Genomic DNA, 249,118 nt, shown 5'->3' with positions numbered 1-249,118 from the left:
TTTGAATTTGGCTTTTTCATGGAATATCTTGGTTTCTTCATCTATGGTGATTGAAAGTTTGGCTGGGTATAATAGTCTGGGCTGGCATCTGTGGTCTTTTAGGGTCTGCCAGACATCTGCCAAGACCATTCTAGCTTTTAGAGTCTCAGTTGAGAAATTGAGTGTAATTCTGACAGGCCTGCCTTTATATGTTACTTGGCCTTTTCCCCTTGCAGCTTTTAATATTATTTCTTCTGTATATTTAGTGTTTTAATTATTATGTGACAGGAGGAATTTCTTTTCTGGTCAAACCTGTTTGTTGTTCTTTAAGCTTCTTATACATTTATGGCCATCTCTTTCTTTAGGTTAGGGATAATTTCTTCTATGATTTGTTGAGGATGTTTTCTGGGCCTTTGAGCTGGCAATCTTCTCTTCTATTTCTATTATTCTTAGGTTTGTTCTTTTCATAGTATCCACAATTTCCTGGATGATTTGTGTCATGAACTTTTTAGATTTTGCATTTTCTTTGACCGAGATATTGATATCTACTCCTCCTGACATTCTCTCTTCCATCTCCTGTATTCTGTTGTGTAATGTGTTGCTGTAAAATTATAAAAAGTTACCTCGTTCTGGTTCCTGCGAGTTCCCACTCCCAAGGATCTGTGTGCTCTAGCTGTTTCTCTGTTACTGTTTTCACACACCGTCCCCTTGGCAGTTGTTACCATGCCTGAGACTCATAGAGTCATAGAGCCATGGCCCAACACCATGCTAGCCCCAAACATTCTGTAGATTAGCAAGACTTCCTGTCACAAACTCTGTTTGCTCCCAACACCCAGTGAAATCATTACTCAGCAAACTGGAACCCAACAATCAGATTTATGTGTTAAATGCTCAATGTACAATATATCCACACAATTAACTTACAACCAATTGACAAGATATAATTGCCCACCTAGACACACAAAGCCCTGTACACATCCATCCTTTTAAGAATATTCATAACAGCCTGGAAAGGTGCAGAGAGGTATCTTAACATCAGCCTCCATGTTCTCTCCCCTTCCCCAGCCTCCTCCTCTTCTCTCAAACTTTTCTCCCACCCATCCTTCCTTCTCGTGACCGGCCTTGTTCTATCTTGTACCTGCCTTCACCTGTATGACATCATCCTACAGTAATGCTTAGGTCTGTAGTTCCTATTCTCTTCTCTAGGTTTTGCATCTCCAGGATTATCTCAGTTTGTGCTTTCTTTAGTGCTTCCATTTCCCTTTTCAGGTCTTGGACAGTTTTATTCATTTCCTTCACCTGTTTAGTTATATTTTCCTGTGTCTCTTTATATTTATTCCCTTCCTCTTTTTAAGACTCTACCTGTTTGAATGCATTTCCCTGTATTTCCTTAAGGGATTTATTCATTTCATCTTTAAAGGCCTCTATCATTGTTAGAAGACTGGATTTAAGATCTGTGTCTGCTTCAGTTTCATTAGTAAATCCAGGGCTTACTGTAGCAGGATAACTGGGCTCTGGTGGTGCCATACTGCCCTGGCTCTTGTTGGTTGTGTTCTTAAGCTGTCTTTGAGGCACTGGTTTCCCCTAGTGTTGGCTGGATGATCCTGATGGCATGAGGACTTCTCTGGAAGGTGGAGGGAGCCAGGGTCCAGACAGTGGAGGTCAGGTTATACAATTCTAAGGGACCCCACTGGGTAAGGGATTGGTGGGGCAGTGTTCCAAGCTGGAAGTTCTTGGGGTTTCCATAGGCCTCAACAGGGAAGCAGGATGCCCTTGGGGGTCCCCCCAAGACCCAGGATTGAAGAGAAAGCCCAGAGCTAGACAGTAGAGTTCAGGGGACTGTCCACAACTCACCTCTGCCTGCTGTATCCCAGGTGGACCTGACTGAGATGGGATTGGTGGAACAGGGTTCCAAGCTGGTTAGTTTGGGGGTACCAAAGGCTTCCATGGGAAAGCAGAACAGTCTTGTTTCCCACAAGTTTCTCTCAGGACTGAAGAGCTAACCCAGAGCTAGACAATCAAGTTTCCTTTGATTTTTCACGTGACTTTTTTGTATATAACATACATGTGTTGATGACTATTCCTCTAAAAGCAGCAACTACTAAAAATTGATTGTACTATTTGGTCAAGCAGAACTAGCAACTTTCATTTTTTTAAAAGTACAAATCTTTCCAGCTGCATATATAGCAGAAGATGGCCTTGTTGGGCATCAACGAGGGGAAGCCCTTGGTCCTGTGGAGGCTTGATGGCCCAGTAAAAGGGAATGCCAGGGTGCTGATGCAGAAGTAGGGGGGGAGCACCATCATAGAAGCAGGAGGAAATAGTGGGTTACTGCAGGGAAACTGGGAAAGGGGATACCATTTGAAATGTAAATATAGAAAATGTCCAATATAAGGAAAAAGTAAAAAAAAAAAAGTAGACTTAATAACAGAGAAAATAAATATGTGCCCAACTCGAGTGCTGACTAAGACTTATTATGAATAATTAAAAATACAAATCTTTAAAATATCAATCTATACACATATATAATATAGCATACTAGTTATGTTAAATGCTACAAACCAATGAGTCTAATGGGATGGGGGAAAAGCACACATTTAAGCTTTAAGAAACATTTTCTCTGCATGGTAGCATTTTCTCAAATACATGAAATAAATGAGGTAATTATACAATATGCAGGGAACAACTATCTATCACATGTGTATACATTTGTGCATATATGTGAATATACATACAGGGAACAACTATCTATCACATGTGTATATATTTGTGCATATATATGAATATACATACATAAATCTATAAAACCTTTCTAACAGAACACTGATGTTGGGCCCTCATTGCTAGGGGAAGGTACCCACTATCATGCATAGGCCAGAAGTTGATAAATAAAGAATAAGCAATGCCAAGCCCCCACCACAGGAAACCACTGGTAACATGGCATCTATAGCATTCACAAACATCCTAAGTATGTTCCAGGATATTTGATCACATTATGAACCCCAAGATTGTGAAATGGAAAAAAAAAATCTGTTTCTTGTTGTGGCATGGCTCAACCCCAGCACACACCTTTAACCAGTTGAGAGGGAGTGAAAATAGGAAGTAGAAAGGAAGGACATTGAATTGAAGGTTATTTAAGACAGTGTGAAGAAGAAGGAATTTTTCCATCTGGGACACTGGTGGAATAGAAAGGTCAACTGGGTGCTTTTCTGCCTCTCTGAGATAGCAGGCTTTCACCAAAATGTCTGACTCCTGAGTCTTTATTTGGTAAATAGAACGTTTGGGATTCTATCTTAAAAACAACATAATTGTTTCATAATTCTTTTAAAAATAATTTTAAGAAGCGTATGCCCCCCCCCTACCTGCTTGTTGGTATCATTACTGTAGCCAACACAATCCATGAGCCAATTCTGCTGCCCCAGAAATCACAAGGATTTGAAAATCTTTTGTTGGAGTGAGGAAGAGGTAGAGGTTGGAGAAGGTGGTTCTCTGTGTAAAACAATTGGATTTTCCACAGTGCTATAAATATAGAAATATCGCCTGGTTATATATAGTAATACTTTGGGTTCTTGTGGGGTAGGCCAGTGGGCCCCTGGCAGGCTAGGGTGGGAGGCAGAGAACCAGGGCTACTGCATGACAACGAGGGTGGTTGGAGCATGCCTGCTATCAGGTGCTGGCCCCACAAGTAGTTCATTCACTCAGGGCACAACCCCAGATGAGGATAGGATAGGAAAGGAATGGGACTTGAAAGGGTAGGGAACTCAGACTCCTCCAGACCTTGAAAGCAGGGATCAGGCCAGGAGGGGCCATCAGGTATGTTCATGCCCTCCTTGTCCCTGTCCTTATGGGATTCCTAGGAGACTCACCCAGGCAGGTGAGATACAGGCCCTGACTGGAGAGAAAATGCCCGGAAAAGCAAACAGTCTCATGTGACTTATAAAAACTTTTATTAAAATAGTTCCTGGTTTTTGTTTTTGTTTTTTGGGGTTTTTTTTGGTTTTTTTTTTCCAGAGCTGGGGACCGAACCCAGGGTCTTGCGCTTGCTAGGCAAGCGCTCTACCACTGAGCTAAATCCCCAACCCCGGTTTTTGTTTTTTAAATGTTGTCTGGCTACACACTGAAATCTTCCTCCTACCAAACCTTTGCAACTGGAGTTAGGGATGGTTGTGAATTACTAAGTATGTGCTGGGAATTGAACCAGGGGCCTCTACTATAGTAACCAGTACTCTTAACCACTAAGATATCTTTCCAGCCCCTAAATACTGAGATTCTAAACTGGAGCTTCCCTACAAAGGTAGGAACAAATGTTAATGTATACCCTGGATGAATTATTATGACTCAGAATGAGGTAGTTGACTTTGTCTTGCAAGCCTGAGGCCCTGCCTTTGATCCTCAATGCCATTAGGAAGCAAAACAAACATAAGAGTCTTCAGATTTTCATTAGCTCCCTATCTGCCTCTATATGTGTGGCTGAGATTGAATTGGACAAATAGGCATTTGGAGACCCTGTGAAGGGTGAGATGAGCAAAATTACTCTGGAAGTAGTATAGTGGGTAGACTGAGGCTGCCTGGTCTTTGGGGTAAAATGACTTGTTATACCACAGAAAGATGGCAAGGCAAGAAGAGCTCTTGAGGGAAGCTCTGGCCCATGTGGGAAAGTAGGGATACCTCCTTGTAGGCTTAGGAGGAGTAAGAATACATGATACATACACCATTTATGCTTGTACCTGACATGATTGCAGTAATTCCCATAGACCCCCTTCACTGCAAGACAGAGGTTCTCAGCATAGGCTGAAACTGCAGAAAGAACCCTTGGCAATGTCAAATGAAGTTTTGCTTCCACTTTGGACAAGGCATTGTTCCCAACATGGAGAGGTATCCATCATTGCTCAGAATTCTAGAGTACTTAGAATGGCCTTGCTACTAGAAATATCCCTATGGGTCCTTAATGTCAGCTCCAGAAACTCTCTGTATGAATGATTATTAATACTAATACTATTATTAAATAGTGCATTACTATTATTATTAGTTGTCTATTTTTTTGAATCTCTGTATGCTACATGCCATCTATTTGTCTGTCAATATTTCTCTTGAAAATATTCTGTGCATCAATGTTTTTCCTTGCATGTATATATAATGCCCATAGAGTCTGTAAGGATCCCATGAAATTGAAGTTGCAGATGGTTGTAAGAGGCCATATGGAAGCTGAGAATCAAGCCTTGGTCCCACAGAAGAGCAACAAATCCATCAGTCCAGGACTCATTCTCCCTTTTCTATTTGAGGTAGCGTCTGTAAGCCTAAACTGTCCATGAAGTCACAATCCTTCTGTCTCAGCTTCCCGGGAACTGGAAGTATAGTTGAGTCTGTTGTAACTAAACTAAACAGGCTTTTATGGTGCTTAGTGCAAATCTAAAATAGACACAACCAATAAATAAAATGATGGAGATGAAAAAATGTCCAGAATCCTGAGCAGAAGATGGAAACCCAGATCTAAGTATGGATTAGGTTCACAAGGCCAGGGTAAATTTACCATGCTAGAGGCTTCATTCATCAGGGGCTATGAACACATGTTGTGTAGCAGATCTGATCCTGGATTGGGTCCACAAGTGCTCTGGAATTTTTTTACATCTCCCAGTGAGTTTATCAGAGTCTATAAACCCAAGCTGGGGACTGGATTCAACATTGGGTTAAGCCATCCTGGTCTACAGAACGAATTCCAGGACAGTCAGAGTTACATAGTAAGACCTTGTCTGAAAAAATAAACAAAATGAGTCAGGGGACTGGAGAACTGGCTCTCTATTGCAAACACTTAACACTAGTTCTAAAGCCATAGTCACCTAAACTTTAACATGACAAAGTATAAAACATGCATACACCTAGACCTAGTCCTACCTTACATCTTAGAGATAATTTATATTCACAGGTATGGTAATTAGATGTTACAGGGAAAAATGGACAAAATATAAAACCTATCAGATTTTGGTGTAAAAAAAACAATTTTAATGTTAACACTAACCCTAACTCCCTCACCATAATCCCTTAACCCTAATCCTAACCTTAACATAGCAGAACACAAAACACTCCTTACTTACAAAAAACAAAACTAACATAACCTTATCTTGCATCATAGGCATAATTTATACTAAGGGATATGGTTGTTTGATGTTAGGTCAAAAAATGGGATGGAGTATGAAACCTATTTGATTTTGGTGTAAAACTTTCCCAGGTTAGAAACTTCATTTTTGATAAACATGATTGGACCTTGTTTGAGGCATTAAAAACTTTAAACCTGCAGGGTGATGGTGGCACATGCCTATAATCCCATCATTCTGGAGACAGGCAGATGGAACTCTGAGTTTGAGGACAGCCTGGTCTATAGAGTGAGTCTGAGGCAGCCAGGGCTACACAAAGAAAAACCCTGTCTCAGGAAAAAAAAAACAAACAAAACAAAAAACCCACCACTACCACCAACAACAACAACAAAAATTAAAACAAAAAGTATAAAGCTGCGATTACTAGACCAATGGATAGCTCTGATGCTTTATAGCTCTACTACCTTGAGTCAGAATGACTGGAGAAGCGTGCTGCAGATTCCAGATGGAAAGAAAGCTATTAACCTAGGAATGGCATACCCAGACAAAGGAACCCAGGCAGGGTGGTGGATTGAAGAACTTAGTCATACAGGTCTCTCCACGAAAGGTGACGACAAAGGAGCAGCATTCAACATCTATAGGGTCTTTGGGACCCCTCAAGTAATATACTTTTTTCCTACAAAATGCCTCTGCCTCGGTGAGGATGTGTTCGTCTGGAAGTCAGCTGCTTTCAGCCCCTCTGGTGGCAAAACCATAACAGAACCTGGCATGCCCAGGTCTGCCTGGTATGCAGAAGTCCAAGTAACAAGGTTTGACTGTACAATTCTTAAAGATTCTTTCTGTGTGTCTCTCTATCTCTCTCTGTGTGTCTCTCTCTCTGTGTATCTATATATAATCGTGTGTGTGTATGTGTGTGTGTATGTATGTGTGTGTATGTGTGTGTGTATATGTATGTGTGTATATGTATGTGTGTGTATATATATGTGTGTGTATGTGTGTATGTATGTGTGTATGTGTGTGTATGTGTGTGTACATGTATGTGTGTGTATATGTATGTATGTGTGTGTATGTGTGTGTATGTATGTGTGTGTATGTGTGTGTATGTGTATATGTGTGTGTATGTGTGTGTATATGTATGTGTGTGTGTATGTGTGTGTATGTGTGTGTGTATATGTATGTGTGTGTACATGTATGTGTGTATATGTATGTATGTGTGTATGTGTGTGTATGTATGTGTGTGTATGTGTGTGTATGTGTATATGTGTGTGTATGTGTGTGTATGTGTATATGTGTGTGTATGTGTGTGTATATGTATGTGTGTGTGTGTATGTGTGTGTGTGTGTGTGTATGTGTGTGTGTGTTTGCGCGCTTATACCTTTTACTGACTCTTGGGCATTAGCAAAATCTATTGTAATCTGCTTTAAAACTGGAAAAAGGCAAACTTTTGCAATCAACAGATATTTGGTCTACAAAGGCCTGGGATTTTAAACCAAAATTTGATATCAAAATATCTGTGAGAGAGGCATGACACTAGCAAAGGTATAGGCAAAGCCAGACATCATAATACCATTGTGATCATCTATCCAAAATCAACGCAACCAGATATAAGATTACCTAGAACTAGGATCAAAAGGGAAAATGACACATGGGAATAAATACTACCTACCATTAAGCTGGAGAAGGTCACTTGTGTTTATTGCCAGTACACCAGAAACTAGGACACCATCAAGGAACACAAGAATAAAACACTGGATAGATTAATGTAATATTCAGGCACCTTGGCATGTTATTAAGAATACTATTAGCCAGATGGTTGTGGCACACACCTTTAATCCCAACACTCAGGAGTCCGATGGAAGACACTTTCTGAGTTTTGAGTTCCAGGACAGCCAGGGCTACCCGGAGAAACTCTATCGTAAAAAACAAACAACAAAGCAACCAAACAACCAAATACTAATAAAGGTTGTGAAAATTCTCACAGATACTTTTCCACTAGTTATAATTCAGTTGGTAAGAGTGTAAGACAGAATTTAACCATACAATACAAATACACTTCAGAGGATCATTGAGCAAATATAGAAGTAAATATACATGAACAATGGCAGACACCTTTATAGGATTAGGCATAGTAGTAGCATGAACCCTACACAGCAAGCCTCCGTGAACAATCTTTGGTTCTGGTACATGGCCTTTGATTGTCCTAAGTTTATAATAATAGACTCTGACAAAGGCTTATACTTCACAGGCAAATTGACACAAGAACTGGCAAATAATTAGATAGCTAATGGAGTTTCTGTACACCATATAGTCAGAGAATATGTGAGAGATGCAATGCCATGATCAAAGAACAATGAATGTTGTCTGGTTAACTTAACCTGCAATTGGCTTTTGTTAATAAAGCAGTTTATACCGTGACCCAGCTGGGACTCAGCCTGTCTATAATATTTTGTTTTTTTTCTAACATCTGAACTTCAGCAACGCCTCCAATAACACCTAGAGGTATTAGGCACTGACTACACTATTTGCTTCAGTGGCACATTGGTTGAAAGATGAAATGAAATATAAAATGGCACCTTCAAGTTAATGTTCTCACAACAGCAGGAAACAGTATAAGACTAATTGCACAGGCCCTAATTGGTCTATAGCAGCTCTCACCACTATCTGTGACTTTACTACCTTAATTTTTATCAGTTCCACTCACTTTATATGCAAATGGGGTTTAAATTGGGATTTGGCCTCCCAGATATGAGTTATCTTGTTCCAGACTTACTTCATTTAGGAGAAGAATTACCTAAATATACCCTTGTTTGAAAACATAATAACCTTTCTAATACTTATAAACAAATTTCTACTTATTACACAACCTCATATTGGGAACAGATTTTGCTTTGGTCCTGGGAGACAAAAATTATACTGGATCTTAAGACCTAATGGCAGATAAACACCCAGTCACTCTCCTTACACTTTATATTGCCTTAATTGTAGTCTTACTGACCTCAGTTTTTAATTGGCTCTATATCAAATACTATACCTATCCAAGCACCATACTGTCCCACGCGCGACTTCTCGCCGGCAAGAAACACGCGGGTACATAGAAATCCTTGCTGTGACCAAACTTTATTTTAATCTTAAAGAAAAGCCTCGGCGCGCCAACATGGTGTGCTTATATACACCCTAGCGCGGCGCATCCACACCTGATTGGTTGTTTACCCATGATCTCATAAGGCACGCCCCGGACTGGGCAAAGACCTGGCACGAAGGCACTCTTGCACATGCGCACAGTTAACTTCCTGAAAGGGAGTCGGCTGGCGCAGTGGAAGCCAGCGCCATCTAGTGGTGGCGAATGTTATTGCGGCCCTCTACACCATACACCTACTGGGATATCCCACACTGATCCCTAACACTGAAAATGAAGTGGATCAAATCTATCTTTGTGCTGATGATAGGTGGAAGGCCCTCTTTGAAGCTACTAATACTACTGTCACTGCAGCCATCTGGACCTAGCCCACTATATCATTTCCCCAGAACTCTCCAATATTTTAGAAGGTTGGAAGGACTTAATGCAACCATCAGACTTAATAATAGCAATGCAATATCCACCTATTGCAATGCTACACTGTTGTGTTTTATAAAAAGATAAGAGAGCACAGGAATATGTTTGGTATGGAAGTGCGGTAAGGTGTGGGGGAAGGGGGTACCACTGTGGGCCCATGCTGAGGGATCCCCCCACCGAAGGACCAGCCACACGATGGTATAATATAGAATAGAGTTTATTTAGGACATGGGGAAGAGAGTTGAAGGGGTAAAGACAGAGAAAGGGAGAGAGAGAGAGAGAGAGAGAGAGAGAGAGAGAGAGAGAAAGAGAGAGAAGAGGAGAGGAGAGGAGAGGAGAGGAGAGGATAGAGGAGTGGAGAGGAGAGGAGAGGAGAGGAGAGGAGAGGAGATGAGAGGAGAGAAAAGAGAAGTAGAGTCCAGCCATGAGCACATGGAGAGAGAGGGTGAGGTGAATGGGGAGAGATTGGGTAAGGAGCAGGAGCAAGAGGAGAGAGTAAGAGTGCAAGAGAGTGAGGAAGGGGCAAGTAGTCCCTTTTATAGTGAGTCAGGCATACCTGGTTGTTGCCAGATAACTGTGGGGAAGAGCCAAGACTAAATGCCAACATACAGAATGGGCACATAAATCTGTTGTCTTAGGACCTCCTGTGAAGAGACACCACAGCAACACTCATAAAGGAAAACTTTTCATTGGGGCTGGCTAACAGGTTCAGAGTTTCAGACCATCATCATCACGGTGGAAAACATGACAGCATCCGGGTATAAATGATGCTGGAGAGGAAGCTGAGAGTTCTATATCTTGATCCACAGGCAGCAGAAGGGGACTGAGATGTGACGCTCTGGCCAGACTTGAGCTTTTTAAACTTCAAAGCCCAAGCCAGTGACCACACCTACTCCAACATGGCCACACCTCCTTATTGTCCCACTCCCTAGAACCAAGCATTCAAACACATGAATCTATGTGGACCATTCCTATTCAAACCACCACACCTGATGTATAGCACATGAAATAAATGAATGAATATGAATAAATTTATTCATGAATAATGAATAAATAAATGAAAACAGGCTATGCAGAATAGTAAGCATTATAATTATATCCCATGACTCAAGGGCTTTACCAACCTAGGCAAAGGCAATAATCCTACTAAAGCCTCTAGCAATCCTAATTGTTGAAAATATCTGGAGGATTACAGAAAGATACAAAATAAGCAATTTATGCAGATCACTGGATATACTTAGAACAAACATATAAAATCGATGTTGATCAACACATTTCATCTGCTGGGATGCCTCCCCTACCAAATGAGTTTTTAATTCTTCAAAGCTAATGCTCTGATAGAACTTTTACAAGTAGCACAGCTATGGAAGTCAGCGTAATACGAATTCTGGTACCCATGTGGGGTGGGAAAAGGTGAGGACTATGACTATGTAGAAACTGAGGTATCAACAATAAGGATGACACAGCAACAATAATCAAACCACTCCCTCTCAAGCCATATTTTAATCCACTCAAAGACAGTATATTCTTCCCATTTAGAATATAAGAAGGAACAGATTTTTAAAATATGTAACTTAGGAGTTGTTAATTTTCCATATTTTGGACAACTCTGACCACCCATGAGATGAAGGATTTCTCAGAAGTCTCATCTTGGGATAGCTGATCTCTAATATCTCTTAATCAGACATTCCACATTATGGGATTCAAATGCTTTTGGGATGTATTGGGACATTTACCAATACCCACTTGTGCTTACTGAACCTGAATGTCGGCCCTACTCTTTAGCAAGCTCACAACAAAAAGGCTTTAAAACAAAACCAGGCACTTATGTTCTTAAAGTCCTATCCCAGGATTTCACATTATTAGAAACCAAGCTATTGGACACATGTAAATTTAATTCTATCACAGCCCCAAACTATAACTCTACATTGCCCAACTTTGAAATGATTTGTACATGTTTAGAAGTAAAACAAAACTTCCAGGTTTAGGGAGTCACAATTTGGCAATATTTGTGGCAATCAACTTGTAGGAAACTGGTTAGCTTACACAGAAAACCCCAACTCTAAAATCACTGTCCATACAATACAAATAAAATAAATAAATAAATAAAATCACTGTCCAACACAGATGGAACTTTTATGAAGAAGGGTATCACCTAGTGGTATGATGTGGTACTACAATGAGATGAGCACTAATACTAAGATTTGACTCAATTTAACAATCCTGGCTGACAAACATAATATGTCAATAACCAAAACACTAGTGTGATACATTAGGCATCAAATATGTATAGTGATAAAATGTATAAGGCCATTACCAGCAGTTAATCAGAAACTCACATCCATTTAGATTGATGTTGGCTATTGGCTTACTATATATTGCTTTGATTCTGTTTACGTAAGTGCCATGTATCCCTGATTTCTCTAATACCTTTAACATGAAGGGGTGTTGGATTTTATCAAAGTCTTTTTCAGTGTCTTATGAGATAATCATGTGATTGTTTTTATTTCAGTTTGTTTATGTGGTGTATTGCATTGATAATATTAATATATTGAACCATCTCTGCTTCCCTGGGATGAAGCCTACTTGATCATGTTGAATGATGTTTTTGATGAGTTCTCTGATTTAGTTTGCTAATATTTTATTGAGTATTTTTGCATCAATGTTCATAAGGAAAATTGTTATGAGTCTTTTGTTTGTTTAGTCTTTGTGTGGTTTAAGTATCAGGGTGACCGTGGCCTCACAAAATGAGTTTGGCAGTGTTCCTTCCATTTCTATTTTGTGAAATAGTTTGAGGAGTGTTGGTATGAGGTCTTCCTTGAAAGTCTGGTAGAATTCTGCACTAAACCCATCTGGTCCTGGGCTTTGAGTGGGGAGTTGGGAGACTTTTAATGACTGTTTTTATTTCTGTATGGGTTATAGGACTGTTTAAATAGTTTACCTGATCTTGATTTAACTTTGGTAGATGGTATCTATCCAGAAAATTGTCCATTTCATTGAGATTTTCCCATTTTGAAGTAAGACCAATTGATTCTTTGAATTTCCTCAGTGTCTGTTATTATGTCTCTCTTTTCATTTCTGATTTTGTTTACTTGGACACTGTCTTTCTGTCTTTTGGTTAGTCTGCCTAAGGGTTTGTCTTATCATGTTGAGTTTTCTCAAAGAACCAGCTCTTGGTTTCATTGATTGTATTGTTTTATTTGTTTCTTAACTGGGTGATTTCGTCCCCAATTTTGATAATGTCCTGCCTTCCTCTTACTACTCTTAGGTGTAGTTGCTCCTTTTTTCTAGAGCTTTCAGGTGTATTTTTTAACTTAATTTTATTTTTTACTTATTCGCTTTACATTCCACTCATTGTCCCCTCCCTGTTACCCCCTCACACAATTCATCCCCCATCTCCCTTCCCCTTCTCCCCTGAGCAGGTGCGGACCTCCCTGGGTACCCCCCAACCTTGGCACTTCAAGTCTCTGTGAGACTAGGTGCTTCTTCTCCCACTGAGGTCAGACAAGGCAGCCCAGCTAGAAGAACATCCCATAAACAGGCACCAGCTTTTGGGATAGCCCCTGCTCCAGTTGTTTGGGACCCACATGCAGCTGCACATCTGCTACATATGTGCAGGGAAGGCCTAGGGGCAGACTTGTATGTTCTTTGGTTGGTGATTCAGACTCTGAGAGCTACAAGGGTCCAGGTTAGTAGACTCTGTTGGTCTGCCTGTGGAGTTCCTATCCTCTTATTCTTCCTCCTATTCTTCCACCGGAGTCCCAGAGTTCCAACCACTATTTGGCTCTGGGTGTCTGTCTGTATCTTTCTGAGTCAGGTGCTAGGTGGAACTTCTCAGAGGCTAATATGCTCCTGTCTGCAAGCATAACAGAGTATTAATGGTGTTAGGGATTGGTGCTTGCCCATGGGATGAGCTCAAATTAGGCCTGTTATTGGTTGCCCATTCCCTCAGTCTCTGCTTCCTCCCTCGTGCCTGAATACTTGTCAGGATTGATTTGGGGTTGAAAGTGTTGTGGGTTGGTTGGTGTCTGTATCGCTCCACTGGGGTTCCTGCCTGGCTACAGGAGGTGGCCTCTTTATGTTCCACGTGCCCAAAGTTTTGAGTCACAGCTAAGGTCACCGCACTGATTCTTGGGTACCTCCCTTATCCCAGGTCTCTGTCTAATCCTGGAGATGCTCCCCCCTCACTGCTCATCCCTGTCAGTTGCAGAATTTTTATAGTTTAAAATATTACTTTTACTAAAATTAAAGCATGCTATAGAATGCTACCATAATATATGTAGAATTTTGTTGTTTGCTTGCTTTATCATTTTCAATGTCTTGGCTATGGCTGGTATCAAATGAGGAAATGGAAATTATTTGTATATGCTTTTGGTAAAACTTTTTAATGAAGGGGGGTTACTGGGTATTAAACCAGTGTCTCATGCAGACTATTCCCTCTGCTCACTGCTCATGAAAAAAAAAAAACTTAACATCTTTTATCCCTTGTAAAACTCCTAAATTTTAAATATATCACATACTTATCTTGGCAATAATTTCATCTGATTTGGAATTCTGTCAATAACAAAATGATGTTTTAATTCGTGTTGAAAATCAAAGAGGATCAGGTATGGATATGTGGCTAGTATGAGAGCTCTTGCCCAGAATGTGAACCTAGAGTATCATCTCAAGCCCCACAGCAAAAGAGAAAATTACTTCAAACTAAATTTTAAATGATTAAATACTTTTTATTGGATATTTTATTTATTTACATTTCAAATGTTATCCCCTTTCCCAATCCCCCCTCTCCCATTCCCCTCCTCCTGCTTCTACGAAGATGTTCCCACTCCCACCCACCAACTCCTTCCTCCCCACCCTGGCATTCTGATACACTGGAGCATCGAGCCTTCACAGGACCAAGGGCCTCCCCTCCCATTGATGCCAGATAAGGTCATTGTCTGATACATATGCAGCTGGAGCCATGGGTCTGTCCATGTGTACTCTTTGGATGGTGGTTTAGTCACTGGGAGCTCTGGGGAGTCTGGTTGGTTGATATTGTTGTTCTTCCTATGGGGTTGCAAACCGCTTCAGCTCCTTCAATCCTTTCTCTAACTCCTCCATTGGGATCCCTGTGCTCAGTCCAATGGTTGGCTGCAAGCATCCGCATTTGTATTGGTCAGGCTATGATTAAATACTTAACATCTGAAATGATTGAGAATTTGTGCCTAGGGGAAACGTAGTTCTAAATAAATTATAAAATTATTCATGGAATTTGTTAGAAAAAATTTTCATGCTACATAAGACACAACCCACGAAAACCATATAGCTTCATGGTTAAAATGATTTAAAAACAATTTAAAAATATTTAAAAATTATAAAGTGTTATAAATTGGTTAAGAACACAAATTGCTCTCCCAGAGGATGCCGTTTCTAATTTCAGCTGCCAGGTGATGGTGCACAACTGTCTGCAACTTCAGTTAAAGGGGATCTGCTGCCCTCTTGTGGCCTTCTTGGGCACCAGGCATGCTCACGGAACACATGGTGCAAAACACCCATACACTTAATTTTTTAATAAATAAAAAGAAAACCTAGAGTCATAAATATGAAAGAAAAATAATTGTAGGATGAATTTGGGGACATTTGATTCCATCTCATTCTAAGGTACACCATCATTTTACACCTAAAAAAGGGAACATATACTACTAGATAATAAAAGCTATAAGAGTTTGGAAATAGATCTCACTGTTAAAGCATTTTCTTAGCATACATGTGACTTTGGATTTGATCTTCAGCAGTGAAAGAGACTCTACAAGAAAGAAATATTAAGTTCATTAAGATGAGAGAAAAAAAGCCCATTTCCAACAAATTCATTAATTATATTAGTCTTTTTCATTCAGTACTAAGGATTGAACCCAGGGAAGAATTCTTTCACTCAGATGAGTTTTCTTTAGACTTTGCTGCTCACGATTCAAATATTGGACGGGAAAGATGGTCTAGTGATAGAGTGTTTACCTAGCATGTTTGGTTCCTGAATTTGATCCTTAGTAGCAGCACGAAAGTTAAGTTCCCCTCCCTTCAAAAAAGTCAGGAAGAAAGAATCAGCTAATTTTCTTTCTGTAGAAAACAAATCTTCAAAGCCTTAGCCACGCACATCTATACGATCTACCTGCTCAGAATCAAGGACTTTCACTTGAGCCTGGGAAGACAGCCTGCTCCTGGATGTACTCCCAGATCCCCTGACACCCCTCCCAGCAAAATCATGAGTCCTGGAACCAGCACGAATTGGCTTTTGAGACTTCAGGGCAGTTTATCGAACTTTGGAGGGATGTTTCTACCATCACTAAGACATGTTTTACTCTATGATCCCAGGTTCTTCCCACTATGGAATGTCTGGGTTTAACTTAGCATACTGCATAAGAGAAGCAACTAATTTTGAGAAACATAGGTATCAGTGTGACAGACATTAGAGGCCAATTTGTCTAGCTGAGAAGACTAAGTGGCATCACTTCTGGGGACATAGACAGATGTTCGGCTTCTGTGTGAGTGACAAGAGTGGTGGCAGTTGTGGTGTCCTCCAGGGAGCATGAAGTTTTGCTGAGCACTGACAGGCTAGTAGTGAGTGCTGTCCGTGCTTGCTCAGCTAGGACACTATCTTCAGCGTCTTTTTTCTTTTTTTCGGAGCTGGGGACCGAACCCAGGGCCTTGAGTTTGCTAGGTAAGCGCTCTACCATTGAGCTAAATCCCCAACCCCTATCTTCAGCGTCTTTATCAATTTTTGCAAAGGTTAAGGAAATAGTATGGACTCAGGGGGCAGAGGCAGGTGGATCTCTGAGTTCAAATCCAGTCTGGACTACAGAGAGTTCAAGGACAACCAGTTCAAGGACTATACATAGAAATCCTGTCTTGGGGAGAAAAAAGGAAAGAAATAGAAAAATAATGTGTATATGGCCTTTGCAAAAGTAACAGTGGAAAATGGAAAACTTTAACTTTAAAAGTTCTGAAGGTAGGTGTGGTAATCCTGTACCCCAGCAGCTGGGAGGCTGAGAGAAGACAGCCATATCTTGAGGGTTATATGTTAAGGGACGCCTACAGCTAGGTAGCACTAGCCAGAACTACATAGTGAAACATTGTTTCAAAAAAGAGTTTCTTTACATTTTCTGAAAAATTTTCAAAGGAAGTTTTTACACACACACACACACACACACACACACACACACACACATTCTTCTTTCACTGTTGGACTCATTATTCTAGACTCAGTGGGTTCTTTCAATTTCCTCCAATTTTAGAGAATTCTCTAAAATAAAATTGAAAGTAAGATGTGATAACATCCCTGCATTCATAGCATTCATGGGGCTGAGACAAGAGGAGTGTAAGTTAAAGGCCAGCCTGGCCTACTTAACCAGATCCTGTCTCTAAGAGGTTGAGGTTATTGAAAAATATCCAAACACTAAAACTATTTGCATAGCATTTTGAGTTTGATACTTGCCCCAGTATAGGCAAAAGCATATAAATACAAGAAGAGTAAAAAATCTTGATAAAACTTTCCCACTTAAAATGACTTCGGATAGGAGTTGCCAAAGATGTACAACATATTTAGTTTTCTTTCTCCAGAAAGGGACCAACTAATAAAGTAGCAGTTGTTACAAAAAGAACTTATTCTAAGTCTGCCAAGGTGGTTCCGTAGTTAAGAGCACTGGTTGCTCTTCCAGAGGACCTAAGTTCAATTTCTGGTTCATAACCATCAGTAACTGAAGTTCCACGGATCCATTGCTTTCTGGCCTTTGTATGTACTGGGACATGGATGGTACACAGACACACATGCAGACAAAAATGCATAACATAAAATAAAAATATAATTCTGTTAGGTTTGCTAAATGTCCACATTTCTTCATAATCAACTTATAACATAAGATGCCCACTTATATGGTCCATGTATCTTTCTCTGCCTGTGTCCCATCTAAACTATGATAGAACCTGAGGAATAAGGGAAAAGGAGGAGAAATGGAAGGAATAAATATCCAATACTCCTTTTTCCTTTCTCTTTCTTATTTTCATTTTGTTATTCTGTTTCCCTTTTTCTTCTCACTATCCCTTTAAGGTAAGGTTCCCTTGTATCTCAGGCCAGCCTCAAAGTTGATTTGTAGCCAAGGATGTCCTTGAATTTTTCACCCCCCTGCCTCCAATTTCCAGATGTTAAGAGTATGGGCTTGTGACATCTTACCACAGAAAAGCATAAGCTTGCAGAAAACAAGGGACACTGTTTTATTCACTGCTGTCCCTCTAGAAACTTTCTGTTAGCTTGGCACTTACAAAATAAAAAAGAAGAGGAAAGTAGATAATCTATATACTAAATAACAAGTACTTGATAACTGAGCGGAATTTAAATTTTTTTTTTTAAATGCAGTGTTTGTGTACAGGTTTCAGTACCTCTCCATTTTTCCCCAAGGAAATGGTCCTGGCTGCTGTGTCTCACACATGGGTAATGAAATCTTCTGAGTAAAGATGTACAATGTGAAAGTCTGTTTCCCCTTGTGATGGAAGTTAACATGTTAAACCCCATAGAGACACATGGCTTAAGTAGAGTTGAGGTTAAAATTGTGTTGTATTGGCCAGAAGAAATTCTAACAGGTATGGATGGCATCACTACCTTTATTTTTTACTTTGCATAATAAAATTTAAAGAAAGAAAAAACTCATAATTGTTAGGATTTAGTGGCAGAAGGTCCTTTGTGGGTCGGGGCCAAGATGCGCTGCAAAGAAATCACACTATGCAAATAAATCTCAGGAGAGAGCTCTATTGGAGATGTACAAATGGTCCTCTCAGAATGAGGACATGAGAGAGAATTAGAGACAGAGAGTCAGACCGAAAGAGACAGAGACTGGAAGACAGACAGAGAGAGAGACAGAGAGAGAGAGAGAGAGAGAGAGAGAGAGAGAGAGAGAGAGAGAGAGAGAGAGAGAGGTGATGATGAGGTGGGGTGGCCTGTTAAAGGTTATGCAACTTGTGGAAACAGTGGAAACGTGTTGCATTTGGGGGAGAGAGGTGATGACATGCCTTCTGGCACTGAATTCCTGAAGGCAGGCTTGAGGAGTGTCTGATTTCTAACATTAATGTACATTTATACTGAAAAAAAGAAACCTTTGCTATTACTACATTAATTGAAGTTTGGAACTATACTTATAAATAATATTTATACATTTATGGAGTCATGTTAACTTTTAGCCCAAGAAGATATAACATAAGAATGAAATATAAATATCTTATAAGGAAAATGTATTCTTCACCTTGTAAAATATACACAGTAAACCTTGCTATCTATAACATTTAAAGTAAACAATTTTAACTTACAATTTAATTATGATGCTGATTATGTTCAGAAAGTTATTCTTGGAAAGTTCCAATTTCTTACACATAGATTTTCCAATTACTCTCTTCAGTTTATTCAGAAAGGATGGGAAGCTACGGGTGCTAACATCCTACCTCCTTGTTTAAGGGACTGACCCTTTCTACTGGAGATGTCCATTGCTTTTGACTTATTATGTTCATTCAGCTTTCTATTTTAAGTTTGGTAAGTTTGATTCTATGTTGACTTTCTCCTGACACATAAAACTCTCAATAAGAAAGGGTATTCATTAAAGTTTTAGATTCTTCACTGGATATACAATCAGAATTTAAGAGAAACACAATACATATGTGTATACAATACATACACATCAGAGAGAGCTGCCAGGTTGGTGCGAGAAATTGAACCCAGGTCCTCTGAAAGAACAGCCTGTGCTTTTAAGCACAGAGTACTGTCTCCAGCTCCAACAAGTAGCTTTAAATCTTACTTTGCCATGGGGCCTGGTGGCTCATCCCTTTAATCACAAGTGGATGACTGTGAGCTTGGTCTACAGAGTGAGCTCCAGGACAGCCAGGACTATGTAGAGAAACCATGTGTCAAAACAAAACAAAACAAAACAAAACAAAACAAAACAAAACAAAACAAAACAAAACAAAATCTTATTTTGGAGGGGAAAAATTGGATTTCTGTCCTGAGAAATCCCTAACCTTTCTGATGAATTCTTTATAAAAATGTATTTGCGTAAAGGCTCTTTCATCCCTTTTGCACCCAACTCTTCTGCATAAAAGGCCAACATTAAAATTTAAAGAAAACATACAGCCAAGATTGACAGAAATTAAAATTATAATTACTAAATGGGCACACTGAAATTATTATGACTGAGAAAACAAAAGAAAAAGGCCTAGGGAGATGTAAAAAATGAAGCAGGCATGAAATACTAAAACCATTCTTAACTGTCTTTCTTCTGGAAGGGGAAAATCAACATTGCCCTGAAAGCCGCTGTGATCACGTAAAGCACAAATGGCTGAGCCTTCCTTCAATCACACAAATGTGACAGCAACTAAATTTCTCCCACTAAGTTATTTACAACTGAATGCTTGAGACAGTCCCTCTGAACCAGGGACTCAACTAAACTATTCAGAATGAAATAGGAACAAACACGCTATTCAAATAAAGAAATTGAACAAGAAATAAAACTACAGGGAATTGATTCTTTCCCCCAAAAGCTGTTTTAGATTTCATAGCTAGAGATCCTAGTACCTGTCTCTATCACTAAATACAAAATCCTATGAGGGTGACTTGCTTCACTTCCTCTGTTATAGATTTTGTGTTCTTCCACTCATTACCTGACTATGGATGTCCTGCTATGGTGGGGATGACAAACAAACATGATAGTAAGGTTATGAGATGGAAAGAAGTGAGTAAAGCCTCCATAATGACAGACCACACAATTTCTTTATTTGAATGGCATGTTTATCCTGAGCAATGGAAGTCTCACATACAACCCAACAGAAGGAAAAACAAGCATTCAATAACCCAATTTACTGAAGGAAAGTATGGTGGTTTAAACATGCTTAACCTAGGGAGTGGCACTATTAGGAGGTATGGCCATGTAGGAGTAGTTGTGGCCTTGTTGGAAGGAGTGTGTCACTGTGGGTGTGGACTTTGAGACCCTCCTCCTAGCCATGTGGACATCAGTCTTCTCTTTGCCTTCAGAACAAGATATAGAACTCTCAGCTTTTCCAGCGCCATGCCTGCCTGTACTTAGCCATACTTCCCATTATGCTAATAATGAACTGAACCTCAGAACCTGTAAGCCAGTCCTAATTAAATGTCCTTTATAGAGTTGCCTTGGTTATGGTGTCTATTCATAGCAATGAAAACTCTAAGACAGAAGTGAGAATGAAATTTATAAAGAGAAATATTATGTATTTTATGAAGTATCACATGCTGTAATATTCAGGAGCACATGAAGATTAATTAAAATCCAGTGACTACTTCTGGTGGTTCTACCTGGAATGCTTTTATTTTTAAAAGGATATCAATTCAGTGCAAAATTGTTTCCATTGTTTTTGTCACCTTTCTAGATATGAACCTTGGTTTCAACTTTCTTGTCTTACTAATTTAATTCCATACACTGTCTTATACATATACTGTATTATACAAAGTCTCTATTCCTCTATTCTGTACACTCCATAACTTATTCTTCTCCTATTTCCTTATGAATGAAGGATAAAGTTAAAACAATTTTTAGAACAGAATTTTATTCTCACATGAAAGCAGAGGTTGAGGCTACTGTGGGAGCTGCCTCCCTTCCTCTTCCTCCTCCCCTCTCCTCTCTGGTTGCCAGGGAGACACAGTTGATGGAAACATGCAATTAGGAGCAATGTTCAACTCTAAAGACAAAAGGCTTGCTCCCAAAGAACTCAACATAATTAATCTAATTATGTGAACAGCTGCACTGAGTAGGATTAAGACATTAAGGGGGAAGCATTGCCACAGGGTGCCTCTTGAGTGTACCAGGGAGGGCTGCTTCAGAGATATGAGAACAGAGCACATGTGGGAGGCATCTTTGGCCTGTTTGCTGGAATTGAGCTTAAAGTCACCCAGCTGGTCACCAGCTCCCACACAGTGCCTAGGGATGACTCATCAATGGCATTTACTAAGGCTTCTTCTGCTGCCCTGCAGTTTGCATTTGTTTTCTGTAGCTGTTCATTTGACTTTGCATTCCATTCTTCCAGATCAGTGGTTCACAACCTTCCTAATGTTGCAAGCCCTTAATACAGTTCCTCATGTTGTGGTGATCCCCAGCCCTAAAATTATTTCATTACTACATCATAACTGTGATTTTACTACTGTTATGAATCATAATGTAACTATCTGATGTGCAGGACATCTGATATGTGACCCTTGTGAAAGAGTCATTTGACTCTCAAAGGAGTCACAAGCTACAGGCTAAGAACCACTGTTCTAGCATCTTTATTGGTTTTTCCTTCAACTCTGCTTCTTGCAATTTTAAAAGTAGAGATTACATTACTGAAGCCAAGACATGTGTACTACCAAAGAGACTATAGTAAGTCTCAATCACATTTCAGGTGTGAAGACTATCTTCCAGCAATTTAAAAGATACAAACTTGAGCCACTTGGTCATCTTCTATACCAGATTCACAAGAAGGTAGCACAGCTTCGAGTACATGAAGAGCAAAGGGACTCATTTTTAAGTTACTAACCAAAGGAATACCTAGTAGGCAGTGGACATGCTTTCTTTTTATCAATATGAATGACTTCTAGAGTTAAAATTAATTTCATGTAAAACAAAATTCTCATAGTACTACTGCTGTGTTAAAACAGTATAACCAAAACAACTTGGGGAGGAAAGGATTTTAGCTTATGTTGCCACATCACTGTTAATCAGAAACTGTTTTGAAGAAAGTCAGGAGGGGAACGCAAATAGGACAGGACCTGGAGGAAGGAACTGATGCAGAGGCCATGGAGGGTGCTACTTACTGGCTTACTCCTCAAGGCTTGCCCAGCCTACTTTATTATAGAACCCAGGACCATCAGCCCAGGCATGGCACCACCCACAATGGGCTGAGCCGTCCCCTATCAATCACTAATAAACTATAGGTTTGCCTACATCCTTAATAGAGAGAGGTTCCTTCCTCTGTGATGACTTTGTGTCAAGTTGACATAAAACTAGCCAGCACAGAAGGCTACAAAGCATTTTATTATCACATGCTCATTAGTATATACATAATTCATGTTCATGAGTCAGTTTATGTATTTATTGATGAAACACTGCCACCAAAAGTGTCAGTAGTAGAATATGTATTTTGTATACATTAACCTGCATTCACGTAATGCAATTTAACAACAACAAAAAACCGTAAAGCTCAGAAAGGGTAATAATTTGACTAAAATTTCATACTTTGGTTGAGGTAGAAAATTTTAAAGGTCTATGTGCCTCTAAACACCAAGCATATGGTCTCATTCCCTTGCTCTGGTAGTCCATATCCAATTTCAGAGCTTGGTAGGTACTATTATTATTATTATTATTATTTTATTATTAAAGTTTCATACATGTATATATTCTATGTTTAACATAATACCCTTCAATGGATAGTAAGAAGTTTGTAGTGTTCTAAAGTTATACAAGGTAGAGACAAAATATTGGTGCATAGACATAATAAGATCGCGTGAAACCAAATGATTGTCCTTTACATTATGTTTTAATAGTGTAATATTAACTTCCCTTCATTAAAGAAAGCTGTGAGAAAAACTGCTGGATTATATTGAGAATGTAAATGTCTAAAATAAGCCATAACATAGAATACTGTATTATGATTTTGCATATTTTAAACACATTGGGGACAATGAAAAATTTCTGGAAATGGGTAGAAATGACACAACATTGTAAATATACTTAATATAGTGAACTGTAAACTTAAATGATCAAATGCTAAATTTTGTTACATATATTTTTATCATAATTACGGGAGAACCAATAGCAAAATACTTTTTGTAACCTATGTAAACTAGCCAGGTTTTTTTTTGTTGTTGTTCTTTTTTTTTTCGGAGCTGGGGACCGAACCCAGGGCCTTGCGCTTCCTAGGTAAGTGCTCTACCACTGAGCTAAATCCCCAGCCCCACTAGCCAGGTTTTTATGCTGGAACAAGGAATTAAGTTTATTATACAGAACTGTCATAAACACCACACATATAGAAGTCACAATCAAGCTAGCTGAAATCACATCCTGATAGAGAGAAAGGACAAATTCAGATCGGGTCTACTATTGTATCCCTGTGATGTGCTGTGTGACTAAATCCATGTGCATTGCTATAGTAGTATATGCCTGTGTGCTTCTGTTCTTGTACATCATTGAGCCTTGCTTTGCTGTGGTACATTCATGTTTGTGTCTGTAATGTTAACCTAGGCTATACTTACCTCAAAGCTGGGGACCTATTAGCCTCCATACCTTTGTTCAAACTGACAAACCATAAATTACATGAGGATGCCCCACAAAAACCCTTAAGATCCCCAGTCTTCAAGGAGGACCTTCTTTCTCTGTGTATGACTGCTGTATGTGTATGTTTCTTTACCGTTAATTAAAGACTTTCTTCAACTGCTGATTCTGTCTGTCATGTTCAAGCATTTCCTGGTATCTATCTCTGTGCACACTCTAATCCTAGAACTAGGAGAGTAACCATATGTGGGAAAAGAATTGCAAGTAATTAAAGATCTTGAGCTGTGATTATTATCTTAAATTATGTATTTGGACCCTAAATATAATTACAAGTTTTAACTTTAATTTTTTAAAACCTTATTTTTAATGATAATTCTTAAATGCTTTAACCTCCCTTGTAGCCCACCACCCACCAGAGGTAGTGGAAAGAAAGTATACGGGGAACGTGGACCTGTTTAGAAAGGTTCTTTGGAGCAACTCCTATCTGTATTGTGTGGAAATCAGCAGTTCAGTTCTCAGATTAGCAGGCAGAGGCAACTTGATCCACTCCTAAACACCTCTCTGACACACCAGCATTCCAGTTCCATAGAGTCCGTTTAGCAACAGTGGTGACACTACCTAGCAGAGACAGGCAGGCCTCAGCCTCGACTGGATTCAGCAGGAGACCAACAGGAACACCAGAAGTTATCAGCTGTGCCTCTCTCAGGGAAGCGAAGATCATCGAAGACGCAAGACCCACAAGCGTTGTTCAATGAGCTGTACCAGCAAGTCAAAGTTCTATCTCCATCATTCCGTGGAGTCCCATTTATAGCCTCCAAACATCATGTGTCCTCCACGTGCCTTGCCTCAGCCAGGGTCTTGCTTCAGCAAATGTCTTGCCTCAGCACCTGTATCCAATCAGCTCAAGTCTGGACAAATGGAGCTCAACTATGCAATGTAAAGCAGACCAATTACAAGTGTGTTGTTAACAAAAAATCGTTCATCATGTGCCCTTTCATGTGTTTGCTTCAGCAGAACCTCCTCTCTCTTGTGTCTGTTTTAGTGAAACGTTCCTTTATGAGTTTGCCTCAGTCTTTCACCTGTGTCCACTTTAGGGAAACACCCCTTCACATGTTTGCCCCAGCAAAACACCATCCAACAAAATTGACTCTCCATAAGAACCCTCAAGTTTCCATTTCAACATGTGCCCTTGTAAAAATGACTGAAGTGGGACTTGAGTACAGGACAGGAAGTTGGAGATGTGACAATAGAAGGGAACAATTTTGGCTTATCTATAATATGAGATAAATAACAGTCCTTAAGAAATATGTTGGGGTTGGGGATTTAGCTCAGTGGTAGAGCGCTTGCCTAGGAAGCGCAAGGCCCTGGGTTCGGTCCCCAGCTCCGAAAAAAAGAACCAAAAAAAAAATATGTTTAAGATAAAAGGAGATGGTGACTGTAAGATAGTTAAGGTAGCACAAGAATATTACTGTAGCTATTCCGTAGGTTATATATATGGATGTGATTTCACTGGCTGGTAAGTCAAATAGCATCTGTGGTGACCACAGTCTTATTGAAGGCTTTAGCAGCATTATTCCAGCTTCATTGTGGGTATTGGTAGAATCCAGTGCGCTATAGGTTGCTAAACTTGAGACGTCTGGCAGTTGGCTGGAAGAAACCTTCTAATCCCTGCTTCCTGGCCTTCTTCATTTGGAATGCTCACAGTATGCCAAGTTTCTTCTTCAAAGGGCTATAGGGAAAAGGCCTTTCAGCAAGAACTGTGTTACAAATTTATGTTGCACCATCATGTAACATAATCACATACTAATTCATCATTGCCCCTGTTGTCTAGACAACAAGAGGCAGGTCCCACAGATGTCGAAAGGTGTGGTGTCAGAGGGCAACCAGGAGCATGTGTTCCCAGAGTCCTTCTGTCATATTTTATGTGTTGCTTAACGCCATAAGTAGTCCCAATAAATCCTTATAATATTTTGTAATTAGACTGATATTTTTATATAAGGAAAAATAAACTGATTTTCCCATATACTGTGGTTCCAAATCCCAAAATTCAACCATATTCAAGAACTTATTATCATGGAGAAATAGTTAAAATGCATTGGTTGGTACCATCTTTTCAACATTAGTTTTAATTCATATTTTGATTTGTGCATTTTAATAATGTATTTCACTGTGATAATCATTGCATGTTGCTCTTGTCTGCACCCTAACACCCTTACTTTCCCTACTTGATAACATCCTGAATAAATGTTTCCTAAAATGTGTATGTAGTTCAATAGTCTCTTCCTTTAAATTGTACCTTCACAGAAGAAAAGGAAAGGGCAGTCTATGAGCAACTACCCTCCACCGAGAAAAGTGCAGCAAACCCACACTCTGAAATGTACTACAATGGGGGTAAAGTGGAATATAGGTGTGAAGTGGGTTACTATCTCTGGACATCAAGTGTGATAACTTGTAATCTTGGCCAATGGATGATGCTGTTGAGTGTTAGTATGGTGTTATAGTCGACATTTAAACCTATGACTCAAAAGTTTTCCTTCTGTTTAATCTGCCTATTTATAGTCAGACACCTCTGCTTGTAAAACACAGAGGCACATTGCTGCTCATTCTACTGTGTGGTTTTCTGAGTACATCGAAGGGCCTATCGAATTTTAGCCAATGTAAATAATTCAGAAGTAAAAACATCATTTCCAATACATTAGTGCTAGGCACTGTTACATGAATCCCACTGTAAATGACCACACCTCTGAGAAATGTGTTTCTTTAGAGAAATAAACAGGAGGAATTGTTGGCCATTCTGTGGTAGCAACCTGATCCCTGAGAGCCATGAACATGTCTTCCCTGAGTCCTCAGTTTACCATGAAGCTGATGGCAGCACCATCAGCTTTTCACAGCTTGTGCTGAACACCCCTGCCAAATACAATTGGTCTGTGACATCCTTTGATGGCATTGACCTAAAATGCAAAACAGGTCCTACTGAGCTTGCTTTTCCCATTCCCTCAAGAGAGGTAGGAGGTGGGAAGTGGGAGGTGGGAGGGGATAGTCTATGATTGTTTTCCAGAGTTTAAGTTTTTACTGACATTTAAAAATGTTACCTGCCCCAGGTATAGTTCTGCACACCTTTAATCCCAGCACTTGAGAAGCAGAGACAGGTAGATGTCTGAGTTCAAGAGCACACTGTTTGTCTTCATAGTTTCAGAACTACCAAGAATGCATAAAGACTTTCCCTCTCTCTCTCTCTCTCTCTCTCTCTCTCTCTCTCTCTCTCTTTCTCTCACACACACACACACACACACACACACACACACACACACGCACAAACCAAAACAAACCAACCAATAAAAGCAATGAAATAAAACCTCACCTGGGCCTGGGGATGATGATTCATGATTTTAACCCCAGCACTGGAGAGGCAGAGGCAGGCAGGCAGCATAAATCTGAGTTCAATATCAAACTGTTCTACATTGTAAGTTCCAGGCCTACAGGGGATGTGTAGTCAAACCATACCTTAAAAAACGAACGAACAAAACCAAAAAAATCATCTAGTTGAGGTGAGATGGCTCATAGAGTAAAGGCACTTGCCAGTGAGCCTGATAACCTAATTTGCATCCCTGGGCCTCACATGTTAGAATGAGAGAAAGGACATCTGCATTTGTCCTCTAACTTTCATATGCACATTGTAGAACACCCTCTGAACCACTCACACATAACATCAATTAATTGATGAACTTATCAAGGGGTTCCAGCACAGAAATGTATTGATCACGACCCTGTGCTATTTGTAAAGAAGATTCTACTTCAATAGGTTAAAAAAAAAAAAAACTAAAGGTGGGGCTGGAGAGATGGCTCGGCAGTTAAGAGCAGTCAGTGCTCTTCCAGAGGTCCTGAGTTCAATTCCCAGCAACCACATGGTGGCTCACAACCATCTGTAATGGGATCTGATGCCCTCTTCTGGTGTGTCTGAAGACAGCAACAGTGTACCTGTCGGCGCCAGCACCGACACGGTACCGAGAATCGGGCGAAAGCCTACAGGATGAAAGAAACACACATACACACACACAGGTTATCATGTCAAGCCAGGAGAGGAAGAGAGAGAGAGAGAGAGAGAGAGAGAGAGAGAGAGAGAGAGAGAGAGAGAGAGAGAGAGAGAGGAAGGAAGAGTGAGAGTGAGGAAGAGTGAGAGACTCCTGTAACTTTATTCACCACTTATATACCCAAGTCTCCAGGTAGAAAATATCTGGGAAGCACAGTGGGAAACCCTGGCTCCTGACTACCTGGCTCTGACTTCGGTAACAAAAGACCGACTAGGAGACCTGAATTAATTAGGGAGAAATCCCAGAAGACCAGCCTAAATCTCAAGGATAAAGGCTGAGGAAGTAAAAGGCAGAAGTAAATTGACCACCACCCAGGTGTGGTCCAGGTGTGTTGGTTCCACATGCATCAGCCGGGCTCAGCAGAGGTCATGCAGTGGAGACACTGGGTGTTCACTACTTGGTCTTTTCTTCCTGTGCCGTAAATACATGGGAGAGGCCTCTGTCCAACAATCCCATGACTTCTTAACTGTGGCCATGCAGTTACAAAGCGGCCAGGCCCAAATCCAATATGGCACTACATGTACCCACATATGTGAAAATAGATACATCTAAAAAAATAAAAATAAAAACCCTAAAAGTGGTGTTTGGGTGCCCTATTCCGGCAAATGGCCTTCATGCACTTTCCCTGAGGAAATGAGGAGGTGCATAACGGGCAAGGCAGGCTACCCACCTTCTGTCCTTTTTGTCAAATGCCATTGGTTGCTTTTTTTTTAAAAAGATCAACCTAGGTTTCCACCAACTTGCAAGATATCCTCACTGCTTCCACTCACCTCCTGTCCTTTGGGGTGAGAAGACCATGATAAAACAAATGATGTATTCACAGCCATGGTGTGTCTGGAGGGAGTTAGAAGAATGTTCTCTTTTTAAAATGGATGTTTCAACCCTGGGGATCATTATATTAGGCTTCCTAGTTTTCGTGTGTGTGTGTGTGTGTGTGTGTGTGTGTGTGTGTGTGTGTGTGTGTGTGTGTGTGTTGTATTCTGCATGGGAAACATCAATAGTAAATGACAAAGTGTGAAGGAAGGAGCTGTGATTATAAGAGAGAAGGGAGGGGATGGAGGCCTGAAAGATATCTCAGGAATTAAGAGCACTGGATATTCTTCCAGAGGACCTGGGTTTGGTTCTTAGCACATGTAGGTAGGCTAGCAGCCATATGTCACTTCAGTTCCATGATATGAAATGGCATCTTCTGATGTGGTGCACCCTCCCATCAACCCCTAAAAGCAGGTAAAACACCCATAAACATAAAATAATAAAATTGAGAGAGAGAGAGGCAGAGAGACAGAGAAAGAGATGGAGGGAGAGGGAAAGGGAGAGAGAGACAGAGACAGAGACAGAGAGACAAAGGGACAGAGACAGAGACAGAGAGAGAGAGCTAGTACGCTAGTACACAGGTCATTTAAGAGTGTTACAAAATAATACTCTAGGCAAAAATCTCAGGGTTACCCTTTTTCCATTTAGAGCCACAGAATGTCAGAATTATGCAGTCAATCAGAATTACTTGCAACCTGTTACCACAGAAATGCCTTTATTTACACAGAAAAAATTGCTTGCTGGGAAATGGTACCACAAAGTTGCTTACCCTTACATATAGAGGACTCTCTTCCTTATACGGATAACTATGGACACATATTTTTCAACCCATGTGCTAAAGTCTATTCCAGTGTTAGTGAATAACAGAGGTATATGTGAATATTTCTAAAGCCCCTCCCCCTTTTCTGCAAACAGTACTTGCTTCAAGAAGTACAAAAGAAAAACGGATGGACAAAGAGAAGCAATGTCATAGGATCTTTAGTTAGTAAGAATGGGTGGTATGGATATTTACTATCCAAGGAGTATTTTGTCCTAATATTACAAATCCAGTTAGCCTGGCTGGCAAGTAAAAGAGTTTTTGCAGGATTTACAATTTTGTACTTATTTTTATTTTATGTGCACTGGTGTTTTGTTCCATGTGTGTCTGTGTGTGGGTATCAGAATCCTTGGAGCTGGAGTTACAGGCAGTTGTGAGCTGCATTTGGGTGCTGGGAATTGAACCTGGGTCCTCTAGGAGATTAGCCAGTGCTCTTAACCACTTAGCCATCTCTCCAGCCCAGCTTTACATGTATTTTTAACTGATATTTTATGTACTTCTGTTCTTGTGTGTGCTACACAGGTCGCTACACTGGTATTCAGGTTTCTGAATTTGTTATGAATGTTTCTTGGCTTGATGAAGTTTGCTCTTACACTCACGCAGAAAGGACACAACATCTCCTGGAACAGGAAAAGTTTCTGTTTCTGTTTAGCCTGGAGCTTCTTATGTAAACTAGGCTGCGCTCCCTGTCCTAGAGACCTGCCTGGCCCTGACCCCCAACTCTGGTCCTCAGACTCAGATTCTTCTTGGTGTCCCACAACCACAAATACTTAAGTTCCTATTAGCTCATTATAAAATATGCCATTCATTCATTGGATTCAGGAAGCTGACTGAATTCTACCATGATGTCATCCTTGTACAGTGAGAGCTCTTAGCTAAGTATTTGCAGGTCAATGAATGTCCCATGGGGCTAGGTAGAAAACACTGACTGGCTTGAGTTGTCCAATGACATTTGATTTCATAACCAAATCATGGGTCTGAAAGACTTTGTTCAGGCTGATGGCTATACATGGATCTTACTGGAAAGTATGCCTTTCTTTCCTGATTAGAGTGGGAAATCTGTGTGAGAAAGTATGTGCTTGTCTCCTACTCTGGCTTTGGAGCTGAGGCAACTTTGGCAGAAAACACTGCTAAGGTGCACAACTTCTTACTTCCACAAGATGGCACCCCATGCCTAGTATGCACAGTCTCATTTCCTTAGGCTAAGTACATGAAGATGTTTAGCCAGAAGAGATCCCAGAAATGCCCACCCTGTTGAGTGGGGCCACCACTTCCAGCTACATGAGGACCATCTTTATACACACCACAGAGCTTTGGTCAGCATAGAGGACGGTGATACTCCGGTGCAATGGGTATTACTTACTTGAGGGGATCTTATTGTGAACAAGGAAAGTGGTCATCTCCACATTTCCTAGCTTAGGAAAGAGAACACTATGGATTTATTTTAGTAGGATGTTTGCCTTTATTAATATTATTTTTCTTTCTTTCTTTTTAAAATTTAATCTATTTATTTATTTTTACACTCCAGATTTTATTCCCTTCCCTGTCCACCACCCCCAACAATTCTACATTCCATACTTCTCGCCCCCCCCCAACCCCCATGTCTCCACAAGGATGTCCCTACCCCATCCACCTCACCCACCCCACCAGACCTCTAAACTTCCTGAGGCCTCCAGTCTCTTGAGGGTTAGATGCATCTTCTCTGACTGAACCCAGACCCAGGAGTCCTCTGCTGTATATATGTTGGGGGCCTCATCTCAGCTGGTGTATGCTGCCTGGTTGGTGGCCCAGTGTCTGAGAGATCTCAGAGGTCCATGTTACTTGAAACTACTGGTCCTCCTACAGGGTTACAGTTCTCCTTAAATATTAATATTATTTAAGTAGGAGAGTTGTAATATTCTAGCATCAAGAGCTACTTTAGTTTTTTGCTCACTGATTTTATTGTGGGGAAAATACATGTTCCATGTAATTGTTCTTTAGCCATTGTTAGTGTACAATGATACTATGACTACTTAAGCTTTGGGGACCCTTGCCCTTCTGTGCTATGCTCCTCCTAGCTGCAGATTTTCTCTTACGACTATCCTCATTTTCTCTCCTCATAGAGCCTTCAGACTGCTATTTGGAAAGGCAAACAACCAAGCCAGCCTGTTCCTCAGCACAGCACATTGCTCATGACTTCTAAGCAGCCACTTCTTCACCCAAATAGGAACCTTCATTAAACATTCTAACCTTGGTTGAAACAACTGATGTTGATAACTTAAATCACACATAACACAATAATGTCCTGCTCAAATACAGGCACACAATGCAAAAATGCTATGAGATGGTACATGAAAATATAGTATAAACATGGCTTAATATTTTCCTGTTTGTATAGTATTCAACAAGTTTGATATACTACAACCTCTACAATGAGATGTTTTTCTATGCTTTGTGTGTGTGTATGTGTGTGTATTTAATGGGGATGGGAGACTGCAAGAGAGAAAAGCAGATAAGAGGGGCCAGAGAGATGAATGGGACTGAGTTGCATGATGTGAAACTCATAAAACATTTTTAAAAAGACATCTGAAATTTTAATTTTTCCTTAAATATAAAATTGTCCTTCAGAAATATTATTCTGTATTACAACTCTACCATCAGGGAATGTAAGTTGTAGTTTTCTTGCCTTTATCAACTATACATATTTTAGTTATCACTTTATTATTAATAAGCATAATTATTTAATTTGATTTTAATGTAATTATTTATGTATCTTTCAACTTCCTAGAGTCCACATTATTTTCTTGAATTATCATACATCATTTAGCTTTCATTTTTTACATTCATGAGAGCTGCAGTTACATAACTTATAGTACCCATTTAAGAATCACATATTTGGGGTTGGGGATTTAGCTCGGTGGTAGAGCACTTGCCTAGCAAGCACCAAGCCCTGGGGTTTGGTTCTCAGCTCTGGGGGGGGGGGGGGAGAGAATCATGCTTTTATGGGGCCTTGGCTTTCCAAGTCCTTGCTTTGCTTTGCAGAAGGTGGTGTTGCTATTTGTTCTCTGTGTTGTTATTCCAGAGCTTCTCAGACAACCTAGGCTTTTAGGTCATTGTTATACTTATGATTTATTGTGGGAGTTTTAGTTACATTTATTTACTTATTATTCATTATTATTCATTTATTATACTTCTGACTATTGTGAGAGTCTCAATTACAACATGAGCTCCATGATTTCAGGTGTCTTTGTCTTCTTGATAGCTATATATTGAATGGTAAGTTTTCTATAAAAATTTATAAACTAAATTTCCCATTTCAAGATTATTTTTTATTAAAGGAAAATTATTTTTTAATCTAGCTAGTTAATGACCTGAATATCTTGGATGTTTTAAATTAATTAATGACATAATAAAAAATAAGAAATATATAGATTAATTTGATAGTGAAAAAGAATACATTTTATTATCCATATTTTTAGATCATGTGCCTGTTCTTTAAGACCAGGTATAGCGATTTATGTCCCTTGAGACAAAGAACAGGCCACTGTAGGAAAGCAAGTCCAGTTCCCTCTCCACAAAGGAGATCCATGTCTCCCCCATAGCTTAGTCAGTATCTCATATAGGAGGGACACGAAAAACAATGCTTTTTCTTATTTCTGCCCTTCCCCGTGAGTAGTTCTGCTGCCCAAACTGGTTTTATGTTGTTGCCACACTCCCTATCTACCTAGGTGCCTCCAAGTCAGCATTTCTGATAGTAATATTATATATTACCTTAGAGCACCCATCCTCTAGGCAAAAGTTATTGAATTAAGGAATTCCCTTTGCCCAATGGACTCCTGAACTGACCACCTGTGGGCTAAAGCCTGGGGGCAAGTTCCTCTTTGCCTTACGGGCCAGTGCCTGTCTGTAACAGACCCATGTGCTTTCTCTATCTAGCATAAATGTATGACGAGCACTAATAATGATGAATGGAAAATTTATAATACCCCTTTTAATGCCTGTTGAAATTCTGATTTTTAAAGTATATTACTTTGATGGCTATTCTTGGTTGTCAACTTGATTACATCTGGAGGTAACTAAATATAAGTGTCAGGTTTCACCTGTGAGACATTTTTCCTTTTTCTTCTTTCTTTATTTCTTTTCTTTTCTCTCTTTCTTTCTTTCTTTCTTTCTTTCTTTTTTTTGGTTTAAAGTAGTTTTTATTGCCCAGGATATTTTTCCTTGTGTCTTGCTTTTTTCCTTTTTTGGTTTTGTTTTCATTTTATAACTATAAATTCAAGCGTAGGGAAGCTTGTTTTTGTCCTGGGAAACAAAACAAAGTCTTTTATAAGCTTTTATAGTATTATTTTTAATAGTAATATTTTATAGTATTATTTGCAAACCTGATCTCATTTAGAAAGAGATGTAATTGCATGGCTAGAACACAGCTTCTAGCATGAATAATGCAGGTGTGACTAGTGGTACTAAGAGGAGACAATGCACTGTTGACAAGAATATAATCTGCTGGTGGCATTGCTCAAATAAAAAGCCCCTGCAAATTTCTAAACAACAGTAAACTCTGTTCCAAATCTCTAAAGTGTCTTACAGGCCCAAAAGGGAACAAGGTTAGTAAAATTCCCCAACAGAGTTTGAGTAAAATACTGGATTTGAGAGTTACTGTAGGGCTCGAAGTGAGTCTTAACTACCAGGAGACCCCCCCCCCCAAGTGAGACACGAGAACGGCATTCTATGTAAACACAAGAGATTCATTTTCCAGCTTCAGGGTTGACTTTCAATTAGCCCCTCGTGGTGAGTGAGTGGAAGGCAACCCTGAATGACTATTACAAACAGTTTTTATACTTTTTAGGGGTACGGGTTGCATCAGCAAGGTTACAGTTTAAACTTATTGGCTAAGCATATTGACCTTTGAATCTATTGGCTAGCAAGCATATGACATGCATTCGAACTCTACCTGGGACCAGAGGGTCCGGTGACTATCAGCCAGTACATTCTGCAGTTTCTCAAGAATGCCCCTGCTCCTCCCGAGAACTGTGGGTGGAGAATAGAACTTGGCCTAATCTTGACCTGAGGCAGTGGGTGAAAAGCTGGTGAAAACCCTTAGGGTCCTCATAACCCACCTACTTTCTACCAGGCCAAGCTTCCTAATAGCTTTTATGCTTCAGTAAGAACTAGGGTCCTTCATTACTAGAATGGGGTATGCAGAAATAGGGTCGTAGGTGGAAATTATGCTTATAGTAGGTCTCAAATTTGAACTAAAATATACCACTTCACAGGCCACACAAATTTCCAGGGGCTCTCATCTCCCTCAGTAGGTGCTGGCAGAATGTGTGCTCAGTTGTTTTCCAATATAGATGCCCAGCCCCAAAGCCAACACAAGATGCCCAGCCCCAAAGCCAACACATGAGAAAAGAAGAGAGACAAAATGAAGACCTTTAGGAATTCTGCAGAGAAAATGCCCCTCTTCTTCATGGCTCCACTCTCCCTCATGCTTAAAAACATGGCATGTTTAGGGTGTCTGAAATGGAACTCTTTGCATGGGATGTTTTCGGGTCTACTGGAGCAGTTTGATACCCAGTCTGCAATTTTCTTCAAAGCCTCAACTTCTTTTTCTCCTTCTCCTTCTTCTGACTGATAGCTCTGGTCCCTGCTGGTGTGCATCTCAACAGCAAACATTATCTGCCCCATCTTCTTGTGCTGAAGGGCTGTCACAGTGAGAACTCTCTCTTGAGCTGCTCTGTCCCAACTCGTGCCATGTATCCAGAAGGATCTTCTCCATGTCTTCACTGTGGATGGAAGCCGAGCAAGGAACGTGTGCTCCAGACCCCCATTCTTACTATTTTCATTATCATTGCCATTGCTGCTGTTCATTGGTAGCTCCTCCCAGCAACTGTTGAGACCACTGGGTAGTGGCAGGGGTTGCTCCCCTTCCTCACAGTTGTTGTCGTTGTTGTTGTCATTGTCGTTGTTGTTGTTGTTGTTGTTGTTGTTGTTCAGGGGCAGCAGCTTGACTAAGTGAGACATGGTCAGGAAACTGGAAGCAGCATGACTGCAGGACTGCAGTTTCTGGCTCTTGGGCAGCAACACCCAAGACATTTTTCTTAATTAAACCGTTTGAACTGGAAAGACCCACTGCTCATCTGGATCTTAGAGGTGTGAAGACAAATGTTTAATCCAGACCTTTCGAGGTGAGCAGGTTCCCCTTTAATCTGAGCCACACCTTCTGCTGGCAGCCTATATAAAAGACATGGAATAAGGCAGTTTGCTTTCTCTTTGCCTGCTTGCTCTCATTCTCACTAGCCAAGTCCATTCTTTCACTGGCGTTAGAGACTACTTCTTCAGGATTCTGGCATATATTGAAGACCAGCCAAGACATCTAGACTTGTGAATTGAACAACTACTAGTCTCTTGAAACTTCTGTTCATAGGCCACCATTGATGGATTAACACATCATTCTAGTAAAGTGTGTGTGTGTGTGTGTGTGTGTGTGTGTGTGTGTGTGTGTTCATTACATAAGTTTTGTAGAAACCCCTGACTGATACAACCACTTTCATATTTGTCAGATTATTGATGAATTTAAAAGAGCATTTTGTATACAGGGCTGTGTGCTACTAATATGGATGAACAGAAATAACAGCAATGAAATGAAGATTTAAAGATTTATATGTAAATAGAGATATGACTTGTCTCCATCAACCCTGCTGTCTGAGTGGTCCATGTAGTGTGCAATAGAGGAGATATGAAATGTCCTCTTTGTATTACAAGAGGTAATGGGATATTGCCCTTAAACAATTTTTGCTTGGTTAATATCTCTACCTTCATCTGCTGATCAAAGTGGGAAGTAATCCAACTTCCAGGTACCAGGCAACAAACCAACTTGCATAGGATGAAGGATGATTATGTTGACATATTTTCACTCCAGTAAGTAATTTATGAAGGGAAAATTGAGAGGTTTCATAAATATCCCAGACTGTCAGAGGACTGATTATCCTCATGCAGCAGTGTAGGAGAGCATCACTTTACTCATGATTTGCTTGGAGCCAGATTCTCAAGAAAAGGTTTAGAGCAGTGATCTCTTTGGAGTCAAATGACCCTTTCACAAGGGTTGCATATCAGACATTTACATTGTAATTCAGAAGAGGGATTCTAATCCCATTACAGATATTTGTAAGCTACCATGGGTTGTTGGGAATTGAACTCAGGACCTCTGAAAGAGCACATCAGTGCTCTTAACTGCTAAGCCATCTCTCAAACAACCCTTCACAGGGGTGGCATATCAGATATCCTGCATATCAGATATGTATATTATGATTCATAACAGTAGCAAAATTATAGTTATGAAGCAGCAATGAAATAATTTTATGGTTGGTGGTCACCATCACATGAGTAATTATATTTAAGTTTTATAATATACCTTCCACCTGGTCCTTTCTGCTGAGACAAACTGTTAGCTAGTCTGCTTCCTGGAAGATGCTATATCCTGAGGCATACCAGAGAATTTGCCTCACTCAGAACATTTGACATCATATCCTGAAGCATACCAGAATAACACTCAGAACATTTGATACCACATCCTGAGGCATCCTAGGAGATCTGCACCCAGAACACCACAGCTTGAAAGCATCCCAGGAGTTCCTCTGTACACATGGCAACTAGACAATTGATACCACAGACTGAAGACCTCGAAGAAGCTCTGTGGCATGCAAGGCAACTGACCCAAAAGAATGAAAGCCTCCTGGAGTTCTGTTGCAGACAAGGAATAAGAAACCACAGTTCATTGACCTCTCCACTGCCCCCACACCAACCCGGAGAACAGCTTCACACAGGATAACAGTTTGACTGCTCCTTTGAAGACCCAACAGTCTGAAGGCCTCCCAGGAGATCTGCTGCAGCCAGGGCAACAAATCAGTAGCTTCTCTGACCCTCTAAAGACCCTCCAGTTGGAAGGACCCACAGGAGGTCTGTTACAGCCAGGGGCCACAGGCCTACCAGGAAACCTGTTGCAACCCAGGTACAAAAGAGGCAGACTCTAGACAAAGTCACCCAGACCAAATGATCAAAGAAAACTTAAAATATAGAAAACTCCTATATTTCAGGAAATTCAGGACACAATGAAAAGACCAAATCCAAGAATAATTGGAATAAAGGAGAGCAAAGATTCCCAGATTAAAGGACCTGAAAATGTCTTCAACAAAAGCACAGAAGAAAAATTCCCCAACCTAAAGTAAGAGGTGGCCATAAAGGTACAAGAAACCTACAGAACACCAAACAAATGGACCAGAAAAGAAAATCCTCTCTTCACATAATAATCAAATCACTAAACACACAGAACAAAGAAAGAATATTAAAAGCTGCAAGGGAGGGGTTGGGAATTTAGCTCAGTGGTAGAGTGCTTGCCTAGCAAGCGCAAGGCCCTGGGTTCGGTCCTCAGCTCCGAAAAAAAGAAAAGAAAAAAAAGCTGCAAGGGAAAAGGGCCAAGGAAAATACAAAGGCAGACCTATAAGAATTACATCAGACTTCTCAACCGAGACTATGAAAGCCAGAAGAGCCTGGTCAGAGGTCACAAAGACTCTAAAAGAACACAAATGCCAACCCAGGCTACTATATCCAGCAAAATTCTCAATCAACATAGATGGAGAAGCCAAAATATTCTAGAACAAAACCAAATTCAAACAATATCTATCTACCAATTCAAACCCCATAGAAAACTCCAGTACAAGGAAGATACCTACACCAGAGTAAAGACAAGATATTAAGCATCTCACAATAAAGCCAAAAGGAGAAAACCACAAACACATAAAGCTGCCTTCAAAAAATATAATAGTAACCAAAAGTCATCTGTCTTTAATATCTTTCAATACTAATGAACTCAACTCACCTATAAAAAGACATCAGCTAACAGACTGGATATGCAAACAAGATCCATCATTTTGCTGCATACAAGAAACACACCCCAATAACAAAGACAGACACTATCTCAGAGTAAAAGGATGGAAAAAGGTCTACCAAGCAAATGGTCCCAAGAAAGAAGCTGGAGTTGCCATGATAATATTTAATAAAATAGACTTTCAACCAAAAGTTATCAAGCATGATTAGGAAGGACATTCCATATTCATCAAAGGGAAAATCTACCAAGAGAAAGTCTCATTCTGAACATCTATGCCCCAAATGCAAGGGCACCCACATTCATAAAAGAAACCTTACTAAATCTCAATATTGAACCACGTACAATAATAGTGGGAGACTTCAACACCCCATTCTCACCAATGGACAGGTCATTGAAACAGAAACTAAACAGAGACTCACTGAAGTTAATAGAGATTATGAACCAAATGGATTTAGCAGATATCTGCAGAACATTTCACCCTAAAACAAAAGAATACACCTTCTTTTCAGCACCTCATGGTACCTTCTCCAAAATCAACCATATAATTGGTCACAAATCAACCCTGAACCAATACAAGAAGATTGAAATAATACCATGGCCCAAGGCTAGTCTTCAATAACAGCAAAAGTAACAGAAAACCGACATACACATGGAAACAGAACAACTCTCTACTCAATGATAATTCGGTCAGGGTTGAAATAAAGAAAGAAATTAAAGACTTCCTGGAATTTAATGAAAATGTTGACACATCATACCCAAACTTATGGGACACAATAAAAGCAGTGCTAAGAGGAAAATTCATAGCACTAATTGCACTGGTAAAGAAACTGGAGATATCTTACACTAGCAACTTAACAGCACACCTGAGAGCTCTAGAACAAAAAGAAGCAAACTCACCCAAGAAGAGTAGATGGCAGGAAATAGTCAAACTCAGGACTGAAATCAACCAACCAACCAACCAAACAAACAAACAAAAACAAAACAAAGAGAACAATACAAAGAATCAGCAAAACCAAAAGCTGGTTCTTTGAGAGAATCAACGAGATAGATAAACCCCTATCCAAACTAACTAAAGGCCCAGAGGCAGTATTCAAATTAACAAAAATCAAAAATGAATAGAGAGACATAACAACAAAAACGGAGGAAATTAAAAAAAATCGTCAAATCCTACTACAAAAGCTGACACTCAACAAAATTGGAAAATCTAGATGAAATGGATGGTTTTCTGGACAAATACAACATACCAAAGTTAAATCGAGAGCAGGTAAACTTTCTAAACAGACCCACATCCCATAAGGAAATAGAAAAAGCCATTAAAAACCTCCCATCTTAAAAAAGTTCAGGGGGTTGGGGATTTAGCTCAGTGGTAGAGCACTTGCCTAGCAAGCGCAAGGCCCTGGGTTCGGTTCCCAGCTCCGGAAAAAAAAAAAAAGTTCAGGGCCAGATGGACTTACTTCAGAATTCTACCAGACCTTCAAAGAAGACCTGATACCAATATCCCTCAAACTATTCCATAAAATAGAAACAGAAGGAACACTACTTAATTCATTCTATGAAGCTACAATTACTCTGATACCAAGAACCCAACCAAAAAAAGAGAACTTCAGACCAAAAATACTCAATAAAATTCTTGCAAACTGAATCCAAGAACACATCAAAACTGTCATTCACCATAATTTAGTAGGCTTCATCCCAGGGATACAAGGGTGGTTCAATATATGAAAATCCAGTAACGTAATCCACCATATAAAAAAACTCAAAGAAAAATATCACATAATCATCTCCTTAGATGCAGAAAAAGCAATTGATAAAATACAACATCCCTTCATGTTAAAAGTATTGGAGAGATCAGGAATTCAAGAACCGTATCTAAGCATAATAAAAGCAATTTACTGCAAACCCACAGCCAATATCAAATTAAATGGAGAGACACTTGAAGCAACCCCACTAGAACTGGGGCCAAGGATGCCCACTCTCCCCATATCTATTCAATACAGTACTCCAAATGCTAGCCAGAAGAGTAAGACAACAAAAAGAGATCAAGGGGATACAAATTGGCAAAGAAGAATTAAAGGTATCACTATTTGCAGATGATATGATAGTATACATTAGCAACCCCAAAAATTCTACCAGAGAATTTCTCCAGCTGATAAACAACTATAGCAAAGTGGCCAGATATAAAATTAACTCAAATAAATCAGTAGCCTTCCTTTATAAAAATGATAAACTGGATGAGAAAGAAATTAAGGAAACAACTCCCTTCATGATAGCCACAGATAATATATCTTGGGTAACTCTAACCAAACAAGTGAAAAAATCTGTATGACAAGAACTTCAAGTCTCTCAAGAAAGAAATCAAAGAAGATCTCAGAAAATGGAGAGATCTCCCATACTCATGGATTGGCAGGATTAACATAGTAAAAATGGCCATTCTACCAAAGGCAATCTATAGATTCAATTCACTCTCCATCAAAATCCCAATGCAATTCTTCAAAGACATGGACAGAGAATTCTCAAATGCATCTGGAAATGCAAAAAACCCAGAATAGTGAAAACAATTTTAACAGTAAAAGAATGACTGGGGGGAATCACCATCCCTGACCTCAAGCAGTATTACAGAGCAATTGTGATAAAAACTGCATGGTATTTGTACAGAGACAGACAGCTTGATCAATGAAATAGAATTGAAGACCCAGAAATAAAACTACACACTTACGCACACCTGATTTTGACAAAGAAGCCAAAAGTATACAATGGAAAAAGGAAAGAATGTTGAATAACTGGCTGTCTGTATGTAGAAAAATGAAAATAGACCCATATTTGTCACCATGCACAAAGCTCAAGTTCAAGTGGATCAAGGACCTTAGCATAAAATCAGATACACTGAATCTAATAGAAGAGAAAGTGGGAAAGAGCCTTGAACTCATTGGCACAGGGTAAAATTTCCTAAACAGAACTCCAGTGGCTCAAGGGGAGGCCCTAAGGCCTGACACCATTATTGAGGCTATGAAGCACTCACAAAAAGGGACTTATCATGACTGCCCTCAAAAAGACCCAACAAGCAGCTGAAAGAGTCAGGTGCAGATATGTGCACCCAACCAAGGAACACGAGCTGCTGATCCCTCTGGTTGAATTAGGGAAAAGCTAGAGGAAGCTGAGGATGGTGACCCTGTAGGAGGGCCAGTAGTCTCAATTAACCTGGATCTCCAGGATCTCTCAGATACTGGATGACCAACCAGTCACCATACACCAACTGATCTGAGGCCCCCAATACAAATACAGCAGAGGACTTCTGGGTCTGGGTTCAATCAGAGAAGAAGCACCTAACATTCAGGAGACTGGAAGCCCCAGGGAGTATAGAGGTCTGGTGGGGTGGGTGGGGTGTGTAGGGTGTGTAGGGTGGGGACATTCTCATGGAGTCTGGGTGGGGTGCAGGGAGGAAGTATGGGATGTGGAACAGTTGGAGACTCGACCAGGAGGGGAATAAAATCTGGAGTATAAAAATAAATAAGGAGCTGAACTCCCAGAAGTGCGGACAATCCTGACATCTCAGGGGAGACCACCACTTCTGCCCACTTCTGACCACATCCCTGGCCCAAGAGGAAACTGCATAGTGGCCTCTGGATACAGGAATATAGGACCAGTCAGCGGCAGGAACCTGCTGATTTCTGCACCCGGAAATGAACTGAACCAGTCTGACAGCTCCCTGCACCCAAATCCCGTGGGGGAAAGAGCTGGACCCTCAGAAGTGCAGACACTCCTGAGAACTCAGAGGAGACAACTATTTTCTGCCCACATTCCTGACCCACAAGGAAAAGGCCTAGTGCTATCTGTACCCTCTGGGCACAGGGACAAAGGAGCAATCAGGGGCAGGACACTTCGGGTTTCTGCCTGAGCCAAGAGCTGAAAGCCAGTTGCCAGGAGTGCCTACACACCTGAGAGCAGAGGTAAGATCAACTTTTCTTCTCCAAGCGACCTGCCTGGTGACCTCAGGACACACAAAGGCAGAAGTCCTCTGAGATAGGACACTTCCAGTTTCTGGCCATGCCCGGAACTGAACTGAGCCAATTCCACAGTTCCCCACACCCAAACCCCATGCGGGAGAGAGCTGAACTTCCAGAAGTCCAGACAATCCTGAGACCTCAGGAGAGACTGCCACGTCTGCCCACTTCTGCCCACTTCTAATCACATTCCTGGCCCAAGAGGAAACTGCATAGTGCTTCTGGATACAGGAATATAGGACCAGTCAGCGGCAGGAACCTGCAGGATTCTGCATGCACCTGGAATTGAACCAAACCAGTCCGACAGCCCCCTGCACCAAAATCCTGTTGGGGAGAGAGCTGGACCCTCAGAAGTGCTGACAATCCTGAGAACTCAGAGGAAACCACTACCTTCTACCCACATTCTGGACCCAAGAGGAAATGGCTTAGTGCCATCTGTGCCCTCTGGGCACAGAGACCTAGAAGCAGTGAGGAGCAGAACCCTTCAAATTACTGCCTGCACCAAGAGCTGAAAGCCAGTTGCCAGGAGTGCCTACACACCTGAGAGCAGAGGTAAGACCAACTCTTCTGTGCTAAGCAACCCGACTGGAGGATCAGGTCACACAAACCCAGGATCTGGCTTAAAGAAAGCAGGTCTACAGGAGTGATGACACACAGGAATACAGGAGGGCCAAGCCACTGTCAGAGACAGCAAGACAAGCTAACACTAGAAACAACTTGATGGCAATAGGCAAGCCCAGGAAAATAAGCAACAGAAAACAAGACTACTTGGCATCATCAGAGCCCAGTTCTCATACCAAAGCAAATACTGGATATGCAAACACACCCAAAAAGCAAGAATTGAATTTAAAATCACATTTTCTGATGATGATGGAGGACTTTAAGAAGGACATAAATAACTCACTTAAATAAATACAGTACAACACAAGTAAACAAGTAGAAGAACTTAAAGAGAAAACACAAATATCCCTTAAAGAATCCCTTAAAGAATTACAGGAAAAACCAACCAAACAGGTGGAGGAACTGAACAAAACATTCAGAATTTAAAATGGAAAAAGAAACAATAAAGAAAGCACAAAGGGAGACAACCCTGGAGATAAAAACCTAGGAAAGAGATCAGGAGTCGTAGATGAAAGCATCACCAACAGAATACAAGAGATAGAAGAGAGAATCTCAGGGGCAGAAGATACCATAGAAAACATCGACACAACCATCAAAGATAATGTAAAATTCAAAAGTTCCTCACCCAAAACATCCAGGAAGTCCAGGACACAATGAGAAGATCAAACCTATGGATAATAGGTATAGAAGAGAGTGAAAACTCCCAACTTAAAGGGCCAGTAAATACCTTCAACAAAATTATAGAAGAAAACGTCCCTAACCTAAAGAAAGTGATGTCCATAAACATAAAAGAAGCCTACAGAACTCCAAATAGATTGGACCAGAAAAGAAATTCCTCCCGTCATATAATAGTCAAAACACCAAATGCACAAAACAAAGAATATTAAAAACAGTAAGGGGGAAGGGTCAAGTATCATATAAAGGCAGACCTATCAGAATTACACCAGATTTCTCACCAGAGAATATGATAGCCAGAAGATCCTGGGCAAAAGTCATACAGACCCTAAGAGAATACAAATGCCAACCCAGGATACTATATGCAGCAAAACTCTTAAATAACATAGGTGGAGAAACCAAGACAAAACCAAATTTACACAATATCTTTCTACAAATCCAGCCCTACAAAGGATAATAGACAGAAAACTCCAAAACAAGGAGGGAGACTACACCCTAGAAAAAGCAAGAAAGCAATCTCCTTGCAAAGACAACAAAAGAAGAGAAACACACAAACATAATTCCACCTTTAACAACAAAAATAACAGGAAGCAACAATCACTATTCCTTAATATCTCTTAACATCAATGGACTCAATTCCCCAATAAAAAGACATAGACTAACAGACTGAATACGTAAAGAGGACAGATATCTATAGAACATTTCATCCTAAACCACAAAATATACCTTCTCAGCACCTCATGGTACTTTCTCCAAAGTTGACCATATATTCGGTCACAAAACAGACCTCAACAGATAAAAGAATATTGAAATAATCCTATGCATCCTATCAGATCACCACTGACTAAGGCTGGTCTTCAGTAACAACAAAAACGACAGAAAGACCACATATACATGAAAGTTGAACTCTACTCAATGATAACTTGGTCAAAGAAGAAATAAAGAAAGAAATTAAAGACTTTTAGAATTTAATGAAAATGAAGGCACAACATACCCAGACTGATGGGACACAATGAAATCAGTGCTAAGAGGAAAACTCATAGCTCTGAGTGCCTCCAAAAAGAAACAGGAGAGAGCATATATCAGCAGCTTGACAGCACACCTAAAAGCTCTAGAACAAAAAGAAGCAAATACACCCAAGAGGAGTAGAAGTCAGGAAATAATCAAACTCAGGGCTGAAATCAACCACGTAAAAGCAAAAGGGACTATACAAAGAATCAACAAAACCAGGAGCTGGTTCTTTGAGAAAATCAACAAGATAGATAAACCCTTAGCCAGACTAAGAGGGCACAGAAAGTGTATCCAAATTAACAAAATCAGAAATGAAATGGGAAACATAACAACAGAATCTGAGGAAATTCAGAAAATCATCAGATCCTACTACAAAAGTCTATATTCAACAAAACTGGACAATCTGGAGGAAATGGACAATTTTCTAGACAAACATGAGGTACCAAAGTTAAATCAGGATCAGATAAACCACCTAAACCACCCTATAACTCCTAAAGAAATAGAGCAGTTATTAAAAGTCTCCCAACCAAAAAGAGCTCATCAGAATTCTATCAGACCTTCATAGAAGACCTCATACCAATACTGTCCAAACAATTCCACAAAATAGAAACAGACGGATCACTACCCATTTCTTTCTATGAAGCCACGATTACACTTATACCTCAATCACACAAAGACCCAACAAAGAAAGAGAACTTCAGACCAATTTCCCTTATGAATATCGATGCAAAAATACTCAGTAAGATTCTCCCAAACCGAGTCCAAGAACACATCAAAACGATCATCCCTCATGATAAGTAGTCTTCATCCTAGGGATGCAGGAATGGTTCAATATATGGAAATCCATCAATGTAATCCACTATATAAACAAACTCAAAGGAAAAAAACACATGATCATTTCATTAGATGCTGAGAAAACATTTGACAAAATTCAACACCCCTTTATGATAAAAGTCCTGGAAACATCAGGAATTCAAGGCCCATACATAAACATAGTAAAAGCCATATACAGCAAACCAGTTGCTAACATTAAACTAAATGGAGAGAAACTTGAAGTGATGCCACTGAAATTAGGGACTAGACAAAGCTGCCCAGTCTCTTCCCTACTTATTCAATATAGTTCTTGAAGTTCTAGCCAGAGCAATCAGACAACAAAAGGAGATCAAAGGATTACAGATTGGAAAGAAAGAAGTCAAAATATCACTATTTGCAGATGATATGATAGTATACTTAAGTGATCCCAAAAGTTCCACCAGAGAACTACTAAACCTGATAAACACCTTCAGCAAAGTGGCTGTGTATAAAATTCACTCAAACAAATCAGTAGCCTTCCTCTACTCAAAGGATAAACAGGCTGAGAAAGAAATTAGGGAAATGACACCCTTCACAATAATCCCAAATAAAATAAAAATACCTTGGTGTGACTCTAACCAAGCAAGTTATAGATCCGTATGACAAGAACTTCAAGTCTCTGAAGAGAGAAAATGAAGAACTCAGAAAATGGAAAGACCTCCCATGCTCATGGATTGAAAGGATTAATATAGTAAAATTGGCCATTATGCCAAAATTGATCTACAGATTCAATGCAATCTCCATCAAAATTCCAACTCAATTCTTCATAGAGTTAGAAAGAGCAATTTGCAAATTCATTTGAAATAACACAAAACCCAGGATTTCGAAAACTATCCTCAACAATAAAAGAAATTCTGGCAGAATCACCATTCCTGACCTCAAGCAGTATTACAGATCAATAGTAATAAAAATTGTATGGTGTTGGTACAGAGACAGGCAGGTAAATCAGTGGAATAGGATTGAAGACCCAGAAATGAACCCACACACCTATGGTCACTTGATCTTTGACAAAGGAGCTAAAACCATCCAATGGAAAAAAAAGATAGCACTTTCAACAAATGATGCTGGTTCAACTGGAGGTCAGCATGTAGAAGAATGCAAGTCGATCCATTCTTCTTGCCCTGTACAAAGCTTAAGTCCAAGTGGATCAAGGACTCCACATCAAAGCAGATACACTCAAACTGATAGAAAAAAAAGTCAGGAAGATTCTCAATCACATGGGCACTGGAGAAAAGTCCCTGAACAAAACACCAATGACTTATGCTCTAAGATCAAGACTCAACAAATGGGACCTCATAAAACTGCAAAGCTTCTGTAAGGCAAAATATGTTGTCATTAGGACAAAATGGCAAACAACAGATTGGGAAAAGATCCTTACAAATCCTACATCTGATAGAGGACTAATATCCAAAATATACAAAGAACTCAAGAAGTTAGACTCCAGAGAGGCAAATAACCCTATTAAAAATGGGGTACAGAGCTAAACAAAGAATTCTCAACTGAGGAATATCAAATGGCCGAGAAGTACCTAAAGAAATGTTCAACATCCTTAGTCATCAGGGAAATTCAAATCAAAACGACCCTGAGATTCTACCTCACACCAGTGAGAATGGCTAAGATCAAAAACTCAAGTGACAGCACATGCTGGTGAGGATGTGGAGAAAGAGGAACACTCCACCATTGTTGATGGGATTGCAAACTCTTACAAGCATTCTGGAAACCAGTCTGGAGATTCCTCAGAAAATCGGACATTGCACCATCCTAAGGACCCAGCTATACCACTCCTGGGCACATACCAAAAAGATGCTCCAACATACAACAAAGACACATGTTCCACTATGTTCATAGCAGCCTTATTTATAATAGCCAGAAGCTGGAAAGAACCCAGATGCCCTTCAACAGAGGGATGGATACAGAAAATGTGGTACATCTACACAACTACTCAGCTATCAAAAACAATGACTTCATGAAATTCATAGGCAAACAGATGGAGCTAGAAAATATCATCCTGAGCAAGGTAACCCAATCACAGAAAAACACACATGGTACGCACTCACTGATAAGTGGATATAAGCCTAAAAGCTAGAATTACCCAAGGTACAATCCACAGACCACATGAAGCTTAAGAAGTAGGAAGACTGAGGTACAGATGTTTCACTCCTTAAAAAGGGTAACAAAAATATTCATAGGAGGGGATATGGAGGCAAAGTTTGGAGCAGAGAGTGAAGGAATGGCCATTCAAAGCCTGTTCCACCTGGGTATACAGCCAGTATATATTACAGCCACCAAAACTAGATAAGAATGATGAAGCTAAGAAGTGCATGCTGACAGGAACCGGTTATAGCTGTCTCCTGAGAGGCACAGCCGGAGGATGTCAAATGCAGAGGTGAGTGCCAGCAGCAAACCATTGAACTGAGAATGGGATCCCCATTGGAGGAATTAGAGAATGGACTGAAAGAGCTGAAGAGGCTTGCAACTCCATAAGACTAACAATGGCAACCAACCAGAGCTCCCAGGGCCTAAACCACCATCCAAAGACTATACATGGACTGACCCATGGCTCCAACTGCATATGTAGCAGAGAATAGCCTTGATGGGGCACCAGTGGAAGGAGAAGCCCTTGGTCCTGCCAAGGTTGGACAACCCCCCCCCAGTGTATGGGAATGCTGGGTGGCATAAAGGGGGCAGATGGGGAGGGGAACACTCTTATAGAAGAAGAGGAGGGGGAGGGGATAAGGGGCTTATCTTCAGGATACAGGGAAAGGGAATAACATTTGAAATGTAAATAAAAAATCCAATAAAAAAGAAATTAAAAAATAAAATAAATAAAATAAATATAATTAATTGAAGGTTTTATAATATAAAATTGTGGTTTTGATAAATTATTTGTTCATTTGTGGGGGGTTTTTTTGAGACAGGGTTTCTCTGTGTAACCACAGTGACTGTCTTGGAACTTTGTAGATCATGCTGGCCTCAAACTCATAGAGATCCACCTGCCTCTACCTCCCAAGTGCTGGGATTAAGGACGTGTGCCACCACACCCAGCTGTGATAATAAATAAATAGTATGGCATTATTGCAGAATTATTTTCAATACTAGAATATTTTATAATTTCATTGCTAGTACTTTTAAGTCAATGAAATATTTTATTTCTGTAGCAATTATCAAAGCACTGGATGTCTATTATAGCATTTAATGTATTCTTTAAAATCATTTTTCAGAATCTAAAGGAATGTGTGGCTTTCTTGCACTGATTACAAATGGAGTCATTATTATTTTTAACAGCCAGTACTAATGCAAATGACTCTTCAACAGAACATAAGTGTTTTGTCAAAGAGACTATCTAGGGAGGCTTATGTGTAGACAGAATGTGGACTATACAACAGTTGTTTTAGGAATGTATTTGTAAATATCTGTCTGTTTAATAATATAAAATGATACACATTTAATTTTTTGCCATTTTGAGTTGACATGGCACTAATATAACATTTGATTTGCCACACTGGTTTAATTGATAGTCCCGTTTAATCACTGGCTTTTAGTCTTTCCTCCAAACTATAAATAACTATAGTCTAATTTACTCTAACAAATGCTTATTAAAAACAAACTGTGTATCACATACTAATTTAATATTGGGCTTTAAGATGAATGAGTCATAATAACATGGTAAAATGTTTAAAGGTAACATTCAGTATGATTGATAGTATAGTACAAAATAAGAATAAAGTAGTTCAAGAAAAAATGGCTACACTGATATGGAAAGATGAAGCAAATCAATGTTTCTTATGAAGTCATCCATATAGAAGTCATATTTACCAAGAATCTCAGAGGGTTCAAAGTAGCTATTTATAAATAATAATAATTTTAAAAGCTCCCTCGCCCCATGATGCCTTTTCGGTGGTGTTGTTTTTATTTCAGTCAGGGGCAGAGCAGATGGCAGTCCTTTGTTCATCCTAACTTGATGCCTGGCTTGATGACCAAAACTGTCATATGCCTAGGATTCAAGCAATCAAATCCAATCAAATCAAATCTAGGCAGCACAGTGCAGGAGGAGTAAGACGGACAGAGTTCTGCCGACTGTCATGCCATGCCAATCCACAGACTTGCCCTCTGGTACACAGAACAGGTGTGCCATAGATAACTGTTTGCTGCCACGCCAAGAGGTTGGATGAAGGATGTCATCCAGGGGCCAACCTGTGCATGTCCAGTTTGTAGTGGGAGCCATCACAATGTGTGAGTATATGTTGGACAGATTGGAGTAGCTTGACCATGATGAAGAGAGATGGAACTGAAGACCCAAGGGTGGAGAGAAGTAGCCTATTGTCAGTGGCCAGCCCCCGCCTCCCACCTGGCCATGTTGAAGTCCCAGCCTGAGCTGCCATTGAGGGTCATGTCTGAGACCCTGGCTACACAGCAGCATGGATCCTGTCGATGTCTGTGGCTCATATGACTACTAGAGAACATGGGGATATCACTGGTCAGGGCAGTTGCCCAAGGCAGGATGTGGATGTCCAGGGCTTGGAAGAACTTGACCCGCCCCTCACTGGCTGTTGCCCTCTGGAAGTTGGCCCCACCCGTCACCAGCGTAGTGTTCTGGGAAAGCTTGCCCTACGCCTCACCTGGGCAACACTGTGGAGCTGACCCTGATAGTCAAGGCACATGTGAGCTAGTCCTGAGGGCGCGAGAGCAGAAGAGCTGTCCAAGCCCCATTCAGCACTTGGGAGAGTGGACCCTGCACCTAACTGGGCAGCACAGTGGAGCAGACTCTGGAAGCGTGGGTTAGGGTTAGCCTGCCAAGAGGGCAAGAGAGCAGGAGTGATGACCCTGCTTCCTGTAGATGGCAGCATTGAGTGGCCTAGGAGAAGCAATGCTGTAGAGCTCGCCCTGGTGGCTCGAAAAGGAGAACCAGTGTGCTGACCACTTCAGCTGCTGTCCAGACCCAGATTTGGGCATTGAGTCGGCCCACCCAAAATCTATATCATCTGCAAATGGTTAAGGAAAGGGCCATTTCCGCTGATCAAAGCTGCAGAAGCTCCATGACACAGGGCAAAAACAGGATAAACCAGGAGGAGTTCCGATGAGGATCCAATAATGATGGTGTCACAGAAGCCAGAGACCTCAAACCAGACCAACGGCTCATTGCAATGAACATCTGCAAGTGAAGATGCGTGGACAAGAAGGGTATACTGTGGGACACAAAAGGCATTCTACAGCTTCCACAATGATGTTTTGCAAAGGCAAAAAGTAGATGTGAAAGAATGGGGAGATGATCAGGACTATGGTGCATGATGTGAACCTCACAAAGAATCAATAAAAAGTAAAAGAAAATAAAAGAAAAGCAAAATAGGTCCTTATAAATCTGGCTTTTATTTCTTTTTTCTTTTATATGTTTATGGAAATAGATTTTTCATACAATAAATTCTGGCTAGGGTTTCCTCTCTTTCAACTCCTCCCACATCTACCCCATCCTCCCACCCACCCAAATCCACATCCTTTTTCTTTCTCTGGTTAGAATACAGACATCTGAAAAAATATAAGTTAAATTAAAAAAAAACAAGCAAACCAGAATAGACTACAAGCAGAATAGAATAACAAGCAAACAAACTACCAGGAAAAAAAAAGTCAAAGAAAAACCATAAGAAACATATAGAAACAGGAACACACAGAGAAATTCCATAAAAACACAACACTGGAAAGAAAGAAAAAAAACTAGTTAGCCATCTGCTTCTGGTCATGTGACATACCCTTAAGGGTAATTTGTTTCCATAGTGAGACTCCTTTGGAAAAAAAAAACAAACTAAAATTTCCATTTGCAAGTGGTTATCAATTGGAGATAGCTTTGGCTTAGAGATGTGAGCTTTTGTCCACTTCCTTTCTCAGCTCTAAACCCCTAGCCATGCTTGCTGCTGCAATTTCTGAGTTCAGACACGCATCGGTCCTGCTGCTTTTAGATAGCCTTGCTTCCTTGGTGTTCTCCTTGCTTTCTGGTTCTTACAGTCTTCCTGTCCCCACTTCTGCAGAGTTCCCTGAGCCAGAAGGTGAGGGATTTGATAGAGACATCCCAGGTAGGGCTTCATATTCCAAGATCTTTCACTCTCTAAATATTATCTGTCTCTGAACCTCTCTTTTTGGACTGTATTTATGTATTTAGGTATGTTGAACCAGCCCAGCATTATTAGGATGAGGCCTACTTGATCATGGTACATGATCGTCTTGATGTGTTCTTGGATTCCGTTTGCAAGTATTTTTACTGAGTATTTTTGCATCCACGTTCATGAGGAAAATTGATCTGTAATTCTCTTTCTTAAGTCTTTCTGTGGTTTGGATATCACAGTAACTATGGCCTCATAAAATGAATAGGGTGACGTTCCTTCTTTTTCATTTTCTGGATACATTTGAGGAGGATTGACATTAAGTCTTCTTGGAAATTCTGGTAGAATTCTACCCTAATACTACCTGGCCCTGGGCTTTTTTGGCTAGGAGTCTTTAAAGGACTATTTCTATTTCACTTAGGCTTATGGTGCAGTTTAAATTGCTTATTTGATCTTGATTTAATTTTGGTGTGTTGTCCCCCTCAAGAAAATTATCTATTGCTTTCAGGTTTTCCAATTAGTTGGAGTACAAGTTTTTAAAGTATGTCCTTATGATTCTCTGGAATTTCTCAGTGTTTGTTTTTATGTACCTCTTTTCCTATCTGTTAGAACTCAAAATCCATAAAGTCACACCATGAGGACAGTTTATGTGGAAGGTTTATTCAGGAAGTATGCGTGGTGGAGCAGGGGTGAGGGGGATACAGAAGTTGCCTCTGGGTGGAAATGGAAGGAGAAGGGAGGAGAGGGAGGAGGAATGAGGCCTTTTATCAAGGGATAAAGCCCATGCCCAAAAGGAGGATATGTGACAAGAGGCAACAGTAGGAGTATGTTGCCTCTCAGCAGCTAGTGGTGGTGTGTCCTATTGTTGCTAGGCCCTTCAGGCTGGCGGTGGAGATGCCTGATTGCTAACAATATCAATTTTGTTAATTTGAATATTCTTTCTCTGCCTTTTAGTAAATCAGACCCAACTCTGTTTACTTTTTCCCCCCTTCTTGTTTCTATGTTATTCATTTCGTCCCTGAGTTTAATTATTTCTTGCTGTCTATTCCTTTGACATGTTATTTCCTCTTTTTGCTCTAAAACTTTCAGATGTATCATTGTTAATATGAGATCTCTCCAGTTTTTTCATGTAGGCCCTTAATGGTGTGAACATGCCTCTCAGAACTACCTACATTGTGTCCCACAAGTTTGAACATGTTGTGTTCTCGTTTTTATTCAATTATTAAAAGTTCTTCAATTCCTTCTTAATTTGCCTTGACTCATTTTTCATTAGGTAGTGAGTTGTTCAGTATTCATGAGTTTGTATGCTTTCTGTTGTTTCGGTTATTATCCTGCTTTCATTTGAGGTGCTCAGATAGGATGCAGGGTGTTATTTCATTTTCTTGTATCTATTTGCATGAAAAATGGATGCAGTAAAGAAACCAAACTAGCTGCTCTGTGGATGAACAGGGGAAAAGTTTATTCCAAACTACCAATGCCATCTTCCAAGAAAACAAAAGTCATGAGGTGGAGGAGTAGGGGGAGTGGATCTCCAGGATTATATGAGAATGAGTACTTGGGAGGAAGCTAGGGTAGGGGCTTGTGAGTAGAGACTGAGGATGCTTAGAGGCTAACAACAACCTTAACGTGTTAATTGGCACCACAGCCTTACCTTAATTAAAGAACTGCATGTCCCCTTTGCCAGAGATAAAGAGAATACTTGCTTTTAGTAAGTAGAAACTTCCTTCAAGCTCCCAAGGGAATGCTGGCTTTAGAATTTTGCTTTCTAGCCTTTTGTTGCTGGTAAAAAGGGATGGCATGGTCTCCTCTGTAACTGCTTTCTGCTGAACTTGGGCAAAGTTGTCAGAGTTGTAAGGCTGGGATGCCAATCAAGAGGCTGGAAAAGAGAGTCAGGAAATAACCAGAAACATCTGGTTTCTTGCTCACTGCCCAGGTTCTATGGGGCTATTTGGGCCTAGCAAAGTACAGGCTGCTTTGAAGTAGTTTGGAATGCTGCTTCAAAGCAAGGCTCAGGCTGGTAAGCTAGGATAAGAGGCCTGGGAGAAATTCTGTCAGGAGCATCGGATTTACTGACCATCAGGTAATTTTCCTAGGTTTTTCCTGAAAGAACCCGAAAAGACAGTGAACAATGACTATTACAAGAAATGTGGAAATCAGTGGCACAGGCAAGTGTAGGATTCAGGGGCTCAAGAAAAACCAAAATGTGAGTTCTGTAAGAGTTGGCCCCTTGGGACTGTAGACTCCTTTCCAGCTTGGGCAAATATCTAATCCTTTCTTCTACTTGGCAAGACTGGTTTTCATAGTAGCAGGATTCTTTGATGAAGAGGCAGGTGCCTCCCCTTTCAGCAGTTTGCAAGTTGAGGGCCAGAGAAATGAACTGTTTTGGTGTAATTATAAAATTGATGTAGATCTCTCCTGAGAGACACAGCCAGAATACAGCAAATACATAGCCAAATGCCATCATTAAACCACTAAACTGAGAACGGGACCCTCGTTGAAGGAATCTTAGAAAAGACTGAAAGAGCTTGAAGGGGTTCGAGACCCCATATGAACAACAATGCCAACCGATCAGAGCTTCCAGGGACTAAGCCACTACCCAAAGAGTATACATGGACTGACCCTGAACTCCAACCTCTTTCTTTTTTTTTTTCTTTTTTTTCCGGAGCTGGGGACCGAACCCAGGGCCTTGCACTCGCTAGGCAAGCGCTCTACCGCTGAGCTAAATCCCCAACCCCTGAACTCCAACCTCATAGGTAGCAATGAATAGCCTAGTACGAGCACCAGTGGAAGGGGAAGCCCTTGGTCCTGCCAAGACTGAACCCCCCGTGAATGGGATTGTTGGGGAGAGGGTGGTAATGGGGGGAGGATGGGGAGGGGAGCACCCATAGAGAAGGGGAGGGGAAGGGGTTAGGGGGATGTTGGCCTGGAAACCGGGAAAGGGAATAACAATTGAAATGTAAATAGTAAATACTCAAGTTAATAAAGATGAAAAAAATGACAATAAAAAAAAATCAGGGTAGGTTCCTGGGTGGTATCTGCTAGCTGGGTATATAGCTGCTGAGATAGACCCAAGCCACCTGCAGCCAGACCTGTAGCAGACACTGAGGCTGCCAGACTAATTCCAATTATGACTGGGAGGTTTATGGTCAGTCCCTGTGTGAGACTTGGAGGAGAGTATAGAGTTCTCCTTCCATCTATACATGAGTTGGGGAAGTAACAGAGTGGAAAAACAGGGACCATGTGTAGATTTGTCTGTACACTGGTAAAGCTTGAATTGACACCAAAAGAGGGTTCCTTCCCTGGCTAGTAAGGTTCCTGAAATTGATGTATTGACATGCGCTGAAGTGGAGCGAGACTGAACAGGGTCACCTGATGTGTCCAGAGAGTAAAGAGGTACTGGGGTGATGAGAGAAAAGAATTAGTTTGAGGGTTATAGAACATAGAATTTAGGGTTACATGGATGAGAGGGATAGCTGCCACCAGGAACTGCTGCAATGGAGCACAAAGGAAGCATAAAGTTACATTAAGGGGCCCACTGTTCCTGCCATAGATGTGAAGGAGACTTAGGAATTCATTTAGAACAGTCTTCCAAAAGGCTGGGTTAAGAGAGGCCTCACACAGCCTGGACTGTAGGATGATCTCAAAGCATTGAATAGCCTCTACTGTATCATCTAGAAAGGTGACAGGTGCTTCTTCAAGAGATCTAAAATTTACCACTCCTCCTCTGTGAGAAGGACTAGCCCTGGCCATATAGATGTAGATCTGCCCCATAGCCCTTGAACCGATTTTTTATCCCAGGGTTTCCAGGTGGTAAAGGTAACCATACCTGAAGTGAGCCTACAGCAGATTTGTTGTGCTTGTATGCCCCATCCTGGTTCAGAACAATGGTTCTTACAGCTCCAATGCAGGCATCTACCCAAGGAGGGATCCTCAGTGCAGGGCAGGTTTGTTTGATGTTGGACAAGACAAAAGTGCTTGGGGTTGTCACATAGATTGAAGCTGTGTTGTTCCTGGCTGCAATTGTGGAAACAGGCTGCTTGGGGATCTCAAGTTAGATCTCTGAGCAGTAGCAAGAATCTGGACAGGAGTTGGAACCAAGGAGTCTATCATTTGAGGTGGCATGTTCCAGGACTGTCTGGGTTCTGCTGTGTGGGAGGCTGGGAGAACAAAGAAAGCCCCCAGAAGGAGGATGATAAAGGAAGCCATTCTCAGGAACAGGTTGTAGGCAGGAGGGCTTAAACTTCAGAATGGCAACTGTACTTATCAGATAAAATGGGCAGGAGCCTATTTGAGCTATGACAGGTGGGCCCAGGTTTTAATTCCTTGAAATTTAATTCCTGCTGTTGGTGTGGTAACAATGACCAGATGCTGTCCTGTTTAGTATGTGTTGGATGCCTCTGAGTGAGAGGCTTTCATATAAACCTAATCTCCTGGCAATGTGATTTGGGTGATAGGATCAGTAGAAGACAGAGGGAGAACACCATCAGTATGCTCCCAGAGAAGGTGTCTAAAAAGGGAGAGAGAGGGGGTGTAAATAGTCAGAGTGGGCTAGTTCCAAAGGAAATAAATTTCCTAGAAGAAAGGGAGAACCATACATTAACTTAAAGGGGTGAATGAAAGAGGGGGCTTGGGTATGGCTGGAATGTGAATAGGGCAAGAGGTAGAAGTTGAGTCCAAGGAAGGTAAAGTTCAGAAGACAATTTTGATAAATGAATCTTAATAAGTCCATTAACCCTTTCTACCTTCCCCAAGCACTGAGGTCAGAGAGAATGCAGAGGTGCGACTGTACCCCTGAGGCTCTTGAGACTATCTGAATGACTTTAGGAAGGAATGTGTGGCCATTATCTGACTTCCATAGATTGGAGGGCCTATTGTTGGGACTCAGAGTAGGTAGGAATTAGGCTTGGAGGAGCCAAGAGAATAGAGGAAAGAGGGTAGGAATGTTGGCTTACCTCTTTAGCAGCCTTGTCATCAAAAACATTTCCCAAGGCTTTATCATTACAGGGGAGAGACTCCTGTGTGATAGACCATGATATGGTGCAGTGAGAGACAGAGAGGGTGACCAAGAGTGAGCTTACAAGCAAGCCTCCTGGGCCAGTAGGGAAGCTGCTGCTAAATGTCCATAAGCAAGGCTACCATCCCCTTAGTGTCTTATCTAGCTGTTTGGAAAGGTAAGTAACAGGGGCAAAGGTGGGTCCTCTCACTTGTCCCCAAAACTGCTAGAGTTATTCCCAATTTTCAACAGTATACAGGATAAAGCGTTGGTCAAAGTCAGGGAGAGCCAGAGCAGGAACCTTTAAAAGTACCTCCAGGAGACAAGAGAAAGCAGACATGACAGGCAGTAGGATCTAGATCAGTGGTTCCCAACTTTCCTAATGCTGCAGCCCTTTAATACATTCCTCATGTTGTGGTGACCCCAGCCATAAAATTATTTTGTTGGTACTTCATAACTGTAATTTTTATACTGTTAGGAATCATAATGTAAATATCTGGTATGTCAGATATTTGATATGTGACCCCAAAGGGGTTGTGACCCACAGGTTGAGAACCACTGATCTAGTGGATCAGTTAGGGGATTTTGGCTGCTTCATAGAGGGGGAAAGCAAGACAAACATAGGAATATAGGTTCTAAGAAGCCAAGGAAAAAGAGAATCTCTTCCTTGGTGGTTGGAAATATGAGGGACTTCAGGTACTGTCTGTGATTGAGAGTGAGTTCATGACAGTTAGGGCATAGCAGAAATCCTAGGTAGAAACCTGAGAGACAGAAAGCTTTGGAAGGAGAGATTCTGTAGCCTTTGATTCCTAAAGTTGAGAAGCTGAGCAGTATGTTGCTGTGACAGCAAGAGTTGGGGGGGGGGCTGCCGAGTAGAAGGTTGTCTACATATTGGGATACATGACTGGAGGAGAGGTCTAGAGAGACGAGGTCAGTGGCCTGAGCCTTGCCAAAAAGATGGGGGCTGGGAAAGGACTGTTCAAGTAAACTGGGATGTTGTACCAGTGCCAGGATCCTCCCAGGTAAAAGCAAAAAGATCACAAGAATCTGAGTATAAAGGAATGGTGAAGAAAGTATCCTTAAGGTCTAGGACAGTGGAATGAGAAGAAGGGGAGGGAATCTTGGGGGCGGGTGGTAGAGTATAGAGGTTAGGGACTAGCAGGTATATAGAAATGACAGCTGCATTAATAATCCTGAGTTCCTGAACTAGGCAATATGAATCATCAGGTTTTAGTACAGGCAGGATAGGGGTGTCATATGGTGAGTAAGTATGCTTGAGAATACATTTATTTATAAAGCACTGTATGATATGTTTTATACTCTGTCTATGTTTTAGGGGAATATGGTACTGAGAACCGCAGTGATAGGAGGTAGGGCCCTAGAGTAGGATCCTAATAGGGTGATGATGGGAGGCCACTGAGGGAGAGGAAATGTCACATACTTTTGACTCAACAAATGAATCTGATAGGGGTTAGAATGAAGCATTACTGCTAGAATGGGGCTATTCAGAAGCTAGTCAAAGAGGAAAAATTCCAGATGAAACTAGTTAAAAATAAAAAGTGTAACTTAGCCATACTATCTTTTATGTCCATTAATAGGGTTGGGCAACTAGGTACAATGAAGATGGAGTAAGCTATGAAGTAGCCCTAGAGAAAGCAAAGGAGGGGCCTGTAGCTCTCAGTTGGTGGGGCATACCATCAACATTCACCACAAAAATCTAAATAGGTTAAGTTTCACCAAAGTTAGCAGGAAGTATAGATCAAATAGCTCCTGAATCTGTTAAGAGTGACAGAAACATACCGGCCACCTGGACAATCACCCTAGGTTCCTTCATGGTAATTTTGATTTTGTTGGAGGAGGAGGTCCAAAAGCATCATTTGTCTTTGACTGTCAGGCCCAGAAGATCCAAGAGACTTTCATGTGGAGGAAGAATTTAGGGGACCAGACTACCTTGTATAGGTAAAGTGGGGCAATCAACTCTCAAATGTGCTGCTCGTCTACAGTTTAAACAGGGTTCTGGGGGTGGGTGAAGTGAGGGGAAATGTTTCACCCCATGGCCCGCTTTGGCACATTTAAAGCAAGTTCCAGGAAGCCTTCTACTATCCACCATTGTCTTTGGAGGAGGAGACCATAAGGCCACTGCCAGGAGCTGGGAACCCTATCTACGACATCTGAGCTTCCAGTTCATAGTGAGTGGTACTATTCCCTTTTATAGACTTTAATTCCTGGACTCATGGATCCTGGCTATGAGAGAAACCATACCATATACTAGGTGCTGATTCAAAGCACACATACTTATGGAGAACCCTGCCCTAGTCCTCCAGACTGCTGCCATCTAATTGGCATTGTAACTATGTCTTCAAAAGGCCATTCCATCTTTCTTTTAGGCCAGTCGCTTCAGGATGGTAGAAAATATGAGAGGACCAGCAGATTCCAAGATCATTGGCTCTCTGTTGCACTTCTATGGCTATGAAGTGAGTTTGTTGGTCAGAAGCAATACTGTGTGGGATACCATGACAGTGGATAAGGCATTCTGTAAGTCCATGAATGGTAGTTTTGGCAGAAGGCAGGAAAAACAGAATCTATAACCAGATTAAATATCTACTCCAGTAAGACAATTCATTGTCCTTTCCCAGGAAGAAGTGATCCAATGTAGTAAACCTGCCACCAGGTTGCTAGCTAGTCTCCCCAGGTAATGGTGTTATATGGGGCTCAGTGTTGGTCTCTGCTATTGGCAGATCTGGCACTCTGCAGCAGCTGTAGCCAAGTCAGTCTTGGTGAGTGGAAGTCTGTGTTGTCAAGCCTATGCATAAACCCCATCTTTGCTTCAATGGTCACTTTGTTCGTGGGCCCATTGAGCAATGACAGGAATGGTTAGGAAAAGAGTCTAACTGACTGTTTACAGAATGGGTCATCCTATCTACATGGTTGTTGAACTCTTCCTCAGCCAAAGCTACCTTTTGATGAACATTTATATGAGACACAAATATTTTTACATCCTTAATCCCTTTGGAGATATCTATCTACTTACTTCTTCTCCAGGTGTTTTTCTTAACAATTTTCTGGTCCTGCTCTTTCCAAGACTCTGATCATCCAGCCAATCAATGGGTTACAGTCGAGGAATTAGTGAATATCATATATCTGGCCATTTCTTCTTCCAGACGAAATATATAGTGCCCAAAGTCCTGTCCACTGTGAAGATTTCCTCTCACTGGTATCTTTCAGGTTGTCCCAGAAAATGGTTATATTGCTACAGCTATCCATTTCTGGGTGGTGTCTGCATAACATACAGAGCCAACAATAAACTAGGCTTTAGTCTTCTCTTCCTCAACCAACTGGTCTAAGGAACACATCTGAAGCTGTAAGCACCTGCTTGGCAGCAGATAGCATTGTAACAGGATTAGAAACAATAGGCATTTGGGTAACTTCTTCATGTAACTTGCTTGTGCCCTCAGGACCTCTTCAACCTGGTCATGTATATGTTACTTCTTTTTCATAATGAATTGCTTCTATGCATGTTTTGCTTTATAACTCGGTGGGTTCAATAACACCCAGCTCATGGTGGACAGCTCAAAGTGCATAGTAATTTGATGTACAATTGTCAAATGTTTAGTTTCTACTAAGGCCCAACAGCAGGCCAAGAGTTGTCTTTCAAAGGGAGAATAGTTGTCTGCAGATGATGGCAGAGCCTTGCTCTAAAATTTCAAAGGTCTCTTCTGTGATTCACCTATAGGGGCCTTCCAAAGCCTCCAAACAGCATTCCTGTCTGCCACTGACACCTTAAGAATGATCCAGTCTGTTGGATCATATTTTAGAGCATCCTGCACAGTAGCATGGACCTGCTGAAGAGCCTTCTCCTACTCCACGGCCCACACAAAGCTAACAGCTTTCTGAGTCACTTGATAAATGGGCCTGAGTAACACACCCAAGTGAGGAATGTGCTCTCTCCAGAATCACATTATGATTCATACACATTATGATTCTTTCTTGGTGGTGGGAGGGGTCAGGTGGAATAATTTATCTTTCCCCTTAGAAAGAATATCTCTGCATGCTCTGCACCACTGGACTCCTAAAAATTTCACTGAGGTAGAAGGCCTTGAATTATGGTTGTGTTTATTCCCATCCTCTGATGGTTACTAATGAGTCCAGAAGGTTGTTACCTCCTGCTCACTTGGTCCAATCAGCATAATCTCATCAATATAGAGCATCAGTGTAATATTTTGTGGAAGAGACAGACTTATCAAGATCCCTTCTAACTAAATTATGACACGGGGCTGGAGAGTTAATATATCCTTGAGGTAGGTCAAACTGCAATAGTATACTGTTGACCTTGCCAAATGAAAGCAAATTGCTTCTGATAGTCCTTATGGTCAGGTACTGAGAAAAAGGGATTTGCTAGATCAATAGCTATATACCATGTTCCAAAAGATGTGTTAATTTGCTCAAATAAGGACTCCACATTTGGTACTGCGCTTGCAATCAGAGTCACTAGGTCACTGAGTTTTCAATAGTTGATTAACTATCATTTTCCACAATCTGTCTGTCTTCTGCACTAGCCAGATAGGAGAGTTAAGGGGAGATATGATGGCACTAATTTCTGCAATCCCTCCAGGGATGTGACAGTGTTTTTGATTATCTATTCTTTTTGGCAGAAGCAACTCTAAAGGCTTCCATTTAGCCTTTCCAAACATAATAGTCCTTACTCCATAGGTCAGGGAACAAATATGAGAATTCTGCCAATTTCTAAGTATATCTATCCCAATTATACATTCTGAAACTGGGGAAATAAACAAAGAATAAGTTTGGGGACCTACTGGACCTACTATGAGTCAGACACCAGCCCAAACTCCATTAATCACCTGACCTCCATAAGTCCCTACTTTGACTGTAGGGCCATAGATTTTTGGGGGAGGGGATCTCCTGGAATCAGCACCAACTCATAACCTGGATCCAATAAACCCCAGAAAATAAGCCATCTTTGACAAATGCTTCAGCTAACCATTCAAACGAACTTTTGACACCATTTTTTGACTGTGTGAGCTTCCATACTATACCTGAAATCCCTAGAGGACCCATATCAATAAACTCAGCCTGATCTAGTTTTATATTCCTTCCAACATTATTAAACACCTTTAAAATCCATTCCTACATATATTTCCCAGACTTCTGCTTGAATTAATTAGCAAACTAATTAATCTCTTTAGTATTGTAATGTAACTCCTTATGGTCTACACTTTCTACCTACCCTCCAGGAGTCTGCTTTGTCTTAAGTTTGGCTATAGGTCTAGAGACAACTATTGGTGGGCCTTGAGGAACATCAGTGTTGTCTTGACTGGCACTTCCTTCAGAAAAACTCCCAGACAATAGAGGATTAATTTCCTCAGTGAAAGGTGAAAAGGGCAACATTTTAAGGGGTGGGGCTGAGGCTACTACTTCCTCAAGTGGGTTAAATCCCTGAGAGTCTGAGGATTCAAAGCTCTCAGTTCAGTATGATCCTCCCCACAGCCCCACACCAAGTTAAAGGATCCCATTCTTTACCAAATTAATACCCTTCCTTTAACCTGACACCCTTCTGAGGCTGGGGCTTCAATTTTAGTTGTAATTCAGACAACCTTTAATGAGGGCTTCTGTTTGATTTTCTGCTGTGTGACTGTGAGAGAGAACATTCTCTTCCGGGGCACACTTAGCAACCTTTAAACTGTTTATGTACATCTAGAGCTGGTCTATTTTACCACTAAGTTCTTTGTTGCTTCTCAGGGTACTCTGAGATGATAGGAGTTGGTTAAAGTTTTAAATACTGCATTTATTTGTATTGTGTACATTGGTGTTCTGCCTGCATGTATGTATGTCTGTGTGAGGGTGTCAGATCCCCTGGAAGTGGAATTACACACAGTTGTGAGCTGCCATGTGAGTGCTACACACATACAGACACACACACACACACATACACACACACACACACACACACACACACACATATATATATATATATATATAGAGAGAGAGAGAGAGAGAGGATTTATTGAAATGACTTATAGGCTTCAGTATTGATAGATGTTGTTCATAAGTGCTGCAGTAGAGAGAGAAGCTCATCAAGGTGCTAAGTCTTCATTTCCAAAAGGAGCAGAGGGGTTCAAAGTTTTTGGAAAAGACTGACACCTGGCTAGCTCACTACAGTTAACTTTATTCAAACATTGGGGCTGGAAAAGGTTCTAACTACCAAAATTATCTTGCTCTTGATGTTCGTGACAGCAGACAACCCACAGAAATCTCAGTCCCTTTTGATCATGGTTATTCATAATCAAAAGTTAACAACTTCAGTTTTTCCAAGAGTGTCTTAGGGCCAAGGTTGGTATAGCTATAAGTTCTCATGTAGCACCAAGTGAAGACTCTATAGAGAGACAACATTTCTTCAAGGTTCAAACAGTCTCAAATCAATTTCTCAGCCTTTCCTGATTAACTCAAATATAGCAAAGGCTTTGCTGAAACATTTTACTCAAAGCCAGACACAAAGGATTTACTACACATCTCACTTAAGCCAGACATAAAGGCTTTACTATATAACATACCACTACACTGCAGTCCAGCTAATCCAACAATGACTGGCTGTGACTCCAAGAATAAAATAGTCTCTCAGTCCATGAGGCTGGATGTCTCAGTTTGTCTTCAGTATATGATAGAATTCCAAAAAGGTAGGCTTCAATGCCAGTGAAGAAGTGGATATGCTAGCAAGGCCAGGGCAAGCAGGCAAAGGGCAAAAGCTTTTCCCCCCATGTCTTTACATAGGCTTCCAGCAAAAGGTATGGCCCAGATTGAAGGTGTGTCTTCTTGCTGCAGTATACAGACTACAAATATATTCACCACTTAAAATCAAGTAAAAGTAATCTCTCACAGCTGTTTGTAGATTGTAGTTCTAGGTGTAGTCAAGTTGACAGCCAAGAACAGCCGTCAATTGTTTGAGAAGTAGCAGGAGGTGTGGTCTTGTTGTAGGAGGTATGTCACTGGGGGTGTGCTTTGAGGCATTTGCAGTTAGCTCTTTCTCTGCCTCCTACTTATGAATATGGATATAAGTTCACTGGCTGAAACTGTAAGCCCCCAATAAACTCTGTTTTCCATATGTTGCTTTGGTTCTGGCCTCTCATCACAGCAGTAGAAAAGGGGTAAACACCTATAATTCTAGTGTTCAAACTGCGTAAAAAGGATCACAAAAATTCCCCACTCAAAAAGAAAAATAAAGCACAATAACACACAAAACATTTAGTACTTTTGACCTGGAGATATAGCTTAGAAATAAAGTGTATGCCTAGGATGTGAGAGGCCTGTCTTGGTCAGTGTTCTATTACTGTGAAGAGACACATTGTGGCATTCAGGAAGACATGATAACTAAAAGTTCTACATTGGGATCTGAAGGCTGCAGAAAGAGAGAACAACTGGGCCTGGCTTGGGCCCTTGAAACTCCAAAGCCTGTACTCAGTGACACTTCCTCAACAAGGCCACACATCTAATCCTTTCAAATAATATCACCCCCTGATGACTAAACATTTAAATACCCCCCCATAGGGGCCATTCCTATGTAAACCATCACAAGGCTTGAGATTTTTTTGATTGAACAGTTACAGAAACATGTACATAGCATAACATTTACCATCTCAACTTTCACTTTTTCTTTTGCAGTGCTAGGGATGGAACTTCAGGCTCCACAAAGATTGAACCACTGAACTATTTCTTCCTTCCACATTTTATGTGTGTAGTGGTGTAGAATTACACACATTCCACCCCTGTGGCATCATCACCAGTATCATCTCTAGAATGCTTTTATTTTCTCGGATGGACTAGTAAACACTAACTCTATGCCTCACCCATGGCTTAAGCCATTTAAAAGATTGATTTTTTTATTTTATCTATTACTTTTTAAATAAATTTAGTTCTTTGGGCCTGAGGATGTAACTCAGTAATAAAGTCTGTGCCTAGCATGTGAGAGGTCTTAGATTTTTGCTATGTACAGTTTTTTCTATACGGAAAGAATTCATTTATTTGTGTTTTCAATCCAGATGAAGGCAGTAGTAACCCACTGAAAGAACGTCTTTGAAATTCACTGACTTACTTTCTCACACAGTGATCTTAAAGAACCAAAATCCATACTTCCTGGGCCAAAGGAGCCAAGGTTGGACACAGAGGCTCTAGTGGAGAAAATAGAGCTCTCAAAAACTGAGACCAGATGGGCAAGACTTCAGTAGTGTGGACCACAGATGACCTCATTAGCAGCGTTCACTGTTTGTTTGGTAAGAGTCTTTTGCAAATATGTGTATTCCTACTAAATGAAGCTATACGTACCTTGAAAAGTCCAGGTTCTACCACTGCAACCTCCTTCTATCCCAACTGGCTAGCCTTTGTTGTCAACATGAGTCATGTTGGAAAAGATAAAGATGGATTTACACTAAGTTATTTACTTGTAACTCTTTGCTCCCAAATCTAGCGGTGTGATAGTTTTAATGCTATGTGTGTAAAATGTGAATAAAGCAAGGTTTTTGTCTGTACCTGGACTTTTCAGACTGACTGTTTTAGGGCTTTCACTTATGCAAGAAGTAGTGCTCTAGCATTCTCTTAGCGAAACACACACATTAGAATCTGCCTGCCCATTCCAAGCTTTTCTGGTCTATATCTCCTTAGTAGGACAAAAGAATCTGAACACATAAAGTCTCACCGGTATGACTGCCTTAAAATGAGCACAACAAGGTCTACAATAATGGACATGACCAAGTGGATGGAGAAAACCCACCAAGTTCAACCCTACACAGAGTACTACAGACAATTAAAGTATATTGAGAGCTGAAAAATAGACTTTCTCAAGGAAGAGCATGCCAGTTGATTATCCATTATCAAAAGGTCAGTCCTGAAAACATACATATAAGTAACCTTACATAGACTGAATATGTATGTATATACATATACACATGCAATAACAATGAAAAAGAGGCCTTGAATTAGAGAGAAAACAGGGAAGGGTATATGGTACAGCTTGGAGGGATTAAAAGGAAAGGAGGAATATTGTAATTATATTATAACCTTAAAAAGTAAAGACACACACACAAACACACACACACACACACACACAGAGAGAGAGAGAGAGAGAGAGAGAGAGAGAGAGAGAGAGAGAGAGAGGAGACAGAGACAGACCAACAGACAGACAGACAGACAATCTAGTGGTAATGGTCAGTCCTAGGCATTCACAGGTGGCACAGCTGTGGAACTCTCTATATGCAGCAGACTTGTTTATGATTTTCCCTGCATTTCATCCTAGCAAATGTGAGCAGACTTCATACTTGATGGTTGCTACTTATCAACAGCTCCTTCTACTTGAGATTTACAAAATAACTGCATAAAAGAGAATGAACAGATATTTTTACTTCGTATAGTATAGCTTTATAAAAGTAATCAAAATGGTAGTGCTGGATGGGTAGTTCAGGGTAAGAGGATATAAGCATGATGTGCTGGATTCAAATACTAGCAACAGTCTCCAGCAAAAAAGAGAATATCATTTATTTATTTATTTATTTATTTATTTATTTATTCATTCATTCATTCATTCATTCATTCATTCACTTTACATTCCAATCACTGTCCCCCTTCCCAGTTCCCCCTCATAAGCCCCTCCCCCATCCCCTTCTCCTTCGAGAGAGGAGAGTCCCCCCCCCCAAGCCCCAACTCTTTTACATCAAGTCTGTGCAGGTATAGGCACATTCCATCCCACTGAAGCCAGACAAGGCAGCCAAGTTAGAGGAACAGATTCCACACTTCAGAGATAGCCCCCACTTCAGTTGTTGAGGATCCCACATGAAGACTAAACTGCACATCTGCTACATGTGAGGGGGTCCTATTTCAGCATGTGTAAGCTCTTATGTTGGTGGTTCTGTCTCTGAGAGCCTCCAAGGGTCTAGATTAGTTGACTTTGTTCTTATTCCTGTAAAGTTCCTATCCCCTTCAGGGCCCCTGATCCTTCCCCCCAACTCTTCCATAAGAATCGCTGAGCCCTGCCCAATCTTTGGCTGTGGATCTGTCTCTACATCTGTCTCAGTCAATTGCTGTTTGGAACCTCTTGTAGGACCGTTATGCTATCTGCCTACAATGCTACACTCCTGTCTGCAAGCACAACAGAGCTTTATTACTAGTCAGGGATTGGTGCTTGCCCATGGCATGGCTCTCAATTTGGGCCAGTTATTGGTTGCCCATGCCTTTAGTCTTTGCTCCATATTTGTCCCTGCATTTCTTGTAGACAGGATAAATTTTGGGTCAAAAATTTTGTGAGTGGGTTGGTCTCCCTTTAGCTTGACCTGGGTCCCTATTTGGTTATAGGGGTGACCTCCTCAGGTTTCATATTCCTTCTGCTATAAGTCTCAGCTAAGGTCACCACCATTGTTCCTGGGAGCCTTCCCTATCCCAGGCTCTAGCATGTCCTCCAGATGTCCTCCACCCCTCACCAGCTGCTGATTACCTTTCATTTTTCCTGGCCCTCTGGCCCTCTCTTCCTTTCTCTCCCCATACCTGATCCTGAGCACCCCCATTTTCCCTCCCCATCCCCTCTACCACCCAGTTCCCTCTCTCCATCTGCCTCCTATGACTATTTTATTCCCCCTTCTAAGTAAGATTCAAGCATCTTGGGCCTTCCTTCTTGCTTAGCTTCTTTGGGTCTGTGGAGTGTAGCATGGGTATCCTGTACTTGATGGCTAATATCCACTTGTAAGTAAGCAAGTACATACCATGTATGTCCTAAAAAGAGGATATCTTTTTTTTAAAGATTTATTTAATGTATTTGAGTACACTGTAGCTGTCTTCAGACACACTAGAAGAGGGCATCAGATCCCATTACAGATGGTTGTGAGCCACCATGTGGTTTCTGGGAATTAAACTGAGGACCTCTGGAAGTGCAGTCAGTGCTCTTAACTGCTGAGCCATTTCTCTAGCCTAAAAAGGGAATATCTTAAAGTAGGCATTGTACCTCACACTTGCCTTGAGGTGCTGAAAGAAGGATATTGTTGAGAATTCAGTGTCTGCCTGTGCAGGGCATGGTGCAAAAAGACAAAACAAAGCAGAGGAGTGGAGACAGGGGAGGAAGAGGAGGGGGAGAAGGATAAAAAGAAGAAAATTAGGTGAGACAAAGAGCTATCTAACCATGTGACTGATTCTTAAAGAATCTGAATAAACATTACTACTGATCATATGTTTCTAACTTATAGTCAGTTAACTGCAAGAACCACAGGTTGTATTGATTAACTAACTGTCACTGAAACAGGGCTGTGTAACAGCAATAAAAATCTTAAGAGAGCACAGTCCAAATTATTGGTTTAACTTAGGAGTTTTAGACCCGGCCACTAGTATAAGCTACACTCAGTGTATCATGTGCCTCTTTCTCATCCCTGTGACTAGACATGTCCCTAGCAGGTAAAATAGATCATAAGCTCAGTCATAAAGATGACTATTAGAGCTTTGCACATGCCTCCCTAGGATCTACAGTGGTTTACTAAAGAAATTTTCTCAATGTGCTTTAGAAGGTTTTCCCTTTCATGACAGTTATAATCTCACTGGCTGTTCCATGCATCTGTATCTTTGTGCACATCTCTGATGAAGTTTTGTTTTTATTTTGTTAATATATGGTTTCTCTATGTAACAGTCCTGACTGTCCTGGAACTTGCTTTGAAGACCAGGCTGGCCTTGAACTCACAGAAATCTACCAGCTTCTGTCTCCTAAGTGCTGAGAATAAAGCCACATGCCACTATACCTGGCCATCTCTGATGAATTAACTAGGACCTTTCTTAATGTGTTGATGCCACCCCTTCTACCATCTGTATCTATACAAGGCACTTATTCTTCTAAAATGTCACTGCCTTCAATGGCAGAATTTGAAGCTAAAGAGAAAGAACAAAGTGAACAACAGCAAAGTGGATTGAATTAACAAATTGGGCCTTGACCTTAAGCAGGAAGGCACACTGGTAAATAGATTCTAGCCCACAAAGGCTTCATTAAAAAAGTATAGGACAAAAGAAACTGAAAGCTGTGGTTAGGCTCCAAAGGTATCACTACACTCATTCATTAATGGCTGAAACTTGAAAGATGGGGTCACTAAGAATTGAAATTTGATGACACAATAAAGGTCTCAGAACTCTGAAGCACTCCAGTAATATGCCAAGTGCTCACAGGTGACTGTGAAGCCAGACCCAAGGCTTGAAGGACACGTGAGGGGAGCTGTGTTCTCATCTGACCCTCTGCTACATTGTTCTACCACATTGCCGATCACTGATTCACTTGAAGAAAACATATCAGGTTAGAAGAGGTTCTATCCATTTTATTTGTATACACTGGGTAACAATGGGGTTAAATATTCATATTAAAACTCATTACTCACTTTCTTAATTGTGAGGTTCTGTGGTTCACAGTGTAGAAAGGACACCACTGTCCATCTTCCCCAACTGGAATATCTTCTTTGAATATTATCTCTCCTTTCTCACTGCCCTGGACCCTAGCAACCATTACTCTGCCATATATCTGGAATTGACTCCCCCAGGGACCTCCTTAGTAGAATAACAGGACATTTAACAATGATAGTATTATAATTTGGAGATGATCTGTCCTGGGAAAAAGTTCATGTGTTAAATCCTTGATCTCTAGCCAGTAGTGCTTTTGTGGAAGATTGTGGACTGGGTCATAGCTGAAGCAAGGAGATACCAGTGAAGGTGCCTTTGAAGGGATTAGGGTTTTACCTAATCCCTGGTCCCATTTTCTCTATTTTCTGTCCATCTTGAGATGAGTAACCTCTGCCTCCTGGTCTCACCAGTGATTTCCTGAGTAACCATACACATGACTTGACCCAGGGACTATACATTGAAATCACCGAAACTGAGGCAAACCAAGTAATTCACCCCTTTAATTTCTCTCAGGTATTTGGTCACACAGAAGCTTTGAGCTGTGATGTTTCAACTTTGTATTTAATTTTCAACATTACCATGGTGTGAAAGATACAAGTTTCCTTCTTTGTGATCAGATCAACCCTATGGTTGGTTTCTCTGAATCACAAAACTGAATTTTATTATGTTTGTGATATCCTCTATGATACCAGGTTCTAAGCAGCCCTCCTGGTTCTTCTGGTCTCAAGTGTGATACCATGTCCCCTCCACTACTCCATGTGGTCTTCCTTAATTCTTTCACTATTTTTTCCATCTGAATGGACCCAAGATACCTAGAACATTTGATTGCTTGGAAGTTCAGAGCAAAATGGCCGGGCCTAAGATGCATACCTAGTTTGTTGAGTCTATGCTGATGTCAGTTGAGCACAATGCTACCTTTATGATAGGTAGAAGGTAAACCTGTTCAAGCCTACTCTGAGCTCCCTAGTCAATTTGAAATAAGCATGGTTATCTTAATTAGAGTTTCTATTGCTGCAATGAAGTACCATGATCAAAAAGCAAGTTGTGGAGGAGAGGGGTTTTTTTCAGGTTATATTTCCACATTGCTGTTCATCATCAAAGGACATTAGGACAGGAACTCAGGGCAGGAACCTGGAAACAGGAGCTGATGCAGATGTCATATTATTGCTTATGGCTTGCATCTCATGACTTGCTCAGACTGCTTTCTTATAGAACCCAGGACCACCAGCCCAGGGATGGCATGGCTCATCATGGACTAGGTCCTCTCTCATTATCATTAATTAACAAAATGTCTTACAGCCAGACCTTATGGAAGCATTTTCTCAATTGATGCTCTTTTCTGTCTCATGACTCTAGCTTGTGTCACATTTACATAAAACCAGTCAGTACAATGGTCTACATATTTAGGTCATATTTCAAATCAGACAAACAGCAAAGACAATGTCTTTCTGAAACGCTTAGGAATGTCTACATCCAGCCTAGATAGCTTTCAAGATCCCATCTCAAAATAAAAATTTCTAAAAGTTTGGGAATATGATTCATTGGTAGATGGCTTGCCTAATTTGCATGATTCCCTAGCTTCAATCTCCACTACCAATTGATTTAGAGCTTCCAGTTAAAGAGAATGATGCTTATTAATATGATTGCTGTGAGAACTGCTCTAGCCATTAGAAGAAATTTCCAATAACAGCATTCCCTCCCTCATACCCCTTCCATGGTATTTTTAATAAAATCCAGACCCCTCAAAGTTTTCACAGATTGAACTGGTATTCTCCTGATCAATCTTAATTCTTCTGACCCCTCAGATGATATTCACCAGCCTCCAAGGTTAAGCTGTGTTCTTTAACCTGCCATTCAGACACATCTCAGATACATGGCGGCATCCGCCCCCCTCCCCATTTCTAAAATTTGGACTCTTCGTTTTGGCTGAGTTAAGAGTTAGCTCCTTAAAGAATTTCTCTCACAGCCTCCCAAAAACAATGAAGGCTTTGTCTCTCCATGTTATGCTCCTCTGAGGCATGCATTAACACATTTTCCTGCACTGGCTCTTGGAAACACTGTTTTAGTGGCTAACACACAGGATTCATATAGTAAGTTCAATCTATGGACAAAGGGTTATTAAAAGTAAAACAATGTAGCATGTTGTGCCCAGATGCAGCTTCTTTTAGCAATGAAAATTGAGATGCATTCAGACATTTCCAAGAATTATATTTTACCCATTTTATAGATGGTCAACTTGAGGGAAACGCATTCCCTTGGGTCTCATCCTGAACTCCATTCCTACCACTTTCTCCCTAGAGCACACATAGAAAACATCTGAAAATAAACTCCAAAAATACATTTTAGTGTATGTATAAAGGGTACAGATCAATGGTAAAGCATCTGCCTCACAGGAACAAATCATTAAGTTCTATTAGCATTTCAGTTAGGAATTTGAAAAGAATGAGGTCAAATGGGAAGGTTCTGAAGAGGGAAGGAGAGGGGTACAAGTTATGCAACTATAGTACTCACATACAAAAGTCTCAATTTTTTTTTAAATTTTAAGTGAAAAAAAAGAGGTCTGGAAAGATGGCTCAGCAGTTAAGAGCAGTCCCATCACCCACATGGCAGCTCGCAACTGTAACTCCAGTTCCAGGAGATCCGACACCCTCAGACAGGCATATATGTAGGCAAAATGCCAATGCACATAGAGTAAATAAACCTTTTTAAAAGAGAAATTAACAACAAACAAAACCAGTAATAATAATAATAATAATAATAATAATAATAATAATAATAAAACCCTCATACAGGCTAAACACAGTAATGCATGCCTACAATCTCAATACAAAGGAGTATGAGGCATGCAAATTGTCTTGAGTGTAAAACTACCCTCAGCCATATGGCAAGTTTGAGAGAAGTCTAACATACTAATCACACCCTGTCCCCCAAAACAAAAGCACTAAGTGAGCAACAACAAAAACGTGATAGAGTTTTAACCTAAAATAAGAGGGAAGAAGAATCACTAGTAATATTGACATTTAGATACATTTATCTCAGTTTGTATCTTCCCAACTGGTTTCACAATAGACAAAATAATCACAATCATACTATAGCAGGTGTTCACTATTCTCTCTTCAATTTAGGTTATCATCCTGGTTCCTAATTGTCCTCTGTTTGACATGTGATAAGTGAAGAAGCTTGCTTTAGGTAATGTATGGGAGAACTGTTTATATTTCCCAGAACCACAAAATTTTCTATTTAATTATTATTAACTTGTTTATACATTATCGATAGATAATGTTGGGTTTTTGTTTTTGTTTTTGCTTTTTTTTTTCAGAAACAGGAGCTTGCTATGTAGCCTTGCTGCCCTGCATCACCACTATTACAAGTAGTGCTGTGATGAGCACCAATATGGGTGAATGTGATCAAGTGTTACTGTGTAGCTGGAGCAATAATCAGAAGTGGAACTGTTAAAGGGGGTGTAGACCACTGTCAAACTATCAGTAAATGTGGCCCTTCTCTGAGTTTGCTAAGATCACATTCATAACAGCATGTCCACATTTTCTCAAACATAACTGAGTATTCCCTCATGGTAGTAGAACATGTCTTAAGCCAAAGATAGCCACTCTTTTTTTTAAAAAACAATTTTATTAGATATATTTCTTTACTTACATTTCAGTTTATTCCCCTTCCCGGTTTCCTGTCCATAAGCCCCGATTCCCTCCCTTCCCCCACCCCCATACAGGTATTCCCCCTATACATCCCCCTTTTTGCCCTCCCCCATATTCCCCTGCACTGGGGGTCTGACCTTGGCAGGACCAAGTGCTTTCCCTTCCACTGGTGCCCCAACAAGGCTATTCTCTGCTACATATGCAGTTGGAGCCCAGGGTCAATCCATGTATAGTGTGTCGGCAGTGGTTTAGTCCCTGGAAGCTCTGCTTGGTTGGCATTGTTGTTTTTATGGGGTCTCAAGCTCCTTCAACTCTTTCAATCCTTCCTCTAATTCCCCCCAAGGGGGTCCTATTCTCAGTTCAGTGGTTTCCTGCTAGCTTTGACCTCTGTGTTTGGCATGCTCTGGATGTGTCTCTCAGGAGAGATCTATATCCTGTCCTTTTCAGCACGCATGTTTTAGCTTCATCAATCTTATCTAGCTGGTATATATATATATATATATATATATATATATATATATATATATATATATATATATATATATATATATATATATATATATATATATGGGCCACATGTGTGTCAGGCTCTGAATGGCCATTCCTTGAGTGGCTGCTCTAAACTTTGCTTCCATATCCCCTCCTATGAATATTTTCCCCCTTTTAAAAATGAGTGGGAGCATCTGCATTTCAGTCATCCTTCTTCTTGAGCTTCCTGTGGTCTGTAGATTGCATCTTGGGTAATTTGAGCTTTTTGGCTACTATCCACTTATCGATGAGTGGACACAAAGTGTGTTTTTCTGTGATTGAGTAACCTCACTCAGGATATTTTCTAGTTCATTCCATTTGCCTATGAATTTCATGAAGTCATTGTTTTTGATAGCTGAGTAGTACTCCATTGTGTAGATGTACCACATTTTTTAAATCCATTCCTCTGTTGAAAGGCATCTGGGTTCTTTCCGGCTTCTGGCTGTTATAAATAAGGCTGCTATGAACATAGTGGAGCATGTGTTTTTGTTGTATGTTGAGGCATCTTTTGGGTATATGCCCAAGAGAGGTATAGCTGGGTCCTTAGGTAGTGTAATGTCCAATTTTCTGAGGAACCTCCAGACTGATTTCCAGAATGCTTCTAACAGTTTGCAATCCCACCAACAATGGAGGAGTGTTCCTCTTTCTCCACATCCTCGCCAGCATTTGCTGTCACCTGAGTTTTTGATCTTAGCCATCCTGATGGATGTGAGGTGGAATCTCAGGGTTGTTTTGATTTGCATTTCCCTGATGGCTAAGGATGTTGAACATTTCTTTAGGTGCTTTTTGGCCATTTGATAATCCTCAACTGTGAATGTTTTATTTAGCTCTGTACCCCATTTTTTTTAATTTGGTGATTTAGCTCTCTGGAGTCTAACTTCTTGAGTTCTTTATATATTTTGGATATTAGTCCTCTATCAGATGTAGGATTTGTAAAGTTTTTTTTCCCCAATCTGTTGGTTGCCGTTTTGCCATAATGAATGTCTTTTGCTTTTCAAAAGCTTTGCAGTTTTATGAGGTCCCATTTGTTGATTCTTGATCTTAGAGCATAAGCCATTGGTGTTGTATTTGAGACTCTTCCCCACTTTTTCTTCTATTAGTTTGAGTGTATCTGGTTTGATGTGGAGGTCCTTGGTCCACTTGGACTTAAGCATTGTACATGGTGGTAAGAATGGATCAACTTGCATTCTTCTATGTACTGAACTCCAGTTGAACCAGCACCATTTGTTGAAAATGCTATCTTTCTTCCACTGGTTATTTAGCTCCTTTGTTAAAGATCAAGTCACCATAGGCGTGTGGGTTCATTTCTAGGTCTTCAATTCTGCTCCACTGATCTACCTGCCTGTCTCTGTACCAATACCATACAGTTTTTATGATTATTGCTCTGTAATACTGCTTGAAGTCAGGGATGGTGAGTCCCCCAGAAGTGCTTTTATTGTTGAGTATAGTTTTTGCTATCCTGGGTTTTTTGTTATTCCAAATGAATTTGCAAATTGCTCTTTTGAAGATAGCCACTCTTATGCTATATTGTATTTATTTACAGTTGTCTCGTGTTTGCTGTCACCATGTTGTTACTCAGCAAAAGTGCCAACTGCCAAGTCGGAGGTTTTGCTTTGGCATCCATAGCATGGGTTCTCTGCAGCATCTCCACAGGTCTTCCACAGTGGCGAGTCTGGTATTTAAATGAAACAATGTTCACCAAGCCTACCACAGCCTTTGTAGGAATATGGAGAGTCTGCATTTACCACGAAAACAGCAAACCTGGCAGTGTCAGAGTGTGCCATGAATACACCTACCATGACAGCTTTATCCCTTTGGATGTTCGTATCATTCAACACTTATTACTGATCTCCAACATGCTCGGGTTGATTGGAACAGTCACCACCATTTTTGCTCTTCGAAATGTGTATACAGAGAAAGTACAGAAGAATGACACTTACAATCCATTCATCATTTCAGCAATTCTCAACATCATTGCCAGTATCTCTATCCTCCTTGCTGTCTTATTCAATTACTTCTCTGTCATTCACAAAGCAGGAATTGCCTTCCCACCATCTTTCCATATGCCGTTATACCCATCTGATCAGAGAATTGGAATTGCTAATGTAGTGGCAAGTCTATGTGCTCTCATGTTTTTAGGCAGTGGCATTATTTTAATTTCTTACACTTCTCCCACGGAAAAGCAAGTGTTTCCTGAGATTTGAAAATACATTTACAGCTAACATCACTGTGAAACCCCCAGGAGTTATAGCATGTATTTTGAAGACGTTTACATAAATTTTCCAAGGACTCAAAACCACATTCCAAGAACCTATGACCAAAGATGGCCAAGATGGCCTTCTCTTTTCTGTCTACTTTGTTTCATTATCTTATTTGTTGGCTTCTAAACTTTTACTAAATAAAATCTTATTCATGCACTGATTCGGTGAGATTTGAATTTTGACTGCTGTTGGTTAGACATGGATGTTGGAGTTCATTTATCTCTCACATCACTCTCTGAATCCAAGAACAAAAGCATGCCAGTTTCCCCTGGCACGATAATACTATTTTTGTGATGTTCTCCAAGTGTCACCTCTATAAGACTCTGCAATTCTGAAGGTTTACATATTTCTTCTTTTCTCCAGCCCATTTAAGCCATGTTTCCCAATGTTTTAAATTCTGTGAATCACATGCTTTCATTCCCATATAGTACAATATTATTCTGTAAAAATGAGCATTTTATGCCTGATCATATCATGCCTTTAAATATTTAACAATTATTCTTTGTTATCAAGCCCCTTACTGTAATCTTGGATTGTTTGATGACATATTCCTGACATATATATTTTGTTCATACACTCAAGGCACTTTTGTTCTCTAATGCTTTTATTATGCACAGAGGCAGAGCAGGGCTTGGTCAGTGGTGGCTTCTTTTTCTATGATAGCTATGATGCCACTCAGTTCCTTATATTGGTGGAGATACTGCCCCTCCCTTTCCTCAAGTTTCTGTTTGTCCTTGGAATCCTATATTAGCTCCACAGTGCACCATTCACACAGTAATATACATAGCTCTGTTAGCATGCTTCCTACATAATGTTGCTGGTGAAACACCTCTGCTTGCAATTATACCTTATCTTACATTCTTGGTAACCTGTGGGCCTTGTTACAATAAGGGTGGATAAAGGGCAGCTTGAAGTCCTTTCTGCAGTAGTAGAAGATGTAATATGCATTTTAAAAGAATATAGGTCCTCTACAACTACACTGTTTCTATCGTTCTGTTCCTTTCCTTTATTCCCTCCTTACCTCCTCTTTCTCCACCCTCTCTTCCACCACCCCACCCCTTCCTCCTTTCCTTGTTTTTTCAACAGGGTTTCCAAGTGTAGCACTGACTATCCTGGAATTCTCTGTCTGACCTCAAATTCACAGAGATTTGTCTGCCTCTGCTTCTCGAGTGCTGGGATTAAGGGTATGTGATACCATTAAGGGTATGTATTACCACTGCCTGGCCTCTCATCTTCTTTTTGATTTTGTTTGTTTGGAGACAGGATATTACTATGCCATACAAACTGGCCTTAAATTTGTGAATTATAGGATGGATCAAATATGAAGAAATTTGTTTGTTAAAGCAGAAAGAAAGGTGCCCCATGAGAGATATAGATGCACCCAAAAGGATTATGTGGTGTTCTCAAAGAACTGTCGATTCCTTTTTTCTTTTCTTTTCTTTTCTTTTCTTTTCTTTTCTTTTCTTTTCTCCTCCTCCTCCTCCTCCTCCTCCTCCTCCTCCCCCTTCTTCTTCTTCTTCTTCTTCTTCTTCTTCTTCTTCTTCTTCTTCTTCTTCTTCTTCTTCTTCTTCTTCTTCTTCTTCTTCTTCTTCAACAATGAGCATATAGCACTGGTTCTCTTAGTTATTAATAGCAATGAAAATAATGTTATGTGTGGGGTCAGCACAGTATGAGGAACTGTATTAAAGGATCACAGCATTAAAAAGGTTGAGAAGCACTGGTAGATGGGGATTTGGATGGCTTTCAATGTACATTCTTAAAGTTGCTAAGAAAATGCCCCCATTTTCTAACCTTGCCTAAAAAGTGTAATTCACAAGGTCAAAAGATAAAGGGTTTTTATTTTTATTTATATACTTACTTATTTATTTTTACTAAACAAAGTTGTAAGGTGGATTTGCAAAGGGCATCATTTAAGGCTAGAACAGGGGAGTGTTAGAAACAAAAGGTTATATATCATTTTAGTTCTAAGTAAACCCAGCCTAATTACTGTCACTGAGTATGCATTATCTAATCCATTGTGAGCACAATGTCATTACAATTTCTTACCATTCTATCTTGATTCTATTGAGATGGGACCTTTTACATATAATGATTTTAAGATACTATGTCTTTCTTCTGTATGTATGCATTATTGACACAAAATACAGCTTTCATATCGAAAGGAGTAAGAGATAATTTATTCTGGAATCAAAAGTGAGTGACCATAGCCTAGAAACATGGATTTAAATACTACAATCCTAAAGTTTTTCTCATTACACAACAGAAGCAAGTAATAGATTATGACACTTTTATACTTTTCAAGGCATTTTTTAAAAATCATGCATGAAATCAAGTAGCCGACTTAAAGTAAAATAAAAAAAATCTCTACTATAGGCTATGTATATTATCTTTGCCTTTGGGTTAGTAGAAGCTAATGGTATCTTTGTACATTCCAAAGAAGACTATTAGGTAAAAGAGATGAACAATGAATGGATAGTATGAGAGCTGAACATGGCCCAAGATGATCTGTCTCCAGACATCCAACATTCCAATATTCTACAGTAGTGAAAATAAGGTCAATCATCTTATAGAGTCTTCAAGTTTTTTTTCTTTCTATAGCCTTCACTTTACCATATTACTGATATAACACTGTAGTTTTAAAAATATTTTGTGCCTAGATTAGTTGGAATTCTCTAGAGAAAAGAGTATGGTGGTTTGAATGAGAAATGTCTCCCATAGGCTTGTATATTTGAACAAATAATCTACAGATGGAGTCCAGTTTGGGGGGTGGTTATGAAACATCTAAGAAGTATAGCCTTTTCTGAAGAAGTGAATCATTAGGGACAAGCTATGGAGGTTTATAGCTTTGTCCTATTTCTGTTCCCTCCCTCTGTTTCCTGTATGTATATGAAAATGTGATCAGCCAGCTTCTTGTCCTTTTGCCATCCCTTCCCCACCACTATGGACTTGCCTTATGGAAGCATGAGCCAAAGTAAACTCTAAGTTGTTTGTGGTCACAACATTGTATCATAGTTAGAAAGAAATAACAAATAAAGATATGAGTACCAAAGGTTGGTTGTTTCTGTGAAGAACCTGATCATGTTGTTTTGGGAGAAATGTGAAGGACTTTAGAACTTTGGATTAGAAAAACAGTTAAGTGTTGTAAGCAGAGCTTAACAAGCCATTCTAGATGGATCCTGAAAGACAGTAATGATGAGATTAATGGGATAATGGAGGCCCAACTTGTGACATTTCAGACGGGAAGCAAGAACTCTACTAGTAACTGGGATAGAAGTTATTTAAGTGATATTTTGAAAAACAATATGGCTAAACTTTTCCAGTATCTCAAGAACTTGACTGGTGTTAAATTAAAAGGTAATGAACTAATTTGGCAGAGGAAATTTCAAGACCACATAACATGTAGTCCATGCCATGGTCTCCTGATTATTCTTAGGAAGATCTACAATGAAAAAGCAATAAATGGGCAAAAATTGTACAGTTTAGAGAATAACAGAACACTAGGAAGCTTAATGTTACTGCAAAGCTATGTGTTAAAGAAGTTGTGATTATTCAGAATAGATTAAAGGGGCTTTATAATATCTGCCCAAGTAGGCACCGTGACCTCTCTGATAACCCAAGGAGCTCTGGGGCTGGTCACTATAGACAGGATATCTTGTGTCTGCATGGATATGGTACCTATCAGTAATAAATCTAATGGCCTATAGCTTAAGAAGAAAATAGAAGGTGGGATATCAAGGAGGCAGAAAGGATTCTGGCATAGAGCAAGGCATGGGAGATTTTCCTGGAAAGATGGGATGAGGTGGACACATCATGGTAACCTGAGCAGAGGTAACCAGCCACTTGGCAGAAAATAGATTAGAATAAATGGGTTAAACTATGATCTAGCCAGACAAGAGCCTAGCTATATGGCCAAGGTATTTGTAAATGTATTTTGAGTCTGAGTCTTAGTTCTGGGAGCACGGAGCTAGGAGGAAGAACTGGGACAAAGTTCTGCAAATGTTGCCTAACATTGGGCAATTAAATTCCAAGCTTACAGCTTGAAAATGCCTGGGCAAAAACTGGGGGAAAGTCAGCTAGCTGGAAAAGAGGCCTGGTCTCTAAAAAACAAACAAATGAACAAAGCAACAACAACTACCTAACAACAAAACAATGAAAAAAAAAAACACTAAAGACAAAGCTTCCCAGAAGAGCATAGGATGAATAGCTTTGAAGTTTTCCTAGCTAAGGAGCAGGAGTCTTAAGAAAGACAGTAGAGAAGGTGGCTTTTTAAAGAAGCCCCTATTGAATTTAAAAACAACACAGGAGTTGGGGCTTCTCCCAAGAACAGAGCACAACAGGAGCCAAGAGAGAGCGCTTCCTGGTTACAAATGGGGTGAATACAGCCAATTAAATGGTGGAGAGCAAAACTGGTGGAGACTTTCTAGAGACCAAAGCTACAGGATAAGCAACTTCAGGTCTTCCCAAACTTCTCAATCCTGTCCAATAGAAATTGATGATTTATGCCCATGACTTTCAGAAATCAGCCCATTTGGCTGCTGAGGCCAGACTGGGGGCAGAAGACTGAAATGCCTCTCCCTATAAACAAAGGGACAGGGGCATGGCCAGGTACAACTCAGCTTCTACTCTTTTTTTTTTCCGGAGCTGGGGACTGAACCCAGGGCCTTGCGAGTGCTAGGCAAGCGTTCTACCGCTGAGCTAAATCCCCAACCCTACAACTCAGCTTCTGAGCTAAAACACAACAGACACAGGAAACAGGAATCTCTGTGAATTCTAAATCAGCCTGATCTATACAATAAAGTCAGGAAAGACCCTCTGCTATAGATACAGTTGCTTGCAAATGACAATCTAAAACTGAAAACGACACATTTTCCCCCTTAAAGGTACTATGTAGATTCTGCTTAATAATACTTACAAATGTCTTAGTAATTTAAAAAATGCATATCTGTGGTGGTTTGAATATGTTTGGTCCAGGAAGTGACATTATTAGGAAGTGAGGCCTTGTTGGAGTAGGAATGGCCTTGTAGAATAGGTGTGGCCTTGTGGGAGAAAGTGTTATTGTGGGTTTGGGCTTAAAGACCCTCATCCTAGCTGCCTGGAAGTGAGTATTCTGCTAGCAACCTTCAGGTGAAGATGTAGAACTCAACTCCTCCTGCATCATGCCTGCCTGGATGCTGCTATGCTCCCGCCTTGATGGTACTGGACTGAACTTCTGAACCTGTAAGCCAGCCCCATTTAAATGTTGTCCTTATAAAAGTTGCCTTGGTCATGGTGTCTGTTCACAACAGTAAGACCCTAACTAATATAACCCCACTCAAGAGTTAGTTAACTGTTTTGTTTCTACCAAAAGAAATATGCTTCCTCTGCCCAAGATGGCTTCAGAACTTCCCACATTAGACTAAGATGGATTCAAATCTACTTTCAAAGGGGAGCTCCTATCTTTCCTTCTTACCAAGTGCTGAAGACCCTACCATTACTTCCCAAGGAGGCTACATACTTTTCTCATCTCCACCAGGGGCTCTGAAACCTTCCAAATCTGCCTATGGAGGTCTGAAACATTCCAGATCTCCTCAAGGGTCTTTAAACCCTCTACCTCTGCTTAAGGGGGATTCAGAACTTCTCCATCAGACCATAAAGGCTTCAACCCAACTTTGCTTCTGTCAAAGATGGGGCTCATCTCTTCTCTTTATGTTGAAATAGATCTATCACTATTCAAGGGAGTCTTACACATACCACATTTGTCTGAGGGTGCCTCAGTCAGGGAAGCCTTCAGACATTATCTTTCTGTCCAAGATGCTTCAACCATCTGCAAAAGAGGGGCCTACGGCTTCCCATTCTGACCAAGAAAGTGCCCAACAATTGCCTAATAGAGGCCTCTGAGTATTTTACCAACTACCAACATCCTTTGCCCATGGAGACCTTAGATTTATCAAGGGAGACAAAGACATTCATTTTTCATCTAACAGAAATGCATAAATGTTCCTCACCAAGGTAAAATAGCATCTTCCCCTTCTACCCATGGAGGGTTCAAATGGAGGGGGCTGAAATCTGTCCTCATTTAGGGAGCATCAATCCCATCTATAACAAACAAAGGGACCTCAGGCTTGTTCCTTCGGACCCAGGAGGCCACAAATATTCCTACATTTTCCAATGAAGCCCCACTGGAAAATAGGACATGGAAATTTGTCTTCTGTCTCCAAGTGCCAAGGAATAGTCTTGGCTTAGAGAAGGGTTCCTGAGAGAAGGGGTGTATGGGAGCAGAGAAACTACTCAAAACCAAATCCTGGGTTACAAGATGATGGCCTATGTTCTGTTTAAGACAGATTTCCAGATTCTCTACTCCCCCACCCACCCTGTGTATGTGTGTGTTCTGCCCAAGACAATTTTTTTCTTTTTTGCTGTTCTAATAACTCTTTGAAAAACTCATCTCCTGCAGATCAAAGCCCAGTCTTTTATTTACATATCAATTCAGTCTTTATCTCAGACAAAAGGTAGCTGCACTGACCACACCCTGAAATAACCATTCCTACAAAGCCTAGGCCTGAAACTAAACTCCCTCTATACCAGGCTGATCTTGAACTCAGGAATCTGCCTGCCTTTGTAAGCATGAACAAAAACCTTAGCTGGGTGTGATTACCATTCTCTAAATCTCTTTATCTCCTCCTTAGTATCTTTCTGACAAGCTGGCTCATAATGCAGCTGCCTCTGTTCTTTTAGACCCGTGACTCTCCTTATACAATTCATATTGCATCCTTATATTTGGCATAGTTGAGAAATCATTGCTTTTTGAACTTAGGTTTTCAGAATTTTTTCCCACAGTCTTAAGAGCTGTCCTGAAGGTCTCAGAATTTATCATTTTGTTGAGACATAGACACATTTTTGCTTCCTGTACTAATGCTGTCTTTTTTATCATGGAGTCATTAATCTTGGTAGAGAGGACATTCCCAGATAACCTTGGCAGGAGGAACTTGAAGTAAAATATACATTTTTATCCAAACAAACCTTACACCCACAACAACAATCAACACTCAGGGAGGCATATGCCCTGCTGGCTCTGTTCCAGGGGTGGGAACCATGTCATGCTGTCCTTGCCATAGCCAAGCCAGATTTGACATCCAAGTAGCCTTCAGGCCTCCTAGTCAATAAGACTTTGGGTTTTCCTACTCTTACAAAGTAGGTATCAGATCCAATCCTTTTAATAAAAGGGGTCTAATATTTTCTTATTCTGAACAAGGGGTATCAGACCTGCTCCTTGTAATAAACTAGGCCTCAGACATGCTCCTTGTGACTATATGGAGGGAATGACATTCAAAACTTCCCCTCTGATCAATGGTGGGAATATATTTAACTTGTGCCCAAGGGTGTCTCAGATTCCCTCTTCTGCCTACAGAGGCCTCAAATCTTCTCATTCTAACAAGGCCTTGTATGTGCTTTATCCAAGAGGTGAAGTCTATGACCTATTATCTTTTACTAAGGGAACATAGAATCTTTTCCTTTTACCCCAAAGTTCTCAGACATTTTCCATTGTTATTGAGGGGGACTCAGACATGCTCCATCCGACTGAGAAGGGCTTTAGATCTTCCACTTCTGGCCAAGGGTGACTCATATCAATTTCCACCCAAGGGGTCTCAGCCCTTCCTCAATAGACCAAAGAGGCCTCAGACCTATACTATCAGAAATGGGGGGTGGGGAGGGAGTACAGATCTTTGACTTTTGCCAAGAAGGCATTAGGCATGCCAGAAAGGATCATCAGGCCAAGAGATCTAACTAGTTTGAGTAAGGGAGCCTGAGATCTATTCCTTCTCAATAGACATCTATACATGACTCAGTTGACCAAAGAGACCACATTCATTCCATCTGTATGCAAGAGGGCCATAGAACTTCCCCCTCAGCTCAAGATGGCCTCAAATATGCCCCATATAACCAAGTGGGCCTCAGAATACTCTACTTTCCTCAAGCAAGCTTCAAGCAGTATCTCTTAGAATGAGAAGACCTCAAACCTATATTTTCTTTCCAAGAGGACTGTAATCTCACCATGGGGGGGCCTTAGGACTCTGACTACTGAACAAGAGAATCTGAGACCTAGGTCCTCTTACCAAGGGACTCTGAAAGAATGTTGGAGGTACCCCAGCAGGTCTTCCAACCTCCTCTACTAAGGAGGTTAAACCTACTTCTAACCAAGAGCACCTAAATTCTTCATGTTTTGCCTAAGGGAAAACCAAGGAGACTTCAGACATCCCCTTTCTATAAAGGGGGTTCCTGAGAAATGCACCTCTATTGATATTGGGTACTGACCTGTCCCTATGACCAAATGGTCTTCAACTTTCACTCTCTGCTCAAGGTGTCTCAGACATCCCCCATATAAACAAGAATGCTAAAGAACATTCTGTCCAATGGGTGCCTCATATCTACCCCTTCAACTATGAGAGCCTTAAATTTTCTACTTCTGAACTGGTTGGCCAGGCAAATACAAATGTGGCTAAAGACACTTCAGAGAACTCTGGAGTGAGGCCCCATGTCAGAAGAGCAAAAAGCTTAGCATAGAGCCCAGGCCATGTACATTCAATTTGGAGAGGACCCATTCTCCATACAAACACCCATGTAGCTGATTCTAAGTTTAAGGAGAACACAGAACAAAGGACTTCTGAAATTGCTGCTAGTCCTGCAACAGAGTTCCCAGAGATATGGAACTTCTAGATTTCAATGAAGATTTGGAAATTGGTGAGGCAGTGTCTGCCCTATTCTATATCAGATATTGGGCAATGTAGCCTGGGACATTCACCCTCTGTCCAAGGTCTTTGACTATCCTGCTCTGCCCTAATCTGTCTAACACTTTCCTTCTTTGAATGATGTAACCTAAGAACTTCCCCTTATTGACCAAGAGGTTCTTCCATGGAATAGTTCTGACAATGAGACTGTGGTGGTTTCACTATGCTTGGTTCTTGGGAAGTGGCACTATTAAGAGGTGTGGAATTGCTGGAATAGGTGTGACCTTGTTGGAGGAAATGTGTGTCACTGTGTAGGCAGGCTTTGAAGTCTCCTAGTGCACAGACTCCACCCAGCGCATTAGACTTTCCCGGCTGCCTTTGATTCAGATGTAATAAAACATGCAGCTTCTCCAGCATCCTGCAGTCTGCTTGCAGGGTGCCATATTTCCTGTCACAATGATAATGGACTAAACCTCTTAAACTGAGAACCAGCCACAATTAAATGTTTTCTTTTATAAGAATTGCCTTGGTCATTCTGTCTCCTCACAGCAATAAAGGCTTAAGACAAGGGCCACGAGAGATTTTCTCTATATAAACCTGGGATTAACAATCAAGAGTCTGTAACCCAAGCTCCCTGCGTTCAAGCAGTCACAAGAGAAACCTGCCCATATATGGACAGATGAACACAAACTAGAGGAGTCAATTTAGCCAGGGACAGCCATACAACCTGCATGAAGAATGCTGAAGACTGGCTTATGGTCTCCTCTTGATGGGAGTTCTAAATGGTGAAGACTTGGAACTTGCTGAATCAGTTCTAGGAACTTCCTCTACTGTACCAGGTACAGGTTACATTCCATTTCCCTTCCAGCCAAGGCTATGAGATTTCCCCATATAAGGGGGGTTCAGACCTTCACTTTTACCCAATTGAGCTTCAGAAATTTCCACTCTCACAAGAGGAACACTGAGCTTCCTCTATTCTTAAGGGGTCTTACTCCTCCCCCACTTAATTGGAGGGAATGTCAAACCTCTCCTAGACTATACGTCTTTGCCCAAAGGGGTCTTAAACATTCTCTGTGATGCGGCGCTCACACCTTAGTAAGCTGGTTTCCAGGACAGGAACGGGGTCGGGAACTAGTTTGAATTCCTGACATTCTCAATTATGAGATTTATCAGAGTTCTAAACTTGCTACAACCTTACTAGATTTTCTGTCTGGTGACATAATCCACTGACCCATACTACCTGATAGCTGTATGAGGTAATTTTTTTAAGAGACAGTATACTGAAAAGGCAATAAAGACTTGTTGAAGTTTGCTCTTGAGCTGTTTATTCTACCCATGAAAGATGTATACATGTGTATGTGTGAAGTTGTTAGAGTTTGCTCATCTGGGCTTTGCTCCACCCGCCAAATGTGTGTGTGTGTGTATGTATGTACGTATGCATGCATGTGTGTATAGTGATTGGAGTCTTTTTCTGTTTCATCTAGAGTGAATGAGTGTTTTTTTTCCTACATGCATGGTTTTCTTCCTCTTCCTTTTCTTGCTCACATAGTTAATGAATTCTAAACCTCTTACCTGATCAGTGAGAGGCCTGTGAGTAAAAGAACAAAGAGCCTAAGTAACCAACCTCTTAATCCCCCACTGCTAATAGAAGTCAGTGGCTTTTGGTCACAGAATGGCGAGTTACAAAGGTAATAAGTATTACCAAAATTAAGCAATTTTTGCCCTTGGAAAACCAAGTTTTGCCTCTGCAATCACCGAGGCATCCCAACACCAACACTTGCCTGCCTCAGTCTACCTGGTTGCTGGGCTGGTTCATGGCAATGGTATCTAGTCAAGAGATATTATGTAATGTGCCTCCACTGAACAAGGTATCCTGGACTAATTTACCTTTATCCCAACAGGATCTGGGATCTTTCTGCTCTATTCTATTCTGCTTGAGATTTTTCCCACTGGAACAACACCCCTTTCCCTTCTGCTCAAAGGGACTTTGCACCTATCCATCTGATCCAAGACTGTCTCAGATCTTCAGTCTTGTTCAAGTGAGCTTTAGAACTACTACTCCTCCAATCATAAGAGCTTCCCCCCTTCTATCATGGCTTCACACTGGGAGGGTGTGTGGCTTAGGTGACTGATTAGATTTGGGGCTTGTGGGCTTAAGTTTGTGCCACTTAACTGATCTATGGATACACAAATATGTCACCTCATACTCTTGCTACCACAGATGGGGTCAAGAGCACCATAACATCTCCATCACGATGAACTGCGTGCGCCTTCTTAAACCAAGAGCCAAAATAAATCTAAGTTTTGCCAGATATCTTCACAGAAATAAGTGATCTACATTGTTTTCTCCTTCAGTTGTTAGCAGATGTTACAGATTCCAAGCAAGATGAAACAAAAAGAAAAACACAGTCACTATGTTCTCTAATATCAAAATAGAGCAATTTATTCAAGACACTGAATATGATCTGTTGATTCTCTCTTGAAACAAATGAGCTACAACACACAAGGTGATTCTTTTTTTTTTCTTCTCGAAGAGCGTGTGGGGTGAATGGGAGTGGGGGTGGGGGAGAGGACAGAGGGGGAGGGGAGTTTTGATGGTGCTTAACAGAATGTGGAAAATGTTGAAAGAGGACCATGTCTGGCTGTACGTCTGACACAGACAATAAAAACTGCACAAGCCAGAATTCAAAACTTCAGTGAGTTGCAGAACAGACATTTATGCATTTGACAAGAAACAGAATGGAAAGATATAACAAAGGTTTATAAAGGGAAAAGCAACAAGGAACAAAGCAGATCCTTACATGTGACAAAGTGCACTTCACTTGGCTCCATGGTCTATTTCTTAGTCAGACAGAACAAAAAGTCAAGTCCTATGGTGTTGAGTGGGGTCAGAGAGTTGAACTTTGTAATGTCCATCTGGCCCTTCGGTCCTCTACAGGCAGCATCCTGGATGTGCTAGGAATGGTATATGGTTACTTCAAACTCAAGGAAAATTACCTGGAAAGGCTGCTATGTGACTACACTGCTTTCAAGGTTGAATTTGGTCACAAGACTAACCATTCCTCACAATGTTTTTAGGAGTTATAAACAATGTTAGGTAACAGCATAACACATGGGCCACCCCTTGATCACAAAGATGATGCACCTGCCCTGTAACAGCAGGCAAATGATGGCGTCCAAATGCTGGCCGCTCCAGAAACAGCTGCAGACTGAGCTGTCTTATGGGGATGAACTTCAGGGGTGTGGGCTGCATTCTTCTGCTTGGTCCTTGTGTGGCCAGCACTAAGTTCCTGTCCATGTTTAGCTGTAAGGCCAGGGAAATGAATGGTCTTCAGGTTTATGTAGATTGAACCTTTTTGTCCTAGTCTTACAGCCATTGACTCCAAAATAATAATTCTTATGTGGCTTAGATTCATCTAGGGGGGGTGTAGCCTGGACACCCAGAGATTGTCTGATGAACCCCATATGTGCCACCTACCCATTACCACCATATAGCAATGTAGAACTTGTCAAATGAAAGTCATACCTTTACAATAGGCTGACATCTAACAGCTGATCTTCTGTAGAGATGAACAGAAATGTATTTGTGGAACAATGATAGGATTTATCTGGACTTCCAAAATTACATCCTAAAGCTAAAAGCAGTCTCAGGGCAGGGAACTTCATATCCACTGACACAGAGACATCTGCTATGATCAAATTTCCACACAACTTGGGCTTACTTTGCTAAGCATTTAGGTGGCAGAACCCAAATTCACCACTCAACTCAATACACAACACTTTAGATTTTGAGGGCTCACATAATTTACATGGCAAAGTGGAGGCCAATACATGTTTTGGTGCTAACATTTGTTGTGTAGGGAGCACCTGACCTTCCTTGCTGGTTGATTTTTGGCTTCATATATGTATACTTTTCTCTAAGTAACACTTGCCTCAGCTGCAGACTGGACCCTTCATACTGCCTCTTGCAGCCCCCTTCTGGTCTGTCCCCTATTACTAATTAAAGAAACAAGTCAGTGTCAAGTTATGACAAGAAATGAACAAAGGCCACCTGATTCAATGATGGCAAACTTTACCAGGCACACTATGCCTTATTTTGTTTTTAAAAAATAGCCGAAATTTCTTTCCTATTTTTTTCTCATTTTTTAAAAGAAAGCTTTGTCCTAATCTTCTGTCAGAGAAATTGGAAAGTGGGCAGAAATGATCAGTGACATTCTACCTGGGTCATAATTCATTTTTACAATTGAAAGTCTCCCTTGAGACTCACTGTCTTCACAAGACTGAGTGACACTGAGGCCTTTGGGTCAGTTTTGCAAGATTCACCAAGCATGCTCTTGATAAAAGTGCCCATCTGTAGCTACACTGTTGTGAGAAAGATGTAGCTGGCAGGTGCCATGAGCCACACCTGGTCAGGGTGGCTTCTTCACTATGTTCCTATTGGCTGCTGAAGGAAATGTGTACCAAACAGTTCAGCATTCTGCTTGATGCCTAACCAGTGGGCTCTTTCTTCCCCACCAGCTGCCAAAACAATCCCCTTGTTCTTCCATAGGACGCTTCCCAATCCACGGCTTGCCTAACTGCCTTTCGTGAAGCTGAAGGGAAAGGGGTAATTAGACACCTCAGACTCTGCCAGTGTCTTCTTAGTCTTTTAAATATGAATTTCACAAAACTCTCTATGTCTGATGGCCATTTTAGGATTTTAAAGTCATTTTAACATAAAAATATTTTTTTCAAAAAATACTCCAGGTTCTTTCTCTTATAAGTAAGTCTTTTTTTTTCTGTAAAAAGTCCCCATCCCTGCCTTCTTACATAAAGCACTTACTATGCTCTGAAAGTGCCTTTGGGACCTAATGTGAAGCAACTATGAGAAAGGGACAGAGTAAGCAATAGGTAGGAGTGGGAGAGAGGGAAGGAGAGTGCTGTCCAACAAAGATCCACTGTGTGCATGTGGCCATATCTATGCAGGATTTCATTAGAAGTGAGACCACACCAGAGCAAGGACATCAGAGGAAGGGGTGGGAAACAACAAGGGAGGACAGAAGGAATAAGCCAAAAACAGTTTTCATCTGAGGTGGGAAGCCCCCAGACCACAGAATTTTAGCAGATAGAAAAACCACCAAAGAAGGTTCTAGAAAATACAGCGTTGGGATTACAAAGTCACACATTTCATTGGTACAAACTGGTCTTTTGGAGCAACTGTAGTATCCAAATTGATAGGAGGGAAACACCATAAGGGACAGGTTTTTCCTCCCTTTTGGTTTATCACAGCATTTTTTCTCTTTCATTTTTTAACCTTTTCATTATTTTTTGGCACAGCTTTGTGTTCTTCCTTCCCTGTTCAGTCATTAGAGCCTGTTCTGGATGGAAACCAACCATGTACCATGTAGCTGATGGCTTGCTTCATCCTTCCCCAGCTGAGCATTCTAGGTAGAAACCATATTCCTGTGATACAACCATGCGTATGACTTTGTATTTGTTTGTGTTTTAAACTTCTGGATGGAGATTAGGGGAGGGGGGGAAATAATCCTGTGGCCAGGGACAGGTGATTTCCAAGTAGACTCGAACAAGTCAAGTTCACACAGTTTGGAGCCCATCATAGGAAAGGGTGCTGCAATCCCACACATTCACTGCTGCTCCATTAGAATGGTTTTGTTTTCTACATTTTGTGTTTACTTTCGGAGATCTAAAACACAGACCTGGAAAGAAAGATAAAGTGTCTATTAGTCTGAGAGATAACATCAAGTGTCTTCAAACACGGGCTGACTGGATTCAGCCTAGCCACCAACTTTATGCTTGTAAAATTTTAATAGAACAGAGTCAAGAAGAGAGAAAAACTCTAGAAACAGGATAGTTTCTAAACATCAGAATGACCAAACTAGCAAAAATGAGGCAAGGGAAAAGCCAGACAAAGGATGATTCCCAGACACTCAGAGGTCATCAGTAGAAGTCACAGACTGGATGCCTATATTGTGGAGCAGAAAACAAAAGATCTCTCAGTCCATTTGCCAGAACACAACCTCAAGTTTAGAGGTAAACTAAACTTTACATATGTTAGTTGACCACAATGTGATCCACAGAAACCAAGAGGCTTGTCTGAAAACTATGTTTTCTCATGATACTGTTTGGCCAGAACATGCACATGGTGACAGAATAGGAACAAGTTTCTTAGTCTAAATACTAATGCTATTTGTGGTTAGATATTTATTGGCAATAGTGAGAAGTCTAGAGCATTATAAGAGGCTTAACAGCATCCCTGGACTCCACCAGTGGAATGTCAATGGCACCCTGCACCATAGTAATGGCAACCTAATAGGGCTCCATATATTCCCTATGTTTTTGGGTATGCACATTGTACATAGTCACAGCAGGTAAGAACAATCAAGTTCATTGACATTCAGGGGCAAAGACAAGACTATTTTCAACCCAAACAGAAGTCTCCTTTATAACATATGCAAGCATGTGCATATGTAATGAGCAGCTGATATGTGGTAAGGCTCAGCAGGACCAAAAAGCCTCACAAGGCCTTTAGAAGCACCTAATGTTGGATCAGGGACAAAATGCCTGGCACCCCTTAACTCCTAGTAGACTAGAAGTGGCACTTACAGAGCCATCAGATGCACTGGCACCCACTTTGTCTCCTCGAGCATTCCAGCACACCTCAAATATGCCGCCTGTTCCTCGGTAGCTGTGGACGAGACTTCCACTCTGAAAAGCAAAACATTTGTCATGGTAACTCAGAGGCACTCCCAAAAATGAAAGCAATAAAAGAGGGTACACTCTTCCTCCATAAACCTCTATTTGATCAAGATGTTTTCAAGGATACTGAAGTTAAAGGAATTACCATAAATACCAATCTACTGCCACACACAGAACTGCCACAACATTTCAGTTAAAGCCAAGGCTTTACCCCATCCCCAATGTCTAATGGCACTAGAGAGAAGAAGACAGCAGGTTTCCATGAGATGATGAATTCTTGATAGATATGGACCTTAGGCCATGACCTCTTTGACCTTTTTCTTTCTTCTCACCCTTCAGTGCTGGATTTGAAATCTGGGGCATCAGGGTGTTAGGCACAAGCTCTGCCACAAAGCCATATTCCTTGCTTTCCCCAGTGGCTCTGCCAAGATGTTCTTAAGCCTATATGGTGCTTAGGTATGAGTGTCCCTTACTAAGCCATCCTTTCTAGTCTCCTTCCTAGGGCTTGGATCAGCCTCCTGGTCCAAGCCTACCTGCTTCTGCTACTACCTAGTTCCTGCTCTGATTATCATCAAATTTCATCTTATGTTTCCTCCTCAGAGCACTTGAGTGAGCACAAAGGACTCCTCCCATTAGTAATTAGACAATTTCATGCATTAGCATGGCATGAAGTTAAAATTCAATTTTGGATATGGTTTGTAAGAATGAACATACACATCTGTACTGTGGTATTTTTTAGTGGTTGGTTTGACATGCATCACAAGATAGAGGAAGTCTTAGTTTCTCTAGACTTGAATAAACCTTCAATTCACTGAAACATGGCATGAGAGGTCACTGTGATAGCTAATCTTGGTTGTCAACTTGATTATATCTGGGGTCAACTAAAACCCAAGCATTTGGGATACACATGTGAAGCATTTTCTTGATTTGATCATTTGAACTGGGAAGACCCACCATAAATCCCACCATACTTTCTGGTGGGAACCCATATAAAAAGACACAGAAGGAAGCCTTTGCTGTTGGCCTGCTTCCTTTCAGTCTTACCAGCAAGTTTGCCTATCCTGCTGCTAAGATAGAAGTAGAGCCTTCACTTTCAGGATTCTAATGTAGACTAAAGACCAGCTGAACCACCCAGCCTTGTAGACTTTAAAACTACTGTATTCTTGGCCCTTCCTTTGTGATCAAACAGCCATTGTTGGACTAGGCGGACCATAGACTGTAAGCTATTGTGATGACTTTCTTTTGATATAGATTCATTCTATCAGTTGTAGTCCTCTAAAGAACCTTGACTAATACAGTCACTAACCTTAGTGTCCACCAACTACTCATTTGTTCTTACTCATAGCAAGTGTCCTTGCCATGCATATAAAATATATATTTACTATTATCCAACTATAGTATTAGCAAAGCATAATGAAAAATGCATTTAGATAAATATTAGTTTTTGTTTACCTAGAAAAAATGAAGTATACAGTGTGACTATGAAAAACATCAAGCCAACAGGATTAAAACAGGCTCTTAAGATGTCTCATATAAACCTAGTAACTTTGGACCTTTCCAAAAACTAACTATCTTTCTCTCTGTCTCTCTGTCTGTCTCTGTCTCTCTCTCTGTCTCTGTCTCTCTCTCTGTCTCTGTCTCTCTCTCTGTCTCTCTGTCTCTCTGTCTCTCTCTCTCTCTCTCTCTCTCTCTCTCTCTCTCTCTCATCCAAGTTTCAGTGACACAGGCTTGCAATCCCAGCTACTACAAAAGCTGGGAAAGATTCCAAGTTTGAAGCAAACCTGGGCTGTACAGAGTGAATTCTAGGGTCGTGGATTCAATCCCCAATATTAAAAAAGAAAGAGAAGGTGAGGGGGAGGAAAAAAGAAAACCAAAAGTCTAACCATTATTCCTATAATACTCACATTGTATTGTACTGGGTGTTGTGAGTCACCTAGTAAGAATATGCTATGCCATATTCTTAGAAGTGAATTGGGCTCCATAGAGGCACATCCTGTTGGCACCTTCAAAGTGAGCTATCACTAGCAAAATCTATTCTGTCTACATGAGCAAGTCTTCCTACATGTGTTTCTACCTTTTGTTCTGTTTTGCTTTTTGATAACACACAGGTCAGGCTGGCTTCAACTCCTGATCCTCCTGCCTTAGTCTTTCCAGTGCTAGGATAACAGGCTTCTATCAGCACACCCAAGAGGTATGCTGCCAACTTTTAGGGTATACCCCTAAAAAACCTGTGATTTCAGTAGACTCCTGGAGCATGACTTACTTACTGCCTCCCCTGACACAAGGAAGCATGGACTTAAGAATTCAAATCCTTCTAAATGTTGACCAACCAAAAAGAAATGAGAAAGGTGAATTACATGAATGTGAAGCACTAATCCTTCCTAAGGTCAAATTGACTCCGTACTTGTTTTCAGTAACATAGCCAAACTATTTTTTCAACTGGAATGATAACCAAGGGGTGAAAATGTAGCTTTGGGTAGAATGTTTGCCTGCTACCTCCAAGGCACTAGGTTCTATCCCCAGCACCAAAAAGAAAACAAAGAATTGCCCATGGACTGACCCTGGGCTCCAACTGCATAGGTAGCAATGAATAGCCTAGTAAGGGCACCAGTGGAAGGGGAGCCCTTTGTCTTGCCAAGACTGAACCCCAAGTGAACGTGATTGTTGGGGGAAGGGCGGTAATAAGGGGAGGATGGGGAGGGGAACACCTATATAGAAGGGAAGGGGGAGGGCTTAGGGGGATGTTTGCCTGGAAACTGGGAAAGGGAATAACAATTGAAATGTAAATAAGAAATACCCAATTTAATAAAGATGGAGAAAAAAAAAAGAATTGCTCAGTATAACACACTTCCCACACTCCCAATCAACTATACTAGTTCTTATCCACTTCTGGAAATTTGCTTATTCATATAAGGCCAGATGTTCCCACAGTGGATATATTGACTCCACCCCATCCCATTTTCAATTCCTGTTGAAATAAATGGCAATCCAGCATTCATATATCCTATATTAAACAAATGAGTTTTTCAAATGTGAAAATTCCAAGCCTTATATTCTTTTGGGCTCCAAAAGGATGGGGTGAAGGTCAAGTAGGTTGTCCCACAGTGTCAACCTTGGAAAGGTTTTATAAAATGTCACCCACAGGACCCTCACACAAAAGGCAGCATTTCTAAGGAAGTCCCTGCCAGGATAAGACAACTGAAGATAGTGGTTTCTCCAAGGAAGAATGCTCTGAGGATGACAAGCTGAAAGTTCTGGCTTAAGGTAAGATGGAAAGAGTCGCGGGTTGGGGATTTAGCTCAGTGGTAGAGCGCTTGCCTAGGAAGCGCAAGGCCCTGGGTTCGGTCCCCAGCTCCGAAAAAAAGAACCAAAAAAAAAAAAAAAAAAAAAAAAAAAAAAAAAAAAAAAGATGGAAAGAGTCCATAGGATACATCCCAGGCTTATAGGTGGGGAAGACCCCATATCATTAGGATCCACAGAGCAGACCACACAGAACCTGCAATCTCCATAGGGAGGCTCTATTTACTCTCCGAGGTAACTCAGTCCCCAGCACTCCTGACAATCCAGGAACTGAGAACATGGCTTTCAGGAAGGATTTAGCCAGAAGTCAAGGCCTTACCTGAGTATTCCAGATATGGACACACTTGTCAAAGGATCCACTGGCCAAATACTTTCCGTCAGGGCTGAACGCTACACTATAGACAGGCTCCTGATGCTTGGTCAGTGTGTGGATGCAAACGCCTCGCTCCACATCCCACAGTCGAACCGTAGAGTCAAATGAAGCACTAGGAAGATGACAGGAATAACCAAGGGGTGAAAATGTAGCTCAGAGTAGAGTGTTTGTCTGCTACCTCCAAGGCACTAGGTTCTATCCCCAGCACCAAAAAGAAAACAAAGAATTTTTCAGTATAACACTCTTCCCAAGAACAAACTCTGAGCTCCAAGCTAAACTGTTTTCCTTTCTTTGTCTTAAAAACTTTCATTAGATTAAACCAGCTCCCCACACCTGTAGGTTCATGGTTTTATCAAACTGCAGGTAATAAACCATTGAGAAGGAAGGGAAAAATGCATCTTAGGTAGGCCTATAATCCTAGCACTTTGGTGGAAGAGTAAGGGTCTCTAAACTTCCAGGTCAGTTAGGGCTACATAATCATACTCTGTTTCAAACCAAACAAAGTAAAACAAAACACCCCCCACACACACACAGAGTACCAGACATGTACAGATCCTTTGCTTGACATTGTTACCTAAACTATCCACATAGCATTCTCACTGTTTGAATATCATAGGCCATGCCATTTAGACATGATTTAAAGTACAAGGGAAGATATTCAGAGGTTGTAGGCAAACAAAATTAAGCAACTATAGACTCTGGTACCCAAAGGGGTCCCTGGAATCATCTCCATGGATATTCTTCTATCCCCTTGCCTCCCTTCACAGGGAACCACTACTTTTTCAGTTTGGAAGAGCTTCAACACTGCTGTCTCTAGATTTGAGTAAGTCTTCCCAGCTGAATTACTCACGGGGCAGAGAGCAAAGCTGTGCTCAGGAAGGATTCAGAGCTAGGAGGTTGCCCTGCTTTACCTTGCTAACATGATGTTGGAGTTCGGGTTGCTGGTGGCTGGTCCTGTGGGACTCCACTTGATGGTATATATCTCTTTGCTGTGAGCTTGGAGGTCATGGACACATGCATCCTGCTTCATACTCCAGATCTGGAAGAGGCATTGGTAACAGCATGAGCTAATACTGTGCCCCTAACTGAGAATGGTCATCACCCTTTATTCTGTTGCACATAAAGGAACACTTCTTAGGTGATATATATGGGAGAGGCTCACAAGCCAGCAAGGAGTCCACCAGGCACATTAGCAGGTGACTGTGAGAAAGGATGCTGGTGGACAGGCCACAAGGTTTCTTAGTAGGAACTGTGGCCTCAATATGTCAAAATTTCATGCAAGAACAAACGTTTAGACACCAGGAAAAGTCATGGAAGAAAGACAGTTCAAAGTAATGTTCCAGATGATGAGGGTGGTGTTGTATGCCTGTACAGGGGCTTGTCTAAGATAAGCATGTCATCACTTTAGACACCAACATTACCTTTAATGTCATGTCATCAGAGCAGGAGGCTAGCAACATTCCAGAAGGATCCCATTTGATAGCATTGACCTCATTCTGCAAAAAAGCACAGAACGTCAGAAAGAAATTATAGCTTTTATTTAAGAAAGGCTGCATCCAGAGGCTGTCCCACCTGGGGGATCCATCCCATATACAGACACCAAACCCAGACAATATTGTGGATGCGAAGAAGTGCTTGCTGACAGGAGCCTGATATAGCTGTCTCCTGAGAGGCTTTGCCAGAGCCTGACAAATACAGAGGCAGAAGCTTGAAGCCAACCACTGGACTGAGACGGTGTCCCAGATGGAAGAGTTAGAGAAGGGACTGAAGGAGATGAATGGGTGTGGAAACCTATAAGAAGAACAACAATACCAACCAACCAGACCCTCCAGAGCCCCCAGGGACTAAACTGCCATCCCAAGAGTACACATGGAGGGACCCATGGCTCCAGCTGTACATGTAGCAGAGGATGGCCTTGTCAGGCATCAGTGGGAGCTGTGTCCCTTGGTCCTGTCAAGGCTCAATACCCCAGTGTAGGGGAATGCCAGGGCAGGGAGGTGGGAGGGAGTGGGTGGGTAGGTGGGTGAGCACCCTCAGAGAAGCAGGGGGGAAAGATAGTGGGTTACTAGAGGGGAAACTGGGAAAAGGGATAATATTTGGAAGGTTAAAAAATCCAATAAAAGAAAAGAGAGAGAGAGAAAAAAAGAAAGGCTGGCATGTAGCAAGGGGCAGTAGCATGCTGCCAGTGCTACAGTGCAGAGGGCCTTTTGAGAGTTCACAGGATTATCAAAGACTACATCACAAGAACCCACACGATTATGCTCTCCTCACTTTGTTTTTCATTCATGAAAAACACTGCCATATATGACAAAGGACCAGTCACACACTCATCCACATTTCTTTACGGAAAATAATTTCCTTATTAAGGAAGCCAAGTGAAGAATTTGCATACAATAAGCAGAGCTAGTCAAATCAGTTACTATGTATTGCTGCTTGAGACAGGGTTTCACTATCTGGCACAGGCAAGCCAGGAGCTCTTTATGTATCTTAGGATGGCCTGGAACTATTCTGTTACATTCCTGAGTATTATAACTACAAGTATGTGCCATCAAGCAGAGATGAAACTAATTATTTTTAAAAGTAGACTTTGACCATCTCTTTCCTATGTGCTTTTAATGTAAGTTCCTCTTCATTCTGTTGAAATACCCATAACTTGTTGGATGAGGTAAAGATAGAGAAAGGTTTAGATAGAACAATGGCAGAGACAGATAGAAGGTAAAGCCATCCAGAGGCACAAAGACATGCACAAGTAATTCATATGTGCAGGGAAACTATATCAGGAACTATAGTTTGGAAAAGGCATTGAAAAATAAAATCCACCCTCCTGTGGATTTGTGCTGTGTAGCAGTTTCTTCTGAGATTAAGAGCATCCATTTAAGGGAAATTTCTTAAGACAGGATGCTTTCAGGGAGTTGTAAGTGAGGTGAAATACTATGGAGAAGCTCATTAAACCAGGAAGTGAGCAACTCAAACAAACGAACAAACTTCAGAAAATCCCTAAAACTGACCAGATTCACTAATCCCAACTCCTACCACAAGTGTGTGTATAAGCAGGAAAGACTACTGAGTCACTCTCAGACTAGAACAGTTGCCTGGAAGAAGCAGACACCAGCTGAATTTTTCTAGAAGAAACAAAGATAAGACAAACTACCTGACCAACTGAACCACACTAAAGAGGGCCCATGGCTGTGCAGTGTACTCAAGGTTTCCAGGTTTTATGAGTTGTCAACCATGCTGGGATACACTTTTGTGATTTAGCTGTCTTTGAGTCATTTTTACTTCTATAAGTAACCACTCACACAAATTCTTATAAGTAAGCCCAAACTCATTGGTTCATCAAGCTAGATTTGGGGGTAGGGGGTCATATAACAAGGAAACCTCCAGGTTTTCCTTTTCTGCTTTCTGAGTACCGGAGACTCCAAGAATGGAGGAGAAAGGCTTCTGGTGGGGAAGAGAGAAGGGGATGTGTTGACATAAAGAACTACCTGCAGCTCCACCATATTGACAGGGACAGCATGCAAAGCAAGGGCAGAGGGAAGGGTACAGGGTCTTCTTCAGAGGGGTCTTAGAAATACTACTGCTATTAACTGCTTCCTCTATCAAGTCAGCTGTCTTGGCCTAACAAACAACTTCAGACATCAGATTATGTTCTAAATAATTTCACATTTCTCAATGTTGTGGGCTGATCCCATTTGTAAGGACACCAAGTCTTGAAAAGTGTGAAATTGGAAGAAGCTGGGTATCTAAGGAGCATGGTTCTCTGTGACTAGATCAAAGAGGAGACATGAGCACAGAGCATAGAGGGTATGTATATGTGTCAGTGCATGTCTATCTATGAGCTCACATGTAAATGAGGTAGTGTAAATGTCTGCACCTGTAGATGTAGAAACCTCAAAGGCAGACCTCTCCATGTTCTCCAAGACCTGACTCTCCCCAGCTGACTCATCTGCAATTTCCATGGAGACACAAATTCCTTCCTGTGAGCAGAGTTTTCTTGATTGCCATCTTTCTACAGCTCAATCAAAGTTCCAGAGAAGCAACTAGAACCTACACACAGGTCTCAAGAAGCAGCAGATTCAGAGTCATGTAGGTAGACCTCTGCTCAGAGCAACCAACATTGGTGAGAATCATTTAGGGAACCAGGAGGCAGGGTGTAAGAGAGGTAAAGTCAAAGAGGGCTAGCTTATATTCCCAGGACCATTGACCATATCTGGATTAATTCCATCACTAGGGCAGTCACAGAGGCTCCCAGCAGCAAAGTGCTGATGAACAAACATGTAATCTCTCCTGCACGGTTAATTGTTAATGCACCATATTCTCACAACCTCCAACCCTGAGCATCAAAACTGCCACTTACAGTATGTCCTTGGAAGGTTTTGACTGGGCGATCACAGCCAAGCCTGCACACATGAATGCACATGTCTGTGCTGCACGAGGCAAAGGTAGTGTTGTTCTGCCAGTCCACATCAAGGGCAGGTGCTGCAAATCAGAAGGAAAGCGAGGACATTTACCTGATTAACCGAATGTAGAGCTCAGTGATGCAGACAAAAGTATCCCCAGGAGTCTAGTGACCATGAATACCACTCCCAGTAAGAATCAGCTATACTGATACCATGAAAACCATCCTTCAAAGACCTTAAAGATTCTGTCCTTCCGATTTGTAAGATGCTCCTGGAGAGAGACTGCCACCTTTCTATGAAATGAAAAAGCCTTCAAGGACAGGTCCAGTTATAGGTAAAGGGGAGAGACCAGTTTTTTTTTGCTAGGCCACCTATTTTCTTACTTCTAATACTTTGTTTCACAGTTGTCTGAAGTCCCAATGTCTTGATACTTCTCTGCTCTTAGACAATTATCACACAAGCTTAAACCAGTAGAATAATTCCTGGGGCTACCTCTGCATAACCCCAACAGTAAACCTACCTGAATGAAAAGGAAACTGTTGTTTGGCTTCTCCTGTGTGGGCGTCCCAAATTATTGTTGTCTGTGTTCCATAAACAGAGAGAAAGTTATTCTTCTCAAAAAACAATTATCTAGAAGAATGTCTTGTACCAAAAATGACAACCAGCCCCCTTTCCTTCTAAAAATTAATTTAACAACATATTTTATGCCTATATATAGCCAAACCTGTATCACTTATATATGCAATAGTGTAAAATAATCATACATGTCACTTGCATATTTCTGATCTAAGTCCATGTACACTGTGCATTTACACTAATATGAATGCTACATTAATGAGAGCAACTGGTACACAGTAGCCTTCACCAATATATGTGGGAAATCTACCAAAATTGATGTGAATTTCCCATTAGCTCTCAAACCCAGAAAACCATTAACAGGTAAGAAGGCACATCTGCTTGTCCCTTGCAAAGGAAGTGCTACAGAAATGAGCATTTCCAACAATCCCCTGTCACTCCATGAACTGGGACAAGAGGTGGAACAGCCCAAAAATCCAAAGTATGGATTGAAAAAAATCAAACTCTTAAGTCAGCTCCATGAGTTTCTGTGAAGTTTGCCCTGTATCAGGTCTCAGAGAATTCTGCCATCTACAGTGGGAAGCAGTGGTTTATCAGGTGAGGATAGGTGGCGCTATGGGAGGAAAAAAGAGTCTGTGACTAAAAATTGCTCAATGGATAAAGTCAACACAGAAACATCCACAACCGAATATTTTTATGAACTCCATTTGGAGATTTCTCCTCTTTCCATTACGGGACTGAAAGCACATTCTGCACGAAGGTCTACAGAGGTAAATGTATGAGGTGATTTCTTCTTCAAAGTCGTAAGTAAGAGCAAACCAGAGAAATGAACAGCCTAAATGAGTTATTTTGCCAAAGAAGCCAACAGACAAAAAATAAACCCACATCCACAGATAAAAGGGATGTATTTAAAGTTGACATTCACTCACCTTGTCTACACCAGCACTCAAAATATAATTCCCCTTTTTGTTCCACTTCAAGGCAAAGATGGGGCCTTTGTGTTGACCCAAGGTGCTGGCTAGGTTACCTGAGACGGGAAAACACAGACATGGTGACTTCACAGTTACCCACTGTTCACTCTAGGATCACACACCAACCAAGTCCTTCTTACTTAACACACATGAGGGATGCAAAACTTACCATCTTCTGTCCATATTCTTGCAAAACCATCATAGGAACCTGTTGCCAACAGTGTCCCATCGCTCTGGGAATAGAAAAAGACAAAACACATTAGTATCTGGGTACTTTCCTAGGCCTCCTTCCCACATGAGGCTGTGTGACAAAGCAAGCCCTCTGACAGAGGCAACACAAGTTCATGACAATGGGGACAACTTCCCACCCTCAGGCTGCTGTCCTTCCACTAGGACCTGATCATGAGCCCCTGGTACCAGTACCCCAGTGTGGGAGCTAAGAAAAATAGAACTGTCTGCCTCTTTGAGTTGCACAGGCTTCATCTGAACACATTGATACTTACATTCCAGTCCAATGAGGTGACATCCTTATTACTGGGAACATCATGTCCACCTTCACGGATGCAGTGCCTCAGCACAAGCTGTGTGGAGCCCCCGTTGCTGTTCTCATTAAGGTTCCATATCCTCGCAGTAGAGTCTCCAGATCTGTAGAACCAACATGGAGCATTTAACTCTGGTTCAATGGGGAAATGTGGCTGACATGGGGTTATGTCTCACATAATTAGCATGTGCTCCTGTCTTTTCCACCTCTCTTGTTTAGTTTCTTTTCTCACCCATCTCTTCTACTTACTGACTTGAGATGTGTCTGTCTTACTCTCCACCAATCAGAGGAATGGCTGGAACCACTGTCTTTCCCACAGTACAAGATGCTTAAAAGCAGCCTGTTCCTCAGTCTTCATTCATTAGGAGAGTCCAACAAACCAGGACACTTTCCTCAAGGCAGCACTTCAGAGAAGAATGCAGACCCAGGTGCTTTCCTGTCCTAAATTCTTACCCAGAAGCAAGTAGGTCACTAACAGGATTCCAGGCACAAATGAACACTTCAGACTCATGGCCTCGAAGGACTGTGGCTTTACTCGGTGGAATTTCAACGTCTCCATCTATTTCCATTGGTTTTGAGTGATTATCTGCCAAGTAAACATGAAAACGTACATGGTTCACCACACCATTGAAAGATGCATCCTTAGGTACTCACGTTTTAAAAATACTTTGTTTTTATGTATCAAAGTCACGCTACATCTGATGACTGTAAAAAGTGGGCATTTCTGCAGGTTGGTGCACATTTTGTATTTTTGTTTGACAGTACTATGCTGTATATTTGTTCCCAAAGTGTGCTGGAAGCTTGGTGTCAGCATGTGATGACAGCATGTGATGGGACCTTTAAGAATTGGTTCCCTTGGGGCTGGGGATTTAGCTCAGTGGTAGAGCGCTTACCTAGGAAGCGCAAGGCCCTGGGTTCGGTCCCCAGCTCCGAAAAAAAGAACCAAAAAAGAAAAAAAAAGAATTGGTTCCCAGTGGAAAGTCACTGTTAGTCATTTACAGTCTGCTCTGACTGCTTTTTCTCCCATGATGCCCCCTCCACCTTGCATTTCCACTTCAACGTCCATCATGGTCATGCCCCTGTGTATGTATCGCCTGTGAGCTGAAGTAGTTGTTTCAGGTATGTCATTACAGGAGCACAGAGCTAATTCACACTGCCACCCTCAAGAGAATCACACAAGAAGCCCAATGTGATGGCTCATCCAGTCCTGGAAGACTGATCACCTGAGTTTAATGCCCCAAACCCTGGGTTGAGAAAACCCTGAATGTGATCCTCTGACCACAGCATGCTTAGCCATTGCAGCAGAAATAAGGAGAAGTTACTTTGCAGTAGCATACTGTGAAGTCCAAGGCTGGTACCTCAACTGCACCAGGCCCAAGAACAGTGCGGAAATCATAAAGCTCAGTCGGTAGCATCAGGGATAAAGCCATTAGGACACACTATGAATAACTGCAAGAGCTGTGGGTGCACTCAGAACAAACCCTCTCTGCATGTGAGCTGCCAATATACATTAGGCATGTGTTCACCTCTGCTCTGTTCAAGTGCAGGGTGTTCTGGGGGTTTGTAATGATAAAGTAATATATAGCCCCATGTCTGGGGCTGCTGCTCTTGAAATTACCTTGGCTTGCAGGTTATAGCAAAATTGAGCTTAAGAACCTGAGGATGGGACACTAGTGAAATACTGGGATTGAAGGGCACCCACAAATGATACACTTATGGAAGCTCCCCTTGCGATATAGACATTCACAAAGGTGCAAAATTTCCTGAAACGAAGGGTGAAGTCAAAGATGGAGATCTTGCGGACAGACAGGAAGCAAAGTCCAGAGAGCAATTTAACAGACCAACAGTGGGCCACACTTTAAGCATTCCTTCAACTATGCATAGATTTTAGAGAAAAAACAAAGAAACAAAACCATGACCACTTCAAGACCAGGGCACTCTCCACTTACTTATTGCATGGGCTCCATTTTCTTCCCCATTCACGGTGGCTTCTCCATTCTTTGGTGGGTTTTGCTGAGCAGCAGCTGCTGGTGTTGTGGCCGCTGTGCTTGTGGCTGTGGCTGCGGCTGCTGCTGCTGCAGCTGCTGCATTGGCTTGCTGTTGGGCGAGCTTCTCCCGAAAAGCTTGCTGTCTTGTCTGTACCACATCGGGCATCACAGCATCAATTAACGATAGGGACTCAATGGGACGCCCATCAAATACCGTGCCATCCTAGGAAAGCAAGGCCAGGGTTACCCATCAGCTACCACAGACGAGAGACGCTGAAATGGACTAGGAATAAGATGTAAGGGATTTTTTTCGTGGAACAGGGTTAGATGGCAAGGACGGATGGGGAATTGGATGAGGAGGACCATTCATGGAGAGCTAGCAGTAGAAGACCATCCTTAGTAAGGGCATTATAGGTATCTGAACAGTGTTACTTTTATTCTATGACAAAACTTGTTGCCATCAATGTAGTGGTTATTCAATCAGTAGGGTAGAATTAGCTCCTTGCAGGATAAGTCTCAATGTAGCAGAGGCATTTTCAGTTGTCAACACTGGGAATATAGATTTACATTGTCATCTAGTGAGCAGAGGCAGGTCATACTGCTTACCATCCTCAGGTGCACTGGAAATCCTTCCTCTGAGCAACACACAGTCACAAAGGTGTAGTGCTGACACTGATGGCAAGCCTGACTGGATGCTATCACCAGATCAGGCATCTTTGCAATGACTATCATTAACAATGAAGGAAGAATGAGCACACTATAAAGACAACTGCACCATTCAGAATAGGACTCCGACACTTGGGTCCACCTGCATGTGTTCTATGATTCCCTGGGCTCAGTGTAGAGATGAAATGTCAACATGATGCAACCAGGCAATAGGGTCTCTTCATTCTAAAACGCATTAAAAATTGTACTTTGTCTGGTTTCCACCTACCAAAAATACATTTCCATAATATCTTTAAGAAACACAGGAAGTTCTTTCCTCAGGAAACACTCCAAATATTTGAATCATGAATCTCCACATGCCTCCAGGCTGTCCGCTGGATGAAAAACCATGTTCCCATATGCTCTAAACTTCAATTATCTCAGAAAGGAGAGGCACAAGTTTTGGCTGAATACTATCTAAACAACACTTTGCCCCAGGTGGATTTTTTGTTTGTTTTTCTTTTTAAATTATAATACAATGTAAAAAAAAGAACAAGAAAAGTAATGCAACATAGTACATTCCATTTCACTCATCAGCCACTTGGCTCTGGATTCTGGCCATGAGTGGCCAAGGTTGATGGTAAGTCTTGATCCTTTGATTTCATTTTTTTCTTTCATAGAGAGATAGAGCAAACAGTGTCATGAAACATGGTCATGTGACTGGGGAGATGTCTCAGCAGTTAAGAGTACTAGCTGCTCTTCTAGATGACCTGGGTGCAGTTCTCAGCATCCATACAGTGGCACACAAGTACCAGTAACTCCAATTTTGGGCAACCTCATGCCCTGTTCTGGCTGTTGTATGCACCAGAAACCCAGTGACACACAGATATGCATAAAGGCAAAGCAAACATACACATAAAATAAAACTTAACAAATCAACTAGAAAAAGAGGTAGGTTATTGTCAACATAATAAAAATAATGCCACATCTGAGTTCTTTCTTTAAGTCTTGGAAACACATAACAAAGATTATTTACTTCTAGACAAAGAAAAGCCTCTTGGATTGTGAGAGAAATAGAAATCAGACACTATTCTTGGGTTCAGAAGGGTAATTTTTATAAAGTTAAAAGAGAATACAGTACTAATGGCGGATCAAGTTCAGGGAAGGAGAAGTATGTACTAGAGTGGGTCAATTGAAATACGCATAGAAAAAAGCAGTAAGGAAACTTGTTATTTTGTACATTAAAAAAACAAAACAAGACAAAGTACGAACAGAGAGATCTTGCATGCACAGCTAAAGCTATAGACTATAAAAAAATAGTGCTGCTGAGAAAGAGGCACGGGGAACTCCACATGCTTTGTATCACCAATCTGTCACATAAGGTGTGGCCACTGATGTAATAGTGGCCTGGATGTTGAGGGTAATTCAAAGCTGCTTTCTGATTGGATTTGAGACCTGCTCCTCAAGTGGGAATTCAGATCTGGTTCTGTAAACTTGGCCAAAAGGTGGCTGGGGAAGATACTGCTATGGTTTTGCTAAATAAACATGGTATGCCTATCAAATTCTAAATATCCATGTTTAAGCCCATAGAGTAGTGCTGCTATTAGCTTTGCTCAGAGAAGCTTTTTCATTTTTGCAGTGTGTGGTACTCACGACAGACATTTATAAGTAGTAAAAGTGCTGAAAATGAACGACCATTGAATGTGCAGCTCTAAATTGGACAACTATATCATTTGCTCCAAGGCTCAGTCAGGAAACATGGATAGAGAATGTAGGAGCCAGAGAAATGGTTTGAGTGTGAAATGCTCTTCAAATTTCCCTCTGTTTTGACAGAAAATAAAGAGTCTCTATCAGCATTCAGTAAGGTCCAGCTTTGGACAATCTGCCCTGGGAAATCAGAAAGAGGGCTTGTCTGCTTATGCAAAGCCCTGGTATAAAGTAGATGAAGCTCTGTTTGTAAGAATAAATTGGTTGTTTTCATCAGTCAACACCTTGCGATTTTTCAAACCTGCACAAGGGGGCACCCAAAGCTTACTGATGGTGCAATGCCCTGTTTATACCTTCCACTTTTCCCCAGATACCTTACAATGCACACCAGACCTGTGGACAGGGATCATTATACACATTCTTCTGAGATCTGCTAGCGGAAGTCTGAAACTCTGCCATATTCTCAGGAATGAACATACCTCGTTGATGCTGATCTCCGCCTCCACATATTGCAGTCCTTTCTGAAGAATGGAGATTAGGGCAGCCGGTGGCACTAGTGTACCATTGATGTTGGACTGGCTAATGTGGCTTTCGATCCCAAACGTGAAGGCGGAATGGGAAAAACCTGCAGGAAGAGGGAAGCAGATGCATGTGAGAGCCAAGTAGGAAGGGAAATATGAGTTGGAAATGTAAACATGGAGCTGAGCGGTGGGTACCAAGAGACTTGGGGAAGGCTGTAGAATGGAAGCTCGGATTCTTGTATATGATTGGAAACACTTTGATGACAAAGCCTGGCTTTTATGTGGGAAGTGGGGAACTGAACGTAGATCCACATCCTTGCAGAGCAAGCACTTTACCTATCAAACCATCTCCATAGCGCTTAGATGCATTTTGACTGGCATTTTCAACATAAGATGGGTTTAATAGGAGTTGACTCAAACATTACACTGAGGAATGTACTAGCTTAGCTGTGATGTGTCCCCTAAAGGCCTATATGCTAAAGACTTGAGTGACAAGCCAGTGGTACAACTGAGTGGTGACAGAGCACTAATAGGAAGAAGTCAGGTCATCAAGGATGTGGCCTTTAATTAAGGGGATATTGGGACCTCCCCAACCCTTTCCATCTTTCTCTCTTTGCTTCCTGGCTGCTATGAAGCAAGCTACTCTGCCATACCACATACTACCATCACGATGTTCTCCCACACCACAGCAACCATGAACTTCTGAAAGTCAAAAACTCATTTCCTCCTTTAACTTCATTTGCTCGAGGTATTTGGTTACAGTGAAAGAAAGTTAACTAAAAGAACTACGCATGCAACTCCAGAAGGTGGGTACACATTATATCTCAAAAATGACCATTTGAAAATAGGTTTACTGTGGACAGAATTTGTAAAAATAAGTGTGCTGAGACTCTAGACCAATATGACCTTTTCTTTGTAAAAGAAAATGTGGACACATTTACACATCAGGACCAAGGTGATGCAGCTTTAAGCCAAGAAATTCCAAACGTTGCCATTAGGTCACCAAAGCTAGGGAGAGGCACAGAACTGACTCCCTACAGCCCTCAGAAGGAAATACTTGCCAATAGCTTCACCAAAGACGTTGAATCTCTACCGGGGAAATAAACATAGGGGGTTCCCAATTGGACTGAAGTGGCTTGATGCATGGTAGGCAAAATGGTAGGTTTTCATTAATATCATTTTGTAGATTCTAAATATCTTCAGATTGTGAGAATTAAAGTGTTTTACTTGAGAACTAAAATCACTCATTGGAGAAATCACATTAGATCATGACAAAATAGCATTTTGTCCCACCCAAGGCTCTCTGAACCCAACAGCTAGCTACCCACAAGGACTACTTTGCCACTGGGAGAAATATGTGTCTAGCCTTTTAACTATATACTTTGAAGTAACATTTTGACAAGGTCCCACTCACTATGTGGACTATGATGGCCTTGAACTCAAAAGATCCACCTTTCTCTGTCTCCCAAGTGCTAGGATTAAAGGTGAATGTTATTACACCTGGCTCAACTGTTCTTGACTGATTTCCTGTCCTGAGATCACGCTCTCTCTCCCAGCATTCTAACCAAGGAATGAAGTGCCTTCCAAAACACTTCTCTGTCCCTTTAACACTCTTACAAAGAGTATCCTTAGGTCTTTTGATGATCCAACAGTCTGGCTTTCACTGGTGATCAACTGTTCTGCCCAAAACATATTTAAAATGAACTTCTAACACAGAAGAAAGATGGTTACCTGATTCCTGGAGGTAGCGATATACCAGAAAGTTCACCTCGTCGCTGGTAATGCTCATCTTAGCCTCACCTTGCGGCGATGAGGTCTTCGTCTCGATCAAGTGTGAGCCACCCTCTGTTAGAAAAATATCAGAAACACTGTTTTGAATATATTGAATGTATTTGTCTTCTGAATGTGTGTGCACTGTGTGTGTGGGCATGTGTGCTAGGGACAGATTCAGAGCCTTATGTTAGGCAAGTACTCCATCCCTTTGAGATGATTTAAATACAACATATCATGAGTTGACCAATTACCATCATATTATATTATATTATATTATATTATATTATATTATATTATATTATATTATATTATATTATATAAGACAGATGGATGTATGTGTATATATGAACATATGAATACATGTGTGTGGACACAATTGAGAGTAGCCTGAGAAAAGAGACTCAGTGAAGGACCACCTAAATCAGGCTTGCCTATGGCTGTGTCTGTGAAGGAGTATCTTTTTTCCAAGCTATTTTTATTGATTATTTGGGGATTGCAAACAATACACCACTATCACATTCACTTTCTAGGCTTTCTCTGTCCAAACCCCATCCTTGTTATAACCCCAGCAAAAAAAAGTGAAATTTGTATCATCTTTATATTCACTGGCATGGTCAAACCCTTAGTGGCCTGTTCCTTAAATACAGACAAGTGAGTCCTTACCCTCCTGCATCCCTGCCAGAAGTTATCTACTGTGGAGGGCAACACCTCAGCATCCTATCATAGCTTTTAAGAGTTCTCCCCATGTTACTATTTGGGGGAGGTGTCTTCTATATCCATCTTTCTCAACTGTGTGTCTGCAGTCATCATTATTTTTGTGAAAGTGGCTTGTCTTTAAAGACCAGGAAGACATAGATTATGAGCTTTGTTTGACATGGTTTGTGATATCAACACAGACCACAAACAGGGTTCCTGTGTTGTAGTAGAGCCATGGACTGGGATAAAGCCCTCTGATGTAGCTGGGATCACAGACATCAACTCAGCATCCTGCCACAGCATAAACCACAGACCTCAATATCTTGATAGTGCTAATTGATAGACTGTATCATGAAATTGTAAGCCAAACAAACCCTTTCTCTCTTAACCTGGTTTTGTCAGGGTATATTATCACAGAAACAGAAATACAACTAGGAATGTGTATGCATGTTATGGAGATATAGAGATATGGGGGAAACATGTAAAGTGTTTCCCCAAAAAGAGAAAAGCTGGCATATATTTTAGGGTCAGGATAGAGTATGATACGAACCATATCAGGGAAGCCAGATTCAGGGTCAACAGAGAACACAATCACCTGACTTTGTATTTAGTCATTGAAACCACAGTGCATTATAATTCAGAATGTGCATGGTAATGGAACTCTACACATATGTAACCCTGAACAGACATGGGAAGATGTGGCTGGATCAGTATTTTAGACTGACACATGAGCAGACTGGTAGTGATGTCAAGTCTTCCTTGGAAGAATGACTGTGTAGTCCTGGGGAAATAATGCACCACAGTGTCTTCTCCTGGGGAAGTTTCAAGGGGTCTTCAACATATACCTAAAGGTCACTCTATTTCCAGGGTATACGAAGCCCCAAGGATGGTGAACAGCTGAGGGATTGAGTAACTACACATGTCACCTTGACATTATTTCTGTTTCAGGGCTCCAAGTTAAGAGATGCAGGGAACATGGGGGACAGAGAGAATCTCATGGAAACAGACTGTACTAAACCAGTCAGTTAAGACTGGTGAATTAGTAATAAAATACATTGCATACATGTATGAATCTGTCAGAAAACTAATACCTATATTAAAAAAAAACGGTTATTTTGCAGATACTAATGTATTTGTGCAAACACTGCCTCAAAAACACTGCAATTTCTACTTGGTGCCTTAGGGGGAAGAAACAGAGACTCAGTAAATAGCTATAAATTCACATTGAAAGCTAACAAAAATATAACTTAAAGAAATTAGAAAATGCAATAATATGTGTAGAAAAACACCAGGGCCTGAGCACATCAGCAGACTTGGTAAGTCTGAGTATTGTCATAATGATGACAGTCTTAGCTGCAGTGACAGGCTTATAGTCTCATGCTGGCCATCTCCAGCAGCCACAGACAAGTGGAAACCCAGCTCTCACTTAACACATGACCAATTAGTAGGACAGCACCCACTTCAGCCTGGAGCTCTGAGAGGTTCCAAGAAATGTTTTGCAACACTCCTGGTTACAAATAAAAGGGACTATTTGCTATGCTCATAGATATGCCTGGCCCCAAACAGAATAGGGAAGATGTTTCATTGGAGTTTATTTTCTTGCCTGAACTAGTTTTCAATAGAGACACCTTCAAGTAGTTGATGTGAGGTCTTTGGAGTTGGGACTGTACAGGAATGGAAATAATAAAAATAACAATTCCATCTGGAGTTGAAGCCACAACTAAATCAATCCCCTTTCCCTCCTTCCCTGTTCTGCAAAACAAAACAAAAGTTGATGACATCTCTGAACCTCCTGCACTAGAGAGAAGTGTCAACAGAAATAATAATTGGATTAGAGACCTCAAGAAATTAAGAGAACATTATGTTTACTGTTTTTGATTGTCTTTTCAAGACTTCACGGTTGCAAACATTCCCTTTCCTTCACAAATCAAGTCAAGATTCAGTATCTACAGATGGTTAAGTGACTTATTTATTACCAGTTTTCAGGTGTGCTTACAGTATTTAATAGCTATTATTCTTGGGGAAGCACGAGGGCTGCTCAAAATCAACAAGATCTAAATTGCCGTGCAGTACCTTTAAAAATGGAAGCCCAAGACTTCCTTAGCTCAGAGAGATGGTGCTGCTGTAAGGACACAGAGAACAAATTCATTACTTGCCACAAGAGGGCAATTCTGTTCTGCAGTGAAGAAGATGGCGCACGGTACTCACATTTTAGTGTGGGTAATACATCTGACACGTCATTATATGGCAAAAATTCTCCTTTCACAGTTCGTCCCTTGATTCAGAGAACTTTTATGGCCATGACAAGCTGCCTGTGTTTCTCAGGGAGGTAAGAAAGTATCTCGTTCCTGCTATTAGCATGCTGTTTTCTATGCTGGAAGGGTCTGAGGTAAAAGGAATTATCTACTGAGACTCAGGACTCAGGGTCCTGTTTGCATGAGGACCCAAGACAGCCAACTACAGAGGATGAAAAATGGTCTCAATGTACCCCTTCCATCAAGAGCAGGGAAGCCAAACACATTACATGCATATATGAATACTAAATAATTTTTCATAAGATGCCTGTTTCTCTGCTGTATTAGTCTCAGCAGCTCTTAATTCCCTGATTTTTTTCTCTATAGCATCATTAGTTTCTAAGTTCATAAATCATTAGTTACTTTAAGACAAAATTCTTTTCATTAATAAGTAGTCAGCTTTGGGAATTTCCTCATGACAACTGACTAATACAATGATCTTTGAGGTCCTCTCCCTGTAAATGTCCTTCCTGCTGTACTACAGATACTCCTTTGTTTGTACATTGGATTAACAGTGGGACAAGGGAAGGAAATATACAAAACCAAAAAGGTGGCCACTATGCATTTTATAGTTTGATCCCAATTGTGGAAAATGTGCAAATGAGGAAAGGTTGTGAAGAAACAACACACAATGGAATAGTATGTAGTCATTAAAACAATATTTAGGAGAAAATGCCTATGATAGTGTTGTGTAGAAAAAGCAGGTGAGTGCTGGGGAGATGGCTCAGTAGGGAAAGTGCCTACTACTACGCAAACATGAGGACCTTAGGTCAGATTCCCAGAGTCCATGTAAAGGACTGGCATGCTGGAGTATATTCTTGTTACTTCAGTACTATGGCACAGAGATAGGCAGAGCCAGGACTTGATGATCAGCAGGCCATGGCAAAGGATCAAACCAGGTTCAGTGAGAGACTCAAAGAATAAATTTGGAGTAGCAATAGAGCATATGACACGGACCTCTGGTCTTGCCTGATTACATGAGCAACCGCACTTTTAAACATACATGCACCTCTCATCACCCATGCACAAATCAGTCAACAGAAAAAGGTGATGCATGCATGGTACTACATCTTGCTTTGTGTGTTTACACCCTCCTCTTCATTCATAACTAGCTCTATAGGGACATTTTTGTTGCATTTACATATCTGTGTGCTTTTTGAATTTTCCATTTTATATTGTAAACATTAACTGGCCTATATTTTTTTAAATATAATTAAAATCTGGCAAAAACTTAAATACAGGGCTGGTAAAAGAGTCTTCTGTTAGAAAAAGAACTCTGGTTTTCAAATGAGATTATTTTCACCAAAAAGCATGCCAAAGTGGGTTGTATTGTGCCTGGCTGCCTTATTGGGTTGATTAAAATTTGCCGTCCTGAGGTTTTCTGCTAGCTAGACCCCATGACATCCATGACAGATGGTAATGTTACACAAAGGGAATGCAGAAGGCGGACCCAGAAGTAAACATTTTTGGACATGTTTACCTGGTTAAGAGCAGACATCTGCTATGGAAGCCCACTTCACACTAGTGAAGGATATGCACAAGCCAAGCAGTAAGATTTCTTTTCTCCCCCGAGACTGGTAAATCAGGTGGCTTGGATGGTACCAACAGACAAGCCTAAGCATGTCTAGGAACCATGTTCAGCTATAACCACCGAAGCTTGGTGCTTCCTTTACCTCAGCCTCATTTCCTAAAGTGCCACAACATCTCAAAACAGTATCATATCTGGGGACCAAGTATTCAAGTACAAGAACCTGTTGGGAGCACTCACATCATAAAATCTGAGAAGCCTCTTTTCTATACCTGCATACACAGGCACTAAGTTCTGTGATTATGGGTTTAGCAGTTTAAACTCCACAATCAAAAGACTGATAACATTTTTGTGGTTTTGTTTTATTGCTTGTTTGTTTTTTGAGACAGGGTCTTGTTTATATACATCAGGCTGGCCCTAAACCAACAATTTTCCTAACTCAGCTTCCTGCATCCTGGGGTTAAAGAAGTACATCACTATAGTTAGTTCAAGACTGATAATACTTTGTGTGGTGTTTATGTAGACTATGTGTGTAGGCACATATGTGTGTGCATATTTGGAAGCCAAAGGCAGGAAATAGATGTCGGTCTCTTTTGTTCTCTGCCTTAATTTTTGGCACAGGGTATCTCAGTGAACCTGGAAATTTCCATTTGGGGTAGACTGGGTAGTCAGTGAGCTTCTAGGATCTACCAGTTCTCCCCCTGCCTTAGGACAAGGTTTACAAGTGAGCACATAAGAATATCACAAGACCAAGAGACAGAGGAGGGAAGAGAAGTCATTTAGTGAGCTCAGTAGGCCATGACTCTTAAATGTCCACTGCCCCAGCGCCCGTAGCATCTGAATCCTTGGGGGCACACTGACATTGTTATATTCAATATTCACTGCACCCAATTTTTACTTGGGTAATAGGAATCCACTCAGGTCCTTTATGTTCATATGATGGGTAGGCACTTTGCCACCTGAGCCATCTTCCCGGCCCTGAGACTGATAATACCTGAAATGTAAAATAAAATAAAAAGGCAATAGCAGTAGTGAGCAGGGTCCCTCAATCTCAGCCCTGATACCAGAAAGCAGAGCATTCTTCTTTGTAAGGTATTCATATCAAGAGCCTTGTGGAACCTGTCTCTGAGAGTGGAGATTTTATCTCCAATTCAAAACAGCTACAACAGATGAGAAACCATTGTGCTTCACCAGCTTGACATTAGCAACCCAGTGCCTATCACCAGAGTTTATATATACAAGCTGACTGGCATCCAGCAAGTTCAAATGGCTTCCACATAGGTTTCCTGACCCACAAAATATAAACCATTAGAAGATGCTTGCTAATCACTGTCAACTGAATACAACAGTTTGAATGTGTTCCCCAAGAATTTAGATGTTGAGAGCTGTGTGGTAGTGGGCCTTTAAAAGGCAAGGCTTCCTGAGGTCACAGACTGAACCCCTTCCCTTTCTCTGTGTCCTGGTCTTGTGATGTAATTTCTCTTACACAAATTGCTACCAGTGTGATGTGATGACCACAAAGACAGTGCAGCTACAGGGCCCTCATATGAGTCAGACCTACCTATGTATGATGTAGCAGACTATGAGCTAAACAAACTTCTATATTTGAGTAAGTAGCCAGCCTCACACATTTCCTTTTAGTAACAATAAAACAGCCTAATAAAATGACAACCCAACCCCTAATCTCTCTTGGTCTTTCCTAATCTAAGGCAGGTTTTTCCATTTCTACAACAGGAAACAGTTGATTTTTACTAGAACAAGAACCATAACGCCTGCTCTGGAAAATGATGTCCCGAATACTGTCATGCAAGAGTTTGTATGGACATGTTTTGTTTCTTTGGTGTATTTATTCTGGGGTAGAGTTTCTTGCTATATAATAGTTCCAGATCTGGACTAGTAAAGAACTATTAATCTTTTTGAAAGCAGCTACTATATCTATCAAAAATTTGGGAGCTTTGAATTTTATTATTTTATGTGTGTAGGTGTTTTGTCTACATGTGTGTCTGTGGGCTACATGTATGCCTGATGCCCACCAGAAGAGAACATCAGATTCCCTGGAACTGGAGTTACAGGTGTTTGTGAGCTGCTAAGCTCAAGGTTGGGAATAAAACCTGAGTCCTTCGGAAGAGTTTTATGTTCTGAAAATGACATAATAAATTTTGTGAGATTTTTTAAAAAGTGGGATAAGCGTTACTAAAAGCCATTAAAAGTGTAGCTGAACATATAAAAATATGCAAATAAAACAAAACTCTCAAAGCAAAAGCAACACTTATTTACTTGTCTGCTTATTTATTTTCTGTTACAGTGCTCAGGATGAAACCTGGGGCTACGTCCATGATAAGTAGATGCTGTGCAGCTGAGCTGTACCCCTAACCACTTCCTAGCATCAGTTATATGGTGGATGTGTATTTCAAGTGATCAGTTGGCACACACACCACTGTCTGCTGTCTGGTAAATCCTGGCCTGTGACTAGATTTATGCAGGGGAATCTGCATGAACTTCCTACAAAATTTCAAAGTCAGCCAGAAGTCTGCAGACAGACACAAATCATATTCACAAACTAATGAAGCAGTGAATTCACATGTGGGATCCAAATAAAGGTAAACTCCTGTGTCCCATTCCAATAAAAGTGACAGTTTACTTGTAGCTCATGATATTGACAAGAAAGGTTGATTTTTGAAGGTGTTGTCTCCTCACTGTAACACTTGGAGAAGTTTACTTTAGCTCAGCCAAAATCTGAAAGTCTTAGAGGGTCATCTAAGGTAAAAAGTAAGCATGAAAGCCCCAATAGGCTACTGATACTCCAGCTTCTCTCTCTCCTTCAATTTTAGCTGAAGTACCTGCAATTTCTTTATTAAATGCAATTTGGAAACAAGTGCAGAGCTTTGCAGAACGCAGGCCTACTTCTCAAATGGATTTGCAGGCACAAGGTCGAGTGACCCCATGGAAGGAGGCTTCTTACCGTCACAGTGAGTGCATGTGTAGACCTCTGGAGCAGTGGGCTACCCAGCATCCAATCACAGAACTTGAGAGGTGTGCACAAAGTCCAGGACCACCCTACATAGAAACAGAAAGAAAAAAAAAATCCATGACGGCATATAAACATCTCTTCCCTCCTGTTCCTTTAGAGAGCCTTCTCATCCTAAGTCAAATTTTACATTTGTTCATCATTTTTGTCTTCTCCTTTTAAAGGAAGATACAGGCTCTAGATGCAAAGAATTAAAAATGTAATAGGCATTAAAATAGCTGGCCAGGCATTATCACACATGTACCAATGACAAAAATCACTATTAGCAAAGATCTTGCTGCTGCTATTACTCAATAATAATGTCCTAGGAGGCACCTTGGTTTTTAGGACAGTGCTGTATGCAGCTGACAATGTGTATACACCCTCAGGTAAAGACAGCACAATGAAGTAAAGAGACATCTCAGATACCCATGCAGAACATTTACGGTACATCTACCTTGCTTGTTAACCTCATGCTTGCAAATTATATCTTATCTTTGAGTCCTTTAAAAGCAAAGACGTCATCAACTAATATGTCTTTATTCTTTTGTTTCTCTTGGTGCTAGAGGAAAAACCTACAGCAGTGCAGAAGCCAGGCAAGAGCTCTACCCCTGAATTCTACCCCAGGCCCATGATAAGCTTATGAGCAGTGCTTGCGCGAACTGCCATTGCAAAGAGTTCTTCCTGGAGTTTTTAAACCTACTTGCTTACTTATTTAGTGTGTGTCTGTGTGTGTACTTGCAGCACGCACAGACAACTTTCCAAAATCAGTTCTCTCCTTCCACTGTGCATCCCTGGGGTCAAACTGAGCTCAGCCAACAAGCTTGCTGGTGGGGACCTTTAGCCTCTGAACTATCTTACAGAGCCTGAAGTGATTTTGCAGAAAAAAATAACATAAAATATATTTTTTTCAGTAACTAGGAACACAAATCATCGAACCAGCAGTTTCCTAATGTGATGTGCCTTGCAAAATTTCCTTAGTTGTGAATGAATCCAGTTCCCTAGAGTTTAATCTATCTAAAACCATCAGAAAATAGAACAACCAAGGAAATTGAACTCCTGCTTCTCAAGTTCTTAATCATCTTGAGTAATAGCTAAAAGGTACAGGTTTACTGTAACTTAAAGCCCCCAGTGAAACTGTGAGGAAAGTTGCTGCTTATTACCATCATAAACTGTTTTCAGGAAATTCAAGCAAATCATTCCTATAGAGTTAAGTTTAAGGTTCTGCTGTTTAACAGAAGGAAATGAAAGAGATTTGACAAGCAAGTTCACAGGCCTCCAAGTTTCATTCCCATACTAAAAAAGAAAGAACGTATAAGGATTTTAGAAATAAAATAAGATTCATACAAAATTCACCTACAAAATCTCTGAATGGAAATTAAAAGGCACCAAACCAGAAAGAATCAGGTACAAAGGGTTATGCTTATAAAATAAAACCAAATTTTGTTAGGAAAAAAAATCCACTGGGAAATAGAGGCTGGGAAGATGGCTCAGCAGGTAAGAGTACTATGCTGCACTTGCAGAGGACTTCAGTCAGTTCCCAGTACCCAATGGCAGCTCCAATTATCTGTAACTCTCTTTCCTGAGAATACTGGTTTCCTCAGGCACTGCATTCATGTGATACCTATATATACATGCAGACAAACACACACATAAATAAAATCAAAAATAAATAAGTCCTTTTTAAAGGAAAAATAGTGGAAAAAGGACAAAACTCTTTAAAGGAAGCTGAAGAGGAAGCAAATGACAGCTTAGGGTAAGCTGTAAATTATGGGGTGGGAGAAGGATAAGCCTTACGATGAAATAGCTAAATGCTACAAAGTATCAAAATATAAGCAGCTGTCACCACAATAAGCTCCAAATTGCCTGTAAATTAAAAGATTAAACCCCATCATAATTCAATAAGTAATTAATATACTAACAGTTCCTATTACAAGCTGTTCAGAAAAAAAAAACTTTAGAAATGAATTTCTATTTCCCTTGGTCCAAAACAGATGGTAACTCACAAATCAGAGTTTCAAAACTGAAGACTATCTTTTATATATGTTGTGAAACTGTGTAAGCCTAATTGATTTTATCATCTGTGTGTGATCAACACACACACACACACACACACACACACACACACACACACGTACACACGGAAATTATGATTTTGGTTAATTTCTCTGGTTATACAACCTGTCAAAAATAAATCAGTGGACTACTGAAAACAATAAATCAAAACAAGAAACTAAACATTCCAATAGCTATTTTAGATGGATCTCCCCATGATTAGTAAGTACCTAAACAGAACCATCATCAATAGTTGGTATTCTTAGGCCTGAGGAGATGGTTCAGTTTGAAAGTGATAGCTTTGCAAGCACTAGGACCTCAGCTCAGGTCCCCAGAACCCATATCAAACCAGGGCATGGCAGTGAACTTCTGTAACTCCAGTGCTGTTGGGTAAGGAAAAGCAGATCATTCAAGCTCACTGGCCAAACAGTCTAGCTCCATCAGTGAGTTCCAGACTAAGGATGTTTGCCTTGGTCAGGACATTTTCTGAATAATAGAAAAATAACTAAAAGACTTGTATTTTCACTGTTTAGCTGATACCCTAATTTGGACACAAAACTCCAGGGGCATAATGTACCTCCCAGCCCGCCCCCCACTCCCACTGTATCCTGTATTTCCCTCTGTCATGTTATCCAAAGCATGCACTTTTATGTTTCCAGCTAAGAGGAAGAATGTCATCCCATGTTAATTTCTAGGCTGGACTCAATATGTTTGGACATAGAATATGTACAGTAAATGTAATCTGAAGGAGGGGAAGTGCTTGGAGTTTAGATCATGTATGTTCACAGAGCTCTGCAGTAGCTGATGACACACATTAACACAGCAATTACACAATCTCTCTACCACATTTGTTTTCTTCCTGACTGACTTTATTGCAAAATACCAGAAGGAGTAAAATATTTTCACAAGGATACTAGAGTTCAGAAAGATTCGTTTGGAATCCTTCCTGTGTGGGTTGGAATCCAGAGACTCAAACATTCTAGGCATCCCCGCCCAGTTCGATTTTTCTTTTGGGACAGTATAATGATGCAGACTAGCCCTGAACATGATTATCCTTCTACTTCAGCCTTCTCTATCCTGGGGCTACAGGATTTTCAGTAAGTATTCCTTCTATACCCTTGATGTGACATCTCAATACACTAATGTCCTATTTGAGTGATCATGAGCCAGCACTCACCTACTTTTCTAACTTCTAACTCTTTAATTACTATTGAGAAGTCACAAATGTGGCCATATGTCCAATCTCAAGAACACCCTCTGTTAGGGTCCATTCTAAAGTCAAATAGGTAAGTTTCTCCATTCCCACTTTGCTCTAAACCTTGTTTGTTACTTTACAGTGCTTCAGAACAAGACTGCATATTTAAAAAATACTATAAAGAATTTTTATTTTATCTAGTTAGTTGTTTTGAATTGGAGATATCAGATAGATAGATAGATAGATAGATAGATAGATAGATAGATAGATAGATAGATAGATAGTCAGTCAGTCAGTTCAGGCTGGCCTTTAATTCACAATCTTACTCTTTCAATCTCCAGGGTACTGGCTACAGGCAAATACTAGAACTATGGGGGACTTTAGAGAAGCATCAAGACCAGAGGGCATAGATTGTGGACAAGTGCTGGGATCACAAATGTGTGCTATAAAGAGTCCTTGGGATAACAAATGAGCTCTGGGAATGACAGCCATCATAGGCTACCAGTGGGATTTCAGGTGAAGGTACTGTCTGCACAGTGAGCACTGGAATTAAAGGCATGCACCACAACACCTAGCCCACCAGAAGCCCAGGCATAAACTTTTCGGTACTTGTGCATGTGTGCATGCATGCATGTGAATGTGTTGACATTCACCATAAGCCAGAAGTTGACATTAGATCACTTCCTTGGTTGCTCTGCACATTACTGAGACAGTCTCTCATTGAGATAGTCTAACTAGACAACTTACTCCAGGGATCCCCCAACCTCTTGCATACCAGGCTTATAGTTAGTTTTTATGTAGGTTCTGGGGCTCAAAGCCTGGTTCTTATCCTTGTATAAGTAAATGGTTCATCCACTGGGCCATGTATGATCATGCAGAACTTTCAAATTGCATATAAGAAATAACAGATAAGCAGTAAATGATAAGTAAAAGTGTGTTCCTCTCAAAGGATCACATTCTCAGCCTATGAGAAGGGCATTAGCAATTAAAAGAGTTCTCTTTAAACATGATACCAAAGTTCAAAGTATTTTTCTCACAAGAGGAAATCCTGCCTTCAAGACTGATTACCACGAATAAATTTACCATTTACTGAGTATTCATGTACTCAATACAATAAGAACATCCCAATTCAAGCTCCCTATCACTAATTATAACCCAGCATCTTCAAGATTGTTCTTTGGTTTTAGTTGAAGTAAAATAAAATCACTCAACATAGAATTAATCACTTTGAAAATGTACAGTTTAGTGGTATTTAGTACCTTAAGTATCTCAAGGAACCACCACCCACAAAACACTTTTATCATACTAAAGGAAAACTTTCCACCTATTCCCAATCATTCCACCACTCCTCTTGGAAATATCAGAGCTGCTAGTTGGATACTCAAGCCTGTGGATTTGCCTACTCAACGCATTTCATAAATACACATACACAGTGACCATCTGTGTCTGGCTTCTCACTGACCATATTTCAAAGCTCTTCCTTCAGCAGCAAGGATCTAACCTCATTCCTTTTTATGGCCATGCACCATGTTGTAAGTGTTGAGTGATTTCCCTTCGAGGGAAATCAAGCAACGTTAGGAGAGACCAGGTGGAGATGAACTCCAGAACAGTGAGAGAGACTCTTATTTTTTTTTTTGAAGTAGGAACAATGCACACACGCACACACACAGTCCATGTTTTCTCCAAATGAAATATAAAACCAATGTGTATTTCCCAATAGGCTCTGCAAGCTCAACATTTTATGACAATGTGACCAAAACCAAAGTATGCCAAGATGCTAATGACTTAAAAAAATAAGTGTAATAATAGTGCCAAGAAGTAGGGCAGTTCTCTGTGAACCTTTATTCACTGGGAATTAAAATCAGGCCACCACTCTCGATTTTCTTTTACTCATGGTCATAGGAAGGTAAAAATTGACAATATCTGAATTGTCGCCTCAGATCACCTTACTATTATATTTTGTTTTTTATATTATGTTGGAATACCCTTCCTTCAGACCATAACTTCTTAAGCTGTAAGTATGATCCCTTATGGTATCATGTAGCCAAATCAGGGCTTACCAAAAATAATTGGCAATAGTTCAAGGTTTCTGAACGCACAACCACGAATCAATTCAAAGTCAAACTTGTAAAGAATACAAGGGGCTCCCAGTAAGGTTTGGCCATGCTGCCTGTGTGTAACCTCACTGTGATCTTGCTTTTAAAATTATAAGACACAAACTGCCCATGTCATCACTACACACTCAAGTTTTAGACTGATATATGTTATGAACTGCGGTGCTTTTTCCAGCTTTTATAGACACAGCACGGCTTAATTATGAAAAGCAAAGACTTCGTATTTTCCTACATCATTCCTTAGCATGCCAGTATCAAGTTAGTATATTTTCAGATGTCTAATATTAAAAAATGATGTTTGAGTTTCTTCTCTCTCCCCCACTTTCATATGTTTTGTACACGTGTGTATATGCATGTTTGACTGTGTGTGTGGAGCCCTGAGGTAGACACCAGGAATCATCCTTCATTTCTCTGTCACCTTATTGACTGAAGCAATCTCAATGAGATCACTAATTATCTTGCTAACCAGCTTGCTCTGGGAAATCCCAGGTCCCTATCTTCCCAGTATGGAATTATTACAGGAAGGGATCCAAACTCAAGTCCTCACACTTGCCAAGCAAGTGCTCTGAACACCGAGCCATCTCCCAAGATGACATATTTTCGTTAAAATGATGATGATGATGGTGGTGGTGGTGGTGGTGGTGGTGGTGGGACTTTGGTTAGGACAGAATTTCCAAAAATTTCTGAAATGCCGTTGTTAAATATTTTGTGCTTATGTATTTATTCAAAGTGACATTCTTGGCACTGAAGATTTTAAATTCAAAATATTGATCAACTTTGAAAATCACTGAAGATGCTCTACAACCTACCACATTATGATTTAATTCTTTATGTAACAGCAAGCATATCCATCTCATTAGTATGCAAATCTGTTTTCATGTTAATGACAAAGTTGTACCAAAGAACTGCTTTGGAATAATTGCTATGTCTTATCATCAATAAGTCATAACAACAGATCACCAGATATAGAGGATGACCAAGTTGACGGCTATAAATATTAGAAGGACACAGCAAAAAGTGAGAAAATAAAATACGGCTAACCAAAGGGGAAAATTGTAAAAATACCTAATTCATTAAAGTATAGAGGAAAGGAAGTGGGGAAGGGGGGAAGAAATGGAGAAAATGTCATAGAAATACAAAATGAATGACCAGTACTAAATGCTGTACTGAAATAATACAACTGATAACTAGCCAGGTCCCATTTATGTTATGAAAATACATAACATACTATGTATGCATGTGTTTTCTACTAGTGCACATATATGGTATTGATATATGTCATGCTTACTATGATATCACTGAGAATCTTCATATATTAATCACACTTATCCACATGTTATTATATTAATAAATTCCTGTACGTTCATATTAACATATGTGGTAGATAGTGTTAATTCTCAGCTTGACAGGTTCTGGGGTCACCTGGGAGACAAGTCTCCAGGCCTACCTATGATGGATTAGTTGGCTTCTGGGCATGCCTGTAAGAAATGATATCAATAGACTAAGGTTAACTGATGTAGGGAAGACTCACTATGAAAATGGGTAGCATCATTTCTTGGGCTGTGTCTTGGACTGTATAAAAAAAAAAGACAATGCCAACTGATCTCTTAGCTTCCTAGCTATAAATACAAACTAATCAACGAACCCAAGTTTCTGTGGCTTTTATTTCCCTACCAAGATGGACTGTAGCTTTGACCTATGAGCCAGAAAATACACTTAACCGTCAAGTTGCTTTCAAAATATTAATTATATATATGTGTGAATGTTTTCCCTTTACATATATGTCTGTACAATGTATGCATGCGTGGTGTCCTGAGAGATCAGAAGAGGGCATCATATTAGAGTTATAGACGTAATGAATCATCCATCATGTGGACACACCTGAACCTGTGTCCCTTGTAAGAGAAACAGGGCTCTTAACTGCAAAGTCATCTCTATGGAACCTCCCTCAAGTTGATTTTTGTCACAGAATTTTACCACAGCATCAAAAATTGTAATCTCAGCACTCTTGTATCGAGACAGGAGGACCCCTGCAACCTTATAGGACAGCTGGCTTAGAGAATGAAGCAATAAATTAGAGACCCCCATCTCAAACATGATGGAGATGAAAACCCACACCTGTGGATTCCTCTGACCACCATACATGCATCCAGGCATGCATATACATGCATATTCTCTCTCTCTCTCTCTCTCTCTCTCTCTCTCTCTCTCTCTCTCTCATACCTATAATAAAAACAAAGAACATAAAAGAGGAAATGTAAACTCAGTATGGTGTTGCATACCTATAATCCAAAACCTATGAGGATGAGGCAGGAGGATCAAGAGCTTGGAACCAGTCTCTGCTACATGGAAAAAAAAAAGGTTAAAAAAAAGTGCCTGTCTTGGTGGTTCACATCTATAATCCAAGCATTTGGGAGGCACAAGTAGATGGACCTCTATGAGTTCAAAGCCATCCTGATCAACATAGTAGGATATGGGACCACAGCAACAACCTATATATCCAGGATAGCAAGGACTACATAGAAAGACTGTCACGAACTACAACCCCAGCCTCAACAAATGAAGAAACAAAACATGGATTGATTTATGGATGCTACACAGCTCTGCCTACATCTAGCATGATTGGTAAGCAAATGTCACATCATATAAAAACAGCACTCTATTGCAAGGAGACTGAACAATAACTTGGCAGTCACATTGGACATTTGAGAGGTTCATTTTCCTCATTTTCAAGGAGGGTAATGCAGGCATTCACAGCTTGACTAATGAGGATAATGGCAGGAGATGGAGAGTGCTGGATAATAGAAAACACATACAATTGCCATGTTCTCTACCATGTACCGCTATTGTGAATGGGGTCTCATTTTTCTTAATCAAAGTAAATAATGATGCTCAGTATCTTTCAAATTATGCTCCTCTGTTACGCTTTTTAATAGTTTTGGATCACATTATGGATATCCAGCAACAAAGAAGCACACAAAAAGCCCACAACATAGTCATTGTAAATAAAAACACATCTTATTAGGCTACTGCCCTCATCAAATTTTTGTCACAGCTAGTCTGGGCTCAGAATTGCTGCTGCCTTCTGATCTGTTGTGAGGCAGCTTTCAATGGAAGAAGGTGTTCACCTTATAAAATAAAGGGACAGAAAGGGATGGAGGTCCCAATATTCACTCCAAGTACACACCCCCAGTGACTCAAATTCTTCTCATTAGGCCATGATGCCTTCAATAGCATTATGGGATGGGAAATCAACATGTAATACAAAATGTAGGGGACACATTTCAACCTCAAACTATGGCAGCTCCTATATTTACGATCCTCCGCCATGGTTTGTCATCAGTGTCAAGACATAATATGGACACAATAAGGACACAATAAGGATAACTACACATATATCACCAGAATATTGGGTGATTTTTCTTTTATGCTAATATGTATGGTATATATTTGTATGCATATTCACCATGAATGTAGGCACCCATGCATGTGGCAGCCAGAGGATGACATCAAGAATCTTTCTAGATTTCTCCCCAGAGTCTACTGAACCCAGAATTCCCCTGCCTGACCCATTCAGCTATTTTAGCTAGCTACCTTGCTCCTGGGTACCTCTGATCCCGCTTACCAAGCACTAGACCTACAGGGATGCTGAAACTACAGGAGGATGCAACACCACACGAGCGCACACACGCACGCACACGCACACACCTTTTAAAATATACTTAAACTGGTCACATAAGGGGATGGATTTGTCCTCTGTGTAACATAATTATACTGATTTTTTAGAAGAAGCAAGTGGGTTTTAGCAAGGCAAAATGAACCAAATTGGAAAAAAAAAGGCTAGCAGATTTTCCCTTCTGGAAGAGAACATTAAAATCTTTACTCTCAAATTAAATTTGTACGCATCTTGCCAATCTGACTACATGAATGGCACTCTGAACAGTTCCTCCAGGCTGTTTTCCCAGATGATTTTATCTGCCCACCTTTCTCTTTTTTACTCCTTTCCTCTTTCCCAAACAGACTCTTTTATACAAATATCAAATGTGGTTCCAGAAAAGAGAAAGTACACATACCCCATTCCCTATAAAAATTAACTTCCAAATGTGTTGGCTAATTTTGCAACTCTATTTCCCTTTGAGCCTGTCAAAATTTGTCTCAAGTTCTAAGATGATGATTCCAATAAAACAATATGGTAAATGTAAGCTACACAGATACAGGTGTGATGGTTAGGTTTGATGCTCCTGACAACAAATACAACACAAAGTGTGGCCCTAAAGTATGGAAAGCAATGGTCATAAAGATCTGAACTTGGCTCCACAGCACCCACATAAAGCCAACTGCAGCATTATGTCTATAATCCCAGCAGGCTACCAGACATTTGGGAAGAAGAGACAGAAGATCACAGGCCAACTAGCCTGGAATATGTAGCAGTCAACAATCAGACTCTCTCAAAAAATGTGGAAGGCAATGACCAAGCCAAGCTGAAGTTCCCTGACCTCAGATGCATACCATGGGAGGTGCATACCTGCACACAAATAAACACACATTATAGACACTACAAACAAATAAAAATTATAAAAGTATTAAAAATAAAATGCCATTTTGAGGACATCATTCACAGATGGAATATATGAAATATTCCAGGGTAAAAACCACCACAGAATACCCAGAATGACATTTATATCATATTATAGGGTTGATTGAAAACAAAACAAAACAAAAATGACAGTGCCTCTTAGTTGGATACAAATCTTGTTCCCAAATTGATCATGAACAAAGGATCAGAATTTTGAAGACTTTTCTCACGTTGGGTACCTTCACTTTTGGGTACTTTTCTCACGTTGGGTACCTCCCACTTCAATTCAGTGGGAATATATTGCCTGCTTAACAGAAATAAGAGGAAGCTAAGTTGTTGAATCCCAAGCACAAAGGGGGATACATCTGAAATGAGCAAAACTAAGACTTTTTTACTTAAAACAAAGAAGCAAACAAAAAATAAAACATCTATCCTTCTGAGGTCTTCAGCAACTACAATTGATTCTTGCACACAGGTGTAGCAGTCAACAGCCTTGTATGTGGGTGTCTCACTTGGCTCAGCCAGTTAACCCTCTCTGCCCCACACATCTTTTATTTCTATTCTACGACAAGGTCTTGCTATGCAGTTCTGGCTGGCCTCAAAACTGGTTATGCAGTCTGAAATAGCCTGGAACTATGGGTTTGCCTGCCTTAGCCTCTTGAGTGCTGGGATTACAGGACCTGCTGCAACCACATCTGCCTCAAATTTATTCTTGGAGGATAGAGCAAAAGCAGCCTGAAGCTATGCTGCCTGTTATCACCCCTCTATTCTGCTATTGCATCAAATAGTCATATTCAATATTAAAATCAATTGCAGAGCCTAGGTTCAGTAAGACTATGAACAAAAAACTCTGAGTTTCAGAGAAATTATACCCTGGATGGAACTGGAGATCACAACCTGTTCCTATCCTAGACCACCAGGACCTGTTTTACACGGACAGCAGTCTTTTGTGTGGGGTGAGAGGGTAGGTTTGATGAAGCTAATCATTCAGGATTTGCTCTAGTGTTAGGGTTTTTTTCTTTCTTTTTCGATTGCCTCCCCTGCCCTGCCCTGACTTGACTTTTTGTCAGAGCATGAACTACTATGGAGTATTCCTAGATCTACAGCTCCAAGCTAGGCAAAATCTACAGGATCTGTATTCACAGAGAGACAACACCAGGAATCTAAATTGGACTTCTGCTGTAGTGCCGCAACTTTTAGTGGTTTAATGGACACATCTTAGAGTCTTCCACTTTGTGTGGAATTAGACCTTTCCTTCAAATACTGTAAAGAACACACACACACACACACACACACACACACACACACACACACACGCACACACACACACACACACACCCCTACCTCACTTAAACCTAAAAAAAAAAAAGAATGAACATACTGGGTTAGAATAATTAAAATTGGGGTTGGGGATTTAGCTCAGTGGTAGAGCGCTCGCCTAGCAAGCGCAAGGCCCTGAGTTCAGTCCCCAGCTCAAAAAAAAAAAAAAAAAAGAATAATTAAAATTATTTACAAAGTTCTGTTAAAGGAAAATTAATGCTGAGTTAGCAAAAATTAAAGCATTAAGTTCCTTTTAATATTTTTAATTGTAATAGAAAAATCATTCCCTCATTCTTCCCTCTAGCTATTCCCAGTTACCATCCCTCAAACCTCTCCCTTGACTACCACCACGAAATGAGTCTCTTTTTCTTTATCACATGCATACATATGTACACACACACACAAATTATTTTTTTATCCAGTGCCGAATGGTCAGCACTGAAAACATACATGTGAATAATATGCAGAGCGAGCAGATTATATTTAGGATGAGATAACATGTGGACAGAAGCATGGCATATCCTAATCATTATAGCAACTACAGGAAAAAGCAATCTTTCTTTTTTGTCCTTTTAACTGACAGAGAGACCCTGAAGAATGTTCTTTTCTTCAACCAAGCAAAGATAAATGACACTCTACAAATTTCTTAAATTACACAGGTCAAAATTGTAGCACTCCAAGCATACCAAAATAATACCACAAATTATGGTTCAGCAAGGGCTGGAAGTAGAGCTCAGTAGTAGAGTGATCACATCCTGTGCTTGAGACCCTAGTTCTGTCCTTGTTCCATCAATATGTTAACATTTAGGCTGTATGCTTCTTTGGTGAACATTGTCACAATAAAACACAAATATCCCATTGATTTTTTTAAAACAGGTTTCTGTTCTGAGAATCAACACATGCCAAGTGCCATGTATGGTATATGCTTTACCTAGTAGGATTCAAGTGGTTTGCCTGGTTTGCTCATTGCTACCTTCCCTGCATTTTATTCAGTATCTGCACAATAAATAGTCATTGGGTTGTCCAATCTGTTAAGGCTGAGAGATGAAATGAAGACATCATCAAAGAAGATAATGTCCATCAGAAAGTCAAGCAAAGAGACAGTCACAGAGGTATAAGACACTATGGTTAATAGTGATTGTCAATTTGACAAGATCTAGAATCTCCTAGGAGACAACTCTGTAACCCTCTGGACCTGTGGGGTGTGTGTGTGTGTGTGTGTGTGTGTGTGTGTGTGTGTGTGTGTGTTTTGACTAGATTAGGCTAGCTTCTGGGCAGGTCTATGAAGGACTATCCAGATTAGGCAAACGGAGGTGGAAGACCCACCCTTGAATCTCAGTGGCACCATTACATAAGTTGGGGTAGTAAACCAAATAAGGGGGAAATGAGCTGAGCCCTCGCTGTCATTTCTGTTTTCTGAGTCTGGTTGCAATATAGCCAGCTGCGTCATGCCCCTGTTCCTACATCCATGCCTTCCCCACCATAATGTATTTTATTAAATCTATAGGCCAAAATAAACCCTTTCTCCCCTGTATCTCCTATAAAGATTTACTTTTTGAAGCTAGGCATGCTGATGCACAGATGTAATCCCAGCATCCAGAAGGCTGAGAGGCAGGTAGTCCTTGAGAGATGTCTGGGCTACATAGTGAGACCTCATCTCAACATCAGAAACAGCCAAAATAGTATTAACGCCTTTTTTCATTTCTTTTTCCTATTACTCAAGCTCCAAGACTAATAAATGTGTCTTCATTTTTTATGTTCACCAAATCTCAACTTGGATGTAAAATTTTTACTGAAAATACGTGAGTGGAAGCTCATAAAATGCACACATGAAAAAGGGAACTTTTCGGTCATGAAATTCTTCTCTAATTGGTTCACACACAAATTTTTAAATTATATGTCTACAGCATTTTTCTTCCTGAACCACTTCCAAATCCATTAATAACCACAAACTTGTCCTAGTTTAACACTAACCCTTGTCTAAAAATAGAATAACTTTCCATTTGAAAAGTATTTTCCATTTTATGAGTTGGTTTGCCTAGTTTCAAAAAGGAACCTGAGAGCTTCAAGCCAGACCAGATCATCACTGTAACTGTAGACACACAACAAAAATAAATATGCAAAATCCGCACACTGTTCACATGACTAATATATATGACAAGGCGCGTCTATAGAAATTAGATTGCTTGGAATACACCATGTAAACTTCATTTTTATGTTTAAGTGTATTTTTTACCTGCATGTCTGTGTACCATGTGTGTGCAGTGCCTGTAGAAGCCAGAAGAGGGTGTCAGATTGCCTAGAGCTGGAGTTAAGAGTGTGTGGGCTGCCACATAAGTTCTAGGAATGGAATCCAGGTCCTCTGTAGGAGCAGTCAGTGATCTTAAAGAATTTACTCTAGTCCCACTAAGTAATTCTATTTAAGATTTACTTTTATTTTATATATATGGTGCTGCATCTGCCTGTATATGCCCATGTGATGTGCCCAGTGGGTTCTGAGAAAAAAAGAGGGCATCGGATCTCCTGAACTGGAGTTACAGTGTGTGAGTCACCATGGTAGGTGTAGAAATTAAATTCAGGTCCTCTGCAAAAACAGGACATAATCTTGACTGCAGAGCCATTTCTCCAGTCTCTAGATAAAGTTCAAATTCATGGTACTATATAGTAAAAAGAAAGTTTTGGTACTGATTTAACCTAGAATCAGATATTAGAATATAAATTTACTAGTTTCTTTCTACTTTCTCATTTGTGGCTGATTTCCAATTCCTACTGGGTGAAGAAAACAATGCATAAATGGAGACTTCAGACTCTGAAACAAGTTAATGGTAGCTGGCAATAATGAAAGGCACTTGAAATCTGTGTAATCTATGTCTAAGTGTGTATGCATGCCCCCAAATGTACATGGAAGCCGGAGGAGGATACTGAATGTCCTACTCTATCATTTTCACCCTATTCCCTGAGACAAGAGTCTCTCCCTGAAGCTGGAGCTAGACTGACAGCCAGCCATACCCTGGAATCCTCTTATATCTGCCCCCACAGTTCCGCTTTTACAGGTATTCTTACCCATTGAGCCACCTCTCAGCCTCCAAAGGTGAATGTTTACAAGGCTATATAATCCCTGTTTTAATTCTATCTTCTCAGCTTCTTTCTCCTTCCTTGACCAGTTTGAAACATATTAATAATCTCACAGAGTTCTGGCAGAAGAAAAGTCATCCCCAAGGAAAAATAAAAAGGCAGTTTTCTCTGAAGTTATTTTTAATATTCTAAATTATTATAAGTTTCCTTAGACACTAGATCAAGCTGCAGGTAGAAGCTGTGGGTGTCAGAATAAAAGGTTATGAGCAAGTAGTTCCTACACTGAGCTGCCACCACCTTTGAGCTCTTTGACCCTTACAAATTTTAGCTGTGAGGCCTACAGAGATGGCTTAGAGGATAAAGGCTTGTAGTGCAAACCTGAAGACAGGAGTTCAGGTTTCCAGTGCTCATATAAATGCTGGGTAGGTGGGTTGGCCTGTCACTAATTCTGGAGTTTCAAGACAAGTTTCTGGAGCTAAGACAGGGGAATGATCCCCAAGGCAAGGCAGCTAGCCAGAATTGCCATACTGGAAAGGTATTGGTTCAACTGAAAGAGTGCCTCAATTAATAGGATAGAGAGCGGGCTGGAGAGATGGCTCAGCGGTTAAGAGCACTGACTGCTCTTCCAGAGGTCCTGAGTTCAATTCCCAGCAACCACATGGTGGCTCACAATCATCTGTAATGAGATCTGAAGCCCTCTTCTGGTGTATCTGAAAACAGCTACAGTGTACTCATATAAATAAATAATTCTTAAAAGTCTTTTGATTAGACATTATTGTTTTTTATTTTGTTTTTATGGGATTCCTATGTGTTCTATGTCTGTGAGTATGTATCTGCATTTATATGTGTTTGTTGTGCTTTTTCTTTAACTCTTTTTTTGTTTGTCTTATCTTTTTTGTTTTTAATTTATAATTTATCATTACAACTATTATTATTAGCCAGTTTTCTAATGAGAGAGAGAAAGAAAGTGTAGATTTGGGTGGGTGGAGAAGTAAAGAGAATGGGGAGGAGTAGGGGAGGACAACCATAATCAGAATATATTTATGGAAAGTAGTCTATTTTCAACTAAAACGAAAAGAACAAAGGAACAAATGTCTTCAAATGGTGGGGCATTTAGTGTTGAACAGCTGTATTTAATTCATAGTGACAAGTTAAACTACTTGGAGGACCCTGTGCCAACAAAGAAAAATTTTAAAAGCTCAACTAACTCATCATGTATCTGTATGGCAAGTATGTAGTTCATCTCATGAGATGGAAATTACAAAGCACAACAAGAAATTTGCTTGCTGGGTGGTGGTGGCAGCACACACCTTTGATCTCAGAACTTGGGGGGCAGAGGCAGGTTGATATTTGTGAGTTCTGGCCAGCCTGGTTTACAGAGTTGTTCCAGGATGGCCAGGGCTACACACACACACACACACACACACACACACACACACACACACACACACACAAAACCCTGTTATGAAACAAATAAACAACAAAACAAATAACAAAATAAAAGCAAGAAGAGATTTGCTTTTAGATTAATCTGATCATGAGTTGTCTGTTCCTTGATGAAAGTAGCAGAGGTCACACAGATGCTATGTAGCCAAGTTCAAAGTCACTAGCACCCACTAGGTGCCACATTCTCAAAGAAGGGTGTGAGTAAGTACAGTATGCCTCTCTAATGTCTATACTCACTGTATGAGGAGAAACCACCCAAATTCCTATTGATAAAAAAATCGAATCACAAGCTAATCTCCATGGATTAGCTCAAACTATATTGAACCTGGCAGGAAATGATTCACTCAAAGCCTGGCTTACCCAGTCAGCATACTTTTGAGCAAAAATATGCAAGCACCATCAACAAGTTAAATCTGTTAAACTGTAAAACACAGACGATCTACTCTAAAATTATCAGAGCAATCCAACAGTAACTTCTCAATCATTTGCCTTGCCTTACACTTCTGTTTCATTTCAAGGTCTGAGATGCTTTCTTACAAAGAAAGAAAGAAACCAAGCTTAAAGAAAGCTCAAGCTCTGAACAGGCTGGAATAATTCTGGGTCTGCTTTTGGAGAGTGTGATGTCGCAAAGCCATAAAAGGAGATCTGTTAGATGAAGCCTAAATAACGGTGCAGGCGAGATGGCTTGGTGGCGAAGTGATGACATGCAAGCATGAGGACCTAAATTTAGACCCTCAGAACTCAGGTTAAAGCTGGGCATAGTAACACAAGCATCTGTAATCTCAGCCCCTACCAGAAGACAGGAGGTAGATATAGGAGAACCAGGGATACTGCCTGCCTGGAATATAAAATTGCAAATAAGAGACATTCTTACAAACAAGGTACAGAAAACCAACACCCAAGGTTGCCCTCCAGTCTCCTAATAGCTACCATGTGAATAATTTTACCCAAGCACACACACAGGTTTGAATAATTACTTCAGAGAAAGAGAGAAGTACTCCCCATGTCATACATGCAAGCTTCAACAGTGCTTCTAAGACAGTGTGCAGCTTGCCACATCAAATATTCAGTTAACTTGTATGCAATCCCAGACACATCAACACATACACTTTCTTGGGAAACACTGGACTCTGGTTAATGTCAAGCAGAAACAAGCTTGTCAAAGTAACCTAACTTTTAAAACAATATTTTATTGCCTAATAATTCAATCTATAAATGTCAATCAATAATGAACAGTATCTTTATATCATTTATATCAATAAATGAACAGTATCTTTATTTTGTGTGTATGTATAGTTTAAGGATTGTTTGTGGGTATGTGCACATCTGTGTAGGTGTGCATGGAGGCCAGCAATCAATATTAGGTGTGCTCCTCCATAGATCTCTACCTTATTTTTCACTAAACTAGAAGCTCATTAATTGGCAAGACCATCTGTTCAGCAAGCTCCAGAGACCCACCTTTCTCCCTATCCCACTACTGTAGTGCCTGAGGGATATGAGCCTCAGGGATATGAACTCATGTCCTTGTATGGAAGGCACTTTACCAACCTCTAGCCTTAAAATACATTTTTTTCATCTACCAATTCAGGACTAGACACTAGAGCTCCTAGTATCTAGGAGATGGAGGCTCCAGGTATATCAGTTGCAAACAACTATAACTGTCATATGTAGTACTGACTTTTAAGGAAAGAAGTGTCATAATTAACTACACAGGCACTGTGTCCAGTCTTAGCACACTGAGTTGTTAACATGTTCTTTTTAGCCTTTGTTTAATAGGCAGTTCTTATACTTCAACTCAGCTAAAGTCCAGAGAGACTAATGTACCAACAAATGTCAGGTAGGGTGCCTTCAGCTGACAGAAAACCCATATAGTGTTCAGATCAAGAAAATCTCAGAGTTTTCAAGTACAGCAAAAGAAATGCAAATGAAGACCAAAATTCCACCCCTTTAAGAATCAAAGGAATTCAAGGAAATGCAAACACGGGATTCCAGGCATGCTTGGCCTGGTTAACTGTGAACATGGAAGCTGTTTCATCCGACTGTAACCCTTTTCCACTCCATTCCTCCAACATCTCTGCCTCCCCATGGTACCAGTTCCTTGACCTTTGAAGAGAGCAATCTGATAATCTGTCTCAAGAGCCCTACAGTTCTATTTCCAGCCATCTCCCCTAAAGCAAAACTGGAAGCAGTCTAAATGCAAGCGTACGTGCTAAATAAATCATAGAATGTGTGCTTGACAGGAGAGATGTGGACACATATTTTCAGTCCAAATACATTTTCTCCAAATTTAACGAGATGATACTGTGTTAGTCTAAATGACAATGCACTCCCCCACCTCCCGTAGGCTTATACATTTGAATTCTTGGTGGATGATTAGGAGGTGTGGCCTAATTGGAGGAGATATATCACTGGGAGTTGACTTTTGAGGCTCCAAAAGCCCAAGACATTCCCAATTAAATCTTCTCAGACTCCAAAACCTGTGGATCAGATGTGAGCTCAAAGGTACTGCTCCAGTGTTATGCCTGCTTGCTGCTGTGCTCCCTGCTGTGATGGAGTATATCCCTCTGGAACCATGAGCTCCCAAATTAAATGCTTTTCTTTATAAATTGCTATGGTATCTCTTTACAGAAATAGAAAAGTAATTAATATAGACACATATACTTCAAAGCTAGAAAGACAGCCAGTTGTATGCCCATAAACACAGACAAAGGTTGGCTATGGATGGGTGTATCTGTATCTTTGCATGTTTAATTTTTATTTTCGAAATTGCTGACAATTCACTCATTTATTCATACTTACATACATAAATACATACATACATTTTTTGCAACTAGTAAAGCATCATTACTGATGCTTTCTCTGTGTTTCTTAAAATGAGCTATTTGTCTCCACTCCTAGGGATGTTGGAAACAATTTCTTTATATGAAGGAAGGTTCTAGAATATTTGTTCTCCAATCTCTGTGCAACTCCCTCACAGTTACCGTTTTGTACGTTTGTGATGCTAAAGTCTATAAACACAACATTAAATATTTATGGTTGATATTTTCTGCTTCTAAAAATATTTAGAAGAGAAAGATGGGACTTAATGAGGCCTCTTCTTAAACTTCTTGCTGAATTAACAGACGTGTTTTTTTACAGAGGGTCTGCCAACTGCCCACAGCATGCAGGCTGGGCTCTTCCTTCACAACAGTTACAGAACCCCTAGATATAAAACTGAATTGGTTCAACAGGACTGAATACAAACACACAACTGCTGACTATGTCCAAAGTTGCTCCTGCCAAGTAGAATTACTTTACTGGTGCATCTATGAAAAGCAGACGAAATATTATATAAATTCAGCGAGCTACCACAACACACAAGTTTTTTTGTTGTTGTTTTGTTTGTTTTTGCAATGAAACCCAAAGCGTACATATATAAGATAACGTTCAGAGACAGGGAGATCTCTGGGCCTCCTTGGCCAGCCAGTCTAGCCTATTTGTAGAGTTCCATGTCAGTGAGAGAGACCTTGTCACACAATACAAGGTGAGTAGTGCCTGAGGAACAACATCTACAGTTGATATTTAGCCTCTAGCACATGTTCACGTATTCATGTGCAACTGTAAATGCATTATGTGTATACACTCCACTAAGACAACATTTACAAAGAAAGCCCATTGCTTCCCATGAAGAGACTGGTGACCAGAATATATTTTTTATGTAAAACATGAACAAAAAACCCCCAGGAAATGAAATTTATCACATCTAGCCCAATGTGGACTTGGAATGAATGATGTATAGAAACAGCAAAGCAGTAACTCCATATCACAGACATTTAGCTCCTGTGACTTCAGCAAAAAGGCAAAGGTGAATGTATCAAGAGTATATTATGCTGATTATATACCTTAGGGGAGGACTGCTGGGTTCTGCACCACCAGGATACCCCCAGAACACACTATGCCATTTTAATCACCCAAATAACATCAGGCCAATCCTAATTGAAGAGAACCTAAGACAAGGCCTATGTAAAACTATCAAGGTCAACATATACAAGGTTAAGTCTAAAAAACTACCATAAATGTACAGAGCAAGAGACAGGAGGACTCAGGCAACACATTTTCCCAGATAAGATACTCAAACTGAAAAAAGAATATATGTGGAAAAAATGGACAAGCTCTGAAAACATCGAAATGTGGTTGATATCTTAAAAGATGGCTAAAGGGAATATTTATGTCCTGCATTTATTTGTTACAACTACTAGTTTTGCGCATGCTTTGGATGAAATGAGTACCTCTGTGTCTCAGTCCTCCAGGTAAACTCTTAAGAAGTAAGTCACTGTAGAAGCACTGCCACCTGTGATCCACAGATGGCTCACCTACCCTGTACAAGTACATCATATAGAACCAGTCAGCCCAATGTGTTAAAAGCTGCCAGGGGGGCACAATGAGTACCTAATGTTTTGTTTCATAGCTTGAGGCTTTTAACACATGTTAATCACTCTTTGCAATCCTGGAGCAAAAAAAACAATTCTCCCATACTATAAGCTTGTCTTTATAAACATCCCCATCTTGATCATTCCCGATGCATCTCTTCGATTTTCCATTTTGGATTTTTGTTCCCAGATGACTCCTTATATCAGGAAATTTTTGCTACCATATCAGATTTTTAAAAGTGGGGAATTTAAAAACTCTTCATGGAAAAGTTAGAAGGAGGAGGATGGCGTCAAAGCCATGAATCTCAAGGACAGGTTGGCCTTCGGATAAAAACACTGATATCATGAAGTTTCAGAACAAAGCAACTCACAATACTGAATACAAGGTCAGGGCAGCTAGGTGCAGCAACAGAACCTGGAAGTGAGCCAACTGGTCACTTCTCACACAGGGACCTGGAGTGATGCATGCTTTCTATAGGAAATGCAAGGAACTGACCCAGGATGTATTACACTCTATCATCCCAGCCCCAATTCTTCTTCCCTTTGTGGACCATGATGGCATGTACATGAAATACAGAAGGCTACATGAACACTCAAAGCTTCTTTCCAATTTTAAGATCGTACAATCCTACCAAATATTCAGCCTTGTATAAATAGTATATACACTTGTAACCCAGCTACAGAGTAGAATGAAGTATATAAATCCTGTGCATTCAAGGTGAAGCCCTATTCTGTCTTAAAATCAAAACAAAAGACAACAGACCCTGAGGTCTGCTGATTACCTCTGTCAACTTGAAAGGAACCTAAAAAGAGTTTAGTGAGGGATTATCCACATTGGGTTAGTCTGTGAATCGTGGGACAGTGTTCTGTGCTAGGAAACTAGGTATATTGAGTGGGGCTCAGAGTCTCCAGCACCCAGGCACCCACCTGAGACCGTAGGCAGCTCCCTGCCAGCTCCCTGGCCTCAAACATGTGCCATACTTCCCTCATAACATGACCTGTGGCCCATGTAGCCCCAGGACAGTGTTCTCTGTGCAAATGAGGTATCTAGAAGCCCTAGGATTTAGCCAATAAGCTCTCCCCCCCCCCCGACCCCACCACATTCCTCTCTGTAAAAGGCATTTAATCTTTGGTCCACCCTGAGGAATCAGTATGTATTCACTTTCCACAATGAAAAAAATCAATAAATGGTATGGATATACATAGACTGTTTCTTCCATTGAAACCGCCCTGGGGAGCATAGAGAAGGACTTCGCCTACAGAGCCACAGCCTAAGTCTCCCATAGAAGGCATCTTTGTGCTTCCAGATAACTGCTGCTAAGATAAGAACAATCACAAACAAAGCCAGAGTTCCCCATTTCCCTGGCCCCAGGTTTGTAGTCATTCTCAGCCCGCAGTCCCCCAATGGCCTCATCATGGGCCCTGATCCTTCATTCACGACTCTTATGTATAGCACGCCAGCAGCAAGTGGATACCCGGAAGTCAGGGCACTCCAGCTTTAGCCTCCCATATCTTAGACTGTATTGTTCTCCCACCACCCTGAGAGGTGTCTCTGTCTCCATACTTCCTTCCCTAAAGCCTAGCACCCGACAGCCAGGATCGCCAGGATCGCAGCAGTTAAAAGCACTCCCTGAGTTTTGCCTCCGTAGCAGATGACTGTCTTAATTGAGTTAATTGATAGAAAAGGCCCAGTCTACTCTGGGTGGTATCAGCCCCTAGGCAGGAACTCTGCAAATTCCTTTATCTCCAAGTAGCTTTTTGTTAGAGTATTTTTCATTATAGCAACAGAAGTGAAACTAGAACAGGACATCCTGAACTACACATAGGGCATCTGAAGGAAGGGAATCTGAAGAAAGCTAGCTGAGCACAAGCAAGAGAGCACATGTACATTAATCTTTCTCTGTTCTTGACTGTGGTGTAAGTTCCTGTTATTATGGCTTTTCTATCTATGATGGACTGACTGTACCCCATAATTGTGCACCAAAATAAACCCTTTCTCCCCAAGTGGCTTTTTGTTAGAGTATTTTTATCACAGCAACAGAAGTGAAACTAGAACAGCCCCCATCCCAAAATGTTTATTAAGTCACTACGGTTTTTTAGAATTTACAAAATGGAATTAGCACAAATATAGATCATCTGTGGTGTGCTGAAAATGGGTGTTAAAACACTGTCTGTCTGTCCTTACCACATTTATCTGTCCATATAGTCCCATTTCTAGTACTCCACCAGATGACCCAGAAAGGTCTACTGAATGAATGAAGAAATTAACAAAATAATTTTAGTGCGAAAGACCCAAATGTAATAAAATATTGTCACCTCTTATTTTCCTGATGTATGATGTATATGTGAATATGGTTTTATTCTGCAGAGTTCTCTAAAGGAACTCAACTGATAGAACATATATACATATTCATAGGAGTTATTACATTAGCTTACAGAATGAGTGAGGTCTGGGTAATTCCACAATGTCTCACTCTGGAAGGCTGGGAATCTACTAGTAGTTCTGTCCATGGGGCTGGATGTCTCAGGAGTTCCAATCTGGTGCTGAAGACCTAGAAGATTCCTAAAGAATTGCTTGTCTCTAACCTATGCCGGAAAGCCAAAGAAGTTCTAAATTACTAAAGGAACACTTTAGCAACAAGCTAGACGGTCTTGCTAGAAAGAATAAGGGCAAGCAGGCAAAATAACAAAACAAAACAAACAAACAAACAAAAAATCCAAAACATTTCTTTCTTCTTCGTTCTTTTATCTGGGTTGCCACCAGAAAATGTCACCCAGATAGGGTGTGTCTTCTTCCTGCTTCAAATGATCTGATCTAGCAGACAGTGTTTTACTTGACTCAGATGCAGTCAAGTTGAAAATCAAGATTAGCCACCACAGAGTTCCTGTGTTTTGAGTGTGAATTCAGAAGCAAAGAGGTCAGAGGACAACCTTTGGTAGCAGCCCTTACCTTCCATCTTGTTTGAAACAGAGGTTCTTATTGTTCAAAGCAGCTGCATATACCAGGCTAGCTGCCTGTGAACCTCTGGGCGTTCTTGTCTCTGCATCTTGTCTTGTTAGAAATGCTGAGATTTCTCTCTATAGCATTTAGCTTTTTAAATATGGGTTCTAATAATCCAAACTCAGGCCCCTACACTTTTGTTCAAATGCTTTAATCCAGCAAGCCAGCTTCCACAGACCCACTGTCACTTTATACATCATAGCCAAGAAGGCTGGGATGTGGCCTATTGACTGTCTAGTATATGTGAGGCACAAAATAACAACAACAACAACAACACAAGGGCCAGTGAAGGCTCAGGTGTTTACAGTACTTGCTACTATTTCAGGCCTCCTGGGGTTCAGTTCCCAGCACCCACATGGAAACTCATAACAGCAATTCCAGAAAATCAGGCTCCCTCTTCTGGCCTCCATGGGCTGGGCTTTGCATTTATGTGGTATACTTGCACACAGGCAAAACACCGACACACATAAAATAAAAAAAAATAATAAAATCTTTACAAAATAAACATCAAACAAAAAGCCCAGTAAACTATGACCAAGAGTTGTAAATGGAATGGACATCTGATAAAAATTCCATTGTCTTGGACATCTGGGGGGGGGGGAGACCTCCAAGTTTATGAATCATCTTGCCATTCTATACCCATACTAAAAATGCTACCCCCATCAGTTACTTAGTCATCCCAATAACCACATGAGCAATCACAGTATAATAAGTTGTATTTAATAATAGCCCCAAAGTACAAGAATAGTGATGTCAACAACTCAGGCCAAAAAGCACCATAAATTGCTTCCTCTATATGCCAAGATGAAAGTTCTTCACAAATATGCATGTAGAGGGAAAACAGCATATGTGGAAGATTAAAAATGATCCATCATTTTACAAACTCAGTAGAGATCTTAGAAGGTGTGCAAGGTGGAAAACGGAGAGTGACTGAACTTTCCCAGCATTTTTCAGTTGTTCTCTAACCACAATGCTAATTTATGGGCATTAAAAAAAAAAGAGGGCTATGCTATATATGTAGGGTCTTGGAGCCCTAAAAGTCCCCACTTCCTGGTCCTCATGCTTCTATATATGTTCTTTTCCCCTAGTTTACTCTATTTTACATGTATAGGTGTTTTATTTTTGTGTGTATGTCTGTACACTTCACGTGTACAGTGCCCATTGGAGATCTTCTGAAAAAGCATCAAATGTTTTAACCACTGACCTACCTCTCTAGTCCTTGAATAATTTTTCATTCATCATGGCTGGCCTGGAATATGGCAAAATAAGTGGTTTATTACTCTTACAACAAAGATATAAATCCAGAAGAATGAAGAAATGGATCAGAGGCCTAAGAGCAGCTGCTACATAAGCAAATAGGCCTGATTTTGAAACCCTGTCACCCATATAAAAGGCAGTGCAAGCCTGTGTACCTGTAATCAGAGCACTGTGGGAGGAAATGGGAGGATGACTGGTGCTTGCTAATGGTCAGCCTAGTTCTAGGTTCAGTAAGAAATCCTATGGAATCCAAGGGAATAAGTCAGAGAATGATAATGATAAAGCAGGGTATCCAGTGTTCTACTCTGGCCTCTGCACAAGCACATGTACAGGACCACACACATATCACCACATACACTAAACACAAAGTAAGTATATAGTATATATAGTATAGCCAGTTCCACCTTGCAAGTCTGAGCTGCACCAGGATTCCTAGGTCTTGGGATACATGGGAGAGCACCAGTTACCCACAGAGGTTCAAAGTGTTACACAGCCATCAAAAGATAACTCAAGGGGTTGGGGATTTAGCTCAGTGGTAGAGCGCTTGCCTAGCAAGCGCAAGGCCCTGGGTTCGGTCCCCAGCTCCGAAAAAAAGAAAAGAAAAGAAAAAAAAAGATAACTCAGTGGTTGAAACTGGCGCACATTTGCAGACAAGAAAACCAGACATAAAAACCAATTTGTGACATCCTGTCTCGGCCAATCACTATTACATCACTCTGTGTGTTTGCTTTCAAATAAACATGCAAACAAGAACAAAAACATCAAGCTAGTGCTATACATTACTTTGCTTTTGGCGTCATGAGCATACTGGGCTATTTACTTCCCAGATACAGAGCCTTAGAAACTGGGAACCCGAATTATGCATGTATTATTCTCAAATCCCTAGGAAGTAACTTGTTTCTCACTAGGAAGCATTTTAACTTGCTAATGTTGTAAAGGACATGCCTTATTAAGATTTTAACAAAGGCCCTGCTCAAATTCTTAACTTATTTTTAAGTCAACCTTAAAGTCATCTTGTTTATTTACTAAATTATTTTATTGTTCATTTGAGACAGGCCGTCTATGTGGCCTTAAACTCAGAATCTTCCTGTGTCAGCCTCTTCACATTACTGCAATTTTATAGCAAAGTCATGACGTGAAGATTTAAGGAAGCCATTCACCTGGTCTACATCACAGAAGAATGACTTCCCAGAAAGGAAACCTGCTTTTGTGTGTTTAAAGACTCAGATTCATGCTCTATCATAAAGCATAACTGATATTTCCCTCCAAAGCACACTTCTGAGCTATTTGGTCACAGTCTTCAGCATCATGGAACCAATGACTATGCACATGACGATTACCCTGTACCCCCTCCTATGAAGCAGGTTTCTAAACTTTGAGGTTTCTAATCATAATCCAAGATGCAAACTGCACCATCCCCCACCCATAACACTGCTACTGAAAGCTGATTCTCTAGGGCTTGCCAATCTGTTGCCAAGTGTTGAGCTTGGTGGCTGGTGATACACCACCAAGGTAACGCCTTGTTTACATTTGAAACCAACACCACTGAGAGGAAACTCCAAGGTCAAGGCCTCCCCTGCTGTGCTCTGAGACTTCTAAACACAGAGTACTTCTCAGCAGGCCATCTGTTTGTATAACACACTTCCCTGAAAATAGCTATGAGTGTTGAAAGATGTAGAGCTTAGCACCCAAGACTCAAAGGATCAGTTCTCTTGGAGAAAACTGCACAGTAGTCTGTGGAAGGGCCTTTGGAGTCTGGGCACCAAAAGATCAAAAGGCAAAAGTGCTTCTCTTCCTCTGTATCCATCATTAGAAGAGGATCACAGCTTTGTGCAAAGTCCCCCCACCTCAAAGAGCATCCCCACAAGCTGCTTTAGTATTGCAGGTGAGTGGGCACTCAGCCCATACCTGTATCAAATCTCACTGCATTCCTTAGGTTAAGTCACCTGGACTGAAATCTACCTACTGCATGCAACCATGGAAGATTTCTGAGAAAAGCCCCCAGAGGAGGAAGATTTAACAACACAGATCAACTCATGCCTCAGCAACCCAAAACCTGCTCTTCAATATTACCTAAAATACTAGTGAGTTAGAAGGGAGTAAGAGGGCCACAAACCTCAATTCTGGCTTCTGTGTTTGGCTTTGAACCTTGTTACTTGGATATAGAAATGGTCTGGTCTTTTAGGAAACATCGTAATTGGCAGAAAAACTTAAAATATGTACATGTTCACCTTACAAAGACAAAAAATGTGGCCTGCCTGGATTCCTTTGGCTGCTCTGTAAGTGTTTCATGGGCAGCATGGAAATGTACAAAAATGGTGGGGTGGAAAGGCATGGTGTATGTTTACTACTATGGTCAGAACTCAAATCCCTAAAATGACATGAAGAATCTGCAGACACCAGAACATCATCTGATCTCATCTTTTAAAAAGAACCATTGTTGGGATGGTTCATAGTGACAAGCATTTGTTCTTCCAAACCCAGATCTAGTTCATGGCACTCACCATGACAGCTTACAGCCATCCATAACTCCAGTTCTACCTTCTCTGGCCTATACCAGGTATGAGGCACACAAATGTTATACATACAGGGAAAACAAGCATACACATAAAACACTGTACGTGTAAATGAATTCTACTGGGCACGCTGGTGTATGCTTGTAAAAATTCCAACATTGAGTAAGTAGATATGAGGATCAGGAGGCCAAAAATGCCACCCTCACGGCCTACATAGTGATCTGGAAGATGAGGTTCGACAGCAGAGGGGGAAGCCATCACTCTAGTGTGAATTCTATTAAGATGGTCACAGGTAGAAAGTTATCTTCCCCTATGGACCCAATGACATCTTGATGTTAACTGAACATACACAAAGAAACAAGTTCTATCTCAGCACCAACAAAATATAGAACAAAAGAAACGCACATGTGTGCTCACGTAAGAAAAAGAAAAAGAGAAACTGAAGCCATTCTAAGGCAGATGGGCCTTTCCCTGAGTACCAGTTAATACTATGGCTCTGAGTCCACATATCTCAACTCTTAACCTCCATGACACAGCTTTGTACAGTAGGATAGTCTCAGGATTATCCTAAGTTTTTCCAAAGAAAAGCTTCCAATGAATATAACAAATGGCTAGAAATTACTCAGGCTCATCAAGCAACCAGAAAACTGGTGACTAACTATGCTGAAATTCAGGTTCCTAGGTGCAAAAACAAGGAAAAGAAAAACAATGTTTAAAAAAAATGAGAAAAAAAAAGAAAAAGAAAAACAAGGTACACAAAGATACAGCCAGGATTTGAATTAAATGACTGTCTCAACCTTGAGGTCAACTAACTGCATTACCAAGAATCAAGGGGACATTCAAGATCTCACTATACTGGAACATAGGTAGCACAGATGGTCATTTATTTCTCACCAAAGAACACCATTTGCATTCAATAGTAAGGAATGTAAGAACAAGTAAATAATCCTGTAATTATGCTTATGACACACACCAAAAATTAGTTGATATTTGCGTAAAACACATAACTGGGGAGGGAGCTTTAATCTGTAGTCTCACTCATTACGCTGACTTCTCCCACACCAGGATCTTGCACATTCTCACCTAGATGAAACAAAAAGGAACAAATCTTTGGAGATAATGGACTCTAGAATAAAGAGTAGGTTTGGGAAGTTTACTAGGGAATAGGGAAGGTCATCACTCTACCTTATGTCCCTGAATGTTAATTTCTCTCTAAATCATACTCAAGAACAGTGGGTAAGAATAAACTCAACAACTTTCTTCCAAGGATACTGAAAAAGCAGAGCAGTCAGATCAGTGGTTGCATAATACCCCAAAGCAGCCACAGCCATAGTCACTGTGGCCATGCAATGACTATACACTGTATACACACTATATCTGTATAAAAGACATCTTAGAGTTAATGTGATGCAGCTACAATTTCATGCAGTGTCTTCATATTGCTTTTGATTTCTCTTAATTGAAAACTGACACCACAGATAAGACTTTGGGGGGTATACAGTTTTGGTACATTTTAATATTGTTAGAAATAAACTCTAAATCACACAAGGAAACAAAAAAAGCACAAGTGTCTCGACAAGAACACTTAATCAAGAGGATGCACTACTCGAAAAGTGGAAAAGCAAGCATCCCAGGGCAGGAAGTAAACTTGGTTTTAGTCTAATGCAGGTGGTTACTGTCTTTTCCCCACTGGCTGGGGTTTGACCCCAGTCTTTCACAAACTGGTTAGTTTTAAAAGAATCAGAACAAAGAAATGAACAAAAAAACTGGAAGGGCTCAGTCACTTAAGTCAGTTCCATGAATTGTGTTAAAGAACGTTTTGCTGAGTTTGGGTGGGATACAAATATATATATATATATATATATATATATATATATATATGTGTGTGTGTGTGTGTGTGTGTGTGTGTGTGTGTGTGTGTGTGCACATAAAGGCTTTACAACATGGGGAAGATAAAAAAAGATTAGAATTGGTTGTCTTAAAAGTTGTACAGGGTTTGCTCTGAGACTAATGTTTAATGCTTCTCACAGTATTTTAGTACTGTCCCAGTTGTTTCCTAATGCAGTTATAAAGAGGTTATTTGGCTCGTATGTCCTGACTGAAGTCCTTCAGTGGGAAAACCCAGTGAAGAATTCTAGGCAGGAACCTGGAGGTAGAACAGAGGCAAAGACTACAGATACTGGCTTGCTCTTTGTTATACAACACAGGACCACTAACCTAGAAGTGGCTCTGTCCAGACTGTGCCCTCTCACATTAATTAGTCAGTCAGTCAATCAATCAATCAATCAATCAACCAATCAACCAACCAACCAACCAAACAAACAAACAACCAAGAAAATGCCTCACAGACTTGCCTGCAAACCAATCTGACAGGAAGCAATTCCTCATTTGAGGTTCACTCCCCAGTTATGTCTAAGCTTGTGTCAACTTGGCAAAATGAACAAATTCAAGTATTATTTTTATATTTAGTACTATCACACACACACTAAACAAACACTCAACTACTGGGCTATATCTCATTCTAACTTTATAATTTATACATAATAGATTTCTGTATTATTTTATGACCATAAATAAGAAAATAGATATAATCTACATACATTTCATACATTTATGACATACTTAAAGTTAATTTTTCTGATACTTCCGGGCTGTAGAGCTTGTGAGTTTTCTCAAAAAATAAAAATCCATGTATATGCAGACCCCACACCATTCCAAACCATGTCATTTAAGGTTCAGCAGTAAACAAATGTGGAAGTAGCCTAGAGCTGAATAAAAACCCAAGCCCAGGACTGGAGAGCGGTAAATAGGTCAATGTGTAAAGTATTGATAGAGCAAGCACAAGAACCAGAGTTCCAATCCCAGAAACCAAGTTAGAAAGATGGGAAGTTTTCACAGAAATATAATCCCAGAGCTGGGTAAGCCAAGACAGGTTGATCCCTTGAGTTCACTGACAGGCCAGCACAGCTAATCAGCTGTGAGTTGAGTTGCTGGCCAGTGTGGAAGGCCTTTATTTTAAAAAGTGGGTACAATCTGAGGAATGATACCCAAGGTTGACCTTTAGCCTTTACAAACATGTGTATACCTACGTACTCACACATATGAGCAAACACGTGTGTGCATACACACAGGGTCAACCAGAGCCCAAGGGATATAGCTTCTTCAGAAGATCTAGGTTTCAGCCTACTGTACCTTCTGGAGCCCTTTATGGGGTACTCACATGAACCCCTCCCTGGAGATCCACATGCTTATTCTATAAGAATAGGATTAGCTGTGAAGGACAATGGTGGTGGAAGACTGAGGTGCCACTTCCCTCCCCTTCTTTGTCACCTCCAGCATTCTGCTCTGTGTAGGTTTATTTGCTCATCTAGAGGTTTAAATTTCATGTATCATTCTCCATACAGCAGTGTTCCCTGTCGCACATGCTGCAGTGGCCTGTCTTGTTCTATCTAAGCTTTTCCCCTGGGTAAGATTCCAAGTTTTCTTAAAGGCTTCACTACAAAGCTGCTGTCTTCCTTCAGACCCTCCCTCAATCTGGCTCCTGAAACACCCAGTTGGTACACTGATTAATTCAGTAGGGTGCTGAGAGCTGTGCTGGTGCTTTGGCTGATTCCTCCCACTCAAACCATAAAGAAAACAATTTTCATTCATCATTTTCCCTCCTGGATCCAGGAAAGCACCTATAGCATGTGACCTGGATTGGCTGCATTGGCACAAACTCAGAAATTACCGTGAGTTTGCAAGGGGCTAGGCACACATCACTCAGTAGTGACTGTTACGTTTTACCAGTTTGTAAAGAAGTATTACCAATGAGATCAGGTAACAAGGGTATGGCTTAAGATGAGTGCTATGCATTGCTTCTGTTGCCAAAGAAAAACACTATGGGACTCATTCCAATCTACGAAGCCATGTGCCATAATCATCCTCTCTCCAAACCCCCAAACCTGGCCAAAGTCCTGTTAATTCTTACCTGAAAGGTGGTGCACTATTAAGAGGTTTGGGCTTTGGAAAGTGATGAGGTCACAATTGTGGAACCTTATGGGTATGGCTGATTTGCTTTAAAAGAGACTCCAGAAAACTCCCTGAAACCTCACTTGTGAACATAAAATAAGAAGAAGCCATCCATGAACCAGGAAGTAGCCATCACCAGGTACCATTCTGCTATGCTGTGATATTGGACTTCCAACCTACAAAGAGATAATCTCCTATTTAAGCTATCCAGTCTGGTATTTAATGATAACAATTCAAACACACTAAGACATCCTGCTTTAATGTTTGGAAGGGTAGGTGAACTAAATGTACTTGTGCCTTTATAATATTTCAATTTACAAACTCAGATTTATTGAATCTGAGCCCCACTGTAAGTTGTTGCACCTGAATAATTAAACAGGGCTTGTACTTAGCAAGCTATCAGAAACTCTACCCCTTAGGACTAAATGTTCCAAAAGCTAAGCTACAAAGGCACTCCTGCAATCCACCCTTGGTTTGAAGACGGCAGCATGTCAACACTTTCCATACATTGCAGAGATTCCATGCGTACCTTTCCTTAAGAAGCCATTCTGTCCACGTCTGTATCTCTCAGTATTTAAAATACATTTTGCCTTGTGGGGAGTTGAATATGTGTGTGTGAGGTGGTAGGGGAGAAAGTGTTGAAGAATTTCAAAAGGTCATTCAAGACTGCTCTAAGTTAATATCTTTGGGAGGAAAAATGCCTGCAGAATTCGCAGGGAAGGCAACAAAAGATTTATAGAGCCACAATTCCAGGCTTTGAAACACATCACGAACTTTACACTCTGAAATAAAAGAGTAGAGGTAGTACCCAGCAGATGAATTCTTGCCTAACACGTAGATGGGTACCTGGGCTTTACCCACAGCATTGCAAGAAAGAAATTAAGACAAATACACAGGCAAACACATCTAATTCTTAAGTAATAAGTGCTTCAAAGTCCAGGACTGCTCGTAAAATCTTTTCTGCATAGCTCATCTTCCCTCTAGTGTGTGTGCACACACACACAATGCAGAGACTAGAGAACAACTTTGCCCTTCCTTGGGCATCCTGCTTTTTGTTGGTCGGATTTTTTTGGTTTTGTTTTTATTTTTTGAGACAGTCTTTAAATGGCCTGATGCTCTCCATGTAGGCTAAGGTGGGTTGGTGGCCAATGATTCTTGAGGATCTGCCTGTATCTGCTTCCCCAGGGCTGGAATTACACCAGACTTTTGTACCTAGAGGACAGAACTAACTCAGGTCCTTGTCTCTGTAACTCCCCAACTCTGTTTCCTATATTTTTAAAAAAACTGTATGTGAATATGCTTAAAGCATGTGTGTATCTATTTGTTTGTTTAGGATAGCCCATGTTAGATTTCTCTGTCCTTTTGCCTCTACCTCCTGTGTTGGATTGAGGTGTGCACCATCAATCATACTTTGCTTATGCCTGTTTTGTGAACCCATCTTCTTTACTACCACTGTTAACTCTTATTTCTAATATGTGCAACCTCAAGTTTTATGTCTACTTAGGTCTCAGTTCTCTTCCTTCCTCATCAATTTCATTTATAATTTTTCTTTTATCAATTTTTGAGACCTGTCTCCACAGGTCTTCAAGACTGGCCTTAGCCACAGAACCAGTATGAAGCCAGTCTTATCTCAAACACAACAAAACTAAACAAACATCAAAAAAAAAAAAAACCTTGTTTTTGTTTCGCAAATATTTGACTCCCCTGCCCTGCCACCATCTCTTCCCCTAGTCCATCCCCACCTAACATTTACCCAAGACCTTTTATATACAGCACAGTTACTCTACTACTGAGGACCATTCTCTAATATGTATTTTGTTTTGTGTGATCACAAGACAATTTGGGCCATCCTGAACATTACCTAGCTTGTCTTTGTGGTATGGGGTGACACTAGACCTGAGGAGACATGACCAATGTCTATGCAATCCAAATAGGGAACCAACAATAGGCCAAAGTAAGAATACTTCCAAATTCCATGAACCAATAAATTTTATTGGGGTTACTTATAAGAATATGGGTGAAGGCATACTTACAAGAGCACAAATGACTTTTAAATAAAGCTGCATACTAAACGTGGGCCCCTACCCTCAGTGTACACACCAGCTTGTGAAAGCTGAGACCCTGGAGCATGTATCACACACAACCTGCAGGAAGCTCAGCTGATCTGTGTCTCTTGGAGGCAGCTTGCCTGTCACTGGTTCATGTGCTTCAGCTGATCTGAACTCTTCTAGGCAGCTCAGCTAGCCTGAGAGTGACTCTCAGCAGTCCTTATGGCTTACATAGGCTTAGAGAAAAAGAGGCCTATGAATCTGAATAGTTTCAGGGAGTTCCTGAAGACTTTGAGTTGTTTTACTTTATGGAGTTAAGGTGCTTGCCCACAGAATGAACTGTTTCACAACCCCCCACATCCCTGAGAATATCCTTTATCTTGAGCTTCCCTCCAAGATGGTAGGTATTATTTTTGAGGAAGTTGATACACAGTTCATGGTTAAGGCCTGAAGATCATGCAACCTATCTTCTTTCTCAACCCCTTATCCTTGCACACACATTACATAGCCATTAATTGCTATTAAGAGCTTTAAATTCAGACCCAAAATATTGGAACTTGAGTCAGAAAGTCTTCCCTGGGTCCTAACTGGAACATCTCCAGAGATGAACAAACTGCACCAAGAATTTACTGACTGACTCTAGATGGCTGTCACCATTGCTAGGAGATGGTAGAAACTTTAGGAGGTATGGTTTAGCTAGAGGAAGGTCACTGGGAGAGTGCCTCTGAAAGACACAGCTTGTCCCTGAGCACATATGATTCCACTCCCTCCTGGCCACCATGCGGTGAGCAGCTCTGCTCCTCCACACTTCTATGAGCAATGTTTTTCCTGCCTAATCCCAAAACAATTGACCAGACAACCACAGACTAAAACCACTGAAACCAAGAGCTCAAATAAGTCTCCATGTTCCTCTCCATTTCTGGCACATGTATGTTTCCATATGTGTGCATAAGTGCATAAGGAGGCCATAGCTTCACAATCAGTGTCTTTCTTACTCTCTACCTTATTTGAGACAGGATTGGTCACTAAATCTGGAGATTGCTAATTTGAGTTGTCTGGTCAGCATGACCCAGCCTACACTCGTACAGCATTCAGATAGCAGGTGGGCACCATCATGGCTGGCTTTTACGTATATATGTGCTGGGATCAAATTTGGGTTCTCATCCTTAAGCAGCAAGCACTTTAATGAATGGGTCATTTTTCTCCACAACTGAATCTTCTCCTTCTGAAAGAATTTGTGTCAGGTATTTTGCCACATTGGTGGACAACAGCATGTAAAGTGAATAAGCAGAGAGCTTTGGAATTTGATTACTGTCCCTACAAAAAGCCAGGGAAACTGGCAATGTAGCTTTAACTTACCTGAACTCAGAAGAAGGGAACTAACAGCTGATTTTACAGCCTGAGTTCAGAGAGGTGCTTCCAAACTCAAGGTAATTATCCTCCCTCTCCCTGAGGGAGCATTATGTAACGTCTGGAAAGATTTCTGTCATGCGAAAGACAGCAGTGTTCTTATGAAATGTTCCTGGGGTGGGGATATCATTTTGTACAAGGAACTGTCCAGTGTGTTGTAGGACATTTTACAACACTCCTGGTCTTTTCCCATTAAGTACCCTCCCATGAATCACGATCCCAACATGTTTCTAACATACTAGCAAAAATCCCCTAGAGAGCAACATTTCCCCCAGAGACTAGACCAGCTTACAGGTTTTGTAGAATGGTAAATACAGTTGACCCCTCATTTTGTAGGAAATTAGGAGGGCTGAACTAGGTGTTAATTATAACTCCTTAGTTTGCCTAGTAGACTTGAGTTAACTGGAAGGAAGGAGCTATAGATGAACTACCTTTAACTCAGTATTTTCTGAAACTCAGCAGCTTGCAGCATAGTGAATAGTAAAAGAGATCCTCTCTCAAACAAGGTGGAAGGTAAGTACCTGCAACCAGAATGCCTTCTTCAGCCTTAATTCATGCTGGGTATCATTTTAAATAAACCATAGTGTGAAATTCAGTTTTATTTCATCCATTCATATTTGTTCAATATTGTTGCCAAAATGTCAGCAGTGGGTATTGGAAAGGCCAATCTGCTGTGTTCTCAGTGGTTTAGCTCCTGACAAACCAAGTCAGGGTATTGGTCTACTTAAAGAGAAACATGAATTAGATTTAAAGCTATGCTATTTTGCATGGGGTGTGAATCATTAACAGTCACTATACACTAAGCCAGGATTCCTTTTCATTTGTCTTTCTAGAGCACTGCTTCGAATGCCAAGGCTAAACAAGATGAGCATTTGGGCCAAGATGCATTCACATGTGGAGCTTGATCATTTGTCTCCTCAAGTCCACTAGGCTGACATAACCACATTACAGAGGAAAATAAAATGTCTTTCCTATGTGAGTTTCTAGATGCTTCCATATGTCCTATGGTGTCCTTGGGAGAGCTAATACATACACAGGCTTGGACCTTCTTCATCAGTCACACAGAATTAAGAATTACCAAAGTCCAGCTATCAGAGGCCACCTTACAGCCTCTGAGATGGCTCTTCCAGCTGCAGTCCTGTCCTCTTTGGAAAGATTAGGCCTGCTCCCATGTTGCTAGCAGTACTTGCTCTGCTAGACAAGTTCTAAACCACCTTTTCTACAAAATGATAGGGCAATGTGGGAGTCCAAAAGAGAAGGGAGATCATCTTAGGGACAGGGTTGGCTGAGGGAAGAAATCTGCCTGCTTTCTTTTATGTGGCTCAAAAAGCTTGAAACTTGGAACTCTGATATGCCTATCTGTCTCTGTGTGTCTCTGTCTGCCCCCCCTTTACTATAACCTTTTGAAATTTTCAGACTCTCTGCCCCTTTGCTGGTAGATGGCAAAATTCAAGGATAAAATGGAAGTTGGAACTCCTGAAATCTGTCTTAAAGGGCTTTCTTACCTCTCTATCTGAAGGTTCTGGAATGCTGAAAAAGTTAACTAGAGATAGAAAACATGACAGGCAAAAACACCTCTGCTAGACATGTGTACTCTCAAATATTCCCATAAACAGCACAGTTAACAACTATGCACAACACTTTTCAGTACAGTCAGTATTAGGAATAGTAAGGCATCTAGAGAGGAATTAAGCCATATAGGCAGATGTACATGATGTGCATATGAAGATACATTATCATTTCACATACCTGTTGTTGTGGTATTAACAGGGGTGCATCTTAAAGCCAGCAGGAACTACACGAGAAGATAAATGTCAACTGTGGAATTTGGAAGGCTGAGTTTGTAGAGGGATAAACCAGCTAACAAATAACTCTAAACAGAAAAATGAAATAGGGTCTACAAGTAAGGTTAGCAAGTAAGAAGTACTGGGTTCCATCCACAGCAACAAGAAAAGGGACAGAAGGAAACTTGTTCTGGACAGGAAATAAACCTAGGGGTGGGGTTGGGGATGAGGGTAATGGGAAGGGTAAGGGTAACCAGAAGGGAAAGAGAAAGGAGTGGGTAAAAGGAGAAGGGAGAAGAGAAAGCACACTAGGGCACTACTACACATTGATTTAAAGACAAATATATTTTACATCTAGATGCAGGAAGATTAAAAAATGATTTCAAACAATCATTCGCCTTGTCAGCATTCCCCTATCTTCTGGCTCTGGGGATGGAAGAACTCAGAGGAGATCTTACTTTAAGTCTCTTGTGAGCAAAGCAGATTCCTAGGGTCAAAATTACTATCAGTTCTGGTTACGGAATCTGTCCTGGACCCACCCCAGCAGGTGGATGCTAGGACATGATCCTATCATTTTTGCCTCCCCATAATTCCCCTACCAACACACATATAAATAGCCATTAGTTGAAAAGCAGATGGAAATGTCAGGCAAACAGGAACACACAAAAAAAAGTGGTCTATACATGAAAAAGAGCAATGTGTGAAAAAGAGGAATAATGCTTAGACACTGAGTGCAACATGGATCTCAAAACACACCAATAAAAGAAACCTATTATAAAGGAACAGAACTGCGAAACACAGGGGCAGAAGAATAAGGGCTGGCAGGGATAGGGCAATGGATAGGGGAATGAGTGCCACTAATTAGGCTGGGGAGCTCCTTTTCAGAGAGCGAACCTTCACTATAACCTAACATATGCATGACTGCACTTTTTAAAAAACATGCTGGGTGTTAAGTGGATAAACTGTACAGCACAAGTGTATTATATTCCTCAATTAACCTAATTTCTCTTGATGACTATGTGGTTTACACCCCTTCTCCTGTCAAGCAGGTACCCCACTAACTTCTTTGCCTAGGCTTCACAATGTCTACTGTTCCCTCCATGCTTACCAGGCCAGGCCAGGGCCAGGGCCACTGCCTTCCTCAGGATGATATTCCAACAGATAAACCTTTCAGAAACATGGAGCCAGTACAGACGACTGCGGGACATTATTGCTCTTGGCATTTGGTAGAGCACCTACTCTTCTTGAAGTCTGTGTCTTATGTACAGGAAGGCGTTTAGAAGCACCCAGAGACTCTACCCAACAGACGTCTATAGCATCTATAAGATGTGACAGCTACTAGTATTTGTAGGTCTTGCCAAGAATCTGTTGAAAGACATAATGCCCTTCATGACTGTCACACTCCTAAGAAGTCTCATAGTATACAGGCCAACCATTTTGACCTATCTGAACCAAGTGCAAACTCACTTCTCATTTATTTTTATTTATCTATCCATTTATTTGTTTATTTATTTATTTATTTACTCACTCACTCATATTTGAATACTTTTTACTTGAAAGAAAGCCCATAATTGTGTTATTTAAAGAACATGCAGTTTTAAACTTAGTAGTTCTTATCACATGTGTCTGAAAAGCTTTTTTATTGAAAATAGATTCTTTTCTCATATATTTCATATATCCTGATTATACTTTTCCCTTCCTCTACTCCTCCCAGTCCTTGCCCCTCCCCCTCCCCCTCCCCCTCGATTGCCTTTCTTTCCTTCATTGGAAAAGGACAGGCTTCTCCTAAGAGATAACAACCAAGCATGACAAAATATAGTAAGATGAAGCAAAAACTATCATATCAAATTTGAACATGGCAACTCAACAGGAGGGAAAAAGGAGTCCCAAGAGTAGGCACAAGTCAGAGATCTACTTGTTCTCACTGTCAGGAGTCCTATAAAAATACTAAGCTAGTAGCTATAACATATATGCAGAGAATCTGGCACAGACCTGTGTAGGCTCTGGGCTTGCTGCTTTAGTCTAGTTGATTCAGAGGGCCTTGTTCTCCTGGTGTCCTCCATCCCCTCTGGCTCTTTACAATCTCCACAGGATTCCCTGAGCTCTGTCACTCACTCATTTTTAAGATAGTGTCTCTGGTAACCCTGACTGGCCTGAGTCACTTATATATTTGAGGCTGGCTTTGAGTTTCCAATTCTCTGCCTCCACCTCCTCAAGAACTGGAACTAAGATATGTGGCACCAAGTCCAGGCTTCTGTTCCTTTTTTATTCCAGAAACACAATAAATCATCCACACACAGACCATAAGAAGAGAATGTACAAATAGACAAGGAAATTGGATTCACTCAGATGAACTTTGGAGAAGGTAAAAGGAAATTACTTATGAACAAATACAGCATATGAAAGGGTTTAAAAAAAGATTTAGCTAAGTTATGGGCAATTTTTAGACACCTGGATATTGCAACTGTTTTTCATGGTTCTTAATTTCTCAAGAGTGGTAACAGCTATAACAACACGAATACTCACAGGGCCTTAGAGTAGACAGATTGAGTAAGATAGCTCAGTGGTTAACAGCACACTACTGCAAATGGCAGTTCCTGGAACCCACATCAGGCAGATAGCCCTCAATCACCTTTAATTCTAGCTTCACGGGATCTGATGCACTCTTCTGGCCTCCACAATCAGCAGCATACACATGCATATACCTACCCACTGGCAACACACATATAGAACATTTGTTTTTAAGAAAGACGAGTGGAGCAGAAGGACTTGAGCATGGTGTATGCACACATGTACAGCTATATATTCATAAAGACCAGAGAAAGATGCCAAGTGTCCTGTTCTATCATTTTCTACCTCATTTCCTTGAGATAAGATCTCTCAGTGAACCTAGAGCTGGGATAGCAGGCAGCAAGACCCATAATCCTCCTGTCACAGATATGCTGTGAGTGCACACATGTGCACTTGCATCCACAAGTTGACTCAAGTTCCCTTATGGAGCCTCAGACAAAAATCCAGGCAATTTTGAGCCCAGGAATCTGTCTCCAGGGTCATCTTCAGACTTGTAGCTGCTCACATGCAGAGACCACTGAACTAGGAACCCTGAGACAGGTGGATGATGTGTGTGTGATACATCAGGCAAGTTGGGACCAGAGAAAGACTACATTTTCAGGGCCCCCCTATTGTTGCCTCAATGGCCAGAGCCATTGAGGGTGTACTCAACCCCCAGACCAATGCAGAAAGACCCTCCAACTGGTCTATCCTTCACTCATTCACTCACCTGCCTCCACAGATGCTGTATTTTGCATTCTGTACCATATAGTCCTAAAGGGTAGTAATTCTCCATTTATAGGTGAGGAAACTGAGGCTGTGATAAACGATCATACATCTGGGGAAGTGGTAGGTACCAGGACCTGAACTAGTTCTTAGAGCCATGGCAATGTGAAGTACCTACTAAATGCAAACCATCTGCAGGGACAAGAGACTTCCATCAGCATCCTACTTCAGGAAGTCAGCTCTGAATGGGGTTTGGTAATTACTAAGAGAGTTGAATTTGGAGAATAACATTTGATCATTTTGTAGTGGCTTGCTATTCCCCTTAACTCTTTCATTATTAAAAAAAAAAGCCAAATTCTTGATTTTGAAAAAGGAAAAGAATAAACTGCTTACATCTGTAAGCAACACATAATGGGACTAGCTTTTGCTTCAAGGAACCGTGCAGTCGGTAATGTCCACATTTCCTGGGACCTTGTGGTTTTCAGAAAGCTTATTTTTGGAATGATTAAAATGTAAATTCTCATCTAACCATCTTACTACCTGGCTGACATTTGTCAGATATTATTTTGCATTTTCAGCCAAACAGTACACAATGGGGCTTCATTTCTAAGCGCGGTGGTTTCTTCTACTATGATAATTATTATTAGTGTTGGCTGTTTGGCAAGCTGTTCTGCTTTCGTAAGAGGGAGTAACACTACAATAATGTGCAGTATCTCAAAGAAATGCAGGACTTATTCTAGCAATGTGTTCTCCCTACCACAGAAGTCCTAATTGCACTCATGCACAAGAGTTGCTTGTTTTATTACAGTGCCTAGTTCTACCCAGCATTAACAGAGCACTGCTTTAGAACGCTGTGGGTCTGTGCTCCTTTCTGTCTGTTCCAGCCCAGCACATTTTGGAATGTCAATCCCAACACACAGGCTGGGATTGACATGCATTACTGATGACCACACCTACAATTTATGTCTCTCCAGAGGCCAAAACCTCCTCCAGGGTGTGTGTGTGACTAGCAGGGGATGAGGATTACCAATAGGAATTTCAAAAATTCCACCTTAGCATAACAAGTCAAAGTCTCTTTGTGATTTCCCAATTAATTGCCTAGTCAGATGCTGCCCAGACTGGTATGCTAAATTAATTTTCCAGTTGCTCTCTAAGTGAAGTTAAATAAAATGGTAAGGACACAGGTGCAGCTTAGCTCTCCCTCCTTACTTGACTCTCATGATGCTGTAACGTCAGGTCTGGGATCTCTAAATTCAAAAACAAATTGCAGGGGCAGACAGGGCCTCAGGGCTTGTTCTAACATTGCCTCTAATGCTTACTGATATTTTTTTTAAAACTGATTATGTTCTAATGTGCATACATGTATGTATGGTCACCTGTGGGGGTATGTGCACATGGATGCTGATAAATGTGGAGGCCAGAGATTGATATTAGGAGTTTTCTTCAATGGCTCTCCTCATTTATGGAGAGAGTGTCTCTCAATTGAACCCAGAGCTCTAAAATACACGCTACTTTTAGTTCACTGATTTGCTTTGAGGACACTGTTTCTTCTTTCTGAGAGCTATGAGAGGTCTTGTAGTCAAGGTTAACCTCCTGCCTCCATCTCCAAAGTGATGGGATAGAATTCTAAGTGTGTAGTACCGTACTCATTTTTATGAGGTACTAAGGACTGAACTTAGGGGTTTAGGAATGCTATACAAGCATTCTATCAATCCTGTCCCCTACTCCTTAACAACAGACAATATACATCAAGTCTGTAGTTTATGAGAAATAGTATGAGAAGCCACAGAGCAATCAAACGCCTGGCTTAATGTCTGAGTCCTAGAATTTCCAGCCTACTTTGTACACGTTGGCAGAATTCTGACCTCATTCAGAGTCCCTTGACTCATTGTTTTCAAAACAGGGCTGGTTGCTTGTCTGTATCTTGTCATAGGATTCCTTCCCACCTGTCCAGTATTAAGCAGTTTCTCCAAGTAGCAATGCAAGATGGCATATCCCCACCTTCTGTATGCACTGTATGCCAATAGCACCAGGAACATTTTCTAAAGGTTCATGTGTTCATAAAATCTTGCTCCCCAGGGTAGAACTACAAAGAGTTAGTAGAACCTTTAAAACATGGATGTATACAAGAGAAACTTAGGTGACTGAGGGGTGTGCCTGTGAAGGAGATAAAAATATGTTGGCCTCTCCTCTTCCACTCTGCTTCCCAGCCACCACAGCCTTCATGCTACTCAAGCCTGATGACGTGAATTTGATCAATAGAGCTCGCAGTGGAGAGAGAAAACCAACTCCAAAAGTTGTCCTGTAACTTCCACACATAGGTTGTAGCATATATGTACCAACAACCACACACATACACAATTATAGATAATTTTTTAAAATGTTATGAACTAATTTTCTACAAACTGACCACTTAGTATTGGAAGACCCTATGATTTTAAGAACCATAATTTAAAAAATAAGTAGGAAGTCAAAAGAGGTTTATGCCACTCTAATAATTACATATATAATTTATATGCAGTTAATTAAAAGTATGAGCCTGGTAACTACTGAACTGTGTCTAAAATGATGGCTTTAGGGGAGTGGAAGAGAGCTGGCACCTCCACTCACTCCTTCAGGCATGCTGCCTGGGCCTGCAAAAATGAATCCCTTCATCTGTGCAACTCATTCTTCTCTGATGAATGCCATCCCAGCTTGCTCTCCTAGACTGTCCCACATTTGAAAAAGCCCTAGGCCAAAACACCAGGTACACAGAGAGACAGAGATTCATCAGTGACAGAGACCATATTCTTATACAGTTAACTGTCACCCAGGCCTCTTTGTTGCATTCTAACTGGGTAAGTATCTTCTAAACCCAAGCCATTACCTTTCAGAGATGAAAACAGTTCCCATATGCTACTCTTCAAAAAGAATTAGGGGACATCAGAGGTGTGCAACAGGTTTAAAACTGTAGTTATCTGAAAATTCTTGCATACTTCATCTATAATATTCTGCACAAAACCTCTATCACTCTCTAGCTTGTCTTTGACAGAGTGTCTTACTAAACCTGGAACCCACCAATTCAGCTATACTAGCTAGCTGCCCAATATGATTTAGTACAATGGTGCCTGGAACACTTTACTGTAGAGAAAGTTAATAATGTTAGTAGAGGAGGCTGGAGTTCAGTTGCTTTTCCAGCACCTGGAGTAATGGAAAGATAAATCATTTCCAAGGCTGTCTCTACATGATCCACCCTTCTTCCTGTTTCTTCTTGGGAACACAAGACTGACACACATGGCATGCTTTGCTTTTCCAACATCAAACATTTCCAAGCAAAGTTTCTTTGTCCATGAATTCATTAATTACATGAAACCTTCCTAGGTGGACTCTCCAGAAAACATAATGATGATTTTCAGACCCCTCCTAAACCCAAGAATTGAGCTGTTGAACTGGAAATAATGCCACAAAGCAATGCACCTTACTACCTGTTGTCTGCTTTCCAGGAAGTTGAAGGCCCATATATCATTTTTTAAGATGCCCCAGTGGAGAGCACAATCTCTTTTTTTTCCCCCTTGGGTCCTTACCTCGAAGCTATCGGACAGGAGGATTGGAAACAAGGCTTCTTCAACATCCAGAGAGAAATCAAAATTGGTTTTGGCATGAGGGTTCCAGGGTCATTCTTGGGATACAGAATACCTGAGACTGTTCACACACAGACCTCTGATTCTCACACAGGATGAAAGCATCGCACCACTCGCCAGTTCTTTATTCAAAGAGAAACCAATTCAACTCCATGGAACCAACAAGAAGACACAACAGACAAGAAATGTACTACATGTGGTAATGCAGTCTCTAGACAATTAGGTCAGTCCAGGACTCATCAGAGACAGTCAACAATTACATAAAGGAAAGGTATGTGTCAAAGGGTAACTGAGGGTTTCATTCCTCAGGATGGCTATCCACCTTGTTTATTAAGAGAGATCTCTCAGAAGAGAGATCACACAAGTAGGTCAAGCTAGCTGCCTAGCAAGCCACAGGTCCACCTATTTCTACCTCTCTACTGCTAGGACAAGCATGCACTATCATATCTGCTTTTTTTATTGTGGGTTCTGTACATAGAACTCAAGTCCTCGTGTTCACACACAAGTAGCTTACCCATTGACTGAGTCATCTCTTGAGCCCGCCCAGAATTTCTTTATTCATAATTCATCAACTAGCCTCAACTACAGAGCCATAAATCCATCTGTTCTTTGCTTATCTGAATTTCATACAAGATTAATAACACCCCACCCACTTACTGACAAAGACAAATATCCACAGAGTGCAAAGTATCACATATCCATGTAAATAAGCCTGCAGAAAGACCTAGTCAAAATGTGATAAGTGAAGCTAAAACCTGCTATTTTGGAGACATATATGTGTGTGTATATGTATATATATATATACATATATATATATATATATATATATATATTGTACATTAAGCATTGGCCATACAGAGGAGGAGAAAATGTTTATTTAAAGTAGATGTAAAGAAGCTTAAACATCAGTAAGTAACAGCCCTCCATTGCTGTCAAATATGTTGCCTTTAATTCAGTTCTTAAACAAAACCATAAAAGCAGCCCATGATCCAATTAATGTTTTCAAAAGGTATAAATTAAATTCTTAGCCAATTTTAAAGCTAATTAGAGACATAAAGCAAAATAAATATATATGCATCCCATTCAATAAACCAGAAAATCCTGCTTTGAGAATATATGTCTTACAAATGAAAACTTCTCTTTAGGTTTGCAAAGAAGAAAGGGGGTAGGAGAGCTGTATTTTAATTAGCTCACAATAACAGGAGGCATGTGTGTGTGTTTTAAAACGCCAGCAGAGCACGCGGAGATAACATAAAGTACCGATTGTACAGCTCCCTTTAAGTATATGTGTGGAATGCATTATGCTTACATGCATGTGGTTAATGTGTGTGCCAATGTGTGTGCACATATGTGTGTGTGTGTGCGCACGCGCACACACACACACAATTGGTGGGTGTCAGGTGTCTTCCGTTTAATTTATTGAGACAAAGTCAATGAAACTGAAGCTTGCCAATTTGTGTATTCTAGCAAGCTAGGCTACCTTGGGAATCCCATCTCTGTCTCCCAAAAAGTGGGGTAAGGGGTGGACTACAATACACTAGATATTTTATGTGGGAGTGCGGAACATCCAAGCTCTAGTCCACCTGTTTGCACAGCAAGTGCTTTATCCCCTGAGCCATCTCCCCAGCTCCTACCACTCACTTTCATTATTTCAACAAAGCTACACATTTGCTTCCTATACAGTCAGATAAAGACTGGGTTACTAAAAACTAGCATGCCAAGATCCCTGCCTCGTATCTACAAGCCAGGTATTGTGTACATGTATATGTGAACATGCCTGTGGAGGTCAAAAGTAGACAATGTTTGGTATCTTCACCCACAACGCTCCATTTTTTTCCCCTTTTTTCAACACAGGGTCTGTCACTGAACCTGGTTCTCACCACTGGCCAGACTGGCTGGCTCATGAGCCCTACCTAGGCATCTGTTTCCACCTCTCCAGCACTGGGATTACAGAATCCCCTCTACTACACACAGCTTTTTAAACATAGGTCCTGGGGATCGAGGTTTCAGAGCAAACAATTGATTGGCTGTACCATCCTATGATGAGCAAAGAAACAGTGAATGAAGATCAGGAGATGCTTTACACAGCTCCACACCAAAATAGCAAAGAAGTCTGTCCAATTATCCAATGTGAATTAAGTAACCTTGACCAGTATACACCATCCCTAAGGAACGACAGATATTGGTAAAAGGCTGAAACCCGTCAGATGCAAACAGAGCTGGGATTCCAGTCAGTTGCACTCTGCTAGGAAGTAGGTACCACATTTCAGACTAATCAAGAAGAACCCTTTCACATGAAGATGAAATGTCGTGTCCCTGATTACAGGAGCCATTCAAAACTTTATCCAAACAGAGCGAAAGTTTACAGTTCTGTATGGGATTAGGTTTACATAGGGTGGGAAGAAGAAAGTCTGCTTGGGGTCAGAGTGAAGGAAGACAGGCAGAGGGCTGCTACTCAGTCCTGAACACAAGAGAGTCCTGGCAAGCAGCTTGGAATGGGAGGGCAGCAGATGGAGCATGCTTGCAGTATATTGACAAAAAAGAACCAGTATAAATCCTTCTGCTGCTTTTATTCTTCTGTTGTTCTTTCCTTTGGAACCTGGAAAGCATAGAAAGGTAGACCTTGTCCCAAAACAGTAGCAGAGAATTTGGAAAGTCAATTATGGAAGAAGCCTTTGAGAAAAGCAATACAGAATTTTCCATGAAGTATATGCACTGCCTCAAGTTTCTGAAACCATGTGCAGCTATAAGAGATCCACCTTTGAAGTAATTATTTGCACAAATAACATGATTTAAAATGAGCAATATATGTTAGTAGACATTCTCAAAAGAATATAGAAAAATGGTCATACACAAGAAAAGACTTTATGAACAAGATAATGTCAGCATGGGCACTAAGATCAACAATAAATGGTATCTCATGAAACTGAGACGCTTCTGTAAGGCAAACAACACTGTCATTCAGAGAAAACAACAGCCTACAGAATAGGAAAAGGTTTTTTTTTTGCCAACTCTGCATCTGATAGAGGAATAATATATAAAATATACAAAGAACTCAAAAAATGTACATCATGAAAATCAATAACCCAATTAAAAATGTGTACAGGTCTACACAGAATTCTCAATAGAGAAACTCAAATGACTGAGAAGAACTTAAAGGAATGTTTGACATACTTAGCCATCAGGGAAATGCAAAATCAAAACTACTTTGAGATTCCCTCTTATACCTGTCAGAATGGGTAAGATCAATAACACAAGTGTCAGCTCATGCTGGGGAGGATGTAGAGCAAGGGAAACAATCATCCATTGCTGGTGTGAGTGTGAACTTGTACAGCCATTATGGAAATCAATATGGTGGTTCCTCAAAAAGTCAGGAATTGATCTACCTCAAGATCTACCTAAACCACTCTTGGGCATATACCCAAAGAATCTTTCATCGTCCTACAGAGACACAGGTCCACCTGTTTCTACTTCTTTACTGCTAGGACAGGCATGCATTATCACACCTGATTTTTTTAATGTGAGTTCAATCAATATGTTCATTGATGCTCTATTCATAATAGCCAGAAACTGGAAACAACTGAGACCTTCCTCAAAAGAAAAATAAAAGAAAATGTGGTCCATTTACATGATTTACTCAGCCATTAAAAAAAAGCAGTAAGTTTGCAGGTAAATGGATGTAAGTAGGAAAAAACATCCTGAGTGAGGTAACCCAGACCCAAAAAGACAAATATGGCCTGTATTCACTTATATGTGGATGTTAGATCTTAAGTCTTCGATAAGCAGACTACAATCTGTAGACCCACAGAGCTTAGGTATAGAGAGTAAGGGACTAGAGAGGAGGGATAGATCTTCCTAGGAAGGGGAAATAGAATAAATAGCTATGAAAGGATGGGGACAGGGTATAGAATAGGAATGTCAAATGAGAAGGAAGAAGGGATGAGAAGAGACAAGTAAAACTAATGGCCATTTGACAGATCATATGGAAATCTAATCTATATCTATATCTATGTGAATGAATATGAATGAAAGAAATCTAAATGGACTCAACAAATAATGGGGGGAGACAAAAGCCTCAATTAGCTATATTAACGCCAAATGAAACCTTCAGTGCCAGGAATGGGTAACATCTAATCAGGTTGTTAGCGGGGATGGGGGGGTCTATGGACACCCTTAAACAATCTGGGTGATTACCAAGGCTATTGGTTGTCACAGACTGATCCAAAGGCCCTGTTGCTGACAATACTTACATAAGTCATTGAGCACAGAGAACTCAAGCTGGTGTTTACCTAGACCTCTACTGGTACTGGAAGATACTCACTCTGCTACTAAAGGAGGAAGACAAATAATGATCCAGCTATAAACCCTTCAATCTACAAAATACACTGGTACAACAATGACCCAAAGCTATGGGAGTAACCAATCCATAACTGACTGGATTTAAGGGCTAGTCCAAGAGATGGAACCCACATCCAATGCTGCTTGGGTAGTCAAGAATCTGAAACTAGATAGCCTATGGATTTATGGTACTACTGTTCTGCTAAAGGAATGTAGCAATAAAATGACTCCAAATGGCATTCTGCTATACTCATAGATCAGTATCAGTGCTCAGCCATCATCAAATAAGCTTCTTCCTATAGCAGATGGGAATAACACATAAAAAAAAAACAGCTAGACAATGTGCAGAGAATAAAAGACCTGGAACACTCAGTCCTAAAAGGGATTTCTCCATGAAATTCCTCCCCTCAGGGCTCAGTGTGCTATACAGAAGAGGCAGAAAGATTGTCAGATCCAGAGGGGATGGAAAATACCAAGGAAACTGTTTTCCAGACACACAATAGGACTGACACACATATGAACTCATAGAGATTGTGGCAGAATGCACAGGACCTCATAGGTCTTTACCAGACGGGGACCTAGAGCTGAGAGAAGTGAACACAAACCCCCATCCTTAACCTAGAAGTATTGGTAACTACTTGCAAAAGTAAAGTTAGTTTTGTCCAACTGAGTCTCACTGGGTATATAAACCATACCTAAGTGAAGGGCCCATATACAGTATTAGATGGCAAACAAAAAACAAACTCAATGGTATTTTTGGAGGTTCCTTGTATCATAATGTTTTGAGTGGGTATTATCCCCCCCACAGGTCTTTTGAGTATATATATTTTTGTTTTCTGGCGTTGTGTTTTTATGGCACTTTGAGCCAATGTGTATGTCTCTGTGTCTCTGGGTATTGCTTGTGCTTTTGCTTTAGCTCTTTTTCTTCCCCTATTTTATTTGCTTCATATTATTCCAGTTCATTATTATTTTAGCTTATTATTAATTTTTAAATATCCATATGTATTCTACTGAGAGAGAAAAGCTATGGACTTGGGTGGGTAGGGAGGAACTGGGGAGGGGAAACAGTAATGAGAATATATTGTATAAAAATATTTTCAACCAAAATGAAGGTAATACAAGGAAGGAAGGGAGGGAGGGGGAGGGGGAGGAGGAGGGGAGGGGGAGGGGAGGGGAGGGGAGGGGGAGGGGGAGGGGGAGGGGAAGGAAGGGAAGGGAAGGGAAGGGAAGGGAAGGGAAGGGAAGGGAAGGGAAGGGAAGGGAAGGGAAGGGAAGGGAAGGGAAGGGAAGGGAAGGGAAGGGAAGGGAAGGGAAGGGAAGGGAAGGGAAGGGAAGGGAAGGGAAGGGAAGGGAAGGGAAGGGAAGGGAAGGGAAGGGAAGGGAAGGGAAGGGAAGGGAAGGGAAGGGAAGGGGGGAGAAAGTCCACTCTAATCACCAGAGGAACACAAATGAAAACCATAGTGAGGTATTACCTTATCCCAGTAATCAACAAGACTTAAATAACTGCTGGTGAGGATGTAATCAGAGGCAACTCTTCGATATGTTGGGGGAGAGTGCAGACCATTACCACTGTTATGAAAAAACAATATGAGGCTTTCTTAAAAAAATAAAAATTATGGCTTAGGAGATGGCTTGGTGGGTAAAGTGCTTGCTATGCGAGCATGAAGACCTGAGTTTAGATCCTCAGCACCCACTTAAATCTGGCAGAATAACACACCTCTGTAACCCCAGGGATGGGGAGCTAGGAGAGCAAGGGATCTCTGGACTTGCTGCCTACCGATCTAGCCAATCAAGCTGAATCAATAAACCCAAGTTTCAGTGAGAGACTCTCACTCCAAAAGTAAGGTACAGAGCAAGTGAGGAAAATACCTGATGTTGACCTCTGTACTCCTTATGCACATGCACAATTATGTACTCTTAGGCAAATATACACAACCAAGTTAGAAACAGAACTATCATAAAATACAACTGTCCTAGATATACACTGGAAAAGCTGAAACCAGGGCACCAAAGAAATAGCTAATATCCATGCTTATTGCAGCAAAATAAATAAATAAATAAATAAATAAACAAACAAACAAATAAATAAATAAAATAAACAAAAACCAAAAAAAAACACCCTCAGTGGACACTTCATGGAACAATTTCTAACCCTGTCCCCAGTCCATTCACAGATGTACAACTTGGTGGGCATGCAGGACAGCAATTCTGTTCAAATGTGTTCATAACCTTGGGGCCCTGATCTATTAGGGCAAAACTATTCCTGCTCTCTCTCCTCTCTTCCTTTGCTCTCCACACACACACACGTACACGTACAGGCACGCGTGCACGCACACACACCCACACAAATGCACAATGAAATGTGCATATGATGTGATATAAGAGAACAGAAAGAGAGCCACCTGAAAGAGAAAAGAAATGGCTAGCCAGAAACTGGATTTTCCTGGTACCTTGCTTTCAGCCTACAGAAATCTGAGAAAATGGATTTATAGTGTTTTGTTATGGCCTGACTCAATATGGTGATTCTTTTCCCAATGTACAATTGCACCGAAAACATGCACATTAGATAGAGGCTTTAAGGGCATGTCATTTCTTACTACAGTACTGTACATCTAATACTGCAGCCATTCAAGTCTTGTTCTGTACATGAAATGTTCTTGGCCAGACTTCTAACAAGTTGGCCTTTATATATGTGTGCATGTGCATTTATGTCTCCCTCCCTCCCTCTCTCATCACACCCCCACACCCACACACACCCCCACACACACAAATGTATGTGTACTGACAGATTGTCCTATAGGATAATGCGACTACTAGAAATCGTTAATGACAGGAAATCACAGTAATATGTCTATAATTTCCTATGAGTCTATCATGGTTTCAAAGTAGATAGTTTTGAGCAACTATGGTGGTGCATACCTGCACTCCTGAGAGTAAAGGAGAAATGTAAGTTGGGGGTCAGGCTGAGCAACAGAGAGAGGCCTTGTGTCTTGTTTATAAAAAAAAAAATAAGGCTTGGGGACTACACAGTTCTTTGGTAGAGTGCTGACAAAGCATGTGCAGGGCCCAGAGTGTGGTACCCATCACCACATGAAAAGAAGAGGTTTCAAAACTGACCATGTGGTGAATGAATGAGTAGATGACGGATTAACATTTGCATCTACTAAGAAATAAAACACTGATACTAAACCACACTGTAGTCCTTGAAAACAGTCCTCAGAGTGGACATCGGCACACACAAAAGGCCACAGCCAGGCAAATGCATGAGCAGAAAAAGTAGGTCTATGGTATACAGGAGCTAGGAAAGGTGGGGATGAAAAATGACTACTAACAGGTATAAGTATTTTTAGGGAATGATAAAATTTTAAACTTGATGGTGGGGATATAATGCTTTGAATGTAGTAAAAAAAAAACCACTAAATTGTGTGCATTAAACATGTGAACTGTCTATCTCAGTAAAGCTGGTACAAAATACTTAGCAAAGGGATACATCCAAACATGTCACAGCCTGTACCACACACGTCTGTGACTCCTCAGTCCAAATGAACTCAACCATACCTCACATATATGTATTCTCTACAACAGGACAGAAGTACCAGATCACGAAAACAACCATTCCAGCAATGGAGACTGTTCCTTCTTGTGCCTAAAATTGATGCTCTCAATCACACCCCACTATAAAATGAGTGACAATGGACAGACAGCATGTCAGCCTCCAAAAGTCCTATTCTACCAGAGCCTGCCTCCTTCTGTTCTGATAAACCACCCAGATCATTATAGATGAAAAATGTCTCAGAGTGAGGCTAAAAGATGGTTATGGAAAAATCTGGCTGACAAATAGTCTTCTAAGTCTACACTAATTTCAGGAGGGGCATACATGACAGAGAAAACCCAGGATATAGAAACGTGCCAAACGATTCAATTTGTTTTTAGAAGCTAGGGTGGGCTAGTGAATTAAGAACCTCATATGTCATGGGGTTGGGGATTTAGCTCAGTGGTAGAGCGCTTGCCTAGGAAGCGCAAGGCCCTGGGTTCGGTCCCCAGCTCTGGAAAAAAAAAAAAAAAAAGAACCTCATATGTATGAGATAGAAGAGATCAACAGCTATACTCCACTGAAAATCACACACAGTGCAGTCAACTCTCCATGTTTGTTTTCTAAACCTGATACGGGACATGAGGGTGTAGCTTTAGAGCCTGGCAAGCACAGGACTGTTAATCCCCAGTACTGAAAAATAAAAAAAAATAGTATCCAACTTCCTAAAGATAAATTTTAAAAGGAATGTATGACTTTAAGGGTGCAAGTTGACGGTGGCTTCCTTGCCTGGCATGCACAAGGTCTAGAGTTCTAGGACCAACACATCTAAGGAAAAAATGTAAAACTTTTGTCATAAACTACTGCTACTATTTCTCATAACTCTTTCCTTTTCTTTCTAAGCCTTTTGCTAGTAAAATCAGCCAACTGCAAAAAATGTTGGTAAATCACAATTTCCAGTGCAGAAAACCAACACTGTCCCATCCATCCATCCATCCATCTCGGGAAATATGGGGAGGCTGGGTGTGCTAATTCTCTACATAGTGAAAAATCCATTTTAACTATTTCACTTGCTCAGAAGCAAATACAGGCAAATCCCCCCCCCCCCCGCCCGCTTTTTTTAAAGACTGGTCTTCTATCTCAATTACCTGTTAATATACACTACCTAAAGTAAGGTAAAAATGTCAACCAACACATGCTAAAGTATATATTTTCAACATATTATAACTGGGCAGATAGGTGATTTAGTTATTTCTAGTCAATCAGTCCTGCATGTAGATGTGTCTGCCAACAATGGACCACATATATAAGATAGTGTGCCCATATCTTTCATCACCTGCAGTATCACAACTAGGTTAACACTCTATGGGTGCCCACCAGCAAATTTAAGGATGCATTCCTTAGAATATACCCCTCTGAAGTGGTCTGTAACTACATCATAACAACATTCTGTAGCTTTACTACTAAGAACCATGTAAGTGGCAGGTAGCCACTGATCAACTTGACAGTTATACCTCTGTAAAAAGCACACAGAGAGAGACAGTTCACACAAACCTGCTCAGAGTTTACCAGGATCTCAGACTGTTCATGAGCAGCCCATAAATGACACTTCTCAGTTACAGAAATCCCCTCAGGCAATCTTCTCAATGCTAACATAATCTCCTCTGTCATCCAAAAGCATACTAAGTGGAAATGTAGATCTTTCTCTTAAGTCAAGGTAAGACTTATATGGGCAAACTGCAGTGATGCACAACTATAATCCCAAGATTCAGGGAGAAGGAACAGAAGGATCTTAATTCAAGACTAGCCTGGGCTACATAGTAGCTTACACATTCATCCTGACTGTGACAATGGAAGCTGTTCCCCTGATACAGAGAGCACCCCTAAAGGACATAAAGAGCCCTGTTTAGAATTTCTAGGATAGGAATATATGGTCGGAAAAAAACATAAGGGGGAAGAGATGGCCCACACTGGGTGCAGGCAGGAGAGGAGAAAGATCCTAACATGTGATGTCCCTAGTTTCTGAAGACAAATAGCTGTGAACAAATTCACGTACTCACATACTCACACTCACACTCTCTCTCTCTCTCTCTCTCTCTCTCTCTCACACACACACACACACACACAGAGGGGGAGGGAGGGAGGGAGGGAGGGAGGGAGGGAGGGAGGGAGGGAGGGAGGGAGAGAGGGGGATAGTGTGTGTCAACTGAATACCAACATAGGAAGCATCAAGTCATGCTCCAATGCAAGCTGATATTGTAATTCCTACATTAGCTTCCGATGCAGGTAGGGGCATAGGACTAAGAAGCCATGCCTAGCTCAAGTAAGTGTGCCCATCATTCAGGATTCCTGTTGCTGTGCCAAGTCTACTAAACCGTGAGTCCCCCAAGTGTCTCAGAGACCAGTAGCAACCCTCACTCATCCTCTGTGACTTTTACATGTAGGATAATCCTGTCTTTGTGGCTAAGGTGATAAGGACAAAGAGAAAGGGAAATTGGGGATTCTAGCTCTTTGGCGTATTGCGTCCCTCTAACTCTAGGCAGGGACAGAAACATTTAGATATAAAGATGAGCAAAAATGCAGCTACATGCCCAGTCACTGTAGGCTGACATAGTTCATGGCCAGCGGTTTTGAAATATCTGCAGCCAGTAAGCAGGCCAGCTTCAAGATACCTGCTCATGTATTAAAGTATTTGGTCCCGAGCTGGTGGAGCTGTTTGGAAAAGCTATTAAGACTTTCAAGAAGTGAATCTTGGCTGGAAAAAGTAAGCCACACCATAGTGAACTGTACTCTTATTTTTATTTTATGTGTATCTTTCTGTATCTAAACCCACCACACGCAAACCATGTGGTGCATGCATCATATGAGTACAGTGTCCACAGAGGCCAGAGGACGACATCAGATCCCCTCAAACTAGTTAGACACAGTTGTAAGTTGCTGGGACTGCAACCCAATTCCTCTGAAAGAGCAGCCAATGCTCTTAAAATAAGGAGCCATCTCTCCAACTCTTATCCCCAAGTTTTAAAGGGGCTGTTCCTAACTGGAAATGACCATGCCCACCCACTGAGAGACAAGACAAGGTGTGTATAGGTCTTAGGCTACTACAATTGAGAATGACAATGTTCTTGGCTTGAAATGGTAGAGTCATCTAGAATGCTGCTAAAAATCCCACAGTCACAATACACTAGTCCTCCCTTACTTGAGGTGTTGGTTTCTGCCGTTTGACTTCTGCTGGTTTCAGCTGTATGTGATCTAAAACTATTAAGTGCAAAATCCCACAACTAAACAACTCCTTTGTTTTAAGTATGAATTATTGTGTTGTCCCCCTCTACCTGATCCAGAGGGAGATTCATTCCTTGGTTCAGCATATCTACACTGTATACACTACTTCTCCATTGGTCACTTAGAAGACATCTCTGTTATCATATGGCTTGTCATAGCACTACAATGCTTATACAGCATTCAAATTTTTTTTATTTTACTTAATATTAACCTTGATGCTAAACTTACCCTCTTCAATTCACTTCCTCACGGAGGCATCACAAGAATAGTGGGTACCACATAATAATATTCACATTCACATAGTTCTCATCATAGTATAGTGTTACGACTGTTATTTTAATCTCTTGCTGTGATAGCATATATTCAGTTTATTGCACATATGTAGGCACAGGAAAAGAAAAATTTCAAACAAACTTTGGTTAACAGGAATCTACTGGAGCCCTTAAGCCACATGTTGCATGGGGGAGGGGCAACTATTTTTAGTTCCACTGGAGTAGTACACTCCATTGTGGATAGTATGAGGGGCTGAGAGGACACAAATATGTAGTATTATCTGAGTGAGTTAAGGTGATAATGAGCACAGAGACAAATTAACACAGGCAATGATTTCCCATGATCATCAAACTGGTAAACTGGCTTCATCCAAAGCTTTGCAATATATGCTAACCATTTTGAGAATGACAGACCATCTAGGCCCAACCTTCATTCTTTGTCTGAGGTATTAAACAGGTTTCCTAACTCGTTTCCCATTGTCTAGTCTAATGACCTTGAAGAAAACCTATTTACTCTCCTCACACCTGCACCAAAATCAACACCTCTATCTATCCTTCACATCCATGCCTAAACCCTGTAAGTTCTTACGTAAACCCAGGCCTGTCTTATCAGTTATTCATTGAAGAGTATGCCCTTTTGGATCCTTGATAAAAATTCCTAAGTAAGAACTCTCAAGGAGCCTGATCTCTGAGTGGTCATCTCTGGGTGTTAAACAGTCTCTATGACTATTCTCTCTAGAAATCAAGAGCATAGATAGATCTCAGGCCAGAGAAGCTGAGGCAGAACCAGCTGGCTTGGCATCCCAGAGTCCAGCACACTCAGAACTTTCTGTTCCTTGTCTACATAAAGTAAATGACTTCCTGAAAGATGGGAATAATGTTAGAGGACAGCCTCTACCACATGCACGAAAGAGTACACAGAATCCTTCCTGGCATGCAGAGAATGTCATATATCTAAAACTGGTTGAACTCCATAATGTGTGCAAAAAAGTAGTCTTTGTCATTCAGCACTGGGCTATCCAGACAAACCTGGTAGAGGTTTTTCATCATCTACCTTCCCCTTAAAACAGAATGAGGGATAATGTTACCTATATGCTGGGAGTGATAAAGATATATGGAAAATGTGTGGTCCTTCTGCTCCTGGCTCATCAAAATTATCAGTTGGCCAAGTCATGGCATCCTGTCATCTCATCCTTTAAAAGGTGGAGGCAGAAGGATCACTAGTTTGAGGACAGCTTGGAATGCAGAATAAGACTGTGTGACAAAACAAACCAACTAATAAATAAGCAAGCAATTGAAAGACATCATTCCTAGCTATAACTGAAAAAACCACAGATATTTTGAGCTGGGTGGTAGTGGCACACGCCTTTAATCCCAGCACTCAGGAGGCAGAAGCAGGTGGAGTTCACAGCCCATCTGGTCTACAGATGAAATTCCAGAACAGCCAGGGCCACACAGAGAAAGCCTGCCTCAAAAATAAATAAAAATAAAGATACTGAAGAATTGATGAAAAGTATTACTTCAAACCTTCCCTTTTTACATCAAGAAAAAAATGTTCTTTCTGCACTAATTACTTGAAGCTTTTTCTTTGCTTTTAGGGTGTAGGTAGGTGTGTATGTATGTGAGTGTGCATGTGTCTGTGTGCCTCTGACCCCCGGTTATGAAGTTAAAAATGGGCACAACCACACCTAGCTTTAAATGGGTGCTGGGGATCTGAATGCTGGTCTTCATGCTTGTATGGCAAGCACTTGACCCACCAGACCATTCAGTTCCTATGAACATTTTTACCTCTAATACCTCATTTTTATCTTCTGCTTTTTCTGTAAACCTCCGGAAGCCTATTTAAAGCCCAGATTTCAACGGTGTTTAGAGAAAGATCACCCTGTAACAGGTTAAGAGATAGATGCACAAGACCTGATGCACAAGAATTTATTTCTAAGTTATTTTTATTTTTGTATATATGTATGTGCATGTATATACCACAGAGGGCAGAAAAGATTCCCTGGAGTGGAGTTACAGGCAGTTGTGAACCATCTGATATGGTGCTGGGAACAGAGTACAGGTCCTCTGGAAGAGCAATAAGTGTTCTTAACCACCGAGCCATTTCTCTAGCCACCAAGACTTTTTACTTGTATTAAAATTCAATGATTCAGGTACTTTGTTAATCACTAGAAATCTTTCTTGTGTAAACCACTTTTGAAGAACATTCTCTTTCATGTTCAGACCTGAACGACCTCCAAAGCTTTGCCTAGGGTCTGGCAGAAACAGTGTGATCCAGTATTCACCACACTAAATTTAGAAATACACTGTGTCCCCGAGGCACTTCCACAGGAAGCCAGATTAAAATAGGATGCATGCCGCTATCACATCAGAATTCAAAAGCTACTGCCAGCTACCAACCTCCAAGAAACCACAACAGACTCAGTCAGTGAAACCCTTATCTTTCTCCAACCAGGAAGGGGAAGGGATGCTGATGGCTCTCACAATCACATACAAAATAACAAAAATAAATTATGATGGGCCAGGGAAAGTAGATGGTAAGAACACAAAAAATAGAGCTGAGGCCAACATGAAGGCACTACTACCCAAGATACGCCAATGCACACAACTTTCTATCAGCAGGATGGGTAGCACAGATCTAATTCTTGATTTCTCAGGAAATCTATGAAGAGAAGACAATGAGGTGCTTGTTCGACAGTAAAAACAATCAGAAACCCGGCTTCTAGACTTCTTAAGCATGTATAAAATTTCTTCTTCAGGTCCAGAAAGAAAACATTCTGAAGGAGGAACAGGCTAGGCTAGGTAAACAAAAGGGACACCTCTTTTAATAATTCTTAATCCTGGCTAAATGGCAAAAAAAAAACCAAAAACAAAAACAAAACAAACAAACAAACAAAAAACAGCTGAGCTAATAAAATCTGGGTGGCTATGGTACAGATCCCTGCAGCCTGGCTTACTCCAAGGTTACATGCAGAAGCACTCACAGGCCTAAATGAGCTGCATGCCAGTCACTGGGGATTGCAGAAACACCTTGCTGTATCTTGCAATCACATTTTGGTGCCAGTAAGTATATACAGAGTGCAATGGATCAGCCTCACACTGGGAAAAACCTTCATGAGCATAGTATCTCCCCTGCCAGGAAGTAAATATCCATAATATTGTTTTTAACAGTTGCATAATAACCCATCATGTGGCTATCGGGGCTTTCACACCTGCCCTCAAGCCTTCAACTTAACTATTATAAATAATAATACATGAAAGCTAGAATTATCTTTAAAATTTTTATTTATCTATATTTTAAATTTGTTTATTGCAATACTAGAAATTAATCCCAGGGCCCTGCATGTGCTAGGCAAGTGCTCTACCACTGCCCTACATCCCCAACCGAAGAACCTTTCTTTGTCTTTCTTTTGAAGCAGATTCTCACTATGTATCTGTAAGTGGGCTGGGGCTCTTTTTCCCTGCCTTCAACTGAGTTCCAGCACTGAAGGGCATGCACTTCCTTATCTTTATGCAGTGCTAGGGAACGAACCCAGCATTTCCAGCATGCTAGGGAAGTATTCCGTCAACTGAGCTAAACACTCTTTGCTGATTTGTTTCATTTCATTTCCATTCATTTGAGATGGACTGTCCTTATGTAGCCCTAATTGAGCCAGAACCTGAAATGTAGATCAGTATTCTCCTAGCAGTCCCAGCATTATTTCCATCTCTACTTCTAAATGCTGAAGTTACAGGTATGAGCCACCATGCCTGGCCTCCAAGAATAATTTTTTTTAGTATCAAAACATTGTGTGGATCACCTATACAGTAAAACCCAAAGCTTGGCTTTCACAATCCAATAATGCTTCAAATAAGCATACATAAATAGCAAGACTACACTACACAATGACACTATATTGTATGGTGATGTTTAAATAATATATATTTCCATTACACAAAGATCTGACTATTATTTATAAAATAGTCACATTCAAGAGACAATAAATGTAAGACTGTTGACAATATCTGGTGCGTGCATTAAAATTTTTCCAGATTCCTTAAGAAATAATTTTGAAAACATTGACATGAATTTGGGCTGGGAATTTCAGAAGGAAAAACCCTAGCATTTCAGTCTAGCAACATGAACGTTACAATATGAGAATTAGAGGCATCAAACTTGAATAGCAGTATGTTCTGGTTATACAAGAGCCAACTGCCTGAATAGGCTCTTTCCTGTGTCTGTTCCTCCTCTCATCTGTGTGAACAGAGTGACTAACTGAATCCCGTCCTCTGAGAAAAGAACTCAGTGACTTAATGTTCCTTTGACCAAAGAAATACAGCAAAGGCAATGTTATCTTGATAGCAAATGTCCTCTCTACTGCTTTCCTCGCTAAAATAAATCAAGCTTCCATCTCTGTCTTTCTGTCTTTGTGGTTTGTTTGTTTTTTGGTTTTATTTAGCATGTATGAGTATTTTGCCTGTATGCATGTGTATGTACATCACATTCATGCCTAGTACACATGGAGGTCAGAACAGGGTGTCAAATGCCTTGGAACTGAGGTTATGGATGTTGTGCACCTGAGTCCTCTGGAAGAAAAAGAAATGTTCTGAGCTATCTCAAACCTAGTAGGGTCTGTTTGGTCTCCCCCTATTACGTCAAGTCCTGCACATAAAGAATAGCCATTTGGTGTATATGGAGTCTTCTTAAATTTTAGTAAGTTTAGTTTAAAAACACATCCACTCAGTATTCTGCAAGTTGGAAGGGTAGTGACTGAGAACTAAACACCACTTTTTAACACTAGTCAGAGTTTTAGCCTCTGAGGCATACATAATAAGTCAGTTTACTAGAGAAACAATGTATCTTACTAGAGACTGATCAAAATATTATAGTTGTAAGGAACTAGAAAAAATATCACAAAAGCCTTGCCATTTCAGAAATTGACATTAATGACAAAAGAATCATTATTAATAGTGATTCTATTTCAAAACTGTCTATATTTGAATGATGGATCACATTGTCGGCATATGTTTACTTGGTCAATAACCAAGATGGTGAAGGTTCTAGCTGGACCAAATAGGAAAAGTCAAGTCCTGGGCATATGTCTCTACACAGACACTAGGACTTCTTAAATATGACAACATAAATGAAAAAAAGAGGTCCCAGATTAGAACCATGTGAATCACCATAGGAGCTTTCTACATCTGTTGTGTTAAAACAATAACCTCAATAAACTCTATAGACGCAACAGTGAGCCTCGACCTGCCTACTTCCCAAAACCATCTGGCATTGCTGTTTCAGAACCGCCTCCATCCGTGCCTTATGTAATAGCCACTACATTCAAAGACAGAACCCTTGGAGCCTTACACGTGGACTCCCCCATTTCAAGCAGCCCAGGACTACACTGGGATTTGGCCCAGTCAGCATGTATGAAACAAGTCAGTATGGAAACAATGCAATTCATATTGCTTTAAGATTACTTCTTCATCTTACATATTTCTAAATATAGGTGAGGCACTTGGCCCTCTTTTCACTACCATCATCCCCTTTTCTTAATCCTGTTATGATGGTAACACTAAATCTCTTTGTGAAGCTATTTCCTCCATGGGCTTTGTGGTGGTTTGAATAAAAATGACCCCTATAGGTTCATATATTTGAATGCATAGTCATCAGGGAGTAGAACCACTTGAGAAGGATTAGGGCATCGTACAGCCTTATTGGAGTATGTGTGATCTGTGCTGGAGAAAAGTGTGTTAGCTTGGAAGTTTCAAAAACCCATGCTCCCTCTTCCTGCTGCCTCTCTGGATATAGAAATCTCAGCTACTTGTCCAGCATCATGACTGCCTGCATGCCACCAACTATCCTACCATGATGATAGTGATAATGGACTAACCCTCTTAAACTATAAGCCAGCCTCAATTAAATGCTTTCTTTTTATAAGAGTTGCCATGGTCATGGTGTCTCTTCATGGTAACAGAACAGTGACTAAAGCAACCTTCATTTGCAGCCCTACTTGGGTCCCTGTTTGGTATCCAGAAGTCATTATTTCAGGGATAGACATACTCCAACCTTAAGTCCTCTTCAGTCTTCTGACTTACCAACCGGTGCCCTCTTCCTCCAGGTCCAAATACTGCCACTGCCATCTTGAACTTTCTTTCTCTGTTCCACCACCCAGAATTCCCCCCCCCACACACCCAGGTATTAAAGTCCTATGACTGTAACCTCATAGCATGCTTAACATTTCATGTCTCCACACAGACTGTCACTTCCATGGTTCTCTAGTCTCTGCACAGTGGCAAGGAATTGGGGTCAACCTGATTATTTCTCCTGCAAGAATATACTACTCTTCCTAAAGCAGAGATCTGATCATGGATCATCATTTAAAAACATGCCATGAGTTAAATCACTGTCTAAGAAAACAAACAAAATATGTTCCTTACATCAGCTGTCTGGACATAGACTTTCTATGCCACCAGAAGAGTTGGAGATGGGGACCAGTAACATTCTCAAGAATTATATATGGGGACCAGTAACATTCTCAAGAATTATATACAATACTCCAAACTCCATATTTAGCATGGAAAATAAAATGTCCTCCCCACCAGAGTTTCCCTCACTTCAATCCCCTCAAGCTGGAACTATGGCTGGTTCCTGACAAAGAGGAAGAAAAGTTGCAGATAAAAGTTAGGTTGCTAAAGAGCTGACAGCATTTAGGGAAGAAAAAACACTCTGGGTTATATGAGAGAATATTTACTAAACAGAACACAAAGGAGCCTCTCTCCCACTACTCATCTCCTAAAAGCAGGTCATATCACACAAACCAATTCTATCCACAGCAGTGTTCTCAAAAGAGTTCTCTAAGCAAGGAAGAGGGCAGAAACCAATGCCTGTGGTCCTTCTTGAGAAAAAAATACAATCTCCCCTGGCTTTCAGAGTGGAAGTGGCTATGTACTAAGGGATGTAGTAGCCTCTGGAAACATGGATGGGTTTCACTTGAAACTCCAAAAAAATGGCATGATATTGCTTTTAACAAAATGAACTGGTGTCAGATTTGTGTCCTCCAAACTGTATGACAGTGTTACTTTACGTATCTAACTTTATAGAAGGTACACTGTTACAGCAGCCAGTAGAAACTAATACACCTCTTCCCTCTTGCTGCTGAGTGCTGACTGCAGGGCATTCATACCATTTTATAATAGCTAGAATTTTGTATTATAAGGCTCTGGACTTCAGAATGGTTATGAAGTTCCAGTTCTATACATCAAGCAACTCATAATATCTGCAGTCCTTTGTTGTACCTCAAACAAGTGGCCCTAACACTCATCCCTGTGGTTTGAGTGACTGAGTGAGCCTGTCCCTCGGGGCTAGATGAGGGTGAGCACCTCCTGCAGTCCTACACTCTGCTGTCCCTACTCATTTTGTTCTTACTTTCCTGAAAATTTTTTTCATATACTCTCAGGAGCGCACATGGTATCTTATTTTGAGTTTCACTCCTTGCCACCTTGTTCCCTGCATTAAAGTTTCCATCCAAAAAAACTCTGTGTCATTCAGTTGGCCTCATGCTTGTCCTGAACCTTTGAAATCAAAGAAAGTCTTACACTCTGGGCTTTAGAAACATACAATAAAGAGTTGGGGCTGGGAAGATGGCTCAGTTGATAAAAATGATTATCACACAAGCATGAGGCCTGAGTTCAGATCTTGACATCAATGTAAAAAGCCAGGTAGAGTGGAGATAGTTAAATGCTGCAGCTTAGTAACCCACCCCCAAAAAAACCCAGCAAGCTCCAGAGTTTAAAGAGTCTCCAGGCCTGAAAAAGAAGGTATAAGGCAATAGAAACACACACACATACACACACACACACACACACACACACACACACACACACAGAGAGAGAGAGAGAGAGACAGAGAGACAGAGAGACAGAGAGACATTAAAAATATCTTCAGAAAAGTTCAACGTGGGGCTGGAGAGATGGCTCAGTTGTTGAGAGTTGTTAAGTTGTTAAGGCTGCTCTTCTAGAGGACCCAGGTTCCATTCCTAGCATTGGCATGGTGGCTCACAATCTTTATAACTCCAGTTTCAGCAAATCTGTTGCCCTCTTCTGGCCTCCATCAACACCAGGCACATACATAAACATATGTGTAGACAAAAATCACATAAAATGATTTAATTTTTAAAGGTGAAGATTTACATCTGTTTCCTTGTTGCTAAGATCAAACACCTCATTACAGAGAAAAGATTACTTTGGCCCAAAGTTTTAGAAGATACAGTCCATCATTACAGGGAAGGTGCAGACAGCAACATCTGGTCACACTGCCTACCTAACAGGAAACCAATGCAGATAGGAAGTAAGGCACCAAGATTTAACCCCAGATCATTCTGTGAGGCTACACCTTGAAAAGGTTGCACAACCTTCCCAAACAGGACTGGGAGCAAGGGACCAAGTATCAAGCTCATTGGCCTATGAGAGGCAATTAACATTTAAACCATAACATAATCTGACCCAACAGTTCTGCTCCTAAGAACATAATAAAGACCAACTTAACAATGGATAAACAAAATGGAGTATGTTTTAACAATAAATAAAGAAAACACATTATGTTTTTAACCATAAATAAACAAAATACAGTATAAAAATGAGGTGTCGTTAAATAGTACAATGAGCTATCTACTATCCATCCATGCCACAATGTGAATGAACCTTGATGCACTACAACAGCTGGGCCTGGTGTCGCAGGCCTGTCATTTCAGATACTCAGGAAAGGCAGATGTGTCTGGACTACAGAATGAGTTTCTAGCCAGCTTAGAAAGACCTTGTTTCAAACTAAGACATAAAGAAGGCTGGGGATATAAGTCAATGGTACAATGCTTACCTAGCACGAGCAGGGAGTTCAATCCTCAGTACTAAAGAAACAGAGGAAGGGAGGAAAGAAAGAGAGAGCAACAAGAATGTTTGTGGTGGGGGAGAAAAACATTCCACAAAATGAAGGAGGCCAAACACAAAAGAACGTATGAAATCTACAACCCACTGATTAAAAAACAAAGCAAAACAAAACAAAACATGAGAATAGCTCTTTCTCTGCCTTGAGCAAGTGACTGGATGTAATCTCTCAGCTACTGCTTTAGCGACATGCTATGCCTGCTCACAACCTTATCTGTAGATAAGATCCTACTCTAGACCTTGTAGAATGTGTTCATATAATGGTGATCTTGGTGATGGTATTTTTTTTAGCTCATTCACTAAACTCTTCATACAGTAATAGTTTTCTAACATAAAAATCTGTATTTTTCTCTGAAATATAATTTAGGGATGATGGGAACAGAAATAAGGACAAATGAGCAAAAATCAAATTAAAGTAGATCTTGTAGATAAGAATTTTTCAGAATTAAAAGTAGAAATAGCAGGACCCCCCAGACACACCACATGAACTAGAGATAAAAATACCAGAAGCATATCCATTTAGTTCTCCTAGGGTCTGGTGTATCATAAAATATGGCATCCTAATATTAGTTCTGACACTGGGGGCTATTTTTCTGTATATCCTAAAAGATCAATGTACAGAATCCTGAAATGTTCAAGCAGATGGCCCAACATTAGGCATAGGCACATGCAAATGCTGAAGCACCAGTTTCTACTCCAAAATACACTCTCAAAACAATAAAAAATTTAAAAAAGAAAACACATGTGCTATATAATTTGATAGAAATACAGTAACAGTGGCCTTGTCTTCAAAACCATGGAATGCAGAAACAGCAACTGAAGTGTTCTGAGTAATTAAGGCAGAGTAGCTGTTGCTAGCCAGCCTCGTCATTTCTTTCTTTTTTTGGTTCTCTTTTTTTTTGGAGCTGGGGACCGAACCCAAGGCCTTGCGCTTCCTAGGCAAGCGCTCTACCACTGAGCTAAATCCCCAACCCCAGACTCGTCATTTCTTGAGGAACACCAACACATTTAATTTTTAGGATTCTGCATACATTTCTTTTAAACTGTCATTATTGCCTAATGATGTTAGGCAATGTTGGACACCACTGGAGAATTGGGAGAGATCCCTGCTCTGTAAATAAAGCTAATTAAACAGCTATGTAAAAAAATTAATGACAATATAGGCATCAGTAGACACAAATAGATTAGTGGCTGCCAGGGAGGAATGGGACACAATGTGTTGCTAATGGTTTCAAAAATATTAATATCTACCCAATTATACCTATAAAGAAAGTCACTGGATCATGCAACTATACAAAGTGATCTTGCAGTGTGTTGAGCTTAATGAAGCTCATTTTTAGACAAGCATGGAGCACAAGCACACTAGTAAGGCAGGAGTATTGCCATGACTTTCAAGCCAGGTTGGAATACATAGTAAAACACAAACACAAACAAACAAAAACAAAACAAGGGAATAATGAGATGGTTCAATGGTTAAAGCACTTAACATGAGTTCAATAACTAGAGCCCATAAGGTAGAAAGGGAGACCTCCACAAGTTGTTCTGTGACAGCTACATTCACACAAAGGCAATCAATCATACACATATATACAACTATAATAATAGTTAAAATTTTAAACTGATAACAAAGCATAGTTTTCTTTTGTTAAACTTCTTCAAGCTCTTTGAAGCCAGGATTACTCAAGCACAAATGTCAAATACCACATGCACAGTATATTGTTACTGGACAGTCAAAAAACGTCAAGACTACCAATTTCTCAAAACATGAAAACCCTTTATTCTGGGATGTAAGGTGATTTAACACACATTCATTCCCACTCCTGTTAAATGCATAAAGGCATAATTTAGTAAGAAATACAGAGAATGGTTTTCTAATTCAAATTACATCTGAACAATAAATGTTATTGAATGTAGTCATATATTTGTAAATAGCACAGGTTTTCAGCCAAGCTGTGATGAAAACTTAAATTCATGCAGTATGCCCTGTTAATCACAACAGAAAGAACCTAGATGGTGAAACCATACAATTCCTACTTAATAGAAGCTAAGAATTATAAGACACAAATCTCTCATTTCTGAAGTAAGATTTCAACTCCATATAAATATGTTAAGAAAACCAATTTTCAGGGCTTGGAGTCTAAACATCCTGAACTCCCCATCCCATCCTCCTTAGAGCATGTTTGCCATTACTCTGTATGCAAATGGACCATCTATCTATATGTCTTAAGATCCTTATATTCTACCTTTAATATTAACCACATTAAAGCACAAACTCACTGGTTATGGGAATGGGAAAGGGACACAGCCCTCTTTAGGCCATAATTCTACCTCCCGTGTCATTCCAGTTGAGATTCCAGCGGCAGAAATAGCAGTAATGGCAAGACCATTGCTCTGTGTATGCACGCACGCAGAGATGCCCATGTCTCCCTTCATATTTTCTAAACAGTTGTCTTTGCTTTCAGCAAATCCATACAGTCCCACTTGATTTTTGGATTTGTATTGACAGTCCATGTTCTTAACCTCACAATTCATGAAAAATGGTATGAAAATTAAGTTACAGTTGGAGCAACAAAAGAACAACAAAAAACACAGAGAAGGATGCAAGTACAAGCAATTCTGATCTGACCCTGAACTCAGAATAAAAAAGCTCTCTATATTCTCATCCTGTCTCCCTCATTCCTTGCACACATTATAACCTAAGTCACATACAATAAGTAGAACAGCATTCCTCAACTGCACAGGCACATGGCATCAGACACAAACCTGGATGCCGCACAGTTTCTATGTGAATGGCACAAAATACCTGCTTGACCTCAGTTGGATCCCAATCTCCTCTCTTTCAGAACACCCAAGCACTGCCTAGCATGGTCCTGACCCATTTTTGGACAGTACCCGCCTCACGTGTTCCCTTCTTTATACCTGCTCCACAGAGACCAGGCTTGAGTTCAGCTCGGTGTCCCTGGAACACCTGTTCTCTATACTGGAGAGGGTGTCCCCAAAAACCCTAGTCCACCTCTCTAGCCTGTTTGTAGGTTCTTCAGAGGAGGGGGGGGTACATCTCTGAACCTCAGAGTTGGCTAAGCACCTGCTATTATAGTTACACAGAAGAGGTTTGCACCATGAATCTATTCCCCACCTCTAAAACTTTATTTATGAAGAAAACCATAGGAAAAACATAGTAAACACTTGGGAGTAAAAATATGTCTAACAATGGTTCTGAGCCAACAAAACTCTACCTTTGTGCTTAAAGGGGACACTGTACCTGCAGGGCAGCCCCTCTATCTTTATCCATCTCTGCTTCCATAAGCTGAGGAAACCTTGCCTGTAGGCTAAAGGATGAGAGCAGAGGAACATCTTGTTGGAGTTGCAAACCTTCACTCTGGTGGTAAAATTGCTCAAGGTAAATCATTCTGGGGATAGGAAGAGAAGACTAGTATAGGGCACTATAGATCTGTAACAGCATCCTGGGCTTACACCTAGCAGAGACCAGAAGTACCCCTCACACACCAGACATCAACTCTATTAGGCAGGCAGGCAGGCAGGCAGGCAGGCAGGCAGGCAGGCAGGCAGACAGACAGACAGACAGACAGACAGACAGACACGCGCGCGCACAAACTCTCACACACACCAGCATCCTAACACTTTGCAATAAAAAAACGATCCAAGCTTGTTTAGTATTTTAAGACAGACTCTTATTATGTAGTCCTGACTGACCTAGAACTTGCTATGCAGCTTAGTCTGGCATCAAACTCGAAATAATCTTTCTGCATTAGGTCCTGAATGCTGGGATTACAGAAGTGAGCCACCACATGCAGCCAGCCTGCAGTTACCTATGCTTGAAGAATACTCCATCCTCAACACTATTTCAATCTATCTTTCTGGATTCTTTTAAATCATGTCATACTTCCCTTCCTTGGGGGACCTAAAAACATACATTGCATTAGCTGGTAAAATGCCATAGTGGATAAAGAGCCCACTACGTAAGCACAAGGGTAAGGATCTTAGTTCAGATCCTCCAAATCCACATAAAACACCAGATTCGGTAGCACAAGATTTTAACCCAAGCAACATATGAAAGCAGAGAAATTCATACCTGAAGCTCAACAACTAGCTAGCCCAGCTCAATCAAAGAGCTTCTGCTTCAGTGAGAAATATCCTCAAAATACGGTATGTGGGCTGGATAGATGGCTTGGCAGTTAACAGCCGGTACTGCTCTCCTGGAAGACCCAAGCTGGGTTCCAGGCACCAACTTACAACCATCTCTCACTTTAACTCTAGGGGATTAAGTACCTTCTTTTGGCTCCATAGACATATAAACACACACAGTACACACTCACAGGCATGTGATAAATCTTTTTTAAAACCCAATTTTAAAAAATAAAATAAAGGTAGAGATTACTAGATGGAAGACACTCAAAATCAATAGAGGAAAGACACCCAACATCTGGCCTGTGTACCCACGTGCAAACATTCACTCACATACACCAACAAGTACACATACCTTCCACACACAACATACATACACACCAAAAAAGTAAAAGCAACATACTCCCCCACCACATTTGTTTGAGTGACCTACATTCTATGAAAATGACCCAAATATAAAATCTGCACAACTTACTTTTCCCATTTTAAAAAAGTTTCCATGTTATGAAGAGGATTCAGAAAACTCCGACAAAAAAGAGATTGCACCCCTCCTTCCCTCCCCCCTCTCTCATTAGTTTTGCTCAGAAGCCCGAGGCCAGGGGGAACTCAAGAGACCATCCTCCTCCACGTCAAGGCGCATCATCTTTCCCATGGCTGGCCGAGATTTCTGCAGGTTACATAAATATTACTTTTGAATGGTTGTTTATTTTCTTTCCACTTGTGGACCAAGAATTAAATGGATGGCTGGAAACAGTCTACATCAAAGCTCTTTTATCCTTTTAACCATGCCTTCAATGAGCACTTTCATCCAACTCCAATCACCATTCCCTACCCCCACATACAAAGCAGAGTCTAACTGCAGAATCACAGGCTATTTCTGGGATCTCAGGCTTGTAACTCCTTTTAACACAATCAAGCTCACAAGTGAAGGGGCTCTTAGAAATCAAACTGATTCCCTTGGGTGGGCTCAGAGTGAGTAAGCTGTCATACAAGTGTGCCTTTGGCCCTGCATCCTCAGAACAGTTTGATCTGTGGCCACCATCCCCTCACACCCTCCCCAGTCTTTCCTCTGGGGCTAAAGACCAACTTTCATGAAAACAGCCCCTCATGTCTTAAAATAAGGTTCCTGTTTTGTTTGCATGCAAGCATATGTGAGGCCCTACAGCGAACATCAGATGCCCTTCCTCAGTTGCTCTCCACCTTAGGTTGTGCAAGAGTCTCAAACGGAACCTAATACTCTAAACTGGCCAGCTGCCCCCACCCACCAGCTCTGGTGTTATAGCACGTGCTGCAGTACCTAGGTTTTCGCATAAGTACTGAGGATTTGAACTCATTTCTTCATATTTGTAAGAACAAGCATTTTATAAACTGAGCAATCTATCAACCCAATTCAAATCCTTTTAATTCCATCCCCCACCATCAACTACTTAAAAGTTCACAGCTTGAAAGCATCTAAAAATAAACAGTATGCAAAGCTGGGCCCAGCAGGTGTAGACTAAAGATCTCCCAGTCCTAAAGACCCGCACAGACCCTACTGTAAATCAGCAGGACAATAGCCCTAATTCTGGAACCTAAATACACAGGATGGGGTCTGGGCAACAATGGATAAAGAAACTACTACATAAGAGAGGCTAAAAGAAAGGCGAACCCTTCCCGAGCTGCATTAGTCAATGAACATCAGCAGGAAGCCAAACAGGTAAACAATACCCACCTCCAGGGCCTCCTTACTGAAAGAGCCAAGAGACAAACACCAACAACAAAGAGCAAACTAGCAGGTCTCAGCTTCTAATTGCCATGGTAATTAGACTTATTCAAGGCCAGGGCCTGGGAATTTGCCCTGGGAATCGGAGTAGCTTTGCATTCCCTTAAAAGGTTATAGAGGAACTTGACCAAAAGACCCAAGCCTCACCTTGCAAAGACTCCCTACTGGTCAAATTTAGAGCAGCTTGTGCATCTAACACAAGTATCACAATGATGGATTGTAACACACTTTTAATGAATGACTACAATGGTAACTTCTATTGTTACAAGATACAAGATACCTAACAAATGCAATTTAAAGATGGAAGGGTTTATTTTGCTCACAGTTTGAACAATCTATCAGACCAGAGAAAGCACAACATTTTAGGAAGCTGAACAAACCAGACAGTCAGGAGCAGAGAGGTAAATCCTGCCTGGTGCTCAGCTCACACTCTCCTTTTCATTCAGTCCAGGACCCCAGCCCCATGCATGGGTTGGTGTCACGTATAGTTAAGGTAGGTCTTCCCACCTTAGTGAACATAATCTAGACATAGCTCAGGTCTGAAGAACCTTGATCCTATCAAGTTAACCATCAAAATCACATGACTCTTTTATTAAAAAAAAAAGCACAGCTCTAGGCTCTTTTTTAAGACTAGGAGGCTAGACTCATGGCTCTGTAGTTGTTATTTGTTTCTCTTGCAGAGAAATCAGGATTCAATTCCCAGCATCAACATGGTGGCTCACAATTGTCTTTACTACACACTTCCAGGGAATCCAACGTCCTCTTCCGGCCTCCATGGGCATGCATGTAGTACACATACATTCAGGCAAACATTCATATACATAAAATACAAATAGATCTAAAAGAAATAATAGACTGTATTCTAATACAAGCAAAATCAATAGGAGAATTAGAAACACATCATTTTTTTCTCCATCCTTATAAAATTGGGTACTTCTTATTTACATTTCAATTGTTATTCCCTTTCCCGGTTTCCAGGACAACATCCCCCTAACCCCTCCCCCTCCCGATCTATATGGGTTTTCCCCTCCCCCCATTACCACCCTCCCCCCAACAATCACATTCACTGGGGGTTCAGTCTTGGCAGGACCAAGGGCTTCCCCTTCCACTGGTGCTCTTACTAGGATATTCATTGCTACCTATGCAGTTGGAGCCCAGGGTCAGTCCATGTATAGTCTTTAGGCAGTGGCTTAGTCCCTGGAAGCTCTGGTTGCTTGGCATTGTTGTACTTTTGGGGTCTCGAGCCCCTTCAAGCTCTTCCAGTTCTTTCTCTGATTCCTTCAACGGGGGGTACTATTCTCACTTCAGTGGTTTGCTGCTGGCATTCGCCTATGTATTTGCTGTATTCTGGCTGTGTCTCTCAGGAGAGCTCTACATCCGGTTCCTGTCGGCCTGCACTTCTTTGCTTCATCCATCTTATCTAATTGGGTGGCTGTATATGTATGGGCCACATGTGGGGCAGGCTCTGAATGGGCGTTCCTTCAGCCTCTGTTCTAAACTTTGCCTCCCTATCCCCTCCTAAGGGTATTCTTGTTCCCCTTTTAAAGAAGGAGTGAAGCATTTTGATCATCCTTCTTGAGTTTCATGGAAACACATCATTTTGTTGTTGTTTTTAACTAACAGCATATGGGTTGAGGACTTGCCAAAACAAAAGGTTTTTCACATTCTAGGCTCTCCCAATAATTCTACTTTGCTTGTGTTTATTATGGAACCCAGCTACTGTCAACATGCAAGTGAATAGGACTGGTAGAATCGTGATAACAAAGAGCTACAGTTCCCCAAATATGCCCTTCTCAACATGTTTAATAATACATTCATGGTCTTCTGTAAGAGCAGCACAGGCTTTTTAACTACTGAATGAGAACTATGCGAAAAAGAAGCAGCAATGACACCTCGGACTGGTCAAATACTTTCCAAAGCTACATGGTAGATGCACCTTCATTCAAATGGGAATAGTCAGCTATGCAGTTTGTTTCCCCCCCCCTCTCTCCCTCCCTCCCTCCCTCCCTCCCTCCCTCCTTCCCTCCCTCCCTCCCTCCTTATTTCCTTCTCTCTCTCGTTTCTGGACACAGGGTTTCTTGTCCAGGAACTCACTCTGTAGACTGGGTTGGCCTCAAACTCAGATCTACCTGCCTCTGCCTTCCTAGTGCAGGGATTAAAATTATGTACCACCACTGCCCAGCTAGTTGTGCAGCTCTAAATCTCACTCTAATCATAAGAAATCAAACAGATCATCAAACTCCCATGCCTTGGCAGAACATAGAGGAGAATCTAATACAATGAGGATGCCTTCGAGATGAAAACAAGGATCAATTGACTGAAGAAATGTAAACCTGTAGATTAAGCAAAACCAAATGAAGGTCAGTGTGAGAGCTAACTAGTTGCCTATGCTTGCTTAAAGGAATTCTATGGCAGCAATTTCTTCAGGATAGGGCTACAAAGATGGCTGAGCAGGTAAAGACCACTGAGCCTCACGACCCAAGTTAGATCCCCCGGACCTACATGTTGAAAGCAAAGAACTGATTCCTGAAAACTGTTCTCTACAGGCATGTACTCCCTCTCCCTCTTCCTCTCCCCCACACATACACACACAAAGTAACAGTAGCAGTAGTAATAGTAGTTAGTTGTAGTAGTAGTTCTCTTTTAAAATGTCAAAGAGGTGCTGAAAAGATAGTTCCATAGTTAAGAGTCTTAGTGATCTTTCAGAGGATCAATTCCCAGTGCTCAAGTCAAGTTACTCATTGTCATCTGTAACTCTAGCTTAAGGAATCTGATAGCCTCTTTTGGCTTCTGAAGACACTTGCATAAAGTCACACACAAGACATATATACACATACACATAAAGACAAGTCAAGGGATTGGGGGAATGATCAATGAAAAGAATATTTGTTGTTCAAATATACAGCTCCCATGCAAAAAATCTGGCATAGCTCTATGCACTATAATCCCAGAGCTGTGAAGAGAGGAGTCAGGAAGATTAGAAGAGCTTGCTGACAGCCAATCTAGATCCCAGTTCAGTGAAAAACTATGCCTAAAGGACAGCAGGCTAATCCACGTCCTCCTTTGGCCTGTATGTACGCACTTACATACAACATGTGTACGTACATACACTGCCACTCACCCAATCAAAAGTAGTTGAGAAAATAAGCATTCACCTTACATTTGTATGTGTATAAACACAGACACACACAGTTACTTACGTTGAACATAAGCAACATACTATAACTTTGCAAGAACTATGCTTCCTTCTTCTATTAACTGTGTGCCCTAGGATGTCTATTTAAAAAAAAAAACAGGAAAATGAGTATGAGGATGAAAACTTAGTCACATCTCTTAAAACCAACAATCTCTTAAAAGTCAGTGATACCCAGCATCCCTTCTGCTTTGGAAAGTGAGATCCTCAGAAATCTGAGACATGGCTCTCTTGGATGGGCCTGGTGCCGAGACTCCTGACCAGTTATTTCCTTAGCCTCATGAGTAGATAGACATGTAAACACATACAAAGAAAACTAACAAAATCAAGGTAAGCAGGACACATTGTCAGCAAGAATTCCATGGCACCAGCTTCTGTCCCACACATTCAGCTAGTCCACAACTATGGAGCAAGTAACAGTATGTCTCTGAGATGGACACACCATGACAACCACATCTGCTCTCTTTGTCCCAGCAACACTTTAGGAAATTTTGAAAATGGAAAAGCACCTACAGAAGTTAGGTATGGTGACAAGGAACAGGGAAGTAAGATAAAGGGGATGTGACTGAGCAGAGAATCTTGCGGACATGAGCCAGAACTCCCACTGCTTTTGTCTAACTCAGGACTACCAAGAGCAGTACCCAGAGCAAAGGTCTGGGGGATATGGGCAGACTCCTACTGCCTTCTTCCAGTACACAGTAACTGAGTGCCCAGGTGCACAGCAACTGAGCTTCCATTGTTCTGGGTCAGTAGCTGTCTCTTAATATACCACAGCTACTGAGAGTGCCCACTAATCAAGTCTTTGAAATCTGTAGCCATTCCTAAACTGTACACACACACACACACACACACACACACACACACACACACACAGTGGTGGAGAAACCCATCTAATCCTGGCAGTCAGATAGAATTAACACAGTGGACATTGGTTCCTTCAGTTTTTATTGCTCCACGCCCATCTTCTAAGAACACCCTGTTTTCTTTCTGTGGTTATTTCCCCCTTTCTCTCTTAAAAATAATGCTGAGCAATTGGTCTGGGGATATGCTCAGTTGGTAGAATACTTGCCTTCAAGCACAGTGCCCTGGATGTCATCCTACCACCACATAAACATGGAATGACAGATGCAGCAGACCTCTAACCCCAGCACTCAGGAGGTAGATAGAGGCAAGAAGATTAGGAGTTCAAGATCATCTTTAGTTACATGGCAAGTTTGCAGCCAGCCTGGCATGCATGAGATCCTTCCTACACCTGACAAATAATGCTAAAGACAGAATTTATAGAATTGTAGTTTCCCTCAGTCTGTTCTCCTAGATTTCAAGATGGTTCAAAGCAGGGTCTTCCCAAATTATGATGGCAATGTACCAAATTACCCCTAGAGACAGAGTCACCCCAGTCGTCAGTTAAGACTCCTTGTCTCCCAATGTGATAGAAAATGTACCATGATGATTTACTGGAATACCTCTATCTGGTCCCCAAGTCTCTTCCACTATGACAGAAAAATGTACCATGTGGGCTTAGTAGGATGTGTCTTGCTGGTACCTACATTACCAATAAGCAACCAAGTGCAGCAGTGGCTTCCAACAAGGCTTAGAGGATACAAATCAGCCAGTGTCAGGCCAAGAGTGGGTAGTGCCAGACAGTGAATCTTGCTGGGAACAGCCTGAGGGTAGGAGGAAGCATTTGAAACCCAAGCACTTGGTCTATGGAAAAACTTCCAGGGAATTCTGATGACTTTAAACAATGTATTTACCACCTTACATGCCTAGCAAATAAAATTGCAAACAATTTTCCAAAGCAGTTAAAAGTCAGACATTCACAGACATTTACCCATGACAAGTCGTGAACTACAACCACAGCAACACCGATGACAAAAATCAACCTCTAGAGACTGGAATTATTTCCTCTACTCAAACTGTTTTGCGAACCTAGGTGCAAGAAGAGACAGCCTATCAAGATTTGGGTTTTCTTTCTGCTTCTGAAGTGGCGGTCTTGCTATGTTGCTCAGGCTTCTGGTCTTATGTGATCCTCTTCTATCAGCTTCCTGAATAAGTAGGACTGCAGGTGTAAATAAATCATTATATGGAACTCATATATATTCGTTTTAAAGGGAAAGGGCTGGAGATTTAGCTAGGCAAGAACAAAACCGTGGATTTGTTCCTTAGAGGAAAAAAGATAAAAGATAAATCAAAGGGGTATCGAATAGGGTGGACAGAAACAATTTTCCTAAACCATAATGTATGTATCAGCTGTCAACTTTTCAAAGCTGTGTAGCTCTGCTTAATGGCCCATCAAAACTTAGTAAAGTGTCAAGTGAAGACTGAGAGCCAAGTCCTCAGTGTGGACTGTGAATGAACACCGTCACCTAGCTTCTATATACGCACACACTGGTTTTTGAAATACAAGGCCAAGAAAAGGAACAGTCTCTATTATCATTGTTGTGGTATCTAGGCCACACTGTTCATTTCTGGTGTCTTGTTTCTTAGTCCAGCAAAACTGCCCTGACTCCTGCTGCCCAACCACTCCCACCTCAAGCTCAAATGTCTCTGCCTTCAATTAATTGCCATGGTACCCTCAAAAGAACCTTATTAGCTTAGCTACAAACTTCTTCTGTTATCCCAGCTGCAAGAACCCTAAGAGCTGTTGTCCATAATTAGCCTAGGGATGTTGAGTGCATTGGTATGCTAATATGTCCAAGAAACAAACAAACAATCTCTCTCTCTCTCTCTCTCTCTCTCTCTCTCTCTCTCTCTCTCTCTCTCTCTCACACACACACACACACACACACACACACACACACACACAACATCCTGGAAAATATCCAAGAAACTATTATAACTTACCATGAAAAGTGAGTTAAAGAAGCTTTTAGTTTTTAAATTGTTACTGTCTTGTCTTTTTTAAATGTTAATCCAAATAAACAGCATGTTCCTATAAGAAATTTAAATGTATACAAAATCTGAAAAGGAGGGAGCCAGAGCAAGCACTTACCATGAAACACTATCTCCTTTTCAAGCATCAGTTCCTCTGGTAAACTCTTCTTACAATACCCACCCCCTGTTCATCCATCCAGTGAGTTCATACGGAAGAGGCAAAGAAACCCCTTTCCTGTCCTTGGAGAAACAGAACCCAATGGATCCAATGTGGCTCTCTCAGCATAAGTCCCACATACTGGAGCATCCCACCTCAGATACTGAACATGCAATGAATTAAAAATAAAAACACCCAAACAAATAGCATTGCCCCATAATCCGCTAAGGACCACTTGTTCCCACAATCTTGAAGTAGTAGAGTTAATCAGAGCTAAATTCCACTAAACAGGCATTTTGCTTTATTTTCTTCAGTTATATTTTTATTCTTGATTCTCAAGCTCCCCCTTTACCCTAGTAAACAGAAATGCTCCCTCTAATTGTTAATTACTTGACACACTTTTCACAAACAAACATTTTACATTTATGCCCAGGCAAAGTTAGACAGCAGAGAGAGACTGCATTCTGGCCTATCTAAGCTGACAGAAGAATACATTTTCACACCCTTTAAAAGACAATACCAGAGGGAGTCACAAACAATAGAAGATGCTAAACAATTCACAATAATATCCCCTGGGGCTTGTCACTAATTTGGAGGCTTTTCCAAAGAAATATCCAAGTCATTAGTGAATCCGTAAGTATCTTATTTTTAAAAATTGGGAAGACAGAATCAGGACAAAACCTCAGCATTTAGACTTGTAAGTGATGAAAGGTCTAAGTCTTTCATGAACTGTGAAGACAAACCATTCGTCCAGTCCTAAACCACCACAATTTTGAAGGGAACAGTGATGATCTTTGGTGACATTTCCCTTTGCTGCTTCAGCCTTGTTTATCACTTTCCCTGTTTTTAATTTATTTTCCTGTATATGATGGTCAGCTTTATGAGGACAGAAAGACAGCAGGAGGATTTTGTCTAAAAGGGCTGGTCATGGCCATGTGCTGGCCTTTCTTGGTTCATGGCGTATCTCTGGCTCACTGAAAGCTGACTTGGCTCCTCCTAGACAGACCCATCTATCTGGCTGTGATCCTGTTCTCAGTTTTCAATGCCTAGGCTCCTCCAGCACCCTTCCTCCTTGAGTGAGTTGCTACCTAGTTTCTGTGATTCTGTCTTAGTGACCTTTCCAGTACACTACATCCTCTCCAATCCTGGTTGTCACACAGTTATCCTGGATAGATTCTGCATATCCGTGGATTCTTTAAGTGCTAATACGGATCACTTCTAAGACCTTATCCAGAGCAATACATGATGTGGTGGTTTGAATGAGAAATGCTTTCCATGGTCTCCTGATACCAATGATATCACTAGAAGCAAGTTTGAAGATTAAATGCCATGCACATCCAAGAACCAGGCTCTGGAAGCCATACCTAAAGAACACAGATGAAAATGTCACTGTCTTGAACACATCTCAGAGGATAGTTTAGTAGGAAGACAGAACTGTACAAAGACTATCAGAAGATATTTGACTCTTGCTCCTCTCTTGCTCTTCCCTTTCTGTCCCTGCTCTCTCCCCATTCCCTTTCCCCACTTCTCTTTTCCACGTGCTCATGGCCAGCCTCTACTCCTCCCCCCACCAGCCTCTCTGCCTTTCTCTGCCTCTACTACCCTCATGACTCCCCTCCCCATGCCCTGAATAAATTCTATTTTATACTGAAAAAAGATATTTGAATATATTCTTGAATAGGAAATGTTCCTGAAGGTTCTTGTACCTAAAGGAGTAGATGCCAGTTAATAGGAATGTACAAGTGACTGGATCATGAAGTCTCAGCCTGTTCCTATCTGTCTCTGTCTGTCTCTTTCTCATATCCATGATGTGAGCCTCATTACTCAGCTACACACTCCCAATCAATTATTTCTTGCCTCAGCACCCAGGAACCTAAGGAGCAACAGAGTGACCAAAACCTCTGAAATCATGAGCTAAAAACAAGTCTGTCTTCCTTTGATGTCTATCAGGTATTTTGTCACAGCAATAAAAAGTTAAAACACACATATCAACCAAGAAGTGCTACAGCCCTTGATATATTACATTAACACTGTATGTAAAAGCAGAAAGCCACTGGAAGATGGGGATTTTTTTAGAACAGGGGGATATATGAGCAGGTTAAAAATAAGAGCACAGTCAGAGAAAAAGGGGTAGGGACCATCACACAACACCCCCAAGTCCATCACACAACACCCCGAGGGAAATAACCCTTAACAACTGTCCATGCACCAAGTTGTTCACCTATGCAACTTTACTGAAATCTCCTAACAACTTACTTCATTAAGCATTCTTCTGACTCACACACTGGTAAATAGAAGCTAATTCACCCAGGAGTACCCTGATCCTTGTCATTCCCCACATCAGATTTCATGTGGCCTTATGACCTTCAAGGGAACCACAAGAATGCAGTGAAGATCACAAGGTCTCTACAAATTTAAACACATACACAGTGCTCTAAGATATTCCTTGCTACACCCCCCACACACACACACACAAACACAATCTACTCTCATCCTCATTCCGAATGCCACATGGTGCACAAAGATAGAAACCAAGATTGGCATTTTCTGTATCCTTCATCTTCTCTCTCCTGCCAATTCTCTCTCCCTCCTGCTCACTGAGTAGCATGTTCTAGGCAGCTAAGTCATCCATCTGCTCTACTGCCCATTCTTATCGAGTACTGGGGAAGGGCCTCAGGCCAGCTTCTTCACAGCAAGTGCACATTCACTTTGGCACTGGGCCATACAACCTTTCCCCAGCCACCAGCACCTGCCAAAGGCCTGGCATGCAGACTTTAGGCTTGCCAGCAAGTAAGGAAGATAGTCTGGGGCTCTGAACACATGGCATCTTCCAAACAAAATAAACAGCAAACATCTCCCTGGAAACACATACAAAAAAACATCCCACACATCCTTCTTTACAAAAGGGAAGGTGGGGTGATAGGTGTGGTTCAGTGACAAAGTACTTGCCTAGAATGCACAAGGCACTAAAGCACACCACCAACAACAACAACAACATCAACAACCACCACCACCACCACCACCACCACCACCACCACCACCACCACCACCACCACCACCACCACCACCACCACCATTCATCCATCAGTACAATCATGCCAGAGCAACGGCTCAGTGATTGAATAGCTTAGCAGGTATGCATAAGGACTTGAGCTCAACTCCTAGCATCTATGTAAAATCCAGGTACAGCACCAGGAGGAAAAGACAGAATGGTTACAGAACAAGATGAAGAGTGACAGGGGTACACAGCCAACATCAACCTTTGGTCTCCAAGAACATTTGTACAAGTCCCTATATCCACAGGAAATGTGACGGGCATTCTCTGGGTATTTGGAACACAAACTAGGCAGGAATTATGAAAATGAGATGCTATGCACTTACTAACAAAACTCAGACATCTGGAGAGAAGGAAAAACAAAAAATGTAAGTCAAATGGATTTAAACCTTCAGTTCTCAAACCTCTCCCTTAAATTAGTAAGTACCTTAGCTAACATTTCACACATTCCTTCAATCGCCATTCATTTCTATCGGTGCTCTCCATGCCATGACCTTGACCACAGACAGGACTGAACAACCCACAAAGGCACATCTTTAGTATGATCAGTCACCAAAGACAGATTTCCAAAGCAATCACCTCTTAGATATCGCTTGGAACCCCAACTTCCCAAGCCATCCATATCTCCAATGCACCCACAGAGACCATATCTGGCTTCCACAGATTCCCCAGGCCACAACAGATACAGATCTAGGCCACTTAGTGTTGACTGGATGTTGTCTTAGTGAGGATTTCTATTAGTGTGATGAAACACCATGACAAAAAGTAACTTGGGAAAGAATGTGTTTATTTTACTTATACTTCCATAACCCAGTTCATCACTGCCATCACTGAAGGAAGTCAGGGCAGGAACTCTAACAGGGGTAGAACCTGGAGACAGGAGCTGATGCAGAGGCCAAGGAGGGTTACTATTTACTGAATTGTTCTTCATGGCATTCTCAGCCTGCTTTCTTACAGAACCCAGGATAACCAGCCCAAGGGTAGAACCACTCACAATAGCTGGGCCCTCCCACAGCAATTACTAAGAAAATGCCCTACAAGTTTGCCTACAGTCTCATCTTATGGAGGCAACTGAACTTCCCTCCTCTAAGATACATTATGTCAAATTGAGCCAGTACAGATGTCAACAGAAGCACAAATTCAAATCAATAGACACCAAGGCCCACAGCAGCTTCATTAACAACTGCCAACAGGCAGAACAAAACCAAGTGCCCACAAATGAATAACCAGAAAAACAAAACCTGATCTATTTCCTCAATGGCAAATGTCCAGTTACACATTACAAAGTGTATAACCCCTGATACAGTAGCTACTTGTCATGCTGCTGTGACAAAATACCTGGCAAGAAACACACATGAGGAAGAAAGGGTTTTTACCTTGGCCCTGAGTTCAATCATCAGCACTTGAGGGAGCAATTAGGAGGGAAGGAAAATGTAGAGAGGAAAAGTGGAGAGAAGGGGAAAGGAAAGTAGGAAGAAATGGGAGGTATGAGGAGGAAAGGAAAAGAAGAAAAGGAAAGGGAGGAGGAGGGAGTTAAAGAGAAAGAGAGGAGGGAAGGGTAGAGGGACAAAAGAAGGATGTAGAAGAGAAAGAACAGATGGGAGATGGAGGTATTGAAAGAGAAGATGTGTAGATCAAGACAATGGTAGGGATTAAGATGATAAATGTTATATGGAAATTTGTGTCACTTTTTAAATTATATTCACTCTATTTATTTACTCACTTTTTTGTGTATGCATACATGAAAGCCTGAACTCACGTGCCTGTAGATGTCTGATGACCTTGCAGGAGTCTGTTCTCTCCTCCTATCACGAGGACCCTGGGACTGAATTCAGGTAGACTTGGGAGTGGGCAACTTTACCCACTGAGATAGCTATCTCAGCCATCCTGCTGTGTATTTTGTCACAATCTTTTAAAGCTAACTAAAATAGCAAATCCTTCTACATGAAGAACCCAAGAATAATGTTATCACTAACATACATGACTCAAGTCCATAATGTGCTGAAGGACAAAGATCCTTTTCGACTTCCCACCATGCCCCACAGTACCCCACTTTGCTTACAATGAACCCCATAAACATGAGCTACCCAGAGGAAAGTTCCAAATGGTTCAATAAAAGGTGTCTCATAACTTTGCAAAAAATCCATGGAGTGAGCCTGTAAATTGCTTTAAGACTGTGTTGGAAAAAAAAATGATCAGTGACATATTATCTCAAAACCTTTCTAGGACTACTCAAAATTTGGGTAATAGACTTTGAGAACTAGATATCAACCCTTTAAAATGTCTTATCTTGCCATTAGAGAAAAGGAAAGCCATAGCTGCTATAAAAATTCAGAGAGCAGCCCAACCTGCAGTCATTTTTCCCCGTCTGGCATGTTTCTCATGGTGAGAAAGGAAAATGTATGAATAGTATGTCGGACCCTACTCCAATCTCAATTAGCTCTGCTCTGACCTCAACAGATGAGCTCAGAGCCTGATGTGCAACACACGGCAGCCATTACCTGTGTAATCAAAATGCACAGAACGTATTTAACTACATAGGGCACTGCCAAAAAACACTAACACCACACAATCCAAGCACTCTGTGTCAATGCTTAGGCAAACAAGAATTACCCAATACTCAGCATACTTCCACTGGCTGTATGTAATAACCTGTAATGACTAATACTGTGGCTTGTAAAGTGTTTTAAAAAGCATGAAGGCTATAGCTTCAGGTAAGGACTGCCTGTGATAGCTCCACTACAGGCAGTCATAGTACATTAATGATAATGCAATTGTGTGTGTTTAGAAATATAATCTATGTGTTCAAGTCAAAGTTGCTTAATTCCAACTGTTGGATTTGAAATCACTCTACTGTAAAAAAAATTATTCTGTATACATTGTATGACCTGGAATATGAATTCTCATTCTATTTCCTCAGTGCTTTCCACCCATACGCTATCACTCATGTCTTAAACATAAATGGAACTAGGGAAATAGCTCAGTCAAAATACTTGTCATGCAAATATAAGGACCAGAGCTTATTCTCCAGAACCCATGGGTGGTGGTAGTTTTTGTTTAAAAAGCAAAATATTGTGGCTCCAGTTTGTAATTCCAGGGCCAGACAATCAGAGACAGAGAGACCCCTGAAATAAGCTGGCCAGCTTAGCCTAATGGATGAGCTGCTACACACACACACACACACACACACACACACACACACACACACACACACACACACAAACGCACGCACGCACACCACTTTAAATTTAATTTATAAACTTCATTATAAAAAACACTGCAAATAAATAAAAAACGCCATATACCAAAACTGAGCAGATGCAAAGTCTATACAACTCAACAGTTAGAACAACCACTCAGAACAGAAACTGTGAAGCTTCACATTAAATCTTACACTTTCAGTATCAAACATATTTATGCACATATCTACCACCAAAACCAAAAACATACATGATGGAATTAGAACTAGAAAAAACAATTAACTTCAAAATGCTTTAAGTGTTTTTTAAAAATGTTTTTAAACACCTGTTTGTCTCCATTCGCTTTACAGTTATCATAAGAGAAGGAATCCTACAATGTCTAACTTTAAAGAATAAAATGAACTTTCAAGATTGCCAAGGAAGGCAAAGGAAAAGGATGCCATCTTTTACTATTCATTTCAACAAGAAATCAAAGCCAAGTTCTATCATCTAAAAAGAGAGGACACAGTTATTCTCACAAAACCAAAAATACTCCTTAGAATTTCTTATCACCTCCTTGGGCTCACTCCCATTACCATCAGTGTGTCCATACATCCACATATCCAGAGAATGTCCCCCAGAGAACACTCCAAGTCTCTGGAGATTCTGTCACCTTATAACTACACAGATCTGTGAGCGTCCTCTTCTTAAATAAATGAAATCTTTACTATTTCTGTTCTTATAGGGCAAGCTAACAGCTGCTGAGCTCTCAGAAATGAGAAAAGGTAAACAAATAATAACATTTAAATTTGAGCAAGATTTAGGAAAATATCCTGAACATCTGAGCTCTGTTCCATGTTAAAGATTTCTAGGACTGGAGCTGGAGAGATCACTCAGTAGGTAAAGTATTCGTCATACAAGCATGCAGACCTGAGTACCATTCCCTGGAACCACATAAACCCAACCACACCACTACAAGCCTTTAACACCATCACTGAACAATGCAGCTCCTCGGTATGACTAAAATGGAGAGCTACAGGTTCAATAAAAGACCTTCCCTGTGGGAAAAGGTAAGTCGGGAAACAATAGAAGATGACACCTACACAGACCTCTCACCTCTGCATGAACAACATACATACTACACAGATACAACTGATGGAAAATCAAGTGTGCTTCTAAACTGAAAGGCTAAAGGGACTTTTTAAACCTAATTTTAAAAAAAGTCAGTATTTTTGAGGAAAAGGATTGAGGAAACAATAATTTTTTCTTAAAATGACACAATTTTTCAAAAGCCACTGATCATTTAAGACCACAATGGAGCCTGCTAATTAAAAGATAAGTGTTGACATACACTGAATTTTAAACCATCTTTTAACCCAGACAATAACTTCATTTTTAATAACCAAGTTTGTTTTAATTGCTTTTTAACCGTGCTGTCAAAATTTGAGGATATTCTTCACTTTTGGTGATCTGTGGCATACAGGTGAGTAGAATGCCAAAAAACAAGAATGACATTGTTAAACTGAAGCAGATTCCTGGACTCTGCCTCTTCACCTCTCAAGGTCAAGGAAACCCAGAAGGTACCATACTAATTAAGCCAAGTATCAAGGGGACTGGTGATTCTGAAGCTCAGTAGATAGAACACTTACCAAATATGCAGAGGCCTGGGTTTAATCCCCAACATGGCATAAACCAAGCATATTGGCCCCATGTCTGCCTTTGGGAGGTGGGGGTAGGAGGATGAGAAGTTCACATTCCTCAGATACAGAACAAGTTTGAGGTCAGTCTGGGCTATATAAAAATCAATTAATAGTACAGCATGAAATTAAGGTTGATATTGTAGTGTGGGGCTGACAACAGTCTGGCAGATGCTATGCAATGGAGCTACTACTAGGCATTACTGTAGATGCTGTGGCTTGCAGCTTAGATTGATAGTGGCTACTATATTATGGGAGTCAGGTTTGTGAAATCAGTATTATGGAGTTGAGTTGGCCTCTTAATGAGTCAGAATATGCTAGTCGGTAAACCCGGCCTCAGATGAAGACGGAGGTACAGGATGGATCTTCCTAGGTGTCCTATAACCTCATCATAGCCTAGATCTCCCATTTCCAAATACTATTTTCCTCAACATTTTTCTGTGTCCCCTTTTCTTATCCTAGACTCACCAAGCGCTTTCTACACAGTGGTCAACATCCCCAAGTCAGTCTGTACAACCTGAAGCTTTGTGGTCACCTTTGCTGAAACTCAAGATGTGGAACCATGAAAATGGGGAGACACTGACTCTTGTTTCCATCTTCATCTGATGTCCATCATAGCCACCTACCGTTATTTAAAAAGAAAAAGACAAAAACAGAGCAACAACAACAACAAAACACTGATGCTATATAGTTTATCTTTTACTTTCACAAAAGTTCCTGGAATATGAAAAGAAAGGATATAATTCCTGAGATTTTCTTCCTCAAGGACAATTCCAGGGAAGCCAAAGAGAGCTAAGAAAAAAAAAACTCTACATAAAATCTAAGAGAATATTGTTGTCAAAATCCTTATATAGTGGGTCCTAAGGAGAAAGAAACAGTGTGAGTTTGCTTACTGTTCTGTTTTTGAGACAAATCTTGTTAGATAGGCCAGGCTGGCTTCAAATTTTCAATCCTGTCAAATCTCCCAAGTACTGGGATTACAGATTCTCACTACCATAGTGTGTTCTATGATAATTTTTGTGTCCCATAAACTTGTCAATTTCACAGACAGGGGCTAGGGAAATGGTTCAATCAATAAAGTATTGCCTTGGGAAGCTAAGGCAAGAAGATGGCAAGTTCAAGACCCTGCCTGGGCTACAGAGTCCAAGCCAGAGAAGGCAATTTAGTAAGATTCTGTTAGTATTGTTCCTGTTTCAACCTCCAGCCTCTAAGTGTGTTAACATGAGGTTAAAGCTATACTCTCAATCTCTGCTACCCTATACCCTCCAGCAGAACACGCAATGAAAAGCAGACTCTACCATCCTCTATCCATCTCTCCCTCATACATACATATACATACACTCTCTCATGCTCTCTAATGTTGATCTCATAATATTCGGATTACATTCTTATAAATACATGCATTCTCTTTCTCATGTTTACATAGAGGCATACATTCTACCATTCTCTGCAGAGACATACACTCTATCATTCTCATCTCCAAGTCTCATATGTGTGTATGTATATATGTATGTATATATACACACACACATTCACTTTCCTCCTCCATCATTCCACTCCACCTTCCTCTCCTCCTCTACTCCCTTCTTCTCCCCTCTTGATCATTCATTTTGAGCCACAGACACCTGCATTTATTAGTCTTATTTGAAAGGAATCACTACTTGAAACAAAATTAAGGCAAGAGTGAACCAGAACACTAACACATAACAACATATTTCAGCACCCTCCTCTGAAGCAAAAAGCAGAAAACTAAAACCTAACATACCTCACAGTTTCCACAGTATCAGGGATTATAGCACAAAAGTCTCCTTGGGAAAAATAATTTTCTCTGTACAAATACATAAGGAAACACACAGGGCACAATGTGTTCATCATACTGTACACTTAGAAAACAATTTAAATGCTGGCTAGACTGGTATTGTTTTATGTGCCATGTCTACTTAAATAGCACAACACATTTGTATGACAGCTACATTTGTATGACAGCTAAAGGAGGCGGTTTCCCTCTGTTCACACACCGATATTGCACAGCATAGTACCAGAGCACTTCCTGAGAGACCACAGTTTCTTCCATTTAAATCTACATAATTCCTTTCTAAAAAGCACACCTCTACAATTCCATCTCAGAAACCTATCTCCAGACCATGTGAGTATTCAAGAGAGGTCTAATAAGGTCCTCTAACAACAGCAGGCAACACCAAGTGCTCCCCTATGGCATTTGCCACAAGGGAGATTTTACTTTTCCAGCCTCTTCAGTCTGTCCCAAATATCCAGATATGTCAGATTCTATATTCCAGACATGAAGTAAAATGCTTGCAATATTCAAATCAAAAAGGCAAGCTCATCTCTAACCTAAAGTGCAGGAGGCAAGAGTCGTAACAGGGGTTTCGACTTGAGCATGCATCTTACGCTGAGCAAGAGCAACATATTCTCCCACTCTAGCTCAAGTAAGCTTCCTTCTAGAATATTACAACTGTTTCCAACAGCTAATTTCCTTTCCCTTCATTGTTTTTATTTCTCTTGTACTGCAGCACAGTGTATCAGATAATACTAATCAAATGAGGTCAGCAGACAGTGTTAATCAAGCCACTGAATGAATGAGCAATGGGGATGGGAACAAGCCAGGTTTCCTGATAGAACTTCAAGCTATAGAAAACAGAAGAAAGAAAAAGGTCCAGGGGTGTTCTGGAAATATCATCAGTCTTAGAACTTAGAATGTGATGGGGTGGGAGGTGGAAGCTGCTTTACTTTCATTAACTAAGCTTTCACAGATTTCATAATACAGGTGATAAATCTTACTGGGATTAGCAACTCTCAAGATTCATCAACAGATGGCACAGGCATTCCACAACACTCAACACTACTTTGAAATGGTAGTAGCTAATGCGGCCTGCCAGATCATGTTGTCTGAACTATTTCAGAAGCTGACGAGATAGTAGGCACAGTGTTTAGTGTTTGCCATACAAGCAAGAAGACTGTGATGATTTGAATATGCTTGGCCAGGGAGTGGCACACCCAGGGAGGTGTGGCCTTTTTGGAGTAGGTGTAGTCTTATAGGAGGAAGTGTTTCACTGTGGGCATAGGCTTTAAGACCCTCATCATCTAGTTTCCTGGAAGCCAGTCTTATTTGCCTTCACAATAAGATGTAGAACCCTCAGCTCTTCCTACACTATGCCTGCCTGGAAGCTGCCATGCTCCTACCTTGATGATAGTGGACTGAGTCTCTAAACCTGCAAGCCAGCCCCAATTAAATGTTGTTCTTATAAGAGTTGCCTTGGTTATGGTGTCTGCTCACTGTAGTAAAACCCTAACGAAAACAAAGACCCATGTTCAAATCCCTAGAACCCACCTAAAAAGCCAGGCACAGTAGTGCATATCTGTGATGCCAGCACTCCTATGGGGGTCGGAGGGATGGAAGAAAACAAGAGAATCTTCAGAAGCTCAAGGGTCAGCTAAGAGAATGGTTGACACCCAAGGTTGTTCTCTGACTGCCATATGCCATGACATGTACGTGTACACACACACACACACACACACACACACACACACACACACACACACTACAGTACACACAAGGGTGTGAGAAGACAGAAGGGGAACAAAAAAATAAATGAATAAAACACACATGATGAAAAAAGGAAAATCTCAGAGGTAACCTGTATAGTTATCTTCACTGCAGCATGTTCACAGAAGCCAAAGGCTGGAAACAAACCAAATCAACAGATGGATGGCTAAACACTGTGTAGTATATACATACAGTAGAAAACAGTCACTCTCAAACACATGACACAATGTAGATGACGCTTGACATTAAGCCTAAAGGAAATACAATTAGCCCCCATAATACTGCATAACTGTGCAACTCCACTTATTTATGAGGTCAACAGAGAACCCAAATCCAGAAACAAAAAACTAAGATACTGGGCATGTGGCAGAGGTGGGGTGAGACATTATAGTTAGCAGGGATAGTGTTTCAGATCTACAAGATTAAAGGCATTCTGCAGAACCTCTAGATGATATAAATGAATGCTCTTCCCAGAAAGAAGTAATACACTTCAAAAGTGACTGACAAGATAAATTTCATATGATATACCTGTGAAACAAGGAAGAAGGAAAGAGTAACTACCCAGTAAGTCATTTTTTAATAATATTGCTATGATCATAGTGTCTCATTTCTTCCTTGTGGTGACTATTTTAAATGTATTTAGAAATGATTGAGACCAAAGGAGCTTTGTTGTCTGGTAAAGAGAACTCAAAACAAAAGGTTCAAGGGAGCTTGGTATCAGAGGAAAGTCAACCTAAGAAGCAGCAGCACACAAACTCTTGCCTACAAAGCAGGCGGCTGGCACATATGGTCATTGTATAGGGACTTGCTTGTACTCCTGTTCCCAAGGCTGAAAAGCCAGCCATGCCTGTTTTGGAAACATCCTTTTGGCAACAGCATGATGAGGGCTACTTGTTATGAGGAGAGAGCCCAAGGGAGAAGAGAGGCAACCCCCAGTCTCATCCCTGCCACAGGTGAACAAGGGATAGATATAGGGAGGTAGAGAAATTGAGAAGGCCATGACTATTAAGTTCAAGGGAGACCAAGGGGGATGGATGCCAGAGTTCTCAGTTATTCCCTAAACATCTCAACTCAACCACATCATTACCCATATTAAAACATCCTCCAGAACCTGGGGAGGTAGCTCAGGAGAGGACCTGAGTTTGGTCCCTCAAATTGATATTAAAAAAAAAGTAACACCAGGACATGATGTTATGCTTTTATAACCTCAGGGTAAGGGAGATGGAGATAAGAGAAGCTCCCAGGCCAGCCAATCAGACTGCCAGAAGGCTAGCCTACTTAATAAGCTCTAAAACAGGACTTAGGAGAAAAGTCAGTGAGTTCAAGTGCTTGCTTTGCAAGTATGAAGGCCTATGCTTTATCCCCAAAATGTGTTTCTGGCTTTTTGTTTTAAAGGTGTGCATGGTAGGTCTGGCAAGTAATCACGGACCTAGGAAGGCAAAAAATGTAGAATCCCTGGGATTTGATAGCCAGCCAATTGAGCCTGATTAGCAAGCCCCAAGACAATGAGAAACAATGCCTCAAAAAGGGGGAAGGGAACAAATGAGGACCACCTAACGTATACTTTTTTAAACATGTGCACACACAAATGGTGGTGGTGGTGGTGGTGATGGTGATGGTGGTGGTGGTGGTGGTGGTGGTGGTGGTGGTGGCGGCGGCGGCGGGGGCGGTGGTGGTAAATCCTCCTTGGCAAGAATTCTTTTTCTCCCTACTTTTGAAGTCAGACCTGTCTCCAAGGAGGCATGTATCCACCACCTCCACATTCATTCACTATTCCATGTCTCCCACCTTCAGCCTGCTACAGACACATCACATTCTTATCCCTGAAATATTATGGTTTTTCGAAAGCTGCCCATGTCTTCTGTCTGCCAATCCCCACTTCTACAGCTGTACCACTGGACTCTATCAACTCCTCTCTGGTCACTGTTCAGGGCCTCTGAAGTCCACCTGCCTTTTAGTGCTTGCTCTCAGCTTCACCTATCACCCAAACCATCTTGTGGGTTCTAGTGTGAGAAAATGGTTTCAAATTCCTGTTTGCAGATCTTCCCAGCACACCTTATAGTTCCTAAGAATCTCATGAAATCATAACTGCTTGGTTCAGCAAAAACTAGTCTTGAACAGGTGAAAATTAGTTCTATGGATTCAGAAGCTGGGGTCCCTCAGGAAACAAAGTTTTATACACATGTACACCAGTTTCTGGCTTCCTACATAAAAGGAAGGTACAGGGCCAGGACTATTTAGGGAAGTCATAATGGAAACCAGAGGCAGACCAAATACTTCTGCAGTGAAGCCAGACTGGACTGCAGGCATGGGTCCCACCCCTGCAGCCACAGTCTCCAGGAGATGCAGTGAAGAATGCCAAGTTTCTGTAAGCTCTCATCCAACCAAGAACTAACCCAAGGCCCTCAAGATTGCTCAGTGGTTCATGCTTGCCAGCATGACTCAGAACCCTACTCCCATCCCTGGAAGAAAGAATACATGGTACAAGGAGAGAATCAACTGCTGCTGGTTGACTTCTGACCTTCACACATGTGCATTCCTGCACTCATATACACACAAAATAGTTTTGTTTTGGTTTTCATTTTAAAGAAAAAGAACTATCCTAGGCCAAAGAGACCAGAGTGTCTTGAGCCCACCTCCCAAACAAGCTATTTTTAGATCAGGTCACAGTAGAACAGGAAAATCGAAGAGATTTCTCACTCTCCATTTGTCCAGGTGCATTTCAAGAGGGTTGCATGAAAAATTACCTAGAATTCGGGGTTGGGGATTTAGCTCAGTGATAGAGTGCTTGCCTAGCAAGCACAAGGCCCTGGGTTCGGTCCTCAGCTCCAAAAAAAAGAAAAAAAAATTACCTAGAATTCAATAACCTTCTTTCTTCGAACCCCTTTTCTACTGCTCATCGGAACAAGGGGGGAGGGGTTGCTTGTCTGTATGTATTTGCGTCCGTGTGTCCCTCCATCTTGAATACTTTGAAAAACAACACAGTGCTTGGGAAGTAAAAGCAAAAGGATCATGAACTGAAGGTTATCCTTGGCTACATAAAAATCAATCCCTCTCAAAAAGAACAATAACAACACAAACACCCCCAAAAAGTAAGCCATCTACCAAATTTACAGCTAATAGATGAAAACACTAACTTCCTATTACACATGCCAGAAGATGAATTGAGAAAAGAAACTGAAACAAAGAGCCATCACCAAAGAGCCTAACACTTTACATGCTTTCCTCAGAAAAGATTTTTCTCTCCAAAAGAAAAGAATGATAAAGTTCCATTATTATAAAAATAGGATCTGAGTTTGATCCCCAGAACCCATATGGTTGAATGAGAGGAACAACCCCAGATATAGCCGCCTGCCACATACCTGAAAACATATGGAGACTAAATGCTTTGCACATTTGGGTGTGGACTGATTGAAGGGGTTGGGGGGAGAAAGTGAGACAGTGTATTATGTGTGTACACAGGTACATATGCATATGTGTACCCATGCATGCAAAGCCAAAGAACAGGCTTGGGTGTCATTTTTCCTTGGGTGCCATCCTCCTTGTTTTTGTAAGATAGGATGTGTCTGTAGAATCTGGGCTCACTAGGCAGGGTAGGCAGGCCCCAGAGATCCTCTGGCTTTTTACAAAGGTTCTGGGGCTGGATCTCAAGTCCTCATTCTTGCACAGAAAACACTACATGAATTAAACTATCTCCCCCAGTCCCAACAGTAAATGCCATAGGTTTCCCTAGGCAGTCAAGGCAGTTCATCACAACCCTCACAACACCCTTTGTAACATGACAGCCACACACAGTACATGAATACACAACACAGCCATGTTCCTGTGAAACTCAATGCACAAATGCTAGCTTTAGAAATCTCTATCACTTTGACCAGTCATATTGTCTCCAGTTCACCTCCACATATACACACTGTACTTATCAGTTAAAAGTATAAAAGCCTTTCTGATTCATTAACTGAACAAAACCAGGTGACAGGTTGGCCTCTGCTTTAAAAGACTGCCTCCAACTACAACATATTTTGTGTATATGTACACTGACATGTATCTGCAGCTAGAGAATACAAGGTATCTTCTCCTCCACAAACCCCCTTGAGACAGGGTCTGTTCACAGAAACAGGTAATTGTCATCATTGTCCCCTAACCCCCTTCCACAACCCTTACCCCCACTAGGATAGGCACTCATCTTCCTGTGTCAGCCATCCCCAGGAATGGGAGTATATGTGGTCACATCTGGCTTTTTTTTTTTTTTCGTAGATGCTTTGGGCTCTGAACTCAGGTCCTCACACTTGCTTAACCCATACATTATCATTTCTGCAGGTTGCTCTTACACACATGACAGGGTTTCTACACTGATGGTCGTTGGGCTCTCAAGAGTACTCCTGAATTCATATACTCCTTCATATCATCAGTTATGGCATGAAATCCTAGCATTTGAAAGAGCACCACACTGTCCCCAAACCAGAGACTTAGAAATCATGCTGGCTCACCTCTGACCATCCCACTCTTGGTGTCCCTACAGCTCAACTATATAACAAGAAGCATCTCTCCTGTGGTGCACTCTTGTCCTCTCAGCTCCAGTGTCACACCTAAGGCACTTCCATGCTGACAACAAAGGCCAAGGAAATGTTCCAGCTACAATTCTAATTATTTTTCTTCTTTTTCTGTCCTCTTGAAGTGCAGTTTCACTTTCCTGCCAGGAGGCCACACTGCTGCCCTCCCCTGGCAGGCCAGGTTCTCATGATGAAAAGGAGGGGATGGTTCCACCAGAGCTTCTCTTCTTCGGTCTACTTTCCTGGGCCTCTTGGCTCCTATCTTACCTCACCACCCTGCCTCATTCATCTTTATCTACTCAAGGATAAACCTAACAAACTGTACTTGGTTAAATTTTATATCTAGACTGTAATAGTCCTTTAGCAAGCTTCTTCTGTCCCCTGTAATGGGTTACTCCTTATAATCCATAACAAGGCCACCTTCCGATCAGTGCAGCTTGTGGGAATTAAACAGCAAAGGATAGCTAGCTGCCTTCGTACCATTTTCCAGGAAACTGCTGCTACTAAACTCTCACCTCATAGTTGCCTCAAAAGAGATCTTAAGGTAATCCTTAGCAGCACTGTCAGCTTGAGGCAAGCCTGTCTTCCCCTTCCTCATTCCACCTCACAAGACCATGTTAACCATATCCCCAGGCTTCTCCCAGACCTAGGTCACTAATAATTCATTTTCTGTCTCCACACATAAAATAAACTTTGCTTATTTCAACCCAAAACCTCCACAGATGCCCATATGACATTTCCCCAACTTCCTATTCTATGTCTCACTTGCACAAGCCAGTAAATGAAGGAGCTTTGGCAGCTAATTTCTATGGCTGAACTCTCAGCCAGCACACATCTAACATTCTTGATGAGAAATGCCAATGCTATGAGTGTCATCAATTGCGGAAATGGTTGCTGAAATTAAGTACTGCCACCAGTCCTACCTAACACAGTCACTGTTAGTCATTAACCACCACCAATCTTGATATCAAAGCATGTGTCTTGAAATAAAAGCATGAAAGTAACCTCCTTGCTACGTTGCACGTGGACGGAACATGCACATCTATTAGGAAAGGGCTTCACAACCCAGCAAAGCACATCTTGGATCCCAACACTTGGGAGGCTGAAACAGGAGAGTCTCCAGCCTGAACTATGTAATAGTGAGATACTGTCTCAAAAGGAAAACAAACCAACTATGATGATTAGGATGAGGAGGAAGAGGAAGATAGTAAACAACTATATTGCTTTAGCTCTTGGACCTCATGAGATAAAGATCAAATGGAAGATATGGTTCATGACCCAAGTCATCATTTCCATTCACATTACATCACATATTTAGCTGATTTGTTCTGCATTTTATACTTTCTAGTGGCATCTCAGTTAAGACAGGCCCTGAGTCATGAGTTCTGGAATCAGTGAGGACCATGACTATCAATCATACTGGATCTTCCAAGAAAGATTACAATTACCAAAATTATTCAAAAATTCCTGCCAGAGGTTACAGCCTACAGCTGAATGAGTTAAGGCAAGGAACCCTGCACAAAAATAAGCCTTTCCAATCAGGCAAGAAGTATGCTAGGGGTTTCTCATCTATAAACACTGGCCTCATGCTGAGTCATTTGATATAAAGGATTTCCCTCCACCCTCATAGAAATCTAAAGACAGCACTAAAAATGCAGCAATTCCAGATATCTGTCCCCAGCAAACCATGAGGACAGTGAAACTATCATCCTCCCATCTTAACATCTAAAACACAGGCACTAACAGCTCCCTGACCTGCAACAACACAGAAATCAGCCACAGGTTCCTCAAAGGTCAGCCTCATCTAGAAAGACCGATGAATGTGCTAACGGGTTCCTCACCTAGGTTCACTGCAGGAATAAGCCTCTGCTCTGGTGCCAATAATAGCATCTCCTGCGTAGTCAATCCCCTGTAGCTGGTATGCCAGTGCAGATTTCTGCAAGCACCATGCTGTAAAACTCTTCACAATCCATTCAGGACATGCACAACGATGTCCACTGTACACTTCAAGAGTTCACAAACTGTTTTTGGATACTGGGAAGGTACAGGTTCCAACCCCATGTTAGCTTGAATGCAGAGTCTTTGTACATTACCTATATGCTGGGCAGAGATTACAGACACCCCAGAGCATTGTGCAAGCTAGGGAAACATTCTACAACAGAGACACATCCCCAGTCCTCTTAAGTCCTCTTGACCATGAACACCTTTATTCTCAAAATTAGCACGTTACATATTCATAATCACTATATACAAAATTAACTGTAGGTGTTTGCATTATTGAAATTAGACACATGAAAAAGTCCTATTCTTGTGTGAATAAAAAACAAAGTCATTTTAAGCAAGTTTCAAAACTACATCACAGGGTTGATGCAGGGGTATAGTTCAGTTGTCTAGAAAGAAACCAGGCTTTATAGACCTCATTCTTACTTGCTGAGAACACAACTCACTTTCCTTGGGATATCAGTTCTGATGAACCCCATTACCTGTGAAGCTTCTCTGTTTTTCTCCATTAACAAAATACAGGAAGCATTTTGTTTAGTCTGTTTTGTGACAGAAGGTCTCATGTAGGCCAGTGTGGCCTCTGACTCATGATGTGGCCAATGAGGATTGTCATCATTATGAACCTCTCTCATCAACTCTCAAGTCTGGGATTACAGACATGTGTGCCTTATGTCCAGTTTTATGAATTGCTAGGAATGCAACCCAGGGCTTCATGCATAGTAGGCAAACACTCTGCAAACAGAGCTATAGCCTCAGCCCTAAAGGTAGTATTCCCAAAGGGAAGGCAAAGATTCAAGGCAGGAAGGACATGAAGGTTTCTAAAGCAGTGAAACTACTATGTGGTAAAGCACAGGTAGACACAACTCCCTTATATATTCATCCAAATCCAGACACATAGATGACCCTGTGAACTGTGGACTTTAGTAACCACACTATGTAACTTCAGTTACCAGCACACACTTTGGGTGTATGAGCTTGTGGCTCACAACCATGTAACTTGAGCTCCCCAGGATCCAATGCTTCCTTGGGCAGTTACATACATGTGTGTTCACACAGAGACACAGATAGGAAAATAAAACGTTTTAAAGGAGGGGAAGGTAGAATTGATGGCTTAAGCCAGCACGAGAAAAGAGAGCAAAGGCAGAAGTACGGAGAGGAGAATTGAACCTGGACTATAACTCTGTCTCAAAACACCAAAGTAGAGCTAAAGAGATAGTTCAGTTAGTAAACTGCTTGTCAGACAAACATGAAGACTGAATTTAGGTCACAGAGTCCACACACAAAGCTGTGCACAGAGGACTACACCTGTAATTCCAGGACTGTGGAGGCGAGACAGGAGAACCTTGAGCCATGCTGTCTATGCAATAGCCAGCTGGCTAGATCTGTGCAACACAACTGTCCACCTCTGGCTTCTCCAAGTACATGTATATTGCATCCTCATACTGACATGTGCACAAACAGGAAGACATGTACATATATACGCACATCAAAAAACCACCCTCACAAGTCAATATTTAAGAATGGACCCCTCACTTTTTATAGCCACCCACAAGTAGATTGCCAGATATTATTTTAACTTGAGCTGAACTCCAACATCTATGCAGCTGAGGGTGACTCTGATCTCCTAGATCTTCCTGCCTCTTTCAAGTACTAGCATTGGACATATATGAGCTTCTATGCCTGCTATGTACAATGCTGTTGGACAGACACATACGTGGATGCCAGGCAAGCATTCTACCAGCTGATCTACGCAGTCCCAGCCCTAGATGCACTGTTTTACTGTTGTGGCTTCTATTCATTGGACATGAACATGACTTCAAGATCAAGTTTGGAAAGCTAGTTTGTAACAGAAACCCTATTTAACACGCCCATTGCTTAGAAATGTACTGTCCTACTTGCTGTCTGTCATACCTGAACATTTTTTCAGTAACGCACTTTTAAAACAGGACTGAGTTTTCAGCACTGAAGAAATCAGAAGGAAAAGTCAGGCAGTAGTGGCACACATTTTTAGTACCAGTGTTCAGAAGGCAGAGGCAGGCAGATCTCTGAGTTCAAGACCAGCATGGGCTACAGAGTGGGTCCAGAACAGCTAGAACTACACAGATAAACCCTGTCTCAAAACAAATTCTCATGGACTGAAACTTAAATTATAAACAGCAGCAACTAGCCATCATGGGAGCTCTGTATTTAAATTCCTGACTGCTGTCCTTTCCTTCAAAAGGCTGCTGGTTGAAGGCAATTTAGATGCAAACAGCAAGTTTTGTAGGAAAAAAAAATGGTAGTCATTGTATCTAGGGTAAACATCAGAATAAAGTAGTACTTAGACCTTGAAGAAATCATTGTAAAAAAAAAAACAGTGATTATTTTCTGTGATTTATATGGTTGTTTTCATAAGGGAGCTTTACAGTCTTTGCATGACTTTAGTCACAACATGGTCCTGGCAAACCTGAAACATCTTGCATTATTGAATATCACAAACTGCACAATAATGACTGAAATTGCAAGGGTAAGGTGCTCCTTCAAGAAACATGTATATTAGCTCTAGGTTTTGGTATAAGGAACTTGTTTTACTTTAAAAATAACTTTTGTGTAACAAACAATAAATATGTTTCTCAAAGCATTCAGCTCCCTGCTGCCTGCAAGGCCATATTTCATCCTTGAGTGACCCTCTTTCTCTGTTGGTCCTGCATACCTCAACTACCAACACTTGAACATGGGGCTTGAAGAAAAAAGGGGTCTGGACATTCAAGGACTGGCAGTAAAGTACAATCTCTGGTAAGCTAGACTCCAGGATTTGGCAGGGACATGGAGAATTCCCCATCACAGAAGCAGGAATATATAGTTACTAAAATGCTTGTTAAATGAGAAGCACTAACTATTTGCAACATTTACAAATACAAATAATCTCCAGAAACAAAGAATAACAGAGGGAAATGAAGGATAGAAAAGGGGGAAGGAATGGTTTTCCTGGTAGAAGGTAACTGTTTAATCAAGGAAAAAAGGCTGTCCACAGTGGAAAAAGGAGAAATGTTTAGTCAATGATCTTCATCTCCTCATGTTGGTATTGAGGACTGGTTGCCTAAGGTCATAAAGATAGTGCCTCAGGTGGTTCCAGTTGCTATACAGCAAATGCCTGTGAATCATCATTATCCTTAAGGTTATGTTCAGATTAGTTGGAAACCTACAAAAATGACATCTGAAATGATTTAAAGATGCAATGGTGGCATATGGAATGCATTCATTCTATGTAAGTTCAATTTTAAGTAACTTGGCTACATGGAATAAAATTATTGCAAAAATTGGAAGGAATTAATGGCAACTGGAACTGAGAACTCTGCAAGCTGTGATTGCTTTTCTGCTAAGGACTAGTAACACTTGAATTCCAAGGAATGATGGGCATGGCTCCACTGTTGCAGTGTGAGGTAGCACAGCTGGCCCAGAACTTAGAATTTTCTTGTTGTTTGTTGGCTTGACTTTTGTTTAAATGTTTCTTGTTTTTCCCTAATAGTGGGAATAACTGAGTTTCAATGGTGTCTTCATAAAAAAAATAATTAAAACAAGCCCAACTTCTAGTACAAAAATAATCACAAAAAGGACATAAAGTACTAAGCCAATGCTATTTAAATTTCCAGAGGTATTATTCATTCATTATATGGAAGATGATCCCTTCATTATCTAATTAATGCTTAAATGAATGCTTAATTTTCATAGTAAATATTGAAAGAACAAAATTTCTAATTTTGAACTATATCATTGGGTAGACTTTTACCTGTTTATCACTACTGAGGATATGGCTCTTTAAGTTGCTTTTTCAAAGCTCTCAGTTAAATTCTATGAAAATGTAACACCTGAAACAGGTTATTAGCTTATTAAATAATGTGGTTGCTAAGGCTTTAGCTCATAAGTACACAAAAATTATTTTCCACTAAATAAAATACAGGTAAATTATCTATTCCATGCTATTAATAATCAGCAGGTCACATAAATATGTTATTTGGAATCTAAAAAATTATTTTTTCTTAAGATTTTATAAAAATACTCCATGGATATTGATATTGCCTAAGGTTATATTTTAAAATCCTATAGATTGCTTTCTATACTGTTATAACTGGCTCTTGAAAAGAACAAAGAACATGTTTACACACAAAAATTCCACATATTCCACAAAAAAAATATTGTACCCACTCTGGGTTATACAAATCAAAAGTCTAAACTCCCTGTAATCGAGCAGGCTTTATTAGATGTTTCCTTTATTAGATGTTTGGATATTTGAACTGACTTGTTTATTTAAATTTGGATGATAGTTTAATTGATGGAGTACAAAGAATCAAAAGGCTTATGGTCATAATGGATAGTTTTGAAACCCCAGTTTGCACATCTTCATCCAAAATGGGTATCCTTAAGGAATGAATACTGAAGCTCAAAATTAACTTACCTCATAAAAATTAGCACATGAAGGATAGAGGTACACTGTGAATGGAAATCGACTTGAGAGAGTAAAAAAGATGTCATAGAAGGATTGTGAATATAAAAGGGATATAATAAAAGGAAACATTTGGAATGAGGTACTTGAAAATTAAGTTAGAATGGATGAGACATGAATAGTTTAGAGATAGAAATAAAAAGTAGACAAAAAAAGCTTAATATACTCATTCAGTTCAGTGTCCTTGCTTTAAAAATAATAATAAACGAATAAATCCAATTTTATTAAAACATACAGATCTTTCACTTGCTTGGTTAGAGTTACACCAAGGTATTTTATATTATTTGTGGCTACTGTGAAGGCTGTTCTTTCCCTAATTTCTTTCTCTGCCTATCAGTTGTATAAAGGAAGGCTACTGATTTCTTTGAGTTAATTTTATATCCAGCCAGTTTGCTGAAGTTGTTTATCAGGCTTAGTAGTTCTCTGGTGGAACTTTTGGGGTCACTTAACTACACTATCATATCATCTGCAAATAGTGATTATTTTGACTTCTTCCTTTCCAATCTGTATCCCTTTGATCTCCTTTTGTTGTCTGATTGCTCTGGCTAGAACTTCAAGAACTATATTGGATAGGTATGGAGAGAGTGTGCAGCCTTGTCTAGTCCCTGATTTTAGTGGGATTGCTTCAAGTTTCTCTCCATTTAGTTTAACGTTAGCTACTGGTTTGCTGTATATGGCTTTTACTGTGTTTAGGTATGGGCCTTGAATTCTTGATGTTTCCAGGACTTTTAACATGGAGGGGTGTTGAATTTTGTCAAAGGATTTTTCTGAAGTGACAATCAGGGAGTCTGCATGTGTTAAGGTTGTATTGTTTGGTCTTCTTGTGGGACTTCTAACACTGGGAGTAAGAACTCAATTGCCTGTTTTTGAGAACAGCCTTGCTAAGAGGAGAGGTTCTTAGACTGGTTGTAACTTGATATGCCTTGTTTGGTTGATATCCCTGGGAAGGCTGTTCTTTTCTGAAGGGAAATGAGGAGGAGTGGATCTGGGGGAGACTGGGAAGTAAGGCAGGAGGTATACTGGGAGAAGAGGAGGGAGGGATGTACTGTATGAGAGAAGAATTTTAAAAAAGAAAAAAAGACTTTGGCAAACAAACAACAAAATATACTGAACTGGAAGCCCAGACTGAGGGAAGTGCGACCCCCAGCACCAAAGAAGGCGCTCTCCACCACAGTCTCCTGGTGGATAAAAGCACAAAGAGCCCCATGGCTTTCTCAAGCAGAAAAAGCTGCACCTCTGTCTGGAGAGGTGTTGTGACCTCCTGATTCATTTGAATTGCCTACTCTTTGTTCATCGATTGGCAGAATAGTCCGGCACAAATGCTTGTGAAAGGAAATCTACAGTTATCAAAAAGGATTATGTACTGCCTGCAGCAAAGGTAATTCTGAAGAAGAGCAGAGGTTAGTGGTCAACATGCTTAAGAATTCTAAGATGCGTTAATTTAAGTGGTAACATCATAAAACACTAGGAATAAATTTATATTGTGCCTGTATGAAAAAAATATTTGACTATATGAAAAAAAATAGTGAACTGCTGGCACCTCCATCTCTAGAAAACACTAGCAGAAAAAAAAATCAGCCTAGGAGAAAAGCCTGAACAACTGTGGCTATTACTGGTAAAAAGCAGCACCCATAAAATTTCTTAGTCCTAAAGAGTTCTTTATTACTATTTTGGATTAGAATGTATTTTTGTATAATGATAAATTCCTAAGGTTATAAAGGTATACTCAGGTTAACAAAAAATTAACTAAGAGATAAGTCTAAAGCTGTAAAATCCTACTCTTATAGAAACTACTATAACATATTGTAAACTGTTAAAGATAATTAAGACATACAAATTGTCAATCACCTTATAAACAATCAAATTTTTAATGTGCTCAAAACTCTGTAGTTATGCTAAGTACAAATTTAATACATTTACAATGACAAGCTTTGGCCTTCTATATGTTTTCAAGGTTAAGCTTAAAACAAGTAACTAAAAACAAAGTTTGTTTAAAATCAGGTACTACATGCTTGCCGAGTCAGATATTTAAATTTATAGTTTTGTACAACTACAGAAAAATTAGATATAATAATATAAAACAAGCTTGGGATAGATTTAAACGTAAATTAAAATTAAAAGGGTTTAAAATATTTCTTCTGGATAAATACGTTGGCCAAAAACATACAAATATAATTACAATTTTCTCACATTTCCTTGGAGACAAAAAGAAATTAAACCAAGAATACAATCAGTTAGAATTAGACTATTTTGACATTTTGACCTAAAATTATTTGTTACATCCTGAAAAATGTGTTACATCAACCAATCTTTAAAATGTAGTAAAAAGCAAAGCCTAGAACAAGTTCTTCCTCCATGAGCTATTTTATGCTTTGACGTTGTTCACAATTCTAGTTCATTTACACTACCAGCTGAGTAGGTACTTTCATGCTTTCATGAAAAAATCCAATCGGTTTCCACTTCAGGATTTTTTAAACTCGTAATTAAGATTGTCTTAAATTTTAAAGATACCAAATCTTACATTAAAAGCCTTACATTTAAATCTTTAAAACTTAATGACAATTATTAATTAAATGAATTTTGTTTGCTTTTTAGTTTTAAGCTTTCCCTTGATCCGATAAAAGATCAGACTCTGGCAAGAAAAGTAGTTATAACTGAAGAGGCTCCCAAGAGCCTATCCTCTATTAGAGCCATTGTTTCATATAGCATAAAGACAAGGTTTATACAATATTCCAAATTTCTAATGCATGATTAGTAATAAATGAACATCAGCTTGACATCTAAAAATACAGCTGTCTATGTCTTGGACAATCTCTGCTGTCAGGTATGTAAAGATCTGAGCTCAAGGCATTCACAATGCCTCTCCCTAACTAATCAGCAAAGCATAGCCCCAAGCCCCATGAGTCCCCGGGGACTCATTATGTCATATCTGAAACTTTGTCAAATAACCCTTTTATATACATGTCTTTTATAGGACTCATTGCAAGTAAAACCATAATGGTTCTGCTTATGTCAACAAATGAGTTAAAAATTTTAATAGTAATCATGTTACTAGAATCCCTTACTATCCAAAGGGTCAAGCCATCAAATAAATACTAAATTGACAAATTTTTAAAAATTAAAATGGGGGGGTTGGGGATTTAGCTCAGTGGTAGAGCACTTGCCTAGCAAGCACAAGGCCCTGGGTTCGGTCCCCAGCTCTGAAAAAAAGAAAAAAGAGGAGGAGGAGGAGGAGGAGGAGGAGGAGGAGGAGGAGGAGGAGGAAGAGGAGGAGGAGGAGGAGGAGAAGGAGGAAGAGGAGGAGGAAGAGGAGGAGAAGGAGAAGAAGAAGAAGAAGAAGAAAGAAGAAAGAAAAAAATTAAAATGAGGAGTAAGTGGCTAAGCCCATTTACAGTTCCCACATACTACACTACCTTTATGTTATTTTTTTTTTAATTTTCACTTTAAAAGACAATGGTTTTTCTGTTGCCCCAAAACATTTGTCCTGAAGAAGACAACCTAAATAAATGCTAAATTTGAGGGGGGGGCGGGGAAGAGAGAAGCATTCCAACATTGAGGTGATGTTAATTATGCTTCTGTCTTTTCAGAAAAAAATAAATAAATAAAAAACAAAGTCCCAGATGGCTCGTCATCTGATGCACTGACCAGCACATCCAGAAACCACCAGACAAATGAAACATGTAAAGGCACATGACAAATCCATCAAAAGGAGATGACCCAAGAGGGAGAGTAAGCTGACAACTTGGGCAGACATCAGGACTTTTAGAACTCAGCAAGCTGAAACTTTGAAGAAACAAGGACTAACCTGAATGTTTAATGACTGTGTGGCATGCTAATCTTTGCCAATGCAAAATCCAAATATCTTTTGTTGGAGGAGATAAAGGACACACCTGTGATAGAAGACAGTATGATATTGTTTTGCCATGCTAAGGATTGTTTATAAAGGTTTGTATGGAATAGACCATATTACACTCATTTTGCTCACAGTAAAAATATTAACAAGAATTCAATAGATTTCTTATCCTAGCAATTGTTATATTGTTTATGCTGTAATAACTTTACTGCCTTTAAAGTGTGTTCTGGCTTATCTACAGAACATGATAGAAAAAAAAAGACAGTACTCATTATGTGACTATATAATCTTCAATGTATTTAAATTGCTTAAACAAAAGGAGAAATATAGAAGAAAAATAGTAGTCATTTTATCTAGGGTAAACATCAAAATGAAGTAATTATTTTTTAGAAGTACTTAGACCTTAAAGAAATTGTTGGGTTTTTTAAAGTGATTGTTTTCTGTGATTTATAGTTGTTTTGTTTTGTTTTTTCCCCTGAGGGAGCTATATAGCCTTTGCATAACTTTAGTCACAAGATGGTCCTGGGAAACCTGAAATGTCTTATATTATTGAGTACTGCAAACTGTGCACAATAAGGAATGAAATTGCAAAGGTAAGGTGCTCCTTCAAAAAAAAATATAGATTAGATCTGGGTTTTGGTATGAAAAACTTGTTTTACTCTAAAAATTAACTTTTGTATAACAATCAATCTACAAAGTGGTTCAGTGTTTAGTGTTTCAGAGGCTGGACCTCCCTGCAGCCTGCTAGGCCATATTTCATCCTGGAGTGATCCTCTTCCTTTGGTCATTCAATGATAACTCAATTACCAACAAGGTTTAACCATTCTACAAGGGAGAAATGTTCCAGGACAGCCAAAGGAAGAGGGTCACTCCAGGTCTTCCTGGTTCCAGCCCTAGGTAACACTTCAAAGGATTTAAACAGGAATGGGAGACTATCACTTAGGCAGATAAGAGAGTTACAAACAAAGTTTTTTTTTTTTGCCAGAATTATTTGAAGCATACCAATGTTATTTTTTTTTCTAAATAGTTGTTGTCTGTGGTCATCTTGCCCACCTAGGAGTAAAATGTCTTTCCTGATAAGAGTTCAGGGGACTTAATAACAGACCTGAATTTAATGATTGTAACCTACTACACACCCAACCTTAAAGTGTCCATTAAGGCTGGTATGTGACTGGTGTGGGGGAATCAGAGCCTAATGGCTGGTCAATCCATGTGAGGAAATATTTCATATCCCAGCATCCAAAATTTCCCTTATCTCTAACAGGCCTGGTTAGCACACTACTTACCGTTGGGGTATTGTTAAGGCACCACTCCTTAGCTAAATTCCACTTAGGTGACTTAACAGTTTCCTAAGCAAAAGTCCTTTATAGCATCAATTCTATAACTTTTAGCTTCTCCTACATCAATGATACAATGCACTAAAAAGGGTGGGGAAGAGTAAACATCCTCCACAACAGGACTGAACTATGTGCAGTCATAGTTTTGGGCTTTTAATTTTTGATGGTTAGAATTACTTCCAAGCCAGGTGTGGTGGCACATGCCTGCAGAGGCAGGAGGAGCTCTGTGAGTGAGTTTGAGGCTAGCCTGGCCTACATATCAAGTTCCAGGACTACACTGAGAGACCCTACCTCAAAATGCAAACAAAAAATTAAAATAAAAAGTAAATAATTAGTTCCAACTCAGCACTCCTGTGTTCGAAGGCTAGAGAGAGGATACAAGGATTGATACTAGCCTTGGCTAGGTAAGTTCCAGGCAAGCCGGGCCTATCATGCAATAAACAAACATAAGCAGAGTACTGAAATTGTGGTTAACTAAGATTGGCTTCCTATCAGAGTTTGAACAGAATCAACTGTGGAAAGTGCAAAAGCAAGAATTTAGACAGATTCACTTGAAGGTTTAGACATCACAGCTGCCTCCTCACATCCACCAAGAAAAAGAAACCTAAAATCATCTAACTGTGCTTCCCTATTCCTGTAGACATCTTAAACTACACTTTCACTCTCCACTCCCAAACTCTGTATGCCTTAGTCCTCAGCACAGGCATCTTATGTGAGTGAAATCTGGTGACACAGCCATTAGTAGCAGCTACAAATGGAAAAAGCTAGAGCCAAAGAGGAAAAAAAACCTAGGAAATGAAGGCCAGAGGTCAGTCTTTCCTCTGGGCTGAGTGCTGGCTCTGGAACTGTCTGTCAGGCCAGGTCTCCTCAGGGACTTCTATGACTCAGAGGAACTTTGCTATTTGACCCATCTGTTTAAGGGGGTAGATTGACACAGAGGGAAAAGGGGAAAAAATAAAATTTAGGCCAAGAAGCAAATCTAGGTTATGAAACAGTTAACTGCTTCTTCCTCTCTTACACAAGTCCAAGACCAGATGTGGAGATAGTTCCAAGAAAGCAAAGGACCCACAGGGACTCAAAGTGAACCTCTCTTCTGTACACGGGCAATCACAACAGCCTAACATGGCTGAACATTCCAGGAGGACCATGCTTACCCTCATTTTCAAAGGATGGAGACTCTGAAACAGAAAGGAACCTTTTAAAAAGGTATCAATGTGTTCTTTAATAAATACACACAAGATAGTGCGATGACATGGTTCAGTGGCTAAAGGCACTTGTCACCCCGCCTGCTGATCTAAAAGTTCCATATTCAGAGCCCTCAAGGTAGATGAAGAGAATCAATTTCTGCATCTTGTCATCTAACCTCCAGATGTGTATAATAGTGTATAATAGCTGTATTTAAAAATGCAAAAGAGATTATCAATTTCCCATTACTGAAAATAGATTTTTCCATAACATAGTGATTATGGTTTTCTTTCCCCCCAACTCCTCTCAGAACCTCCATCCCTCCCCCTCTAACCACACCCTTGTTAGAAAACAAACCAGCATCTAAAGATTAATAATACAAATAAATCAGAATGTGACAAAACAAACAAACGAAAAAAATTGAAAGAAAAGCACAAGAAACATAGGCCAGGCTACATATTTTAACAATAAAATTTAAAAAAATTAAAAAAAAAGAAAGAAAAAGAAAAAAAGAATTTGGCTGATTCTTCAAGAACTTTTCAAGAAGGAAAAAATTATCTCACATATATCAACACGGTGCAAGATCATCTACTAAAGATAACTAGGATCATAGATAAAGGTAACCATATTCCTTTACTTCTAGTTACACTAGTATCCAAACTTGATTTTTCTCTATTAGCATCCAAGCCAGCTTTTAATTAATACCATACCCATGCACTTTAGGTTCAATTCCAAGCTACGTAAAAAAGAAAAAAAAATACACAAGGGGCTTGAGGATGTGGCTCAGTTGTTAATGTTTGCCTACCACACTAAAGGCCTACATTTTACACCCAGAACCACATAAACCAACCCAGACATAAAATCCCTTTTAAAAAATAAGTTTAGTTTTTAGAGACAAAACAGAAAAGGATTAAGGATGTAGCTCAGTGATACAATGCTTGCCTAGGATTCAAGCCCTAGCGCTACAAAAATGGAGGGAAGGGAGAAGGGGGAGCAGCCATCTGCACTCACAAGCAAGAAAATCCTTTCTCTACCAAGTATTAGGAATTTCAGGATAGCCAGGCATGATGACACATGCCTGTCATCTCAATTCTCAGGAAGCTGAAGCAGAGAAATCATGAGATTCTAGGTTACAAAGCAAGTAAAATCACTTGCAAACGAAGTTTGCAGTGAGCAGATTCCACAAAGTAGAAGGAGAGAGAACTGCAGACTGATCCTCTGACTTCCATATATGAGCCACTGCACACAAGTACAAATAAGTAAAAGTAAAATAAAAATTTTAATATAATACCTGCCAATCTTAAGCATTTTCTTAAAAAAGAAAATCAAAATTAAAAAAAAGACATTGTTTTGTAACAACTAACATTTTAGTCTAAAAAGACCACCTTATTTTCACACTGATTTTCTTTTTAGGGTTTTTAATTGTGAGAGAATATGTGTTCAAGAATGCAGCTTACCTCAGAGGCCAAAAGAGGATGCCAGATCCTCTAGAACTGAAGTTACAGGTAGTTCTGAGCTACTCAATATGGGTGCTAGAAACCCAACTGAGGTTTCTCTACAAGGGCAGCAAGTGCTCTTAACCACTGAACCATAGCTCCAGCCCCTCCTGTCAATTGTCTTTGACAGAAAACACAGTTGGAAATAAGCTAGACTGGTGACACATTTAATGACATTTGAAACTGATAGACCTATGCTTGGAAAATACTACCCAGCTTTCTCATTTTCTTAATGAAGCCAAGCACGGCAGCCCACACCCCTCTCCCACATCCTAATTTACTTGATGTTTCTATTTCTGTCTCATCATCCTGTCTGCTTGTCCTAATAGCCTAGCAGATGGGTAGTTAACATGGTACAAGGAACAGAGGGGCTGAAGCAATGGCTCAGTTGCTAGAGTGCTTGCCTTTCACATGTCCCCGACACTCCATAAAATTGGATATGAAGATACACACCTATAATCCTAGCACTTGGAAGGTAGAGACAGGATGAATGGAAGTTAAAGATTATCCTTGACTACACAGCAGTATTGAGGCCAGCCTTAAAAACAGGAAATGCTGGAACGGAGGGAGGGAAGGACAGCCCACCCTCCACCAACCCTATCCTTCAGCAGAGACTCAGCTAAACAGTGTCCTTCCACATAAAAGGGAAAGAAGAAAAGGAAAAGGGAGAAAGGAGACTAACAGTGGCATATAAGAGGCTACTCCCTAGATGCTTGAGAAACAGTACCTAACCAGATTGCAACTTTCACTTATGTTGCAACTGATAACATTAGCAAACAAACCAGTAAGTAATTACCATATACCAACTACTCCACAGTGCATGAAAAGTGTTGAAGGTACAAGGGCTGCTATCGAGAATCTAAATCAGTACTCTATGCTCTTGACTATGGATGTTCTGTGAATAGTTGCTTCCAATTTCTTGCTACTATGCTTTTCTTGAAATGATGTACTGTAATTTGAACGTGAACCAAATAAACCTTTATCACCTTTTTTAAAAGGCTACAATCAGGGCTGGTGAGATGTCTAGCACCACTGCCCTTGCCCCCAAATCCTACTTAACATAAAAAACAGCAAGGGGCCCCTTGAAAAGGAAAAAGCAAAAAAGCCAAAAAAAAAAAAAAACTAAAGTTCATAAGAGAATATCTTATTAAAATCATTTTCCACAGCAAATAAAAGGTTCATTTATTAATCTGAATAATAGGAAGAAATTACTAAAGGTGAAAAAACACAGCTACAAAGAAAAAAATTCACATGTAACAGAAACCTCACCAGCACCCTAGCCTTTCAACTGGTCTTTGCAGAACTATATCTGTGGAATATAACTATTCTGGACAATTAGTTTTTCCCCTAGTGCTGGGGACTGAAGCCAGGGCTTCACACATGTGTTTTACACTAGAGCTATATACTTCCTAACCTGGCCCTTCAGAAAGCCTCACCAACTCCCCTTCCATGTGGCCAATCTTGTAAGACTTGACTCTTCCCTACAAAGTGAATGAAACGGCACCAATGACCTGCTTCTCCTGATGTTTGGTCAAAACACTTTGTTGTTTTAGGAACAACCCTGGCTTCCACCAGTTTGGTGCTAGGCAAGCTCTCCACCTTCAGCCCTAATTGTGACTATGCAAAGCTGCAAATCACAGTCTTAAACCAAGAAGTTCCTTATGTAACCAGCTCTCAGGGCTCTTAGCATCCACCAAGAGCTTATTTCCTGACTTAAGAGTAACCAGACTCTCCTACTTAGGTCATCTTCCCTGCCTCCCACAAACAGCAAAAGCCATCCTGGCTTGCCTGCCCATAATAAACATCTATGCTTGCTCTATCTGCCACATGACTCTCAACTAATATAACCCTCCACCTCCCTAAGGAAACTGTGATTTAGTCAAAGGGATGTTATTGAGAGTGACAAGCAGATATTTTAAATGTGCCTGCATGCTCCCCTAATTTATTTGATGAAAGAAGAACAAAGACTTGCCTTAGGATCTCTTGGCCCCAGTACATGAAAATCATTCAGAGCACAACCTGACCAGACTTTCCTGACACTAGTCAAATCAAAAGCAGCTATGGCTATGTCACTGACTATCAGGCAATTAAGAGACACTAAAAGATGTAATGTTCTGAATAGGGTAGTGCTATTTGTTATGTAACATTATCACAGCAGAAAGCTGACTAATACACTTTAAAATCTTTCTAAAGCATAAAACTCTGATCAGTGAGCCAACTTTAGTTAAGTTTTCTAGTCCTAATCTAATTGGTTTCTTCTACCATTCTGTGGCCCAGGAAATATGGATTTAGGCCCCTACAGAGTCACACACACAGCATCCTCAAACCCTAGGGAATAGGTCTTACCTGCTACTTCTGCAAGTATTGTAGAAGTCTCTTCAAACTCAGTTCAAGACTCAGTGTTAAAGACAGAGTCCACAGAAGTGGCTGTGGTTGAAACTCAGAGAAAGTGCCAACAGCTCAAAGCAGCAAATAGAGATCTTGAGGTTCTTGGGAAAGAAGCAGGGCCCTGCTGTACAAGTAAAAGCCCCACATATAGCCAAAAATCTAAGAGGAAAGGAAATCCTGGCTAAGTATAACTATAAGAAAGGGACAGCCTCTAGAAAACTCAAGGTAAGAAAATAGGGTTGACCTGATGAGCCTCCAAAAAAGAAAGTAGCTTACTGCTATGTACAGACTCCTGACCTTCAAAAGGGTAAAACAGAAGTCTGGAGGGATGGCTCAGCAGTTAAGATACTTATTGTTCCTTCGGATGAAACCTCAGTTCCCAGGAGCTACATGGCAATTCACAACCACCTATATAGCTCTAGTTCCATGCTATCTAGTGTGCTATCTAGTGCTCTCTTCTTGGTTCCCTAGACACTGCATTCACGTGGTACACACACTTACATGCAAACACTTATACATAGAAATACAAAGAAAACAAATAATCTTTAAAAACTACAATGATAAGGTATTACTATGTTGCTTGGGAAGTTTGTAAGTTGATGGCCCTGGAACAAATTTTAAATTTGATTAACCAGAAAAGTACCTTCAGCCTTAGCAACCATAACGAGTATTGATATCCCCATGGACAACTGGATAAAATCAGCTTTGAGGTCAGGAGAAGGAACTCAGTGATGAAGTGATTAGCTAATAAGCACCAGCTTCCAGGTTGCATTGCCAGCAACATAAAATAAAATAAAAATAATCTCTATATCCTCAAACCCAACCCTGGAACATAAATTTGTCTATACATACACAATTGGTGCAGAAAAGTAAACATTTCATAATTTTTCTAATTTTGTGGCTCTGGAATGTTCTACCTGCTTGGCACTCAAATATACCAAATGAATGCCACACATACCTTTGGGAAAGTTCCAGAATCTTCACCACAGAACAGACCTTTCTAACATTCCTAACACTCCACCCAAAATGCACTACCACATAAGACAGAGGTCAGCAGAAGCAGCTGATTCCCTCCCCAAAGAGAACTTGCTGTGTGTGTATTCTTGTGCACATATGCACGTTGGTGTGTGTGTGTGTGTGTGTGTGTGTGTGTGTGTGTGTGTGTACGCGTGCACACGTGTACATGTAGAGGTCAACCTGTGTGTCTTCCTCCGACACTTTCCACCTTACTCTTTTTGACCTAGGATTTCTCAATAAACCAGTAGCCCAAGCTGGCTGGCTGGCCAGTAAGCCCCAAGGATCCTTCTTTCCTTCTTTCCCCATCTCCCCAGCACTGATGGAACCATTGTGTGCACCCATGCCCAGACTTTTACATGGATACTAAGGGCCTCAATCAGAGCCTCATATTTGCACAGCAAGCACTTTACCACACTGAGCTGTTTTCTGAGCAGAGGAAACTAAAAGAAAGATAGAAAGAGAAAGGAGAAAACGGTAGTTCAGGCTCAACTGGCAGCTTAACCACACATGATTTTATACACAATATTGTACCTGTGGATCAATCTCCACACCTAAAATAATCACAAGAGATTCTGACTAGGACTATTCCCTATCATCTTTCACCTCACACCCAAGCTCTCTCTACCCCAACCATTCTTCAATGTGGGTAAGCAAGAAAAAGATTAACTGAAATGCTGGAAAGAGGGCTCACTGTGTAAACTACTTGTCAAGAAAACTTGAGGACCTGAATTCAGATGCCAGCACCCAAGTAAAAACTGCTAAGCATCGTGGTACACACCTCTAATCATAGCTCTGTGTATATAGGGACAGAAAGATGATATTTAGAACTTGCTGGCCAGCAGGCCTGATTCAGTCATCAGCTCCAGGATCACTGAGAGATTCTAACTCAAAAAAACAAGGTTAATGGCAATTAAGGAAGACACTTGAAGAAACCTCTGGCCTCCACATACAAGTATACACACACCCAAACATGTACACATACACAAAAAACTTAACTAATGGGATTTTTGTTTTGTGGTTTTGTTTTGTTTTGTTTTGTTTTTGTTGAGTCAGGATCTTACTATGTAGTTCTGGCTGTCCTGGAACTTGCTACGTAGATCAAGATGGCCTTGAGATCAGCCTGCCTCTGCCCCCCATCCCTGGCTGCAATTTTTTTAATTAAGAGCAAGAAGCAAGGTATTAAGAAGGGACACATATAATATCTATAACTCCACCTTGATGAACTATAAATTCTAAGCAAATCCATAGTGACAGAAAGGAGATCTGTGGTTGACAGAGGCTGGAGGGAAGGAAAGATGGGGGTGATGTCATGATGGTGATGTCAGGATTTCTTTGGAAGATGATGAAAATGTTCTAGAATTAGAAATACTGAGTAGACTATTTCTTTCCTAGTACACACTAGGAACTTCTCAACTACACACTTTAAAGGGTCAAGTTATATGTACTCTCAGGAAATCTGTCATTGTAAAAGCATAGGAGACCAAAGGTGTAGTTTACCAATACAATGCACACTTACACAAGCTCAAGGTCTGAGGCTCAGTCTGTAGCATCCTCCCCATTTCTATCCAGCCCACCTACCCTCACACTCCTATCCCCCAGTCTCCCTAGTACAACACCCAACCCCCAGGGAAGAAAATCTTAAGCAGTTACCTTATGCTGAGTACACTTATGCTATGACAACCAGGTACTTCAGGTAGTTTTTAATTCCAGCATCCATAGATAGAGTCCTCTTACTATCAAACATTCCATACAAGGAGGATATAGGCTCAGAATAATTAGTAAGTGAAATTTACAGGCTCAGGAAAGGTTAGAAAGTTGTAAGATTGTGTTGGTGAGATATCTTAGCAAGTAAAGGTGCTCCCTGGAATTCACATGGTAGAAGGGAGACCATATTCCCCAAATTGTTCTCTGACCTCCACTCTGGCACTGTGGCAAAGGAGCACATGGTGAGCATGTGCTCATGCACACACTAAATAAATTTTAAGTTGTGAAGTCCACACGTCCCCTCCCTGAGGTCATACAAGTGGTAAGCAATTACTACAGAGGAAAATCTCGATGGTAAAGCTGGGCAAGCAACAAGATCCAGGGGCGCAGCTTTTGTGAGTTGTCACTCACACTATAGTGGGATTTTTAGTGATATAACTGCCTCTGAGTCACCTTTTCTCTTGTAGGTAACCCTAATAAACGCATCAGTTCACCAAGCTAGATTTGGATGAAATCACTGGATTGGTCAGTCATACATAATACACTACCAGAAGTGATTACATGCTTATTCGTGAAATCATCCAAATAAACCCTCTTTCCTACAGCATCATCTGAGCTGGTTATGCTAAGAAGAATGAACTCTGCTCAGCAGCAAGAGAAAAGATGTGGGGCTGAGGTATTGGACTCAGGCAGAGATCCACCTAGAATTCACAGGATGGGTTCCAAGCACCACCTACAAACAAGAAAGGCAGAACCAGGAAGTTGGTAATCATGCAGACTTACTCTTACACAAGTCTATCTTTTCCCCAAATAAACTAAATCAGTGTTATCAAATCTACTGGCCATGAGCTAAACATTTATATGATCTCTAGCTTCTCCAATATGGTCCTGTATCAACTCCTCACAAGAGACTAACCAAGGAATTCAAATGGGGCTGATGCTTGAGTCTGGCTCTATGAGGGGTGAGGGTGCATAATGGATGGAATTGGTTTGGCTATGAAAGAAAAAATAAGCAATGCATTCCATTTACCCATAAGTCCCAGCAGGCACAGTAGTATGTTGCAATCTTAGGCGTAATAGGTAGGATTACCAGCCTGTCACACATAAGTAGGTGCCTACCCATTCCACACTCCATCCAAGGACCATACCAACTACTGGCAGGGATCAATATGGGTAAGCCTCCATTTGATGAGGAAAGGAGTATTTCAAGGCTGGAGGGTACAGACAATTAGCACCCCAGGGGATTCCCAATAGATTCTTCTTGCCACCAAGAAATCAAACCCAGGAGCCATATTCAACCGCACATACAAAAATGGGGAACCTAGTGTCTCAGCTACCAGCAGCCTTATAAGACAAGGAACAGTATAGGAGAGAAAAGTGTCACAAGAAAGAATGAAGTCACAGTCACCATTTATAAGGACTCCCTTGAGGATGAGAGCCCTTCAAAGTGTGTGTGGGCATTCCACCAGCAGCTGCTACAGGGAAGCTGTTAGGAAGGCAGGCCCAGGCACCACCTCCACAAAGAAACTTAAGAGTGGGGCCCGGCTGGCCCTTTGGTATGCTAGCAAGCTCACCAGGGGCCAATTCAACAACCTTCAGTATTGTCAAACATTTACCTCAGGGTCTGAGGCTGTAGCTCAGTGGTAAAGGAATTGTCTAGCAGACACAAAAGGTCAGGTTGGGGGTGGGGAAGAAGAAGGATCAAAGATTATCTGAGGGCAGATGGGGAGAGGGTGTCCAAAGGAACAAGTAAGATTACCAAAAGGTAGTAGGAAACTGGAGAGTAGTAACAATACTTAGTATTTGTTTGTCCTCCAAGTTTTACAGATATTTTACGTGTGCACATGTATGTGTGCCAAAAATTGATTAAATGTATGCTTCCTTCCTACTTTATTTCCAACATAACGAAATAAAAACAAAAATAAAGTAGGTGACGCTAAACAGGCATAGCATGATTCCATAAACATTAAAGTATGAGGCTACATATTTGCACAGGATTGCAGAACTTGGTAGGAAAAAAAATCTAAAAAATTACTCTACCCTATAGAACACTGGGTATTCTAGAGTAGCAGAGAAAGAGATTTGCACAGTCTGGGCTCTTTTTAAAGCAGCATTTTTATATTTCCTGTCTTAGAAAAAAATGAATGGATTCTGAGCTGGGATCACTGCCAAACTGGCAACATACTGAGTTCCAGGCCAGCCTAGGCTACATAACAAGCCTGCATCAAAAATACAGAAAAAGAGAGCTATCTCTGAAAGAAAGCCAGGAGCCACAGAGAAATTGCAAGGGAGCAGACAGATCAGTGAGGGCCAGAGTCCTGGAGCAGGAGCAGACAAGAGTTGGAGAGGAGGCTGCAGGCCACACAAATTGCAGCTAGCAAGCGCATGTAAGTGTCAGTCAGGCAGGAACCTTCAGAACAGAACCCACACAATGAAATGCAATTCCTAGAGGGAAACCCCAGGTTCCCAGTTCCTCTATCTGCACTGGTCATTCATTATTTGCTTATTCATGAATAAACACTTCCAAGGGGAGTAGAAAATCACCCCCTCTTCTAAAATGAGCTCCTAAGTCTTACAAACCCTTTGTTTCATAAAAATAGTGCCTACTTGCTGATCAGTAACAGAGGCTTGTGGTTTCTTCTATGAGAACAATCAGAAAGAATCTCTAGGACAGGGGCTTCAGTCTTCACAAAGTGTCTAAGTAGCTCCTTTGTATTGCAGTCAAAAATTGCAAGAGGGTTCAACCAGTCAAGATGCCAGTTACAAAGCCTGAGGAACCTGAGTGTGATCCCCAGGCACAGAAGGAGAGAACAGACTCCACAAGATTTTCAAACACCTAGGGGGTTTGCTGTAGCTCAGTTGGAGTGCAGACCTCGTTTGCATGAAGCCCTGGGTTCCATTCCCAGCATCTGCATATAAAAAGTATAGGGGGCCAGGCCTAGATCTGTCAGCACTCTGGAGGTTGAGGCTTTAAAACTACAAGTTTGAGGCCAGCCTGAGCTACACAGAGATACTCCACCTCAAAAAAAAAAAAAAAAAAAAAAAGGAAAACTGAGGTACTGAGGTGGGAAGACAATTAAACTAGCCCATCAATCACTCCCCTTGGTAAGTCGAGGCCGGGAGACCAGTGCAATATAACAACTCCGAAAGCTTAATTAAAACTAAAAAGAGTTCTAAAATTTGAGTAAACAATACTTATCCAGAGCTTGCTGGGTAGGGTTAGGGAGTCAACTGACTACTGGATAGGATAAGAACTACAATGAGAATGTTAAACAACCTTCTACTAGTGAGATTTGCATATGTCATTTAAGAGGGTGACTTTCATGGCATGTCATTTAAACCAACAATGCTGGTGAAAAACAGTCACATGGATTAAAAAGCAGACTAGAGTTCTACATCAAGGGTGGAGGGGATGGAAGAGTATCACTCAGTGAGAGAGAACATGCATAAGGCTCTGGCTTCCATCTCCAGTGCTGCAAAAGAAAAATAAATAAATGAAAATGAGGTCTATGACAAAGGACACATCCCTGAAGCCGGTATCTCCAACAACCAAAACTATAGCAAACACTGAGGGCAAGGCAGAGCAAAACAAAGGGAGCTGCTGCACACTCCACATCCAGGACCATCTTATTTCAAGTCTAGGAGATACACAAAGCCAAACACTAGCTGCTACCCAGGCCCCCTGGTGTGCTTGGGGAAATTCCACTCCCATGAACATCTGGGACACCAGAAACCCACCCACAGAAATACATTTGTTGTCCAAATATAGAACATTGAATGGAAAAGTAAATAGAACAGGAAATCAGAGCGCGAACCAGGAACTGAAAAAAGCAAAGGCATCACAGAAAAACAAGATTAAGGTAATGACCTCCTGCCGCTCATTTACTATGACATGAAGAAAGTAAGACCCCAAAATGACAGATTCAACAGGGCCGGCCATGGAGAGACACAGTTCCACCTTCTTAGGACAATGACACAGAGGATCAGAAGCTTGAGGAGATATGGGGTGGCTCACACCTCTAATACTTATTGGGAGACTGATGCAGGAGGACTGCCTTGAGTTTGGAGGCTAGCCTGGGCTTTGCACTAAATTCCAAGTCACGCTGGGTTGTAGAGTGAGACTGTCTCAAAAAGACAAAAAATGGGGCCTGGAGAGAAGCAGCAGTTAAGAACACTTGTTCCAGAGGACCCAGTTTCGGTTGCCAGTACTTACATAGTGGTTTACAATCTTCTGTAACACCAATTCGGGAGATCCAATGACCTCCTCTTATCTCCTCAGGCAAAAGGCATACACATGGTGCACAGACATGCATGAAAAACATCCACACATGAAAAATTTTAAAAAGCTTTTTTGTAAAAGTTTGAGGCTACCCTAGGTAATCTTATAAGATTTTATTTAAATGAAAAAAATGTTGGGTTTTTCTTTTTGTTTTGTTTTGAGACAGGCTTTCTCTGTGTAGCTCAGGCTGTCCTGGAACTGACTCTGTAAACCAGTTCTAACTGATTTTTAACTCAAAATATCCACCTGAGTGCTGGGATGAAAGGTGTACACGAGCAACTATGCCTAGATGCTGAAAGAAAAATTTAAGGGGGGGGGCGTGAGGATTGGACGTACCTGACTATACTTTAGTTATAGGAGTGTTTGCCTCATATGAACAAAGCCTTAAATTTGCTCTCCAGCACCATATAAGCTTGGCATGATGGTGAACCCCTATAAATCCACTATTTGGGAGGCAGAAGGAACAGATATTTAAAGTCATCTTCTCCAATAGTGTCTAAATTGGAGGTAGGGAATAGTTCAGTGGTAGAATACTTGCCTCAACTGAACAGGGACCTAGGTTCCATCATCTCAGTACCATAAAAGTAGCTGGCAAATTATCCCATGCCTTTGCCTTTGATACTCCACCCCCTCTCCCAATACACACAAAGAAAAAAATTCAAAGTCTCTTGTTTCCACAAAACATGTATCCTGAAGGCAGCTAACTGGGATATTCTGAATACAGTTCAGTGTTACACTGTTTGCCTAGCATGTACAAGACCCTGGGTTCACTAGCAAAAGAAAAAAAGGGAAGAAGACAGAGGGAGGAGGAAAAAACCAGAAATGGAGGAAGAAAAGAACAGGAAAGGGAAGGAGAATGGAGAATGGAAGAAGGCAGCTAAGGCTAGGAGGCCCTGTACTGATAGAAATGTTAATCTTACTCTATATTTGGGTTGAGCACACTAATGGAATTAACTTGGGCTACATAATTTTGCTAACTTCAGATCTTTATAATTATCAAGCCTCACAATTATTTGAACAAAAAAATGATTTTATTTCCTTGGAAAATCCATGACAGCTCATTTTAATAGCTTCATCTTCTAAGGAGAAGCCACTTCATTCCTCGAGTGAATTCTGTCAACAGTCCTTGCACTTGGTTCTATACTCTCTCTGCGGGTTCCTGGACCCAACAGCATTCATGATCCAGGCTTTTCCCTTGCCTTGACCAGTCCCCTTGAACTCTCAGGAATAGTGCAGAAACACCTGCACATAGTAAGCATATTGTTTCAACACACAGGAAATACAAAGCACTCAGGTTCAAAAGATACAGTCCATTTAGGGCAATCCTTGGAGACAGATTTCTGAAATATTACAATCATACAATTGGATGTCAAATCATCAAATGGATGAGTGCTGTCACTCAACAAAGACATGAGGATGCTGGCTCAGAGCTAAAGCAGGGTCACAGGATCCTGTTGACCTGCTTCCAGCATTAAACCAAGACCTGCTTGCGTACCAGGCAAGGCCTCAAGCAAAGTTGGAAGTGGCTGGTAGTCAAGGTATTAGGCCAATGAGACTCTCTACCTGCTTTAACTTTCACTGTAGAGGGGAGGGAGGGAGGGAGAGAGAGAGAAGGAGAGAGGGAAGAAGGGAAACTATAATTCACACCCCATCCTATTGATGTTAACTATACAGTGCCTATTTTAATCATGAAAAAACAACAGAATGCATCTGAGATAGAAATAATTGTCTATTCCTCCCAACCCCAGCATTCAGTCAACATAAAATATTGATCCTTAACAAACTGGAGGGGAAAAGTACCAAAAAAAAATAATGTATGGCTTTCTAATTAAAATCTTGACACCTAGGCCTGAAGAAATGGTGTGGTTTATAATGCCCAGATTGCATGGAAATGGAGTCAAGTTCCTTCTCCAGACCCCACATAAAAGCCAGCTAAAGTAGTTTGTAATCCCAGTGCTGGGTACATGGAGACAGGGAGAGCAGAGCTCACTGTCCAGTCAGCAAATGAACAAGCTCCAGGTTCACTAAGGGAACTGTCTAAAAATATAAAGTGAGGAAGATACCCAATGTTGACCTCTCGCCTCCACACGATATATAAACATGTAACTTACAAGTCTGTGCACATATATACATACACATGTATACACTCCTTGACACACAGGTTCAAGTGATCGCACACACTTGACAGGTCACTTGTGGTAGTTTGAATGAGACCAGCCCCCACATGCTCATATATTTGAATACTTGGTCCCCAGCAGGTGAACTGTTTGGGAAGGATGAGGAGGTGTGGCCGTTTTGAAGGGTGTGTGTGTGTGTGTGTGTGTGTGTGTGTGTGTGTGTGTGTGTAAATCACTAGGTCTTGCTTTGAGGTTTCTGTTTGGGAAGGATGAGGAGGTGTGGCCGTTTTGAAGGGAGGGTGTGTGTGTGTGTGTGTGTGTGTGTGTGTGTGTGTGTGTGTGTGTGTGTGTAAATCACTAGGTCTTGCTTTGAGGTTTCAAAAGCCCACAGCTTGCTCTGCCTCATGGTTGTTGTCTCCACCCATAAGCTTTCAGCTACTGCTCCAGCACCAGGCTTGTCTGACTGCTACCACGCTCCTCAATAAGGTGGTCATGGACTCTAATCCTCTGAAACTGTTAAACCCCAAAATCAGATGCTGTCCTTTTAAAGTTGCCTTGGGCATGGCATTTTGTCACGAGAACAGAAAACTAAGATCTAAGTTGCCAAACTGCCAAGACAAGGAGTCTTCCAGAAAACACAGCAGCTGCCATGAAAACACAGAAAGAAATTATTGCCCAAACTAAAATGGAGGTGAGCAGTGCAAGTACGAATTTGTTTTTGTTAAGCATGACATGGCAGTGCACACCCACCACCCCAGCACCAGGGAGGCTAAGGCAGGAGGATCAGGAGGAATTCAAAATCAACGTCAGTTACACAGCAAATAAATGCAAGAACAACCTGGGCAATAAGAGACAACCTGGGCAATAAGAGATACTGTTTCAACAACCCCCAACCCCCCCCCCAAAAAACACAAAAAACAAGCAAAAATTTTTCACTTTTTTCTAAAAAAACAAACACAAAATGAGTTCTCTATTTTATCCTGGCTTACTTTTACATGATTGATCTATGACAAAGACTTTAGGAGCTTTGCATTCTCAACTGCCCTGTGTCTAAAGATAATAGGCAAGCAGCCTCACCCCCACCTTCTAAGCCACTGTAGATACTGAATGATATTTAATTACCTGTCAGCAGTTCTGTACAGAAAAATTGCTGCTTTCTTTTTTAAGATTTATTTATTGTACTATTTTATATGTATGAACATTTTGGCTTTATGTATGTATGTATGTATGTACCCGCCTGATACACAAGAGGTCAGAAGACAATGACAGATCCCCTGGGACTGGAATTATAGATGACAGGATATGGGAGGACTTTAAGGGAGAAAATACAAAGGAGAAATTCTGAATTATAATCTCAAAAAATGTTTAAACAACAATAATAACCTGGAGCAGAGGCCACAAAGGGGTGCTACTTCCTAGCTTGCTCTTCATGGCTTACACAGCTTGTTACCTTATACTGAAACTCTGGACCACCTGCCCAAGGATGGCACTTTCCACATATGCTAGGCCCTCCCACATCCACCAACTTACTTACCCACAGGCCAATCTGATGAAGATATTTTCTCAGTTGAGGTTCTCTCTTCTTAGATGACCTTGGCTTGTGTCAAGTTAAAAAAAATGACCAGCACAGTCCCCAAACCTCTGGTTCATTTCACTATGCCACCAGCTATTCAGATACAGACAGAAGCAGCATCTAGAGTCCACAACCAGACAAAAAGTTTCAAACACTCTTTGCCTATCTAGACACTTTCAGGTTTCCTAGCCTACCTGTGTGGCACTGAAATTTTAGGCTGACCAGTGTTTCCACTGGTTCCTTCCCGAGTCTGCATAAACATGAGACAGGGCTATCTGGGAGTTCTCCTAAACACCACCACAAATAAGAAGGTGACCTGAAGCCAAATCTAGTGATCTGTAACATCTTTAAAAACCACAGCAAGAAACAGAAAGTTTCGGGTATTCTTGGGCTCTGAGTGCTTAGGAGGCAGAGTTTCTCTGCCCCTCTTCCCCCTCTCCCCATATCCACAGGCCTGAATTTCAATTGTTCTTCAAGTACCATCTCTCCCCTTTTCCCTTTTTCCTATGAGCATCTGAGATTCTTATTGTCCCTGTCAGCAGCTATGGTCATTTATTTCTTAACATACCCTGCCCCCAAAACACTGATGTGCCAGCTGTGTACAACAAATGTTTGTAAATCCCAGCACTCCAGAGGCTGAGGGAAGAGACTAAGGAGTTGGGAGGCAGGGTTAGAGAAAAGGCTCAGCGCTTAACATCATCTATTGATCTTGCAGAGAATCTGAAATCGGTTCTCTTCCAAAGGGATGGTAAATGTGAGGCCCTATGCCTAGCTCCATCAGAACACTTGGACAGCCCTGAGGTGACTGACTCTCTTCTATAGGTGAAAAATAGTCCCTCAGAGGGACATCAAGTTCAAAATAAGCCACTGAGTGAGACTTGACTCAAAAATGCTTTTATAATGAACCTATACGTAGTTCAAGTCTTCATTTGCTGTGGGCATAAATGAAGGGTTTCCCCCCTTTGAACCCCAGCTTCCTGACCAAGTGACCTACAGTGATCACTCAACACTGAACATCACAGTTTCTCAGCTGAGTGAGCCAAGACACTTGGTTCCTACCTCGGGCTTCCTGACACCTCAGATTTACCCTTTAAAAAAGTCACAGGTATACTACATTCAATAAACTGTTAATCTTTCACTGCTAAATACGTTTTAAAACCACCTCCAATGAGGAAGCAAGATTAAAATCATTTTGTAAGCATTTATCCTTTCTTAATGTTTGAAAGATAAACTTTTTTCTTTTTCCATGACTATTTTTAGTATGAAGGAAGGAACTGGCCTTTGGAGACAAGAGACTCGGCAAGATTTTCCCCTCAGATCTCGCTCTCTGACACCCTTCCTTCCCTCTTTCCCAGTGCAATGTATATCTGGAATCCCAGCAATGGTGAGAGGTTCAAGTTCAGTGAGAGCTCCTGTCTCCAAAAATGGAAGGATGAACTATGATAGAAGACAGCTAACATCAACCTCTAGCACACATGCGTGTGTGCAACACAAACATATACATCTGCATGCCCAAATGCACACACATGAACACACCACACACAAAATATTAATTAACTAATTAATTAGTTAAACCAACTATGGAACTTTTCATCCCAGCATTTAAGAGACAAAGGGAGGCAAGCCTGGTCTACAGAGCAAGTCAGAGACTATGTAGTAAGACCCTGGCTCAAAGAACAGAAAGAAAGAGGGAGGGGGAGAGAGAGGAAGGGAGGCAGAGAGAGTCAATGAATGAATCCAAACAATAATAAGATTAAAATCAAAAGATAAAAATAGTACATTAGGACAGATGCAAAGAGATGTCTACGGTAAACACAAGTTGGGTTTCTTCCCTCCCTTGTCCTCTCTTACAAATGACATCTCTAACACATCCACATAACTATGCAAAGAATATATCAAATAATTAATAAAAATACCCTGAGTCAAGGGCCAATGTTCAGGAAACACTAATAGCTATGCTTTGCTTTTTTTAAAGGAACTGACTGCTGTGACCAGCAGTGCCCTGTGTAAGCGCTTCTGTGGATCTTTTAATTTGGAAGATTTTGACCTCCTAAATTCAAATGCAGCATTTAGGATTTAAACTTGAAGAAGGGAATGGAAAGAACCCAAGGTACCCAGTGTTTACAAGAGCTTTCAGATACAGACCAGGTGAGGAAACATAGGCTCATCATTTCAGTTATTCAAGAGGATGACTTTTCAAGGCTAGCTTAGGCAACATGGTGAAGTCTTGTCTCAGAATAAAATGGAGTTTGCAGGTGTAGCTCCATGGTTATGTACTTTATCTCCATCTCACATGTCTAAGACTCAACACTCACCATCTCACACAAATACAGAAAAATCTGGGGACTGGAAAGGTAGTTGGGCCAGCAAAGTCCTTGCAACACAAGCACAAGGACCTGAGTTTAATTCTCAGAACCCACAAAAAAATAGCTGTACAAGCTGGCCAGGAGGTGATAGTACACACCTTTAATCCCAGCAGGGCCAGCATGCGGATCCCTGAGTTCCAGACCAGCCTGGTCTACAAAGCAAGTTCCAGAACAGCCAGGGCTACATAAAGAAACTGTCTTGGGGTTTAAAAAATGCTGTGCAGAGGTGAACATCAGGTCACCAACCTGGCCATTTTGGGGGTCACCTGGCCAAGAAAGACCTATGTCAAAATACATGGTGGGGGCTAGGCATGCTGGTATGTGACCTGATTTTAATCCCAGCACTTGAGACAGAATCAGCAGCTTGAGTTCAAAGTCAGCCTGGTCTACAAAACAAGTCCTAGACCCATCAGAATGATATAGTGAAACCCTGTTTCAAAAATAAAGGGGTGGAGGGAGCTGGGAAGATGGCTGAGTGGTCAAAGTGCTTGCCACACAGGCACGAGGATCCATCCTCAATATCCATGTATAAAGATAGGGACAGTGGTTGGTATATGCCTATAATCCTAGAGTTGTGAATTAGAGACAAGGAAGATCACTGACAGTCACTGGTCAGGTGTTAATATATATTAACTGCAGTGTGTACAAATTGGTGGGCTCCAGGTTCAGTAAGAAACCCTGTTCAAAATATAAATGAAATTGAATGTCAGCTTGTGACCTCCATGTGCCCACACATCTGCACACAGGCACACAGGCACACACACACACACACACACACACAGATACACACATACACGCATACACAAGTACATACACACAAACACTGAAATCAAGATGGACACCTGAAGAATGACATGAGGGGATTGTTCAACATGAAAACACACACACAAATTGTTTAAATAAGCCTGCCTGTGAATTATTTCAAAATCAAAATGCACCCTACAAAAACTACACTCAAATTCCTGCTTTGTTTATGAAAACTTCAAGTGTCAGAAAAGCCCTGGCCACCAGATCTGCCTTTGCACATTTAACTCTGTTCAGTGAGACATGTTACTGGTTGAATCTCATGTGCTGTTGAATCCATAAAATGTACTCCAATAGATCAAAACTGTTTTCAGCTAACTGTAAGGACATACACATGTGTGACTCAGTGGCAATGCTATGTAGGAGAAAACAACCCCTACACCATGTTCTGCCTTCCAAGATGACGAGACATAAACAACTAATACTGATTGACAGATCCCTATCAACATTTAATGGAAATCTGAGGGGAAGAAAAAGGGAATGGAATTCATAGATCTCTCCTCTCAAGTAGGAAAATCCACACTGGATAGACAAGAATGCGGAGGAAGACTAAGTTTAAGAGCTGTGTGCCTCGGGACCCACATGCCTGTTCCTCCCCTACGTATGAGTGCATTACTTACCCTCTATTAAGAGTCAGTTTCTATGGCTGGAAAATAGACATGGTGATTATAATCCACGGCAGAAAAGCCTATAAAGTCCTCATCACAGGGTAAGTAACGTGGTGTATCCAGTAAGGGGTTTGGTGCCTAATTTGACACCCGGAACCCACAAGATAAGAGAACTGACTCCTGCACCTTGTCCTGACTTCTACATGTGCAGGCACATACACACAAATAAATAAATGAAATGTAATAAAAAAATGAAAATCTTCATTGCAGGACATTCTGGTAAAGTGAAGCCTGTTTATTGGCATAATAAAATGTGAAGTTTTTGTTTTGTTTCTTGCTTTCTAGAAGAAATAGGGGTCAAGCCAAAGGCCTCATGCACGCTAGCTAAGACCTCTTTGCAACCAAGCTGTGCCTGCTACTAACCCTCTTTATCTCTACCTCCTCAATGCTGAGATGACATCCACAGCCAGGGACTGAACACAGGGCCTCTTTTGCTAGGCCCTGATTGCTAGGCAAGCACCCTAGCAACTAAGCTACATCCCTAGCCCCTCCTTTTGATTTTTGCAAATGTATAAAACGATGCTCAGGAAAATTAAAGGATTCCATGGTCCAGCACCTGGTTGACTAGGTGGGCTTTTTCACAGTTCAGGCTAAGTGGGGCTAGAGCATCCTCTTCTCTCCAATCACTACTTGGAACGGACACAGCCACTTGGCTGCTCTGAGCAAATACTTTCTCATTTATGGTTCCCAATAAACACCCTCCCCAGAACCTAGCAAGGTAGATTCACCATGTGACCATAACAATAAAAACGTAGAGTCTCTGATACGTAAAACTGGTGTTCAAGGAAATGGTTCAATCAGTACAGTGAAGATCTGAATTTAATCCCTGGGAACCCATGTAACAGTCTGTGTCTACAATTCCAACACTGAGGAGGATCCTTGGGGCTTGTCAGTCTAGCCAAATTAGTGAACTTCAAGTTGCATGAGAAAGGAACCCTGTGTGAAAAAATAGCACGAATAGATAATTACCAACTAAGGATGATATCCCACATCATTCTCTGACATCCACCTCCTTCATACAAATACACATGCATCCAGAAACACGAGTCCACAAACTCATCTACATATACACGAGAACACTAAAAAAATAGGCTTCAGTCCTATTTACAATTCCAATCCTATACTACACTACTGGCACCTATATTGTCTACTAAAGCAAACTTAAGATGTAGAAATTAATATATAAAACTTGAAGGTGTTTATAATTCTCTGGACTAATCCAATTGTCTTGTTTATTTTTCTATTGCTTTGAAGAGACACTATGACCATGGCAACTTACAGACGGAAGAACTCACTGGTACTTATAGTTTCCGAGGGTTAGTTAAGAGTCCATGACCATCCATCACGACAGGGAGCATGGCAGCAGGCAGGCATGGCACTGAACCACAAACACTGGCTGTGAGTGAGCTAACTGGGAATGCTGAAGGCCTTTGAAACCTCAAAGTGATACACATACCCTAAAAGGTCACACTTCCTAAACCTTCTCACAAACACATTTCCACCAACTGAGGACCTAACATTCAAAAGATATGAGCCTATGGAGGCCATTCTCAATCAAACCACAATAATCCTGCATCAAAGAAAATTATCGTCACCCCAAGGATCCTGGTAGTCCACCATACTAGACAGCAATCAGCCTCAATTCCCGATGTCCCCCAAAGACTTTGCTTTGGTGTGACTCCCTGGACCTAGCAAAAGAGCAAAACCCAACAGCAAAACTGAGGTAAACTAAAGACCCAGTATCTGTCCAATACCACAAAGGGGGATAAAATATCTTCCTTTTATCTTTTAGTAGTTCTGCCTAAGTGAACTACTCTGACCTAAGCAAGGAGGTATCCTGGGGTAGATGTGAGCCTTACACCCCAAATAACTCATGCCTGTCCTACAGGGGTGTGTGTGTGTGTGATTAAAGACTTGAAAAGCTTTAGGGGGCCATTTTAATAAGTGGATCAAGTGAACTTCAACTTTCATCGTTGTACTAATTACTCAGGTGGGTGGTTCCATGAAAATCTGCAGCACACTTGGACATGAAATCCCTTTAAAAATAAAAGTGCCATCTACATTCAACACTATTTCATTCCTTTCAATGTGTCTTCTAGAAATGACTAATGGTAAATTTCATAGACCCCCATCAAGGCCTATTTGCTACCCTAAACGAAGACAGGGGGGGGGACAAAGCACTCATTCCTCCTCCTGTATTCCTGTGTCCTCTTTTAAGTTAAACCAGGGACTAGCTCAGAGCAAAACACAAGTCAGGTCAAGGCGCACACCCCAAAGCAGAACAGAAACAAACACTTGCACTAGCACTGAGGCTTAGGTTTTTGGTTAGGGGGAGGGGAGCTGTTTTAGGTTTTGCTCCACAACACTTGGTCAGAAAGAAACAAGCTGACCCTAACTGCGGAATTTACAGTGCGGAGGCCTCTGAGAATGCCAGACGCTGGAAAAGAAAAAAGAAAAAAAAAGGAAAAAGAAAAAAAAAAGCCCCAAGCTCCTGATTGCGCACTGGTCACGCACGTGAAGCCCAGGCCCCATCCAGCACCAGCGGGCCTCTAGCCTCCTCCTAAAGTTGTCACAAAACCCGAAGATCACCAATGTTCAAAGGCGCACCCCTCCCACATAAACTCCCGCTCCCTGCACCCGTTTCTACGTAAGGGAAATTCCTAAGACTGGGATGTGGGTGAGTGCAGATCTGGAGAACCCCTCCCCAGCCCCAAAGCAACAGGTTTACACCCTCGCCAGGCCGTGCTGGGCGGTCCCTCTCCCTCACCTAGCCAGAGGAGCCGCCCTCCATCGTTGTCACCCCCCCTCCCCCAAGCCTGGTCTCCGAGACCAGGCCTGGGAGTAGGTATGGGGAGGGGGCTCTCGGACTTCCCTGACAGTTTGCGCCTCAGAAACTGAGCACAGACGGGCCAGCCACTCTCCCCCGCGCGCCGCCGCGCGTCCACCGGGTTCCGGGAGCGCCGGCCCGCGCCTCGAGGATGAATGAGGCTCCCCTCCCCCACAAGGGGATCCCGCGCGGCCCCCAAGTCCCAGGGCGACCCGGGTCAGCCCAGCCAACCCCCTTGGAGCCTCAGACAAAGAAATGCTGGGACGGAACAGCAGCGCTTCCCTAAACTTGCCTTTCCCTCTCCCCAAAACAAAGGCGCACCCAGGCCTTTCCCGCCCCCCGCGCGCGCGGCCACTTCGGGGAGCGGCCGCCCCGGAGGTATTGTTCAGCGTGCAGGGAGCGCGCCCAACCTGAGGGGGGGGCGCACGGGAACTTGCCCCTCCTGAAGCTTCAGGGCCCGCGGACGGGGTCACCGCCGCGCCCCTCGGCCCGAGAAGTTTGCGCCCCTGCCCGGCGTGTACTCACCTCGCTGCTAGCCGTGCAACTTGTGGCCGCGCAAAGTGGCCGCGCACTCAGCGTACTGGCGGGTCCACCGTCACCAACCCCGGGCCGCGCGGAGGCCGACGAGGGCCAAGCGCCCCGGAGCAGCCGCGCGCTGCCCCAGGCCCGCCACCTAGTCCACGAGAAGAGCGGGCGCTGGAAAGTTTCGGTGGCGAATGGCGGCCGGAGGGCGCTGCAGCGGCGGCGGGGCGGGGGCGCTGGCGGCTTGTCGCTCCGGAGCGTCGAGACTGGGGGGGCTGGGCTGGGAGCGGCGGCGGCGGGAGAGGGCGGGACGGCGGGAGGGACCTACACGGCCAGTGACCTCCGCTGGGAGCGGACGCAAGCGCGCCTACCCTGGCTGGGAGACGTGCCAAGGGGGTCGACAGCGCGCAGCCCTCCCCAGACACCTGGAAGAGGCTCTCTACAGCCCTGCCCTCCCCCACCGCGTGCCCGCCAGCCCCTCCCCCAACTCCTGGGGGGGGCCGCGTCCCCACGCGGCAGCCCCTCCCCCACTAAGGGCTAGGACGCCAGGCCCGCCCTTCCCCGGACCAAGTCCAGACCCAGCCCCCCGGGGGCAGGGAAAAGACTTACATCTCTGCCCAGTTCTTCACCCTAAAGCCTCCCCACCCCCCACCTCACCCCGCCCCAAGCCCAAGGTGGAGGAGGGAAACCTAAGCGTTGCCCTCTGGGCCCCAACCCGGGCCCTAGCTCCTTTTCTACAGGCTCCGGAGAGGAATGAGGGTAACAGGGCCCCTACACGGATACCCAATCCCAAACCACGCACTCCAAGGTGGCTCGGGGGGGGGGGGATGGGAACAAGGGCCACCCTGAAGATTGGGGGAGGGAATGGTAACCCAAGCCACTGAAAGTGTTACCATCCCCCACCTCAAAAGATGAAGCCGCCCAGCTGGCTAGAAGGTTCTCGTGCAACCCATCTCCAAGCGGGTCTTCTTCAAAATTAACGACATAAAGCACCCCCCCCCCCCGTTGCCTTTACGCCCACCGCAAAAATTGAGGACTCGGGCGCAGCCATGACCTTTGCAAAACACCTCCCAGCCAAGAGTCAGAAATGCATAGGGGAGAAGCTTCAATACAAGATTAAAGCACAAATAAGCTGGGGAGGGCTATGTTAGGGTACTGGGGCCTTCAAATTAGCAAATCCCCACCCCCAGGCCTGAAACCGCAGGCGCTGGCAAAGTGTTTTCTGTTGCCATGGCTGGTAAGGCCCAGCCCTGGCGCTTCTTCCTCCCTTCCACGTTGGTGACGATTTCCCCCAACTCCCGCCTTTAATTCAATTAAATAAATATCCGGCCCTCCTCCTCAGCACCTTTGGTGTCTGCCTTGCTGAGTATTTTTAAAATCAATTTGCCCCTCCCTTAGGCTTCTAATGAGCTCGGTGCTAAGAGCCCAGTAACACTCGGCAATTTAAACCCTAACCTCACTTGCTCCTTCCTTGAACACTAGGCGTTTGTTGCTCTGGTAGTTGGGGGTTGGGGGGAGAACCCGGGGCTAGTTTTTAAGGGGCCGGTTCTCCATCAAAAGGGCGGACCTCAAAATTACCTTGCAAAATATTGCTACGAAACGTCAAATATGTCAAACTACTCTTGGTACACCGTTATTAGAGCGCATCAATAAAAAATACACACTTACACAGTCTCCATAATTGTGAATCAGCAGAACACTGGCTTATTAGCTATCAGCTGCCATTCAAGCCCCCACCCCACCCCCAGAGGACTTGGTAGGGCTCCCTTGAGCCTGCCCTTCTTAGCTCTTGGGCTCCTGAGCTTGTGCAGACTGATGCTGAGGTATTACGAAGGGTACGATCGAAAACCCGAGCCCGCTCGTGATGCAACCCTGGCCCAGTTTACACGTGCTTCCCTTCCCCCACTGCATGCTGGTGGTAGCGCTGCGTTTTTTCCGCCTGTAGGGTCACATTGTGGTTGATTGATTCTCCTTTCGCCTTGCTCAGTCATTCAGATTTGGAAAGTAAATAACAAGTTGACATCATTACAGCTTCAGGCTTTACCCGGTCGCCAGCTCTCAGCTACCGCAGACCCTCGAGTAGCTGCGCAGCAAGCCCTACTCACCTACCTTGCTCAGCTCGGCTTGCCCAAATTAGTGCTTGGAAATTCCAAACTGAAGTTGGTTAAAAGCTTCCCTGCATGTTTCTGTTACTTGGTAAGTGGTAATCATCTTTAAAGTATGGGAAAGTAGTGAGGAAAAAACTTATCTGCCGTTAAGGGAGCACAATGACCAGGTTTTATTATAGGCTTCCTCTGACTAATAAAGTGGGTGTTAAGATTTTCTACCTTGCCAGCATGATATATTATAGCAATAATCCCAATTCTTGCTCTTGAACAGTCAAGGACTAGGGAGTTGGAAAGATAGCTCGTTGATTAAGAGTGCTTACTGCTCTTATAGAGCTCAGTTTCAATTTCTAGCACCTACAAGCCAGATCATCCCCACTTGTTACTCTGGTTCCAGGAGATACTATGCCCTCTTCTGTCCTCCTAGGGCTCCAGCAATATGTGAGGCACATAAATGCTCGATGGTACACATACTCCTAAGAATAATAAGTAAATAACCCTTGTTTTGCTTTCTTTTCAAAAGAAAAAAAGTTGGTAGAGTACTATGGGAAAAGCCCCAAAATTTAGAAGGCTGAGGCAGGATGGGACTGGGCTACTTAGCAAGATCCTATCCAAAAAAAATTAAGTCACAGGATTGTAATAAAGAGTATTGTGAACCACCAAAACATTGTAAGATCTAAAGACATTAAAAAAAAAAAAACCTGACCCTTTTTAAATAATAAGATTGTCGACTTTTTTTTTTTCTGAAATGCTTTGGCTGTTTGCTATAGGTGCTATTGTGGAAGAAACCATAGAAGCAAAGGAGAGGAAAGAGGAATAAGGTACAGTGTGTGTGTGTGTGTGTGTGTGTGTGTGTGTGTGTGTGTGTGTGTGTGTGTTCAGTCTTGGTGAACACTTTTTGCAAAAAGAAACCACTTTGTTGGTGTGTATGTTTCTTTGTGCAGCGCTTAGACGATTCTTTTCTCAGCAGTGGTGGCCTGAGAATACCAAAAGCATAAAAGCAAACAGTGAGTTGGATTTCATGAAAATTATGAAAGTCTGTAAAACATACTGTTGACATTGAAAGACAAGCCAGAAACAGAGAAAACAGTTGTAGAACCCAGGCCTGATAAAGGACTGTTATTTAAAAATATACAGATGCCTCTTTTTTATAAAAGGTTTGTTTAGTTTTTTAAATTATGTGTCCATGTGTCTCTGCACTGGAATGTGAATGCCAGTAGAGGCCAGAAGAGGGTATTGGATCCCTGGAACTGGAGTTATAGGCAGTTGTGAGCTGTCCATGTGGGGGCTAGAATATAACCTCTTTACGAACAATACTTGTTCTTAACAGCTGAGCCATCTTTTCAGCCCCCAAAGAAGTCTTAAACTTGATGTGGTAAGAAATAACCACATTAGCAATAGATAGGAAAGAAACATGAGCCTGGGGAGATGAGTCATTCAATAAAGGCTTGAACAGAAAAGAACTGATTTCTTAAAATCTCTCATCTGTTGTCCACACTCAGGCACATACAAATACATGCAAATAAAAATATATTATTGTTTTTAAATGAAGCTCTCTGGCTTAGTGTGGTGGCATACACCTTTAATTGCAACACTTCAGAGGCAGAGGCAGAGGCAAACAGATAACTGTTTGAGGTTAACATGCCTTCGTAGTGAGCTTCAGGCCAACCAGGGATACACAACGAGACCCTATCTAAACAATAAGTAAATAGATGAATAAAATTTGCTCTTTATCACTATATCTTGTGACATGACTATTATACGACAGAAAAGAAATCAAAAGAAGTACCAAAAATACAAACTATAGAGGTAATCATTATAATGTCCTTTTCTGCTGGGCTCCATGCAGGCTAAGCAAGTGCTCTACCACTGAGCCCCAAATATACTGCAATATGTGTATTGTGCAATTTGTGTATGAATGCATGTAGATATTTGTGTGTAAGTGCGTGTGTAGGGGTGTGTGTGTGTGTGTGTTATCTTTAAATAAAGCAAGGGAACAAAATCATAGTAGAAAGGCAGTATCAGGTGTCCTTGGACACCAAGTTCCCTCTGGTGATGGCACTAGATTCTGGGAGAACAGAAAAGGCCAGTGACTGAGGCACAGCCATGTAAGCAAAGATAGTCAACATCATAGTATATACTGCAAAGGAATAACTGAGGCACTAAATATGTGGTGGCATACACCAAATACTTAGCACATGGGACATGGAAGCAGGATGATCAAGAATTGCAGGAAACCTTGGGCTAGAGAGTGAGAGCCTATATCAAGGAGAAAAAGAAAGGAGGGAGAAGGAGCACTAGCTAGAAGGAATGTATGTAACCCCCGTTTTGGACACTTATTACATTGTGTGTGTGCACACACCTGCACCATGGGACTCATGTGTGCACTCATTGGAGAACACATTTTGAGAATCGGTTCACTACTTCCTCCCTGTGGGGACTAAGGATCAAATTCAGGTTATCAAGCTTAATGGCAAGTGCCTTTTAGCAGGGTTATTTTGTATACTTTTATTTCAAGACACAAACGCACTAAATTGCCCAAGCAGGCTCTGAACTTCAACATAGTCTGAGATTACAGAGCTCTGCCAGTAGGCCTGGTGGTGGCCATGACTCTAGTGGCTGGTAGCGGTGGCTTATTATTATTATTACTATTATTATTACTATTATTATTAATAACTCTTCCTCCTCATCTCCCACATCTAAAATATTTTTAAATTTTATTTTATGTTATTGTGTATGAGTGCTTTGCCTGCCTGCATGTCTATGCACCACATGCATACAAAGCCTGTGGAGACTAAGAAAGAATATCAGATTCTCTGAATGCAGAGTTACATAAGGTTGTGAGCCATCTGTGGGCTCTGGGAATCAAACCCAGGTCCTCTGGAAGAGCAGTGAGTAACCCCCGAGCCATCTCTCTAGCAGACATCAGTGCTGCTGTCTTCTCTTCCTCCTGTGAGACAATGTTTTAAAGAACCCAGGCTGTCCCCAGAACTGTCTGGGAGGATGACTTTGAACTAATTCCTCACCCTCATGAACCACTCTGCTCTGTTTATGTGATTCTGCAAATCCATCCCAATGTTTCATGCATGCTGGATGAGCACTTTAGCACAGCCACGTCCTCTCCTGACTTCTATGATCCCTGATAATGTACATGCTTTCCCCCCTCTCTGTTTCCTTTTCTGTAGTTAGCATTGAACAAGTTCTAAGGGGAATGAGCACAGGACAGAGGATAGTCTAATTATAAATAGTTCTCACAGAAAACAAAACAAAAACACCTGCTCCTATGTCAAGCATGACAGGACTCTGACATTAAAAAAAATCCTTCAAGAGGTGCTTCAGCGACTCTGATTCTTGGCAGATCAATAGCCTCATATTACTTTCACATATGTATGTCATGGGCAGCACTGGCTAGTTTTATGCCAACTTGAGATAAATTAAAAATATCTGAAAAGAGGCACCCTCAATTTAAAATATGCTTTCAGCACTGGGTGGTGGTGCACTCCTTTAATCCCAGCTTTCAGAAGGTAGAGGCAACTGGTTCTCTATGAGTTTGAGGCCAGCATGGTCTAGAGAGAGAGAGTCTCAGAACAGCCAGGGCTACACAAAGAAACCCTGTCTCAGAAAGAAAGAAAGAAGGAAGAAAAAAAGGAAGGAAAGAAAGAAGGAAATGCCTCCAAAGATCCAGCTGTAAATATTTTCTTAATTAGTGATTTTGGGGGAAGGATCCAACCCATTGGATCCCATGTAAGATCCAAGCCATGAGGAGCAAGCTACTAAGCAACACCCCTTCATGGTCTCTGCATCAGCTCCTGCCTCTAGGTTCCTGCCCGTCTGAGTGCCTCTGACTTCCTTCAGTGATGAGCAGTGATATAAAAGTATAAACCTCCTTGACTTGCTTTGTTTCTGGTGTTTCATCACAGCAATAGAAACCCCAACTAAGGCATGGGCATATGCACCACTGTATCTAGCTTCTAGTATACACCCATGAGAGTGAAAGTTTAGGATTCATAGGACCTGTATGCAGAGAGGTTTTCTTTCACAGCTATCAAAACCTACAAACAAAGGGGTGGAGAGGTGGATTAGTGGCTAAGAGCACTGGTTGTGTTTTCCCAAAGGACCTGGTTCAATTCCCAGCACCTACATGTCAGCTCACAACTGCACAACTGTAACTCCAGTTCCAGGGGATGTGGAACCCTCATACCCATGCACATAAAATAAAATAAATTATAAAAAAACCCCTACAAACAAATCAGATACCTTTCCACAGAGTGTAGTCCATTCATAAAGCAGGGGCATCAATGAACAAAGTACTGACCTGTGTGACAATATGGTGAATCTCAAGTACAAGTGCTACTGAAAGAAGCTAAACTTAAATCCTCCCTTAGTACACTCCTCTAGCACGTGGGAGGTAGAAGCAGGAGGAGTAAAAGTTCAGGGCTATCCTTGGCAATTAGACCAGCCTGAGCAACATGAGACTCTGTCTCAATAACAGAAAAGCTGGACACGCAGGTTCAAATCTGTAGTCCAAGCACTTGAGAGAGGTAGATAGGAGGGAAGGAAAAGAAGAAAATCAGGCAGTGCGGTGGTCTTTTTTGCACTTAGCAACAGGCTCCAAGTTGCTGGATCCACGACCCTGTTTGGTATTTTCTAGGGCTCCCCTAACAGAGTACCACAAATGGGGTGGCTTAAGACACCAAGGTTCTTCAAGCTCAAAGTTCAAACTGGAGATGTCAAAAGGTCATCATGCATCTGAAAGCTCTCTGTGTGGATTTGAAGCCAAACACAATGGATTTGCATTTTGCTGAGTGGAAAGTCAACACAAGCACAGCCAAGGCACACAAAAGGAAGATGCATTGTGTGCAACAAGTAAGGAGTTATTTCCAAAGCAACGTGGCTACGCAATCTAAACAAGAATCAGAGGATCTTTCCATAAATGTACCTGGGTTCTTAAAGTACTGAGGTTCTTATATGAAAACATGGTAAGAAGGGACAAATTCCTGAGAATGTTCCGTTTTTAAGGTTATAGTTGAAAGAGATATAAAATATGCTTCTTTTCTATCAAACGGTATAAAACTTGTGTTTGGAACAAGGAATTCAAATATTTTTATCTCCCCTACCTTGTAATACTTTTATACAAATATTGTAATTCCCACTACCACCACTCAGTAAAACCTTTGTTTACACAAAGGACCCTTGCTATATTCCAGGAATCTGATGGCCTAGAGCAGTGGGATTCTTTCCCCTCCCTCCTTCACTTTCTGTGAAACAATTCTTTTTAGACTAGTCAATTAAATTAAGGCTGTGAAGCCAGACCTCAGCCAATGGGGAAAAGACAGCTACGACCTAAGATAGAATGAAAACTAAGTGCACATTTTTGGGATATGTTATTTATTCACATTTCAAATGGTATCCCCTTTCCTGGTTTCCCCTCT

The 249,118-nt window shown here is 41.0% G+C and overlaps 2 protein-coding genes and 1 pseudogene across 4 annotated transcripts; 1 reads left to right on the top strand and 2 right to left on the bottom strand.

The window, feature by feature from the left end:
* Positions 1 to 34,917: 34,917 nt before the first annotated feature.
* On the bottom strand, positions 34,918 to 35,495 carry Bnip3-ps3 (BCL2 interacting protein 3, pseudogene 3; annotated as a pseudogene).
* Positions 35,496 to 68,910: 33,415 nt separating this feature from the next.
* Positions 68,911 to 75,759, top strand: Cldn34e (claudin 34E). Its single transcript, NM_001109415.2, has 3 exons — positions 68,911 to 69,060; positions 72,287 to 72,350; positions 74,886 to 75,759. The coding sequence occupies exon 3, from the start codon at positions 74,908 to 74,910 to the stop codon at positions 75,544 to 75,546; it is 639 nt and encodes a 212-aa protein (NP_001102885.1). The 5' UTR covers positions 68,911 to 69,060; positions 72,287 to 72,350; positions 74,886 to 74,907; the 3' UTR covers positions 75,547 to 75,759.
* Positions 75,760 to 86,722: 10,963 nt separating this feature from the next.
* On the bottom strand, positions 86,723 to 243,272 carry Tbl1x (transducin (beta)-like 1 X-linked). 3 transcript variants are annotated; one of them, NM_001106964.1, is given in 16 exon segments: positions 86,723 to 90,004; positions 90,912 to 91,013; positions 94,624 to 94,789; positions 95,589 to 95,716; positions 96,099 to 96,173; positions 99,035 to 99,156; positions 99,598 to 99,658; positions 100,583 to 100,680; positions 100,794 to 100,857; positions 101,128 to 101,269; positions 101,619 to 101,751; positions 103,115 to 103,376; positions 105,985 to 106,130; positions 107,758 to 107,871; positions 115,280 to 115,374; positions 167,378 to 167,455. In NM_001106964.1, coding segments are annotated over 14 exon segments (1,584 nt in total). In that variant the 5' UTR covers positions 107,816 to 107,871; positions 115,280 to 115,374; positions 167,378 to 167,455; the 3' UTR covers positions 86,723 to 89,977.
* Positions 243,273 to 249,118: the final 5,846 nt, after the last annotated feature.

This window comes from Rattus norvegicus, chromosome X, assembly GCF_036323735.1.
Source record: "Rattus norvegicus strain BN/NHsdMcwi chromosome X, GRCr8, whole genome shotgun sequence".
Classification (NCBI taxonomy): Eukaryota; Metazoa; Chordata; class Mammalia; order Rodentia; family Muridae; genus Rattus; species Rattus norvegicus.
Note: the sequence above shows the minus strand (reverse complement) of the source record. Positions and strands in the feature narration are given on the sequence as shown.

Coding starts and splice junctions, on each gene's coding strand:
- Tbl1x (XM_039099666.2), bottom strand. CDS start 107,815: ATGAGCATTACCAGCGACGAGGTGAACTTTCTGGTATATCGCTACCTC. Junction 96,174..99,034: donor AAACCTTCCAAGGACATACT/GTAAGTGGCAGT, acceptor GCTTTTTTGCAG/AATGAGGTCAATGCTATCAA. Junction 95,717..96,098: donor CTGATGACATGACATTAAAG/GTAATGTTGGTG, acceptor TGCCTCTTCCAG/ATCTGGAGTATGAAGCAGGA.
- Cldn34e (NM_001109415.2), top strand. CDS start 74,908: ATGTTGTTACTCAGCAAAAGTGCCAACTGCCAAGTCGGAGGTTTTGCT.